This window comes from Xyrauchen texanus, chromosome 44 (genome assembly GCF_025860055.1).
Source record: "Xyrauchen texanus isolate HMW12.3.18 chromosome 44, RBS_HiC_50CHRs, whole genome shotgun sequence".
In the NCBI taxonomy this organism is placed as follows: domain Eukaryota; kingdom Metazoa; phylum Chordata; class Actinopteri; order Cypriniformes; family Catostomidae; genus Xyrauchen; species Xyrauchen texanus.
In genome coordinates, this window is record NC_068319.1 from 22,879,230 (window position 1) to 23,116,275 (window position 237,046).

General features: G+C 38.3%; 7 protein-coding genes and 1 pseudogene across 8 annotated transcripts; 2 read left to right on the forward strand and 6 right to left on the reverse strand.

Moving 5' to 3' along the window:
* Positions 1-1,317: 1,317 nt before the first annotated feature.
* On the reverse strand, positions 1,318-7,420 carry LOC127636641 (AP-4 complex accessory subunit RUSC2). The gene is made up of 10 exons (XM_052117300.1): positions 6,617-7,420; positions 5,510-5,975; positions 4,535-5,356; positions 4,317-4,436; positions 3,562-3,632; positions 3,214-3,385; positions 2,991-3,096; positions 2,867-2,913; positions 2,250-2,793; positions 1,318-2,160 (listed from the first exon to the last, which is right to left on the reverse strand). The coding sequence occupies exons 1-10, from the start codon at positions 7,418-7,420 to the stop codon at positions 2,001-2,003; spliced, it is 3,312 nt and encodes a 1,103-aa protein (XP_051973260.1). The 3' UTR covers positions 1,318-2,000.
* A 5,553-nt stretch (positions 7,421-12,973) lies between these two features.
* atp8b5b (ATPase phospholipid transporting 8B5b) lies at positions 12,974-38,942 on the reverse strand. The gene is made up of 28 exons (XM_052117056.1): positions 38,777-38,942; positions 33,536-33,613; positions 33,332-33,387; positions 33,126-33,239; positions 32,730-32,828; positions 32,568-32,629; positions 32,276-32,348; positions 30,990-31,060; positions 30,814-30,896; positions 30,419-30,577; positions 30,231-30,319; positions 29,947-30,140; positions 29,595-29,803; positions 29,469-29,512; positions 22,547-22,712; positions 22,218-22,406; positions 21,948-22,063; positions 21,703-21,867; positions 21,488-21,599; positions 20,829-20,934; positions 20,590-20,731; positions 20,272-20,455; positions 19,228-19,451; positions 19,047-19,130; positions 18,462-18,707; positions 17,582-17,720; positions 17,357-17,487; positions 12,974-14,391 (listed from the first exon to the last, which is right to left on the reverse strand). The coding sequence occupies exons 2-28, from the start codon at positions 33,588-33,590 to the stop codon at positions 14,137-14,139; spliced, it is 3,567 nt and encodes a 1,188-aa protein (XP_051973016.1). The 5' UTR covers positions 33,591-33,613; positions 38,777-38,942; the 3' UTR covers positions 12,974-14,136.
* Positions 38,943-44,934: 5,992 nt separating this feature from the next.
* unc13bb (unc-13 homolog Bb (C. elegans)) lies at positions 44,935-155,205 on the reverse strand. Of its 2 annotated transcripts, XM_052116763.1 has the most exons (40): positions 155,085-155,205; positions 137,333-137,362; positions 128,095-128,194; positions 118,619-118,736; positions 117,203-117,326; positions 114,864-114,937; positions 113,489-113,534; positions 112,388-112,601; positions 100,412-100,708; positions 99,970-100,063; positions 82,405-82,451; positions 82,114-82,192; positions 80,667-80,741; positions 80,068-80,287; positions 75,601-75,828; positions 75,321-75,462; positions 74,356-74,525; positions 72,472-72,587; positions 72,218-72,381; positions 69,954-70,104; positions 68,407-68,475; positions 68,230-68,319; positions 67,943-68,083; positions 67,557-67,687; positions 65,536-65,621; positions 64,642-64,768; positions 64,458-64,554; positions 63,746-63,889; positions 63,123-63,200; positions 61,252-61,329; positions 53,642-53,730; positions 51,999-52,145; positions 51,788-51,911; positions 51,593-51,643; positions 51,344-51,421; positions 51,097-51,244; positions 50,040-50,096; positions 49,552-49,644; positions 49,285-49,444; positions 44,935-47,755 (listed from the first exon to the last, which is right to left on the reverse strand). In XM_052116763.1, the coding sequence occupies exons 1-40, from the start codon at positions 155,104-155,106 to the stop codon at positions 47,470-47,472; spliced, it is 4,785 nt and encodes a 1,594-aa protein (XP_051972723.1). In that variant the 5' UTR covers positions 155,107-155,205; the 3' UTR covers positions 44,935-47,469. The 2 variants fall into 2 exon arrangements, with proteins under 2 accessions (XP_051972723.1, XP_051972724.1); XM_052116764.1 differs by lacking the exon at positions 50,040-50,096.
* A 4,452-nt stretch (positions 155,206-159,657) lies between these two features.
* stoml2 (stomatin (EPB72)-like 2) lies at positions 159,658-164,628 on the forward strand. The gene is made up of 10 exons (XM_052116766.1): positions 159,658-159,825; positions 160,860-161,012; positions 161,114-161,213; positions 161,299-161,357; positions 161,440-161,541; positions 161,705-161,839; positions 161,944-162,088; positions 163,732-163,811; positions 163,977-164,105; positions 164,232-164,628. The coding sequence occupies exons 1-10, from the start codon at positions 159,781-159,783 to the stop codon at positions 164,352-164,354; spliced, it is 1,071 nt and encodes a 356-aa protein (XP_051972726.1). The 5' UTR covers positions 159,658-159,780; the 3' UTR covers positions 164,355-164,628.
* A 357-nt stretch (positions 164,629-164,985) lies between these two features.
* On the reverse strand, positions 164,986-174,891 carry LOC127636304 (prenylcysteine oxidase 1-like; annotated as a pseudogene).
* Positions 174,892-174,942: 51 nt separating this feature from the next.
* On the forward strand, positions 174,943-176,948 carry LOC127636309 (protein FAM136A). The gene is made up of 3 exons (XM_052116769.1): positions 174,943-175,274; positions 176,146-176,286; positions 176,387-176,948. The coding sequence occupies exons 1-3, from the start codon at positions 175,188-175,190 to the stop codon at positions 176,573-176,575; spliced, it is 417 nt and encodes a 138-aa protein (XP_051972729.1). The 5' UTR covers positions 174,943-175,187; the 3' UTR covers positions 176,576-176,948.
* Positions 176,949-181,177: 4,229 nt separating this feature from the next.
* Positions 181,178-195,178, reverse strand: LOC127636308 (sorting nexin-24-like). Its single transcript, XM_052116768.1, has 7 exons — positions 194,952-195,178; positions 193,848-193,931; positions 190,618-190,722; positions 188,933-189,027; positions 188,755-188,784; positions 188,397-188,461; positions 181,178-182,438 (listed from the first exon to the last, which is right to left on the reverse strand). Exons 1-7 carry the CDS (start codon positions 195,018-195,020, stop codon positions 182,368-182,370), a joined length of 519 nt encoding a protein of 172 aa, XP_051972728.1. The 5' UTR covers positions 195,021-195,178; the 3' UTR covers positions 181,178-182,367.
* A 1,562-nt stretch (positions 195,179-196,740) lies between these two features.
* On the reverse strand, positions 196,741-210,192 carry LOC127636306 (protein-lysine 6-oxidase-like). The gene is made up of 7 exons (XM_052116765.1): positions 209,369-210,192; positions 208,187-208,295; positions 207,557-207,694; positions 199,540-199,696; positions 198,032-198,127; positions 197,817-197,932; positions 196,741-197,369 (listed from the first exon to the last, which is right to left on the reverse strand). Exons 1-7 carry the CDS (start codon positions 209,985-209,987, stop codon positions 197,363-197,365), a joined length of 1,242 nt encoding a protein of 413 aa, XP_051972725.1. The 5' UTR covers positions 209,988-210,192; the 3' UTR covers positions 196,741-197,362.
* Between the last annotated feature and the right edge of the window lie 26,854 nt (positions 210,193-237,046).

Below are 237,046 nucleotides of genomic sequence, written 5' to 3' on the forward strand. Positions count from 1 at the left end.
ATGAAATGCATTTGTAAAGCTATGGCCTGTGGTGTGACATACTATACTCCATCTTAAACTAGTTTAAGCTAATTGATTATAATTATAATGCATGTACAGTAGATTTTATTTGCCCATATTAATTAAGAAACTACAAGAAATATTTGTTCATTTGTCACACCGCTGGACCACATAAAATGGTGATTAACAATGATGAAAAACTTGGCTTCCAGTTACAGGACTTCAAATATACACATTCCATTATACTGTATATTTACATACATTTTCATTTAAAATCTTGTTTATAAAAAAAATCCATAAACACATTATGCATCAACTACCCAATACTTATGTGATCTCTGACAAGATAGGTTTTCATTTGTAATGAAAACTTTCAATAAATAAAAGACAAAGAGACCTATATTTGTACACCAATATAAACACAATACAAAATGTCATGACTCAAAAAAGGTTTTATTTCCACAAAGATCTCACTAGGCACAACTTTAATATCAGTAAATTGGTAAATTGCTGCCGTTTTAAAATATATCCCCAACAATGACTCATAATCAAACTGTCTTCTTTAAAAAGAGTTTGTCCATCTGACTGTCACTAAACCCCATGGATCATACTTAGGAACAGCTCTGCATCATCAACAAATACCACTACTTAACTAGTCCAGGTGCTGAAACAGTAATAAATATACATCTACTCAGCATGCATCTTTTTCAAATGCATTAAAACCCACCTCCCTTATATTTGTCCCCCTCGTACTGCCAAATCAGCGCCAACCCACATCTCAGAATAGCATTCTGAGATTATATTCTTCTCATCATAATTGCAGTTAATTGCATAAGAGTGGTTATCTGAGTTACTGTAGACTTTGTCAGTTCGAACCAGTTTGGCCATTCTCTGTTGACCTTTCTCATCAACAAAGGCGTTTCCATCCACAGAACTGCCGCAGACTGGATGTTTTTTGTTTTTGGCACCATTCTGAGTAAATTCTAGAGACTGTTGTGTGTGAAAAATCCCAGGATATCAGCAGTTACAGAAATACTCAAACCAGCCCATTTGGCACAAACAATCATGCCACGCTCCAAATCACTGAGATCACATTTATCCCCATTCAGATGGCTGATGTGAACATTAACTGAAGCTCCTGACCCGTATCTGGATGATTTTATACACTGCACTGCTGTCACATGATTGGATGATTAGATAATCTCATGGATGATTGTTGGTGCTAGACGGGCTGGTTTGAGTATTTCTGTAACTGCTGATCTCCTGGAATTTTCACCCACAACAGTCTCTAAAATTTACTCTGAATGGGGTCAAAAACTAAAAACGTCCAGCGAGCAGCAGCTCTGCAGATACAAATGGTGCTGGTGCTATTTTGGAGGCATGAGGAGGACCTACACAATATTAGGCAGGTGGTTTTAATGTTGTGGCTGATTGGTTTATATTTAATAGATATCATTTTGTAAAAATACAATAAATTCGGCAATTCGAATTCACTAAATGTGTTATAGAAAAACAACAATTTGTTTGTCATGCGTAATTTATGCGATCATGCAGAGTAATACCTAAATAATGGAAACAGGCCATTAGGATATGAGCTTTTTATAAACCCAATGAAGTTCAACAACAGCAAAAATGATTTACAGTACACTGACAGCTGATGACCTGAGACACATGTAAAGTGCAGGGATTGGTTGGAAAAGACGTTTGTGGACCTCAGTTCCAATTTTGTGCTTGAGTGCTGGCAGAAAATGTCCATCCACATCATATACTCTAGATACAATGACTTGATTAAGTGTTATACATTTAATCTAAAAACCTTTATCATCACATTATGGCTTAAAGTTAGTGAATATTCCAACATATCATAAAAAATTATCTTGATTAGGAAATAACTTCAAGGCACTATTCTACAGTATATAGCATCCAAAAAAGAGATGGTGCACTTTCAATGGATTGTACAGGGTGTGTCGGTTCACTATGCAAGTATACATCTTTAAATATTATTCAGGTGCTTTTTTGTTTTTTTGCATATGCTCTTCATTTGCTGTGCATTTGTCATGGTTCCCACTGAGAAGAGTCTCTGGCCATTTCCCGGTCCACACTGACTGTGCAAGCAGATCCACTTTTGATGCACCAAGCTTGAGCCATTCTGAGGGCCGCCTGCAAGAAGACAAATGTTCTGACACGAAGACAACTTTAGTTAAAAAAAATGTAGTTATGAAAAGTTATGAGGACTCATAGCTACTAACCTACTTCTCAGAGTTCCACTTAAGTTCTTTTGGTCCCTCTCTGACCCAACTACGGTTCCAACTCCAGAACCAAAGAGCCTGGCCCAATGCAGCTCACCTAAGGATTTATCTTCCTGAGGTCTTGGTGAAGATCCTGGCATCTGACTATTTTCCATTCTGGTGTCTTCTTCCTCTTCCCTAAGTGTGCTCTCAGAACAGCTGACCGCTATTCCACAATCTGTGGGGGGTGTCTGATTGAGCCAATGCCCATCGGTGACCCTTTTACTGGAATCATCACTCTGACCTAAAGGACTCTTGTTGTTCTTCTGGATCAAACTCATCTGAAGGATCTGAGCTGACTGGGAAAGAAGCAGATGGGGCAGGGGTACTTTCTGTTTTTGCTTCTGCTTACCTTGAAGGTGAGGTTCAGATGACAGATGGAGATCAAATGGCAGCAAGGAGAGTGGCTGCAACAAGAGGAGCAGCTCCTGGAACATTGGCCTGTACGTTGGCCCCTGGGCCAGAGCTAGGAATCCCCATTGGTGATAGTGTTCCATCACAACATCTTGGAAAGAGATGAGTATAAAATGAGGAAAGAATAATTCCAATGCATTCTATCTTCTCTGAATATTACTTACCTACACAAGTGTATAAATGACGTATCCAGAATTCCAGAGCTCGCAAGCTAAAGAGCAGTATGTTTATTAGCTAATTGAATTGTTGCAACAGAACCTTTACACACGTGCTCAACATTTGACATACTTTAGCAGATCCATGATGAAGATATTGAGCCTCATGCTGTGACTTGATAATTGGGAACATTTCTTTACCACAGACACTAAGCTGTCAGGCATTCGGGTAGATGAGCCTGAGAAGAGAGATATGTTGTCAATCTTAAAACTGCAATGTTTATAAGTTTTGGGACATAATCAGAATAAAGACATCTAACTTGATTTTCCATTCAAACTGATTGATTCCCACAGACCTGGTCGGGCAGTGGCCTCTACAACATTCCATAGTTTGTTGCGACGTTGTCCGATGATCAGGTCCAATTTATAGGCTTTCAGACCATCTTGAAGAATGTTCTGGATTGCGGGGCAGAGCTGTTTGAGGACACGTTGGCTGATACTTGTGCACAGTGAACTGTGAAGACTGATCTGAAAAAAAAATATATATAGTATTGAGACTTTGTATATATCTAAAATGAATCCATATGTCTGAATGTTGAACAATTGCACCCACTTTACATTTTTACCCAAAAATGTTGCCCCAATTTTCATGTTACATAAAGATTCATTAATGAATTTTTGTTGCCTCTTGGGACTACCTTTACCTCTGGATCTCGTCTTGAGCTAAAATGCGCTGTTATCAGATCCACTGCCAAACTCACACCTTTCAACATACCTTGAGCAAAACAGAAAATTATGGGTAGAAGAGATGAAAAAGTGAGTGGGTGAGAGTGAAGATTAGAAAGGTAGAATTGAAATGACATATTCTACTTAACACCAGGGTTTCAGGACCCCTCAACATCCAAATTGACTGTGCTAAGGAATAAACACATGAACAAATATTTGCACATTGTTTGTATTACATTTTAAGTGCTGAAATTGTGGTTCATTTATGACCATTTGTGGACAGTAGTATGCACATTTGTGCTCACAAACATGCAGAGTGTTTTAACCAATCCAATGCAGTGCGAGTTAAAAGTAGGTCACATTTTCCCCTTCAGGGAAGCGGAGGCAATTCTGCAGACATCCACTCTGTATCTTACAGGAACAAACAGGAAATTTCTGCCTTTTAAATGACAGTCTAAGTGGACAGAATTGTACTTCTCTTTTTTTATTTGTTTAATTTCTGCATTTGCCATGTCTGTGCAGTACATGTTACTGGAGAAATGTAATTAATGTTATAGCCATGTTCACATGCATGTCTGTCACCATGCAAATCTTGAACACATTCTATACTAAGTCACCATAACAGAACATAACACACTGGCGATTGAATAATAATCTTAATGTAAAAATGTAGGGTGAAAAAATTATAGTATAGTCATGTAAAAATGTATGCAGAATTTGAATAAATTCTAACTTCTCTTGTGCAGGAGATCAAGTGAGAGAACTTCTGAAGTGGCTTCTGGAGAAAGCCAGACCACTTCATGGGGTCTATCAGCCATGGAGGAGTCAACATGATGACATTCCCTCATAACACCTGCAGGGTTGAAGGAGTTCAGAAGTTGAATTTGTGACATTATTATCAAGACATACACATAATTAACAAACAATAACTTGAGATTTCTAGACACCCACTAGTTGACGTCTTTGGTCCAATGAAATGGTGGACATTGGTGTTGAGTTCTTCCTTGGTGAAGACCTGTGAAGCACCTTCAAAAGGCCACAAGGATGTTTGTTCAGTGCTGGGTAAAGAGATGAGAGAAGTGATGGAAGTCAAGGAGGTAACAGAGGAAATGGCATGAGAGGAACCTTGATGGGAAGGGTCTGAGGCATACTGAGAGACTGTAGCCAACAGCTCTTTTCCGATAGCTGGTGGAGTCTGAACAAGGGGCACCTTGTCTAGAAGATAATTCTGTTTATGGTTTGTTGAGGTCAGTGACTGAGGAGAAGCTTGATTTGTTCGAGTCCAATTATGTTTTTGATTTGGGCTTGTGTGCCTTGAGCAGGCCTTTGGACTCTCCTCTGTGTGCTCTATGATTTCAGGACTTCTCGCTCTCACTGGGCTCATATGTGGACTTCTGTTCATCAAATCTAGGTTTTGGTGAATTAGCCCCAACAGTGTGCTGGTTTGGGTACATTGGGGGTTACCGTGGGGCAAAATTGGACTTGATGTGCATGTGGAACAAGTGTCTGAGCTGGTGGCTGCCAGGTGGATTGAAGAGAAACTACCAAGAGGTGAGGGTGGCATATGGTGTGACTGTCCCTTGCTTTTGCAAGTAGCTTTGGATGGACCAGGCTTGCTGTACTTGTTGCTAATGTACTGATTAAGAAGGGATCCAAGTGCCTTGCTGTGTTGTTTGCCTGAGGGTACTTGGAGTACAAAAGGTTGGATGGGTAGAGAGGCGGGCCTTTGTGCTTTTGTGTAGCGCACAACCTCTATCGATGAAGCGCAAGCACCTATATAGACACAAGAACAAGTTAAGCAAAGTTTGTTAGAGAGAGAGTACTTAATAGGGAGTACTTGTGGCTACCCTACAAAACCAAGATGTTTGCTTTGGTTTAAAGAGGTTTAATGAATGCTAAATATTAAATTTTGGATTAGATTCTTACCCTCTGGATTGGATTGATTACCGCTGTCAGCACTTAGAGAATTTTCTGTCATCTTTTTATTGTGTTTAGGGTTGTTTTGCTCTGAAGCATCCTCTTTCTGGATGAAGTGTGAGCCCGAAGGACCCTCTGTGCTGTTTTCCATAGAGGATGAATCTCCATTTCCCTTTTTACGTTGGGTAATTTTTGCAAATGAGGTGGCATGTTGCCTGTATATAGGTGAAGCTAAGTTTGTGTCTATTTGGCTGGGACAGCTCTTTTGTAGTGGTCCCTGCTTTGAAAAGTTAGAGCATTTCTGGCTGTCAATCCAGCTTTCCGACTGAGGAGTCTTGATGTAATTACAACTATCATGTTCTGAAACAGTTGTAGCAGAGCAATGTGTATTTGCATATGCCATTCTCTCTTTTGTTCCCTTAGATTGGCCTCTGGTTGCTCGTCTAGTATTCTTCACCTCAATGTACCCATCACCCTGGAAAAAGGACATGTCAGGTCAATTGAACAAAACTTTCAAAATGCTGAAACCATTTTCAGTTCAAAGCAGTTACTTTGAAAATATGTCTAGCCTAGATCCATCTTCACTATTTTGAATATCAGTAGGTTTAGATAAATAAATGCAGACAAATATAACTGGCTGTTTAAAAACATCCAAATCAAATTCCACCCTATTTAATTTCTTAAAATGCATTTCTGGTTTTGTTATTCTAAAAAAGATTTGTATGCAAAAAATGTAATTTCATCAAAGTTCTTTGTCAAAATGTAATAACTCTCTCTGACTCTGAAATTACTTTCCATTTCAGTAGACGTCACAAAGTCCTATTATTTTTCAGTTCTCCCTCCAACCAGTCATATTGAGACAACTTTTCACAATCCATTCAAATTCCCAGTGGATCATATAAGGTCCCATACTACTGTACATATTTTTTTTAAATACTGTTTATTCTGAAATATGTTTTATAGAAGTACTGTATATAGTGTTGCAAATGCCATTTCATGTTTACTTAAGTATATTTTGCATATTGGTTCCTTAAACAAAACAGTGAATCTCTACTTTGAATCTAAGATCTAATTTAATTCTAATCTATGGCTATGGTATGGTCATGGCTTAAATACCTGATGTTCACATCGATCAACATTTGGGCTCTCCCTTTCCTCTCCCTCTGACTGTCCGAATAGGAAATATGAGTGTGGAGAACAACTTCCCTGGCTGTGAGTCTCAGAGAAACTCGTTAAAGAAGACCAAGCTGGGCTGGGTGAAGACTGGGATGATAGGTCACATGTAACCAGTTTATAGTAATTCTGGGTGGAACCTGCCAGCCGTCCTTGACTCTGCAGACACATTGTGAGGTCTGCTTTTTCCATTGATGAAAAGTCATCAGAGTCAAGTGGATAGATGTTGCAGTTTGGATCAATGTTGTGAGATGACCAGCTGCATATAGGGTTGGAATCATCTTGTGACATTGCACCTGACACATGAACAGGACTATCAAGGTTAAGTGGAGTTGCAGGAACCGCATTGTTGGTTTTGTTGTAGATGGCACTGAAGTTAACCAATACTCCATCAGAGCTGTTACAGGAAGAGTCTGTGAAATAGTCTGTTGGGTTTTGAGCGAAACATTCACAATCCAAGAGGTTTTCAGTTTGAGCACACCTATTATCAGGTTCCTCAAGACTATGCTTGCTATAGTCTTCATCACCCCAATCTTGCTCATCACAATCCATTAATATAGGGGTTCCTTTGCTATCACTGTTATTCTGACAACCTGAATCTGATTCGCTTCCTTGTTCTTTATGTTCTTTGGCTTTGCTAAAAGGGATTATGTCACAGCTTAAAATCTTCTGGCTGAACAAAGAACCACCAGTCTTAGATTCGATGGCAAAAGGTTCAGAAAATTCGTTAGAGTATCCTGTGGCCATATTTTGCGCCAAATTGAAATTTCCTTGTAGTTGTAAGGATGACCCCTCATGGTACTTGTGCAAGTTGTCTCCATCTGAATCTTCATCTTCATCTTCCTCATCCTCATTCAGCTCAGATTCTGGAATGAAAATGTTTTGCCATCTGGGAGTACCTCTGCAGTGCAACGGCTCTTTTCTTCTTTGAGGACTGGTTAATGGTGAGTTCTCTGACAAACTAGAGAAGCGTTGGAGAGTTGGGAACAACTCATATCCTCTGGAATTTCTGTCTGTCGTTTTTGTGGAACTTGACTTGCAGTTGTGGCTTAGACGGCCATAGTCGAGTGCTTCCCTGGGGAGATCTCCCTTCTCAGGTAAGGATATACTATGGGTAAGATTCGGAGTGCGTGGCTGTCTGGGTGCCTGTACAGAGTTATATAGGTGCCATCCAACAGACTGGCTATAAATTTGGCAGCTGTGGCACACAATCAGAGTCGCTCCTGACTTTGGAGAGACATCCATTTTCTAAGCACCAGCACATGAAAGCATCAGTCCTTGCAAGACAGGCTTGTTAAGTGACATAAACAGATCCTACAGTGTGAATGCAAAGCTCAGCAGAACCTCAGATATCTGCCTTTTCATTACTGAAAGACAGGATTAAAAAAGAAAAAAACATTTAGTGGACTAGCTATGATAATATCATAATACATTTTTTTTACTGACTTTAATACCGTGTTTTCAGTACAAACCCATCGATGACACACACACACACACACACACACACACACACACACACACACACACACACACACACACACACACACACACGTTGTGTTTCCATGTTTTATGGGGACTTTCCATAGACATAATGGTTTTTATACTGTACAAACTTTATATTCTATCCCCTAAACCTAACCCTACCCCTAAACCTAACCCTCACAGAAAACTTTCTGCATTTTTACATTTTCAAAAAACACAATTTAGTATGATTTATAAGCTGTTTTCCTCATGGGGACCGACAAAATGTCCCCACAAGGTCAAACATTTCGGGTTTTACTATCCTTATGGGGACATTTGGTCCCCACAAAGTGATAAATACACGCTCACACACACACACACACACACACACACACACACACACACACACACACACACACACATACACACACACACAACTTTGATCAAAACGGGGACTTATTAATGAGTTATGTTGTTCTTAAATAAAGCTAATTATGACCTAACCCTACAACTTTCAGCATTTTTTTTAAATATCATCACTCTTCTTTGCCCTCAAAATATAATTGTCTTAATCACTATTTTTGTCTTGTTTTCCAGTAAACATACCTATACTTGCATGAATTAAATTTATTTTCTTGCTTGAAGTATCAAACTACCACATGTTGTTATATTTACGCCTAAAATAAGATAAATAAAACATCAGTACAAGTGTTTTAAGAATGTTTAGATTTGTTTTTTTATTATCAGAAAACAAGACAAAAATAGTGTAGTGTAGATCTGTAATACGATTATTTTAAAGAAACTGAGGATTTTGTTTGTCATTTTAGTATGTAGATACAATTAATAAAACCTTTAAACCTTTTTTTCCAAGTTTCAACTCTTAAAATAGAGCTCAGAATTTGCTTAGTTACCAGTAAAATAGGACCCTATAGTCAGGCTGTTAGCAAGGGCAAGTGCATCAACTCACCCAGCCGTGAAGCTCCATCAATTCAAGAGGAAGCACACAGTCACTCTCACTCTGTCTGCACAGTAACTGGAGCAAACATGCCACATGACCACAACCTCATGCTCTATATTCAATGAGCATCAACCTAAGCAAAGGAAAATAAATTAAAAACAAAATGAAATTAAAAGAAAGGAAATGTGTGAAGTCCCTCTTTTGGTTCCTCTTTAGTCACACTTCTTTCTGTTCAGAACTCCTCACGGCTCATGTGTTCCTCTTACCTCTCTTCTCCCACAGTACAGTGGTTCTGAGCCCCACTCTGTCCAATAGCAACAGCATCACAGAGCCCACTGAGCATGCTCAGTGCTTTGTTGTTGAGGGATCATATTTGAGGGGATGGCAGATTTGCCTCTGCTCTCAGCATGGGGGGGAACTGAACACTGACTCACAGTAAGAAGAGAGCTTGGAAAAGGAAATTAAGATAGTACTCAGTGAGAAACTAATGTTTAAAATTATACAGATCACTTGCATGGAAAATATTATGGAAGAAGTACAATATTCAAGAGAGCCTATTTTTTAGAGGGTCTTAATGTTCAAGTGGCTTTTAAAAAATATTGTTTTCATTAAATGTAATCAAATGAAGCAGAAAGGATTTTGACCCTCTTTACTCTCGGTATTAAGATTTTTACAGTTGATCTGATCACAAGTGGATAGCACTAAATGCAGGTGTAAATGGCATCTACATGTTTTGTGATTGGATCACTCAAACTCACCTAAAAAAACGCATGTCACCACATCTCATTTGCAGTGTAAACACATATCCTGATGTGTCCTCTGATAACACTAAACAAGTTTTAAATCAGCTGTTGTATTTTTTTAAATTTGCCTGTTACATATGGCTTCCATAGAAAATATTTGCTCAATATGAATATTTGGAAAAGTGCACAGAAATGCATTAGACTTCACAGATCTTCTTCAGTATTGTCTGATATCAACAAGAAGTATTCATATAAACCCAGCAAAAAAAGAAACATCCTCACACATTTCAGCAAACTAAACATGTGTAAATATTTGTATGAACATAAAAAGATTCAACAACTAAGACATAAACTGTACAGGTTTCACAGACATGTGACTAACAGAAATGGAAACATGTGTCTCTGAACAAAGGTGGGGTCAAAATCAAAAGTATCTGGTGTGGCCACCAGCTGTATTAAGTACTGCAGTGCATCTCCTCCTCCTGGACTGCATCATATTTGCCAGTTCTTGCTGTGAGATGTTAGCCCACTCTTCCACCAAGGCACTTGCAAGTTCCCGGATAATTCTGGGTGGAATGGCCCTAGCCCTTCACCCTCTGATCCAACAGATCCTCTTCGCTGGCCATGGCAGAACACTGACATTCCTGTCTTGCAGGAAATCACATACAGAACGAGCAGTATGGCTGGTGGCATTGTCATGCTGGAGGGTCATGTCAGGATGAGCCTGCAGGGAGGGTACCACATGAGGGAGGATGTCTTCCCTGTAACACACAGCATTGAGATTGCCTGCAATGACAACAAGCTCAGTCAGATGATGCTGTGACCCTCCACCTCCAAATCGATCCCGCTCCAGAGTACAGGCCTCGGTGTAATGCTAATTCCTTCAATGATAAGCACGAGTCTGACCATCACCCCTGGTGAGACAAAACCACGACTCCTCAGTGAAGAGCACTTTTTGTCAGTCCTGTCTGGTCCAGTGATTGTGAGTTTGTGCCCACAGGCAACATTGATGCTGGTGATGTCTGTTAAAGACCTACCTTACAACAGGCCTACAAGCCCTCAGTCCAGCCTCTCTCAGCCTATTACGGACAGTCTGAGCACTGATGGAGGGATTGTGCATTCCTGATGTAACTCGGCAGTTGTTGCTGCCATCCTGTACCTGTCCTGCAGGTTTGATATTCGGATATACCGATCCTGTGCATGTGTTGTTAGACGTGGTCTGCCAGTGCGAGGACAATCGTCTGTCCTTCCTGTCTCCCTGTAGTGCTGTGTTAGGTGTCTCACAGCATGGACATTGCAATTTATTGCCCTGGCCACATCTGCAGTCCTCATGCCTCCAAGTAGCATGCCTAAGGCACGTTCATGCAGATGAGCAGGGACCCTGGGCATCTTTCTTTTGGTGTTTTTCAGAGTCAGTAGAAAGGTCTCTTTAGTGTCCCAAGTTTTTATAACTGTGACCTTAATTGCCTACAGTCTGTAAGCTGTTAGTGTCTTAATGACTGTTCCACAGGTGCATGTTCATTAATTGTTTATGGTTCCTTGAACAAGCATGGAAAACATTGCTTAACAATAAAACCCTTTACAATAAAGATTATTTTTAAAATACAGTGTCTACAGTGAGTTTGTAAACTTCACATAAAACCGGTACTCTACTAAAATGACCGAGAATTCTCCTCGAAACTTCACGTTTGTGCTTACATTAAAATGTAAGTTTATCTGGGAGAAACTTTCATAGCTTTCTTTTTTGTAATGCTTTATCAACATGAAGTAACACAGCAATGCTACAACACATTACGTATCTGAATGTTAAAATAGTGAATAATGGTTAAAATGATACAAACACAAATACTGGACTGCTAATTCAGCTTCAAAACCTATAGTTGAGTCAATTTTTGAATAATCATATCAAAATGAATTACATTGATAAACTAAAGGAAATATATCATTCTTTTGGTAGAAGATCCACAGGAGCCCCAGCAGTTGTCTCTACTAAGCCCCCTCACATCCTAGTGACGTCAAAAGTATATAATGAAAAAATCAAACAGCTGCCACAGTAATCAACGTTTTTGTGGTTGTCCCCATCCATCCCCACTGCATTCAAGTCACAAGGCAACAGACTCTTGCCCTTGTTGAAATCTGGATGTAATCTAACAAACATCTGCTGTAGGCATTGCAAAAGGAAAGGTTGCTAAATCCCCTAATCTAGCTGCCTCTGTTTTTCTCTTCAACAACACAACAGCTCATACAATATATTTATATTCATTGCCATAAGCTTGCACATGAAAAACAGCAACAACAACAAGCTCAACAGATTATTCATTAAAATGCCTTTGCTGTTAATCGACTGATCTAAATCAGGGACTAGTATTGAAGCTATGCGCTACCTCAAATATGAAACAAAGAAGATAATAAACTGATGAATACATGTATCAATACATGTGAACAATATGCTAATTTAAATAATATTCATTATTAGTGATCCCAATTAAAAGAAAATATACAAAACCAGTGGCTCTCAAATGGTGGGTCATGGCCTAAAAAAAAGGGAGGCAGGTCTGTTCTGTGGACAACAGAGATAAAACAATGCTAAATGCATATTAGAAAATGCAACTAACCATATAATCGTGCATTATGATAATCAATAAATAAATAAACAGTGTTTTAAATTTTAAAAGGGAGAAGAAAACCATTCTTATATCTTTTGTCGTTGACGTCAACCAGTGCAACCAATCAAACTCACAAATGCTTTTTTTTAGTGGTTGATGAAGGTATATCTGGATCAAAGCCGGAGCTGCATTAGGACAAGTGGCTTGGTAACGGCATGTTACTCGGACTTCCTGTACATTTTGATTTCCTCTACACTCAAGTAGAACACATTGACAAATCAGATCACTTTAGGAGGCACAGTTGAATCCAGGACATCGCAGCATCATTAAGGAGCCTCGTCTTTCTTCTAGTGAAAGTCTTGGAGTAGATTTGTTCAATGTTCTCAATAATGTCATGTTGGTCAGTCCATGAACAACTGTACGTGCTATTGTGCTTGGGAATTTTCCTTCAATGAAAATACATCTATTTTATGCTTGTCATCGGTTTATGTTAGAGTAGCCCTCGATGATTATCCCTAAGACTTAAGCAAATCTATTAGAATGGCTCATCCCACAAATGCCTTGAGCTCAATACATTTATTATTACAAATATTATGTAGATACATTTTATCTGGCATTTAGTAAAAGAATTGTATGAATGCAATAAAAATCCAAAAAGGTTTTCTCAAAATTAATTGATCAGATTTATCATTAATCAAGGCACATTTGCATCTTTGTACAAAACATGACAAAATAAAATAATGTTGAATCACAGCACATCAGCTTTGATGATCATTTCCATTGTTCATAAAAACAAAACTCATAAACAAACAAACAAAAAAGATTCACAAAAATTGTGTCTCAAACAAATTAAAGGAACATGAAATCTGTTTGTGAAGATCTCATTAATCTCGCATCAACTTCTTGTTGGCACTGTGTGTTTACGGACAAACATTATGTTTTGCAAACAATTAAATCTTTAAAATTCATTATGTCCTCTGGTCTTACTACAACCGCATGGATGGTTTGTTATTATTGTTGTGTATTTGTAAATGTGTACATGTGAGTTTTTAATACTATATTACAAAAACCTCTCAAGTGACATCATTTTCAGCTCCTAATCACATAAAAACATTCTCATTGTTTCAAATAATCACAGCCTCTTCACTCTACAGCCTCACATAACTCTTATGTGAAATATTTTTCAAAGTGAATATTTCAGAGTACTTTAATTAAATATTACTTGAAATACCCCATGATGAAACACTATTTAACCTGTTGTTAACCCTGGTTCTTAAAAACCCCATGAAATGGCTTGATGGGCGCAGAATTCTGTCCTTTTTGACATATTGCCCATTGAAAAAGGAAGTTTGGGCTGGACATATTAAATGATTCATAATTTGTAATTTTTTTTTAAAAGCAAATAGGCTTTCATATCATCACAAATATTAACCATGATATGCTTCTTGCTGGTACATCCTGGGGGGAAAAACATTCTCATTTCGACAGCATTTGATTGGACAAAAATCTGTTTAGTGCATCAAGACAATTTTTAGTATCACTATTTTTGGTCCATTATCCCGGAAGAGAAAGACTGTACATTTTAAATGTGTATATCTGATAAAAGGTACTTTTGTAAATATTTAAGAGTACACTAGCATATAGTGTAGTTGATGTTTCACCAATGCCAAAAGTGAATTAAAGCTTGTTGGCAAGTCATCTCTGGGGCTCCTCAAAGATGATTCGATACGTCTGGGGTGTGCTGTCAGCCACCGGTGTCTCAGTGTGGGGGAAGAGAGAGGATCTGGTCTTAATTGGTATACGCAGGAAGCGTCCTGAGGTGACCAGGTCTCCATAACCACGAGCGTGAGAAAAGGCATAACCAGATCGACGTGTGCTGACTCGTCGCCGTGATAATCGGGTAGGAGGAGGTGGAGGAACAGATTTGGCTTGTCTGACCTTATGCCGTACCTGAAGAGAGGAATAATGGGGCGGGGGGAAATAGGGAGAAATTCACTAAAAATGAATTGAGCCTCTAAAGTGCTGTTTTAGCACCTGATTCACTTAAGGAATATTGCAAATTCGGTAATGCCACAAATTTGCCAAATGCAATTTGCATGCCACATTTCCCCATCTTGCAGGCTGAACTCAATGGAAAAAGATTATAAACATATTTATCAAATACTCACCCATTGACAAAAAGATGTCTTGATGCAAGTAAAACATGCAGTAACAGGCACGCAACACTTTCCTTAAATAAATTAGAATTATTTTACATGGTTAAGTTTATAATAGTTCTCATTTATCCAATCTCGATAAAAATCTTATTATTTATGTCCGTTATCACAGGAAAATCTCATTGTAGTCATACAGATCTCACTTTATTATCTGTATAGTGCTGCAACTGTCACGGAGATGATTATTTGTTGGTTTTATTTCATTTCTGTTAAAGGAACTGTAAAATTTGAGCAATCCTCTGAATAGCAGGCTAGCAGCTAAAGGTTTGTTTACTCGTCAACTCTTCTCATTGCTTTGGGTGTCATACATGTTTGACAAATCACAGGCTTCAGCTCCTCCCACAGTCCATCTGCTCCCAAAAAGTACCTACCCCAGATTAGGAGCTAAAAAAGTCAAAATAAGTTAAACTTTTAACCTATAAGAGGTACTACAGTTCCTCATGTGCGAAATCGACAAAAAGTTAGTAGTTCCTCAAAAAGTACCCAAAACAGGCTTCAGTTCCTGGAGTGGGAAAGGGCCCTTGGGTTCCAAAACCTGAATCACCTCTTTAAAATATCTGAAGTTATGAAGCCTAAATTTACACAGAAAGGAGGTGTGCACTAAAAAGAATATACTAAATTGCCTAATGTAAATTAGCTTGGTGCAATGCTTAACCGGCAACTAGTGTCTGGTTAAACTAGATTGTAGGTTAGTTAAGAATTCTGCCCAATACCATTTGTTTCAAACGAACAAGAGGTAAAGGAGAACGAAGCAGGATGAGGCTTTTAATATTGTACAAAATGAGTCATTTATTTATGAGATTATGACCCCAGTGGTTTTGGATTCCAGAAATAACTGTGACATTACGCCTCAGCATGCTGCTCTTTTGCAGGGAATAAGATCTGACACTGCCATCCTGCTAAGTACTGGCACAATGCCTCAGACAGTTTCTATCCGGTTCGAGGGCAGAAGTGTCATAAATAGTAAACATATAGTAAGTAAAAGGAGTCCACAAAGCCCATCAAAAGCTATAACACCTGGTATTGTTAGAAAAAAGCTCATAAACTTCATTTGTAGCAGTATAAGGTTTTGATACAAAAGGACCAAAACTAGCCACAAACTTGAGTATTGTGTTGTTAGCTTAGCAACATGCTAACATCAAACTCTACTGAAATCAATTGCGAGTGTGCTGTGCGCATTGTGTAATGAGCGCTACTGTGGCGTACAGAGTTGCTGCCTATGTAGAGTAAGGTGACCAGGGACATTTCTAGTTAAGTGATAAATATGTTACTGAAATTTCACATGTTCCTTATCGATTAATTAAAAAAGGTGGACAGTTTGGATTTGTTATGTATTTTGACCATGGTGAATGTAGTAATGTAATGAACTATATTAAATCATACTCTTTTGAATACCGGTATGTCTGAATGAAATTCTGATACGGAGGTAAAATGTATCATTTGTAATTGTCTTCTGTTACATATGACTTTATTATTTTCTACACTGTATACAGTAGATGACACTGTGGCATAAAAGTGAACTAAACAAACATGTATAAACAATGATTGAATATAGGAACTGTTGCAGCTGACTCCACAGCACAGGAACACCTGCCTTTTGGTTTTTCACTCTTCTTACTCTCTTCTAAAATTTCTTCTCTTCTCCTCTCTTTTCCTTTACCTTTGCTTGGAACTTTATAAAAGTAGGACGGTAGGGTGCTAACTTGCTTGCTGGCAAACTGGCATAGGAATTTCAAAATGAATGAGCTCACCTGACTACCATTTCCCTCAGTATTACAATTGAAATCATATGATACAATTACGCAATGTGTTATATCAGGGCCTGAAATTCATTTCTGAAGGGCTGATTGCCCCCCTTAGATGCCTCATATTGTAGGGGAGTTTTCCACTTTGCAGTCATGACACAAAGATATTCAATATTGTATAATAATAATTACACTATTTCAACAAACTATTTCTATCAGTTATCTCAAATAGTATATCCTATGGACCTGTTTTTCTTAATTATACCTTTTATTTTGATCTCTTGTGCATTATGATGCTTCTTTTCAGTCACTTCTTTCCTAGCAAAGCACAATGTAATCTATGCTGAAATTTGCTGACTTACATTTATTGTTATTCTTTGCAAATAATACATTTTTCCATGTTAATAATGTCATATTATATATTATAAAATTTTTATAATAAATAACAATATAACTTCTTTATAACATAGTTAATATGTGCCTCATCTCGAAGCTGATAACGATGATGATGATTCTTTTCAATTGCGCATGCTCCTTGGTTCAGTTCTTAATGGCAAAACTAATGCGAACAATTAATCAGTAAAGGAAGACGAATGACTTAAAGCTGCTATAGCGAGCAGCCCCCTCTGTTGGTCAAAATAAACAATACATGGTAAACCTTGTTGCCAGTAGGCTTAAATAGTGGCTTTCTTGCCATGTATTTTCCCTTTGCGGACTGGTATGAACGTGCAGTAAAAACGGGGACATTTCCGTGGAAAGCTCCAGTCGGGGACAGACCGTCAAAAACTGGGACTGTACCAGGAAAACGGGGTCGTCTGGTCACCCTAATGTAGAGCATTCCATTTCAATCACTAATGATGTTCCATTTCAGCAGCATGCTGCCTTACAACGTAGCTTCATCTGTAGGCCATAGACAGCAAGGGTTATTAGGTTTTGAAAGTTACTTCAACTTACCTTGTCGTTAATAGTGGGCTTGACTTGAATGAAGAAGAACCGTTTTGCCACCACCGGCAATGAACACAATATAGTGGTCAGGAATATGGTCAGCCACACGTTCGGCTGGTTTAGCGAGTTTCTCGCAGCGCCTGAGAAAGATGCACATTGAGAAACATGGTGGCATAGGATACACACACAAACATGCAGGATGAAAGGATGTGGTTGGGATGGAGGGACACTCACCAATGAAAGGGAAAAAGGAGGGGAAAATGAGGTACATGCCATTGCTGTACAGGGTGAAGGTAACTGCAAAATACACAGACAGACTCCCCCACAGAAAGAATTGATTCACTGCCGTCCAATAGTTTGTGTCCAAACCCAGCTAAAACAAACATGGCCACATTTAGATGTTGTGTTTGTACTGTACTGTATGCAAGAGTGCATACACACTGTATACAGTATGTGTCTAATTTGGAAAACAATGGCCCCAAAAAGTATTTGGATACATTTGGACACTGAAGCCTCACTTCAAAAGTACTAAAACAAAAAGTAAGTACAAAAAGTACTTCAAAAGTAACTGCAATAAATTGGATAAAAAAATATCAGTGCAGATTATATCTACAGTAGTTCAGAACTAGCTTGCAAATACTTTAACATTATGATTGCAAAAACATTTTCAAAGCTACTTTTATCCAAGTGGTCCCAAAGTCATTATTGTGGAGGTATGAATTCCCCTTTAGGTTACCACTGGTGTCCTAACAGAGTAACCACAGGTGTAGTTCATCACATAAAATGTTATACATGTTCCATTTGATACACAGAAACTGTTCAAATACTTTTGTCTTAATATGCAATAATATACTATTGTTTAAACATTTAAAACCTGACAAACATCTTTTTAGAGAAATGAAAAGTTTCAAATATTTTCAGGATTTTGACATTTTTTAGGCACGAGTTTTAGCTAACCAAACAACTATATCAATACTGTTATAAAGTATGTGATTTGTTATAAAGTTTATGATTTTTGATATTTTGTGCACAAGACATGAATATGCTTATTATCATCCATACAACATATTTGGATGTAGTGAATTGTGTTTTTTAGTCCTAAATGAGAATTTACCTGCACACTAACGGCAATGAGCAGGCAGGTCTGTGCCAGCAGGGCAAAGGACTGATAATCTGCAATCTCTTTGCCGTCATCTCTGACGGTGTCACACATGGCTGCCCAAGGAATGAAGAAGAGGATGAGTGAACTGTAGCAGCTGTGGAGCAGGATTCTCGCAAAGGCCATTTTACTGAAATACTGGTTCAGCTGACCCGGAGCGTAGAGTTGAGGGTACTGGAAACTCCAGCGGTCATTGACGTCCTGCACACACGTTTACATACTTACAAATGCATATATTGTGTTTCATGATAGGACCTGTAACACGCTAATTTGGGGGGAAGCCATTACAAATATCGAGAGTTTAGGGCAAATTTGCTGCAAACTTGCCACTGATCATTTTCACATGCAAATGAGTTTTACTGCAAACTTGTGGCAAAATGTCCAAAGATTTGCTGCAAGTTCACCAATACAGATTACATTTGTGGCTAGTTTACCAGAACACTAGATTTTTTGTAAGGGGAGGGGAAACCTACATGAAATTTGGAGACATTAAATAAACATTTAGATTGACATTTTGATATCATATCATATTAGACATACTTGATCAAAGAGACTTAGGCCAAGAACAGGTAAAGCTGTATACATCAGGTTGTAGAGTGTTATGAACCACTCATCATACACAGTCTACGGAGAGAGCAGAAAAAGCAAACATTAGGACAAAATTTGCATCCAATAAAACATTCATGTGACTTGATTCCAAAGACTCTGATTTCCTTCTTACCTGAGCTGAAAAGCCACAGAAGAAACCATACCAGAAGTGGACGAAGGTGAAGGTGAAGTTCTTGTAGAAGAAGTAGCGGAGGAAATTACACATGCGCAGATAGGACCAGCGGCCGTGGACTAGCAGGAGGCGCTGGAGGTAGCGGAACTGGGCGAAGGAGAAGTCACTGGAGAGAACCGCCTGCATTCCCTCCTGCCCACTAATGCCAACACCGATATGGGCAGCTATAGAGGAAGGATGAGGGGGATACAGTATGTTAGCAAGCAGAACGTCTATCCCTTATTGCAAACTTTTTCACTATTCTATGCCATTTTGAAGTGTAAGTAGTGCAGGTAGTGCGTTTACACTGAAAAAAATAAAGTGTACTAACCTTAACCCTAACCAAATATGCCATTGTGTTTCACAAGTACCCGGATGATATACTTCTTGAACTGAAAAGACTGGGTGTGGATGTTAGAGACTTTATGCTCTCAACACTCAGATTTCCCGGTGTAGATTTCCCAGATGAAGCAGGTTTATCGGCCTACAATGCTGGCCTGACAGAACAGTTTCAATATGGCGAAAGTGGAAACAACTGAAACTTCTAAGAGGATAGCACCTTAGAATATTGAATGAGTTGAAAGAGTTTAATGATTTACCATTACCCCAAATTTTGTGAATTCTCATAACTCAAGTCGGCTAAATCACATGCATTTAAAAAAAAAAAAATTAACTGACAAAGATAAATGCCTCTGTGTAGTAAAAAACTGTTCACGCTGACCAGGTTTTAGTTCTAGTTGTTTTTTCAGCATCTCGCACAGTAGTACTGCATTTTTAGGGGGCCATATAAAGTTAAAAACCGTTAATTTTAAAAACAAGTTGAGACACTTGCCCCCGGTTTAATTTGATGAGGCGCATCTAGCTTTTTTAGCACAAGATTTCAGTTGGTCTGATGGCCTTGCGCTCAATTTGAGACAATCCTACCTTTTGAAAATTAATTTGCAAGATGCCAAGAACATAGTGCAAGTACACAGTACATCACCTGAGACACAGTGGAACACTCACTCTTGATCATGCTGACGTCATTGGCTCCATCTCCAATGGCCAATGTCACAGCTTTCTTGTGCTTCTTGACGACTTCCACCACTTGTGCTTTCTGAAGAGGAGTGACCCTGCAACAGATGACTGTCTGGCACATACATGCCGTCCTCAAGAGCTCCAACTGCATGTCCTTCTGCAGAGCAAACGCCTGGCCAGAGAAACAAGGAATAAAACAGTTTTGTCTACCAATCAATCAGTCCTTTATTATTGCAAAACTTGCACAAGATGGGGAATGGATGGATGGATAATTTCAGTAAGTAATTAAGTTTACATTTCTCTTACCAAACTGTGGCCGTTAATGACCAGTCCATAATCTCCATCGACCTCCTCATCCTCTACCACTTGAGATTTTTTACCGAAAAGTCCGCTCTTCACAATGGGCGGCTCGTCTCCTGATCCTGGTGACATCTTTCTCCTGGCATTCCTGTATGTTACCACAGAATAGAGGTGTCTTAATACCACATGATGAATCCATTTAAATGCTTTAGAAAATGGTGCTCTGAAGGAGAGATGGCACTCACACAAGCTCCTCTCGTACTTCCTCTGCTGTATTAGAGGCCACTATGAAGATCTCTTTCATCTCCTCTCGGAGCATATTGCAGGCATAACCAATGTTCTCAGCAGTCTCTGTGGGGCATTGTAATGGTTACATGAACAAAGTGCTGGAAACTTTATTGTAAATAAGGTTTGTCTAATTTGTCATCTTCCACAACAGATGCAAGTCCTCAGCACAGGATGTTTGTGTGCTGGTATCTCCGCAAGGCTTCTTAGGTCAACCAGCTTCACCAGGGAGACCATGTTGGTCAACAATTATTCCATTTTGTTGTTGAAAAATATGGCTATACTGGTCCATCAGCTAGACCAGCAAAAAACAGCCTTGAACCTCATGGATATTTATGCTTGTGTAAACTGAATTGAAATTTTCACCCCTGTCACCACTCCTTACGTAAAATGACTGCACTCCAACAGTGACAAGCGACAGGACATTTTGTGGGTCCAAAATCCAACTTCACAAAGCTGTATTTATATTTAACTTCAAATATGTTCAGACTGTTTAATTGTGGCTTTGATTACGAAATATTTTGCTTGCAGAGTGGACAGACAAATTTCCATTTCTTGTAAGAAACTTCTTGTGTCATGCCTGGTTAGGATACATTGAGGTAAGTGTGAAAAAACTCACCCTGTTTGTCTCCAGTCAACACCCATATTTTTATGTCAGCTTTAGCGAGTTGCTCAATGGTCTGAGGCACTCCATCTTGAAGTTTATCCTCCACTGCAGAAGCACCAAGGAGCTGTGCAAATACACATAACTATACTTCAGAGAAGAATAAACACTGAGAAACATTATTACTTTATGGTCATGTTGTAAGATAATGTTCTGTGTGATGTGACTACCAGCAGGTCTTTCTCGATCTCTTCATAAATGGCATCCAATTTTTCCTCACGGTCCTCCAGTGCAGTGCTGGCCTCATGGTGGCGCAATCTCCACTCCTTAAACATGTCTTCATCTAAGTCTTTATAAGCCAGAGCCAGTGTCCGCAAACCCTCACCAGCATATTCCTGCAATGTGTTAGTTGAGCATAAGTACCGTACCTTAAAAAACACTCACACAGACCCATAGAAACACAAATGAAACTTACATTCAGATGTTCTGTGGTGACCTCCATGAGTTTGGAGCAAGACGGATGCAGTCTTTCAAAGATAATTGTATCAGCTCCCTTACAATAGAGAATCAACCTGCCCTCTGGATTCCGAACTGGAAAAAAAAAACAAACACACTTGACAATGTTTAACACATTATTCTGCCTTGTAGGGGGTTGTTGTATAATACATCACAGTTTCATATAATTCAACATACTACAAAAAAAATTATCGCTCTTATTTAGGAATGAAACAGCTCATGGGCTCACCAATAACAGACATTCTCTTGCGGACATTGTTGAAGTCCAGCACTGCGAGTAACTCATAGGTTTTGGGGACACCCATTTCCACCACAGAGATAGTCTCTGGGGTACGGGCTCGGAATACAAACCCAAAATTCCTGGCTGCGGTAACCAGTGCTCCCTCGTCTGGAGACTGAGCCTGGTAAAATAGCTCTCCTGTTGAGAAAGACAGAGTCTATCTTTACTGTAGATGTGGGCAAATCATATGGTTGAATGTATTTTCTGTGTATTAATACATTGAAAATCGGGCATGAACAGTCAAAAGTGTATTTAAGCTTGCACTAGATGTCGCTCACCCTCAGTTTTCTCTTCTGGCATAACAGTGTGACAGAGCGCTAGCAGACGGAAGAATGATTGCACCTCTGGAGAGCCCATCTTCACTGTCTCCACCAGCTTATGGTCATGGAAAGAGAACTTTGGGTCGGCCAGTTGGTTCCAAGAGAAGTCTACCTTTTCTGTCTTCTATAAATGAGAGGTAAAATGGGGGTATTTGTGACCATATATCCTTATAGTGCAGCATGCTTTCACACTTAATGGGGCAGGTTGTCACTGCGGGAACCTGGTTTTTAATGACGCTGATTTAAAAAGACCTTGTTTGAAATACTATCTAAAGTGAATTAAAGCTACTGTCCTAAACTGAATTTAAAATGTATTATATGCTATTTCATTGATATCCAGTTCAATGTATAGTAAATAAATTATTTGTTATTAACATTTTTATTGATTCATAAATTAACACAAAGAAAAAAACAACATATATAGTGAATCAATCACTTTTAACATAAAACTCCTACTATATCCCCTCCCCCTACCAAATCCCCCCGACAACCCTGTGGTCAATCGAATATAGACACACACATTAAAAAAACACAAAACTAAAACAACAACAACAATAAAAGAAAATACAAAAATCAAGTATAATTTTAAAATAAAAAAACTCTAAATTACTCCCTCCACCACCCCTCCTTGAGATTCCCCAAAAATGCTAAGTAATTGCCCCATTTCTTATTGAAAAAAATCCCTAACTCCCATCCTTCTGCTTGACCCAAAAAATAAATTAGTGATGTCTCCATCTTCTGAATAGCATAGCCAGTAGATGGGTGAGTCCTTAAAACCAAGCGTATAAAATTTAGAAGGGGCCCAATAAAATCTCTAGATAGAGACTTTACTTTTTTTTAATCCTAGCCCACATTCCCTCCTCCAATACCAAATTTAAATCTTCCTCCCATAATCTTTTGAGAGTATTAAAAGCTCCATCCCCCAGATTCTGAATTATCAGAGAGTAATACACTGATGCCTCATGACCCTTCCCAAAAGTAGCAATCACCACCCCCAGAGTATCTGCCGCTCTAGGGGACTGCATGCTACTCCCAAAAACAGTACAGCGCAGGTGGCACAGCTGTAAATACTTATAAAATTGAGATCTGGGAATCCCAAAATGCTGACTCAAATTTTCAAAAGATCTCAATACTCCACTATCATATAGGTCACCATGTGTATTAACCCCCCTCAAAATCCAATCTGAACAGCAAAAAGGGGACTTATTAGTACATAGTTTAGGATTCAGCCATATGCTCGAGGCTGCGTTAAATAAATATCCGAGTTAAACACTCTGGACACTTTTGTCCATATTGAGTGTAAATGCAAGATAACGGGGTGTGACTGAACTTCTCCAATTAGTTTGATAGAAGGACTTTGCAGTTTCGAGATTGGAGCAAGAACTTACATTTTCAATACAAAACCAGGAAGGGGCTCTCTCAGGTGGAAGCGACCAATGAGCCAAATGTCTGAGACCGAATGCATAATAATAAAACTAAATCTTAAGTAGACCTACCCCACCTTTGTCAATCGGCCTATGTAATTTGTTGAAATGTAACCCGAGACATTTTCCATTCCAAATGAAGGACTTCGCTATACTATCAAATTGCTTGAAATAAGAGACATCTACAGGGAGAGATTGTAGTAGGTAGTTTAATTTTGGAATACAATTAATTTAAATAACATTAACCATCCCAGTCATTGATAAATGTAATGAAGCCCACCCGCCCACATCATTCAAAAACCTTTTTATTAAAGGGTCAAAATGAACTCTGACTAAATCACATAAATTTGCTCAGAATACAATACCCAAATACTGAATGCACTGTTTGGGCCATTGAAAGGTACCTGGTTGAAAAGCCGTTACTGGGCAGTACGCAGTCAGAGCTAAAGCTTCAGATTTAGACCTGTATCTCTCTCTGTATCCCGAAAATTTAGAAAAGGAATTGATAATACTATGATATGATAATACTAGGCATAGATCTAGTGGGGTTGGAGACGAATAATAAAATATAATCTGCGTAAAGTAAAAGCTTATGCACCACACCTCCCGCCATCACCCCTAGAAAATCATCCTCCTTTCTTATCGTGGCTGCTAATGGTTACAGGACAAGACAGAACAATTATGGGGAAAGAGGGCAACCCTGTCGAGTGCCCCTGTTCAGAGTAAAATATTCTGAAATGAATCAATTTGTTTGTACCGCCACTACAGGGTGTCTATGAAGTAACTTAATCCATCCAATAAAAGAATTTCGTAACCCATATATTTCCAAAATCTTAAAAATATAATCCCATTCTACCATATCAAACTCCTTTTTGGCATCAAGTGAGATGGCAGCGACCGGAGTCTGATCATTCGCTACTTACCACATGGTATTGATGAAACGCCTAATGTTATCAGAAGAGCTATGGCCCCGAATAAACCCCACCTTATCTAAATGATGTTCACATGCCACTTAATGTGCGGACCTCCGCTTTTAATTCTGGGAATGCGGAGGAGCATAAACAAGCCAGTTATGCCCTTCGTAACACTATCAGAGCAGCCAAACGCCAGTAGAGGCATAAAATTGAAGGACAGTTTAACATCACTGACTCTAGAAGTATGTGGCAGGGAATTAACATCATCACGGACTACAAAGGGAATAAAAACTCGTAAAACATAAAAAGCCGTGAACACCACTGCCTCTCTCCCAGATGAGCTTAATACATTTTATGCTCGTTTCGAGGAAAATAACACCGCCCTCGTGGAGAGAGCACTCACGGCCGACACTACAGAGGATGGTTCACTCTCCGTCTCTGTTGCTGATGTAACCCGATCCTTCTGACAGGTGAACATCCGTAAAGCCGCGGGTCCAGACGACATTCCGGGCAACGTCATCAGAGCGTGCACGAACCAACTGACTGGTGATTTTACGGACATTTTCAACCTGTCCCTCTCCCTGTCTGTAGTCCCCACATGCTTCAAAACATCCACGATTGTGCCTGTACAAAAGCAATAAAAAATCACTTGCTTAAATGACTGGCGTCCTGTTGCTCTGACCCCCATCATCAGCAAATGCTTTGAGAGGCTAATCAGAGATCACATATGCTCTGTGCTGCCCACCTCTCTGGACCCATTGCAGTTTGCCTACCGCAACAACTGCTCCAATGATGATGCCATTGCATTTACACTACAAACTGCTCTCTCCCACCTGGAAAAAAGGAACACATATGTGAGAATGCTGTTTGTAGACTACAGCTCAGCATTCAACACCACAGTGCCCTCCAAGCTTGATGCGAAACTCCGGGCTCTGGGCTTAAACAGCTCGCTGTGCAGCTTGATCCTGGATTTCCTGTCTGGCAGATGTCAGGTGGTTAGAATGGGCAGCAACATCTCCTCATCACTGACCCTCAACACTGGAGCCCAGCAGGCCTGTGTTCTCAGCCCATTCCTGTATTCCCTATACACACATGACTGTGTGGCAACACATAGCTCCAATGCCATCATTAAGTTTTCTGACAATACGACGGTGGTACGTCTGATCACTGACAATGATGAAACAGCCTACAGAGAGTAGGTGCACACTCTGACATGCTGGTGTCAGGAGCACAACTTCTCCCTCAATGTCAGTAAGACCAAGGAGCTTGTAGTGGACTTCAGGAAGAAAGACAGAGAACACAGCCCCATCACCATTAATGGAGCACCGATGGAGAAAGTCAGCAGCTTCAATGAGGAACTCACATGGTCCGTCCACACTGAGGCCATTGTGAAGAAGGCTCACAAGCACCTCTTCTTCCTAAGACAGCTGAGGAAGTTTGGAATGAACCAACACATCCTCACACGGTTCTACACCAGTACTGTAGAGAGCATCCTGACTGGCTGCATCACCGGCTGGTTCGGCAATAGCACAGCCCACAACCGCAAAGACCTGCAAAGGGTGGTGCGAACTGCCAGAAACATCATCAGAGGTGAGCTTCCCTCCCTCCAGGACATCTATAACAGAAGGTGAGTGAAAAAAGCTCGGAGGATCATCAGAGACTCCAGCCACCCGAGTCATGGGCTGCTCTCACTGCTACCATCAGGCAGGCGGTATCGCAGCATCAGGACCCGCACCAGCTGATTAACATGACAGTTTCTTCCCCCAAGCAATCAGACTTCTGAACACTTGATCTCTCATGATCAATATACACCAGCACTGCACTTTATTAATCTATTATCTCACACTGGAATGTCATAATTCTATTCTCCACAATAGAACTACAATAGAATATTTGCCAACATTTTTACATCTAACTGGATCAGGGAAATTGGATTGTAGCTTGGATCTTTGTCCTTTTAAAGAATCAGACTGATCTGGGCTTGTGTCATGGTTGGCGAAAGCCTTCCATTCTTTAATGATTCCCTATAAACTTCTAACAAATGTGGAGCCAGTTCTGTAGCATAAGATCTAAAAAATTCAGCGGCAAAGCAATTTAGCCCTGGAGACTTGCCAGTAGGAAGGGCCTTAATTACCTCGTCAAGCTCCTCCAAGTTTACCTCAAAATGAAGAGAATGCTCAGTCGTTAGTTTCGGGAGTTCTAATGGTTCCACAAATGGTTTCTAATATCTCCATCAGTAGACAAAGACGTGTAACTATAACGATCAAGATAGAACTCTTTTAAAGCATTATTAATAGCAATGGCTGAGGTAAAAATTACACCACCAGCAGATTTCACTGAGGGAATGGTAGAAAAAGACTCTCTCTGCTTTATATATCTAGCCAAAAGCTTCCCTGATTTGTCCCCCAAATCAAAGTATGACTGTCTTGCCCTGAATAATCAAAACTCCACTTTCCGCAACAAAATAGTATTATATCTGTATTTCAATCGGGTCAATTCTCTGAGGCCATCAGATGACATTTGGCGCTTCAGCGCTGCCTCTGCACTTTTAATATTCCCATCCAACTCCACAAGTTTTCGTGCTTTGGATTTTTTGATGAATGAGGCATACTGTATGATCTGACCACCTTAAGTGCCTCCCAAGCCACACCCACAGAGGATACTAAGGACCAGTTGGTCTCCACATAAACATTGAACTTGGGACTTGGATATAAAAAAAAATCTGTTCTAAAAATAAATTATAGTCCCTATCAGATGGGTTCAAAAGTCTCCAAATATCTGCAAGACCAAGATTTTTACACATCCTGTGAAGTGTCAATGTTGCTCTAGGGGGCTTACTCTTTTGCTCCACAAAACAAATTCCAGCTGATATAAAGCCGTTCAGTTTACTCAGACGGACAACCAAGTAATCAGTGAGCTGGCTGTTTATGAGTTCAGCAGATGATGTAAAATACACCATGACTTACTCAGCCTCTCAACTTCATAAAAGGCATCCTTTATGTAAGCATGTAGATATTTTGCGATCCACAGCATCCATTCTCAATCTGGCTGGGAACTTCAGTGTAAAGCGATCTTCCATCAATGCAAAAGTTTCTTGAAGGAAGTATCATTCCACAAAACAAACTCCAGCTGCTAGGTGGATTCAACGGAAAAAGAAACAAAAATTGCACCCAGCTTCCTCAGACAATCTAGTCACTGAAAAGCGAGTCAGTCCACTAATATAAGAAACATCAAATGGCTTACTTACTCCAATATATTTATGAAGGAGTGAGCCTGTTTGGGACATGTAAATACCTTGCGACCATCCTTCATTTCTATTCTCAGTCTGGCCAGAAACATCAATGCAAAAGCGATCATCCGTTGATGCAAGAGTTTCTGACATTCCTTCAACCAATCGCATTGCTCTCGTCGAATTCGCAAAGTCCGGGAACAAGAAAATATTGTGATTCTTCCAAGAAAGCTTTCCTTTGGACCTTGTCTGGCGCAACACAAGATCTTTATCAGATGATCTCAGAAATTTGGCCAGGATTGATCAGGGCCTGTCTTCCTCAGGAGATCCGCGAGCCGGGACTCTGTGAGCTTGCTCGATTTCCAGTTTATGGCCTGTCTTGTCGAGCAGACTCGGGAAGAGCTCGTCAAGGAATTTCACCACATCTCTACCTTCTTCATGCTCAGGAATTACAACAATCCGTATGTTATTCCTTTGGTTTCATATTTTCGAATTATTCCAGTTTTTCCAAAATGTGTTCCAAGTCTGTTTTGGACGCAGGCGGATTAGCGGCAATTCCCTTTCCGATGATTCCAGGTAATCAATACGTTTCTCAACATCTGCCACTCTTGTGACCAATTCAGAGATTTTGCTTCCATCGCTGTAATCGATCGACATATTACAGCAAGATCCTCCAAGTCAGCAACAACATTCATCAGCATGTTGGACAGTTGATGCTGAATTTCTTCTTTCGACGTGCCTTCCAAATCGAGTCCCTGGCTCGCAAGGCCATCAGAGCGTAAGTGTCTTTTAATGTCTCCAGAGTCTGATCATTTTTACTTCTTGGCCATGTTTACCTCAAAGAGCAAGTATGTAACTGGGTGTATTGAATCTCACCAGATTGTAATAAGAAAATAATAAAAAAAACTAGCAAAGTGCGCAGAGCTTGTCTTTACACGTCTGCTTCTCGCATGGCGTCACGTGTCCTCTAGTAAATCCATTATGAAATATCAAAAAATTCATGAAACAGCAACAATGGAAAAGGTAACATACAAAAATATTTAAAAAAATTGGCCAACAGAAACTGTAATAGATTAATTATATATGATTACAATTTATAAATCACATGTGATATCTTGCCCCAGCCTAGTATTTATGAAAAATACCCTTCATGTTTGAATCAGGATTTTGAAACCAACATACAAAAGCAATGCTAGAGAAAACATATTTGTGTAATTTGATTTTTTTATATAAAGTTATAGCTTTTGTGGCAACTAGCCCCAGTCTCCCCTATTGATTTAAGGAGAATATTGTAAACAAAACGAACAACTGACCTCAGTGATTTCTATCCTCTGCCCAGCAAAGTCCACAACCTCACCTGAGGAACATAAAAACATGCGTTAAGTTACACACTCTACTTAAAACTCTTACATGCAAGTGCAAGCTCTTTCAGCTCTTACCATATGACTTTCCATTGATGGAGCACCTGTTGAAGGTCATGATGTTCTGGGTCAAAGTTCCCGTCTTATCAGAGAAGATATATTTGATCTGACCCAGCTCCTCATTGAGAGTGGTTGTTCTGGCCTGGGCTGGTGTGTTGCTCTTCACATGATACATTTTACGGTCCCAGTCAATGAAATAGCTGTTTCCCAGACGAAGGATCTCCACACTATTGTCAGTGTGAAAAGAGATTTTGAGAATTGCGACATCAGCTGAGATGTTTACAATAATTGTGTTTTTCAGGTCTTAAAGCTATAAATAAAAATAACCAAATAATTTTCAGCACTTTATTAAGTTAATATGAGGACTGACCTGACATAGAGAGAGATAGGCACAACAGTGTTGAGAATAATAACATAGGACCAGAAGGTGAGAAATGCTGACAAGGCTGCATTTGCTCCATCAGCTCTGGGAAGAAAGACAATGAAAGAGTTCCCCTCCTGGTATTCCCAAATCCCATTCCCAATGGACAAAATGGTGCACATGAAGGCCAGGAAACCAAAAATCTGACGAGCAAAGAAAAATGTTTGAAATTAATTTTATCATTGGGTGGCAAACGTACATGTGTATACACTCGATTAAACTTGTCTACTCACAAACAGCACCAGGCCATTCATGAGCCGATCAATGCTGGTTCTCTTGAAGATGGACTTGCCAGAGTTCTGCATTAGCTTTGTGTCAGGACCTAACCAGATTTGGAAATTATCATCATTATTATAGAAAGGATATAAACATCATATCTTTATTTTAAGATTCATATGGAAATGTATCAATATATCGCAACCTCCAAACACCACGAGTCCAAAGCACCACTCTGTGTTTCTGAGTGTACATCCTCTGAGCAGAATTCTCTCATTATCTAGAGCAAACGTCTCTCCTCCCATCGTCAGAGTTCCTGTGAACTTATCCAGACGGTTGTTTGGAGGCTCACAACGCACTTCACCTGCAAGTGAAACAATAAAAGGATAATGTTTTTATACTCTATTTAGTATAGGTGGTGCCAAACGGAAATATCTATCTATCCATCCATACATACATCTTTTTTATCCATCCATCCATCCATCCATCCATCCATCCATCCATCTATGATTACTAAAAACATGTTTTTTTTTGTTGGATTAATGATATAAATTTACTGTAGGTACAGATACTGTAGATATACTGTACAGTGCCACTCACCATTGAATGCTGCTAGTTTCTGGATGTCATTGCCTAGCTTTCCTGTAAGAGTCAGCGCCTGTTTCACCTTCAGGTTAGTCTCCCTGTGTGAGACAAAGATACAAACAGAAAGACATGATGGCTCTGGTACATTCATAATAGAGTCCAAGTATATATTCACATGTTCAGCTACTGACCCATCCAGCTCTGCTGTCTCAATGTAGACGAGATTCAAAGGTTCACTGCTGGAGAGCAGCAACAGATCAGCCTACAGCACAGGGGAAACATTTTTCAGTATGTCAGTAAAATGTCAGTAGTTTTAAAGGAAAACAAATGCTACATGTTACATTCTTTTAATTGGTTAACTGTAAGTTAGTTACAGTACCTTACGATGTAGAGTGAACATTTTTATTATATTTAAGATGACAATGGCATGACATTTTCTTTATATTATTGTAAAAATTTAAGCTTTTAGAAGAAAAAAATGGTAAGTAATTTAAAAAAGTCATTAGTATTAATAATAGTGCAATATGTAACAATTTTCATGTAATGTTCACCTTTTTTTACCAATGTGTTAAAGGCTTGTAACGCAACTTAAAAAATTAGCCCTTCGTGGACTTCCTAGTTTCCTATGAAAGCCTGTAGACTGATTTTCATGCATAGGGAGTGGGTCGGTTTTGCCAGGAATTCCAAAGGATGTCACGTTTATGCACTCTCCCGAGAGTCTTCTAATGAATCCGTCTGGCTAAGCGGGGTCGAGCGAAAACAAGAGTGAACATCAGCAGGGCATTTGATTCCTGGAGGGAACTTGGGAAACCTGAATTGGATGCATTCTTCTTATTGGACAGGTGAGCTTACATCACTGCAAAGCATGTGAAATATAGTGCCATAAGGATTGATCTGTGTAATTTTAGCTAACTTGCTCTTGCCTGCTAACGCTGATGAATTGCAAGCTACCTTGCTTCGTAACTTTCAAATAATTTCAACGATCTTCTCTTTATACTAAAAGTCATACAGGATCGATTTAAGTAAATACGCTGGTTTCTTGATCGTAGTACAACATATGACATACAAAACATACAATAGTGCAACATAATATTGCAGTGCAACAGTAAACTGTCTGGTATAGTTCGGTAGTATGTAGCTGTATGTGTGTATCAGTACGCTATGTTAGCTGTTAAGTCGTTTTAGTTTAGTCTCAAAGTTTGTAGTAAAACAATCATAACTGTGTAATTTTAATTATGCTTCCTCATCTGTCAGCATGATGCCGGTGAATCACGTTCTCTCTTTGTACGTTACGTTGTTGTTTTGGCTGATGCATGCGTCCCTATGGAGTGTGTGCACGAGTGCAAGTGCAAGCAACAGGTATCTGGCTGCAGTTCACTTAATGGCCACAGGTGTCATTAATAACAAGGGTTTCTGAATCTTACATACTGCACCTTTAACAAGATTTTTGTTTAAGATTTTTTGAATCGTTACTCACTGTGACAAACTCGTTGTTTTCCAGTTTGATGATATCACCCACTTGAACATTCATCCACTTCTCACTCTTCAGCCTGGTTGAGATGATAAAATTGAAGAGTGGTGTAAATGTTATTATATATTTTCCTGCTATTGTAACTGTGAATCTTTATTTTACCATTAAAAACCCTCTATTCTCATATATACACAAAATTTAGGACAGTTTAATACCATTCATCACAAAAGTTTCTTGGAAAATGCAGATGGAGTAAAGTACATGACAAATGTATAACTCCACAGAGGTGAATACTCACTCTCTGTCAATGAGCACTTCGACTTTTCTATTGTTCACCTGCTTGTCATTCTTGTGTCTGGTCTGTGTGAGGTGAATATGAGAACACAAGATGAAAGAGAGACATAATATGACTGAAGACACATGATTTCATGTAGTGGACACAGACAGGAAGTGGACTCACAATGTCATCAGAGAGATCTTTGGCTAGAGTAATAGACAGCACCAGCAGCAGAGGGACTACAGTAGTGAACCAGGACAGGGACGAGATCTGCGGAATCAGCTGTTTAACACAAACACTACATTTGTTAGAAATATTCTTTTCACTTAATAAAAGCTTATTTGAACTGTTTGTACACATTTTAGCAAAGATTTGTGTCTTTAATCAGAAACACTGATTAAGATTTTATCATTTGAAAAGATTATAGCTGTGCTTTCAAGAAATCATATTTTCCCACCATTGAAAGTTATGAAAATTCACTTTTTGATCAGCTTTCCTATCATTTATCCAACTCATCCCATGGGAAATAATTTACCCTATAGACAAATATGTGATGATCTAAGCGTCTAGTTAAGATACCTGCAAGATGAGGAGAAAGACGAAGTAAGCGTTGGCCAGCCTCTGAAACTGCTCGAACAGATTGAGAGGGAGGAAGGTGAAGATGTTGTACTTTGAAGTCTTGATGGCATTGTTCTATAAGGACAGACATACGACACACTCAGATCACACACACTGTATGAAAAATAATGTCCATTTTTCATTTTAAGGAATTTTTTTCTATTTACCGCATATTGACATGACAGATTGAATTCCCTGTCATTTGCTCGCAAATGCCTCTCCTCTGTGGAGAAAAAAAAGATAAAAAAATAGACATAAACACAGCATTGGAAACATTAAGTTAAGAATCAGTTTGAATTGTGCATATATGAACTGAAAAAGAATCAAGTTGTTTTGGCCATTAAACATCAGTGTAACTGGTTATGTTATACCCTCTGTTTTCTTTTTCTTAATGTTTATTCCACACGCTGACAGCAAGGAGCCCATCTTTCTCTGATCACATCATCACACTGGTATAAAAAAGAAGACAAAGATATTCCATAGTCATAAAAACACAATTTAAGAAACAATATTCAGTTCTCCAGTGAGATTTGTTGTGCATTTGGGTTGAAGGCAGAGCCAGAAATGAATCAGAGCTCTGAGCAAAAATGTGAAAGAAAGTAAAGAAAAAAATGTAAAATAAAATTATAATAATAATAATCAAAACAAAGCCAATTCCTCTGATAATATTCCATTCTAATCCTAGTTATGGGTTTAGTGTCTCTGCAGACATATTGAGCTGTATCTGTCAGATATCTGTAAACACGTCACAGAGGCGAGACTTGTTGAAAGTGTAGCTAATATAACGTTTTTTTTGTATTATTGAAAAAATCTAAAATCAGCTTTAAAACCACTGAATGTGAAGTAACTACTCTAAAGTACTCCAAAACTTAAAACAGCCAAATTCTACTCGAATTCAGAGATTGGCCAATTATTTAAAATATATTCTAGAAGTTTTTATTGTGTTCTGATATCTTGTGTATTTGAGGATGATTTGATTTAGAATCGAATCCTTTATTTTGGTCACACATTATACACACAGTTTTTTTGCATATATGCAGTGAAATTTATTAGTTTTCACATATCCCAGCTAAGCTGGGGTCAGAGTGCAGGGTCAGCCATGATACGGCGCCCCTGGAGCAGATAGGGTTAAGGGCCTTGCTCAAGGGCTCAACAGTGGCATCTTGGTGGTGCTGGGGCTTGAACCCCCAACCTTCTGGTCAGTAACCCTGAGCCTCAACCACTGAGCCACCACTGCCAACGAATTGATTGAATTGATGTATTTGACAAATGGATGAGACGATGTGTTTGAGGGGAAAAAATGTCATCATAAAATTAAAAGAAATCAAAGAGGTGGAAATATGACAACATATTTACACTGGAATTTGCCGTGTAGTTCCAAATTATTTTCCTTCTAAAGTCAGACCCCATTTGTCGATTTCCTGACAAGCACAACCATGCGTCAAAAGTTCATGTGCCAAAAATGTTTTTGATCACTTTTGATCACTGGCTAGCGAGATACTATATTTGCAAAGAAGTGAAATATTGCTGTTTTGGTCTCAGTACTGTTAGGCTTTGGTATACTTAATATTCAAATGTTTATATTTGTTCATGTCTTGTGCATGCGCCATGCACAACTGTAGTTCCAGCTGAGGCCACTGGGGGCAGAACGGAAATTTCGAAAGCAGACAAAACATTCTTTCAACTATTTCAGACTGAAATATTGCCATTCAGTAAAAAGTACATTTCTGACACTGGTTGGATGTTCTATAGCAATGTGTACAGTTTTGCTCCAATAATAACTTTTCTAATGTCGTATAGCTGCAGAAGTCACATTATAGCTACAGTCTATTACAGTTATAGCCAGTCTACAGCTGTACACTGACAAAAACAGTTTGTGGTGAAGTAAATATAGCAGAAAAGATGAAGTAGTTTCAACATTGAAAAAATGTGAACTTGAAAATATTCAGTAAATTCTGCATTTGTTGCCATCTCAATTCAAACATTTAAAAATGAATGCTCAAGCTTACAAGAAAATATTATTTATGATTGTTTATCTTTACAATGTGTCATTGTGTATTTATCCTAAAGTAGAAAACCTTAACATTGCAGACACATTGGTACTTTGAATTCATTTCAATGGTAAACAAAGTAATTACATTTTACTCAACTTTTTGAAGCTGGTGTTCCCAGCATGCTTGAATAATTAATGAGCTTGCATGCATGGTTTTAGTGTTTGCAAGTTTATTTACATGTTTATTGTTGGTTTTGAAGTTACATTTGGTCATTTCTTGTTTTGTGAAGTCTGAAGTTCATTTTATACTTATAAAATGAATATATATATACCATTCATGATATAAATGTATCTGTTGATCATTTCCATCAGCATGTGTTCAGGTCTGCATGTGCAGGTCTGTATTTTGTTCCTAATTCCAGCTATGCAAGGTGATGTTGTCTGATAGACTACATATCATGCATTAAGCTTTCCTGTGGAAAGCTTTTGTGTGTCATGTGGTACACGATTACTCATTTGTTTATAAGGAAAGTTAAAAATGTTAATTTATCTAATAAAATATTCATTTAAATTTCACTAAGTTTAAGTACCATGTACATCATTGTTGTAAGTAAAAGTAACTGTTTTAAGTTAAATATACTCACTCAGTTCAAACATCATAATGTTGTGAAGAAAAGTAGATTTTATACCATTAAAATTTACTTTTAATATTTACTAAAACGGTGTGCAAAAACTTTTTACTAAGTAAATCTTACTAGTCATTCTTTTCCATGTATGTAACAGTGCATCTCACAAACTCTGCATTAATATAAGTGAAACTGCAGGTACAAGACCTTATAGATACAGGCACATCATAATGGATTATTTTATTTGTCTGTTAATGTCTAACCGTGGTTGATGATTAACTGGAAGAGAGTTCAGTGTATTTTACAGCTCTGTGGCTTATCAGCAAAGGGTATTGATGAGAGGGGGATGTATTTACACATACTGTACATGTATAGACTAATTACATACGCACACACTGGGAGATTATTTATTATTACAACCATTTTCATAGACATTAGTCGTTGTTCATTTAACACGAAACATTCAGTCTACCGCTTGAATAATTTTAAACATAGGCTATATACAATTACTGTTAAATGCAACAATTCATGCTTGTTCATGGTTTGTCAATGCCTGTGAAACACATATAGGGTTTGTGAAGGATTCGATATATATATTGTATTAAAAAAAAAATCATAATAACTGACCCATCTGAAATTGGAAAAAAAAATGAATGCTGCCACTAATAACCCTGAACATTAGACCATGCTCACATACCTTCATCTTAACCTTTATCTAATCTAATATTACAATGACCCATCTAAAACCACCGCAATCACTTAACAGTCAACACACCGTCAACGCCCTTGAAAATAATTCCTATGTAGTATCAAAAAGTATGAGCCGCTCCAGAAAAACTGGATTAAATGATCAAATTGAACGCCTATATCTGAGGCCTTTACTGTTTACATTTTGTTTTGTTAAATCTACTGTAAAACCACATCTGTTGTTGCAGAACGTTACTGAAAAAATATAGTGATGGCATTTCCAGCATTTCACAGTTCCCAGCTGTATACATAATGATTTTGTGTTAGTTTACCAGCCTAATTATTTAACAATATTTTGATTAATACTTTCAAGTGTACTGATAATTACCATAAAAACACATGTGGTATAATGAAAGGCTACATGATTACTTGCAGTTAAACAATACTGGCCTCTCCTGCAACTTGGCCATCAAAACATGGACTGTTTGAATTAATTTTTGGTGTCTTTATATAACTTGTGGTAGCCTATAATATGACTCTATATAGCTGTGTTATTTATTACTTTATTCATTTGTCTTTGTACATTTGTTATTATAATTTATATCCATCAAGGATAATGTCGTTGTCTTTAATGAAATTTCATCACTCCAAGTGTACCTCTCCACTATGCTGTTTGTTGTGAAGACGGATGTAAATTGTCATGTGACATCATATTTTCATGAATGTAATTTTTTGTTTCCAAACTAATTTATCACGACATTTGACATGTTGATATAGGATTTATGTGCTATAGTTAAACTGAAAAATATTTTTACAAATATTTTATCGACAATTTGCATTTCCATCAGTTTAATTTTGATGCCATAAACCTATTTTCACAACAAATCCTTGGATGGAAATGTAGTTACGGTAAGTCTATGTCATTTTTGGTCACTTTCTGGTCAGTTACAAGAAAAAACAAAAGTCTGATCAGTTAGAAAAGGTATAGCACACTAAGTTAGAACAGTCTGAAGGTCTGTCCCAAGTTTGGTGTAGCTCTAGGTGTTTTGATCTCGGTTTAGGGATTTTAGGGATACACTAAACAAAGTATGTATACTAACAGAATGTTGTCTTTGTCAAGCCATAAACATAATTATTACAATACTGTACAAGTATTAAAAGTATATGTATTGTCTTTTTAAGTATTTTTCACAGGAAATTCTAAGAAAATTTTATAACACTTTATAATTAGTTTGTATTTATTAGCGTTTGTTAATAAGAACTAATGGTAATACTTTACAATAAGATTAACAACTTTAGTTAACATGAACTAACAATAAATTAAAGAACTAATGAAAAATTCTTTATCAGCATTAATTAATATTGGTTGATATTAATTTCAACATCTAGTAATACATCTTAAAATCAAAAGCTGTGTTTGTTAACACTTGTTAATGCAGTATGAACTAACATGAATTAACAATTGTATTTTTAAATGCAATATGAACTAATCATATTGCTTAGTAATAATAGTATATTTATAAATAAACATTAACCAAGATTATTAAATACTATAAAAAAATATTGGTCATTGGTTGTTCATGATACCTAATGTATTAATTAATGCTAACAAATTAAACCATATTGTAAAATGATATGTAGTTAATTGTAAATGATACCAGTAATTAATATTTTTATATCTAACAGTTATTACAAAAGTAGTCTTTTTATATATAGTATGAAGTTTTACAGTATGATATTGTAACTAATCAACATGTTTTTACTATAGCATTTTTATGTTCTTTTTCGATTAAAATGACTAACATTTTACAGTGCTCTAACATAATCGATAAATGTCACATTGACTGAAGGTTCAGTGACCATATACTGATGTTGACGGTTAATGGCATCAGTCTAGAGATCTCCCCTCAACACCAGGAAAACACCTGACCCTTCACCATCTTTATACAAGAGCCAACATGGAAAATCACACACCCTTAAACATACTCACTTTGCCCGATGCCTTATCTCTTTGCCTTTGACAAATCTAGACAATACTGTTTATAAAGTCTATTATGTGCTATGTGTTATGTTTTCTGGCTATAGAGTTTCAATATAAAGTTACTTAATCTATTATTCATTTTTTCAACAAAGCACAATTCACCACATGTGCTTCTAGCTAATGTCAATGAGTAACTCACTTTGAGAGTGAAAAACATTTTTCTCTTTAAAAATAAACTTACAAGAATTACTCCTCACAAGGTCACTAAATGTGTATTATATGTGAAAAGTGGACCAACCAAAGAAGTGAGAACATATAGCCATACCTGAGTCAAACGTCTGTCATCCAAGATCTCTAGAGAAACAGCAGCGTTACAGAGTAAAACACTACCACATAAACATGCGTGGAAAAAGGCACTTAAAACCTCACTACAGTTCCCATAATGCAACAAAAAGTGAGGCCCGAGTTGATAAGAGATTTGAACAGGTATAAGTTAAGGGTGTAGTCTGACGTGACAAGGAAGAGGTTTCAACTACGGTAGGACTGGGTGGAGTTACAGGCTGCAGTTTGGTCTATGGAAAGGGTTAAGTGACTGGGAAGTTGAGTATGCTTTGAGGAAATGGAGGATTTTACAGAGTATCGTGTCCAGGGAAAGAGAGAAAGAGCAAACAGAGGCTGATCTTTGGACTCTGGTGGGTTGGAAGAAGGAAACTGGTAAAACGGTTGGATGAGGGAAGTAGGTGAAACGTTAGAAACCATGAGTTACTGCTGTTGACATGGCTGACTATATTTAATAGGCCCAATTTAAAATCTTTCCTAGTTTAGAGCTCCAAAAAGGACAAAAAAAAAAAACATACAAGTAGTCCATATAACTTCTGAACATGCTTCAAACAAATAAGGCTGGGCATAGAAAAATATTTTCTCATCGACTTCAAACTTTTCATACTTGTTTTTTATGTTGTGTTCTCCAGTTTGTGTGCAGCTGTGTTGTGTTTTCTGTTGTTAATATTGCTGGTGGTCCGGTTGAAGTGAAACAAATCAGTTTCTCACTTGAACGACCCATCTTGCCAGGGGGGCTGTGCAAACTGCTGCTCTTGTGCACCCTCATGAGCATGCACAGGAGATCAACGGTTGTCTCACTAAAGAGTTTCACTAAATAATACATTTTATTTCGGTTTGTTTCTTGCCAAACCTTTTCATATGCTTTAAGAACAAAGCATGAGTCGCCATACAATAATTTATTATACTTTTGGGCCGTAATCACAAAACATCTTAAGGCTAAAAGTAGCTCCAAATTCAGAAATTTAGGAGCAACACTGAGTCATTTACACATTTGCGTCTTTTTCAAGATGCCATTCCGTAAGTGTTCCTTATGCGAGGGATCATCACATCCTGCTGTCAGATCATTATGAGAGCTGCATTCGCTGTCTGGGCCATGCCCACGCAGAAGCAGCTCTCATGGAGACAGACCGAGGGCATGAGTCTCAAGAAGCTTCGCTCGCAAATCGTCCTATTTCTGAGGGAAGAATCAGCTTCCTGTGCCAACCCATCCGCCTCTTCTATGAGTCCTGAGGGATCACACGAGGAGGTATGGCAGGGTCTCGATGTCAAGCAGGATGAATTTTAGGTGGACCTTGTGCTGGTACACTCCCTGTGAGCCCCTCAATCTCCATGTACTGCGTCTATGCCGTTCAAACATGTGCATGACGAGATTCGGCCCTCTACTGGATTGCACAACCTTGTCACGTACAGCAGTTCTGATGCTGGGGATGATGTTGTGTCTCTCGCTGCATCTGGCGAGTGGTCAGTGGATGACGTAGCCTCCCCTTCCACCAGCGAGGGCGAGAAGTGTTCACATGACACTGACAAGGAGATGCTTTGTACCCTTTCAAGGGTGGTCGAAGAGCTTGGTTTCGAGTGGTCTCCTCCAGAGGAACCTGAAAAATCTTGCCTTGATGGTACCTGCAGTCCGGACATCAAGTGACCGAGTTTCGCAGATCTGCCCCGTTCTTCCCGGAAGTTCATAATGAACTTACAAAGTCCTGGCACGCACCCTATTCAGCTCATTCGCAAGGCGATTCCGCTCTCCTCACCAAACTGAACCACAAGGAAGACAAATGTTATGCCCAACTACCCCGCCGAAGAAGTGGTAGCGGCACATCTCTGCTCGGCGAGTAACAGGGTGTGGAAGTCATGCCCCGTTTATCCTTCCAAACAGTGTCGACTTATGTCCACACAAGCTGGAAAAGCATACTTAGCAGTGGGCCAAGCTGGTTTGGCACTCCACGCGATGGCGGTGCTTCAAGTGTTTCAAGTCAAGCTCCTTAAACAGATGGACAAAAAGACTATGATCCAGAAACCTTCAAAGAGCTCCGCATCGCTACGGACTTAGCGCTGCGAGCCACGAAAGTTACTGCACAGGCCATTGGCATGTCAAAGTGTAACCTAGTGTTTTTGGATCATCACATCTGGCTGACCCAGAGATGTGTAACGTGGAAAAAGCCGTTCTCTTTTATGCTCTGTCTCCAGCCAGCCTTTTCAGCTCCTCTGTGGATAAATCTGCTGAACGCTATGTCACGACACAGCAACATTCGCAAGCTATGGAGACATTTCATGCCAATATGGAGCAGTACTGCAAGACAACTAGCTTGCGTTCTCTCTGTCTCAAGCCAGCATCTGGCTAAAAACCCCACACCTGCTGCCAAAAGTCACTGCAGAGCCGACAGTAAAGCCACACAAGCCTTGGCCCAAATGAAGGTAGCGACCTCAGTGTGAGACCCGTGCTGATGGGAAACCCCCCCTGCTCAGCAAAAGCACTCCTGATGGGCACAGACCTATTACTGGTTCAATCTGAGGATCTATTACTGGCCCAATCAGAGGATCTATTATGTCAGCACAGGGAATTATTTTTCCAACATCTAAACAGTCTGGGCCTCAATGCCAACAGGGTGAAGAGCACACTCTCCCCCAGCCAACAAATTTCGCAAAAATGCGCATCTCTCAAGTGTGTTCAGGCCATCCTCCATTGTCTGTCTCAGTTCAAACTGGGGAGAACATTTCCACTGAAGCGGTTCCAAAAGGCATTGGGGCATATGGCGGTAGCATCTGCCGTCATTCCATTAGGTCATTTACAAATGAGACCTCTTTAGTGCTGGCCCCAAGAGTGTATACGCATCACTATATCTCGCTGCTGTCTAGCTACTCTAGCACCTTGGACAGCTCTTGCCATCTCCAGGTGTCATGCTGGGGCAGATTTTGAGGTGGAAAGTAGTTATCATGGATACTTCCAACACATGTTGGGGGGCGGTGTACGATGGACGCTTGGCTTTCGGTACCTGGACAGAGGCAAAGAGGGCGTGGCACATCAACTGCTTGGAACTTTTGGCTATTTTCCTAGCCTTGAAGGCTTTTCAGTCTAAAATAGCAAATTATCATTTTCTGATTCACCAAGGTGGAACTCGTTCCCTGCCAATGATGAGACTGACGCATCGCCTCCTCCTGTGAAGAGAGCGTTATCTCCTCTCTTTGCGGGCGACATATGTCCCAGGTCATCTGAATTATGGTGTGGCCCTATTGTCACGCTAAGGAGCGATGCCGTGCGAATGGAGACTTCAACCTCAGACTGTCCTGAGGATTTGGGAAATATTCTGCAAAGCGGAGATCAATGAATTTGCCTCCACGGAAAATGCCCACTGCCCACTGTATATGCTTCAACGTATCAATGATATTAAAACATTTTATGCAAATGCACATATATTGTATAGATGTTTGTATTATCTCTTTTGATAATCGTACACCTGTAGATGATTAAAAAAAGCATTGTAGCATCTTTCTCAGTTTAGTTGCTAGGAGATGTCTCTACTGACAACAGTACACCTGCTAAGCTAATGGGAGTGGTGCCGTTTGCTGGCCTTATTCATAATACCTCCATCTTTGATTTTGGACAGGATTGAAAACAAGGCTGTGAGGGATAGACTAAATGTCAATGAGTCTTCTCAATGACATGCACTTTAGGTTATAAAGCTCACCATTATCAACATGGTCAGGTTTGACAGTAAACTTAATTAAGTCACATTATAGCAAAAACAGACATTTCAAAACAATAATATATATATATATATACAAATGCATAACTTGTGAAAATCTAATCTAAAATTAGGAAATTAAAAATGAAGTTATAACAGGCAAGCAGACAACATAGTCTCTGCAGCCAAGGTTATTATTGTTATTACACGATTTATCAGTGCATGTAAGTGTTCTTTTATACCAGATGTCTGCAATCCCCAAAAAATGTGTATATTTTTTTCGTTTCAACTTCTAGAAATGTAGGTTTTTATTGAAGTGAAGTTAACATAAATCCGCTTATTTGCATATGCAAATGAATTTGTGTAATTGAGAAATGTACAGATAAATCACACAAATGCATAATTTTATTTATTGTTATTACTTCAGGGAAGAACACATTTTATAATTACTTTAAAAAAAATGATGTGTGTATATATATATATATATATACACTCTCACCTAAAGGATTATTAGGAACACCATACTAATACTGTGTTTGACCCCTTTCAGCCTTCAGAACTGCCTTAATTCTACGTGGCATTGATTCAACAAGGTGCTGAAAGCATTCTTTAGAAATGTTGGCCCATATTGATAGGATAGCATCTTGCAGTTGATGGAGATTTGTGGGATGCACATCCAGGGCACGAAGCTCCCGTTCCACCACATCCCAAAGATGCTCTATTGGGTTGAGATCTGGTGACTGTGGGGGCCATTTTAGTACAGTGAACTCATTGTCATGTTCAAGAAACCAATTTGAAATGATTCGAGCTATGTTACATGGTGCATTATCCTGCTGGAAGTAGCCATCAGAGAATGGGTACATGGTGGCCATAAAGGGATGGACATGGTCAGAAACAATGCTCAGGTAGGCCGTGGCATTTAAACGATGCCCAACTGGCACTAAGGGGCCTAAAGTGTGCCAAGAAAACATCCCCCACACCATTACACCACCACCAGCAGCCTGCACAGTGGTAGCAAGGCATGATGGATCCATGTTCTCATTCTGTTTACGCCAAATTCTGACTCTACCATCTGAATGTCTCAACAGAAATCGAGACTCATCAGACCAGGCAACATTTTTCCAGTCTTCAACGGTCCAATTTTGGTGAGCTCTTGCAAATTGTAGCCTCTTTTTCCTATTTGTAGTGGAGATGAGTGGTACCCGGTGGGGTCTTCTGCTGTTGTAGCCCATCCGCCTCAAGTTTGTGCGTGTTGTGGCTTCACAAATTCTTTGCTGCATACCCTGGTTGTAACGAGTGGTTATTTCAGGCAAAGTTGCTCTTCTATCAGCTTGAATCAGTCGGCCCATTCTCCTCTGACCTCTAGCATCAACAAGGCATTTTCACCCACAGAACTGCCGCATACTGGATGTTTTTCCCTTTTCACACCATTCTTTGTAAACCCTAGAAATGGTTGTGCGTGAAAATCCCAGTAACTGAGCAGATTGTGAAATACTCAGACCGGCCCGTCTGGCACCAACAACCATGCCATGCTCAAAATTGCTTAAATCACCTTTCTTTCCCATTCTGACATTCAGTTTGGAGTTCAGGAGATTGTCTTGACCAGGACCACACCCCTAAATGCATTGAAGCAACTGCCATGTGATTGGTTGATTAGATAATTGCATTAATGAGAAATTGAACAGGTGTTCCTAATAATCCTTTAGGTGAGTGTATATATATGTGAAAAAAAGAGTTACACCTGTACTGTTTCCAGTCAAAAATGACTGTCAAAATGACTGACAATGTGTCGACTTTTATTGAACAGCCTAGGAGGGTTGAACAACTGTACAACCCATTGAAGCATTAATATTTAAATACTTTGTGTAATTGATTTTAAAGACTTGTTTTTTCACTTTTATACATTAGACAATAGTGTTACTCTATTGGGTTGCAACTTCATGTCCAATATAAAATCTAGGACCTGAAGCAAAACCAGCTGAAAACCACTGGATTAGTGACATTCTGAATTAGAAAAACAGTTCATAGTCATGTGTATAGCATATATTTGCGTGTCAGCATAGGATATGCAAGAATGGGCTGTTTTATAGCCACTTTTCCTCACCCTTCCAATCCCATATGATCTGTGAAACAAAAGGAGAAGTTTGGCAGAATGTTCAAACTGCTCTTTTCTATACAATGAATGTGAACGGGGACTGATGCGGTCAGGCTAATTAAAATAAAAATGTAAAATAAAAGAGCAAAAAAGCACCAAAAAAAGTAGTCAATTTGTGTGGTATATTCCCAGTGTTCTGAAACCATACAATACACAGTTACAAACAAACAGAAACAGATTGAGTTTTTGGCAAAACTTGTGTAATCTTAGACCTGTCATCACCCGAATTTTAAGGGAAAAATCATGGAATCTATTTGGTTTTTCTTTACAAAATGACCAAGGCAACTCAAAACATTTGTTTAAGATACTTTATGTATAAAATAATTTGTTGGAGTGTGCAAACAAACATTTTAAGAACACAATTTTCTTTATCCGTGACAATACCAAGAAAACTTCATTCAGTTCCGCACATGCCAGATCTTTACAAGTATTTGTTAAGGGGTTCATTTGGATATAAAAACAAATTACAAATAAAAAAACTTCCACAAGTTGGCACAAGTAACAAATATATTACAAAGAGTGATAGTTCCCTCCTATAGAACAATGATAACAGTACTCAACAGTATATAAAGTGACAAAAAGGTTATAATATAAGAATCATGATTGGCAATTTCAACATACATTTTAAACATTGTCAGTGTTTTCTGTGAAAAATATATTTTTACAATGAATTTTAGATTTACGAGGTGAGACTTTTTGCACAGGTACCAAACGAGAGAACAAATTCTGTATGATATCTTCATTTTTCCAACTTAGTTTTTGCAGTTTGAGTGTTTATGAAAAAAAGATAACATAGTACAAAATTTATCAATTGAAAATTAGAAAAAAAAATATTTAGATGGAGGGACAGTCATCAGAACCCCTTTTAAAAGAAGAAAAACCTGTTAAACAAAATGAACAATCGGAATTACAAGACTTCACAGAATAAATCAATCACAAGTCTTAAACGGAAAAATAATAGAGTTTAAAATAATTTAAATAGAAATCTGAACTAATGAAATAAGGCCGCTTTGAAATGAAACACATTTAGTCACTATTATCTTTAATCAGTGACCTCAATAGACTTGATCATATTTATTAGATATTCTTTTTTTAAACATCTGTTAATGCCATTTTCACATTTTACTACTGTACGATTAAACCGCCCTTCCAGTGAGCATACAGTTTAAATATAAAGTATCCAAAAATATTACATAACAGCCCATTAAATCATTCACACATTTAAACAATGCTACGTAGATGAATAATAATAATTATAGCTTCAATACTGTCCGATAATGCTACAAATGATTGTGATATATTCTCATAGGAAAGAAATCCACCATTGGCGATGAGGCATGCGTATAAATGAACTTAAGCTTGTTTTTCTCCCACCTGCTAGTTGAACTGGTCTCAGGGTGGCTGAAGGACCATGCTACATTTAAAATGAATGGTAACCATAATGGAGATAACCTATAAGAATGAATGGTAACCTATAAAAAAAAACACATGACATGTGACCTGGTTGGAAATGGCATATGAAATGTATACAGTGTGAGTTACTGGATCTTCATTCATGCAACGAAACACTCCACAACATCAAGTGATAGTTTTTGGCCCCTCGGATGTTAAAAACATAGGGGCCAAACAATCACAATCATTATATTTACATTTCTCTTCAAATTGACACATTCACAGCATCAACACAATAAGGCAACAAACACATGGTGAAAAGGGATTACAGAGAAAAAAAAAAGTGCACAAACATTAAGTGGATTCAGTGTACTTTACAATAGATGCTACTGAACTGAACACATTCATAGCGCCACCAAGTGGAGGTCAAATCTCAAAGTCTAACATTATTAACAGTGATCATTGGCAGAGTAGATGCCATATTTAATTTGATGCAAATGAAAATTAGGCTGAAAGGCATAGAGGCACAGAATTTTCAATACGATGAATGATGAAAAACTTATTTGAAAATGATTGAATCATTGGGCGAATCCCACTAAACAAACACAAATATATATATATAAAAAAAGGGGAAATTATGGGAAAATTAATGGTGGATAAATCAATGCAAAATTAAAACATCCAGTAGCATTATGGTAATGAGGATTTGATGGGGAAAATTGCCTAATTGTCATGAAATTAACAAAAACAAAATAAATTGTTGCAATGCAAAAAAAATCATAATGGCTCTAAAAATAGGCTTAATTTTATAGATGTTAAAAACATATATTTCTATAAATTATTTGGGGTGAAATGTGACTTGGGCATGTTTTTGTAAGATTCTCTCAAATATATCCAATTGACAAAAACCTATAAGAATTAATGGTAACATGGGTTGTAAAACTCTTGTGTGTTACAACCTAAATGTGACCTACAACCTAAACACAGTAAGTCCATTAAATAGACTATACGGATGGAACTGTCTATTACTCACAGCCTTGTTTTAATTTGCGTCAAACTTAATATAGAATCTAACCTGATTAAGGACCATTGCAGCTTGTTAGTCACTGTGTGTGAGTGTTTCTCAGTGAAAAAAAGAATAAGTGTTCATTGTTTTCAAAGTGAAAAGGCCACCCTCCTCTGTCGAAATGGCAGTGTAGTGAACGATGCGGTGAGGTTCTGCAACATCCAAAACTAACAGTGCCCTCTCGAAAATGTCAAATGACCTCTCTTGTGCCACCAACAACTCTTCTGTGTTGGACTGAGGTGGGCATGAGTAGCCAGAAAAACGTTATTTTTGACAATAAAAGGTGACAGAATTACAATCCAGCCAATTTACACCAAAGTATGTACTTTTTCACAAAATTGCAAGAGTCCTAGATCGTCTTCTGCCATTAGGGAGCGTTCTCACCTCCCCTCCTCAGCTGAGCGAGTCTCGGATTTGAGTTTGACGAACTCTTTGGCCACCTCATCACCTGAGCGCTGGGAGAGGATGCGCATGACGGTGAGACCTGTGTCGTCGATGTGTACCTGTGGGCCCAGCGGACACCAGCAGGCACAGCTGGCTTTCGGCGCGACGTCACGCAACTGAATGACAGCGATGCCAACTACACGGTCTGCACGGCCGAAGCAGTAGTCTTTCACACATACTTGTAGCTCATAACACTCCGGACCATCCTCATTTCCAAGAATACTGTATAGGCAGAGAGAGGAACAGAAAGAAAACAAGAAATTTTACACTATTTCTTGTAATTATTCTTTGTCCGTCTGACTATTGAACGAATCCGACACCTCTCTGTCTGTCTGTCTGTCTGTCTGTCTGCCTGTCTGCCTGCCTGTCAGTCAGTCGGTTGAACGAATCAGACATCTCTGTCCGTCTATCTGTCTGATGAATGAATCAGACATCTCTGTCTGTCTGTCAAATGACTCAAATATCTCGCTGTCTGTCCATCTATCTGTTAAACGAAACAGTACATCTCTGTCTGTCTGTTAAACGAATGAATTAGGCACCTGTCTGTCTGGCTGGCTGTTGAACAAATTAGATATATCTGTCTGTCTGTCCATTGATCTGTCTTTGTCTGTCTGTCTGTCTGTTGAACTAATTAGACATCTCTGTCTGTTGAACGAATCAAATAATTTCTCTGTCTGTCTGTTGAATGAATTAGACATCTTTGTCTGTCTGTCTGTCTGTCGAACAAACCGGACATCTCTCTCTCTGTCTGTCTGTCTGTCTGTCGAACAAACCGGACATCTCTCTCTCTGTCTGTCTGTCGAACAAACCGGACATCTCTCTCTCTGTCTGTCTGTCTATCGAACAAACCGGACATCTCTCTCTCTGTCTGTCTGTCTGTCTGTCGAACAAACCGGACATCTCTCTCTCTGTCTGTCTGTCTATCGAACAAACCGGACATCTCTCTCTCTGTCTGTCTGTCTATCGAACAAACCGGACATCTCTCTCTCTGTCTGTCTGTCTGTCGAACAAACCGGACATCTCTCTCTCTGTCTGTCTGTCTATCGAACAAACCGGACATCTCTCTCTCTGTCTGTCTGTCTATCGAACAAACCGGACATCTCTCTCTCTGTCTGTCTGTCTGTCTGTCGAACAAACCGGACATCTCTCTCTCTGTCTGTCTGTCTGTCATACAAACCGGACATCTCTCTCTCTGTCTGTCTGTCCTACAAACCGGACATCTCACTGTCTGTCTGTCGAACAAACCGGACACTCGCTGTCTGTCTGTCGAACAAACCGGACATCTCGCTGTCTGTCTGTCTGTCGAACGAAACAGGCATCTCTTTCTGTTTGTCTGTTGAACAAACCAGACATCTCTCTGTCTGTACATCTATCTATCTGTTGGATGAAAGACATCTCTGTCTATCTTTTGAATGAATCGGACATCTGTTTGTCTCCCTGTCTGTTGAACGAAACAGGCATCTCTTTCTGTCTGTTGAACGAATTAGACAACTTTATCTCCCTGTCTGTCTGTCTATTGAAAGAACCAGACATCTCTCTCTTTCTCTGTCTGTCTGAACAAATCAGACATCTATCCATCTGTCTGTCAGTGGAAAGAAACATACATCTCTCTGTCTGTTTATACTGAAATGAAATTGGCAATTTGAAACTTATTCTTCAGTCTCATTTGATCCCTCATGTTTCAGTGTTTCATGTGATGTTAGGCTAGTCATTAATCTTATTAGTCTAGATTGGCTGGGCTTTGCACTCACAAATGGAAGGTCTCGTTGAATTTGGGCGCCCAGCTGTTGTTCTTGGATTTGGTGGCAAATTTACGTTTCTTGTCACTAAGATGAGGGCCGATCATGGTGACCTCCACAAATGGTCGGAACATTCCAGATGTCTGCCACTTCAGATCATTAGCTGCCACAACTGGACATAGAGAAATTAGATTTGACTATCAGAAAATGCATTTGTGGGGCAGATTACGAGGCTCACAGAAAACATAGCTCAGTTAATCACAGGAAGTTATGTTTTACCTTTAACTGTAACCTTGTGCTCTCCGGTGCCTGGGTGAGTGAAGAGGTCGATCTGAATCGATACTTCACCTACTGATTTATCAACACCAGAGCCTACACACACAATAAAATGCTCGCTAGAATGAAACCGTCCTAACCAACAACAAAAAACAAGTAGAAAATCCTGGTTCATGGCTGTGACGTAAACTAATGACTATTGTTATAAATGACTAAAAAACCTGCGCTCGTCATGCCATTTCATGTCTTTAATGGTCCTAAAATATTATTGATTTTTTAAATGCAAAATAACATTTCATATATTTAGATTTTGAGGTGAAATATGACATTGGCATGTTCTTGACAGGCTTTGTGAGATTCTCCCCATTAGAGGATATTAAAAAGGGCAAATGAACCCAAAATACATCTGGGAACTGCAGGGAACTGCTGTGGAACGAGTGGGATGAGGAGGCTGTGATTAATTGTGTCTCAGGGAGTCAGTGCTGACCTACCCCTGGAGGGCTGTATTTTCTCACTAGGTGTTATCCTCATACCCTTCCCATTATGCACTGCGACAGAGAACAGAGGCAGAGAAAAAGCATAGTAAAAGAGGAAAAGAGACAAGTCAAAGCAAAGCATATTACAAGAAAAACAACAGAGAAATGTGGAACGTTGATATACAGTAGAAGGAAAGGTGGACAGAAAGATAAAGCTTGCAGACAGAGAAAAGCTTCCGTACAAAGTACACAAATGGGTCCAGTGTTCCGTGATCTACAGCCCAAGAGTGACACCTGGTGGTGTAATGCAATTACTGAATGATATCTGATATGGAACTGAAGAAACGCAGCATATGAACAGTTTGTTTAAAGGGATAGTTGACCCAAAAATTAAAACTCATGTAACATCATAGCATAATAACAAACCATAATGTAATAACCGCATATAATGTAATAGGCTAAATGTAAAAAAAATGGTTATAATGTAACAATCAAATTGGGAGCACATATAGTAATTAAGCTTTTCACATAATGTAATTAATATATGAGAAATGCATTATGAACTCACTGTAACAACTCATGACGTACTCACAGTACATAACGTAATAACACCTGCAAATAATGGATAAGTGAAACTTCATGTTTAGAATTGCCCCATTGTATCCTATGAGTATCCTTTTTTTTTTTTCTCATAATATAATAACTGATTACATTTTGAAAAACAAAAACCAAAAAAAACGATTACATTATGCACTCAAAATCATATTAAGTTTTGAGAATTTAACATATAACCTAATGCTTTGCTATTACGTTTTGAGATGTGGAAAAATGGCCCAAATGTGAAAGAACAGCACGAACATTCTTCAAAACATCTCTTTTTTTTTTCTTTTTTTTTTTTCACAGCAGGACAAAAGTCATACAGGTTTGGAACATGAGTGAGTAAATGACAGAATTCTCATTTTTTGGTGAACTGTTAAAACAATTTATGCTATCATGTTACAGGTATTCAAGTCTGTTATATGTATACAATTATGTGAATGTGTTAATAGATGTATGGTGCATGTGCTGTTACCCTGAGCATGCTGAGTTGTAACAAAAGTCTTGATGAGCGTGTCTGTGGTCTGTGTGTAGAGCGACAGCGCGTGTCGCAGTGACGACAGTTCTGGACTCTTCTCCAAGAAGGCCTTTTTCAAACCATTGCCACCAGCGTGGAAGTATTGCTGCAGTAATGGGACAAGACAAAGTATGATCAAAGGCTCTTTTTGTACACCAGACTCTTTGAAATAACATGGAAGTTATTAACCTGTGATCATTCGTACCTTTATGGTGTCAAGAGCCACATCCATGACTGCACACTGCTTGGGCGTCAGGCTTTTGGCATCACCAGACATGTGATCCTGAAGATTAGAGCAAAATAATACGTTAGACAAGGGTAACCATGATTTTATGTTCTGTGTTGGTGCTGAAAAAGTACGGCCTTACACTCCTCATCAATATTCTCCAGCTAGACTGTGAGCTGAGTCAAAGAGATCAGAGTCAAGATTAAATAATAACGCCTGGAGCTGTACCTTGAGTTTGGAGAACTGACCCAGTTCTTTAGCTGCTGAAAAGATCATCCCCTGACAGGAAGAGAGCAGTGTTAGATCTTGTCTGTTTGGTGTCTGTCACCAATGGTAATTTTTTCAAAACTGGCATATCGGTTAAAATAATTCAAACGGAAGATCTGCTGTCAGGAATAAGGAACTAAAAGATGGAGTTCTTACAAAGGTGTCGTTGCCTTGAGGAAGGATTATGTTTTTCTCAAGACTGTTCATTACGATCCTCCACAGCTCCTTCAGCACTCTCTTGAGCACCGTCTTCTCACACACCGATGCAAACAGCATCAGACTGCTCACAAACATACACACTCAGATCAGGAGATGCTTTAGGTAATCTGGCTTCGCTTCAGGTGAGTGCAGGAGAGGTTTCACTCACTTTGCATCAAGGAAGTCCATCAGTGGCCGCAGCATGTTGTCAGAATCGGCCTCCACCTGGTTGCGGCTGTTGGCATTAACGGGACCCTTGATCTGGTTCAGCAGACTGGCCATCTGACGCATGCAGTCATCAATCCGAGTCTGAAAACTACAGAGGGAGATCGGGTTCAGTATGTGAAAAGAACTAGAAAACCTAGCTGGACTGAAGCAATGGATGGATGGTTCAATTGTGCAAAAGTAGTCGGACATAAATGTCACTTACATTTTTTCCCTTTTAATTTTTTGGGGGGCTTTTAAATCTTTACCTGACACATACAAACGCATGCGCTAACAGCTCTGAAAAATATATTTTTAATTAAATTAAATAAGTGTTATTTTCAAAGCTCTACACATGTGGCTGAATCTCATGAAAACTTTCAAGAATATGTCTGGGTCACATTTGACCTAAGATTCTTTTTTTTTTTCATTTTTTATAAAATAATAAAATTTGACATGAAAATTTGTTGACATGTTACATATGCCTACTGATTTTCTTAAGTGTAGTTGAAACGTGGCGCGTGGGCTGCTTCACTGAAATTTTGTAGGTGGCGCTATCGAGACATTTTGCAACACTTAATTCTAAAACCTGTATCAGATGTAAATTCTCCCAACTTTTGAGATGTGTGCAAAGTCCCACACCATCTCTGGGAGGAGTTTGTTAAATTATAATACCTGGAATTGGCTGTTGCCAGTAGGTGGCACTATGACTATAACTGAATATTGGCACATAGATGTATTCAGGCCGGGACTCTTATCAAACATGTGAGGTTTGGTCATTGTATGCAAGTTATAACAACTTCCTTTTTCATGGCGAAACATCAAACTTTGTCAGACCGTAACGGCCACGGTGTGCAGTGAAAACTCAAAAGCTTCACAATTGAGCATCGCAAGGCCTTCAGATTAGAATAACCAAAAATAGATCTGATAGAGGAGTTCGGTAAAGTACGAGGCCTGGAAATGGCAAAAACTGAGCAAAAATTGAAGAGAAAAATCTAAATGGCTCACTTTCCATTGAGTTTGGGGCATGGGTCCAAGATACTTTTTTGTAGGTATTGGCATGTTACACATGTGTACTGATTTTCATACGTGTAGGTGAAACGTAGCGTAAAGAGCACATCGTTGAATGTTTGTAGGTGGCGCTATTGAGTCATTTTACCACACCTAATTCTGAAACCCATATCAGATGTAGATTTTCACCACTTCTGATGCGTGTGCAAAGTTTCATGAGTTTGAGTATGTTGAAGCCCTAAAAAATGCGATTCATTTGGGAAAAAAATTATAAACTCCTTTAGAAGAACAATAGGGTCCTCGCACCATCAGTGCTCGGCCCTAATTAAAGGCTGACATTTAAAATCTCTAAACTATTATTTTCTCTGGCTGCTGTTAAATGTTTGTGTTGTGCAGACGAGCGGAGCGTGGACCTCCTGGAAATTTATATAAGCCAATTTTTGCCACAGGAAGTGACTGAACTGTCATGGAAAATAATGTAACACTCAATAAATATGAATGGCCCTTCATCTTCCTTTTGCAAAATATAATTTCTTATTTTTATTTTTGACATGTTTTCATGAGATTCATCCATGTATTTGATAAATAAACACTGACGTGTTTCCAAAGGTGCTGCTCAGCTCATCCAGGACGTTATTCAGCTTGACCTGCAGATCATTCAGGACATCACTGGCCTCTGTGTCCAACTGCAGGAAAACAAAACACAAACAAAACACAAACATTTAACTCTGATAAATTCAATGCTGCTTGTGAAAGCCGTTTGGCTTTCCACAGTCACATTATTTCAAGATTCACTATTTCACCCAGTGCACAAACACCATTATAAAAACCATTGCTACTTTGAGGCTATGAGAGTTCAGAGGTGGTGAAAAACACAATGGTTGGTGGTGAGAGGGAACCTGAGAAAATTCACACCGATGAGTAAAAGGAACAAATGAGATAAGACAGATCTGGAGCCCTCTTTTGTAAAAGTGCTCCGTTTATAACCTCTCAAACGAACACGTACTATGTGACTGTAAAACCCACCTGTTTACTGCTGATCGCCACCTTCAGAGAGAGCAAAGGCACATGCTTTAACTTTCATTGCAACAGTTATGTCATAACTAACCACATAAATCAATTAAATTAATCAGCAGCATTAAAGATGGGAGGAAGGACTATGGGTTCACTCTAGGTGAGAATACCATTGACGTATAATGTCTAAAGGGTTTAGTGTGTACTACACTACAGGTCCATTATTGCAGGCCTCACGTTTACCCAATTCTGAGTGGCAAAAATATATTTGTGTAGAATCATCCATCTGGCACACAGTGACCATAGTAGCACTCATCACAACCAGCCAATCACGAAATTTCACCTGGTCTTATAATACATAAATCTCTTTATTCTCTCATTTAATAGAACTTTTCCACAGACTGTGATGACGCCTTATTCAGCAGCGGAAAATTATTTTTATATTCTACATTATTTACATATTGAGTGTAAATTTTTAACATTATTCTTTGTGAAATATGACCCTAGAATTAGTTCTAAAAAATGAATTACTACAGCTGCGAGGGGGTTTCTTTTACATCCGTTGAGAGAGTGACGGTAAATTTGACGACATCTCTCATCTGACGGTCTTAATCCAACTACGGTCTTTAATCTATTTTATTCCTTTTCTAGAAAGTCATTCAAACGTACGAGTGGATTTTTTTCTGTTGGTAAAAAAGTAACTTTCACAGTAATGCACTTACCATGTAATTCAATGGTGCAAGTGTACTTGAGGGTTTAAAAGCAGAAATGTGAAGCTTGTATTTTTGTTAAAAAACCTCTATTAATTCTTGCAAACATAAATGTGTTTTTTGAGCTGTGAAGTTGAAATCTGCCATTTTATGTTGGGACTAAATTGTAGTTATGATACTTATAGCTGCTGATGTTTAAAGATTGGAAGCAACTTTGCACAGAAAGAGAGTTAACAGGTTTAATGTTGTCCTCTGTACAGTACATACTTGTGAAAGTGTGTATTTGAATGTTTATTGCCATATGAACTTCTATTGTGAGGGCAATACTGAGGAAGATACTGTCAGTAGAGCTTCAGTTACAATAAATGATTGTTATTGTTTGTTAATGTTAAAGAGAGAACAAAGATCACGGGTTTGAGAAACAACTCTTGGTCTGGTTTCTCAGGCTACTTGTGTAAATAGAGAATTAAAGAAAAATAAAATAGAATAGATAAGCACAATGTCTTCTATGAAAAGAGATAACAGCAAACACTCACACAGTTCTTAACAGATACTAAAAAATACCACATCTAGATCAATACTATGTTATATTATTTAAACATGAATATTAGAATGTGCAACCAGTGTCCAAAATCGTGTGTAACACTTCTATGGGCAAAAGGTTCACATCACTTCCTGACAAGGTACTCAATACACACCTTGTCCTCTGAGATGTCCATCTATGGGCGAGGTTAAGAAAAAAAAAAGAACCTGTCAAAATCTGTAAATACGTGTCCACCTCACATAAAGACCAGTAAACCAATTATTGCGATTTTGCTTATACAGGGGACATCACTAGGGTGACGGTTATAAATATTATATAATAAAAAATGAGTAAATATTTAAAATAAAAGATGATATCTTATAAACTTAAGAGATAACAAACACACCTTCCCTATATCAGTCATTCAGAATAAAGATACAGTTGAAACAAATGAAATGATTTGTAAAATAATGTTTTTTATGTTGATTTTAATGAACAGAACCCACCTTTGCTTCATCAGACTATTGAAGGAAAGCAAAAGGAAGAAAACGGATGCTAATTAAGAATGGACAGCTTAACAGAAACCATTCTATAGTTCATGTCCAATATACATACAAATTAAACAACTCCATTTGCATGTATGGACACTTTGATGGCTTTTAAAGTCACCTGTAATGTGAATGACTGCACAGACTCAACTCAAAACCTAATCTCACTTAAAGACTTACAAAACGTTTGTTTCTGTAACAAGCTATATTTATTTGCTCTTTGGGCAAAACTCCTGAAATCTGTCAAGAACACTTCTAAGTCATATTTCAACCCAAAATCACATGAAAGAAATCTTAAATAATATTTTGTTTAATGATAATGAAACTTATTTTTAGGACCATCAAGATTTTGTATTTTTATGAAAATTAAGCACATTTTCCACCCAAATTCTCATTACTGTAATGAAAAAAAAAAAAACTCTAATCAATGTAATGTGGAGGAACAAAAACATGAAATATTTTATTAAAAATTTAGATTAGTACTTATGCAACATTGAAGCATTTTTTTCTACTGACTTAATTAAGTCTGATTAAATAAATAATTGTATTACAGTCAGGGCTGGACTGGCAATCTGGCATACCGGGCACTTTCCCGGTGGGCCGACGCACTTTGGGGGCGATCAGGGGCGGAATGGCCAGCGGGAGAACTGATCGGTCCTGTGGGTCGGCCGTGAAATGTGCCAAATGGGCCACGATAAGCAAAAATGAGCCGCCGCGTTATGCTGAACAGAACAGAAAACTGCGATTAATTATTGAATTAATTAATTGACTTACAAAAATTCAGGAAAAAAAGTTAAATATGCAATTTGGGGGGAAATTGGCTTTTTTCATTTCTTTATGCAAAATATAATCTCTCATTGCTTTCTTTTGATTTTTGGGTGGCCTGTGACCTGGAAAGGTTTTTGTGAGATATAACCCATTATTATTTTGAACTGGGTCTGTACTTGAGGGTTGGGCTGAGGGTTGACAGTGATTTTTAAATCTTGTTGGAGATTCTTTAAGGGAATGAGTAGGTTTGTCCCCTTTGTGTAATAAAATCCTGTACAGGACACAAACACTAAATGAAAGTCAATAAGAACCACTGTTGGACACTTGATGGCAGAGAGGGGGTTCAAACACAGTTTATCCACGCTTGCTGGGACAGCAGCGAGTCTTTGGATTGGAAGAGGGCGCCTGGGGAGATTGTCGGATTAAAAGGCACAATAATGGATGAAACACAGCCATGAATCCAGTACGGATGATCCCACCCAACCCCCTTCGCTCAAACAAACCTCCTTAAACTCTTCCTCCTCCTCCTCCTCATCACTCTCTTCCAGCTGAAGGAAGCACAGAAGGGACAAAAACATATAGTCATATGGTCAGAATGAAGCTAGTTTGTGCCCCCCATAAAAATAAAAGCCTTTCATTATTTATCAGCTTCCCAACCAATCAGAGCAACTGTATTATGAGCGGATACGGTATCTGGCCAGCAGATGCCACTGAAGAGCAAAGTAAGAAGTCCTGAACATGTAGTGATGTACAATACATTTGTTTCAGTTTTAGAGGTTGATTCATCAATGACAAGCTACTTTCAGACCCAACCTTATGTTTACATTATATATACATTAAAGCATTGGACGGACACTTTTATCCAAAGCATTCATGGTACCTCATAAATCACCTTCTAAAAAGGTTTTTGTTTAATTGCGCCTGCAACAGCATATCTCAAATACAGCAAAATATTTATACATCAATTGACCGAAATACATTCATATGCATATATTCACAGATGCCGAATATAACAGATGATATTTAAGTTACCTTTGTGTGAAATTATTAAAGAGAAAAGAAATGTCCAACAAATCAACACGTTTCAACTAAATATCAACGGGTGTCACATCAACAGTCTGAAACAGAGATTTTTCAGTGCTGCTGTCCTACATATCCAACCAAACTATCAAATAAAAGGAAAATAAGCCGATCAGAAATGTTGTAATTATTATGAAGCACAAGTCATCCGTAGATTCCCTTTCAACCGGAGAGTCTGCTGTCATTGTTTCATGTGCAGAGAAATATACACGACTCCAGTAATCAGCTCGAGACACATCATCAACTAATGCCACATAACTGACACACACACACATGTTTGGTTTCCATGTTTTATGGGGACTTTCCATAGACATAATGGTTTTTATACTGTACAAACTTTATATTCTATCCCCTAAACCTAACCCTACCCCTAAACCTAACCCTCACAGAAAACTTTTTGCATTTTTACATTTTCAAAAAACAAAATTTAGTATGATTTATAAGCTGTTTTCCTCATGGGGACCGACAAAATGTTCCCACAAGGTCAAAAATTTCGGGTTTTACTATCCTTATGGGGACATTTGGTCCCCACAAAGTGATAAATGCGCGCGCGCGCACACGCACACACACACACACACACACACACACACACACACACACACACACACACACACACACACACACCTCAAAACTAACAGCAAGCTTTGCATTCCCAAAACAGATGAAACCAAACAAGTTTCAAAGTCACCTGATCCAACAGAATCCATGAATTCAGAATTCTTTTCAATCATACATTCAATACACCACACCAGCAACTATTCTAACTATTGTCTTTTTATCATGGTTGCAAGGCAGGGCTGTAAAGATATTCCATACACACTCCACTTCTTTTTTACAGACAATTAATTCAGCTCAAACTGGTTGCCGACTAATTTCAAACATTATTATGTTTTTCATCTGCGATGGACTGGCGACCTGTCCAGGGTGTCCCCCGCCTTTCGCCCAATGTTAGCTGGGATAGGCTCCAGCCCCCCGCGACCCTGTACACAGGATAAGCGGTTGACGATGGATGGATGGATGGATTATGTTTTTCATATAAATTCAGCATTAGGAGTTTGTAAATCACCTTTGCCTAAAACTGCTCAACATTCAAAATCTTCAGCGATGACTGCATTGTGATATTTACATTTGGCATTGTCACTGGTCTCTTTCCTAGCATATACTGTATTTGCACTTTGTATTGTGATTGGTCCTTTATTTCTTACATTTGCATAGGCATTGATTCTTGTGGTTTGCTTAGAGAAAACAAGACAAGTATCATGAAAATGTCAAAGCTGAATTAAATTTATGCAGAACCCAAGACTAAAACCTAAACATAACTAAACCTTTAACACTATTCTTTAGTTGCCTTGCCAGCACTGCTGTTACCCTAAATTCTCGATTCAACTTTACTTCTACTTCTGTCTACCTGTTCTACATTGCTTCTACAGTTTAACTCCGGCTACGTCTACACTAATCCGGAAACATTTGAAAACGGCATTTTCGTTTCAAACTTGCTCTCTGTCCACACTAGCGTTTTCAAGCATTTTCCAAAATGTGCTCGTCCACACCGAAACGTATGAAAACGGTTAAATCATGTTACTGCACATGCGGAAAATCCCATTGCATGTACGGTCTGAAACTCAACTGCCCTCATGTTCCGTCTTCCGGACACCAATTCAGAGTAAACTTCCCTTCGCCTTAGAGGAAGGAACACAACATGATGGTTGTACAAAGTAACATTTATTTTTTAACAACTTAAATCACATCCAAGCTCAGGCACATCTTCTGAATAGTAATGATTACTTTAGAGTCTGCTCTATAGAGAAAAATCCCATTCATTTTCACTATGGTGATGTTCATTTTTAGCAACAATGTTTAAACCTACCATGCACTTTGTGGTTGTTGGTATATGCTTTTGTTGAAAACACAAGAAAACACAAGTTAATAAAGGCAACTTTATAAATAAATACAAAATCCTAGTGGAGAACTACACTACCCATAATACCGAAGATAAATCCACCAATCAGAGAAGCTATTTCCATGTAAAACTGAATTGGTTTGACGCAGAAGATGGTGCTTGCGAGAAATATGGTGCACCACGATACAAGTGTGCATGCATGTTTGCTTCTGAATATCTAATCCTAAAATTTTGCAATAAACTTAAAGCTGAATGATGTAATGTTTTAAATAAACATTGTTTTCAAACAGCTTTCTGAATACGCTCCCCTTCTGCCGTTGATCGGACAAACCAACTCACGTTAATGTTATTGTCTCTCTTGAAACGGGTTATTCAAAACAAACAGAGGAATTTTCAAAGTGCCACAGAGACACAGTCACAGTGCTTACATTTTTCAAGACAATTAACCTACAAATACTTCTAGTTGTCTCTACATATAAAGCTGGCGCATATAAAGGAGAACGTATTTTTAACACTGAAAAAGTACATTGTAAAATGTTTTTGGTTCAGATATGTCATTAACAATGCTTAACGGGATGCGCAGTTCAGTTAAAACTGGTTGGTTTGGTTTATGGCTCTTTATTTGAAATGCCAAATGCCAAAAAATTTAAAGATTTTGAAAATCAAAAAATTCTTTGCTTGATAAATTACATGAAATAATTCCAACCCTCATGTTGGTAATCATCAGGATCAGAAATTAAGGGGGGCTAGGGGCAAAAATGACACCTGAAATTTAAAATGTGGTGGCAGCAAATGCCCCAATAAATAAAAAAAATATTTGTTATAACAAAACTGATTAGTAATAAATCTGATCATATTCTATTCTAAGCTTAGTTATAGTATCACATAAAATATGATTTGAAGTTGATTTAAAGCATTCTCAAACATATTGCTCAGACTGATATGATTGATATTTGTTTATGATAACAAATAAATCGAATAATAAAGTGAATAAAACAATGTCACGGAATATATTTTGTATATGTTTAGAAAAGTCCAGGCAAATCCAGGGGGCAATTATAATGAAGTTAATTTCTGACACTGATGATCATCCACAACAGCTGAAACACTACACTATGTTTCATTCCAACTAGAGGGATCTGAATGTCTACAGTGGTCTAGTCATACCCCAGCTTCCTCTGTGGCAATCTGAAGACAAGAGACATATGAAGCTTCAATAAAGCAATTTGCAAATGCAATACAAGCAAAGTATAATGAAACATATACAACTGATCAAGAGATTGGACACAGCTGACTGAAATGTTTCTCATGATTTTAATTTGTTTTTATATAAAGGCTTAAATGCTTGAAATTAGTTTTGTAGACCATATTCCAATGTATGAAGTTGTTTACAAAAAAAACTAAATTGTAATTATTTATTCATGGTCATGTTTATCAATTCATTAATTTACTTTAATGAATGATATGGGCATATGGTAAAGGAAGTGTCTTCCACTCGTTGTCATTTATTGGACCTACAAGCAGGACACTATTTGAAAAATGGTGTCCTTAATTATTTTAATATGCTGTGAGAGAATAAAGGACCCTGATGTCCCAGAAAATTGAGGAGAGGATAAATGATTGCTTTGCTCAGGGAAGGTCACTTTCATCTGCAGTTCTCCTACCTGTTTAGCACCCATTGATTCAAACATCTTCTCAAGCTGGACACGCAACTGCTGGATATTATTCATCAAGATGCATGGCTGAGGACAAAAAGACAGAGAGTGAGAGAGGTTTATTAGAATAGACAAGCTAAAAGATATGCCAACATAACCGTCAGTTTAGCATACAGTAATGTCAGAAATGTGATTTAAATACAAATCGACAGGGTCAAGATGTAAGCTACATACTTTTATATCAACACCCCACAAAATATTTTTTTATTTTAATATCAATGATCAATGATGTAAATTCAATGATTGAAATTATTAAAAGAATCTACTGTACACCGATGAGCCAAAACATTATGACCACTCACAGGTGATCATCTCCTAACAAGGCCACATGTCAAGGTCTGGGTAGATTAGATGGTATGCGAACAATCGGTTCTCGTATTCAACGTGTTGAATGCAGGAGAAATGGGCAGGAGTAAATCAACTTTGACAAGGGCCAAATTGTTCATTTCAGATGACTGGGTCAGAGCATCTCTGAAACGGCAAGGTTTGTGGGGTGCTGGTTAGCACTGGTTAGTACCTACCAACAGTTGCCCGAGGAGGGACAAACCACAAACCGGCGACAGCCCAAGGTTCATCGATGTGCAAGGGCAACAAAGGCTATTCTGGCTGGTCCGAACTGACAGAAGGTCTTAATTGGCACAGGTCACTGAAAATTGTATTGATGGTTACAGGAGGAATGTGTCACAACACACAGTGCATCGCACCCTGCTGCGTAGACGCAGACCAGTCAGAGTGCCCATGATGACCCCTATCCACTGTCAAAAATGCCTACAATAGCCACATGAATGTCAGAACTGGACCTTGGAGCAGTAGAAGGAGGTCACCTGGTTCGATGAGTTCCGTTTTCTTTTACTTCACATGGATGGCTGTGTATGTGTGCTCTGTTTACCTGGGGAAGTGATGGCACCAGGATGCACTGTGGGAAGATGATAAGCTGGTAGAGGTAGTGTGATGCTCTGGGCAATGTTCTGCTGAGAAACCCTGGGTCCAGTCGTTCATGTAGATGACAATTTGACATGTGCCAACTACCTAAACATAGCTGCAGACCAGGTACACCCCTTCATGGCAAAGGTATTCCCTGATGGCAGTGGCCTCTTTCAGGAGGATAATGCGCCCTGCCATATTGCACACATTGTTCAGGAATGGTTCGAGGAACATGATGAAGAGTTCAAGGTGTTGCCCTGGCCTCCAATTTCCCCGGACCTCAATCTGATTGAGCATCTGAGGGAAGTGCTGGACCAACAAATCCGATCCACGGTGGCTCCACCTCACAGCTGCTAATGTCTTGGTTCCAGATACCACAGGAACCCTTCAGGGGTCTTGCAGAGTCCATGCCTCGGCGGGTCGGCACTGTTTTGACGGCACGTGGAGGACCAACTGCATATTAGCGGTGGTCATAATATTTTGGCACCACTAGTTTCACCAAATCGAAATTGCAAAATGTTTTATTTCTCTAACGTGTGTCTTAAATAGTCCCATCTATGTATGTATTATACATGTATGATGGTCTGTCCCACATGCAATCTGGTGAACCAATGTTGCTGTGTTGGCATGATCGAGATGTTCCCCACACAACCATAGCTCTTTACATTTTTTGGGAGAAATCAACTTAAGAATGGCTTACTTATAGTATCTCTGCATATTAAGCTGGGATACGAGAATATATTTTAACTTTACATTTTAAATAACACTGTGTTAAATGGCCATTTTTTAATGAATCAGTGAATTTCAAAAATAAAAAGAGAGAGAAAGAAAGACAGATTATTTGGAAAACACAATAAAGAGAAATGCCAATGTAAACAATCAAGAGAGAAACTTACAATCTTCTCTTTATCACAACAGGCTGGAAAGTTCTTCTTCAAAATGGCACTGTACTGTAGGAGAACTTTATCAATGGTCTATGAAGAGAAGGAAATAAGAACTGAGCTAAACTGTTTTTACCAGTTAATATGTCTGGAGGATTACAACAACAACACCAAAACATTGTATAAACTCTAGAATTTCAGCAGGATTTTAGAGTGGGTTAAGCTGAGATGTGGAGCTCTCTGTGGACAACTCAGTACTCAACTATAGTTTGCTACCATAAAACTGTTGGACATCAGCCCAATAAGCTCTCCATGTGTCTGATAAAGATTCTTGTGGGACTATCAATTTCAATGGATGTAGGAGAACCTTGCCAAGCTTGGCCTGGGGAATGACTGAGGCTTAATGGAAAGGGCTGCATTAAGCAATTTTATTTGATTAGAATAGAATCTCATTCTTTCAGGCAAATGTTTTTGGTCCATTGATATTCTTTATCTGATTTGCACTGAGATACCCTGTGGCTAAAAGTGGTCCATTCTCCCTGAAATCGAAGATCATTTTAGAAACAAAATATAACAGAGACAGCTGATTTATTTTGACGTAAATCTAAGAGTAAGGGGATAGAGGAATGTCGTTTCACCTTGGCAAAGCGGCGGCTGTAGAGGGCCATGACTTTGAGGTCGGGACACTCCAGTTTTTTGATGATCTCAAAGCTCTGGTTGAGCTGGGTGAAGACGTCCACCACCGAACAGGAGAAGAGAGCATGCTCTGATGTCTGTTGAAACTATAGAGGAGAAAAACACAAAATCTATTACATCATGTTTTTGGTGGGGCAACACTGAATAAATGTCCTTTCGCGTGACTTGCACTCAGTTTTGTGTATTTTTATTAATTTTTTCTGACCTGTGCTGTTTTGACCAGTGCAAATTTGCAATAAAACTGTTAAATAATCTTTCAAAAAGGACAAAAATAATACAAATAATAATAATAATAAAAAAAAAGTAAAATCATTTTAAGGCACATAAAATTAAACTTATCTAGATACATTGAGTTTTGACACAACGTCATAAGCATGTCATTACTCTCTTATGAATGTATATCAATTACATCTTCCGTTTGATTTCACTATTTTCGGTGAACACTTCCCACTTTCTTGAGACCTAGCAACCTCGTAAAGTTGTCCTTCTGTGATGCTTTCTGCAACGCTTTTGAGATGGAGTTCAAGAGGTTTGAGAACAGCGTGATGGTTTTGAATGGCAAAATGACACATTGTACCCGTGAAAAACACCAAAATTATTATCTGTGAAAGATAATAGGCTATAATAGGTAGATAATGCAGAAAAACAGCTTACTCCATCTTTTTTATCTCTCTCCAAGGCTCCATGCATGAACTCCATGGACACATCGTCATTCTCATGCAACCACTGCAGGACGAACTGCTGGAACCAGCTGAAAAACACAACACAAGATCAACAAATATCCAAAATATTTGTTCTTTTGCATTTGTGTGGTTGAGATCATGAAGTGTTCTCTTACATGGGGTATTCTGGCACAACTCCCTTGAAGGCTGGCAGATCCTTTACATATTCATTATAGAGCCATTTGACCTTGAAGTGCAGATTCATGTAGTCTGCACTCTTACACAGTCTGTGTTTCTCATGTTCTGAAAAAACAAAATCACAAAGAATTTGAATAAGTTGGAATAAGTTTATAAAGGACCATTAAAGCTAATAAAGTCATAATTTACTAATTTACTTCTGATAACAGTTAGAAAACCCCATAAAACCTCCTCTCTTACATAGAGGACAAGGTTATTTTCTTGGGTGCTCCTTTTCATATAATACATGTGAATGAGGATTGGGCCAGTCAACCTCCAAATTGACAAAAAAGCACCATAAAAGTGTCCTTAAAGTGGTCACCATATTCCAAGTCTTCTGAAGCCATATGATAGCTTTGTGAGGACCAGGCTGAAATTTAAGTCATTATTCACTCAATGTTTGACTACAAAAATGCTGTAGACACTATTTGGCATCAAACGTCATCTTTAACATAGCGTCCATCATATTTGATTTGAGAAATACAGTGGAGGGGCAGATTTTCATTGATTAACGCTCAGTCTGCTCCTCAAACAAAGCTATCTTATGACTTAGAACTAGACCAGAACAAAACCAACAATATCCTGAACAAACCTGAATAAACATGCTAGACTTTGTTCATATTTTTCACCATGACAAATATATGCAACATGATTATGATGTTTACAATGTTAACAAATCTGGTAATGTGTAAATGGCCCCGAAGGTTTTACATTTATAAAAACATGTGTGTAAACAAGGGCTGAACTGTTGTGGAAATACACACAAATGCAGAACAAAAGCTAGTTTCAATGTACCAAAGCAATGGAGCAAACCTGTGTTCACTGTAACTTACCTTCCATGGCATATTTCATATCCTGAGAGAACTGATTCCACATGACCTCAGCGCTCAACTTCCCAACGTTTAGTTCCTGAGGAAACCTGTGGCAGGACAGGAAAAGATGGTTGAATAAAAACAGGACACAGTTAGACAGGGTGTCTAAGATCATTCCTGCTATGCAGGGCATTTTCATGTCTTAATTTATTGGATAAAATATTAAAGTTTCTTTTCATCAAAGTATGACAATTAAGTGAATATAGGGGGAATCTAAAATTATATTCATTAAATATTGGTTAAACACCATTTCAAATAAAAATGGTTTCTACAATTTTTTTTTAATTGGGTATACATTTATATATTTATTTCCTGTATCCTCAACATCACTTTCCATCCTGTTAATCTTTTGTAATATCCCTTCACCTAATGAAAGTCTCCATTAGGATTAGAGTTGGGTTAGGGTTAGGTAAGGGTTATTAGGGTTAGGTAAGGGTTGATTGGGTTAGGGTTAGGTAAGGGTTGTTAGGGTTAGGCAAGGGCTGGGTAAGAGTTGTAAGGGTTAGCCAAGGATTGTTAGGTTTAGGAAAGGGTTGATAGCGTTAGGTAAGTGTTGGGTACATTTACATTTTTGCATTTGGTAGACGCTTTTATCCAAAGCGACTTACAGTGCACTTATTACAGGGACAATCCCCTGGAGGAACCTGGAGTTAAGTGCCTTGCTCAAGGACACAATGGTGGTGGCTGTGGGGATTGAACCAACAACTTTTTGCTTACCAAGGTAGGGTTGGGTAAGAGCTGTTAATGTTAGGAAAGAGTTGGGCAAGGGTTGGACAAGGGTTGATATGGTTAGGAAAGGGTTGATTTGGTTAGGAAAGGGTTGGGTACGTGTTTTTATGGTTTTGAAAGGGTTGATAGGGTTAGGTTAGGCAAGTGTTGGGCAAGGGTTGTTTGGGTTAGGTTAGGCAAGTGTTGGGCAAGGGTTGTTTGGGTTAGGTTAGGCAAGTGTTGGGCAAGGGTTGTTTGGGTTAGGTTAGGCAAGTGTTGGGCAAGGGTTGTTTGGGTTAGGTTAGGCAAGTGTTGGGCAAGGGTTGTTTGGGTTAGGTTAGGCAAGTGTTGGGCAAGGGTTGTTTGGGTTAGGTTAGGCAAGTGTTGCGCAAGGGTTGTTTGGGTTAGGTTAGGCAAGTGTTGGGCAAGGGTTGTTTGGGTTAGGTTAGGCAAGTGTTGGGCAAGGGTTGTTTGGGTTAGGTTAGGCAAGTGTTGGGCAAGGGTTGTTTGGGTTAGGTTAGGCAAGTGTTGGGCAAGGGTTGTTTGGGTTAGGTTAGGCAAGTGTTGGGCAAGGGTTGTTTGGGTTAGGTTAGGCAAGTGTTGGGCAAGGGTTGTTTGGGTTAGGTTAGGCAAGTGTTGGGCAAGGGTTGTTAGGGTTAGGTTAGGCAAGTGTTGGGCAAGGGTTGTTTGGGTTAGGTTAGGCAAGTGTTGGGCAAGGGTTGTTAGGGTTAGGTTAGGCAAGTGTTGGGCAAGGGTTGTTTGGGTTAGGCAAGTGTTGATAGGTTTAGGAAAGGGTTGTTAGGATTAGGTTAGGCAAGTGTTGGGCAAGGGTTGTTTGGTTTAGGCAAGTGTTGATAGGGTTAGGAAAGGGTTGTTGGGTTTAGGAAAGGGTTGTTAGGGTTAGGTTAGGTTAGGTTAGGCACGTGTTGGGCAAGGTTTGTTTGGTATAGGCAAGAGTTGATAGGGTTAGGAAAGGGTTGTTAGGTTTAGGGTTAGGTAAGGGTTGTTAGGGTTGTTAGGGTTAGGGTTGGGAAAGGGTTGTCTACCTTTAAACAATTCCATCCTGTTTGATACAATTACAGAAATCAGTTTGATATTGATCAACATTTAACTGACATTGGGTAAATAATCAAGATATATTTAATGAAGTTTAAGTGCTTGAGCAGAGCATATTTCTGAAAGTCTTTTCTACACTTTCCAAGCATATTCATGTTTTAAATGATACTGCATAACAGGAATAACCCGTATACATTCAGGTGTGCTTGCACACTCACTGGTTCAACACAGGAGTGTAAGAGTTACGGTCCTCCTCTATGATAGATACTATAAGGGTAATGAGTTTGGGCCAGAAGTCCAAGTTCTTGATGCTCGGGCCCTGATCTTCTGGGGTGCACTCTTCCTTATTCTGACAGAACCAATCAGAAAACATGAAATATTTACTTTCTTTACAGCAAATACATTTTACAGTATACAGCTGATCATATTCAAATCATCATGCCATTTTGTATTCAATAGGAAAAACAGATTGAATCATCTTTATCAATTTGAGGTTACCAAGCATCACTAAAACAACTGTTTAAATTTGTATACATTTAAAATGTAAACTAAAAAGTAAAGTGTTACAAGACATATAGCAGGTGGAGGAGAGTGACTGTCTAACCGTGTCTCCAATCTGAGAGTATTGGCGACTGTACAACTCTTGACAGTTGTTGAAGATGTAGTCGTATGTGGAGTTGAGGCAGGCCTTCACACAGTCTCGCACAACGTGACTGGCTCTCGGCGGACTTTGCAGTTCCTGGACCTGTCCAGCATGAGGCAGTAAAGATTATAAATAGGTGAACACTATTGGCGCATTATCTATGCTTTGTTGGAATAATGACAAAATAACCACAGCTGGAAAATAATAGCATTCTTTCTTGAACTCTTAAAACACTTTTCATTCTTTACCTTCATTCTGAAGAAGGTGATGCTGGTCAAAAGGTCCACAGTAGATTTGAGATCTTGTAGACGCTCTTTACTGCTTGCAGGGAAGTTGTTCTAAGAGAAGAGAAAGATTGAGCATACAAAGATTTATCATAAAATAGGTTGAAATTGGAAAAGTTAGATCAACCAGCCAAAACTCACTCGATACATAGAGAGATCAATGCGCAGGGAATTGTGCAGCTGATCCAACAGCTTGACAAACCGTTCTTTCTGTTAAAAAAGAAAAATATATAGAAGATTTTCAGTCATTCAGGTACATTGTAGAATATCAGGAAAAAATACAGTTGACAGCACGGGGACTTGGCTATAATTCTAAGGCATTTAATGAAAATGAAAATCATTTTTACACCTGAAGTTTTCTCCACTACATACACTACAACTGAGAGAACATTTGAATTCCTTCAATAAACCGTAGACAATAGAAGTCTACATTTTCGAAATGGTCTTTCAATTTTGCACCATTTCCTTGTTCCATTATTTAGTGCAGCCACATTGAGACAGTGTCTGTATCTGCAGCCATCTCAATCAACAAAAATGCACAAAAAATAGACAATGCCACAGAGAATGAGACATTAAGAGTGCCTCACTTAGACTTTCTATTCCTTAATTCATCCTCTACTTCCTGCTCCATTTACAAGTATGTTTGTCATTGAGACATATTGCACAACTGGTTCAATTGAGCTTTACTACTTACTACCTATCCACTGTGGAAGCTTCAGAAGAGTTTAAGGGTTCACACTGAGCTCTATGCATCTAAATGATAAGAATTAAATATTTGCAAATAATTTTTTCACATCCTAACAATCCAAACAAAGTCTTTCTTTTTAAAATGTTCAGATATCCGAATTAATTTCTTTTGCATCTGAATAATTAAATAAAAAAAAATAAAAAATAAAAATAAAAGAAAATAAACTATCAGTCAAAATTTTGGACATTATTTATATTTATACAATTTATATTTCCCATGATCTTAATTGATCTAAATGACTATGCTTAAATGTTTAAAAAGTAATAATAAAAAAGTAATAAAATAGTTGTTTTTTATCTCCCCAATTTGTCAAATCCAATTTCTAATGTGCTATAGGGTCCTTGTTGTGGTGTAGTGACTCGACTCAATCTGGGTTGCGGGGGACGAATCTCAGTTGCCTCAGCGCTGTAGACCGTCAATCTTATCACGTTATCACGTGGCTTGTTGAACGTGTTACCGCGGAGACATAGCACATGTGGAGTCTTCACTCACAACTCACCACGCGCCCCACCGAGAGGGAACAACATTATAGCAACAACAAGAAGGTTACCCCATGTGACTCTACCCTCCCTAGCAACCAGGCCAATTTGGTTGCTTAGGAGACCTGGCTGGAGTCACTCAGCACACCCTGGATTCGAACTCGTGACTCCAGGGGTGGTAGTCAGCGTCTTTACTTCCTGAGCTACCCAGGCCCCCATAAAGTAATAAATATTAAAAATTAGAAATCAACAAAGCAAATCAAAGCACACAAAAAAAAAAAAAAAAAGAGAGATGCAGTTTGTCAAATAATTATAGCTCAGATTTCAGCGATTCCCTAAGAATGTGTAAAAATGTATCTTCTAAGATCTGTAGCCAGCAGTCAAAAGTATGATTTACCAGACAGAAACTATGTGTTTTTGTGCACTTTATGATCTGTATGCTGTGTAATAGCTGAACGTACCCCAAAGTTGGATGCAGAAAATCTATCGCTAGCAGAGACATTGGTGGATGCAGTTGTGTGGGCGTAGTAGGCGTTGATGTTGGCCAGCAGTGTGCTCATCACAGCAGGGACCCCGGGACACATATACTTAGATGAGAGACATGCAAAGTGCCTGCACACACAAAGACAGAGAACACACAGAGGATCATTTTGCTGCTCTGATTTATACAGTAGCCCAATAACCTGGGTAACAGGGTTGAATGGTTGAACTTGACAAATGCAGTCAGCACAACAATAAAAAAAAAATTTTTTAAATGAAGTGCAACAGACTATTGTTAATATTGACAAGATACTATCTAACATATCTTATATTTCTCACATAAAAAAAAAAAACATTAAAACTTAATATAAAAAAAAGTATTGAGACACCAGATTGTACCCATTTCGTGGAAAGTGTCTTGTGCACAGCAAGACAAATAGTTTGCAGAAGGCTTTGCAATGAAATGAATTTAGCAAGACGAAATGTTCACATGAGACTACCTGTACACTTTTGGCTATAACTCACTGGCAAAAGCTCTCCAGAAGAGGTCATCTTTGGTCTGTTTGAGAGAGGCTTAGTTAAGTCATCGTGGATTGGTAGATGGGTCTGTCATTGCCCCAATCGGCCCTGCGTCTCATTTAGTGTGAAATATGTGTGTGCGTGTGCTTAATGTAAGTGATGTGCTCAGTTAATGAGCATCTCCTCACAGTCCTGATGCCTGACTCACACTCAAGCCATTAACATCCAAAGACACCATCTAAGTATTTAATTTCCTTATTGCCCTTGCCCATCCAAGATCCAGCCACTGTCATAGAGAAGACTATGCATGTTTATTCCTTTATTTTGCAAAAAAGTGCTTAAAGTGTCTTAAAATCATGTTTAGACAGAAGACAATAAGAACATGTTTTAATGGTCTGTTGTATTTTACAATTTTAAAGAATTCTTGATATTTCTGAAATAAGGAATAGAGAATGGATTTTTATTAACAAGTGGACAAGGGCTTGTTTAAAATACATCATTATTGATGCAGGGTGGAAATACACACAGTCTCACATGTATTTGTGCATTAATTCAAAATGCAATCCACAAATACACATGGGGAAATATGGTTTCTGATTTAAATTAAGTTTAAGCACTTTCAATGCAGAGTATTAATTTCAGTGTCTACATGCACACGTGGATAGATGATACATTAAATATTAAATATTGCAATAATTATTCAGAGAACATATATACATGTATAAAATATAGAGAACATACAGAATGTTCAAATGCTTCTTTAGATTGGATGTGAAGGATATAATTTCTGCAAGGCAAAGGCTACATTGCTCAGTTATTTCCACCAATGTCCAATAAAAGTTATTTCTGTATGGGGTTAAATGAGGAACGGGACACAATGTCTTCAATGTATGTACTTCTACCTGGTTAGGCATGTCGCACATATTTCAGGCTCTGGATTAGAACGCTCTTCTAAAATTTAGGAGCATAATTAAAAAATGTAGCACCATTTATTGCTGTTGACTGATTGGTTATGTAATCACGTCAGTAATCATATAATCCATAAACATGTAACTAATTTAATTTTGCACATTATAAAATGTATTGTAATCTAATTACAAGTACAGATTTTTTAAAATCTGATTACATAATCTAAATTACATGCAATCTGTTACTACCCAAGCCAGCACTGCTGGTAAGTTTATTTTCTTGCCAAAACCAATTTTACCTGCATTCAGCACATGACAAGTGTTATCTTTGGAGCCTGCACATTGGCGCTGCATTAAAAACAGTTTCTGGACATGTATTTTGAATCCTGATTAACATCCTGCAGTCAAGTGCATCTCCATTGTGATGGGATAGAAATGCTACTTGCAGCTTACATCAGAGGCTGGAGTGACGGAACCGTTTCGATCATTTACCAAAATTTTAAATCATTGACGCATAATTCAATATGTTTCCTTTTTTTGATCGACGAATAAGGTATCTGGTCAACTGTGTTTCCCTACTTTAGAAACATTCCAACAGTAAAGGATGCAAATTAAAGGTTAAGAAAAGGGGAGAAAATAAGATCCCCAGATCCTTGACTATCTCAAAATATGTTTTCAGTGATCCGATTACAATGTGTCTTGGGTGCATTTACACCTGGCTTTAAATGTGTTCAAGTGCCATCCGATTGTGATCTGGTCACTGAAAATGCATGTTAATGGCAGGTGTAAAGGAGGCCATGCTGAGAATTAATACATACGTCATGGCCTGGTAGATGGATTCAATCCCATAGCGCATTGCAAACTCATCCACAATCTCTTGCGCCACATCATCAAAGTAGACCTTCCACGCATCATCACCACGGGCATCTGGGATCTTCACAGCACCCTGACCAAGTACATCGGTGATGTGGTGAAAGAGGTTCTGAGAGAAAGAAAAGAGAACATGTTATTGACATTTGCCGATGATATCCCCAATGCGGCTTAAGATCCTAATGTATCGGTGTTGCTGTACCTCATGTAGACAGGTGTACTGGACATGGTAAGGAGCCACTTTCTCTTCACCCTTAATTTCCACATTGATCTGAAGACGGATGGCACCAGAGACGGCAGACTTGTCTGTTCTTTTCTCTGTGATGTGGCAAACAGAATATTTGGAATGAAAAATTCTGTGCTATAAGACTCAACTCAAAGGAACACAGTGCGGTACAAATAACCGTTCAGGGTTAGTCTGGATCTGAATGTGTGTTTTTATTTCTGTGTGTGGTGTCCGCAATAAAACCACTTGCCAAGGGACTGTATTATGGGGTCAGGGCTCTAAACAATCCTCTAATCCCAAGTATTAAACTTGAGAACGTAAATCATCCTGCACATATGTGCTAGGGACATGAATGATGACAAAATCTGGATTGATGTTTATATTTTCATGTTTAACATTTCCCATGTCTTTCCAAACCGAGCAAAGCCTGTGGAGGTCTTTTAATAGAAACACCATGCTCTTCTCTCCCTAACCATTTCTCCTGACAGGCAAATTATTGGGATAATTTATATGTGTCGGCTAAGTGAAGAATTTCCGACTGAAGGTGGCTACATAATAATCAAGGAGGATCTCTGTTCTAAAGGAGAGAGGGAGAGAGAGGAGGATGAAGGGTGAGGAGAGAGAAAAGACAGAGGACATGAAGCTGAATTACTGCTATTGAACGTAATTGTTACAGCAGATGTGGTGGCCACTGATTCAGAGAAAGAGGAGTAAATAAGACGAGCTGCACATAAAAATCTGTGCAAACAGTAAGGAGAGATTGAATGGAGTTCATCCAAAAATAAAAATTATTTACTCATCCTTATGTTGTTTCAAACCTGTGTGATGTTAGTTTTTCCACTGTACACAAAATGAGAAGTTTTGAAGAACCTTCGTGTTGCTCTTTTCCATTAATGAGAGTTCATAGTGACCACATCTGTTAACCTCCAAAAGTGACAAAAAATCATGCACTATATTCCAAGATTTCTGAATTCATATGATAGCTTTGGGTGATGAACGGATCTAAATTTAGGTTGTTCTTCACTGATAATCTTCCTGTGAGCTGTCACCTCAAGAACCACTGAGACCAGACCGTGGATTAAATCAGACCGAATGACTCGTTCCCACGTCGGACCGAATGACTCGTTCACACGTCGGACCGAATGACTCGTTCACACGTCGGACCGAATGACTCGTTCACACAATTGTTTTTTCCACAAAAGAAATTAAGTCATACAGGTTTGGAACAACAAGAAGGTCAGCAAAGAATGATTATTGAAAGATTATAGCAGCATGATAGAGAGACGTGGACAGAGAAAGAGTGAGAAATGGAAACAGAATGGGGAGCAGTGAATTTCATGGCTAGGAAGTCCTGAAATCCTCAGGGCTGTTACACACTGAGGTAGTTGGTTGAGCTGTCAAGCAAGGAGATGTGGGTAATGGAGTACACACACAAATCGTGAACTCTAGGGCAACCTCCCACTTAAAGACGGCCAGAGAGATGGCCGATACATGTCATTCATCATCTTGAGCAATTCCCAGAATTCAATAACTGGTTTCTGTTACTGCAGAAAATGAAAAACATTTAAATGACATCTCTGGAGCCAGAGATCAGACAACTGTCAGACACATCAAGGTCATTCAAGAGCTGCAACATACAGTGCCAATACTAAAACAAGAATTGCCCAATTTAATGTATAAAAGCAATAGTTCAGCCAAAAAGGAAAATAACAGTTCAATAGTTGTGTTTTGGAATGTCATGAGGGTGAATAAATGATGACAACATTTTGAAAAAAGTGACAAAAGTATTCCTTTAAAATACTTTTTGAGACAAATCGCCCTAGGCATAGGGACACACACATATAACTCATTAAGGCTTACCCAGGTTGTACCAGACATCCATTTCTCCACTCAGTGTGCGCACTTCAATGATACTTTGACCCAGGAAGTCATCAGATTCTCTCTTCAGACGCTGCTTCACTCTGGACTTTATGTCATCATCTTCGTCCCAAACACGCACTTTGATGCGGTCAGAGGAGTTGTGGCATTCACTGAAATACAAAACATGAGGATGCAGTGGTCACTCACAGTTTGTGTTCAATTCTGGAAATATGATGTCACTTCCTGTTTCATAGGCAGGGCTGGGTCAAGGTGGTTGACTAGTTGTTAGTAAGGTCGAAGCAGGTCATCTAAATCCGTTTTTTGTGGCGGAGCTTTAAAATGGATCCATTAAGGATTTATCTTCTCTCAGAGAAATTGCATTAATTCCCTTGAAAGCACGGAGGCTTTTTCCTGCCTAATTTGAAGACTGTTGGGCTTCAAATAATCTGCTGTAAGCATACATGCTCCCTTTATTATGCATAATTCGTAGGTCTCTATTTTTTGTTGTTGTAAGGACTGTGATAGTTTTTCTATTTGAATCATGTTTTTAATGCAGGACTGTGTTCTGTGTGAAAAGCATTAGCAATTAGCATTGAGCATTCTAGTGGTGTGCTAGCAAATTCTTAAATTCACTTAAAGTGAGCACACTAAGGTATTTTTGGATTGAGTAAAATTAACAACAGGCCAGTGAACTTTGTTTACTGGTCATTTTAGTAGCATTTGTGCTAAAGACGAGACAGAAAGTGACATTTAAAGTAGTCAGACTAAACTATCTCTTGTAGAGAGCACAGAGTGCTGTCTACTCAATCATAGCCTGTTCCCTCAGACAAGTGTACTCCACTATTAAAAACAGAGATGAGACCCAAAACTAAGTGACACATTCCAAGTAAGATTGCCTGGGGCAAAATACAGAGGATGACATTTAAATCAAAGAGATGGTTTCTGATTGGTCGAATCATACTTACAAATGAAATTTCTCCTCCCAGACAGGGTTGAGGTTACCATAGATAGTCTTGGTTCTCTTCTTGGTTTTACCAACCTGGACGGTCACGTAGGGGTCACTGGAACCAGTCTTATCTTTCGCCTGCAGGCCCTGAGCGCAAACAACTACAACAGACAGACAGATTGGAAGACTGTATTCAGAGTTAGAGATGATAATTCACATTGGTTTATTACTTAACCAACAGTCAACAAATAAAAAAATCAGTGTTTTCAAACAGCATGACGGTTTTGTAGGAAAAGCACCTGTTATGGTGATCTTGGCTGACCACTTGGAGGTTCCATCCAGCACGCTTTGCTTTATTGTCTTCATCTGCTGAGCATGAATAGCCTTGCTGACGACAAACACATCTCTGATGACTTCAAAAATCTCAGGTTTGTTCCTCTCACGGATCTTCATGCGATCCTTCATTGCCATGATGATGTTCTGAGTACGATCATCAGCACCATGCTTAGAGCTTTTCTCAGCCGCTCCTGATTGAAAGAGGAAATAATGGTTACTAACATTTATTGACAGAATTTATTATAAGGGGTCGGTTGCATAAATCTGTTTTAGACTAGTCTTACAAGTTAGACGTCTACAATTTTTATTTAAGACAGGTCTTAACGTTTTAAAAAATTTGATCCGTCTAATTTAAGATCAAAATGTAAGACTGCATACACCTTGACTAACATTTGTTTATATTCTATGTAGCCATGGAAAATAATTGTCAGCGGAGCTAGTTTCACAAAAGGCGCTGTTGAGGCTTTGTAGAAGACTATTACTGTGTCCCAAATGGCGCTCTACCCACAAAAAATTTATACTACGCATATAGCCATGTCGTTTTTATACTACACGGAAGCATTCCCCGTTTAACAGCTGATGGAACTGATGTTTCAAATGTATGCAATATGTTGCCGCTAGCTTTAGCATGTTAGCCAAGCCAAGTCATTTTTATTTGTATAGCGCCTTTCTCAACACACATAATTTCAAAGCAGCTTTACAGAAAATCAGGCATAAACAGAAGATAAAACTGTAATGTCTATAATGTCTTGGAGTCATCATTGTGTAGTTTGATAAAATATGATTGTGAATTGTGTTTAAATATAAGTAATTAAATAATAATTGTATTTATAACCCCAGTGAGCAAGACTTAACTTCTACGTTGGTAACAAAATTACTAGTGTTGTTTAACTATTTGTGTTCAAATCACAAAATGTGTTCATTACAATACATTTTGAAGCATTAAATTCTTCTAATATGCAGAGAAGTTTCTTCTAATATTTTTAGGGAAGGAAAACTGTGTTAAGTGCCCACTGTCGGCCATTTCGTTTAAAGTCGTTCAGTGTCTTACTATCTTCACAAAGCAATTCGAATAAGACTGTTTTACTAAAGACAGCTGTGAACATGTTTTATGTAACAGACTTTCTCTGGCGTCTTTAGTTAGTTAGACTTAAGCCAAGCGCAGTTCATGACTTTCAGCTGCAGCCCTGTGACTCACAGTCTTTTTTTTTTTTCTGTCGTGTTGATGTGCACACTACACTGTTCGCAGACTGGGTTTATCAACTACACGATCATTTGTCCCCAACTGATGCCCTGTGTACGCCTGGTATGAAGATGCATTTTGGGTGATCCGTTCACAAGTGTACAAGCCAGACACATCACGGTTACACCTGGTCATCTCTTTTGGCCACTTGTATTCGAGGAGAGAGTATCTGATTTCCCGAGGAAATACATCAATAATTACATCTGTGTATTACTGAATGAAAAGTACAAAAAAGTAAAAGAAAAACACTAAAAACCACCTCACAGGTTCTCTTAATTATATACATGTCGCAGGAGTGCGCACACTACAGGACAGATGGTCATGAGATCTGAGACTTCTAGTCGCAGACCAGTCACCGACTCTAAACATCAAATGACATGAGCTTGAGTCATGTAGTATGCACTAGGCTTAATTGTTAGATGCAGTCTTAAGTTAATGGCTGTTTATGCAACTGGCCCCTGATCTGAAGTATCAGACAGTATACGTCCATACACATACATACACCATATGGCAATCTCATGATTAATATAAACATCCTGTCTTATACATTAAAATATATGTGTGATGATTATTCTACTGTAAGCATCACCTCTAAATCATTTCCTTAACTTTAGCTAATGGACCTGTCATCCAAGGTAATTTCATTCAGAGTCCATTTGGATAAATCAATTCACCAGGACAGATGTCTAACAGTATCAAAAGTAGACATCCTTTTGGAAGGAAAAAAACCTCAAACATGTCCCACAATTTTACCAGACATTTTTTTAATTAGCAACCATTTATATATTTTTTTATTATTAGGCATACCTGCCAACATCAGATTGTGAAAAATAGGGAGATATTTTGGGGGGTAGATGTGGTTTGTGTATGTGTTAGGAACGGCATTTTTTATATGCCGAGAACTTTCCTGACCCATGACAAAAATTATTTTTATTTATCTTCTTTATCTTATTTATGTATGCATCTGTGTTGGTTTATTTCTATTTTTATGGTTTTTATTTTATTTCAATTATTCATCTTCTTGTCTTTATGACTCAGTGATTTATACATTGTTGGATCTGTGTAATTTTGTACATCTTGAGCATTTCATCTTCTGTTTTTCAATAAAAATATCCACCATTTTAGCACAATGTGTGGACTTTTTTAGATAACCCCTTACCCACCGTATGAAAAATGTCCTACTTATATCAACGTTAAATTAACATTCTGGAAAATTTTCACCATGATGCCATCTAACCAGCAATATGATATGTATCATTTCATATTTAAATAGGGGTCGATCCTGTATTTTACGGGGCGGGTGGCAACCCTACCTAGAGGTCTAATATATTCTCATTAACATAGTGTGGATGTGGAAAATTGTGAGTTTATTGGGATAAATTGTAAATCGGGAGTACAGCAGGATGAGGGGTGGAAAAATGGCAGAAACCCAGTAAAATTGTGAGTGTTGGCAGGTAAGGGTAATTGGTAAGAGGTGACCAAGAACCCGATGGTCACTCTGGTTGAGCTCCAGAGATCAAGTGAAGAGATGGGAGAAACTTGCTGAAGGACAACCACCACTGCAACACACCACCAATCTGGGCTTTATGGCAGAGTGGCCAGGCAGAAGCCATAAAAAAGCACCTAAAGACTCTCAGACTGTGAGAAACAAGATTTTCTGGTCTGAGAAAACAAATATTGAACCGTTTGGCCTCAATTCCAAACATCATGTTTGGAGGAAACGAGGCACCACTCATCACCTGCGCAATACCATCCCAACAGTGAAGCATGGTGGTGGTAGCATCATGCTGTGGGGGTGTTTTTCAGTTTGCAGGGACTGGGGGACTGGTCAGGGTTGAAGGAAAGATAAGGCAGCAAAATACAGAGATATCCTTAATGAAAACCTGGTCCAGAGAGCTCAGGACCTCAGGCTGAGCTGAAGGTTCACATTCCTACAGGACATTGACCCTAAGCACACAGCCAAGACAAGGCAAAAGTGGCTTAGGGACAACTCTGTGAATGTCCTTGTGTGGCCCAGCTAGAGCCCATACAGAGCCCTGAAAATGGCTGTCCAACAACGGTTCCCATCCAACCTGACAGAACTTGAGAGGATCTGTAGAGAAGAATGACAGAAAATCCCCAAATCCAGGTGTGCAAAGCTCGTCACATCATACACCAAAAAAGTCTTGAGGCTGTAATCCCTGCCAAAGGCGTTTTAACTAAATACTGAGTTAAGGGTCTGAATATTTATAAAATAACAAAATGTCACAATGACATATTTAATAAATGGGAAAAGTTATCCAAAATCTGGTTTCTGTTTTGTCATTATGGGGTATGGAGTGTAGATTGATGTGAAAAAAATTATTTAAAAGCATTTTAGCATAAGGCTGCAATATAAAATGTGAAAAAAGAAGGGGTCTGAATACTTTCTGAATGTACTGTATATTATTAGTATAATTATTTTATATATATTATATTTTTTTAGAGCGGTCAAAATTAAGGCTTTAACTCATGAGATGAATTGCATTTAATGTGTTTTGGTTAATGCGAAACCTTTGCGATGCGTCTGCCTGGAGTCGTTACACTGACCACACACCACAATTACACAAAGCAGTGATTCAGTGTCAATGATAAAGTGATATGGTAAGAAGTTATTAATGCTATTTGTTGAATAAAACAAGACTAGATAGAACTTGTGATAGAAATCAAGTATTTTTCAGCCTATGAAAGGCACATTTTAATTTCAACAGAAGCACGTCAATTCTTAACTATCACCAAAACACAGAATGAGATGTTTTTGTCTGCAAGCGCTTTTCATGTGGAGTTCAAATTGGCAATTGACACTGACACCCTGAAGCAAATCATGAACCCGGCTTTCGACTGCTGTAATAAAGCAGAGAGGTTTCACAGCTGTGTCCCTACCATTTGTCAACACCATCAGATATTTATGAAAACTTATTAAATTAGACAAAATCAAGATTAGCCTTCATTCTGAAAATCCTCTATCCATATTTTACCTGCTATTGATAAGAATTCTTTACAACATAAACTTATTTTTGCACGGTGCTTGCAACACCAAGGTCATGGGTTCAATTCCCAGGGAACACACAAACTGATAAAATGCATACCTTAAATGCACCTTGAAAGCATTAGTTGATTTGGATAAAAGCATCTGCCAAATGCATAAATGTAATTGTGATGTACTTACGCTGCAAGCAGTCTGCATTCAGCAGCTCTTGGCACTTCTCATGACACTTGACGCCACATTCGGTGCAGCGCATGCCCTGCCGCGCAATGCCCCACAGAAGCCCCTCACACTCATAGCAGTAGGTGGGTGTGGTGGCTGTCCACACCTCAAAGTTATGAGGCGTGGTACAGGAAATGGGGTAGATTAAAGCTTGTAGTGTTTTCTTATACACATGATTCTTCTGCAAAAGTGAAGACAGAGAGATTAAAATTTAAAAAGATGATTCTTTTTTATTTTATTTAATATATATTCATGTTTATTATGCATTTGGATTACATCGTACAAATACAGTGGGGTTCAAAATCTCTGATTATAATATAAAATGTAAAATAAAAATATAAGATTCTGCACTATTTCTAAGTAAATAATCAAATAAGCACTCAAATTAAGATGTTGCTATAATTTATTAATTTAATTGTTAAAAAAATACAAATACAAAAAAATTTCACTTGTGGTCTCTGAATTTGGACTTAAAAAAATTAATAAATATAAGAGAGGGGCTTCCCAATTAGATGCATGTACACAGTATGGTCTGAGACAACTAGACAAATTTTACTAACCAGTTCCTCATCTTTTATGGAGGAGCGCGAGGCCATCGCAGATGCAATACCTGCCTTCCTGGCCTGAACCAGAGACTATGATAGGAAGTACAGATGTTAGAACAGTGCAAAACATCTCAAAATCCCTGTAAAACTCCCCCGGCGAAACAGATGACGGAAACAAAGTGTAAACAATCTGGATGCCAATAACAAGGATCTAAACCAAAGTGCAACAACCCAGAACTCAAACTAGGGATGCAACTACAGTATGGGTGCACCAGAAATAAATAGGGAAACCAAAATGTATGTGCAGTAAAGGGATGAGGGGTTAAGGAAAAAACTATACCAAACCATCACTAGTAAGACTGGGCATGATCTGTAGTATCCAAAACACCCCGTTAAATATAATCTAATAGCACCTTATAAAAAGCCATTGAAGATAATAGCCAACACATGTCAATGCATGTAGGAGAGAAAGCAAGTAAACTGATCAAAAGTAAACCAGTGGAAGATTGTGTTTTTAGGGAATTTCTTCTTTTTTTCTTTTTTGCTTGTACAGTATATCAAGTAAGATTCTACTAGTTTGCAAATACATTCATAATTTATCAAATGTTGCATTGCATGCTAAAGACCCCATAAAATTGTCAGGAGAACATTCATTTTGATCTTGTGTTGACATATTTCCTATTGAATCAGAAGGCTGGGGCAGGATATATTGAGGGACTTTTGTAAAACATTTGTTATGGGGTCTTTAACAATATGTCATGTTCTCTAGGTTATCTATCTACAATTAATATAATATTGTTATGACATTTTATGAAGAGTATTCAAATAACAAATACACATTATGAAATTAATTTAAATGGCAGATGCTGTAGTTCACTGTACATGTATTGTATGTTCTAAAAAGGAAACATTGTTTCATCATAATGCACCTCGATTCACAGAGACAAAACGTATTTGCATTCTATTAGAGCAATACCGATCGCATGAATACAGTATAGTCTAATCCAACTTGATATAAACAAACAAAAAGTAGGTTTGATCTCATCTAAGGGTTAATATGAAAACTTACCATAGCCTGACCATGCAGAGGGAATGCGTTCAAGAGAGTTGTAGAGGTTTAATTTTAGGTTTTTCATGGGGAGAAGAGAAGAGTTTATTTTTACAGTGATTTCATATCTATTGAGTCATAACTAAAAGGTATTATGCTAGTCCTTTATATCATTATAATGCTCATATAGGCATTTTTCTTTTGTATGGAGTGATTTAAATTCAGAAATAATCCTGAAATGGTTGACTTAATATTTAATCGATGATCAAGCAAGTAAAATTTGAGCAAGATTGGAGTCTTATTTGTTCACATTGGGGAATAACACCATGTTGAGGTGAAAAAACACAGGTAGCACTGTTCTTCATTGTACTGTAAGACAGGCCACATGGAAAGCTTAGAAATATAAACACTTACCACGTCGCTAACCAAGGGAATGGCTTTCTTCTTCCGCAGATCTGGCATACTGTCAATTCCAAATATTCCACTCCCATTTCTGTGAATATCAACCCTTTTTAAAGAGTACTTTTCATGATTACTAATTAATGCATTAACAGCAAAACACATTAATAATATATTTATAATTACATAACACATTCATTAATAATGAATGATACATAAATAGTTACATAAAAACAAAGAAAATTAAAGTTACGGAAAGTCATACGCTCACTGTATATTATCAACAGAGTTCTATGATAAACTTACCCAGCTTTAATCCAAGCATGTCTGGAATTATCTCCATTTTCTTTGCCCTATGGCATCAAAAGCACAGTTTAGTATGATTACTGTGAGGGGGCAGCCAAAAACAACGTTAGACTCAAAAAACAAAACCCGAAAAAGACCTAAAATATATGAAGAGGACAAAGGATTGGTTGAGTTTTACCAAAACGCCTGACAAAGCAAAGCAAAACAAGACAACCAAGACTTCATATTGATGATGACATCCTGATAGATAGAAATACTTAAACATCTGATCCAAATGACTGGCATGCAACTCATGAGATCAGAGCAGGAGACGAATGCAAAAACAAACAAAAGGAAATTAAAAATCTACTTTTGAAACAGAATTACACAAAAACTCTGTAATGCAGAACTCTCAAAACTTCCCAAACCATTTAAATTTATAATCCCTTAACATTTATAAACTTATAGTTATAAACTTTCAGTATAGCTATTTTAGGTGGATAAACAGCAAACTTCTGAATAGCTTTAAAAAGTATGTTTTTACACATTTTGTAACCGCAAAATGCAAATTAACAGTTCAACATATGGTGCTTCAGGTTTAAATAAAAGAGAATAACAGTTGTAAACAGATCAGGGATCAAGAAAATTACAAACAAAGTAAACGGTTACTGTAAACCAATAATGGCAACATCCTCCATAAATTAATGTACAGCTATCCAGCTGGCCATCCAGAGTTCCCCAAGGCATGTGATATGTTTCCACTACTTTAAAATGCAACAAGTATTTCAAATGAGTTTAAAAACATGGCACATCAAATTGATCTAGGCATAACAAAAGATAAGTCAAATAACACACAAAAACATAAAAGGACACAACGCATTCATATTTCAAGTTAGAGCTCTTCTGTGTTTGACAAATTAAGTACATGTTGAAGGCAAACTCATACATATATCATATGTTGCAATAAAGAATGCACATTCAAATACATAAAATAAATGAACAATACATTGGCAATAATGTTGGGGGTGGGGAATGAAAAAAACAACTGGGAATAGACCAAAACATTATCATGACCTGATCATCTTCCCTGCTTCCCTCTGTAAGATGGAGAAGAATAAAAAAAAAAAAAAAAAAAAGAAAAACAATAGATTTAGATTCACAGAAAAAACAGTAAATTTTGTTTAGCTGAATCACAAATATAACTAAGTAACTGCACCCAAAATTAAAGATAGATTTTTGAGTTGTGTCCTAAAATAAAAATTTACCTTGCTTAAATTCTTCCTCAGAGAAAGTGTTCTTTGAGGTACTGGCAATCCGGGACAGTCTATGTCGATGTCTCTTCTCTTTGAGAACTCGTTCGATATTGGCAAGGCACTTCTGGTGGTGAGGGTCTACAAGGGCAGGTTCACTGTCAATACGCTCCACCTTTATCGCATCAACATCTGTCTCCAGTGATCCTGAATTGGTGCCCTCTGGGCTTATTTCAGTATTACATGAGCCAGATATAATTTTGTCAGGATAAGACTCAATGCTCCCTGAACTGGGGTCTAAATGTTTTTGGCCGAGCTCTGGAATACACTGCGAAATGGAAAGTTTTGGATCTGTTAAAGGTTCCCCTACGGTATCTGAGTGGTCCACTGAACAGTATTCTGTTGGAGTATGTGAAGGGGAGAGAGTGCTTGGAGTAGATACTAGAGGGTCAAAAGATTGATAATTGCGTCGCTCGGTTCGTAATTCCAGATCACTTTCATCACCCTTTTTTCGGAGTGACCCACTGTGATCTAAAGTCCTACTGTCAGAGGCTGCAAAACTGTCTAAATTTGATTTGCCAATGCTCGAGCCTTCATCTCTAAGTTCATTTGATATGCATGGACTTGAGACAATAGACTTGTCCTCATCTTGACGTTGGTATTTAGGTGTGTCCAGTTGTATCAGGGCTCCCCTTAGAGCTGACTGGAAAGTTAGTATGGATTTGCTCATCTTTGCAACATCATACCCTAGATTAGTTGGCTGTGGCGACTCCGTGTCTGTGTTCTCAGAGTAATCTGGATCATTCCGATCTTCAGAAACACTTGGGCAAACCCCCTCTGGCCACTCCATATCTAAATTTTCTTCGCAAATGCAATGCTCACAAGAAGAGTGTAGATTCTGGCAACCATCATCATAGTCTGTCATTCCAACGGTCGAGCAACTAAGGCTTCGGGATGGTCCGCTACATGATTCATCTGCGTAGGCATCCATTGTGTGGTATCCTGAACTTCGGGAATACATGCAATTCGATGTAGAGTTAAATCCAACATCACTGACGGTCTGTTTCTTGGAATGTCTCCAGTCTACAACACTCGATGAAGTTGACAGTGAGTCAGTATGGTTTCCAAACAGTAGGGAGAGGTGCTCTGAGCTGCTACGTGATGAATGACCTGGTGTGCTGCTGGTCTCGTCACCATTGTACCTGTACCAGGTATCCGGATGCCCATCATTTTCCAATTCATCTGCACTGTTCTGACAAGAGCAGCAATCCTCTTCACTCCATCCAGTGTCTCCACTCCACCCTCCCTCTCCACTCATGCTCGGCTGCATTTCCGAACTTCTCCAATCGCTATTTTGTTGGTCAGCCTCCCTAAAATGATAACTTCTATCTTGATCTCGACTGTTAGAACTATGACCTGAGGACAGGGAGCTACTGCTTGTAAACTTGTGCTCATAAACTTGTTCAAGATGACAGTAGCTGGACTTCTTGACTCTAGAAGAGGGTCCATGGAAGTTCTCGGATATATCAGAATTATGTAATTTGGCTCTTCGAGTTGCATCTTGATAATTCCTTTTTGTGTCCCACACTGACATATTAGGTTTGGTGATGTGAGGTCTACCTTCATTCTTATCCAATTTTATTTGCTTAACTATTGGGCTATTATTTCTGCTTTGAGAGGCAGCACCAGGATTTTGCCTACCAGGGCTCCTTTGATGAGCCACAAGTCTTCTAGGTGAAGGATGGCCTACAGCACCAACAGAGTACAACTCCTCGATTTCCATCAACACAGCATCTACACAACAGGAAACCTCATCAACCGAGCCACTCACAGAAGTCAGGTAATGTCTCAGGTCTGAGATCTCTTCCTGGACTTTATTTATACCCTGCAGTTCTTTCAAGATGTGCTCCACTATGGTGCTCGAGCCACTTTCTTTTTTCTCACCTTCCTCTGTGTTCTTAATTTGGCTTTGTTTGTTTTCGGTGGCACATCTTCTATCTACATAACCAGAGCCACGGTCTTCTGCTTGGTCTGTAGGCTCTAATGCAGGTCCATTGATGCATGGGATCCTGATATTTCCCTCACTGTTAAGTTCCATCTGGCCAACGAAGGTATTCATGGACATTTTAGTATGACTGTCAAAACTACATTGAGTTGAGAGACTATTCTCATAACTAGAAGGGTCTCTCTTTATGCCACAGATGAACATGTCGTCTTCAATCTCAACGTGAGAGCTCTTGGAGGTGGTGTCCTCCCCTGAGCTCTGAAGGAATCTCTGAATCTTCTTGCATAGGCCCCGACTGACCTTGGGACTTGGGATCCTCTTCTTACCAAGCTCTCTTTTCTTGGACATTTTTTGCTGAAGTTCAACTGAACCATTTGTTTCATCTTGGTCATTGGAATGGTTCCGCGATAACATCCCTTAAAACTGGGTGCGACTCAAGTGCTCACCAGAACCTTGCTCTGGCGCATGTGACTACAGAGCTGTTGCATTTCACCTACAGTACAGTTTGAGTGTTGAGATCATTACAGAGCCCCAGGCACACCTGATATTTCAGAATAATGACATGCATTGATTAATATTAATTAAACATGTTTGTTTTGTAATTTATTGGAGGCTGCAAAGATCTTCATTGCTTAAGTGTTAATATACATAATCCATGTTGATTCAAAAGATTTAACAAGTGCACTCAATACAGCTGTCGACATTCACTGGCAGCCAAAAGTTTGGATAAATGTACAGATTTTGCTCTTATGGAAAGGAATTGGTACTTTTATTTAACAAAGTGGCATTAAACTGATCACAGTGTACATTCAGGACATTAATAAGGTGATACATTACTACTACAATTTGGAAAAAAAATTCAGAACTTCTTAAACTACTTCAGAGTTCTCATCAACAAGTCCTCCCTGTGCAGATCCTTGGCATTCTAGCTGTCAGTTTGTCTAGATACTCAGACATTTCACCCCACAATTCCTGTAGCACTTGTCATAGATGTGGCTGTCTTGTCGGACACTTCTCACGCACATTACAGTCTAGCTGATCCCACAAAAGCTCAATGGGGTTAAGATCCATAACACTCTTTTCCAATTATCTGTTGTTCAATGTCTGTGTTTCTTTGCCCACTCTAGCTTTTTCTTTTTGTTTTTCTGTTTCAAAAGTGGCTTTTTCTTTGCAATTTTTCCCATAAGGCCTGCACCCCTGAGTCTTCTCTTTACTGTCGTTCATGAAACTGGTGTTCAGTGGGTAGAATTCAATGAAGCTGTCAGCTGAGGATATGTGAGGCATCCATTTCTCAAACTAGAGACTCTGATGTACGTATCCTCTTGTTTAGTTGTAAATCTGGCATACCACATCTTTTCTGTCCTTGTTAGAGCCAGTTGCCCTTTGTCTTTGAAGACTGTATTGTACACCTTTGTATGAAATCTTTTTTTGCAATTTCAAGCATTGTATAGCCTTCATTCCTCAAAACAACGATTGACTGATGAGTTTCTAGAGAAAGCGGTTTGTTTTCTTGCCATTTTTTACCTAATATTGATCTTAAGACATGCCAGTCTACTGCATACTGTGGCAACTCATAAACAAACACAAAGACAACGTTAAGCTTCATTTAATGAACCAAATAGCTTTCAATTGTGTTTGATATAATGGCAAGTGATTTTCTAGTACCAAATTAGCAATTTGGCATGATTACTCAAATATAAGGTGTTGGAGTGGTGGCTGCTGGAAATGGGGCCAGTCTAGATTTGATAAAAAGAAAAATACATTTTCAAATAGTGATGGTGCTGTTTTTTTACATGAGTAAAGTCTTGACTATACTTTGTGATCAGTTGAATGCCAATTGGTGAATTAAAGTACCAATTTCCTTCAGAAATATACAAATCTGTACATTATTCCAAACTTTTGGCTGTCAGTGTATGTATAACTTTTGTGATTAAATGATCCACATGTTAATTTTACAATATTAACATTTATTCAATTTGCCATTGTACTGTAACTTTATGAGTGTTATCCATCCAAATTATCAAACCAATAATTATACATAAGCCTATTTTTTGTTGTCTTTGAACTGAATGCATTAACATGGTAATTTAGAAAAAGAATTGTGGTTAAATTCTTTAAGCAATTGACAGCCCTAGTACTTGTTCATGCTCATTCAAAATGATGCCCTCCATCTTGACACTGTATATTTCATTAAGACAGGTTGTAAATAATAATCTATACTAGTGGAAACATAAATCTACAGGACAAAGTTATGAAGGACAGACAATCTAAAGATCATGGCTGATGTTATGCTCTCCATATTGCCATCTCTCTCACACGCACACACTAAAGCAATGCCCATTACAGAAAGAGGGTAAGAGTGAGTATGCATGGACCTGTGCTATGTATTGAAGAAGTACCACAGTGGGCAAAATGGATTATGGAATTGTCCCCTTAGTGACGTCTGGGGAAATCACCAGTCAAACAACAGAGTGGTTTCTAAGTGAAATCATCCATCACTAAAATCTGATATTGTAAAGCTGGCCTTAGCTTACTAATTATCCTGTCACTAGGAAGTTCATTTAAACATACTCAAACAATGAAAAAAGGTAATTGTGATAGTTCAATAAAGTAACAACCATAAGTGTTTCTAAAATGGATACTTAATCATGCGTTTATATGAAAACTCATAAGCTACAATTTTGTTACAGCATTCTGTTGTAGAAATGATATAGGTTTAAGACTGTCAAACTTGTAGGGCATATTCCGCACAAAAAGCTCAACATATTATCTTCCTGTCTGTCACATGTTCTAACAGTAACAGTTACAGAATGAAGACAGGCAATGACAGGCCAGCTGTATTCACTATGCATCATTATTGTCAAGCAGAACCTGCTGGGTTTAATAGCAGCTTCACCCTATTTCCTGCCTGTCAGAGCAAAATGTGAACTAGTCTCATCCGGGCAAACGAGACCATTTAGTTTCTCTCCCTTGTCATTATTTATGGGATTTAAGAAAATATAATTCTAGAAGGCTAAAAATTCTGCTGCTATCTATTATTACGATTGTCAAATTGAAATATTATGTACTCATAATGCTCCCATAAAAATACAAGCAATTTTGATGTAATATTTTAATAAAACAAATAACAAATCCACTAATAACAATCCAACATTTCCTCAGAATGTAATCAATATTTTCACAGTCACACCACTGTTATACAGTTAGCTAATTGACTTGTTCCTAACTAACAAGGCTTTCATACTGTCTCACATAAATGTGCTTGTGGAACAGAAAATCCTACAAGGCAGTCATTAAAATTCAGAGACTGTCCTCTTTGTTATCCTCCAAAAGCATTTAATGGCTAACATGATCTTTACTGTGACTCTAGAAATGAGCATTTAGGTCAGTGGCTTTCAAGGGCATTTTTTGGCTACTATACATGTCAGAGACAGCAAACAATAAAATGAAATATAGTTCTGCATGTATTTCTGCACCTAATTCAAATTCATGACACCTATTACTGGACACTTCAATAAAAGGCATAACTCTTTGTTATGTATACACAAAATTATAATACAAACTCTGCATTTCCTAAGTCACATCTCATATATTCCTATTGCACTCCTAATAATAAAGTTGCAAGTCACCTCAACACGTACACCCGACATTTAACCTCTGTCCTACACCACTCTAAAAGGTTGACTCGTGTGTTCACATATAAGAGTGCATCTGGCAGAAAATAATAATGACACACTTTAAAGGATAGCCTTGCAGACCAATGAGGTTATTCCTGATATGTGGATAAAAAGGCTTCATTAGACTGGATTTACGTAAATGAGATTGTGAAATAATTTCTATGACATTCACTCCGCAGATGGCAGATGTATCATAATAATTTATATTCTTGCCTAATTTACAGACAGATAAATGCCAAGGAAGTTCTAATAGGAAATTAGGCCAAGTTGAACCTAGTCATGGGGCCAGATTCACAAAACGTTCTTAAGAAATTTCTTCTTACCTACCATTTTCATCTTAATTTCTAACTTAAGAAAAAAAAAAAAGTTAAGAATGTTTAAATTAACTGTTTTTTTTTTTTTTTAAATGTGATGCGTTCTATCATGCCGAGTCTGAAGTCAGTAGAAATGTGATTTTAGAGTTTCTGAATGCTTTGTGATTAATAATTTTTTTATTTTCAACTTTCAAACCATGTAAATATTATCACCAAATTCAAACAATAAATGTTGTTTTGAAGCTTCTTAATGTGGTGACCAATCATGCTTATTCAAACGGATGCGCTGCATATAGCTCTCTCTCTCTCCGTGATCTCTGTTCATAGAAACATAATAATTATAACATTAGAAAGCCGAGACTTTCTTTTTTACCCCCCCATCCACATCAATATCAGAGTTGGGCACAGCGGAGACAACCTCAGCCACGCTTCACCATTTACCCGCCTCTTAATTTCCAACGTGATATAATTATCAAGCTTCCCAAGGAGAACTTTTTCCTTGCAGTAATTTCCTCAACAAGAACCTATTGTCTACTAAAGTTTTTTTTTATCCATGTCAAATTAAAAGATATAAAATGTTTAGCAGCAAGTCAATTCTCCAACGGCGGTTAATGTCATTAGCCCAACACATCTCACGCACTTTACACTCACGAGGTGCTTGCTATTAAAAAAACATGTTAAAAGATACATTTATTGTTACGATTTACCAGTGTTGAAGAATTTAATTTGTTGTAGGCTATTAGAAAAGACAATTCCATTAGTGGGCTGATCAGACAATGTAAAAGTCACTGAATAAAATGACTAAATGTCTGTCATTTTTCCAAGAATTGCACTTAGGAACGTTCTTATGAACTTCTTATATATAATTTATCCTAAAAACTTTAATTTTTTCTTAAGAACTATTTGTGAATCCAGCCCCTGTTGTGGACTGAATTAATTACTTTACATGGAATTCATGATTGATGTTTAACAAATTCGAAAAGAATATTTATTTAATCACAACACAACTAGGCTCAGTGGAATTTGTTAAATGGAGAATCTACTGGAATAACCTACTGTCAACGTCAACATGAAATCAAGACTGACCATATTTACTGTCGTAATATACATTCCTGGTATTATTATGAACAATTAATCAGGGCACATTATTTAAAAGAAAAACTTATTTGTTTACTTCGATCAAAATTTACTAATTTACTTCACCTCTATAACAACTTTCCTTATCGGAATATTCTTCCATATTTTTCAACCCCTCTAACCATATAGAGTCATATAGAGACCACTTTCCACAATTTAATCAATTCTAGATTCATGCAACCAAGTTCCACACTACATCTTCTCATTCAATATTCTGTTTTACCCAAAAGTATCTTATTTATCATTAATAAATGGGTTGTCAAACGTGTTTCAACTTTAATTGCCTTGCTCAAGTGTGCAAAGTTCACATCTCACAATTTGTAAGGCTTGAACAAACCACCTTACGCTTACTAGCCGTGAGTTTGTCCACACAAAAAAATACAAGAACAATGAAACATAAATTTCTTAAGCAGGGGCTTCACCCATCTGCCTTTATTGGCCAATACAGGTCAAGAGAGAGAGTTCATTTGTTTTGAATAGAACACAAATAATGTGCCCTCCCTGCTGTAATCCCTAGCTTTACAGTACTTCTTAAACTTACTCCTAGTGTTTAGTTTCAGTAACCACTTACAATATTTTGAAGGCATGAACAAGCTGAGAATGATCACAACCCACTTCAATGAATAACTATGCAACCTTAAGTTTATAAAACACCATACGGCATCCAACAATTTCTGATTTTGAGGTGCAAAACTTACCTCATAGAAAAAAAGACAAGTTAAAAAGTTTCACTGTGAGTATTCCAGAACATGCTAACTAAATCAAGTCTCCTGTTCTGCAAGGAATTATCCAGTCAGCTACTTGGACAATCCAACATATCTACAACACTGAAGCAGCAGCAACACCGCTCTTCACACAGTGGCATCAGAGGAGTTGAGTGGGTTACAGTCTAGGCTAGTGTAGCACTGTCAGAGTGGAGTATCTCTCCCCAAAACAACCTCCTTGCTCTCTCTCTTTCTCAGTGTCCTCTGGCAATGTATTCCAGCACAAAGCTAATCTGCAACTGTCAAAATGCCAGCGATCCATCCCTCCTCTGTTCCCCTACTCTCTTATTGCCATTCTCTAGCTGTGTGCCCACCCCCTATTAAACATTTGCACTTTGTATTCAGACCTATTCTGACTATGGTTTTTATTTATGAAGGGTAAAAAACAATTAATGGTGATGTTGCTTTTGTATTAACAGTGAAGAATCCCAGTGCTGTTATCCCACATATCAGCACTCTTGGAATGCCACTTGTCCAATCATTACCCATAAATATGACATATGTTACAACATAATAATAAACCATTAAAAAATACAAAACGCCCTGTACATATTTAAAGGAAGTTCATTTATAATGGGAATAGCAATACAGATACCGTAAATCGATTTTTTTACCGATATTCACACTTTTCTACTCTGCAAGCCATTCTTGAATATTGGGTCTACCGATAAATACAGCATCTATGGGTCTTTAAAGAGCAGCTGCCAACAACACCATTAGGAAACAGTAGATAACTATATTCACAGGTCAAGTAACTTATTTAAGATAATGTTTGCATTAATTACTCAATGTAACAAACAATAATTCTCAAGCTTACACTGAAATAATAATAACGACAACAATTATTATAATTCTGAAATATTCATAATTACTTTTATGCTTTATAATGTTATATTACTTGATATTTCTAATGATTAGCAACAATGTAAAATAAAAAAACAGTTCTTCTTTCAAAAAATATCTGTATCAATATTGGTTGTAAACAAAAAAATATATTTCTCTCTAAATAGCAGCACTGGCAACAAACCAGTGAACAACTTCTACATGAAATGATGATGATGATGATGACGACAAGCCCAACCAGGCAAAAAGCCAAATTTAGCCTCATTACTCTTTAAATGCAGTTAGGTGTGTAACTCTTTATCAGCTGTCCAATCTGCTTCTGATTTATGGCTTTAAGATGGGATTTGAGGAGCTGATATACTGTTTAAACTAAATCACCTTCATTCCACACTTTAATAAGAACAAGCTTATCATTCATGTCCTTCATCGCACAAGAATGTAAAGGGCTGAGCCACACCCATTGTCTCCACTTTATTCAATCAGCAGGCTTTTACATAACATTCTCCAGCAACTCTCAAGCAATCACTATAATGGAGCCTCAATCAAGAATGTCATATGTAAGAGCACTTAATTAGCATTTGCCGTGTTAGGGTAATGGAATAAATTACACCGACTGCCCATATTCATGGTCCAGAAGACACTATCTGTATGTGTGTGTGTGTGTATATATATATATATATATATATATATATATATATATATATATATATATATATATATATATATATATATATATATATATATATAGAAATAAAATAACATTGCAAATTTTGCTATACTAATTTAGCATGTGAAGGGTGGAAACTCTAATGTGTCTGGTCGGAATCATTACACTGATGCACACGCAACATTGCCAGAACCCTTCTACCAATGATTGCCTACAAGCTTAGTATATGGTGTGGACCCATAGACATTCTATGGGCAGAACTGTCTTAAGACTCTAGCTGACAATTACGCTCTCTCCTATGATAGAGCAGCGAAGACTGTTATCTCATTAAATAAAATAATCTCTGACAGCGCTTCCCTGTCAGTGAAAAATGAAGAAGAAAGGACCTCTTAACACTATTTGATGTACAAAACAAGCCCACATGTGACTTTTCTTTTTAGCTTATATTAGGCACGAGTTCAAAGAGGCACTTGAAACTGGTGTTACCATCCTGACACATATCATGAATGCAGCTTCACGATTGCTGTAGGAAAGTGGATAGTTTTCTACCAGCAGATTAATAGTGTGGATGAGAGTTTAAGAGATTTAATGCCCATTGCAATGAAGATGCAACCTATGGGGAAACTAGTTCTATAAATTAGTTAAACTCCCACTTAGACTTTGGGAAGCGTTTAATCCCAGATAGCAAAAAAAATCTGCACGGCTTCTTTTTGCCTCCGTCCCTAAGCTGTCGGCTATAGGTGCGTCCCACTGGCGGGGATGAAACGTTTGCCGCCGAATTCGTCACTCCCATTTCTTGCGAGATGCCGCCGGCAATTTTCTCTGGCGGTTGCCTCGGGCTGATCGACCGCGGGCGGCTGGCGGCAAGCCGCTTTGAAATACAAGGATTTCTACTCTCAAAATCGACCAGCCATGTTGGCTATTATTATTATTTTCAGAGTCTTGACTCTTGATTCCATGATAAGGTAAGGTTTAGGAAATGACATTTAAATTACTTTGAAACTCTGAAGTGATTATACAGTAATATATGTAAAATATATTGAATTATTTTATGCACTTGAAAATTGTTTACATTTCTTTGATTGCTGCGCATTTGAGACATGCACCAATAAACCAAAAAGAATTCCTTTTGTAAAACTTACTTGGCAATAAATATCTTTATGATTCTGATTAGGTTTTAAAATAGATATTTAATTCATGGTATGAACAATTTAGCAGAATAAATTGATGAAGGTAGACTTTTCACGAATGCCTGACTATCAGTGAACAGTGAAAGACATCTGCAACATGGCCAAAATCTCGGGTATAATTAAATTTTTTTTATTAATTTGCAACCATGGTGATATCTGTCATAAACATGAAAAATCCTGTTTTGACGTGAAGGATAAACTCAATGAAAAAGCGAAATTATCCTCTGGTTTCACAGTTGCGCAGAAATTTCGTTTATGTCTACATTTTTTCCAACCTCGATTTTTTTTTGTTATTTTACCTTTTACTGGTTTTGCAATTATGACCTGTGCAAATGTTTAAGAAAGTGTTAAAGTCCCTGTAAAGGCAATAAAAAAAAATCTAAACGCATTATAAATGTTAAAAATGTATTGCTAAAACACATTACAAAGACTGAACTGTGAAGTTCCGCTGTCGCCCATATCTGTTTCCGGTTTACTTGGCGTCACCCAAAATGTCTGTTTTTACTCGATGTCTCCAGAATCTTCCAAAAATACGTTCATCGCATTGTTGATGCCTGGTCCCCTGCTCCGACAAGCAAGAGGGACAAGGGCTTTAAACTCTACATATCGAGTTATCTGCACAACTACAAGGGTAAGTATTTTAATCTAATGTGGTGTGCCGGCAGATAGCGGCTAAGCTAGTTCGCCACGTGTTCATTTTTTATGAAAGGTTAGTATAGAAGCTTGTTTTTTCTTAGCTTTAAAGCAGACTGTTTGTTAATTTTTGTGATAATTGTAATATAAATTATATTAACTTGCTCTCCTCTCAGTTTCTAATAAAGATCAGGGCACAGGTGAAGTCACTGTCAGGGCATTGTGCTACAGGTCCACGAGGAAAACAGATAAACCTCACAGTTTGAGTGTATGGTGAAGCTAGAATTGATAAGACCGCAGTTACAGGCTTGTTACTTTAATAGCCCGATGTTCCTGGGGACTCGGCTAAGGTTATTCATGTTTAATGTAACTCAAATCAAATGAAAACAGTTATTGTAGGCAGGTAAGTTTCCCAAGCTGGTCCCCTCTGTGTAAAATGTGTTCTTATTCAAGTTTTCAACTCAGTCATTCGTTTAAGATGCAATCTTGTGTTATAAGTATTAGGCTATCTTGATTATACAGTGAGCAAGCTATATAAATAAGTATTTAATATAATAAAAGTGTAGAGCAACAACCGAGGGTGTAAGGTAAAGGCTGAATATTGTAGATTTATTACAATATGTTGCATGTTTGAATTAAAATACCTGTGGATATGCAGGAGCACACACTCTACAAAGGCCTGACTGGAGATTTGCCTGATCTATCCGTCCTTCAGGTGAGTAGGGATACAACAATAGCAAATTTCACTGTACAGTATGATATATCAACCAAAATCTGTATACCAATATTTCATTATTTTCTTTTTCCTCCCTTTTACAAACAAATATTCTGCTTCAAAGAAAAAAAATGAAATTGATGTTATCATAAGGGTTCTTCATTATGAACTTGTATGCCATGCATAACATACTGTGGATAGAAATTACAGGGTAAGTTACTGGTATGATAATTGTGGTTATATTATATTACTATTATATTTAGTGTATTGCTAATCAATATATTGTTACTTCCCAGGTGACAGCGGCTCACTTCAAGAGCAGGTGAAGCAAGTTGGGACAATGTTGAAGACATTTGCTTGCACTGGGCAATCGGGCACAACTTGCAAACAACACCTGTGGTTGTTGGTTTAATTCCCACTGGGGCCACCTGTACATGTAGTAGACCTAGATATAAATGTCATAGTTTAGTAGTTGAAGGACCAGGACTGACTACTTTATTCTTTTATTCTGGGAACCCCTGTAGGTGCAGATCAAACCCTAATGCTGCGACGTCTTGGAGTTTGGCGATGTTGTGCGTAGCATGGACAACAAAATGCTATGCTGCAACATTTCAGTGCCAATGTGTCTGTTGGAGAGTTATCCCTGCCAGGGGATCTGTTACTCCCCCCTAGACACCCAGGAAGATTTGGCGTTGCTTGACAACAGTTTGAGGCAGGATAAAGAGCTCCAGCAACGATTTGTAAGTGTGCCGATTTCGTTTATAACGCCATAGGGTAATCTAAAAAGTAAAATTAAGATCGTACACTGCATATTCTACAGAAAATACATGTTTTTTTTTGTATTTTCAGCTTCTGTTTTTGGCAATCAAATGTGGGAGGGACCTAAAGACAACCGTGTGACGAATGCTTCAGAGTATCTTCTCTAATCACCTTTCCATCAATACAACCTGGACTGGTGTAGGGGATAAAGCATGTTTTAGAGACATGTTCCTGAAGACCATTGTTCAAAGTAAGTTGGATATTGTTTTTATATTTAAGTAGATGTGTATGACCTTATGCCATTCAAATGGTCTTTATTTTCTACAGGAGCCATCCGGAAGAACCCGGCAACCCAGGATGCCACTGATGAGGCGATCCAGGTTAACGTTACGCGTTACCTGAAAGGAGCATCTGAACATGAAGGTGGAAAAAGGCGCCGCACAGCTGAGAGGGACCCACAGCCGACCCCTTAAACCTAGGCTGACTACTGACACCCCAGCATCACTGACAACTGGAACCCTTTCTTTATCCTGCAGTCAGTAACATCAAGACCCCTAAAAAAGCCTGCTAAAAGTGTCAGACTACACTCACCCAATCCACACTGTTCACTGTGGAAATTGCTTTTTTTTTCTTTTCTCACGTGACCCTGCTTTGAGGGCAGCTCTTTGGATGAATATGGGATGGTTTGTCCTTTTATACAGGCGCACGAGGAATCACTGAAGATATGCCAATTTGCACTGCCTCATTCTGGAGGTCGGGGAAAACCGGTGATTCTTAGCCCACTACGCCACGCAGTCCCCAACCTCTCCAGACATTCTGATTGGCTGTGTTCTCTACAGCCAGATTTTCTGCTGTTAATTATATTTATTCCCACTTGTTGTCATGTGTAAGTTGAATGTCAAAATGTATATTATACCTGTTATCCTGCACATTCCTTGATACCAAAGATCTCAATTATTTCATATACAATTTGCTGCTTATTTCATTGTTACAGTGCTTAACTATTCTATTTTTAAATATAGCTTGTAAATCCTAGATTATACATCTAATACTTGATATTTGCACATTATCTGGTATCAAATATTCTACTTACCGTGAATTTAGTATTGGCTTATTTCATTCCGTCAGTGCTTAATCGATTCTATTATAGTTTGTAAATCCTATTTCATGCCTGATATTTGATATTGCACATTAACTAGTACCAGAAATTCTACTTTCATTCCGTCACAGTGCTTAACTGTTATTCTATTGTTAAATATAGCTTGTAAATCCTTGTGCCACAGGTCAGCATTGCAGTTATAATGGTATATTCTACTCCAGAGCTTTACTCTAAATTATTACCACTTAACCTATTGTTAGAAATGACTTGTAAATATGATGTTATATCTCAATTTATTTGGTATCCTGCACTTTATTTGGTACCAAATATCCTCATTGCTTATGTTTACTGGTAATTCTTTTCATCCCAGAGCTGACCTCTTTATATTATTAACAATTATTGTAAGTGTTACAATAGTGTTTTTTTAAAAAAAAATTTTTTTTTACCATGGTAAAATTGAATTGGAAACCTGCATGTTCTTTAGTGTGTGTGTGTGTGTGTATATATAATGTTTGTATTTTTCTGTTATTTATATTTCAGTGATCTGACATCTTGTTTCAATGACAGTTACTGTACTTTGAAATGTGGAATTAAAACGCCAAATGGAAATTTGTCTGGTTTGATCAATCATTATTCTTGATAAACTGCATGCTATATATATATATATATATACACACACACACACAATAAGCGGCGGCAGATCGCTCGAAAAAAGCGTTTGCCTCCGACGGTCCGCCTTCGTTATAACGCCGGCGGAACGCCGTGAAACGTGTTTGCGATATTGCCATTCTGCCGCTTCTACTGCCGCCGGAGCACCGCCAGCAGCCCGCCGACTTATTGCTATCTGGGATGTTACTTGAATTGCTGATCATTTTGTGCATTAATGTATATATTGTGGAATGCTTTGTCTGGAAAATGTTAATAAAGCATAATATTACTACATATTGTTTTGTTTCTTCTGAAGATGGAAAAAATACATTTGGACAAGAAAATAAGTATATATAGTGTCAAATTTCAGCACTTTCCAAACAACCAAACAAATTATGCGATTAATCACAATTTAAAAATGTAATCGACTGACAGCACAAACAAAATGTATACTGTATGTTACTGAATGTTTATCAAAAACATAAATGTTTAACCACCACACGTGTACGTTTAGAAATACTACACAAATGACAAAATAATAATTAAATCTTAAACCATCTTCAGCATATTCCACTTGAATAATTAGGCCTAACCAACAGGCATGTACTTCACTTTTTTTACTTTAAATATCAGGTCCCCAATATATTTCAACCTGTCTATAAATACTTTTCAAGACACAAACACCATCTCTAGCTCCTGCTCTATGTTTAATTACTACCTGTGACTTTATCAGTGATATCAGACAGCCACTCTTCAGACTTTGACCTTGGCTCTGCAGATTAATGCTGTGTGGTCTGGGGTAAACAGGCATCCTCAGAATTCACCCTTCAGGATATCTTACAAGGCTAATATCATATTGGTAGATTACCACTCTCATTTAAATTAGCTTTCTATAAGTTTGAACTAAACAACTGAAGATGTCCCCCCTAAAAGTCTCAAAAGTGTCCATTTAACTTATTAAAATCTTAAAAGGTAAAACTCAACCAATTCAAAACAGATGTTGATGAATGAGCTGAGTGGGGTTGTGTAATCCATACTTACATGCTGGTGTGCAGTACAAGTAAATCAAATTCAAGTGATAGTTGTATAATAGATTGATTATAAGGTGGGTGGTATGACCAAAATCATATTTCACAGTATAAGCATATTTTAAATGATGGTGTTTAAAATCACAATATAGTCATTTCTGTTGGAAAAAAATGGTTTACACTGTTTACTGTAAATATTAAATAAATACATTTAATTAAATTAATCTTGAAAAATCCAGTGATCTTTACAAATGTAAGCGCAATTTGATTTACTTTCTCTTTTCCTTTTTAACTTGATGGATTACAAACCAAAAGATAAGATTGCTCATCATGAATTAATTAGTCTGCTATCATTGTTGAAAACAAATGATTCAAAACAGTCAAACAAATATTATAAAAACAGATGGTTCTAACTCTTGATTATTAGACAAGCCAAATCATCTAAAAATAAGCAATACACTCGTACTGTACCTTCTATATTAGTAAGGCAAATTGCAACATTCTCAGCAGCCCTAACCATTTTTTTACTCCATTTCATGTAACATCCCTTAATGTGTACTTCCTTATCTTGACTTGTATAGCTTTACATAGCTGGGAAAAAAAAATTATCTGTGTAAAGAACAAAGAAGTGATGCCCAATAGCAATTTATATATACACGGTATAAATGTTATAGCAAAGTTTCAATCGATTTACATTGTATATACTGTCATACCACCCAGCCCTAATTGATAAGATGCTAGTGACTAGTGCAGGTTTATAGGAGAAAAGAGGGTAGTGTTTGAGCTGAAGTGTGACACTGGATAAATCGGAGAAGGAATAGACAAAGGAAATGAAGGGTATGTCCTCCCTACTATACCTCCTTAAGCTGAATTCTCACTTTGTTGATTGCCTTCAGCCAGCGCACTCTAGATGAACAGAACGGCGAAGGTGATCGTGTAGCATCCCGTAAGCTGGAAACAAGAAACTTCTTATGCAACTGAACTCTTTCTATTGTATGTACATATTTTACAAATTAAACTGCATGAAATCATGGCAGGCCCAGACAGAATCTTTGAAAAAAAATAAATGTGAATTTTTTTTTTCATTGATTTTGGGGAGAAATCTGCAGAATTAATTTTTACATGGTCAAATGTGTTAAAGCTTCATGGACCTGAATTAGCACTATGCAAATCAGCCAAAATATTTAACTCACAAACATGCAAGATGTGGGAAAAGTGTAGAAGTTTGAGAATGTCAGTCATCTGAATTCTGCATATGCAAATTCTGTGTGGTTCTGCTCATAAATTCACAATAAATACCTTTTGATAGATTTATCAGTTGTTTTGTCCACTTGAGAAACCACTTCCTTTTTTATGCTACTGCCTAGACTCCTTACATTTTCTTGGGAGGATTTTAGTCCATCATGCTCCCCCCAGGAATTTTGTCCATTGACAGGGTGATGCCCATTTCTGGATGGCCGATAGCCTGTACTGTGGTAGGAATGGTAGGACTCCTCCAATTCTGAACAGGCAGTGTTCTCTTGACCAGCCTCACTGAGCTGAGAACTAGCTTGGCTGAGGTTCCCAGAAGATCCAAAGCGACTGGAGTCCACAGGGCTAGTTTAAAAAAGAAACAAACTTAAGTGAGTAATAACATATATAGATTAAATAGAAATTATCTCTACAAATTCTAAATTTAAGATTATTTAGATTTTGCAGTCATAAATATGGTCATGTGATTTTAAAAACGACATGCTCTGCATTAGCAGGTCTAAACTCTTATCAGTTATGAAATATGGTAAATACTACACACAACTAGAAATGCAAAGTCACAAGGAAGCAAAGCACAGTTGCAAAGCACAGTTACAAAAGACACATAAGCACTGAGGAATGACAATCACACATTGGGAAAGCCATCATTTCCTGAAACTAAAACTCAGCAAGCATGTTTACATGCACATTACAATTCTTATTCTGCATATAGGAATATTTTGATAATGAAGAGTTTTGATAATAAATACTATGCACTATAAATACTATGCACAAAATCATTTAATTTAAGTGGCATAGCAAGTGTAGCTGACACCTGTGAGCATCAAGTTAACAAATTAACAAGAAAACCTAATTAACAATTTGGGTTATTATCACTATATCTAATTTACTGATTAGAAGCATAACTGTGCATGTAAACTGAGTCAGTGCAACCTAAATGGTTTACGAAACCATTTATTATGCTGCTACTAGCCTTTTCAGAATCAAAAGGTCCTTTTCCTGCTGTAATCCAGAGGAGACATCTGTAGAAAGTGGGGTCTGGATATGGATTTCTAGCTCTTTTTGAGAAAGAGGATCAGTTTTTGATGTACTGATTTGGAGGTTATCTGCTAAGACAACAACCCTCTTTTGGACTTCTGTATCAGAGCTCTTTTCATAACGTGCAACAAATTCTTGTTTAAGGTCAACAGGGTGTGTTATTTCACCATTTTTGTCCTTAGAGGTAAAACTGCCATTTCTTATTGTACTTGTTTTATCTTGAATTTCTACTTTATTCTGCTGAGCTTTAGGCTGGGTTGTAACAACAGGGGGTGTTTGCTGCGTAGGAGGTGATGAAGTTTCTCTCTGCCACGGGAAACCTAATTTTTTTCCAAACAAAGATGTTGGAGTTTCTTCTTTTGATGCCACTCGCTTCTCGTCTTGAAACAGCCCAGCTGAAAATGACTTGAATCCAGAAAGAATATTAGCACTTTCTGTATTTGGTATTGTGGGAGGTGAAGATAAGTATGATCCAAAAGACTTTCCAGCATCTGCAGCTCCAGCCATGAAACCAAACTTGGGTGCAGTAAACCCTGGCATGCCAAATACAGACTGAGAGGGTTCTGTTGTCAGAGGCTGATGGGTCATTTTTGAGGTACTGTCTATTGAAGGTACTGATTTGTCTGCAATCTTAGCTTCAGGTTTAGAAACGTTGACAATGGGATTATCATGTATTACTTCACCTTCATTAATAGCCTCCTTAATAACTTTTTCAATTGCTGTAGGGTCCACAGTTGCCAGTGTTAAATTACTTGAAGTATCATTAGCAGGCATTTCTTTCAAAGGTAAAAACGTTTCAACTATAACTTTATCATCTTTGCCTCCAGACAATGTAACATCACCTGAAGATGCTGATAATGAATCATTTTGTTCACTCTGATCTTTGACTGACTGAAGGGACTGAGGAATAGAGGTAACAGCTGGTGCTATGTCCGCTGATTTGGCTGGATCTGGTGACTTGAACATACTAAAAAGGTCATTTTTTATGGATTCTGTTGGTAAGCTACTGGGAAAGTCAAAATATGATTTTTTTTGTTGGGTTTGAGGCCCTGGTGCAGGTGAAGACTTCTGAAAAACTGAAGACTGTGGTTGGGAGAAGAAACCACCTGATGAATTTGTTGCTGAACCGGCACCAGAGAACATTTTAGACATGAAGCCAGTGAGTGCTTCAGCTGGCGAGTCCATGACAGATTTCTGTGGTTCTGAAGTTTTAGGTTGCCCCTCAGATTTAGGAACTTTTGGTTGTGTTGAATCAGTCCTTTTTATATGCTGATGTTGGAAACCTGTAGATTGAATCTCTGTTGTTGCATTCTGCCCTGAAATTGAATCAGTATCCTTTAATACACCTTCTCCAGATAAACTATTATTATTTGTCTCTTGAGTAACATCCAAATTACTTCCTTCAACAGGAATTTTCTCAGCAACTGGCTCAATGTGTTTTTCTGTCACATCAGCTGGAACTGAAGTAACAGAGGCTGTTTCACCCTGATGGGCCATGGGAATGGAATGCTTAGAGACATCATCCTGAGGCTTCTGTGGTTCAGATTTATTTTCCTCCATGAATGCCATATTCAACAGGCCAAAGCCACTGAACTTTGTTTTATTATCCTCAGTGGCATCCCCTCGTGAGAATAATGATGTGAACAGCCCCTCAGTTTCAGATGTTTTTGATGTTGGTGCTGACTGATTAAGTGTAAATGTTTGACTGGGACCACTAAACATGGAAAGAAGGCCTTGTCCAGGTGCATCTTTAGAAGCTACTCCAGGTAGAATACCTCCTAATAATGAAGATGCCTGAGGAGTGGTCTGCTGAGGACTTGACCCACCAAACCTAGAAAATAAACCTTTTCCTGGTAACTCGTTAGATGCAGCAGCACCTGGTATACTATTCTCGACTTTATACGCTGCACTGGGCTGTGTAGTAGGTCCAGAAAACACAGAAAACAGACTTGTACCATGAATTTCCTTTGATCCTGGGGCACCAGGGAAAATTTCACCAAGAATAGATCCAGTCTGAGAGGGAGCATTTTGAAAGCCTGACCCAGAAAACATTGAAAACAAGCCTGGGGCCCCCTCTTTCTGTTGCACCATATCCTGGGCAAAAGAACCCTCTTGGTGTGCTGGTGACTTGCAAGATTCAGAAGATATAAAACTACCATCAGCAGCTGTCAATACCTCTTGAGGTGCTTTTGGGGCTGGCATAGTTGGATCAGAGCTTGGTGTAACCTGTAACTCACTTAGCTGAGGTGTAGCACCTTTACCAAGAGTTTCATTTGATTGCAGTTGGCTTAGAAGTGAGGAGGGTTGAGAAGAGTCTGGCTTTGTAATTAGTCTAGTGGTCATAGATGACAAGCCTTTATCTTGTGGCTCTTTCGATTCTTTACTATCAAGAGCAGTTAAATGTGCCGCTGAATCTGGTTGTGGGGATTGCTGATGGCTAGGTCCACAAGACAATGGGGGAATTTCAGTTACAGAGGACATTTTACTCGGGACAACCGACTCAGGACTAAAGCTACAATGTGAAGGTTGTGGGTGGCTGGGTATGCCAGAAATGGAGAGTAAATCCTTTGGTGGACTATCATTAGAACTAGTTCCTGGCAACATTCTACTAGATGTAGGTGTATGCTGAATCTTTAATGATGTACTTTCTGGTGGCTGTGGGCTCTGGGATCCAAACAAAGAGAATAAGCCTTTTGCTGGACTCTCACTAGAGCTTGAAGATCCACCTAATCTTCCACCAAAAATTGATCCTGCCTGCTGCGAAGCTGACTGTTGACCAGAACCACCAAACACAGAAAAAAAACTTTTACCCAGAGGCTCTTTTGGTTGTCCAGTCTCTTGAGATATGGTCTGAGTGGTAGATCCTGGTTGTGATGTTTGATGGTGGCCATTGAACACAGACAGCAGTCCTGTTATTGGTGTATCTTTTATTGGATCAGCTCCAGTTGAAGGAGTCTGATTTGAGGCTACAGGTTGTACAGAAGTGTGCGGAGTGTTGGAACCACTGAGCATGGAGAGAAATCCAATGTCTGTTGCTTCCTTTGGAATGGCAGTGCCTGGTGTTTGTTTTTGACTGGAAGAAACAACATTTGTTGAGGACTGCTGTGTACTAGTGCCACTGAACATAGAAAATAAATTCAGACCAGGAATCTCTTTGGGAGGAGCAGATCCTGATGTGCGAGTTTGATTTGAGGATCCAGATTGTTGTGAAGTCTGTTGCATACTGGAACCACCAAACAAAGTGTTTTTCCCTAGTGGCTCTTTTGCAGATGCACCCTCCATTGATTCTTGAGAAGAGGCAGAACCAGTTTGATGTGGAGCTTGTTGCTGACTGGAACCACCAAATATGGACAGCAGTCCTTTGCCTGAAGATTCCTCTTTAGTTGCTGGTGTCCCAGAGAATATATCCCCAACAGAGATGCCAAACAACCCACCAGATATCTTGGGGGAACCTTCTGGTTTTGTTGGTGGCATAGTTTGAGATCTCCCCGGTACTGGTCCCATGTTAGCTTCAGTAGAAAATATCTGAAAACCTGAGATGCACTTTCCTTGAAATGAATGTGATGCAATATGTGATTCTGACTGACCACCTTGCCCACATGAAGTCACAGTTTGTTTTTTCAGAATTCCCATAGGCATTGTTGATGTTTGGCCACAGTCTTTGCTTACATAATTTTTCAAAAATGATTGCGAGGGAGACTGCTGCAGATTCGTCTTTGTTGCTATATGAGGAGGAGAACTTTCTGTGTTAAAAAAATCCCCTATTGACCCTAAAAGGCTAGACATTCCAGTTTTATCTTGGTTTGGAGTTGATGTTTGTATGCTAACAAAAGCAGACCCAACCTTCTCTTGTTGTGTAGTTACTGATTGAGTGGGTTTAGAGGGTTCTGACTTTGGCTCCTCTATTCCCACTTCTGTCTTGAAAAGGTTTAAAAACCCACCTGTTTGCTCAGATAAATTTTCACTATATGTATCCTCTGAATGAGAAACTACTGGAGGAGTAGATCTGAAAGTAACATTTGAGTCTACTGAAGCTGAAGTAGTAGAGCCAAGGGATGTTAAAGGAACAGAAGATTGTTGTGACATTGTAGCTTGTTTAGCCAGTCTGGGTTTCTGAGATAAGCTTGACAAGGTTGCACCTTGAGAAGCTCCGGAAGCTGGTGACTGTGTTAGAGATGTTAGTAAAAGTCCAGAAGTTGTGGAAACTGGTTTTGATGCCAAATGATTTGAACTCTCTGACTGAGTTATTGCAAAAGATGAGTCCTCCTTTATGACCTTTGATTTAAGACTCTGAAGACCTGTTGTGATAATGTTTTTGGCTTGCTGATCAACATGTTGAGTTTCAGAGGCTTTATTCATTTGGGTTTGAATCTGTCCTGCATATTGGGCATCTTTGGCAATAGGTAACCGTGAGGCATTTGTGTTTTTGGTTGATTCTAAAACAGGACTTTTTCCAACAATGGAGGACAGAAAAGAAGACATTTTCTTAATGGATCGGTTTGGCTGCTCCTCATCAGGCTGTACTCTCTTTTGCCACTCTTGTTCTGAAACATCATCTATATGCTTTCCTTGCACTCCAGTGGAGGAGCGGCGCCTTTGTTGAGGCTGGTAGTAGCTGTATACACCTGTGGTAGATGAATCTGTGGTAGGGGCAGCACAAAAAGAAATCGAAACCTTCTGGGATAACAGTTTTTTTACTCCTTGGCTATTGAGATTTGCACTATTGTGGTTGGCACCATTAAATGAAAGGTCAACAGCTTCCTGAGATGGATCCCTGTAGCCACAATTGTTCTGGAACTGTTGTCTTGCATCCATCTTAATCTTGTTGAATCGATAAGTGAAAAAATCCAGACTTTGCTTTTTTTGATTAAGAATAGAATCCTCAAACATCTGAGAGAAACGCTCGAGGTTCAGATTCATGATTTGGTTGCCTTTTCTATAAGCTGCAGATAAGTCAAGTGGTGCAGTCAGAAGTTCAGCTTGACTTTGGTCTTGCCCTGGAAGCCATAGAAGCTCATCTTCATTGTAAAGAGGTATCTTAAAACCACAAACTCGAACCATGTCATTATATAGCCAGGCACTAGGATAGAAGTCTCCTGCATTTCCCCACTCTTGTTCAGGAGCACATGCATAGACATATCGTCCAGATTCATCTGTCAATAGGGCATAAATATACTCATAATCAGTGTAGACAAAATATCCACAATCTCCATCATCTGCAGGCCACCACATTCCTTGGTCCAAAAGTGAAAGCCATTGTTGATACCACTCAGACTCCTCAGTATACATATGTTCCTCCACATCAATGTTGCTTGAAGAGATGTTACAATGTTTAGGACCTGTAGTTACATTAACATAGCTTCCATTACTCCCAGTTTCGCTGAAGATTTCTGATGTGTCTTGATAGACATGCTGTCTATTAGCACAGTAAGACAGATGGGGAGGTGTTTCCTCATAATAGCCCTCGTGATATGAGATACTGTTCAGACTGTTACAACTCTCTGCACTAAATGAGCGGCACTTGCCAAATTTAGCATTACCTTTCATGCTCAAATTCAATACACCTCCCGACTCTTGTTTACTCATCACGTCCAGGCTGTTATGGCTATTCCACACCCTCTGTCTTATTGAACTATTAGGAATATCTTTGAAATACTCTGGTTGATTATAGCTCTCTCTGTTGTTAGTATGCCATCTCATCCATGGTTCTGTAGGACAATATTGTTGATTATAATCCAGATTTACATGATTTAAGCACTGAGAATATTCCTGGAATTCATCACCTGGTGTATGTCCATCAGGATAGTAGCCCAATGACTGATCATTTAGCTGTTGCCACAAAATAGATTCTTGGATCCATGATCCAAGCTGCTCATCATTGGGACTAAGTCCACAATTTGGATATGATGCTGAGTCTTGCTGGCAATCATACTGTCCAGATATACTATGTAAGGAAGGATAACTCTGCCTTAAATATTCCTGTGACATTATTGATTTTGACTTACAACCAAGAGGGAAGCTAGAAAGATTTTCAGTGCTATATGAAGTGTCTCTCATATGACTTGACAGAAAAAGGTTTTGTGAGTTATACAAGTGTGGTAAATGACCAGTGCTACTTGAAGTGTATGAAGCACAATTCTGCTGTAGTCTTGCATAACTAGCTGGTGTCCTCAAATCAAGGCTCTCTGCATCACAGCTGTTAGGCACATTCATTTGGTGTGCTACCTTGTGTCTAGGAACTCCTGGGGTGATTGTAGAGTTGGTCTTCAGATGTGATTCTTCCACAACCATTTCCACTGGTTTGGCAGGGTAAATATCTGTTGTATACTGGCTAAATATTCCAGATAAGAAACCTTGTTGTGTAGGGGGCTTTTGGTTCTGCATTACAACTTCATTATGAGAGGGTAGCTGAGGCAGCAGTCTATTGGATTGACTTTGCTGAGTGGAAAGCACAGTTGGCATATTTTTCTGCTCTTGTTTCTGCTCAATAGAATTCTGCCTGTTTGATGATACATCTTCAGATGAGAATATAATTTTACTGAATAGACCAGAAAAAGTTCCTGACTGAGAGGACACATCTTGCCTCGCCAAAGGAGAACTTTGTTTTTTAACAGTTGGCTGTTCCAAACAAGGATGTTGCTTGTTTTCTTGAGTGGTGTATTCAGGTGGTGTATTCAGTTCCTGCGACTCAGTGGAAGACATTTTAAGAAAGGTAGAGAAGAGCCCACCTAACTGGGGTTTTTGTTTAAATGAATCTTGAGAGGAAAGGCTTCGTCTTAGTACATTTTGAGATTTTGGCTGTACAGGAGTGGACTGACTGGTTGATGCATGCGTTTGTTGTGTTGACTGAGAGGCATTATCTGAGGCGGCAAACTTGAAAAGGCCAGAGAGAAGTCCATCTTGTTGGGAAGGTACTTGGTGGGCAACACATTCAGTTTGTCTAGTTTCATCTAATTTGGCTTTTTGATGTGGGTCTGATAGCTGATATTGTATTCTGGACTGTTGAGGTAGTTTAAAAATCTGTTCCTCAATATTCTGTTGGATCGGGTGATGATGAAAACTCTCACTTGATGATACTTGTTGTTGCTGGGATATCTTTGTTTGAGTGTATGAGATATTGTCTGCAGAGGCAAATCTGAAAAGGCTAGACAAAATACCTGCTTGTTGAGGTGATGCATTTGCAGATGTTGACTGTTGTTGAGAGAACTGACTGTCTTTTATTTGCAGATGAGGCTGGTTTTGTTGACAAGTTTGTGGTTGATTTATTATTTGAGCAGACTTACTCCTTAGTTGTGACTGATTAAGTTGAGTACCTTCTTTCATGTCACCTGTGGAGGCAAATTTCATGAATCCTGAGAGTATACCTCCTTGCTGTGGTTGATTAGGAGCTGCTCGGGCACCTGATGCATCCTCAGATGCAACTGACTTAAACAAACCAGAGAACAGGCCCTGACATTCAGGATTAGATGTTTTTTGTTCTGTAACATATGGGACTTCAGTTGGACCAGGATTTTGGTGTCTTTGGTGTAGTTGGTGTATTTCTTCCTTAGCAAAAGCTGGATTCTGCTGCTGCACACTTGCAATATTTTGATTTGACACTGGAGGCAACAGAGAGCTCTGAATATTAGGCCTTTGGGTAGGTGGAGTACCAGGCTGCAGATCTTCAGCTGGTACCATCTTAAAAAGACTAGAAAACCAGCCTGTTTCTTTATTCCCCTTTGCCGTTGCCTCAAGGTGATCTTTATGGTTTTGAGGTGTTGAATTTACATTGTCATGAACTGGAGAGAGAACTACATCTGTTACAGGAAGAGTTTGAACTGGCTTAACTGAATTTTGTGGCATACTTTTGGATGCACTATCATCCTCAACAGATGCACATTTAAACAGTTCTTTTTTATCCTTTGCAGGCTGAGGTGAAGAAACATTGCCAGAGGAGAGAAAGGAATGTTTTGTTTTGCCTTCAAGAGAGGAATCTTCTGCAAGATTTTCTGTCCTAATGCCCTCAGCTGATCTGAAGACAGGAAAAACTGTTTGTGTTTGAGCCTGCAGAGACACTGGAGGACCATGTGAGATTAATGAACTGAGAGATTTCTTGAAAGGACTAAAAAACCCTGACTCTTCAGGTGTTTTTTGGGTTATAGGCTTAATGTATGTATTTTCACAATTTGTCTCGAAAGAGGTATAACCATCTGTTTTCCATTTTCCTCTGACAGAATTCTGATATGCATCTGCCATTTTTCTATTGCCATTCACAACTCTGGACTGATCACCTGGCTGATTCTGACATGCATCACAATCTTTTAGAGCTAGACTGCCATTTTGTGAATAGCTTCTGCCTGGCCCATTCACCACATTTTCCTCATTGAAAATGTTTAGTGGGTTCACTTTTCCAGACACTGACTTTACAGAGGATGGTGCCTCAGTGGGAGTTGTGATGCCACTGTATTTGATGGGTTCACTTCTGATTGGTTGAGCTGTTTGGTTTTCTCCCTGTGTCTTGGCATCAGATGACTGGAAAGGCAAAAGGGATGGAATTGAAAACTTCCTCTTAGACTGAGGCTCCTGAGTAGGGGATACCACAGCTACTGGAGTTGGGCTTGGGGACTTTGGCATAAAGGAGAACAAGTTTGATATACCAGAACTCATGGGAGCATTACTTGGTGTCTCGGATTGTTCAACAGACTTGGAACCCACTTGTTTTGAGCTTGAAACTTTATCAGTTAAAGAGCTAAACAATGAACTCATGGCATTCTTTACCCCTGCCACTCCATGGTCAGAGGTACCACCAGAAGTTCGTTCTATGGGATCTATGGGTTTCTCTTTTACTTCCTTAGAGGTGATACCTTGCAAATCTCCAACAGAGTCTGTTCTAGCACTACTCTGAGATGACAATCTTGATTTGTTAGACTTGGGCAAAGATTCATATTTACTGATCTCCTCTTCTTTTTCTGCTAGATATTCAGATACGGTTTCAACCAGGCACTGAAGCTCATCAATAGGATCAACATATTCATCACTAGGTTCCTCTACCGGAGACAACATGACCTCTGAAGCCCATCCACCAATTTTACCTTTTCCGCTCTTCTTTTCACGGTAACCTTGAAGCTTTTCAGTTTGGCCACCATAAGTAGAGAAATATCCATGGTGACCATACTTCCTCTTCTCCTCAGCTCTGAGCGCTTTAGCTAATGACGTCATTTCCTCCAACTCTTCTTCAGAGCCAATGGAATACTGCAGCTCATCTGAACCCTCAGAATCAAAGCCAACATCTTCCCTTAGTCTGGATGCTTCCTCCTCCTGATATGCAACATAATTCCCCAGTGAGTTTTCTACCTTGTTTTTGGCCCACATTCTAGTTTTGTAGAGTAAGCCATTTTTATATGGCCTCAGGCATGGCATCATGTTTTCATCAGCCTCTTCCATTTTTTTCACTTGACGTTGCACAAGCTCGCCTCGTTTTTGACGGAGGAGTGCAAGATCGGGTGGGAAAGGATCTACTCTGGCATCCTCCATCCCTCCTGGGTCCCGATTTGTTTTCCTTCGTCTTCGGTCAATGGTGGCATAGCTCTCTGGGTAAGCAGTCCTAAATGAAGCATTTTTGGTTGGAGACAACTGGTGGACTATGGGTTCATGGTAAGCTTTTGCAATATGAGCAATTTCATTTTGTCTGTCATTCTCTTCAACCCATGTCTGTTCCTCTTTATCAAGGAACTCATCCATTGCACTTTTACCCTGTAGTTTGAATTTGACCTCCCAGTCCTCCACACCCATGCCTGAATCTACTGGGACAATTCTAACCCTACCCCTCCGATTAAGAGTTCTAGCAGAGATTAAAAGATGGAAAAGATGCAAAAAGAGAAAAGAAACAAAGAGAAAAATATATTTCAACATAAGAGATAAAAAGCTGCTGACAACAAGACCATAAAAATAGTGATGTATTAAGCAATGACGTGAAATAGGATTTTGCAGTTTAAGTTAAAGAGATAAAAAAAAAGCAATTCTGTCATCATTTACTCACACTCATGTTGAACAAAAAAAGTATAATTGCATTTCTTCCGTGAAACACAAATGGAGATGTGGTGCAAAATTAGTCACTAATTCACTTCAATTATATACATTTATAAAAAATAAAAAAAATGCATTAAAAAGTAAATGATTCCTAAAATCTCCTTTAATGTTCCAATGTAGAAATAAAGTTACACAAGTTTGGAACAAAATGAGGGTGAGTAAATAATGACAGAATTTTCATTTTTGGCATCAAGGCATTTTTGGTATTTCCATTAATAAAAAAAATAAATAAAAAAAAGCATAAATCTTCAGTCATTACTATACCAAGAAAGCGCTTTTAAATTTCACTATAGCATTATGATCAAAACAAATAAAACCACTGTAAGCCTTTTGTGGTTTAAAGAGATCTGAATTAATAGAACTATCTGGATTAGTACTCTGCTTGGCTACACAAGAGACCCAGATTAACCACAATCTAAGAATACCACATTTCAGTTTTTCCTCTGATGTTAGTCACAAGTGCCAAAAACAAGAGATTCATTCTTACATTTCAAGTGTTCTACATTTAAGTTCTGCTTAACAACCCAGGATAAATTGCAACCAACAGGCTATTTGCCAGACAAATTCTGATTCCTACAGATTCATTGAGTTTATTTAAACTCTAACTCTAACTCTAACTCTAACTCCTCTCTCTCTCTCTCTCTCTCTCTCTCTCTCTCTCTCTCTCTCTCTCTCTCTCTCTCTCTCTCTCTCTCTCTCTCTCTCTCTCATTAGCCTACTATCAGAAATGTGATCATAAAATACATATTAAAAATTTAAATTTGCATTTTTCCGATTGTGTTTTTATCAACAGGGCTGTCGCTAAAATACACGGGGCTCGGGACAACATTTTTACGGGGGGGCCCCTTCCTCTGTTCATGCACAGTTGTCCTGTTTACTAGTGTAGTAAGGATGCATGTTTATGAGAACAGAATGTACCTGCTTGCATGGTGGTCTCTATAGTCAAATTCAAAGCTGTGCAAAGAGTCAGCACATGAGTCCATGTGCTGCTGGAAGCGTGGTCCCATGGAATACTGGTGCAGTGAGGAGTTGGGCTGGGCTGTGGTGTGGTAGCGGGGAGGCAAACCACTACTCGTCTCACTCTTGTAGTCACTGTCCCTATCATCCACAGCACTGTCCAGGTCATCCAAAGCTATAAAGAGTGAGATTTTCCAGATGACGAACACATAAAATAACAATTGACTTCATAATTGGATTTTGTAAGTGCTATTGTGAACATTTGAATTAAAATAGATACGGTCCCTTTGAACAATTGATGAAGTAAAATGTATTCTCTCTAAAAACAAACTAGTCACACTAGTCAATAAAAAAAATAAGTAATATGAAATAAATGCAGGATATTTGAGGCAATGCACAATGTATACAAAAACAACTTATGTAAAAATTGAAGGTTAAAAAAAGAAAACGGAAGGAACTTTGGGAATAATAACAACATGCATACGGACTGAACAAACCACCTAATTATTAATGTTAATGTTTCTATGCAAGAAGAGAACTGATGCAATGACTAAAGTAGGTTGTTTAGAAGTGTTGTACAAGTTGTATAAGTGTGCCTGAAAATTTAATTTCTTCAGGGCTCATCCGATGGAAGACGAGCACTGAAGCAGAACTGAGGGTTTTGGGGTGGAGGGGTTGGGGGGCTGGGTTGGGATACTGTATCCAGGGAAGGATCTACAGTACAGGGTTACTATATAAGGTCTATATAAATACGAATTACATACTCTGGCTGTCGGCCCATCCAAAATAGTTGCCTGTTAAGTTTCAAAATCAAGAGTGAGAGATGTGCAGAAACAAAATTATATATCAAGACTGACATTTCAGTTACAATGTGAATTATTATTAATAAGAATTAAAGCAAGTGGAAGATGCTTCACTTTAAGACACAAAACGTTAAGTGAACATCAACATTTCAAAAGTGACAAGAGGTGGCATGTGAGAATAAAGGAGTGGAGTGTTTTGTGAAGCATCAGGCATGATGTCATGGCTCCATCTAGTGTGGGGAGAGATATTTTCACTCACAGCACTGAGAGGCAGCGCATGGCAGTGGGCGTCCCGCTACTTCATCCTGTAAGGGAAATTAACAAGAGGAGATAAAACAGGGCAAAAGACTGTGAGAGTCAACATCTGCCATATGTGTACAACACACTGCATCACTACTGTACTCAAAAAACAGAATCGTAAGACTATTGCTTTCCTCTCATGTTTTGATTAGAAAATGCTGTGAAGTTATCAAAATGTATATAAAAAGTATAGTTGACAACACATCACTGTTAAGACTCTTAACAGCCTTAGTTACTGAACATACATATTCCAATAATAATGTTATTTGAATCTGTAAGTGGTAAAAACATTATAGGAGAAACAAAATCAGCCATTGCAATATATATTTTTTTTTACTTTACTTCTTCATTTGTGTCCATTTTGTGAGAGATGCCATTTCACTGAGAAACTGTTTCTGATGCTGTGAGAGACAAAATAACCCGCACTATCTGACACAAATATTCAAATTAAACTGAATAATTATAATAGAGGAGTAGCAACATTTTGGACTCTGCCTCATACAGTTTAGATAAATTATGTTTTATAACATAGATTATTACTTGTGAAACTGGTTAATTTAAGAAATACTTAATTAAAATGTTTTGGCTTGATTTTGTGAAAGATTAATGGATAAGAATAACATGTACAGATCTGTACTTAACAGTTTAAGCATGCATGTTTTGTTAGTCTATCAATACACAGCAAAAAAAAAAAAAAAAAAAGAAACTGCTCAAACCACACACATGCTGATCCCATACCAAAGCTGTGACACTACTGTTAAAATAACCAAAAGAGAAACAGAAGAAAAACATAAGACTGGCTCCTTGTGTAATTTGACTCAAGTGCAAAATGTTTATCTAAAGCATAAACATTGTCATGGTATATTTGTCTTAGATGTATGGTTCTAATACATAAAGTAGATAAGAAAATCAATCAAATTAAGTTAATGTGAGCAATGTTGAATATAGCAATATTAACACTGAATAAGCATATTACACATTGAAATGCAAATTGCAACTGAAATGGGTTTCAAAAAAGTGTAGACATTGCTGACAATCTGCAAATTAGCTGTATATTATTATTATTATAATTATTAATGTATTTAGAATTATGTTGAGCCATAATTTTAATTTCATTATGTCAATAACACTAGCATGTAAATGCAATTTTCTTTAGAATTATTAGAATGATTATTATAGTCATGTCATTTTCTCGATCGCTCTGCTTTACCACATTATTTCCATTCCAAATCCTATGCAATGATGGTCAACTACTATATGTATCGTAAGCAACTTCCCATGTACTGAAATACTGAAGGCATGCTGCTGTTTAGCTACACATGCAGAGCCCTCACCTCATCATGCATGCCCATAGAATTGATGCATTCCAGTTTGCCAGTCCAGTATCGAGCCTCGTCCTCTGGGATTTCTGGAGGAGAGGTGGAGAGTCATGACATTGTCCAAGACATAGAACTCTATGCAAGCCTTTTGCTTGTCCCAACATGCTATGATTATGTATTCAGGTCCCTTAAATGTATAATGAGCTACTTGGCTGAGGGACCTCAAAAATAGTTTGCTGGTTAAAAGACGAGTGCATTACATTGTACTTCACTTTAAAGACCACACAAAATCAAAATTGGAGTTTTGTGGCTTTTAGTCACATCTGTTAGCTTTGAGGCCATCCACAGTTTTTTTTAGTGTACTCCTAAAAATGTACAGAATTAACTTTTAGCAGATATACACATTTAAAATCTACAGTCGGTTACTAATCTCTGTCCGATTAGTGCTTAAGATACTGTGGCATAAGGAACTGAGGGAATGGCATACTCTGTATCCCGTAGACTGTTGGTGCTTTGAAGGCATTCAGGACATTGAGAGATAGCTACACATGAGGAGTGTAGCTTCAAAGTGTTCAGATAAAACAGACAGGTTTGTGAATGGGATCAATGGGAGTTAACCAGGCCAAATATGCTGCTTACGAAAGTTCGACCTTTCAACAACCTGTGTCTGTGTTTACAGGCAATTCATCCAAGAGCTTCACTCACAATGGAGACAGCTGTCAAGCATTCTTTTCTTTATTTTTGTCAAGTCTTATAAAGGGAAGCAAATCAAAGTGATGTTCAACCTGTAAATGAAAAGCACAACCCTCCTTTTATCTCTCCATCAAATGGATCCTCGTTGGTGTCAGTGTCAGATAGAATGCCCAGAGTCTGTTCTCTGACCGCCTGATGCGTTTTGCAGAAAAAAACTGAAGAGTATTTTTGAGGAAAAACAAATCAACTTGCGGCTTCAAATTTAAGAAAGCTATTCCGGTGAACCTCACGAAAACATGTCAGGGTCATATTTCACACCAAAATCAAATACATTTCCTTATTTATTTATTTGTAATAAAAAAAGCATATTTTTAACCATTAAGATGTTTTGACATTATTTTCATGACAATTAAGCACATTTGACCACAGAAAATTCTAATTTCTGTAATGCATCCTGATGTTTTTCCTGAAAGATACAGATAATTTTGTCATATGAATGGATACATTACATCTATCTATCTATCCATCCATCCATCCATCCATACATATAGTGGCTTCGCTGCACACCCCTCGTAATAGCATTACAAAATAATTTATCCCAGTGTCCAAAAGCGTCTCCAAACAACTAAAAATATAATTGTATATAAGAGCTAATTAAACACGCAAACACAACGACTAAAGATTTGTATAGCATGCAAACTTATGCTTGTGATTGAATGAGATTCAATCTGTGCCATTTGAGTCATCATTTAAGTCAGTGCCATGTACTTGGCACCATCTTCTGGTTGCCATATGTAACAGTCACCAATCGCATGTCTCTCTGCCCAAATTTGGATGACTTTTTGCACCCAATCTGATTAGTTGAGCATTCTATGATGCTTTATTATTTCCGATCACATCATCTGATCCAGGAAAGCTTATGTGTTTTCAGCCAGATTGCAAGATGCCAGATGCTGTTGTGCTTTGTATCAATTATCTAATGATCTATGCATCCGACTGCCTTGTGTGTGGGCTCGTTTTAAAGATAATCAAGTAATGCTATGATATTTTATGTTCCGTTTATTTTCTGTGAAGTTATGTTCACATGAAACATAAATGTCAAGACTGTAGTTATTAATATTTGAAAGAAAAACATTTGCAGGCTCCTCGACATGCCATCAAAGCAAAAATATAATTTATTTATTTAGATTTTAGGGTGAAATATGACAGTATTCACCATTTCAGACAGTGAGAGATATAGAGAGACAGCGACACATCACATCTTTAAGCTAGTGTGCATAGGTGCAGAATGCATAGTGGAAGTTTGATAACTGATTAAATAGAAAAGAAAGCAGCTGCCTGAAGGAGGCTCACTCAACCCTGATGGCATTTAAACAAATCAATCTAAGGCACAAGCATTAGAGAGGCATACAGGAGAGCACTCTAACAGCCATGGTGAAACATACCACATAAAAAGCCAGCAAACAATATTTCTGCCAGTCTTTATCATCTTCCACCTGAGCAAATAGAACTGTGAATCGCAATCAATGTTCTAACACTAATCATTATGGCAGTCCAAGAAGTTTCAAGTACTGTATTAAAAGGTACTTATAACAGAATGAAGAAATGTATACATAAAGATAAGTTTATCTTAAACAACACTTGGCTATTTTAAATCTTACCGAACGGCAGCTCAAAGCGAGTATCCAGCAGAACTTTATGTTGTGTTGGATTTTTAGTCCCATATATCTCATATGCCTTCATCAGAACTTCAGAGTCCAGGAATGTCCACTCGCCAGGGCCCTCCTGTTCAGAGAGGGGAAATGTTACTCATCACATTAAACTCAGCACTTCAACTTCCTGAGAGCTGAGTGTGACTGCTGTGTGCATATTCCATGTCCCTTTTTGATTTTTTTAGTAGTAGCACCTAAAAAAACAACAACAAAAATCAACATCTAAAGCAAATAGTTTTCCTAAAAATATATGTCAACATATGTGGACAGATGGATGAAGTTGCAAAATCTTAAAGTGTTGGATATTCATGTTTTTAGATATTTTTTCAGATATTAGCATAATTAATTCTGATTTAAAGTAATGGTCAGCATCATCCAATCACTGCAAACCATTTTAAAATAAAAATATACATTATAAATTCTGAATCTATGTTCTGATTATCATTGTCCCATGTCTGCCAAACATGTTGAGTGGTCCAAACACCATCTGCAGCCTGAAACAGATTTTTTGGTCAGATTTTAGGAGTGACTGCACTTAGGTGCATAGAAAGCTAGGGAGCAAGGGAGCATCCAATACTGTATTTAGTAAATGACCACCAGTGTGCTGTCTGTCTGCATTTTTAAAATGGCATATTGGATGAAACTAGAGACACTTATCTTTTGACTCAAACAGGTTTCACTGTAAAACTTAATTTGGTTTCTTACCAGCAGTAGTTCTGTTGGTATTTCTCCCAAAGACAAACTCTGCTGTGATTGGCGCCATGTTGTTTTGAAACATGACTCCGTTTGTCAAAATTTTAACCCTTTACTGACAGCCCAGAGTCTTCTGAACTGATACAATGTACAAAATACTATGTCAACACATGTGTCTACAGGGTCGCACCTGGTTAAAGGTGTAATTCTTTTGCTTATGTTTTGGTGACTCATAGCGGCATAGATTCAGCAACCCAATGGAGCTAAATTTCTGCTTTCCGGAGCAATAGAAATGCACTATTTGCATTTAGTCCTGATTAATTTATTCTATGAGTGAATGTCTAATTACGGGGGATTATAGAGATGAAGCGGGTAATATTCGGCTTATCATATGATCTAAAAATGTCGATGCTTGCGAATGTGCACCCAGCACCATATCAGCTTTACAAGTGCTGTCAAATAAAGCAGATTTTTCTCCAAGACTGATATGACTAGCATCTTTAAAATCGCATGTGAGAGTACATATCTCTTAAAAATACTATTCTTTTCTTTTTGTTTAAAAGTTTACAATTTAGCAAAGAAAAGTGTCACTGAATGCTCCTTAAAACTAAACAGAAATTAAAACAGCAAAGAATGCGATACGCCCTAATAAGGTTTTAAAGATTTCCTGACCTCCTCTGAATGGCGAATGCTTTTGAGTGGGATCCAGGCTGTTCCCAACAGGGTGTCCCAGATGAGACCTTTGTTCCACACCTCCACAATGAGGCCTAGGTCCATCTGACTGATCTCACTGAGGATGACAAACAGAACAACAGTGAAATACAAATGAATGATGTCATGTTAAATATGATCTAATTATGTTCCCTTGACATCATCATCCTCCTCAAAGAGAAAGCTAAAAAAAAGTTTAGCAAGTTTCATTATTTTTGCAATAGTTTTTGATGATTCTAGTACCCGGATGCCTCTGGAAAAAACTTTTGTTGCTTATAGCCCAAGCTAACTGTATGAGCTAATGTAAGAGTGAACTCGTAAAAAAAAAATATATATATATATATATATAAAACTTTTTGCAGATATACTGCAGATTTAAAATGCAAGTCCTTTTCATCCAGGAAATTGGATCACAAATATGGATAACTAATCGGGTTCGCACAAGGATATTTGAAGGTGGCAAAACGGTTTTAATTAGCTTCAGCTTTATGATCCAAGTGTTTTAGAAGATCCCAGGTGCAATGTGGCATTAATCGAAACATAAAAAATATTACAATCTCATACGGACTCACACCTAATTTATTCTGCATTACACAGCAAACATTCAGTAAAAGTTGCTATATTTCTGGTCACAAGAAATGGCTCGGGTCCATCCTTCAGTGCAAATCTGCGTTTTTCACTCATTTCAACGTTTATCAGGCAAATGAACTAAAAGTTACATGCTGAATTTAATGTAAACGTTTTTTGAAATCCCTAATTAGTACACATGATTATTATGGCGATATTTGCTTTAGCGAGCACCACTAAATACTGACATTTTCCTCTTTTTTTTCTTATCTGATTAAGCCTTTGAAATTCTACTCCGTACATGTATTGAGCACACATAGTATTTATAGTACCACATTTATGGCATTTTATGTTGTAAGACATTCTATGTTCAGCATAGATTAATATTTATTTTCCATACTTAATCTAAATGCATTAATTGATCAATGAATGGCTGATCCTGGCCACCCCCTGTCCAAGGAGTTTAAGTCGCTTCCGTCTGATCACAGAAATAGTACAATCTGCCAAAATGTAGGACAAATAGACTTAAGAACTCAATTGTCCTGGCTGCCATTTGTCTTATTAAATAATTAAATCAGATTTTTATATGTTGTATTTATCATCCATTTATTATTGTTTGTGTTTATTATTGTTTATCTAATGTGTTCCTATAAAATGCAATATACATTGCAAAAGTTTAAATTACTATTCAAACACGGAATCATAATCGGTATAATCTTGTACAGTGCAAAAATCGAAATGTTTGTGCTGCTAGAACCATGTCTCTAATAATGGTGGCTTCACACCATCTGCAAAGATGAAAAGCTTTTTTTACCTTCTACAACTGAATGAGACAAACGTGGCTTTTATCTTTGAATAAAAGCCACGTTATAAATAGAGAAGACCAAAGCGCAGAGGAGTGTTTGGAAATTCATTCATTATTCATTTAGGCTTTCAATTGTCTCCAAAGTGAGGTGAGGATGAGATTGCTCCAGGCAGTAAGAGGGCTGCATGATGGAGAACAACTTGTTCGATTATCTGCAATTTTTTTTATTTTCGTCATTTTCTACCGGCATTGCATACATTAAATATATGGTTTTTGTGCCACTGCTGTGGGTAGCTAAACACTACCCTTCAACAGTTTTAGAACCATAAGGCATTTTGCTAATGAAAGTAATTGATTCTTCTGTTCTCCAAGGATGCATTACATTAATGAAGAATTACAGTAAACATGCATAATGTTATAAATGACTATTTCTGTTTAAATTAATGCTGCATTCATCAAATGTTCCTCTATGTGCACCAATGCAAGTTTTGCATGTACTATTCATTGAAGCTGCCATTTTAGGAGCTGTGAGAAGTCGGTTTCTTAAACTAGAGACTCTGATGTACTTGTCCTCTTGATCCGGTTTGATTTCTTTCAAAACAATAGGGCATAAAAAAGGCTTCACCTCTAAAAATAGTATAACGATATATTTTGTGAGAAATTAGCAACTTTTTCGCCATACTTAACACCAAAATTTCACTTGCAAGTGTAAAACAAAACACCCCAGCAACGTTCAACTGTTCAAATAATAATAATAATAATTTAAAAAAATATTGAGTACCAACTTAGAATATTCAAATGATTCCTTAAATAGATAGTTCTCCCAAAATTGTAAATTCACTCTTCGTTTGCTCTTTCTTGTTCTAATTACAAACAAAGGTTTTTAGAATTTCAGTATTTCAGCTCTGTAGGTCCTCACAATGCAAGTGAATGGTGGACAGAGTTTTGAAGGTCCAAAAAGCACATAAAGGCAGCACAAAAGTAATCCATAGGACTCCAGTGGTTATTCGCATAATTTCCGAAGCGATATGATTGGTGTGAGTGAGAAAAAGATCTATATTTAACCCTCATGCACTTTTCGGTCATTTTTTCCTTAAATCAATTTTGTTTCTTCAATAAAACTGGTTTCCTTTATCTAACGAGCACGAGACTTGGTGACTATTGGTCAATTTGATATCTGAACACACACAAAGAAATGAGTTAATTTGGTCAGTCTAAGTGGTAGAAACATAAAGTTACACTTGCACTGTTCCCAGTCAAAAATGACCACAATAGGAAATGAATGGGAACCACTAAAAATCACAGATTGTTTGGTTTCATTATTTATTATATAAAAAAACAGCCACAATGCAGAAAAAAACACACACATACATGAAGGGGTGAGACTACTAAACAAGAGTGCAAACACAAACACACACACAAAATTGAACTGGTCTATAAAACTATTAACTGGACTATAAAACAGAACAATTATTTATTTATTAAAAAAATTATTCAGCCACTATGCATAACACACACACCAAAATTAATTGGCGAGACCATAACACATCTACAATGCTGAACGAACACACACACACACACACACACACACACACACACACACACCCACCCACCCACCCACCCAGGGATACATTAGGTTATTCCTTGTTATTCTACTCATTTCAGGTATGCAAAAAATGTCATGTGTTTTTTTTGTTTGTTTGTTTTTAAATGGACAGAACAGTTTTCAAACGGTATATAATTTATGAGGATTGGTTCAATATTTGAGAAAATATTCATAAGAAAATTCAAAACAAAATTATTTTCAAGGTCATATAGGTCATATAAGAAATTACCTATATATACACACATTACCCCTTTTACTTTTATGCTGCCTTTTATGTGATCTTCAAAGTTTTGGTCACATTCACTTGCATTGTATGGACCTACAGAACTGAAATATTCTTCTAAATATCTTAATTTGTGTTCAGCAGAAGAAATAAAGTCATACACATCTGGGATGGCATGAGGGTAAATGATGAGAGAATTTTCCTTTTTGGGTGAACTATCACTTTAAGGTTTTGTTTTTTCACAGTTTATTCTTAGTGGACTGGAATGATGGTTGTTAAATATGTACAAATAATATTTTTAAATAAATAAAATAACAGGTTATTTCAAACAGTAAACATAATTTGCAACATTACTAATGTGTTGGCAATATATTTAAATTAATTCAATGCATTCTTTGGTGAACAAAAGCATCAGTTTGTTCTAAATCTTTTGAATTTTGTAAAGTTATTACTCGAGTTGTTTTTCAGCAAACTACTTATTTACTCTTACTTGAGACATTTTATTTCTCAGTACTTCTACTTATCCTCAAGTTAATTATTTCTTCAGCAGCAAAAATCTTTTCCGTTCTCTTTCCACTACTGTTAATTACAAATTGATAGGTTGCTGTAGAGACCGATAGAGCTTAATGATGCCATGCATACATGCTAAAAGATGCAGACCCAGTGAGACTCACGTTCATGTCGTTAGAAACCTGTTGAGTTTCTTTCTTCATCAGAACCCAAAGGAGATGTTTTCAGGTCTATCTTTTTAATACAATTGTAGTTGATAAAGGCAAAATTAGAACAAATATTTCACTGAAAAAGCCTAAATAATGAATTGTTTCTCATCTAAGCCTACCGTGTGCATTCAGAAGGCTTGGCCCATGATTCAGGAGTCACATGGACTACTTTCGTGATCCATTTGGTCCTTCTTAAGCTTTATAGTGGGTCACTATCAACTTCCATTGTATGGAAAAGATGGACTGTGATATTCATTAAAACATCTCCAAGAAACATGTCATACAGGTTTTGATCGACATGAGAGTGAGTAAATAATGTAATTATAAATATTATCCCAGACCAAGACTTGCAATCCTAAATAATGAGCTACTTCCAAAACATACAACAGTGATGGCTGAACGTCACATTATGAGTGGAGATGATGTGTTGTGGGGTTTCATGACCCTTTAAAGCACATAGTTGAAGAAACACCCAAAAGACAGTGAAATGTCTAAATGATACAATATCTCTGATCAAATAAAACAGCTACATAAACTGCTGTAATCCCAGTGGTGATACTCTAACATCATCATATTATTTCACTTACTCAAACAGGCTCAGAAAGAAAGAGCAAACAGAAAGCAGGCAAGACGTGAGCCACAATAGACAAAAATTGGTGACTAATCCTGAACAGAGAAGGAAGTAAACGCAAATACATTGCATGTTTTGCATACTGTTTAAAAGCAGCTAGAGGTCATTTTTGATAAAGTCAACAAAGAGCTATTTGATGCTATAAATAATTAATAACATCATGTTTACCAGATAGTTAAAAGCAATGCACAAAAATGCACTCGGAGCACCTTAGCAACTCAATATATTGCAATCCCCTGGCAATCATCACTTATTTTCTTAAAATGTGACATACAGATTCAAATATATATACAGTGAGGAAAATAAGTATTTGAACACCCTGCTATTTTGCAAGTTCTCCCACTTGGAAATCATGGAGGGGTCTGAAATTGTCATCGTAGGTGCATGTCCACTGTGAGAGACATAATCTAAAAAAAAAAATCCAGAAATCACAATGTATGATTTTTTAACTATTTATTTGTATGATACAGCTGCAAATAAGTATTTGAACACCTGTCTATCAGCTAGAATTCTGACCCTCAAAGACCTGTTAGTCTGCCTTTAAAATGTCCACCTCCACTCCATTTATTATCCTAAATTAGATGCACCTATTTGAGGTCATTAGCTGCATAAAGACACCTGTCCACCCCATACAATCAGTAAGAATCCAACTACTAACATGGCCAAGACCAAAGAGCTGTCCAAAGACACTAGAGACAAAATTGTACACCTCCACAAGGCTGGAAAGGGCTACGGGGAAATTGCCAAGCAGCTTGGTGAAAAAAGGTCCACTGTTGGAGCAATCATTAGAAAATGGAAGAAGCTAAACATGACTGTCAATCTCCCTCGGACTGGGGCTCCATGCAAGATCTCACCTCGTGGGGTCTCAATGATCCTAAGAAAGGTGAGAAATCAGCCCAGAACTACACGGGAGGAGCTGGTCAATGACCTGAAAAGAGCTGGGACCACCGTTTCCAAGGTTACTGTTGGTAATACACTAAGACGTCATGGTTTGAAATCATGCATGGCACGGAAGGTTCCCCTGCTTAAACCAGCACATGTCAAGGCCCGTCTTAAGTTTGCCAATGACCATTTGGATGATCCAGAGGAGTCATGGGAGAAAGTCATGTGGTCAGATGAGACCAAAATAGAACTTTTTGGTCATAATTCCACTAACCGTGTTTGGAGGAAGAAGAATGATGAGTACCATCCCAAGAACACCATCCCTACTGTGAAGCATGGGGGTGGTAGCATCATGCTTTGGGGGTGTTTTTCTGCACATGGGACAGGGCTGACTGCACTGTATTAAGGAGAGGATGACCGGGGCCATGTATTGCGAGATTTTGGGGAACAACCTCCTTCCCTCAGTTAGAGCATTGAAGATGGGTCGAGGCTGGGTCTTCCAACATGACAATGACCCGAAGCACACAGCCAGGATAACCAAGGAGTGGCTCTGTAAGAAGCATATCAAGGTTCTGGCGTGGCCTAGCCAGTCTCCAGACCTAAACCCAATAGAGAATCTTTGGAGGGAGCTCAAACTCCATGTTTCTCAGCGACAGCCCAGAAACCTGACTGATCTAGAGAAGATCTGTGTGGAGGAGTGGGCCAAAATCCCTCCTGCAGTGTGTGCAAACCTGGTGAAAAACTACAGGAAACGTTTAATTGCAAACAAAGGCTACTGTACCAAATATTAACACTGATCTTCTCAGGTGTTCAAATACTTATTTGCAGCTGTATCATACAAATAAATAGTTAAAAAATCATACATTGTGATTTCTGGATTTTTTTTTTTAGATTATGTCTCTCACAGTGGACATGCACCTACGATGACAATTTCAGACCCCTCCATGATTTCTAAGTGGGAGAACTTGCAAAATAGCAGGGTGTTCAAATACTTATTTTCCTCACTGTATATATATATATATATATATATATATATATACAGTGAGGAAAATATGAAAACTCATTCTCAACTACTGAACAGTTCAGATATTACATAATGCCTATAAATAACTTTATAAAGTTAATATAAAGTGCTGCAGAATTTTTGTAAATAATAAAAGATTGTCAATGACAAAAAGAATGAAAGTGCCTCATTACTTTACTTCTGTGTAAGTTGTTCATAAAACCATTAAGTTTACGTATAGCACAACTTAAAAGAGAGTAAATCTCCAACTAAAAGACCAAGTGCAGAAATGTACACAAATAATGTTAGTAATTATGTTCAGATAGATACTGTTGAGATGGATTCATTATATATGATGCACAACTCTTGATGACTGTACAATCAGTAATCATTACATAATAAAATGTGCTCATTGTTTATCCTCTCTGGTGGACTGAATCCGTTTCAGAGGGAGCACACATTATTTAATTAACCTGGATGTGGCTTTTAAATGCCCCTCTGAGAGCAAAGACACACAAAAGCCTGACTACATTGAATGTTTCTGTTAACGTACAAGGATATCTGGCTTTCTGTAGTTCCATGAGGACAAGAAAGCATCAAGTCATTAATGGGGATGAAGGGAAGTTTTGTTAACCGGTGACCAGGACTGGTGACTGGGGCCCAAGACACATTTTTTACGGGTGGTTACTGGGTTTATCTGCATTATGTAGTCATGACTTTGAATTTGAAAGATACACATAACTTGAAATCGACCAATCAGAAGTCACCATGGCAATGGGAATCTCGGTAAGGGGTCACCACTGACCAGAACTTCCCGAACCAATGCACTGAAAATATTGAGGATCACTGTTGCCCTCTACCATTATGAATAACAGTTGATGCACTACAGATAATGTCTTCCATTTCTTAATAAATTATGACTAATTGACAAACTACATTTACATGGGCTTGGAGGAAGAGGGCACTTTCAATATGTACACAAAATAACTCAAATCTAGTATTAATGTCACAAAAGTAATAACAAAAGCATATAATAATTAATTAATGCATGAGCTTGTGACATGGACAAGCTCTACAAGTGTTCAATAGGTAAACAGGTAAGATTCAAGCTGTGGTGAGACAGCATAGCAAACTCCATCCCAGTCACGGGGTGTTAAGAACACATAAATGTAATGTGAAGACAGGGCGGGAATCTAACCAAGCAGATATTAATCTCTGAGAGAGAAACAAATAAGCAACAAAGAACATGGAGCCATTTTCATTTACTGGAATAAGCCACCTGTTCTTTGCATAGAAAAAAACAAATTCTTGGAAATGTTGCACGTTCTCTGGGTGAGAGCCATAAAGCCATGTGGTGCACTATAACAACAGAAGCAGCGGCATGAGAAATCATGGTAGATCAGGGTTTAGATGTTTGAGGAAGGTGTTGTGCCAGCTTACACATTTACTTCTAAACCAGTTGATGCTTTGTGTCTGCAAGTTGCATATCATGTGACTTCAGTTCTGTAGGGCAACAGCAGAAGTAGATGTCTGCAACACGACACATGCACGGCAAGATCTTGACAAACTACAGAGTTTCAGGCTATTTTCCCCCTTTTGCTCTAGTGTAAAACAATTCTATTTTTAGAATTGACTATTCCGTCAGTTTTTTGAATGATTAGCAGATGTAAAGGGTAATAAAGTATAATTAGGCTTTGTTATATAAAAGTTAGATGAAAAAGAAGGCTCCAATACAGAGTGGAACAAAAAATTGCTTATGCGCATCCTGAACGCAGAATGACGTGCTTCAGTTTAACCCGGAGTGCTTCAGGGCGATCCTCGCTGCACATTGAAAAGTGCAGATCTGCAAGATAATATTGTGGGTATCTAGTTCACAACAGCCAGCAGTTTTTACCTTTTTTACTACAACTATTCCTTTAAGCAGTTATTCACTGTTAAAAACAGCAAGCTATCATGCAAAAACACTTTCTAAGAAGTTACATGTCTAAATAAATTTGAGAATTGCACCTCACATCCCCACTAAAATCACTAATGTTAGTACTCCACCCCACTAATCCAAAAGTCAGTTTTTGGATGAGACATTGACACATCGGTAGTTAAAACGCTGTATGTTTACTGTTACTATTCTGTTTCAAATGTTGCCTATGATGCTTGCAGTAAATAAAATACAACCTCTTGCAACAATACTTGCATGGAGAAGAAATTATAAAGAGAGTGAGCGATTTCTGGTTTGGGCTTAAAATCTGGCAGTACCGGTCGAGTCAGGTAGGGTTGAGTCACACGGTCTCAGTTACTTGTCGGGTTTAGGTTTCATTTTAAGGCCCTTGAATGAAAATGTCTCTGTCCACAAACTGATTCCCAGTGTATTTGTGTGTCATTTGTTTAGTATGTTACACAAAATGGCCACATATATAACTTTCAAAGCACTCCTTGGGGGTTGGATGACTAGCTGAGAGAATTTTGGACCCTCTCCAAATTTCAGAGTGGTACATTCCTAAAGCTCTAGTATTATATCAATACAGTGTTGTAGCCAAGGATGTGGTGTTAAACCCAAAGTATAATTAGTTATTTGGATGCGAACGCTTAGAGTCTGCATACAGTCTAATGCTAGCCTTTCAAGCTATACTTCATTTGACTATGCACGCATACACAGGAGGATGGTGTATGCGCGCTACAACTGCTATGAGAAACTTCACTATTTATCTTATTGAGTTTAGACCCATATGGATGTCTTTATATTCCTTTAAACTTGAGTTATACACATGCAGGTTTCTCCTGGCCTCCTCACACATGTGCTCTTTCCACCTTCATCTCCTGTTGTTTAGCAGCGATTAAATCTCTTCTTCTTAAACTTCTTTGTGAAAGCAACCACTCAAATGTGAGTGTTGCCACCTTGTGGACCCACTAATTACTTCAAAACAGTCTGACCGAAGTATACTTGGGGTTTTACAGTGCTGTGTTATGCTTCCAAAACATGATAAAGAGGAAATCTCTAACTTACAACATGAAGTCCTGCTCCCAGCATGGCTGGTCTCCTCGCACGTTGATGGTCGTGCTCTTCACATTTTGCACCTTCAGCGTCACATAGGCATTGAATTTATCTACAGGTAAAAGAGAAAAAAAATTATCATATGATGTTTTAATAAAAAGAATGTGGTATTTGCTAAGACAAGCATCACTATTAACATAGCTCAGCGCTTCTCAATCCATTCCTGGAGTACCACGAACACTACACATTTAGGATGTTTCCCTTATTTGACAATCAATTCAGATCATGGAACACTCTACTAATTAGCTAATCAATAGAATCAGATGTGTTAGGCCGGCGCAACGCTAGCTGATTTTTCCCAGCAATTTTCAGGTGAAAGCTTAATTTACATAATGAAGGGCCAATAGTTGAGACGGCAACAACTGCCAACAGCCAATCGTTTGGCAGCAGTGCAATGCATAAAATCATGCAGATACAGGTCAGGAGCTTGAGTTAATGTTCACATCAACAATCAGAATGGGTAAAAAATGTGATGACCGTGATTTTGAGTGTGGCATGATTGTTGGTGCCAGACGGGCTGGTTTTAGTATTTCTGTAACTGCTGATCTCCTGGGATTTTCATGCACAACAGTCTCTACACAGTTTACTCAGAATGGAGCCAAAAAACATCCAGTGAGTGGCAGATCTGCGGACAGAAATGTGTTGTTGATGAGAGAGGTAAACGAAAAATAGCCAGACTGGTTCGAGCTGACAAAGGCTACGGTAAATCCGATAACCACTCTGTAATATTGTAGTGAGCAGAACAGCATCTCAGAATGCTCAACACGTTGAACCTTGAGACAAATGGGCGACAACAGCAGAAGACCACATCGAGCACTATATTAGGATAGTAGTGTTCCTAATAAAGTGCTCAGTGAGTGTACGTTAACACAGGAAAGATATCTATGCTTGTCATTTCATGGGGTTTTTAAACTTTAAGCTTGTTGAGGTGAGCCATTACTTTTCTAAGTGATTGGACTTACTATTTTTGGACTGGCAGACGAAAAAAAAAAAAAACACTTTTTCAAACTACTCCAATTAATTTTTGAGATGGTGTGTACATGTTGGTTGTTAAAATACTAATGCAGGTTTGTAGAATGACTGGGAATCCCAAACCACATGTTACTGGATTGTGACCAAATTAATCCAGAGCAATAATGCTGTGAGTGAGAGTCAAGATTAGTTTGATTCCCAACCCCCAACACCAATGAGACAGAGAGACCCGACCTTCATAATATAGCATGAGATCGCACAACAGAGGCAAAAGCATTAGTTAATCAGCTTTGTGAATGCATAATTTACAAATTATTCCTAATTCAGTTGCAAGGATTTAGACATTGTTTTCAAAGGCTGTACATAAACTTGATCTTAGCCTTGTTAAAATCAGTTTCTCTTTTGGTTTAATAATAAGCATCACTGTTACTTTTGCTCATACTTCACACTTCATACTTGGAAGCACAACTTGTCCCACTCCAGTTGGGCTACGGACTTGAGGAGAGGAGTGCCATTACTTTCCAAGCTACCAAATAAAGGATTTGCACATGACGGATGATAAAATGACCAGACCAGAATATCATAGACACTAAAGCTTGTGGGCTATTTGGAAATATTTTAAAATCAAGGTGTTACACAAAGTTTGTCTGTATGGACCCTTTTAAGTCAAACTGATAAAGATGGTCCTTTTGGTACACTTCTTTATGCAAAAACACACTTACAGTATACACACACGTCACGTACAAACCAGAATCAAACAGCAGAAGGATTACGAGACAGTGACATAACCAACACTCTTCAATTCCTGCTCTGCCAGTGATGGGGGCTGGCCAACACGTGCCCTATGATGTACTCAGCCAGCGTGCCACCCAGCAGTCCCCTCCCACCTATAGTGCATCAATCCACCACCCCATCCATCCCCACCAGAGTATCAACAGACATATAAACATTTGCAGAGCCAGACCAGCACCACACATATGCAAGCAGCCACTGGAATGATCCAGATGCAATGCCCCCATAGCCTGACCTTGAAATCAATAAACAAAGTCTCACTTCTAAATAAGATACACAATTTAAGGTATAATTTATCTCTTGCACAAACAGTGTGGAATGAGTTACGCATCACAAGGTTTTTAGAAAGCCCCAATTCTTAAAGATGAAGTATATAACTTTTTCTGTGTTAAAATACTTTCTACTATCCCAGCTTAATATGCAAATTTAAGTAAGCCAATCATAGGTTAATTTTCGCTACGAAAATTGCTCTGTTTGTTTTGAGCGACCTGCTTGGACCCGCTCCAACAAAGTTTCTCAACCAATGCCGTGAGTTGGGGTGGGACTATCTCTTTGTTTGACTAATGGCAGATGGGGGCGTATTTAGAAAGCTGTTTATTTTTGTAATTCCATTTGTTGGTGCAGAAATTACATACTTTAGCTTTAATTCAGAGCAATTCTATAGTAATATTGATGCTTGCCTTAGTGAGCACCAGTAATTATATATTGCAAAACAAAGTAAATGCCAGCCAAATTAATTGTTTTTGGCAGAGCAATATACAAGTTTACTTTTCAACATAAAATGGAAAGATTTTACTTTGGTTATAACCAGGGGTTAAATTGTGTAAGAACGGCATTCTGGACCGTTTTAACAAGCGTACAGTATGGGCGGTATACAATATTAACATACAGTAGGGGCATCACTGCAGTGAGCCTATTTTGTTTATTTAGAGTCCCACAGACACCATACACCAACCCCTAAGCCTAACCCTGACCTTCAGTTGCAAAAATGTACCATGGTTTTACTACAGTAACCATAGTTACTACCACATAGCCACACGAGATGCTATGCATCACAGTGATTTTAAAAATGCTTCTTTATATTTTGACTATAAACACCCTTTAACCATGCTATAATCATTGTAATGCACAGCCTCTTGTGGTTCATTGTTTTATTACAAAACAGCTGAACAGCTTTATGTCAATGAGTTCAGCTCATGAGAACAGTGGAAGACACGTCAGCTGTTAACACAGATATGATAAACTTTCAGTTGGCTGTGCAGTGTTTGTTTCCATGTTTCAACAGGTTCCCTCAGAGACAAAAGGAAATGGGCTTCTCCATGACAACAAAAATCACCACGAACCAGTTCAAATGAGACACAGAGGGGCAAAAATACTATCCAATTAATTCACAAAGACACCATTTTTTATGGGTAGGTGCATTTCCTGCTTAGTATTTAAGTCAACATGAAATTAAAACTGATCCTATCAATCTGTGCATGTTATTCGAAAGAAAACTTTGTCTTTGTAATCTTTTAGCAAAATGTTGCAACTTGCTCCACCTCTGAAACGACTTGGATTTTTCGGCTGACGTTATTTTTCAACCCCTCTCCTCCAACCACCTGGACCAATTTTAACCTAGTCTCATAGAATGAACAATAAAATAGCTCAATTTTTACCTGCTGCTTTCTATGTTTTGATGCAATTTCCTGGTGAAATGAACACTAGAGGTGCTACAACAACTGTGCATTTTATTCACTTTCACGAAAATCACGACTACAACAGCTGATTACGACTTTATAAACACTTATTATGATCTCGAAACACTTTTACTGTATCATTTGACAAATTATACATTTTAACGCTTGTATTACAGACCCAACGACATTTATACATGTATTCCAACACGATTAGCTTCCCCTCTAGCTCACCTGATAGTGTGTTGGATTCTGAACTTGGAGGCCGAACATCGAGCCCAGGCAAGCGACACAAGGTTGCTTCAGTAAATGTGCTTTTCATGTTAAATTTGCTTTTAAAACACTATCGGTTAGGTTAAGGCATTGTTAAGTCGGTTTTGTTCACCTCTCATTTATCTTTTAAGAAACTATTTTTTAGGTTTAGGCTAAAGTTTTAGGTTAGGGAGGTACAGTATGATTTACTCATTAAAACGTTCATCTAATATTCACCTTAAAAAACCTTGTCTGATTACAACATTTCACACTTTCGGCAGCCAAAATACCATGTAATTCTGGTTTGAAAAATGTTGCCAATGTCACATAAATTTCATGAGATCAGGCTGACCCATTTTGTTATGAAACTCCCTTTTCACGATCCAATCAATTTCCAGTGGATAAAATCAAATTCCAAAATTACATTTCTTTAATCTGAATATTTGGTTTCACTCAGAAATACTTGTAAATCAAATTATGGTGCTCTTTATTATGTAAACAAACACAAACCTCGAACTACACCTTATTTCAATATAAATGTATAGCTTATTAAGAAAAACTTTATTATTAACTAGTATATTGGATAATGTAGCAGCAAAATGAACAGTAATTCAATTGAAACAAGTAAAACTATTTAGTTTTACTTTTCATTCACACAGTTATTTTTTTGGTACCCATTCAACTTAAATAATTTGTAAACAAATAATAATATATTATAAAAGTAATATATAGTAATATATCTCAATCGTGCACCTTTAACATTTAAACCGCTTTTATTTTGACATTCTGAACTCTCCAGGAAGTCCTGTATGTGTCTGTTTGCAGGCAAGTTCACAGTAGTTTAATTCACTTCTTATTCAAATTCTGGTAAAATGCACCTCCGGTGCCATTCTAAATATTATAATTGAACCGAAGTATTGAGCATCTACCTCTGGGATGTTGTTTGTGAGTAGTGCACAAATATTGTGCACTGCATGAAGACTAAAAATAGTCGCGAGTGTGTGGGTGTAAATAGAGCAGCGTGCTGCTGGAGCTGCGCATGCATTTGATACATTTACTTATTAAACACCACCTTTTGTGATTCACAGAGCAATCACACATCTTCAAGTGGCTTTAAATAAAATGCACGCGTCATATGAACTGCTTCGTGTTTTTATTGTTCTTTTATGTAATTTTTTGAGCTTGACAGTAACGAACATGACTAACACACAGTATCGAATTTGGATTGGGATCGTCGGACCGATACCCGATCCATCTAAAAGCTTCAGTATCGGAGCTGGATCGGTGCATCCCTAGTTGATACCAGTTTTAAATTGGGCTTTAGTGACGTCTCACTACTGTATTTTGGTGCCCAGGCCCCTGTTGTGTAAAACCATTATGAACACATACAGAAAATACCTATCACAACATAAATGTTCTCTAAATCCGATTATATTTCAAAGATAAAATACTGTGTGGCCTGGGTAGCTCAGTGAGTAAAGACGCTGACTACCACCCCTGGAGTCGCAAGTTTGAATCCAGGGCATGCTGATTGAGTCCAGCCAGGTCTCCTAAGAAACCAATTTGGCACGGTTGCTAGGGAGGGTAGAGTCACATGGGGTAACCTCCTCGTGGTCGCTATAATGTGGTTCGCTCTCGGTGGGCCATGTGGGGAGTTGTGCGTAGATGCCATGGAGAATAGCATGAAGCCTCCACAGTATATTATATATATATATAATTTGGAATATATATATAATATACTGTGCAAAAAATGCATGCATGATGTCAAACTACACAAAGATGGTACAAAAGATTTGAAATTAAAGCATATTTGTAAGAACTTATGTGAAGATGATGGTTTTATGGGTTCTTTCAGGTTGCACAAACCATGAACCCTCATGACTGCGCCACATGTCATCTTTAATTATTGACTCCAGTTGAGTTTTCCGTTAAATTAGTCAGAAGTAGTGCTCAATCGAGAGTTGACATTCTCGTTTCAGATACCTGATGAATGTTGTATGAGGTACAGGATGAGTTTGCTTTGTCACACGGAGTCTGTTGTTTGTGTATATGTGAGTTCACATAAGGAAGTCCTATATGTGTGCAGCCACTGTAAATGTATTAGCAGTTTATTGGTCAACAGAGATACTCCGAAAGACATGTGGACAGTGGTGAACGACTTAAAAATATATAATTGTATGTTATAAATGAGAACATTTCAGCACTGCTGTCAAATACAAAGACAATTAGAAAGACTATTTTCATTTTGGGGGAACTATCCCTTTTTAAAGCCACGAAAACATGTTTTTTTTAATCTAGCATTGCAATTTAGAATATAGGTCATACATTTTGAGGCAGGATCAGTCTGGCTCTGATCAAACAGTATTAGTGGTTTTAGGGAGCTAAAATAAACACTCTCCATCAGTGGATCCAGTAAGACAGATGTCTGACAGGCATATTCTCATTCCATTGTTTACTTTCTTACACAATAGGGCCTGTTCCAAAGTGTTGCATTTAGCTGCATGTGCCAAACTGTATGTTTACTTAAGTGATCGTATAGAGCGATCGAGACATTATTTATACAGCTCTTGTTATGACAGAGTGTGATACAAGTTAAGAGTACTTAAGAGTCTCAGAGGGTCAGAGACGCCCACCATTGTTTCATTCATTTAAATCAGCCCTTTTGGTTTTCTTATCCCACTGCTACTGTGGACTACTGTTTGGGGAAAACACACCGGGAGCAAATGAATGTTTGTCTAAACTATTCTTATGTAAATTCCAACATCAAATTGTGTGTTTTTTTTTTTTACAAACGATTTACACAGACATTTGTTCTTCTTGTGATTAACGGTTTGGTTTGGGGAGGTTATATAGATGATCTGCCTTTCAGTGCTGGGGAACTTTATTTTTTAAATGTAATCCATGAAATCTTTGTTACTCCTAATATAAATAACTAATTACATTTTGTTGTTACTTTTTTCCCTTCTGCATTTGACTGAGGCTCTCTCATAACAGTAGCAATATGCATTAGATTAGTTTACAAATACTTTCTCCTATTCCAGATTAAAATATAGAGACAAGAGCAAAGTAATTGTTCAATGATTCCCCTGAAAAGTATAAATACTGTGGCACTATTAAAACATCCCAACCAGCTTGACATGTTGTAGCAAGATGCTGATAATCTCAAAATAGTACAATATTGTGCCATTAATTGGTTTAGGTGATATATTGGTCCATCAAATGTACACAATACTGTACCAACTAAAAAAATAAACAAAAAAAATTAAGAAATAAAGACAAGAGAAGGGAAAACTGACAGACAGATGGAAATAAAGATGGCATTAAAAACAGAAAGACAGACAGACAGAAAGAATAGAAAGAGACAGTAAAAACAGAAATACAGGAAGACAGAAAAACAGTCCGAAAGAGAGAGAAAAGTAAAAAGACAGACAAAAAGAGAAACAACAGACAGACAGAAAGAATAGAAAGAGACAGTAAAGACAGAAGAAAGAAAGACAGATAAAAAGACAGACAAAAAACAGAAAGAAAGAAAGACAGACAGACAGAAAAGACAGAATGAATGAATGAATGAAAGAAAGAGACAGACAAACAGAAATACAGAAAGACGACATTAAAAAGACAAAGAAAAAAGAGACAAAGACAGACAAAAAGTAAGACAGAAAGAAAGAATAGAAAGACAGTAAAAAGACAGAAAGAGTAAAAAGCAGGGGAAAAAAGACAGAGAGAGACAGAAAGACAGACAGACAGAAAGACAGAATGAAAGAAAAGACAGTAAAAAGACAGACAGACAGACCAGAGACAGATAAAAAAAAAAGAAAGACAGAAAGACCTTTGCACCAAAAAAAATTAATTTTTCAGGAATTCTAGCAAACTGCATTTTGATTGTGACTCTATAGCCTATATATATATATATATATATATATATATATATATATATATATATATATATATATATATATATATAAAGAAAAACAGTAGACTGGATGGCTTTTAAGTCTCATAATTTTTTTCTGCAAGCTGCAACTCCTTGAACAGACTCCATCAGTAAACCATAACCACTAACAGATAATAATCAAACGTGTTTGGAAGGCTGGCTTGCCATGCATTTTCACAAAACAGTACACAGCCTAAATTACTCTATTGTTCCTTATACAGAGCATTGTTATAGAGCACTACGATTCAAGAAGCGCTTCAACATTTCTATTCTGTGTGCTGATATAAGAGTAATCGGTGTACATCAGTGTTCTTAAACTTCCATTGCTATCAGTCATGCAAATCAGAGTTTCAATTATTGGTTTTAATGATTATTTAGGGAAGCCTGGCTTTCAGAATGACAAACACTGATTTAAAAACCTACAGACCAATAAACAATGACGCATTAAACAATACCCAAAATGACGTGTTTAGAGCCTGTTGTCCACTGTATATCGATCAATGGTACAGGTATATACCATGGACTCCCAGTGAAGCATAGCTTTAATAGGACTCTATGGGCCATGTGTGTACCAATTCCTATAAAGTTGATAACATTAATTGAACAGTGCTATGGCTCTGTGTGGTATTGTAAAAAAAAATTAAAATGCTCCAACAATTTTGTGTAATGTATATGGACACAAAAGGAGAGGTTAGACAGAATGTTAGCCTCAGCCACCATTCACTTTTATTATATGCAAAGATGCAATGAATGTGAAGACGACCAACATGCAGACAGGCATTTCCTTGTGTGCGCCACTGAAGAAAATACAAAATAATATAGGTTTGGAACAACATGAGGTTTAAGTAAACAATGGCAAAAAACAAAAACAAAAGTTTTAAGAGGTTAAAACTTTAGCCCTAGTTCCCTCCCACTGAAGCAAATAATTCGATTTACTTGTATAAAGCTTTAGACATCCTATAACCTCAAGGCAAATAGCTGTACTATGCAAATAACTAGTGCAATGCATTTTGTGCTGTCCTAATATGATACAAGAATTGTTTTTTAGCCTATAATTTCTAAGAAAAAACATTCCAGCGCTAAAACTGACCTTCCAGTCTAAGGACACAGTAACTGGGCTTATGGGATCGGCATGAAGGCCATCACTGTGTGGATTTGCATATAAAGAGAGTGTAGGGATTAACCTACAGTGATCTTACACACCAGCTCACAAACTACAATTTGGAGAGCTAAACAAAATGCAGAATCAATTATCACTCAAACCCCAAGACCTTCCTGATTTCACAATGAGAGGAATCAATGGTTAGATTTAGCCTGAGTGTCTCCTTCATAGATATAAATCATGCTGATGTCATATTTCAGATGTAATTATGACATCAAATATGAACAATTGAGTAGAAGGGTATTGTAGCACAAATCCAAGTCTCAAAACACCACATCGTCCAAGAACCACAAAACCAAGATTTGCATGTGTTTCCCATGGCCCAGAACAAAGCAAATGTTGCGTTTACATAATTCTGAACTGCATGCAAAAGAACAGGAGAACAAGTGAGAATGAGCTTACCTGGAGGTCCTTGAAGTTTGGCTTTTTTAACTGAAAAAAACAAAACAAAATAAAATGGTCAGAATGAGAAAAGAACATTATTATTTTAATTACATTTTTATTTACACAGTGGGAAATCATACTGATGAACATTGATATAGTTCTGGAATGCTACAGAGTCAGTAACCAGGGATCTTTTGCCTTTATCTAAGAGGACTGAAGACACGCTGCTGTTGTTTACATGTCAAGCATCACAACTGAGAAAAGCATTTTCATGCCTTAAAAAAACAAACATTTTATGTCGACTCAAACACAGAGCTTTCATGGGCACACGGACGGACACAAAACAAAACATTTGTTGTGTTGTATTTGTGCAATCACCTTTTGTGTTTCCAGTCAAAAATGATCACCCCACTAAGATAATTAATACATCTCTCATATTGCTGTATTATCCCAAGATATTGCATTTTATCTTTTTGTCAATTTTATTTTTTTTTTTAATTTATGACAAGTTTTGTTATTCTTTTTTATATTTGTATTACATATTAGGGCTGTCAATCGATTAACATTTTTAATAGAATTAATTACATCCCGATTAATTAATCGAGATAATCGCATATACAAATATTCACTGAGAAAGCCCCTCATATAACAATAACTATATATATATAATGATTATACATAGTTATCTTATATATATATATATATATATATATATATATATAAATCATCCTATATAATCAAAAATATTCAGATAACTAAAATGCTTTACATTCCTGTAGCAGAAGAGTTGATCATTGGCTTTAGAATACAATGTATTGTTTACTACTATATTATTGATCATAAGTCAATCATTGGCATACAGTTCACAGCAATCCATTTCACAAGTGAATTTGTCAATCAGTTGGAGATTTATTATGAGGGCTTGTTTAAGGACCCGTCAATTTACACCTACGTCAGACGTCTCGGGTGTGTTGCGTCATAAACATAAAATGTTTAGATCACTGTGTCAAGTTAAATATAAGTTTAATACTCAATCTTTAAACACATCTTGAGATCCCTTAGATCGTATTTGCGCTCCTTCAAGTGTTTTGAACACAAGAACGTAATGAATGTTTGTGTTGCTCTGGAATCTTCCTTATTATGGTCCGTGGGCATGCGATTAATTGCGTTAATATTGTAAAATGAATCGCACTGAATTAAATCAACAGCTCTATTATATATTTTTTTTCTCTCCTTTTTTCTCCCCCAATTTGGAACACCCAATTCCCAATGCCCTTTAAGTCCTCATGGTGGTGTAGTGACTCGCCTCAATCTGGGTGGCGGAGGATGACTCTCAGATGCAGAGGCAACCCAGGTCCTTTTATTATATATTTAAAAAAACATTTTTTATTAATAGATGGATTCAATAAACTGAGTTTATACCGGGCTAGTGGGGGGCACTCCCTCCAGAAAAAATAATATCTATAATAAATAATAACAACAATAATAATGTAATACATTAATAACAACTTGCTTGATCTAAACAAAATGTAATTTTAAAGCATAGAATTTATCTAATCATAGTTTTGATCTAATAATTTGCAACCAAAAAAAATGGTCAACAATTATATTCAGAGTTGGTAAAAACATAAAAAAGATAAGATTGCCATGTGTTATACAGTATATCGTTGGAAAGATCTCTATTAGTGAAATATAAAGAGCAAATTTGTTTCATTCAGAGGACAAACTGCAGTGAGTATTAGTGTATGAAATTCCCACTGACACACGTAAATATAATAAACAGGAGTGTCTTTCATCATGTTTTTCCTTATTACTTCCTCAAACATACATATAACATAGACAATGACATAACGTAACTTAAAGCAGACTATCACGATTCAAACGAGCCCAAAAACAACATAATATGATAAATATATCTTGGAATAGTCCTCAAAGAGTGTACTGTACATGGAAAGACAATGCACAAAAGGGCACTCAACACACCTGTGTGTGTATGTGTGTATGTGTGTGTGCGCGCGCGCGCACAAAAGATCAGAATACTTTGTGTGTGCAAACATCCACATATGTGCTCATCTAAAGGATCGGGATTCTCCTGAACACTTAATATTCCTGTATTTTGTAGTCTAATCTATTCATTTCCAACAGCTGGTCATTTTGGACAGGGAACACAACAGGTGTATCAAAGTGAAATAAAACCAATCAAATGTAAAGAAAAAGGTCCAAATTTTTTGCGTTTAAAAAATAATTAAATAACAAAATTGTCTGCGTCAAATTGACCAGAACACATGAACAAAAGTATTAATCAAGAGCTTGAACCAGTATGCCTTGTGCATGACAGGGATGTTCATCTTTACGATGCATCGAGCATATGTAAAGATAATTGGAAGTGACAGGAACAATCTATCATTAATTGGGTGATTTTAGGCCAAAGTTGGTTCATCTGCCTTGCGGTCAACAAAAACCCGCTCTCATGGGGTTATTTTAAATTCGTATAGTAAATTGTAGCAGCCAAACACAGAGGTATGTGAAATTACACAAATGTGCAATTAAAGTAAATCTAGGGCACTTTAAATAAATAATGCGCTCAGTGCACGTTATATTTATGTATTTAAAAATCGCAGCACTCACGTTTTGAAAATCGCACTGGGTCACATCGCAATTTCGATTTTATTTTGGCTAATATTTCAGCCCTAGTTCCCTCCCAATTATTTCAGTTTCCCTCCCAATCAATTTTGCAATTATTTTAGGTTGCCTAGCAATAGCGAAATTATGAAAATTAACAATGCTTTTTCAACAGTATCCAACTTCAACTAGGATATTTGTTGTAAAACACCACAAACACTAACCGATACAAGTGTTGTCGTTTTCCTTAAGATATATACCTCATTATGTGGGGCTGATTGGGGTACTCTTATATATGATGAAAATAAAAACTCTAGTTACACATTATTTCAATATAAAATAGAGAAAACAAAAAACGATTACATAAAGTTGCTTAATTTTATTTTTATTTTATTTCAACTAGTCAACTGGAAATGCAGCAGAACAAATAAAAGTAATTCCAGTAAAACCCTTCAGTTGAAATGTAGCCAGTTCTCTTTACGCATTTTTTTTGTTCACTTCAGCAGTAACAGGATATCAGTCCACTTTTCAAATCACAGTTATCTTTTTGTAACCCAGTCAACTTAAATATTATTGTACTTCAATAACAAAAATTACAATAAAATAAGAATTATTATTTTTATTATTAATAACAATAATACATATTTTTAATTTGATTAGACAAAAGTAATGTATTTCATTCATCATTTCCTAACTTTAAATCCCTGGGGCTTTTATTTTGATGGAACACTCGAAGATAACAGTAACCTAAAGGCCTAGACACACCAAACCGACATCCAAGAACTAGACTATGGTGTTGCCTCATGTCGCCTGCGTCTGGGCCAAAAAGTTGCTCTTGAACACACCCAACACCCAACTAGCACGTTCATTCTGGACCTGCGTGAGTGAAAATAACTCCATACCAGCAGGTGGCAGTAGTCTGTATTCATCATTCAAAAAGGGAAACCGGAAGAGAAAGGACTGCGGATATACAAACGTAAACAAACCAGCGCTTGCTTACCATTTTCACACCAATCTCGCTCACCACAGACGAATGCTCAGATGAGATGAAGATGAAAAATGAGAAGAGCCTTCAGTGTGTATGCCCTCTTGACGTCCTCGTTTGATTGCTTTCGTCACTTCCGTTTTTATTCGTGCGCACTGGTTCGCTAAGCTGAACAACCAATCAAACTGATCTGTCTCACCGACGGGCTCACCACAGATTCAAAGTGTTCAATCGTCCAAAAAGCCACAAACATGGGTCCGACTACTGCCAACGGTGCGGAACACACCACAAAAACTAGGCCAACACACGCTCAATGACGGCTCGACATTGGCCGGTGGCCAATCATTGGCTTAGTGTGTCACGGCCTTTAGAGTGACTGTGTGTGGGCTAGTTCACGATCATTTAATATGCTTTTATTTCAAAATCTGGTGAATTGCTTCTCCAGTACCAATCTCTATGCAGGTTAAAAGTGAGCCCAACTATCAAGTTTGCGTTGAGCACTCAGATGTTGTGTGCCGTTCTAAAGCTGAAAAAAGCCAGCCAGCACGTGCCAACACTGATCCAGGTTTCGGATCGTGCATCCCTAAATTTTACTATAGTAAAAAAAAAAATGGGTACTTTTTTTAAGGCAGTGTTTTTCAGAGTGATTTTTAGAAATTAGCTAAAAACATGCACAAGACTTGGCTTTAGGCTTAGAATAGAATGTTAAGAAATATGTAAAGTTTATATTTTGCCCCTACATATGTCACTTTCTGTGGCACTTTTGCCTTGAACACTGGTTAATTTCTGACCTCGGTGCCAATGCATTCTGTGTTTGAACTAAAACGTAGTTAAAAAATAAAAGACAAGCTTACATTCCACAATTTTTTTAATAATAATAACGATGTTTCGGTTTAAGACCCTGTCCACCGCCATACAATAACTGTTATGGGATTAAGTCATGATTTAGAGGACATTACTTCTGATAACTGCTTGAGCCCATGTGCTGGCTGCTGAGGGATGATGGATATGCCAGATGGATGCTGGAATTGGACGGTGGCCTACGATACATCACAGTGGCTTACTAACGTGTACCACCTCTCCCAGGATATCAGCAGAGATATAGTACACATACAAGCACATGCTTGTTTACCAGAGACTTGAGGACATTGTGATGTTGAGATTACGATGTAGAGACAAAAGGTTAACAAAGCACTGAGATACACGCATGCAAGTGTGTTTCCAATGCATCCTTTTCCATGAAATAATTACAATTCAAGATCAGGGACTCAGTGCAACAGAGGATGTGAGGGTCTTGGGGACAACACTTTGTTTATAAAAAAAAAAGGGGGGGATTCCGGCCCTAACACTTTTTCTGTACTGAAAGTGTGGCATTTTTCTGTGTGTCAAAAAACAAAGATAGTTGTTCATTGCAGTGCACAAATTTGTCATTAGCGTCGTTTCCGTGACAGCAAAGTCACTCACACCTGCAAATAGTCACCATCACAGGTGCACCGAGCATAGAGGCAAGAAATCTTCCATTCGTTCTTTATTGTAACATCAAGTGTTGTAAGGGTTTAGTTGATATCTTAAAGAGGATCATTTGTACTGTTAAGATTGGCACACACCAACAGCTACACATTTTTTCTGAAATAGTAGTACAGTTTATTGGCAATTTTTAATGTACCCTAACATCCATTATGGTCTATACACTCACTGAGCACTTTATTAGGAACACCTGTATGCCTACTTATTTTTGCAATTATCTAATCAGTAAATTGTGTGGCAGCAGTGCAATCATAGAATTATGCATATATGGGTCAGGAGCTTCAGTTAATGTTCACATCAACCATCAGAATAGGGACAGTGCCTGGAGTTTACTCAGAATGGTGCCAAAAACAAAAAAACACCCAGTAAATGGCAGTTCTGCAAATGGAAATGCCTTGTTGATGAGAGAGGTCAACGGAGAATGGTCAGACTGGTTGGAGCTGACAGAAAGGCTACAGTAACTCAGATAACCACTCTGTATAATTGTAGGGAGCAGAACAGCATCTCAGAATGCACAACAAGTCAAACCTTGAGGAAGATGGGCTACAACAGCAGAAGACCACGTCGGGCACTTTATTAGGACCATAGTGTTTCCTAGTGTTCAGTGAGTGTATTTTATCATCATACAAATCTAAGAATATTTGTTTAAAATTGTTTTGGGAATGTGTGTTTTAAATCGATTATTATTTAATATATTTTCCTGATATAGTGACACTAGATGTATAATATAGAATGTAAAAATGTATTTTTTTTTTTTTTAAATAGCCAGTTTTACCATTAAGTGGTCACCACTGCATCACACATCCTGTGCACGGAGCGATCTGCAACGCAGACATCTGAAGTACACTTTGGCCTTTATGGCAAAAAAGGAATTAAATATTGATCTGTTTCTCACCAGCATCTATCATAGATACTATATTGATTTACTTCTAAACATCTTTGTTTGTGTTCAGCAAAAAAAGTCATTCACATCTGGGATAGCATAAGGGTGATTCTTTTTTGGGTGAACTATCACTTAAATGGGCATCCTATACATTTGGTAGATGTTCATAATAAAAAAAACTAAATATTGGGTTCATTCAAAAAGACAACTAAACATTGTTGTTATCATTGCCCCTACAAAATGTAATTAAATACTTTTTCCACTTGTTTGGTGTGCCCATTAAAGCGCAAAAGCCTAGGGGTATGGGACAGCATGTCATCGGAAACTGACTGTCACTCATTACTGTTGGGTGCTAATAACGGAAACCGATGCATTGGCACGTTTACATGCAAGCCTTCCGCAGTTCTGGCCTTTATGAGATTGTGTGTTTAGATGGTTGAACAGGAACCTTTTCAATAGCTTCCTGAGTGTCTCCTCTGTGGAACATTTGGCTGTCTGATGAGCTCAATTTTATTCCGGAGTATACCTAAGTTTATGAACATCAAGTTAAATATTGTTATGTGTGCTGTAGTGCCTCAGACTGCAATTTTAAAGGGCATTCAAAAGTGATAATTTTGTTAGCATCGGCCTAGTTGTTGGCACATGTAGCATTTCAAGCCGGGTTGAACGTGTGGAAGATGTTGCTTCGATTCTAGCCTGTATTGTTTCTTGGTCTGATTTCCAAATTCTCATTCAAAAAACAACAACAACACACACACACACACACACACACACACACACACACACACTAAATTTTTCACAATTCCTGACACTTAATCATAGAAATCATTTCCCGTCTTAGGTCAGTTAGGATCACTACCAGGGCTGGACTGGTAATCTGGCATACCGGGAATTTTTCCAGTGGGCCGACACACTTTGGGGCCAGTCAGGGGCGGAATGGCCATTGGGAGAACAGAGCGGGCCGATGGGTCAGCTGCAAAACTACTGAGATGGCACGTTATGCAGAACGGACCACAAAATGGCACCATGATATGAAGAAATGGACAGCGAACACCCCCCTCATTTATGGGCCAGTTGCTATGTAAAATCAAAGGATGATTTCTCTTCCCAGTCCAGCCCTGATCACTACTTTATTTTAAGAATGTGAAATGTCAGAATAATAGTAGAGAGAATTATTTATTTTAGCATTTATTTATTTCACCCCATTCCCAGTGGGTCAGAAGTTCACATACAATTTGTTATTATTTGTTATCATTGCCTTTAAAATGTAGAAATTGGGTCAAATGCTTTAGGTAGCCTTCCACAAGCTTCTCACAATCAGTTGCTGGAATTTTGGCTCGTTCCTCCAGACAGAACTGGTGTAACGGAGTCAGGTTTGAAGGCCTCCTTACTCACACACGTCGGTTTTGGTTCTGCCCACAAATTCTCTGTCAGATTGAGGTCAGGACTTTGTGATGCCCACTCCAATATCTTGACTTTGTTGTCCTTAAGCCATCTTGCCACAACTTTGGAGGTATGCTTGGGGTCATTGTCCATTTGGAAGACCCATTTTTGACTGAGCTTTAACTTCCAGGCTGATGTCTTGAGATGTTAATTCAATATATCCACATAATTTTCCTTCCTCATGATCTATTTTGTGAAGTGCACCAGCCCCTCCTGCAGCAAAGCACCCCCAAATCATGATGCCGTCACCCCCATGGCTTCACAGATGGGACGGTGTTCTTCGGCTTGCAAGCCTCACCCTTTATCCTCCAAACATAACGATGGTCATTATGGCCCAAAAGTTACATTGGTGTTTCATCAGACCAGAGGATATTTCTCCAAAAAGTAAGATCTTTGTCTACATTTAAACTTGCAAACTGTAGTCTGGCTTTTTAATGGTGGTTTTGGAGCAGTGGCTTCTTCCATGCTGATCAGCGTTTCAGGATATGTCGATATAGGACTTGTTTTACTGTGGATATAGATACTTGTCTACCCGTTTCCGCCAGCATCTTCACAAGGTCCTTTGCTGTTGTTCTTGGATTGATTTGCACTTTTCGTACCAAATTACATTCATCTCTACGAGACAGAATGAGTCTCCTTTCTGAGCGGTATAATGGCAGCATGGTCCAATGGTGATTATACTTGCTATGTATAAACTATTGTTTGTACAGATGAACGTGGCACTTTCAGGTATTTGGAAATTGTTCCCAAGGATGAACCAGACTTGTGGAGTCTGGTTCATCCTTGGGAACAATTTCCAAAGATTTTTTTAAATATAACTTAACCCTAAACTGGGGTTTTTATTTTGACACTGCCAGTGCAGTTGTGTTTAATTCACTTTCACCAGGAGCTTTTATTATGAAATGGAAAATGCAATGTTTGTTTGTTATTGAACAGACAGATATATAGAGCACTAATTGCATTTATATATGATTCAGGTTTGGGTTTTAGAATATAATATGTCTGTAAAGTTGAACCCGCCATGGGGGCTGAGTGTGGACGGAGGAGCTGAACACGCAGCGCCGGATGAAACTCAATGAAATTCTATTGCAGGTACTATAAATATTGGTGATGTGTGTGGGATGATATAGATAGTTAGTAAATGGTCCATTGGTAGGAAGGAAGAGGAAACAGTTTTAAACTTCAGACTTATCACCCAAGGTTAATTTGCTATCCAGTACAGTAGGTGGTGATAATGCTCCTTAGGAGTTAATCGCCATTAAACAAGAAGAAGAAGAAGAATGTTTGTTTGATATTTATGAGTGTCGCTCCTTGTGAATCGCTGCCAAAATGTCTGTTCCACGTTTGTACATTTGTATACAATTTTAAAGCGGTTACTAATGTTTGGAATTGGAAACTGGCAGTACTTCACAATGCAGGAAACTGCACTAAAAACATGAGCCCCTGCAACCTGCCATACCCTGTAAGGACAACAGCAGGCAAAAATTTGTGGAAACAGGAAGGGCAGAAAAGAAAGCAGGCAGTGGAATCAGTGTGTCCTGATGTTGTGGTTTACTATCGACTCTGAGGAGGAGGTGCTGGATGACTGGACAGACTGCAACAGATGGCCAGAGGATTACATTTACAATCCCCCTCACCCCTGCTCCTCCAATCTTTGCACTGACTCACCCTCACATATACACTCTTAGCCTCAGCATTTTTATGCAAATTTCATTGTTGAAAAACACGATGAAGTGAAAGGGGTTATTTTATAAAAAAAATGTAAGTATTTCATTTTCCCCCGGTGGTCGAATTATAAGACTAATTGCACTAAACATTTTAATTTCATGACTATTCATGACTAGCCTGTTTTCTAACCTTAGGTAATGCAAAACCCACTATCGGTTGACCTCTAATCTCAACTGGTTCACGTCAACCGCTGCATGGTATATACCGTCTTAAATAAGCAAAGAAATAAATAAAAGTTGATGTTAGAATCACATGACCAGCCGAATAATAAATATTACTCGCTTAATCTCAGTATCTGCCCTGTTATTGGACACTTTCACTCATGGATTAAATTAATCATGGCTGACTGTGAACAGTAATTTCCACAATGGCATCAGCAACTGAAAACTATTGATTTTGAATGATCAATAAAGGCCACTAGGTATCAGTTGAGGTGCTATTTTGCCACTGTTTTTGACAGCCGTGAGAAGACGCACTGCTGGGTGACAGTTTCAACTGTACAATCGTATCTTTAGAGGGCAGGGTTTTGGAAAGAGGGGGCGTGTCTTCAAGAGAACTGTTAACATCGTTTACTGCACCTTTAATTTAAATACAAGAAATGTGTGCTGCAACTAATTCTATAAAACTGCTGAAAATTTAAAATATCCAAATACATTCTCTCCTTTTGATAAATTATTCAAAAGCACCAGCATCTAAAAGGTACCTTAATTCCCACATCAGTTGGCTATGAGCAAGCAAGTGACTGCAGTGGAAATGTAGAACCCATCCATGCATGCTTCCCAAATGCAGACAATCCACAAACACACAACCTTTGGTGTACAAAGCTCCCAGTCCAATGGCTCTCTTTATCTCTTTAATTAAACATAGTAACCGGACCAGCAGTCTAAATTACTATAATAAAGATAATCTGAAAAATGCCTGCAAATGTGTACCAATTCAATTATTGTACAAAGGGAAAACAATCAGATCTAATGATCCATCCAATCTGTCATTGCAATTTCTTTAAATGCATATTTCATCTCAAGTTTTCCACAGTTATTTTGTAAACCATAATACTTTGAACATGAATTGCTGCTTTTTAAGCATGCAAAGCATATCATCTTTATTCTTTAGTATGTAGGTCCATGTGACCCTATATGGGCGTTCTTTGTTTGTCAGTCTCACATGGGTGCATGGAGGTTGCTCATTTGTGTGTGTAATGACATCACCATGGAGATGGACCTTTTGTCTGAACAGCGATAAATAAACAAACAAAACCACATTCCTAGTAAACAGAGATGGACGGTGAGTCAGGAAAGCCTACAACGCTCCTTAGGTTAGTCTAAATACAAGCGATTCACAATCCTGTTGCTTCAGTGTTGTCCATCTCATCGAATAAGCTGCTGTTTTTAAACACAGTTCATCTGTCAAAACATTACAAATCGGTTATCCAACAACCACTCAGTCCAGGGCCAGAACCCTGGTCTCCCATACTGCAGATGCAACGTGCTTCCGGTCACGCTGCAAGGGAAGGTAAACACACTCGAGTGGTTAGGGCCGATCCTAGGGTACCAGAACTCTCATAAACAACATGTCGACTTCTCCTGTGATCATGTTGTCAGGGCTCCCGCCAGCATTAAGAAATGGAAAGAGGCTATGTTCGAATAGGAATACTGGTGAACAACTGGAGAAAGCAACATTATGGTTACTTGCAGTCTTCTCTGCATATTAAGCTGTGATAGGAGAAAGTATCTTGACAGTCCAACCAAATAATGAGCCATGACCAAGATGTTAAATATTGTGGCTGATACCACTTCCGGGTTCATTCGTTACACTGAAAATGGACGTTGAAGTACAGTGCATTGCATTGGGATCCAGTATTCCCCTTGAAGTGAGGTCTGGTTGTATACAGCACATTTTGGCAAATGTTGCAAGTCAATCTATCTCAATGTCACATACTAATCATAACTAGAAATAGATAGTATGGTAGTATGCTATTCCGAACATAGTTAGACATACAAGTTCACTTTAATGAAGGATGCCTTTTTATTTAACCATACAAGTTTATTTTGTCTTTTAAATTTATAGATTGCATTAGTTCAGTTTTTGGCAGATAGCAGCCCGTTTCTATCCTGAACACATATTAAAAGGAATAGTTCACCCAAAAGTGAAAATTCTCTCATAATTTACTCGCCCTTGTGCCTTTCCAGATGTGTATGACTTTTTTCCTTCTGCTGAACACAAATTAAGATTTTTAGAACAATATTTCAGCTCTGTAGCTCCATACAATGCAAGTGATTGGTGACCAGAACTTTAAAGGTCTAAAAAGCACAAAAAAGCAGCATAAAAGGAATCCATATGACTCCAGTGGTTAAACCATATATTCTGAATCTATATGATGTGTGGGTGAGAAACAGATCCATATTTAAGTCCTTTTTACTATAAATCTCCACTCTCACTTTTAATTTCACATTCTTCTTTCTTTGGCGATTCACATTTTTTGTGCATATCGCCACCTAATGGAGAGGGAGCAGAATTTATAGTGGAAAAATTACTTATATAGTCTGATTAACATTTTTTATTGATTCGTACACATCACAAACAAAAACATATATACACTGAATCAACATCTATCTCCCACTAGTACCCCTCCCCAATCACCAACCCCACCCTGACCCTCAACGAACATCCCTGTGGTCACATATATCCACCCCCAAAAACAAAACAAAAAGAAAATAACCCCAACCCCTCCCATGCTAAACTGTGCTTCTCTCTCCACAGCCCTTCCCCGAGAGGCCCCCAAAAAATGCCAAATCACTGCCCCATTTCCCATCAAAACTAATCCCAGATCTCCAGCCATCTACATGACACCTCCTCGAAAGCTTCCACCCTCCCAATCTCTGTGCTCCACTTCCGAAACAAGAGCGCTCCAGCCGACTTCTATCCCCTTAAAATGATCTGTCTGCTATCATAACACTGGTCAGGACCCAATTTTTTATGCGTTTATCCCCTATATTGATGACCGCCCAATCACCTAAAATAAATAGTCTGGGCCAAAATGAAATTTGAGTGCCCGATACGTCACACATAAAACTCTGAACCTTCAACCAAAATTCAAGGATCTTAGGAGACCACTAAAAAACATGGGTTTTGTCTCCATCTTCTGATTGGCATTGCCAACAGGTGGGTGTGTCTTTAAGGCCAAGCCTATACAATCTAGATGGGGTCCAGCAGAATCAATGTAAAATCTTTAATTGCATAAGGCGCACCCTTGCATCTCTAGATGCATACTTTGTTTTTATAATCCTAGCCCACACTCCCCCCTCCAGTACCAACTTTAAATCTTTCGCTCATAATCTCTTGATAGAAGTTAAAGCTCCATCCCCCAGACTCTGAATTATCAGGAAGTAATACACTGATGCCTCATGACCTTTTCCAAAAGCAGTAATCACCGCTCCCAGAGAATCTGCCACTTTAGGGGGGTGTAAAATACTGCCGAAAATAGTACAGAGCTGGTGGTGCAGCTGTAAATACCTTAAGAACTGAGATATGCTGAATCCCAAAATGTTGAACCAAATTTTCAAAGGATCTCAACACTCTCATATAGGTCACCGAGTGTAGTAACACCCACACAATCCACTCTGACCAGCAGAAAGGGGAGTCATTAATACATAATTTTGGGTTCAGCCATATGCTTGAAGCAACATTTAAATAAATGTCTGAATTAAACACTCTGGTCACTTTTGTCCACACCGAGTGCAGATGTGAGATAAAGGGGTGTAACTTAATTTCTACGATTAGCTTGATAGAAGGGCTTCGCAATGGTGAAACAGGCGCAAGAACTTCCTGTTCAATACAAAACCAGGGAGGGGCTCTCTCAGGTGGAAGCGACTAATGAGCCAAATGTCTAAGACCGAATGCATAATAATAAACAAAATCTTGGGTAGGCCCAGCCCACATTTGTCGATCAGCCTATGCAAATTACTGAAATGTAATCTGGGACGCTTACCATGACAAATGAAGGATTTTGCTATTCTATCAAATTGCTTGAAATAAAACATGGGGACATCTATGGGGAGACTATATCAGCTTGCTGAATTTTGGAATAATTCACTCTGTATCCTGAGAACATCGAAAATGATAATTCTGTGGAGGCAAGGCATAGATCTAGTGGGGTCTGAGATGAATAACAAAATATAATCCGAGTAAAGCGAAAGCTTATGTGCCATACCTCCCACCATCACCCCTGGAAAATCATCCTCCTTTCTTATTGCAGCTGCTAATGGTTCCAGGGCAAGACAGAACAATAATGGGCAAATGGCCCCTATCCAGATTAAGATCATCTGAAATTAATCAATTTGTTTGTACTGCTGCTACCAGGTGCCTATAAAGTAACTTAATTCATCCAATAAAATTTTTCCCAAACCCGTATATTTCCAAAATCTTTAAAAGATAATCCCATTCTACCATATCAATCCCATTTTGGCGTCAAGAGGGATGGCAGCGACTGGAGTCTGATCATTGTCCACGGACCACATTATATTAATGAAATGCCTAATGTTATCAAAGAGCTATGGCCCTGAATACACCCCACCTGATCTATATGTATAAGAGAGGTCACAACTTAATCGGTTAGCCAAAATTTTGGACAATATTTTTACATCTAGCTGGATCAGGGAAATTGGACGGTAACCCTTACACTCTCATGGAACTTTGTCCTTTTTAAGAATCAGACGGATCCGGGCTTGTGTCATGGTTGGTGGAAGCTTTCCATTCAGGCCTTAAATATTGATCTGTTTCTCATCCACACCTATCATTAAACTTCTGATGTTATGGATTTAACCACTGGAGTCATATGGATTATTTTTATGCTGCATTTGTGTGCTATTTGGACCTTCAAAGTTCAGGTCACTATTCATTTGTATTGTATGGACCTACAGAGCTGAAATATTCTTCTAAAAATCTTCATTTATGTTCTGCAGAAGAAAGTCAGTCATAAACATCTGGGATGATATTAGGGTGAGTTACTGATGAAAGAATATTCATTTTTGGGTGAACCATCCCTTTAAAATGAATCAAACTTAACAGGATTGCACTTTCCTAACATACTTCCTGCTAAAACGGACAAAAAACCACCAAACTTGAATGCAATTCAATAGGGTTAATATGTGTCTCCTACTTCACAGACTGTTCCATTTGAGCTTACAATGAAGAACAACAAGGAATCTGCATGACAAGTAAAAGACGCAGAGAGATTTAGTTAATAGTGAGCCACCCACAAAATCAAACTTAAATTGCAAACATTTTGTGGGATTAAAATGTGTAATTTGAGGATGCTGTGAGTCTAAGGAGAAAAGCTTTTAAACCCAAACCAAACAAAAACCCTTGTGAGACACACTGTGGAATTAAATGGCAGCCTGGTAACTGCATAAACATTTCCTTCATCTCTTTGTAGGATTGACTGGTTTGGAGATCTTGAGTGAACATGTTTCTTCTGCAGTGTTTGTATCTACTCAGATCCACTGATTCTCGTTGCTTTACTTGCATAACTTAATAACATCACTGTATCAGTGTGAGTCCTGAGGAAAGGAGGTGATGTGGTAGGCCCGTATGGCAAAGGTTCTGCTTATATTTCCTTTCAACAAGGAAGGAAAGATTACTTCACATGATAGCAGCATGCAATTAAAGAAACAGTTCACCCAAGAAAAGTTCTGTAATCATTTACTTACCCTCAAGTTATTAAAAACCTATATGACTGACTTTCTTTCATGAAACACAACAGGATATATTTATATCAGACTGTATAAGCTGCTGTCTTTCATACAGTAAAAGTGAATGGTCACTGTCAAGCAAGATTTTCAAGGCAAGATATTTCCGATTTCTGTCCGTTCTTCGCACAAAGCTGTTTTATGGCTTTAAAAGAATTGAGTACTTTTATACGTTTTGTTTTTTACTTTTGGAACTTGACAGCTCCTGTTCAGACACTTTGCAAAATTTCTCCTTTTGTGTTCCATTGCAGGAAAAAGGGAAACCAGTTTGAAATTACACAAAAAGTAAACCTGGAACTCTCCTAAAATTTCACACAGTTCCAAAACACAAGATAAAGACTGTTACTTATGCTGCCTTCATGTGCTATTGGAATTATCCTCTTTCCCACTTCTGAAGTGGTAATTACGAGTAAGTCACGACATTGTTGTCGAAAAAAACAAAAAAAAAAACTTCATTTCTATACATTTCTTGAGGAACTTTTATTTTGACACCATAAAAAAAATATGACGATAATGGAATTTTGGTCAAATACAAGGTGTAAAAAATTTACAACATGCATCAAATCGCTGACATACATAAATATGACCAAAATGGTAAGCTCTTAAATTAACATGACCTGTCATTCACTACAAAGACCATACTCTCATCCACCATTTAGACAGTTTACAACTCCTCCCATCTCGGAAACACGGGTATCAAAATTATCTCTGAGTTTCCCAGTCGTAATTATGACTTGAGAAAGTGCAACTTCCTCATGCGCAACTTCTGAGTGGAAAACGCAGATTTACAATAATTCCAATAGCACCTGAAGGCAGCATTCACTTATTCTGTTGGCTTCATTTGTCTTGCTCTGTCAAAATGCCCAATCACTGTTTAAATCACATTAGTCTGCACCTCTCAGTTGAACCGGATGAGCAATCAGTATGTTTCCCATCCCACACCTCACTCAGCCTTCAAGAAATATTGTGTAGACATTAAGCAGAGATGCTTTCACCACATAAAGCAAAGCAGGTATTGCCACTAGAATAGATTGAGCATAGATTAGAGAGGAAATGATGGACATGTTGATTGTGACTGGCCAAAGATAAAAGGAGTGTGTGCATCTCTGTGAGGGTGTATAAGAGCAGATGACACACTAACCTGCTGTATTTCATCGGAGACAGATGAGCCAGCATCATTTAAAAAAATAAAACATGACCAAATCATATTACATTTATTGGAATAATGTAAAGATTTTGCTCTTATGAAAAGAAATTGGTACTTTTATTCACCAAAGCTGCATTCACATGAAACATTACTATTACAATTAAAAAATAAATTTCAAAACTTCTTAAACTACTAAAAAGAGTTCTCATTAAAAATCCTCCACGTGCAGCAATGACAGCTTTGCAGATCCTTGAGATTCTAGCTGTCTGTTTGTCCAGATACTCAGGTGACATTTCACCCCACACTTCCTGTAACACTTGTCATAGATGTGGCTGTCTTGTCGGACACTTCTCACACACCTTACAGTCTATCTGATCCCACAAAAGCTCAATAGAATTAAGATCCATAACACTCTTTTCCAATTATCATGTTGTTCAATGTCTGCATTTCTATGCCTACTCTAATCTTTTCTTTTTGATTTTCTGTTTCAAAAGTGGCTTTTTCTTTGCAATTCTTCCCATAAGTCCTGCACCCCTGAGTCTTCTCTTTACTGTCGTTCATTAAACTGGTGTTCAGTGGGTAGAATTCAATGAAGCTGTCAGCTGAGGACATGTGAGGCATCTATTTCTCAAACTAGAGACTCTGATGTACTTATCCTCTTGTTTAGTTGTACATCTGGTCCTTCCACATCTCTTTCTGTCCTTGTTAGAGCCAGTTGTCCTTTGTCTTTGAAGACTGTAGTGTACACCTTAGTATGAAATCTTCATTTTTTGCAATTTCAAGCAATGTATAGCCTTCATTCCTCAAGACAACGATTGACTGAAGAGTTTCTAGAGAAAGCGGTTTGTTTTCTTGCAATTTTTGACCTAATATTGATCTTAAGTATTGCATACATAATTGCATACTTGCAACTCAAAAACAAAGACAATGTTAAGCTTAATTTAACAAACCAAATAGCTTTCAACTGTGTTTGATATAATGGCAAGTGATTTTCTAGAACCAATTTAGCATGATTACTCAAAGATAAGGTGTTGGAGTGATACACACACACACACACACACACACACACACACACACACACGATCAGCCACATCATTAAAGCCACCTGCCTAAAATTGTGTAGGTCCCCCTCGTGCCACCAAAACGCATCTCAGAATAGCATAATTTAGAGATGATATTCTTCTCACCACAATTGTTCAGAGCGGTTATCTGAGTTACCGTAGACTTTGTTAGTTTGAACTAGTCTGGCCATTGACATATTACAATTTTTATATTGCCAATATTATGAGATGCAGAGATCCTTTTCCTTGCAATTATTTTAGAAAACTGTGTTTATTGTGTGTTTACGGTCTTTAGTTTGGTCTGCAGTGCGGCATTACATCATCTAGGCAAACAGCTGGTTCACTCCAGAACAATCAAAGTTCATAATATATTTAAACCAGTTTCTTTCCCCTGTCTCAATTATGCGCATACCCATCTTTTAATTAGCCTAAAAGATAAACTTTATATAACTCCACCAGCACAGCAAACAGTACATAGAAAGTCCATGACAACAAAATATTTACAGATTAGAAAAGAACACTCGCGCTTCTGAACTTTTCAAGAAACATACACCTGATCAGGATCGCGTGCTGACAGGTGCAAACACATGTATTGAGTTATAAAAACATATTTAAAAAAGCACTCACCTCTCACACAGAGGAGAGACATGGTAACCGAAGTTTTCCTATTTGTTATTTCCTGCGTTAGTAGGCTATACTCTAAGGTCTCAGCTGTAAAGCGAACTTTCCAGTGACATTTCAAACGGTGTCGGCGCACTACTGAGGATAGATGAAGTACGGATGCTCAACACTATTCCACAGGTGACGCGTACTGATTTCAGATGTCCAATCGCCATCATAAAACTGGATGTGTAAAACTCACAGAATTAGAGGCGGGGCTCAGCAGGTTATTTTAATGACGTAAGAATTGCAACTGGCCAAGAGGGCGGGGTTTACCGGACTGTTGACCAATACAGGAGGAAATAATGGGCGTGGTTTATGGCTAGGTAAACAGTGTGAAAGAACAGGTGTGGCGGTAACTTTACATGAGACATTGGGAAAACTCAGATAGATGTAAACTACAAACTACTTACATTTTTTGAAGACAGATTGACAGTCGTCAAATGACAAAAACCTACTGAATTCAGATGGGGCAACAAATCAAAATCTTGGGCATAAATTATGCACTCTTCAATATTATTAAATAATTAACCGTTTCTGTAGATGTGGCAACATTTCATTTAACATCAGATAATTTAACCCTCATGTTCTGTTTGGGACCTGAAAGACCCCAAGATCCTTTTACTATCTCAAAATTCATGCTTTAACATTGAAACTTTTAACATCATTTCATTTTGAACAAAAAAACTGATCCTCTTTGAAAAACGTTAAAATACTTTTAACAGTATTGACCCCACATCTCAAGATATGAACAAATGCAATTTATTTTCTGTGTAGATGCAACAAATCTAGAACAGGATTCATTACTTCCACATACATCCATTTTATGAGATGGAACTGGCTGTCAATCACACCTTAAGCTACACATAACACATAATCTACACACAAGCTACACACGTATTTTCTCAGGCACTTATTGAGTCTAAATAGATCACAGAGCAGCACAACGTACATCATTTCAATTCTTCACCCAAAAGATAATAGCCGAATAGTACTGTTCATGTGTTACACTTGCTATAGTTTACTTCCATGTTGTTTCTTCATCAAATAGCAATGCCAAATGTAAATTAAGTCAGTCACTGGAAATATCAGTACCACCTTGAGTAAGAAATAGCATGTATATTATGTACGTATACATGCATATGGAATAATGATAATTCACCATTGTCAAACAGAAAACTAATGTCATGTAGTACTCATTTGTTTTGTAATACACAAAGAAGTAGATATCTTGTGAAAGTAAACTTTAGGTATTAAGTAATCCTAAAAATATTATTTATGGAAGCGAGAAAACAAACAAAACAGATATTATCTTGGGTCTTTAATGACCCTAAACACTTAGTAAACAAAAGTGTTGTGATGTGTTGGGAATGGATATATATATACAGTGAGGAAAATAAGTATTTGAACACCCTGCTATTTTGCAAGTTCTCCCACTTGGAAATCATGGAGGGGTCTGAAATTGTCATCGTAGGTGCATGTCCACTGTGAGAGACATAATCTAAAAAAAAAAATCCAGAAATCACAATATATGATTTTTTAACTATTTATTTGTATGATACAGCTGCAAATAAGTATTTGAACACCTGTCTATCAGCTAGAATTCTGACCCTCAAAGACCTGTTAGTCTGCCTTTAAAATGTCCACCTCCACTCCATTTATTATCCTAAATTAGATGCACCTGTTTGAGGTCGTTAGCTGCATAAAGACACCTGTCCACCCCATACAATCAGTAAGAATCCAACTACTAACATGGCCAAGACCAAAGAGCTGTCCAAAGACACTAGAGACAAAATTGTACACCTCCACAAGGCTGGAAAGGGCTACGGGGAAATTGCCAAGCAGCTTGGTGAAAAAAAGGTCCACTGTTGGAGCAATCATTAGAAAATGGAAGAAGCTAAACATGACTGTCAATCTCCCTCGGACTGGGGCTCCATGCAAGATCTCACCTCGTGGGGTCTCAATGATCCTAAGAAAGGTGAGAAATCAGCCCAGAACTACACGGGAGGAGCTGGTCAATGACCTGAAAAGAGCTGGGACCACCGTTTCCAAGGTTACTGTTGGTAATACACTAAGACGTCATGGTTTGAAATCATGCATGGCACGGAAGGTTCCCCTGCTTAAACCAGCACAGGTCAAGGCCCGTCTTAAGTTTGCCAATGACCATTTGGATGATCCAGAGGAGTCATGGGAGAAAGTCATGTGGTCAGATGAGACCATAATAGAACTTTTTGGTCATAATTCCACTAACCGTGTTTGGAGGAAGAAGAATGATGAGTACCATCCCAAGAACACCATCCCTACTGTGAAGCATGGGGGTGGTAGCATCATGCTTTGGGGGTGTTTTTCTGCACATGGGACAGGGCTGACTGCACTGTATTAAGGAGAGGATGACCGGGGCCATGTATTGCGAGATTTTGGGGAACAACCTCCTTCCCTCAGTTAGAGCATTGAAGATGGGTCGAGGCTGGGTCTTCCAACATGACAATGACCCGAAGCACACAGCCAGGATAACCAAGGAGTGGCTCTGTAAGAAGCATATCAAGGTTCTGGCGTGGCCTAGCCAGTCTCCAGACCTAAACCCAGTAGAGAATCTTTGGAGGGAGCTCAAACTCTGTGTTTCTCAGCGACAGCCCAGAAACCTGACTGATCTAGAGAAGATCTGTGTGGAGGAGTGGGCCAAAATCCCTCCTGCAGTGTGTGCAAACCTGGTGAAAAACTACAGGAAACGTTTGACCTCAGTAATTGCAAACAAAGGCTACTGTACCAAATATTAACATTGATTTTCTCAGGTGTTCAAATACTTATTTGCAGCTGTATCACACAAATAAATAGTTAAAAAATCATACATTGTGATTTCTGGATTTTTTTTTAGATTATGTCTCTCACAGTGGACATGCACCTACGATGACAATTTCAGACCCCTCCATGATTTCGAAGTGGGAGAACTTGCAAAATAGCAGGGTGTTCAAATACTTATTTTCCTCACTGTATATATATATATATATATATATATATATACAGCTGAAGTCAAAAGTTTACTTAGGTTGAAGTCATTTAAACAATTTCGTTAACCACTCCACAAATTTCATGTTAGCAAACTATAGTTTTGGCAAGTTGTTTAGGACATCTACTTTGTGCATTACATGAATAATTTCTCCAACAATTGTTTACAGACAGATTGTTTCACTTTTAATTTACTATATCAAAATTCCAGTAGGTCAGAAGTTTACAGACACTAAGTTAACTGTGCCATTAAGCAGCTTGGAAAATTCCAGAAAATGATGTCAAGCCTTTAGAAAATTAGCCAATTAGCTTCTGATAGGAGCTGTACCGAACTGGAGGTGTACCTGTGGATGTATTTTAAGGCCTACCTTCAAAATCAGTGCCTCTTTGCTTGACATCATGGGAAAATCTAAATAAATCAGTCAAGACCTCAGAAAAACAATTGTGGACCTCCATAAGTCTGGTTCATCCTTGGGAGCAATTTCCAAATGCATGAATGTACCACGTTCATCTGCACAAACATTAGTAAGCAAGTATAAACACCATGGGACCACACAGCCATCATCCCACTAAAGAAGGAGACGCATTCTGTTTCCTAGAGATAAACGTAGTTTGGAGCGAAAATTGCGAATCAATCCCAGAACAACAGCAAAGGACCTTGTGACGATGTTGGAGGAAACAGGTTGACAAGTATGTATATGCACAGTAAAATAAGTCCTATATCAACATAACCTGAAAGGCTGCTCAGCAAGGAAGAAGCCACTGCTACAAAAACGCCATAAAGCCAGAATACAGTTTGCAAGTGCACAACTTATTGTGAGAAGCTTGTGGAAGGCTACCCAATAAGTTCAACAATTTAAGGTTAATGCTACCAAATATTAACAAAGTGTATGTAAACCTCTGACCCACTGGGAATGTGATTCAGAAGTTATATATATTCCAATTTTATCATTTATAAAAAAAAAAATCACACTATTCAGAAGAGGAAGGTTAAAGAATATTAGTGACGTCTTGGCATAACTCCCAAAAAAATGTTTTTATGAGGTATAGGGGGTGGAATGAGGTCCCTGCAGGATCAATAAATACCAGAGGTATGCATTAAAGGGTTAATATATTGGGATTTTTGGGACTAAATGATAAACTGCTATTTACAAATGGCTCTACAGTGCCTTGTTGTGGCTGAATAAACAATAACGCTCTGAAAATAAAATCAAGACAATCAATACAAATAAATATTAATTTAAAAAAAATGTAAACCTGATTTTTTTTTTACAATTTATATTCTTAAAATAAAACAAAACAAATCTCTCTCTCTCTCTCTCTCTCTCTCTCTCTCTCTCTCTCTCTCTCTCTCTCTCTCTCTCGCTCTCTCATATATATATATATATATATATATATATATATATATATATATATATATATATATATATAATTTTTTTTTTCATTTTACACTCTGTTGCATGAACTCCCGGAACGAACCATTCAGACTATTTGTTTCCCGCACAAACCCGGATATTTTTTATTGACGCACGTTTGTGATCTTGTAACTTTGGTTTCTGCTGCAGTATGAGGGTCACGTTTGTAGTGGGAGCTTGAGAAGAGTTCATTCATTTCTGACAAATCTCCCTCGGCGACTGTTTTAATAAAATCTCTGACAATGCTGAGAACGGTGGTGTGTCGGGCAGGGAGCGGCCTTTTAAAGGTACTACATGCTTAATGTTCTTCTGTCTGACACATGAGCTGAATTTCATATTCTGTGACATTTTCATTTCTTAAAGTTCATTAAAACTAGTTCTTTTCACACTGATGGTATAAGTTCACTTTAAGTTAAGTAGCGCTTTTGATAGTCAGTCTCGTTTGAATGTATCTAATAGATGCAATAGCAGAGACGTGTGTCATAATCCATCCACTTTAATTTATGAGTACAGTGTGTGAACTTGAATTTAAAGCTTTGCACAAAGGATTACATTCAAGTCATGACATAAATCATGGCTGTTGTCAGTTATTTTAATAACACCATTGACATTATGAAGGTTTTGTAAATTTTTACAATCACTTTATGTGCGGAATGTGGCAATTTTTAAACTGTTTCCAAGATTTGAAGGTTTTAAATATTGTATAAATTAGGGCTCTGGCTCATGTACTTCTTAAAGTTATAGTGCACCCAAAAATTAAAGTTCTCTCATCATTTACTCACCCCCATGCCATCCCAGAGGTGTATGACTTTCTTTCTTCTGTTGAACACAAACATAGGTTTTTAGAAGAATATTTCAGCTCGGTAGGTTCATACAATGCAAGTGAATGGTGATCAAAACTTTGAAGCTCTAAGATGCACATAAAGGCAGCATAAAAGTAATGCATATATATATATATATATATATATATAAGTGGTGTCTTCTGAAGTGATCCAATCAATTTTTGGTGAGAAGAGAACAGACCAAAATATAACTCCTTTTTCATTATAAATCTTGATAAACACAACATTTCCCACTGAGAAAATTAGTTGACAAAAAATATTTGACCCATAAGAAGCTTAAAACAGGTTTTAAAGTGCACCCTTTTGAAAGTCTACACCTAAAACAATTTTAAGAGGTATTGAAGAAGTTCCTTTTATGCTGGGCTGTTTTTTTCCTTCACTATCTGGTCAAAGTTATTTAGTAAAAAACTATAATTTGCAATAATATATATATATATATATATATACATTTTATTATATTCTATCTCTCATACATGCAGCATTCACGGCATACTGTGCCTGCGTTGTGGGGGACCCGAGCCCAGCAGCGATGGGCTTCCAGCCTCCCTATGAACACTGTGGTTCTGTTCGTGCCCCAGCAGGAAGCTTGGGTCGTGGAGAGGATGGGACGCTTCCACCGGATTCTGGAACCAGTGAGTTCATCCTTTCTCCCTGAATGGATTCATCATTTACTTACACATTTGCTTTCATAAGAATAATTTCCAGCCCTTGAAATGACATATTATTCCTGCAGGGTCTAAACTTCTTAATTCCAATCTTGGACCGAGTTAGATATGTTCAAAGCCTCAAAGAAATAGTGATCGATGTACCAGAACAGTCTGCAGTTTCCCTTGGTAAGTATCAGGCATTGCAATCTTTTCACTCCTTGTTTAGTTTGTCAGGTGTTATTTAAATTAATCAGAGTTATGTTGCTTTTAGACAATGTGACGCTACAAATCGATGGAGTCTTATATCTCAGGATACTTGACCCTTTTAAAGTAAGTTATAACAGTGCTTTGCTTCTTTAGTCTAGTGTTTCTTTTGACCTTCTTCTGGTAATGTACTGTCGTTCTCTTCAAGGCTAGCTATGGAGTAGAAGACCCAGAATATGCCGTCACACAGCTGGCACAGACAACCATGAGATCAGAGTTGGGAAAGCTGACACTTGACAAAGTGTTTAGGGTATGAATACCAGACAATGACACAGTGACGGTGATTTTCAAACATGAAAACTTTTCATTTCTATTAAGCTACAAGTTAAATGAGCTAGGTTTTGTACCATTACATTGTATACCTTAGTGTACTATAAATAATCTGTGTTCAATTCATTTTTGTTCTCCTACAGGAAAGAGAATCCCTTAATTCCAACATTGTCCACTCTATAAACCAGGCATCAGATGAATGGGGGATTCGATGTCTTCGATATGAGATCAAAGACATTAACGTTCCCCCACGAGTAAAAGAGTCTATGCAAATGCAGGTAAGAAATTTTAGCCTTAGGAATATGCTCATAGACTTGAGATGCCTTGACTTAATTGCATCTCAATCGCTTGACTGATGGGATGTCACATGAATCACTTTCAGGTTGAGGCCGAACGGAAAAAGAGAGCCACCATTCTGGAGTCTGAGGGAAACAGAGAGGCGGCCATTAATGTGGCCGAGGGACGCAAACAGGCTCAGATTCTGGCATCTGAGGGAGAGAAGGCTGAACGGATTAACAATGCTGCTGGTAGGTTTACACTAAAGATTTTGGGATCAGAATAACATTTGTAGAAGGCTACTAGGCTGAATCTCAAAGCCTGACAAGGACATGTCTGGGTTATTTTTCACCCCAAAATCAAAAGAATAATGAGAAAATTATCCCTATATTGGTGTGATTTGTTTTTTTGCATTGATATATTAATGCGGATGCGGATGTGGATGTTTTAGTTTAAGTTTCTCGTTATTGGATTACAGTATGAATATCATGCTGTCCAGACAATTGTTTTCTTTATTTGAATCAGAATCAATTCAAAGCAGTACAACAAAAACTAGCTTGATGTATAAACTAGTTTAAAACTATTTTCTATTTAATATTATTTATTTATAATTAGAAATATTTATAATTATTTATTTATTTTATAAATATACATTTAGAATTTGTTCATTTATTTTAATATTTATTGCATTTATCGTAATAAGAATAAGATTTATTCACATTACGATATTGAAAAAGGGTGGTTAATTGTCATGAAATTGTCCTAGCAATAAATAGCAGCTTGCCAGAACACCCTAGCAACCATTTTAAACATGCTAGCAGTGCTTAGCTTCTTACTAAATCTTGCTACCAATGCCTAACAAAATGCTAGCAATGCCTAGCTGCATGCTAAAGCTTGCTACCAATGCCTAGCAACATGCAAAAACATGCTTGCAACACCTAGCATATGCTAGCAATGCCTAGAAACATGCCAGCGTTGTTTGTTGCATGCTAGCAACATCTAGCAATGCCTTACAACATATTAAATCATGCTAGCAAGGCCAGACAACATGCTAGCACTACTTAGCTTCTTGCTAAAACATGCTATCAATATAATAATCCGAATGGTGCCAAAAACAAAAAACATCCAGTGAGCGGCAGTTCTGCGGATGGAAACACCTTGTTGATGAGAGAGGTCAACAGAGAATGGCCAGATTGGTTCAAACTGACAAAGTTTACGGTAACTCAGATAACCGCTCTGTACAATTGTGGTGAGAAGAACAGGTTGGATGCGGGTTGGCACCTTTTTGGCAGCACGATGGGGACCTACACAATATTAGGCAGGTGGTTTTAATATTGTGGCTGATATATAGCAACATGGGGGTGTTTTTATTTTTTGTACTCAAACAGCCTTTTAAGTATCACTCTGGCAACTGCTAGGAATGCCATAACCATCCAAATCATCCTAGCAACTGTATATCAACACTTATGTCAGCACTAGAAATTTGCAGAGACACAAGTGTTGATTAATTTGACTCGGGCCAGCTAGCAGCAATTCTGTAACACCTTAGCAACTGCCCAACCACACCCTCATAACCAGACCGGGCACCCCACTAACCATATAGCATACTTTTATATTGTTCATTTTGATTTTGAGGTGCAATATTACCTGGATATGTTGACAGGATTCATGAAAGTCACTCTAAAATACGTATTATTTGTATTTATAATATAAATTAAATGTATGAAATATTCACTGTGTGGAATTGTAAATTGTTTTGTCCATGTATTGAAGGGGTTGTACCCCTATTATGATTATAGTAAGATTATAAGTAATGCATTTACGTTAAATTTACATTACACATCAAACCAACTGGCTTGTTTATGTTTGTCATTTTTTTCATTGTACTGTACAGGTGAAGCAAATGCTGTTTTGGCTAAAGCTGAAGCAAAAGCAAAAGCTATCAGACTACTGTCTGAGGCACTCACTCAACAGGTAAATATGAGGATCGTTTACAAGAATTTAAATGATAAACCATGATACATTAAGTTTGTAGTGAAGAATCATTTGTTATAAATTCTAATACAATGTTACTCCTCAGACTAATATAGTGAGAAACCAAAGCATCTTTGTTGATATTGCATAACCGTATCTGTACAGAATGGAGACGCTGCAGCATCTTTTACTGTGGCCGAACAGTACGTCTCCGCATTCTCCAGCCTGGCCAAAGAGTCCAACACCATTTTACTGCCCTCCAATACTGGAGACATGAGCAGCATGGTGACTCAGGTCTGATTTATATCTGTTGCTTCCTTACAGAAACTTCATTTTAATATTCCCCAATAATCATTATTACAATTTTGTGTCCAAATGTCTCTAGTTTACATGCATAACTCATTCCTCTCCACTCTTCAGGCATTGGCTATTTATGGGCGTTTAGCCAAGACACAAGCTCAGAGTGCAGTGGAGAGGGTGACCACTGAGACTTCGGAGGCATTGTTGGAAGGGAACTTTGTGTCTAAAACTGAAACTGGATAGAAACACTGATTCAGAACCAGACAAAAATGTATGTGCCATTGAGATTCATGTTGAAAGTCTCATTTTGGCTCATGGTATATAAGAGACAAACTGTTGATACCTCAGACATTGTGGTTATAAAGAGAAAGATAATAGATGTGAGAAAATAGCGGAAATCAAATAAAAACCCAAAGTGCTATCTTGTCCTGATTTAACTACATGACTAATAATTATGTGTGTTATGTTTTTGTTTCTTTCTGTTTTCCTTTATAATAAATGTGTTTCTCCTTCTGAAAATTGCTGACCCAATGATTGTAGAGATTCCACCATTCTTCATCAGATCACACTCATTTTTAAACAGGTTTTCATGTCATTGAAAATGAATGCAGTTGACGCATTGATCTATTATAGAACATTGGCAATTGTTGTATGTTTACAGCAATACAACATTTACAGTGTTATGTTTACAGTAAATGTTCTAATTTGTTGAATTGAGTTTTTTTTTTTCTAAGAACACTGGTAAATGTCTAATGTCTGATAATGCACATCTGTGCTAAAAAATATAAACATGACATTGTTGATTTAATGTACAGTATTAACTTTTTATTGCAATAGTAAACGTTACATATATTATTTTTTTTGGTGATATCATCATAAAAAAATAATCAACCTAAAAATTAGAATTTTAGGTTGATTATTTCTTTTATTTAAGCAACATCCTGTCAGTAACACTTCTGTTTTTGACATCAGTTTATAAAAAACCAACCATAAAACACATCACTCTATTATTTTATAACACTTTTAAGAACTGGTTGACATAAATAAAACAAACAAATGAAATCAGTGCATTCAACATCCAGAAAGTTAACATATAAAAAGAAAACATTGATCAGAAAGTCTAATTTGCATGAAATTAAGTGAAGAAACTTATATTGAGCTCATCCTCATGAGTCAATAGTTGGAATTATTGCAGTCTGTGAGTTGGTAGCACACAAGTCACTCACAAAACTCTAGCGCTCAGTCTATGATTTTTCTTACGCCAACAGCTCTGCTGTTACATTTTGGTCTCTGAAGCAAATATTACCAGGCTATTGGTAGACTTTAGCCTCAGTCACCATTTACTTTTATTGTATGGAGAAAAAAAAGCAATGAAAGTAAAATGTCAAATCCTGCCCAACTTCTCCTTTTGTTTGTTATAACATGTGGGTGAGAAAATTAGAAAGAATTGTCATGTTCCTGTGAACTACTGCTTTAAGTTTGGGATTTTCTTAAATGTCTGACTTTAAAGGGATAGTTCACCCAAAAATGAAAATTCTCATCTTTTACGCACTTTCATGCCATTGCAGATGTGTGACTTTCTTTTTTCTGCTAAACACAAATGAAGATTTTTAGAAGAATATTTCAGCTTTTTAGGACCTCTACAATGAATGGTGGCCAGAACTTTGAAGCTACAAAAATCACATAAATGCAGCATTAAAGTAATGCATACGACTCTAGTGATGTCTTCAGAAGAGATTCAGTCACGTTGGGTGAGAAACAGATCAATATTTCAAACCTTTTTTACTATCCCAGGAGATTAGTAGTTACAGAAATACTCAAACCAGCCCATCTGGCACCAACAATCATGCCACGCTCCAAATCACTGAGATCACATTTTGTCCCCATTCTGAAGGTTGATGTGAACTTTAACTGAAGTTCCTGACCTGTATCTGCATGACTTTAAGCACTGCTCCCACACGATTGGCTGATTAGATATTTGCATGGATGATTGTTAGTGTCAGATTGGCTGGTTTGAGTAGTTCTGTAACTGCTGATCTCCTGGGATTTTCACACACAACAGTCTCTAGAATTTACTCAGAATGGGGCAAAAAACATCCAGTGAGCGGCAGTTCAGTGGATGGAAAAGCCTTGTTGATGAGAGAGGTCGACTGGTGAAATGGACAGCTCTGCTCTGTTAAAGTTCACCTCGGAGTCTGGCGTGCAGGTCCTCTTGGTCAATTTCGGCCGTCTGCTCATACCAGCGATGGTGGGCGAGCAAGGCCAGATTACGGGCGGAGATGGCGCTCATCTCCATTGCACTGGCCGCCCACTCCACAGCGTTGAGGTAGTACAGGCGATCATGGAGGATGAATGGAGGTGTTTTACGGTGCATTTGGCTGTAGGAGGGGTACGCAAGCCAGCGCTTCTCTGACACGGAGTCCCAGGAAAGGAAAATCAGCTGCAGATGCTCCTGAGAAAGTGGCTGAGAGGAGAGGATCTTCCACACTTTGCTTTGGCTGGCTGGGGGCTGAGAGTAGCCCTTGGGAATGTGCACTGGGGCAAGAGAGCTCAGGCTGTGGATGACTGAGGCTTTGTTTTCCATTGTTAGGACATCAGAAACCAGAAAGTCTTCAGGTCTGTCTGTGGAGCCTAGATAGGACACATTGAGTAGACCGTGGACCAGGGTGGCCACCGTTTGGTGGTAGCGGCCAGGGAAGTGGGATGGGATAGAAGGGGAAAAGCCTGAGAAATGAATGTCAGATACACCCTGGTGGAGAGGTGTGGCAACTATAACAATGTCATATAGGGAATGGGAAGCGCCAGATTTGCCGACGTAATTCAGCTCGTAGAAAGTATCAACTGAACCTGAAAGAGGATAAAAGATTCATTTTATCAGGTTGTGGAGACGCATTAATTACAAAAGCAATAGAATGGCTTGAAAATGTAGAAAACACATGAATGCATAGTCAAAGTTGATGCTTGCTATATTTGGGCTAGCTCGTCCCGCACAGTTGTGCTTCAGACAAGAATGATACCTCAATTTTAACCGATCTTTTGATCAAGGATATTTCTGAAAATTTGCAACACTATTTGCTATGCTCTAATTATCCAGTTCAATAACTGAACATTTTTACGGAGAGCAAGAGTAATCTTGGTTGTTAGCACAATTAGAGGTGGGCAATATAAGCAAAAATTCAAATGGTAAAATTCTTGAATTTTGATATGATATATATCACGACTTCCTTTTTGTTTTAAAACTATGCAATGGTAGAGCTGGCATGTCCGTTGAAATGAAAAATGTTATCAATAAATAAAATACTTTCTTTAATGGTCCCACTTTATTTAAGGTGTTTTTAACTCCCATGTACAAACATTAAAATACATACATTACAAATGTATTTATAGTGTAACTACATGTTGTTCTGCAAAATTCTCACAAAATTCACATTTTCTGCAACTGAGGTTGAGGTACGGGTAGGTTTAGGTGTTCAAGTTTAGTTTATGGGTCGGGGTTGGGGTAAAGCTAACAGTGTAAATACAGATGTAATTAAACGCATACTTTAAATATAAGTACAAAGCAACAAGATGCATGTACATAATAAGTACATTGTATCGAATGCTTAAGTAAATAGTAGTCAAAGAAACCTACTGTAGTATGAAGTGGGTCCTTTTTAATAAATAGTTATCCATTATATTTAAACTCCATCGTTTTTCATATGCTTAAAGTGGAAAAGTCAAACCACCACAACATGTAGGACGTAACTTATTATTACAAAGATCTTCACATTTTTTTCTCTCAGAATGTTGAGTGATCGGAACCAGATTGTTTATTCGTTATTTACAGAATTTATTAATACATTGATGAATAACTCCAAAACAAACAACTTCGTAATTTTGATAGATTGAAAAAACAAAACAAAGAGCATTTTGCATAACTGTAATAGAAACTATACTCAAAATGTTGTACTAGTTGACATTTCTACTAGCATATTGATATAAATGGTATATCGCCAACCCATCTGCAGCATTTCAATAGCCTAATCACGGTTGGGCTCTAGACTAATTAGCTAGTTAATGATTACTCTATGTTTTTTTTTTCTGTTTATGTGTAAGCATACAGTATGTATTTTGGTGTGCAGTGTGTTTGTCTGGCCAACATCAATTATCTTACACTGAATAAGTTGCTCTGTATGATTTTGTTCCGCTGAAAACAAACAGAAATTTTAAAAGAATATCTCAGCTCTGTAGGTCCATACAATGCAAGTGAATGGTGACCAGAAATCTGAAGGTCCAAAAAGCACATAAAGGCAGTGTAAAAGTTGTCCATAAGACTCCAGTGGATTAATCCATGTCTATTGAAGTGATATGACAGGTGTGGTTGAGAAACAAATAAATATTTAAGTCCTTTTTTACTATAAATTCTCTTCCCTGCCCAGTAGGTGGCGATATGCATGAAGAAAGTGAAAACTAAAGAAAAATGTGAAAGTAAAAGTGGAGATTTATAGTAAAAAATAACTTAAATATTGATCTGTTTCTCATCCACACCAATCATATCACTCCTGAAAATATTGATTTAACCACTAAAGTTGTATGGATTACGGTTTTTGCTGACTATGTGATTTTTGGAGCTTCAAAGTTTTGGCCACCATTTACTTGCATTGTATGGACCAACAGAGCTGAGAAATTCTTCTAAAATCTTTTTTTTCAGCAGAAGAAAAAATATCATACAACTGGGATGCAAGAGGGTGAGTAAATAATGAGATTGAATAAATTATTTAATTTTTGGGTGAACTATCCCTTTAAGTCTACCTGGACAGACTGACAAACTTCTAAATTAATTGCTATGATAGGCTTATGTTCAATGATATGGTAATAAACTTAACAATATACTGACTTCCTAAAGCAGCTTTTTGTATTGTCTAATCAATGCTTTACTTGACTGACATAATAACGCAATGTCTTTGAATTGTCTGAATTGTTATATTTATTATGTACATTATTTTGAGTATTATATATTAAATCATCTTTATTTGGGGGCCTTTTTCAGCAAATAATAATATATGTGATTAATTGTCATTAATTTGTTTAATCAGCATATCATGTAATTATTTTGATTCAAAATTGCAATCAATTGACAGCTATAAAAAAATTAAACTTATATTCAGAAAAATACAGTAATAAAATAAACACTGAATGACTTTACCAATTTTAGATGGTCTCATCTTCACAGAGATGGTAGTGACACGAGCCGGGACAAGTTCAGCTGTGCTATGGTACAGAAGCCCGGAGCAAACCCTCTTATTTCCTCCATCCACTGCCCACAAACCTGCGTCAGCTCCTGCTAGAGCCACAGCACCTACAAGAGGAATACACCATATTCACAAAATGCATGACAATATGTGGTATTAATCTGTGTTATGTGCTCTAAAATAAAGCACCTGTTTCCTATGGCAATCACTGTTAAAGCTATAAGACTGCAACACAAACATCCTATGTAGTACAAGCATACCCACAAATCCATTGACTCTGACACTCTGGCCATAGTTGACACGTGTGACAGGCGCTACAATGTCATTAAGAAAAACCTGTGTGAAGCCCTCAGCCAGCATGGCCTCCTCCAGCGTCTGATTGACCAGAGTGAGGAAACCATCTCCACCCATAGCATGCAGCAGGCTCTCTACACTAGAGAATGAGTAGCCAAACTGCTGGTACTGATATATCCTATAGAGAGGAGCCAAATGGGTTAATATGAGTTTCAGTTTCAATACATACACGTTTCAATACAAGTTATATCAACATTATTGGTGCCATGATGTTGATTAATAACACAAAAAATATTTTGACTTGTCCCTTAGCATATTTTAAAAATAGCAAAAACTGTGGATACAGTAAAAAAACTTACAATTAAAATAATTGAGGCCAAATCACTTTCATAAATTCTTAAAATTTGCATTACAGTGGCAAGGAATAATGTAAAGACTTTAGAAATAGCTGGTTTGCTGCATTAGTTGTTCATAAAATGCAATCTCATCTTCATGTCACAAGTACACTCACCTAAAGGATTATTAGGAACACCTGTTCAATTTCTCATTAATGCAATTATCTAATCAACCAATCACATGGCAGTTGCTTCAATGCATTTAGGGGTGTGGTCCTGGTCAAGACAATCTCCTGAACTCCAAACTGAATGTCAGAATGGGAAAGAAAGGTGATTTAAGCAATTTTGAGCGTGGCATGGTTGTTGGTGCCAGACGGGCCGGTCTGAGTATTTCACAATCTGCTCAGTTACTGGGATTTTCACGCACAACCATTTCTAGGGTTTACAAAGAATGGTGTGAAAAGGGAAAAACATCCAGTATGCAGCAGTCCTGTGGGTGAAAATGCCTTGTTGATGCTAGAGGTCAGAGGAGAATGGGCCGACTGATTCAAGCTGATAGAAGAGCAACTTTGCCTGAAATAACCACTTGTTACAACCGAGGTATGCAGCAAAGCATTTGTGAAGCCACAACACGCACAACCTTGAGGCGGATGGGCTACAACAGCAGAAGACCCCACCGGCTACCACTCATCTCCACTACAAATAGGAAAAAGAGGCTACAATTTGCAAGAGCTCACCAAAATTGGACAGTTGAAGACTGGAAAAATGTTGCCTGGTCTGATGAGTCTCGATTTCTGTTGAGACATTCAGATGGTAGAGTCAGAATTTGGCGTAAACAGAATGAGAACATGGATCCATCATGCCTTGTTACCACTGTGCAGGCTGGTGGTGGTGGTGTAATGGTGTGGGGGATGTTTTCTTGGCACACTTTAGGCCCCTTAGTGCCAATTGGGCATCGTTTAAATGCCACGGCCTACCGGAGCATTGTTTCTGACCATGTCCATCCCTTTATGGCCACCATGTACCCATCCTCTGATGGCTACTTCCAGCAGGATAATGCACCATGTCACAAAGCTCGAATCATTTCAAATTGGTTTCTTGAACATGACAATGAGTTCACTGTACTAAAATGGCCCCCACAGTCACCAGATCTCAACCCAATAGAGCATTTTTGGGATGTGGTGGAACGGGAGCTTCGTGCCCTGGATGTGCATCCCACAAATCTCCATCAACTGCAAGATGCTATCCTATCAATATGGGCCAACATTTCTAAAGAATGCTTTCAGCACCTTGTTGAATCAATGCCACGTAGAATTAAGGCAGTTCTGAAGGCGAAAGGGGGTCAAACACAGTATTAGTATGGTGTTCCTAATAATCCTTTAGGTGAGTGTATATACAAAGCACAATGTGCTTAAACCAACAACATACAAACAATTATAAACTTTCATGTCTTTATTGAACACATCCCATTAAATTTACTTCGTTGTTTATGTTCATTGTCCTGCTTCATCACCCTACTTCTACTGAGCTTCAGTTGTCGCACAGCCACCCTGATATTATCCTGTAGGAGAACTTGATAAACTTGGGAATTCAAGCCATATTATGATGCTCCCTCCACCATACTTCACAGTTGGGATGATGTTTTCATGTTGGTATGCAGTGCCCATTTTGCACCAAACGTAGTGCTGCTTGTTCTTGCCAAACAATTCAACCTAAGTTTCATCAGTCCACAAAACATTTTCCCAGTAGCGTTGTGGAGTGTCAAGGTGGTCTTTGGCAAACTTCGGCCATGCAGCAATATTTTTGTTGGAAAGCAGCAGCTTCCTTCGTAGTGTCCTGCTATGGACACCATGCCTGTTCAATGTTTTCCGTATAGTAAACTCATGAACAGAGATGTTAAACAGTTGCAATGATTCTTTCAAGTCTTTAGCGGTCACTTCTTGGGAGAGTAACCACAGTACTAAATCATCTCCATTTAAAGAAAATGTGTCTAACTGTGGACAGATGAATATCTAAGCTATTCGAGTTAACTTTGTAACCCTTTCCAGTTTTATGCAAAGCAACAATTATTGATCGTAGGTCTTCAGATATCTCTTTTTTGTGAGGCATGGTCCACGTCAGCAGATGCTTCTTGTGAATAGCAAACTCAAAATGTTTGAGTGCTTTTTATTAGTCAAAGTAGCTCTAACCCACATCTCCAATCTTGTTTCATTAATTGGATGCCAGGTTTGCCAACTCCTGACTATAATTAGCTTTTGTTGATGTCGTTAGACTATGGGTTCACTTACTTTTTCCTTGGCATTGAATGTTAAATGGCATGTCTTCAATAAAGACATGAAAGATTATAATTGTTTGTGGGTTGTTAGCTTAAGCACATTGTGCTTCGTCTATACTTGTAAATTTAATGAAGATGAGGTCACACTTCATGACCAATTAATGCAGAAAACTGCTAATTCCAAAGGGTTCACAAACATTATCTTGCCACTGTATTTGCGCATTGAAGTTGTTCAAATGGTCATAATTTCAGTGGCATAGCATTTCTAGATGGATAAGTTTCTAGCTTTTTATCATCAAAGTCTTGATGTACAGTATTTGGATTTCTATTTTAAACATTCTTGTCTTATATCCTAACATGCATCATGTGGAAATTAGAGTGTAGTGGCTTGACAAGACTTGTGATATTTAATATAACTATACACATTTAGATTTTACAAGTTCCTTAGCAATAACTGATAAAGGATATTGGTTAAATACATCCCATCATACACCATAATACTCAAAAACAAAGCAACATCACAAACAAACCTCATAAACTTGTCCAGAATGCCCTCCACCCACATATGCATCCGAATTAAGTTGAATCCATATCTCCACAGCATGCGTATAAAATTCACTATGAACTAGTCACTCTCTTCAAAAGTCAACTCCTTTCCGTCAAATATGGCCACTTTAGAAGCTAAATCAGCTCGTGGAGACAAACCTGATGAAAGGATAAGGCTTATTAATTTCATCTAATGATATAGTTATTTCATTATGTTGGTTACAGTGTGGGTTTGGGTTATTCTAGAGTACTTAAAATTAGCTTTATATAAAAAAAGTCTATGGTATGTCCCCAATAAAACATGTTCCAAATCAGTTACAGTTCCAATCAAATTAGTTGTCTACAATGCAGTTGTTGGTTTTTCAACAACTGGATGTTTATTTTGCCAAAATAAGACACAAAGTTTGGCTCAGCAAGACTAAAGTGAAAGAATCCAGTTGTGTGTTTTGAAGTACACCATGAGCTTTTAAACAGCAGCAGCTTGAGAGGAAGTGAATACTAACCAAGTTTGTCCAGAAATTGCTTCATGTGCAGGTTGAGGGGATGAATAATGGATCCTCCCGTCTCATACTCATACCCTCCAATGTTCTCTGTAGCCAGACGCCCCCCAACATGCGCCGCCTCAAACACGTCAATCTTCACTCCTGGCCCAAACTCCTGCCGCAAGAAATATGCTGCAGCCGTGCCTCCTATACCTCCTCCAATTATTGCTGAGAAAGAAACAGACATTTAGTCCCTCAATTTAGGCAGATCCCAACAACGTGCACATGGTAAGCCTTTTATCTGCAATTAGTTATTTCGCAATACATGCATCATATGAACGTGGCCATACCAATTTTCTTTGGTGACTCTTTAACTTCCGGAGCTGAAGCCAAACCCCTGCGTCCGACTTGACAAAGCCCAAGGAAGAGAAGAGTCTTCAATGACAGGTTTCTCGAAGCCATTCCGGGGATTTAGTGATGGACAAATATTGACATCTGTAAAAATGTATAGGGTTAGTTCACCCAAAAATGTAAATTCTCTCATAATTGACTCACCCTCATGCCATTCCAGATGTGTATGACTTTCATTCTTTAGCAGAACACAAACAAAGATTTTTTTAAATAATATTTCAGCTCTGCAGGTCCATACAATGTGAATGGTTGACCAGAACTTTGAAGCTCCAAAAAGCACATAAAGGCAGCATAAAAGTAATCATAAGACTCCAGTGGTTTAATCCATGTCTTCTGAAGCAATCCAATTAGTTTTAGGTGAGAACAAACCAAAATGCAAATCCTTTTTAATAATATATCTTGACATCAGATCATTGGCGATCATGATTTCACGCTCGATTACTCTTCCTAGTGCTTGAAGCACGTGCATAGCACAAGATGGTGCTAGAAACGGCTTAAAATCACGATTGCCAAGGGGGCTGCTGATGTCAAGATTTGGTGTGAAAAAGGAGTTGCATTTTGGTCTGTTCTCACCTAAAACTGATTGATTTCTTCAGAAGACATAGATTAAACCACTGGAGTCTTATGGGTTACTTTTATGCTGCCTTTATGTGCTTTTTGGAGCTTCAAAGTTCTGGTCACCATTCACTTGCATTGTATGGACCTACCTATGCTGAAATATTATTCAAAAAATCTTCGTTTGTGTTGAGCAGAAGAAAGAAAGTCATACATATCTGGAATGGCATGAGGGTGAGTAAATGAGGAGAAAATGTAAAAATAATTTGGTTACTGTCAACCTTACAGTTTTTGGACGCAAATATGAAAGCATAAATACAGTTCACAATTTCAACATTCTGCTCAAGTGCAGCTATAATAAAATAGAATATATATAATTCCCTAATCACTTATTTAAAGGACGAAGAACAGCAGAAGTCACATCGATGCAACACGTAAGAGTTAAATAAGTTTACTCCCAGACAACTCTTAATAAAATATCATGCCGACTTTGTCAAATACGGTGTGTTTAAGTTTTGGCAGCTGTCAAAATGCTCTGTATCTTACCTCTTTAAGGGTCCAAATGAATAGTTTTACGACATAAAAATATTAAAGTGCATTAAGACAGGTGCATGAAATCCAGCGGCAGCAGATTCGTCATTTAGATGAAATACGGAACCGGAAATGAGACACACATGGTGGCGGAAGTGGTGTGATCCACTTGGTAGTGTGCTCTAGGGATAGTAGGAGGTGACCTTACTGAAGTATTGTTGAAGTCCTGCATTTATATTTCCATTAATGTGAAATTAAATTCAGTTGCAATTTATTTTAGTCCAATGATTTTTCAGCCCTTTGTTAGCAACAGATGTCAGATTCGATTTATAGCTTTGTAGCGTTGCTAGTTAAAGTAAAAGCTTTATTAGTGAAATAAAAGCAGATTTTCTACAATAGCTCATCTGAGATCACGAATGGCAGAAGCACAACAGGCTCGAATGCAGAAGTCAGTGGAAGATATGGTTCAGAGTCTGGAGAGAGATCACATCCGTAAAATGCAGGTAACCTTTATTCTGGAGTTACTCTTTATAGATTATAGAAGAAACTAAGAACATGTTTGAAGTTACTTATGGATGTACATTAATCTAAGGTAAATTGCATGCCTTTATTATGAACGGTATGGGAATAAAATGAAAGAAAGGTTAACCCTTTTTTTCTGAAGTATGTTAAAGAAATAAATATCATCACTTCCAAGTTCAACATAGAAGTGTGTCGATTAAATCACGTTTTAACGTTGTTGACAAATAACATGGACATAAATGTATTAATTTTGTTTAATGTCAAAGTTTTATGTTAAATTGTATACATGCATTGGGGAAAGTGTATGCTTTAGATCATAATTTATTTCTACCTTGTCAATCCCTTAAATAGTCCTGTGGTGAGACAAATGCATATTCCACATAGTCTCTCAAATTGGGTAATAAAAACTGTATTTATAATAATTATATAAGAATTGGACTTAAATGCATAGGGTCTTTAGTGACCTGGGACCTCCACATTATGCCCCCACTTCTTTAGTATTCCTCCATCTTTCTCTAACACATCTAACAATTAATAAACAAAGAGCCAAAATTTATTATGGCAGACAAAGCCAAAGAGTCAAAAATTTATAAAATCCCAGATGCAGTTTTTTGTTGAACCAAAATCCCAATAAAAACAGAAAATTCATTTGACACGTCACCTACTCCCGAATAGTTTATTATTATTATTATTATTATTATTATTATTATTATTATTTAGTGTTCTTTCATTTTATTTATTTAATGTACTGGGAAAATTCCGTTTAAGCTGAGTAAAATGTGGTTTAATTTTTGATCAATGGTTCATTCAGTAAACAGCTCATAACACTAACATTCCTCCATCTGTTTTCAGGCACGGATGTTCCACTGCAGTGCAGAATGCTGTGAGCATCCCGGCGACTCCATGAACCAGGTGCATCAGTGTATAGAGCGCTGCCATACACCACTGGCCAAAGCTCAAGGACTGGTCACTAGTGAGCTTGAAAAATTTCAGGTATGTTGACTTTGGTAAGATCATGTTTCATGTGGCCTGTCTGCTGCCAGAAATCTTCTGTCTGAAATAATATTGATAAAAGCTACTTATCCACCCACAGGACCGTCTCTCAAGATGTACAATGCACTGTAACGACAAGGCCAAGGACCTGTTCGACTCCGGAGCGAAGGAGCCTGCTGTGCGGGCGCTGATAGACCGCTGTGTGTGCAGCTGTGTGGACGAGCACCTCAACATGCTGCCCAGTATGACCCGCAGACTGAAAGACAGCTTGAACTCAATACCTCAGTGAAGAAATAATTGACACAGAGGCTAAACAAAATGATTGTTAGGGACTCGTGTCTTTACTAGATGGAAGAACTTGCTCTTCTTTGCTATCACCACATTGTGATGATTTTTTATTTTATTTTAAAGTGCAATTGTTTTATACATCATAGTATTTGCTGTTTTGTTCATTTAAAAAAAAGTGTCGGGACAGGATCATTTTAATTACTATACTAATTACAATAATGAGAATTTTTACATTATGGTACCGGTAATTCAAATTTGGGTATATGTACCAAAATCTCACAATGCAACATAAAATACAAAAGAATTGATATTTTTCTTTTGATCTTGGTCTGAAATATGACCTAGACATTTCCAAATAATTAAATGATGATAAATAGTGAACGTGTAATTTGTGTTGTCAATGTGGGGTTTTTTCTGTCTTCTTGTTAGGATTTCTATACTTTGATACAAAAATAATTACATTTAGCCAAAAACACATAATTGTGGGAATCAGCAGGAAACCGATGGAGTGCGTACTCCAGGTAGGGAATGAGGTTTTGCCCCAAGTGAAGGAGTTCAAGTACCTCGGGGTCTTGTTCACGAGTGAGGGGACAATGGAGCGGGAGGTTGGCCGGAGAATCGGGGCAGCGGGGGCGGTATTGCACTCGCTCTATCGCACCGTTGTCACGAAAAGAGAGCTGAGCCGAAAGGCAAAGCTCTCGATCTATCGGTCAATTTTTGTTCCTACCCTCACCTATGGTCATGAAGGTTGGGTCATGACCGAAAGAACTAGGTCGCGAGTACAAGCGGCCGAAATGGGCTTTCACAGAAGGGTGGCGGGCTTCTCCCTTAGAGATAGGGTTAGGAGCTCAGTCATCCGTGAGGAGCGCGGAGTAGAGCCGCTGCTCCTTTGCGTTGAAAGGAGTCAGTTGAGGTGGTTTGGGCATCTGGTAAGGATGCCCCCTGGCCGCCTCCCTAGGGAGGTGTTTCAGGCACGTCCAGCTGGGAGGAGGCCTCGGGGAAGACCCAGGACTAGGTGGAGAGATTACATCTCCACACTGGCCTGGGAACGCCTCGGGGTCCCCCAGTCAGAGTTGGTTAATGTGGCTCGGGATAGGGAAGTTTGGGGCCCCCTGCTGGAGCAGCTGCCCCCGCGACCCGACTTCGGATAAGCGGTTGAAGATGGATGGATGGATGGATGGACATAATTGTGTATGTAACAAAAGTGTACTGCTTCTTTGGACACCTATGGAAGCATATTAAATGCCCTATGGTAAAAAACCAACACAACTATTTTTAAAAGTCAAAATTGATAATACATGGTATTCAGTATTTTTTTTCTCTCTTTAAAAATATGGGCATGCCTGATTACAAAACAACCAGCCTAACAAGAAAAATTACATGGTACATGTAAGACAACCTCCAAACAAATACAAGCAGAATCACATAATCAAGTTAACAACAAAGATCAATTATCTTTTGACTTTTTCATATTTGGCTCTTTGATATTTAAATATAGCAGTTTTTTTAAAAGGCACCTGACTATTTACAAATGAAGGATATCCAAAAAAAAAATATTATTAATAATAATAATATACATAAGGGACTGACAAATTCAGGCTCTGTTAAATGCTGGAATGGTTATGGTCATTTGTGTTGGGTTGATGGAGATTGGTGCTGGATCATGACATGCTGCGTGCACTGCTCACTGGTTTTGGTGCATCACTCTTCATATATATATTATATCATAGCAGTTGAAGTCTGAAGTTTACATACACCTTAGCCAAATACATTTAAACTCAGTTTTTCACAATTCCTGACATTTAATCATAGAAAACCTTCCCTGTCTAAGGTCAGTTAGGATCACTACTTTATTTTAAGGATGTGAAATGTCAGAATAATGGTGGAGAGAAATATTTATTTCATCACATTCCCAGTGGGTCAGACGTTTTGTTAGTATTTGGTAGGATTGCCTTTAAATTGATTAACTTGGGTCAAATATTTTTGGTAGCCTTCCACAAGCTTCTCACAATAAGTTGCTGGAATTGTGACCTGTTCCTCCAGACAGAACTGCTGTAACTGAGTCAGGTTTGTATAGGCCTCCTTGCTCACACATGCTTTTTTAGTTCTTCTTTTAATTTGTTAATTTTAAATACAAATTTTAACCATTCAGTTAATTAATTTTTATAAAACACCACTTAATACAAGTACAATAATGAGCATCTTTAACTATATATTCTCACAGTAACAATTCTTGTTTCATTCAGGACGAAATTGTAGTGTGCTCCCTTAAAACACACTTCACTTTCCAACAAAAGTGAATAAGTGGGTCTGTAAACAGTAGTCCATATGACTCATGCTGTGTTCCATGTTTTCTAAAGTCACACACAGATTTATGCGAGGAACTGACCCAAATTGCAAATGGGTCATTCTCAAGTAATTTTGACTTTCCAACTTACAAAATATGTACATTTTATATTTAGTTCAGTTTTTGCCTATAAATGCTGAGGGTAAACATTTTGTAACATGTTGACCTTAATTGTTATTCATAAGGACAACTTGGCTGTTGTTCTTTCTTTTATTATTTAATTTAGTTTCATGAACAAAGCTACGTTAACACTAACAAGGGTTAAATGGGTTACGCCACCACATTTTAAGGGTTCAATGGGGTACAACATCAAATATTTTTGTGTGAAAATATTAATTAAAATGTGAATAACTGTTTAACATGCTTGGGAAAAATCACTATATGCCTCTGAACTTAAACCTTAAAAATTATTATTCTACAACTTTTTGTATAAAATGTTTAAAACATTGAAAAAAACTGTTTTTAACATTGATAAAACTAATAACATGAAATCAAGGGACAAACATTCTTCTTAAATTATTAAAATTATTAATAATAATTTATTTTTGCTTTTTTTTTTTTTTTTTTTTTTTAAATAAGCAAAAAATAAATACACAAATACTGTCCTATGGTGTTTATAGGTGTGTACTATTTTTTTTAATTTCTTTTTATTTTCCCATGATTTCATGCAAAGAGGCACTGAGTTTGAAGGTAGGCCTTAAAATACATCCACAGGTACACCAGTTCAGTACACCTCCTATCAGAAGCTAATTGTCTAATGGCTTGAAATTATTTTCTGGAATTTTCCAAGCTGCTTAAAGGCACAGTTAACTTAGTGTATGTAAACTTCTGATGTACTGAAATTGTGATATATTCAATTAAAAGTGAAACAATCTGTCTGTAAACAATTGTTGGAAAAATGACTCGTGTCATGCACAAAGTAGATGTCCTAAACACCTTGCCAAAACTATAGTTTGCTGACATTAAATCTGTGGAGGGGATAAAGTGAGTTTTATTGACTTCAACCTAAGTATATGTAAACTTCTGACTTCAACAGATATATATATATACTGTGTGTGTATATATATGCAATGCTGCATAAAAGCTAGACTAAAATATGCCTGCTTTGACCCATAGTTCCATGTTTATTATTACATTTCAATAGACGCCTATGGGGCAATTGATCCATGTTTATCATTAAATTACAATAGAATTCTATGGGGCAATAGTTCCATGTTTATTATTAAATTACAATAGAAGTCTATGGGGCAACCACTCCATGTTTATCATTAAATTTCAATAGAAGTCAATGGGGCAGTTGATCCATGTTTATCATTAAATTACATTAGAAGTCTATGGGGCAATTGTTCCATGTTTATCATTAAATTTCAATAGAGGTTTATGGGGCAATTGTTCCATGTTTATCATTACATTTCAATATAAGTCTATGGAGGAATTGTTCCATGTTTATCATTTAATTACAATAGAAGTCTATGGGGCAATAGTTCCATGTTTATCGTGAAATTTCAATAGAAGTATATGGGGCAATTGTTCCATGTTTATCATTCAATTTCAATATAAGTATATGGGGCAATAGTTCCATATTTATCATTAAGATCAACTGAATTTACCACAGGTGGACTCCAATCAAGTTGTAGAAACATCTCAAGGATGATCAGTGGAAACAGGATGCACCTGAGCTCAATTTCGAGTGTCATGGCAAAGGCTGTGAATACTTATGTACATGTGATTTTTTTCACTTCAATTTTGATTCGTTTCTCATACAAAGCTATCGTATATCGTATGGCTTCAGAAGGCTTGGGATATAGTGCACAAGTTGTATGGACTACTTTTATGGTGTGTGTTTTTTGGACCTTAACCTCTGTCACTATTTACTTTAATTGAATGGAAAAGAACAGTGGGAACATTCTTCAAAACATATTTTTTGTTCCAGAGAAATTAAAGTGTCTAAATTATTACAGAATTTAAATATTTGGGTGAATTGTTCCTTTAACTCTTACATTTTATTTCCTAAAGCTGCTTTTACTGGTTACTGAAAATTAAGTAACAACACTATGATTTACTTGTTCAAACGTTAAAACAACAGTTTTATTTTATTGTTTTTAGTATCAAATCAAAATCTGTGAAAGACGCTAAATGAAACCTGGGCTTTTAAGCAAATTTGCACCTTATTGTGCTTGAGGTGCCATGCCATGAATTGTGTCATCATAAGATTTTATACATTACATCAAATGCAGACAAAAATAACTTTCTAATTAATTAGACAAATCTTGTGGCAAATTGTGACAAACCTGGACAGGATTGGTAATGAATTGTCATTAATGCACAAGTTTCATTATGCAAAATGCAGTGTTCTTAATAAATGCCTGGGTGGCATAAAATGTTTTATGCAACATATGAAAACACACAACATGTTACAGCTTTAACATGCAAATAATGATTGCAAGAGTAAGAATGTCTGCTGTTCAAAATGGAACTTGTCAGTTTTTCAATAAACAAAAATCATAATTGGCCCCATGTGTCATTTAAAAATACATCATTTTCCAACAGATGCAACAGAGAGAGAATATTCAGCTAATGAATAAATGTGTTGTTTTTATTGCTGTCAGTTTTCAATATTCATACATATTCAGTTAGAACTGATCTTTTCACACAATTTAAAGTGCATGAGACAACAATTCAAAGTGTCAATAACATTAAATGGAATGGCACATAGTCCAAACACATATTTAAGACATGTAAATGAAAAACACTTAAAAAGAACTGCTTGTTAAGTATCTGGATATATAACCTAATCAACTCTGTGTCAGTTTTACTGTCGGCATATTAATTAGCTAAACAACAGACGGTCTTAACAAAAGTTGTAAAATCATTTTACGTTAACTCATCCATTACAAGCAAATATATTAAAATAAACAATTAGTTCCCTTTTTTGCTCATGATAAGACGAGGCTGGTTATCAATAATTGTCAAATCAACATACAATAATTCAGTAACATAATGGAAAGGTTCAAGGCTCTTCACTAGACGACTTTCAAGCACTCATGATTCCTAAAAGATGTATTTGATAAAAGTCACCCCATTAGGAGTAATATAAGTTCAGTGGAAAAGTCATCCTTCTGTACTGACCTCAAATATGACCTGTAAACTTGGTTCAAATTACGACATGTTGATTTGTTCTCTTACAGATGTGCAAAGTTATGCTGAGGTCACACTTTCAATCTTGAGATGAAATGAGACACTTCATATGAACTAATAAATCGAAATCTCTGCATATAAACAAAACCAAAAAACTAGGCAAAAATGCCACAGTGTGTAGACACCAGAAATAAAATTCAAACTGTGATGAGTGAGTCTGAGAAACTGGTACTGTGTGATTTAGTGTTGCTTATATAAATCCCTTTATATCCATGAAACGGAGGTGATGTTGTCTGTAGTGCTGAGATCTACCTCAGCTGGAAGTCTGGATAGAATATTCCACGTAGCACACCTTCAATTACCATGTTGGAAAATGTATCTGCAAACAATTGAAGGAAAAAAATATTTTGAGCGAATTCATAACATGATATGCTGATAAATTAATGACAATAAATCACATTAATATTAGCTAAGAAAGACCCCCAATAAAGAATTCAATATCCACTCACTGAGCACTTTATAAGGAACACCTGTACACCAACTTATTATCTAATCAGCCAATCGTGTTGCAGCAGTGCAAAGCATAAAATAATTCAGACACAGGTCAGGAGCTTCAGTTAATGTTCACATCAGAGTATGCGAGCGGAGCGGTGATAATTCCACCTGAGCGGATAGCGCCTTTTTGATTCCACTCCGCTCTCTCAGGCCGCTCAGAGCCGCTCACTCAACCCAGAATGCACTTCGTGATATGCTGATTTGGGAATCTGCAAAATAAGCAATGGGCCTGAGGTTATGGAGCTCAAACGTTGTTTTAGTGAATTTGCAAACCTTATAGCCTAAATAAATGCAAAGTACAAATCAAAATTAAGAACGAGGAAATCGAAAGGAGTGTGGAGAGACCGTGAGAATTAGCAAATATTCCTTTAGGAATCGTACGCATCACATTGCCATGGAGCATGAGGATGTGCTACATGAATATGTTAGTTCATCAAAAGGTGAGCTAGTAGGCTACACTACCATTCAATAATAAATTAATAGATAGGAAGGTATCTTGTTGTTTTGCCATCATGTCAGTGCAGCTGCCAGCTAGAAGCAGGCCCGGTTCTGTGGGGTTGTGAACATTAGAGCACCCTCAATTGAATATGTAAGCTTTATAATATTGTATATTGGTAAAGCATTTTTTCTTTGTAGTGTAATTTGTGAATTAAATAATTTGTATTTGTTTTGGGATCATTAAACTTGATTTCATCTATATTGGACAAAATCTCACTATGCAGGACAAATATTTTTTATTTGTTAAATCCATTGATTAAAACTTGCTGTACATATAAAAAGCGCATGCACAAGACATAATTGTTTGACACACAAAGTCCAGATTCACTTTATGCTTCTTTAAAAGTATCAAGGAAAAACAAAGGGGGCACATGGTATCTAATAATATTTATTTTATATATATATATATATATATAAAATAACCACAGTCCTTTAGATTGCATATGATTCATACATATGAAATATTAATAAATCAACAACACTGAAAAAGAGAAAAAAATATTCACTGCTCTTTTCTGGATAACTTAATACAACCTTTAAAAATCATTTTGCACTTATGCGAGTTCCGTGCTAACGCACATAAGTTTTATCACTCGTAGGGGCATGTTTGATGACTTGTTTAAAATAAATAAAGGCAATTACAACTGAAAACAAAAGTTATTTCTTTATTTGAAGATGTTCAATGGCATATGTGCTAACAGAGAATTATTTGACTGATTATAAATGATAAGGAAGGTCTGGTGGACCCGAATATCTATCAGCATTTGTAAATGCATCCAAAATAAACAGCAAGATTTTATATACTAAAACACAACAATACAAACTCATCATTTCAGATGTTTAAGTTACTAAGCATTTGATCATTTAATAAATGTTGGCCTATAGTCTATATTTCATCCAGAGGGGCACCTCGGCCCATGTGGGCAAAAGGGCAGTTGCTCGGGCTACTGTAGCGACCCCCTGTGTACGTCCTTGGAACCAAGTATACTACAGAGAAATGTAATGTCAGATCGGGATTTGAGCAAATGCTTTTTTATCATCTGCTTGGGCCAGGAGCGGTTGAGTGGAGCACACACGCATAGAGCGGGTTATTGAGCGGAGTGTCACACCGGCTTGCTTCGCTCACATGCTCTGGTTCACATCAACCATCAGAATAGGGAACAAATTTGATATCAGTGATTTGGACTGTGGCATGATTGTTGGTCCCAGATGGGCTGGTTTGAGTATTTCTGTAACTGCTGATCTCCTGGGATTTTTCACACACAACAGTCTCGAGAGTTTACACAGAATGGTACCAAAAACAATCTTTAACTCTCCAGTTTTGGTGAGCCAAGCTTTCTGTTCTTGGCTGACAGAAGTGGAACCCAACATGGTCTTCTGCTGTTGTAGCCCATTCGCCTCAAGGTTCGACTTGTTGTGCATTCTGAGATGCTATTCTGCTCTCTACAATTGTACAGAGTGATTATCGGAGTTACCGTACCCTTTCTGTCAGCTCCAACCAGTCTGGCCATTCTCCATTGAACTCTCTCATCAACAGGGCCTTTCCATCCGCAGAACTGCCATTCACTGGATGTTTTTTGTTTTTGGCACCATTCTGAGTAAATTCTAAAGACTGTTGTGCATGAAAATCCAAGGAGATCAGCAGTTACAAAACTCAAACCAGCCTGTCTGGCATCAACAATCATACCACAGTCGAAATCAATAAGATAATTTTTTCCCATTCTGATAGTTGATGTGAAACTTAACTGAAGCTCCTGGCCTGTATCTGCATGATTTTATGCATGCACTGCTGCCACACGATTGGATGATTAGATAAATTGCATGAATATATAGGTGTACAGGAGTTCCTAATAATGTGATTGGTGAGTGTATAATAAACAGAATAATTATAAATATACATTTATAATTATAAAATATAAATGTATATAATGATTCAAATGCATAACATTATTGTGAATTGATGAGACAATACAAAAAGTGACTTAAACAAAGTCCCCTTTGAGTGTCTATGGGACAATAGGCATTCCGTACAGGATTTTGTCATTTCAGCCAAAATACGTGACATCCCGGCAAATACGGAACAGTTGGCAACCCTACCTTCAGGGGATGTTCTGGGTTCAATACAAGTAAAGCTTTGTCAAAAGCATCTGTGGCATGCTCTTGATTATGTCAGAATTTATTTTGGACTTTTCCATCAGTTTGTAAAAACAAACAAAAATCATATAAAATATAAGCCACTTACAATAGGAGTCTATGGGGCACGCGTACTGAAGGTGTTTTAAAGCACTTATGGATGTTAAAATGTGTGTTGTTTGAGCAGTAAATTTATCTAAATGATCCTTTTAGAAGCAAGACTACTATTCTGAGTTGATTGACAACTTGTTGTGCATTACCAGCTTAATTCCTTTGAGTGGACTTATCATTATGTCATGACAGGAGTTGAAATATACAATGTGACTTGGCAGAGATGTGATTATCACACATTACTGTAAGCCATACAATTTGTGATTTTAAATAATTTTTTGTGATCTACTAGAGGTAGACTGCTACAGTTGAAGTCAGAAGTTTACATGTACTTTAGCCAAATACTTTTAAACTCAGGTTTTCACAATTCCTGACACTTAATTGTAGAAAACTTTCCCTGTCTAAGGTCAATTAGGATCACTACTTTATTTTAAAGATGTGAAATGTCAGAATAATAGCTTTTATTTATTTCATCACATTTCCAGTGGGTCAGACATTTACATACACTTTGTTAGTATTTGGTAGGATTGCTTTTAAATTGTTTAACTTGGGTCAATTGTTTTGGGTAGCCTTCCACAAGCTTCTCTCAATAAGTTGCTGGAAATTGGTCCATTTCTCTAGACAGAACTGCTGTAAATGAGTCAGGTTTGAAGGCCTCCTTGCTTGCATATGCTTTTTCAGTTCTGCCCACAAATTTTCTTTAATTTAATTATCAGCTTTTTTATTGTGGTTTTGGAGCAGTGGCTTCTTCCATGCTGATCAGACTGTCAGGAAATGTCGATATAGGACTCGTTTTACTCTAAACTACTTGTCTACCTGCTTCCTCCATCAACTTCACAAGGTCCATTGCTGTTGTTCTGGGATTGATTTGTACTTTTAGCACTAAACTACGTTCATCTCTAGGAGACAGAATGCGTCTCCTTCCTGAGCGTTATGATGGGTTTGTGGTCCCACTGTGTTTATACTTGCGTACTATTGTTTGTACAGATTGTTTGTTCATATTCATTGTACAGATGAAAATGGTAGATTAAGGTGTTTGGAAATTGCTCCAAAAGGATGAACCAGACTTGTGGAGGTCCACAATTGTTTTTCTGAGGTCTTGGCTGGTTTCTTTTGATTTTCCCATGATGTCAAGCAAAGAGGCACTGAGTTTGAATGTAGGCCTTAAAATGCATCCACAGGTACACCTCCAGTTCAGAACACCTCCTATCAGAAGCTAATTGGCTAATTTTCTAAAGGCATGACATAACTTTCTGGAATTTTCCAAGCTGATTAAAGGCACAGTTAACTTACTGTATGTAAACTTCTGACCCACTGGAATTGTGATATAGTCAATTAAAAGTGAAACAATCTGTCTGTAAACAATTGTTGGAAAAATTACTTGTGTCATGCAAAATGTAGATGTCCTAAACGACTTGCCAAAACTATAGTTTGCTAATAATAAATCTGTGGAGTGGTTAAACAATTAGTTTTAATGACTAATGCAGAGTTTACACTACATGATTTTGTAGACAGTTTTGTGGAGATCGGCAACAAATGCCCGAAATCATAGGCAAATCAGAGCTCGCTCCCGTGAGCGATGAACGCAATGTATGAATAATCAAATATGCGATCTGAGAGAATTACCGATGCGTCGCCGATGTCAGCGAGATGTCTAGCATGTTAAATATCTGGACCTGTCTGCGATTCCAAATCACGCAATGTGAAATGTGTTTTGACTGAATTCAACTGCAGATTTGACCTACAGCCAATGAGAGAGCAAGAAATGGGGCATGGGATGATTCAGTGGGAGGAGTCCTGATGTACCTGACACAGAACATCAACTAGCATGGCTACGGTATCAAGAAAATCTCATTGGACCGAAGAAATGAAGGAAACATTTGTGAAAAATTTGCAGGAGCACCAGATTTTATGTTTCATCTGAACTGTACCACAACCGGGTGGAGAAAGAGAAGAGTTGGAGAGAAATTGCCAATTCTCTTGGACAGTCAGGTAAGCAAATAGTAAGATGTTTCAGTAGGAGGTACTTTTCATATTGTAACCAATAAAATATATGATGCTTTACACATTATGTAAAGGCGATTAAAAACATACACATCATGTTCTGAAATGCAAAACATATGATCATGTATTTGTTTTCGTATTTCGTATCATTTCTTGCGTGTACTCTGTTGTGAAACATAATTTGGAGTCCAGGCAGGGTCGTCTGTGATTCATCAATAGTGAAATGTTTTGTAATGCGTTCACCCTGTCGCCGATTCCTTGTGTAATTTGAAAACTTCCATGACACGACAGACACTTGTGTAATACGGTACGACACTCCAACGTCTTTGAAAGTCATGTAGTGTGTAGGAGGCATAAGTGTATGTAAACTTCTGACTTTAACTGTATATCGGTTTTACCAATTAATTGTGCCAAGTTGCTTTTTGGAACAAACGGTTGGTTATCTGCTAAAATATATGCCGATAGTTGCCAGAAGTTTTTATTATTCCTCCATGCTCCTCAGTGGCCAGTGCTGGAGGATTCTACAGTATAAAAGCGGCCTCTAGAGGTGAAATAAAAACAATCACTGATACCTTGTAGGGATTTGTTGTATCTAAATCTTTTGTTATTGGCAATATTCATCCATATTTCTATCCTCACGTAAATGCATATTTTATTTTGATTAGATAAATCAAGTGTTCTAAATTGAAGCAAAGAAAAATTTGACTATACAGAAACATGCCCAGCAACACATACTACTTTCCTGTGAATAATTTTTTTTTTTTTTTTAAATCATCTGGTGGTGTATAAAATCCTTAATTTGGTGAGCAAAGCCTACAAAACCTACATTTGGTTAATATATAAATATAGAGCATTGTAACGGAGCCAAGTTTCTGTTCAAAATAAGAGTCAAATAAAGATGTATTCTGGGTTGTTTACAGTTAAAAGTCCAGCATTATGCAGCAAATCATCATTTATTCTGGTTATTACAGGGATTCTGAACCTAATAAATCCACTTAAAATAATGGAAGACAGTGATTAGGCCATAGAGTTTTACCATTTGTGGTGGGTAGCAGATATGGATCCCTCTGGAAGAGCAGCGCTGGCTGGTGTGTCAGTTTACTGCAATGTTTGGAGAGGAAAGTTCAGAGAACAAAATTACTCATAAACTAGTTCTCTTTTTTATAAAAGCTTCAAAACAAAAAAAGCTGACTGTGAAATGTATCACATGGGTGGACGTGTCATTTCCCAGGGCCAGCGAAATTAGCTCTTAGCAGCTCAATATGCAACTCCCAATAGTTTGTATATTACACATTTATACAGAAAACAGAAACCTGTCAATGAACTAAATTTTAAAACCAGTTTAAAACGATGTTCTGTGCTTCCTTCAGGTTTTAATATCTTAACACACATACCTTGATTCCTCTGATTCAGTTTCAAATGATCTAAACATGAAAAACACCACAACTTTAACACAATCTATATGCAATTCATAGATTTTTTTTAAGTTGACTAGATTGAAATGCCTTTCTACAAAAGTCTGCTTTCTAAGGCTTCTTCTTTAAGACAAAATTGCACACTATAAAAACTTACCCGCAACTCTCAGTTTTTGGCAGTGATGGGAAATGGCGGATATTGAGGAAATCCAAGAATATCTTTGGAAGAACCTCATTTTCCATAATTATAGTCTATACACACAAAAACACACAAAGAAATAAAATGGGTATTTCAGAGTTTTGGAATGGGGCTGTTTTCTACACTGCATTCACAATTATTAGGCAAGTGAGTATTCTGATCTTATCCGTATTTCCATGCACATTTTCCAACTCCAAACATATAAACTTCAATGCTTATTGGATTCAGTCATTTTCAGGTGGTATGTATTTGTGTAATGAAGGGTGTGGCGAAAGCGACTAACACCCTATATCAAAGTGTGCATAATTATTAGGCAGCTTCATTACCTCAAAGAGATTTAACTGTCATTGAAAATTTAAATATTGTAAAGTGCCTTTCTAGACGGATACAACACTCTTGAAATAACTAAACTATTGAGGCGTGACCACTGGACAATCAAACGTTTTGTTGCGAATAGTCAACTGGGGCGCAAAAAATGCATGGAGAAGAAAAGGCGCAAATTAACTGCAAAAGACTTGAGAAAACACATCATCCTCCAATGCTACCATATTCCAGAACTGCAACCTACCTGGAGTGCCCAGAAGTACAAGGTGTCAAGTGCTCAGAGACGTGGCCAAGGTCAAGAAGGCTGAAACACGACCACCACTGAATAAGATTCACAAGTTGAAGCATCAAGACTGGGCAAAGAAATCCCTGAAAACTGATTTTTCAAAGGTTTTATGGACAGATGAATTGTGAGTGACTCTTGATGGACCAGATGGATGTGCCAGTGTTTGGATCACTAATGGACACCACTTCAAGTCAGGTGCCAGCACGGTGGAGGAGGGGTAATGGTATGGGCTGCTATCATTAAGGATGAAGTAGTTGGACCTTTTCGAGTTGAAGATGGACTGAAACTCAACTCCCAAACCTACTTCCAGTTTCTAGAATTTACTTTCTTCAAGCAGTGGTACAGGAAGAAGTCCTCAGCATTCAAGAAGGTCATGATCTTTATGTGGGACAATGCTCCATCACATGCATCAAGTACTCCACTGCTTGGCTAGCCAGCAAGGGCCTCAAAGATGCCCAAATAATGACTTGGCCCCTTCCTCACCTGACTTAAATCCTATTGAGAACTTGTGGGCCCTTCTTAAATGTAAGGGAAGACGATACATCTCTTTGAACAGCATTTGGGAGGCTGTGGTTACTGCTTCAGCAAAAGTTGAGCATGAACAGATCAAGAAACTGACAGACTCCGTGGATGGAAGGCTCATGGCAGTTACTGAAAAGAAAGGTGGCTATATTGGTCACTGAATATTTTTGAAAGGCCAAAAATGTTATTTAATTGTCATTTTGTATTACTTATTTGTTGCACCTACTCTAAAAATTGAGAATAAACAATTGAGTTGGGAGAAATTATTTTTGTAATTTAGTTGCCTAATAATTGTGCACACTTAGAAATTCCCCTGAGAAAGACAAAACTCACTTTTTCTTTGTTAAACATTCAGGTTTGAGATTCAATAACATTTTGGATTGATTGAGAGCATTGTGTTTATTCAACAATAAGATTAATCCTGAGGAATTCAATTTGCCTAATAATTGTGCACGCTGTGTATTGTGTCATTTCAAATGTTCAGCATATAGGTGGGTAAAATGAACAATACCTGAAGATAGAATTCTAGTCCTTGTCTTCTCTGCTCAAGAACCTTAGGCACCCAGTTCCTGACATGTTTTGAAGGAATTTCAAGAGGTTTAATCATCTTTTTTAGCTGTAAAAAAAACAAAAAACAAACATGTTTTAAAATGTTTCTGGCCAGAAGGTGTCTCAAGAGTTTAGGTGGTCTGTCTGTTTGAGATGTTAAAGGGATATTTCACCCAAAAATGACAATTCTTTCATCAGTGGAATTTCTTTATTTTGCCAAAATTGTGAAAAACTTCCACTGCATTTATGACATTTAACAACAGCAAAACATTCTCTCGTAAATGTGCATATACTGTAAACCCTAAAGTTGCCATTACTGGAAAAAATCAAGTTGTCTTAATTAAACATTACTTGAAATTTCAAGTTTTTGTCTCATAACTCAAATATATATGCTCCTTGAATATATTTATCTTAAAAATCCATAGACTTAAGATTTTAAGTGTGAATAACTAACTATTGAGTATAAAATTTAGGCTATGGGGAATACCCATAATGCCTTGCGCTTTAATTATGTTTCCATGGTCAATGAAGGCTCCCAGCACAACAACGACTGTCTCCTTCACAAACTCAGAGTAAGCCAAAAAAACGATTATTAACTGAATCCCATCTGGCTAAGTGGGAACGTGATCATGGTAAAGCGAAAACTAGAGAGAACATCGGCAGGGCATTTGATTCCTGGAGGGACCTTCCTTCGTTTGGGGATCAAAACCGACCCTGAATTGGCGTTCTTCTTATTGGACAGGTAAGCTCACATAACTGCAAAGCATGTGAAATATACTGCCATAATCTGTATAATTTTATCTAAACTACAATAACACATTAAATTAATGCTAGACAATGTTTAAGATAATACAGAATAACTTAGTTACACAGAAAATATATACAATCTATTATAATAAATCAAGAGCGCATCGATATCAAAGTGACAGTTGTGATGGAATCACATCAATACTGAATTGTGTCAACATATTTATAATGTACAGTCTATTTTATAAACCACTACTGTCATCATCCACCAAATGTAGCTAACAGCTATTGATAAAGCTGGCTAGCTGGCTAGCTTGCTAACGCCGACATGGACTGCATTTATACGATAGTCTATGTGTCATGCAAAGAAAAGTGATTACTTCAAACTACAGTCTCTCATAGTCAGACCTATATCCACACTTTGTTTTTGCCCTGTTCCAGCACTGGAGAGTCAAATATAATATGCAGTCTCAAAGTTTGAAGTAAAACAATTATAACTGCAATTTTAATTATGCTTCCTCATCTGTCAGCATGATGCCAGTGAATCACATTCTCTCTTTGTACGTTACGTCATTGTGTTAGCTGATGCTCGCGTCCCTATGGAGTGAGTGCGAGCAACAGGTAGCTACATATTGTAACCAATAAAATACATGATGCCTTTAGGCGATTAAAAACATATGCTGAAATGCATAACATGTGATCATGCATTTGTTTTTGTATCTTGTATCACTTCTCGTACTCTGTTGTGAAACGTAATTTGGGGAGTCGTAGAGTTTTCAAATTACACAAGGAATCAGAGACGGGTGAATTTCACTATGAATCCCTGACGACACTGCGTTGGGACTAGGCAGTGTCAGTTCTCCTTGTACATGTGCATAGGGGCACCATATAAATTCCTTGTGAAGTGCCTTGAAAAGCATAGCTTACTTTACACTTGACATATTTCCTACTGAAACATGAAGTTGGGATGGGACTTGTTGAACGGCTTGTGCAATTTTTTTAAATAGCCAATAAGCGCAGTCATACAGACACACACACACACACACACACACACACACACACACACACACACACACACACACACACACACACACACACACACACACACTCCTTTGTCCACCGTGCTACTTGTTAGAGTGTGAAACTGTACAGAAGCTGCACTATCTCAACCCGGTTTGGCTGCTTTTCCACTGACTTGCTACAAACAAAATAGCGCATCGCGGACTAATGACGAGCCAGGAGCTGTTGCGCAAGACATGAAGATGAATCAGAAACAAGTGAATAAAACATTTCAACATATCAATGTTTTGAATCACACTACACAAAATATAAAGAGTAAAGAACACTTTCTCGTGATGTACATCTCATGACATCTCTGAAAAATGGCTGCATTAAATATAAATTCCAGACACTTTCATCACGTCTAACTCCTGCGAGTGCATCAAATCAGAAGTGATCCCTATGCCCTAATCCCTTCAAAGACAATTACCCTCCACTCTGAGGACTTCAGGGGGCTGAAAGGTGATAACGGTCAGTCACAACGCACTTCTACAGTGATTATTATTGGCAATTCTGTTTGGAATGGATTGTGCTCTCTTTGCTCCTTTTTTAAAATTCTTATATATGGATTTATGACTTTGCAGTTTGCACTTGTTTATGTTATTAATACTGACTGCTTACTGCTTCTAAACTGTCAGACATCATGGTTTTTCCATTTAGTTGATAATCGCCTCTGAATTTGACAGTCGTCCAAATGACTATTAACTTAGATCTTAAAGGAATAGATCACCTAAAAATAAAAATTCTCATCATTTCCTCACCCTCATGACATCCCAGATGTGTATGGTTTTCTTTCTTCTCCCAAACACAAATAAAGATTTTATGATGAATATTTCAGCTCTGTAGGTCCATTCAGTGCAAGTGAATGGGTACAAAAATGTTGAAGCTCCAAAAAGCACATAAAAGCTGTTTAAAAGTAACCCAAAGACTACAGTGGTTAAATCTAAATCTTCATAAGTGATATGTTAGGTGTGGTTGAAAACCAGATCAATATTTAAGTAATTTGTTACTATAAATTCTTTCACACTTCACAATAGGTGGCGATATGCAGGAAGAATGTGAATCGCCAAATAAACTACATTTATAACTTTTATGCTGCCTTTATATGTTTTTTGAGTTTCAAAGTTCTAATCACCATTCACTTGCATTGAAAAGAACTACAGAGCTGAAATATTCTTCTAAAAATATTTGTATGTTTTCAGCAGAAGAATGAAGTCATACACATCTGGGATGGCATGAGAGTGAGTAAATGAGGAGAGAATCTTCATTTTTGGGTGCACTATCCCTTTAATTCTACAGCTAGTATTCTAAATCTTTAGTCCAAGTTTTTATTATCTGTCAGGTATTTTATTTCAGTGTGATAAAGAAGGTTTAATGGAAGCTCACCATTTTATGTAGAGCATGAAATTCACTGTATCGTTTCTCAACAGTATGCTGTCTACCACACATCAGCACCTCGATCTTGAAAACCTAGTGGAAAAAATGTGTTTACATTTAAAGGTTCTGATGTAAAATATATATACAATATTGATATACATAGTGTGCTGAAAAAGATACAGTCAATGTCAGTGACAATGAACTGACAACAGCTCAAATATCAATATAAGTTCACCATAAATTCAAGCGGTCTAAAAAACCCAATTTGTCGCCTCCCTAGACGGTGTCTTGTTTCTTCAGCTTAGGCCAATTACATGTCCCAGGGGTTGATTTTTGTATTTGAACTAACAGATTTAAACATTTTATTTTTATCTTCTTTTTGTTATATGAAGGTCACATTAAAACGGAATTGAAAACTTTTAACCAGGCATTTATTATATATTTTTGGTACTTTTCAGAGGCCTTTTATTATAGATTTGAATGTTTTAGCCTGTCCCAAACACAGAATATCAATATTAAACTATGAAAATCCATTCTAAAAATATTAATTATTGAATGTTAAAAACTATGATGAAGAGTCAAATAAATATAAGACATTTTAATATAAATTGTGTGAATATGATTAAAACAATATTATTGGCATAATTTACAAATTAAGCTGTAATTTTGCCAAATGATATAAAAGGTATATAGAATGTGTTAAAGACAAAGAAGTTAATCAAATAAAAAATAAAAATCTTAATTTAATTTCCACCACGAATTCTATCAACACGATACATTATTTAAGATGTGGTGAAAATGTTCATGACGTTTAGAAAAAAAATGACATAAATCTCCTGTGATACATGTACATATACACACTGTTGGACATTGCTAGTTGACGAATTAAACCCACTAGTGTTTGTGTGAAAAATGTAAACATAGCTAAAGGAGCCCAAAGACTAAGAAACCCCCTTGAATGCCTAAACATGCTAAGTAGGCATCACTAGGTTTTGAGACTCGTCTTAAATCGACATTGATCGATATGGATAAAGCAAGTAAAGTTCAATGTTTGTAGTCTTGAGCTTTATTGAAAGCGTGTTTACGACCTTTAAAAATGATAATTGTACTCACCGTGTAGCCCTTCTCCACTTTACTGCCCTCCGATCGAAAAGACGGGATTGACACTTCTATGGGATGCATGATCTGTCACGACCAAGTCAGATACCTGTGAATAGTGTTGAGGATGCCCTTTAATGACGTTTCTGCTTGTCAAGCTGACTGGGCGTCTAACATGAGAAAAATATTCAGTTCGCTTATTCTCCATTACCAGCAGGAGGTTCGTTGGTCTGAAAATGTAATGCTTCCACCTATCGGTGCTTGGAGCATAATGCATAATTTAGGAAATATGTCCCTTTAAATAACTGACACGACCTTCTTATTCAACTGCTGGTGTTTTGTAAGTCTGTATGCACACGTTTCTAATAAAAACAAAAGGTCGGTTTCAGTTTATATCTGATTGCAAAGCTCAACCATTTAACCTTGTTATTAAATTAACTGTAAGAAAAAATATTTTACACATATTTTCATTATTTTATGGGAAATATAGGTTTATATATTACTAAAAACCAATATCTGCAACCCTGTTACTTGTAACCATTATCCATTGACACATTATATAGACCTACAGTACTGCATGTTCGCATGTATTGCATGTTGCAAGTGTAAATTGACCCTCTATTTACATGTCTTCAGCACAATTTGTAAAATTATAATGAATCGTTCCAAATAATCAAATCAAATCATGACTGAAGTTCAGATTTTATAATGATATTTTAAGCCTAATATTTAGATTAATTAAAGGGATAGTGAAAATTCTCTCATCATTTACTCACCCTCATTCCATCCCAGATGTGTATGACTTTCTTTCTTCTGCTGAACACAAATTAAGATTTTTAAAAGAATATTTCAGCTCTGTAGGTCCGTACAATGCAAGTGAATCCATATGACTGCAGTGGTTAAATCCATGTCTTCTGAATCTTAATATTTAAGTCATTTTTAACTATAAATCTCTACTTTACACTTTTACTATTTTTGGCTATTTGCATTCTTCATGCATATCGCCACCTACTGGGCAGGGAGGAGAATTTATAGTATAAAATAAAATATTGATCTGTTTCTCACCCACACCTATCATATTGCTTCTGGAGACATGGATATAAGGAATCTTGTCATATGGATTACTTTTATGCTTATTGTATGTGCATTTTTTGAGTTTCAAAGTTTTGGACCCTGTTGACTTACATTGTATGGACAAACAGAGCTGAGATATTCTTCTAAAAATCTATGGGGTTTTTTCAGCAAAAGAAAGAAAGTCACACATACAGTATCTGGGATGGCATGAGGGTGAGTAAATAATGAGAGAATTACAAATTTTGGATGAACTATCCCTTTAACAGGCCTAAACAATCCATTGATAAAATTGGCATTCATTTGCTAAGTCATTATAACGTTTAACACATAGTTAAAAACTAATTTAGAGCTAAAAAGTAATTAATGCAATAGTTGTCAAAAGTACATGTCGCTTGTACATGTTCATTTGGCACACCTAGAGCCTCATTTCTGTATACGTGACTAATTGACATATTCTTAATTAGAGCTTTTAACCTATCATTTTAATCATATGTTTATTTAATGTTTATTGCTATAAAATTAAAGAATACCATTTTAAATTGTCCCAGACTTTCATTACAGGGTTGCATAAATTCAAACCTAATACAAAATAGATGTAAATATAAAAGCTTACTAAGATGGACAAACACAATTTTCTAAAGGTTAAGCACTATTTATGGTGTCAATGATCTCTTACATTATAAAAGTGCAAAATTTGAGTTAAGAGTACAAATAATAAGAAATCCATCAGTGAGTGTGAAGTTATTTATTCAAGTAATTTTCACTTCATATATAAAAAGTGTTGCAGTAATATGAGCGTCTGAATATAAATATCTACTTTGAATACACAACTAAAGCATCGCTCTAGCACACTATAGCATGTTTTAGGTAAAAACCTCAGTGTGGGTCGCCTAGCCAACACCTGAAGGCTTAATTTGTTCTTTTTTTTTATCAGTTTGAGAGAATGGTGGTTAAAGATTTGGACAATGTGCAATCCTCACAATGTGTGGTATTTCTGCAAACTTTCCACTAGCACCACGACTATTTAATCCTATTTTCTATACAAGGAATCCAGCACAATATGACTCTGGACTCTTATAAAAACATTGTTTTTCTTTTTTTCACAATTGCTCAGTAATTAACATAGCAAAAAAAAAAAAAGCAAAACATGAATAATGCAATTCACTGTAGGTCTAAACTTATTCCTCAGCATTTTATATTGTGTGCCACAGTCAGCACTAGAATGCCCTGCTGATTATTGGCTCTGAGAGAGAAGTGACCATGATCGTCATCCATTCTTCTGTTCACGTTGTTGCAGGTACTTTATCACCAAACTGATGATCTTTAGCTAATCTTTGGGATTCTTTAGATTTTTAATACCTGTAATATAGCAAGGACATAGATATATCAGCTTTAACTAGATGTACTGTATTCAAATTAATCATTCAAAGTATTAACGGTGCACTCAGTAAAAGTTTAACTCTTACAGAAACAAATAGTAGCCTACTTTTGAAAAATATGTTTTAAATCACATGAAATTATGTACCCTGGTAAAACATGTATCTGGGCCATCCCATCTTGTTGAGATCACATGACCAGCCATAAACTACTCATTGCATCTCAGTTACCCCCTTGTTTACAGAATACATTTAATGCATTTTTTCAATGGCAACAGTAACCCAAAACTATTGCTTTTGTGTGATGTTGCATTAACACCAATAGATATCCGTATAAGTCCAAGAAGCTTGACATATCTGCAAATACAGTATACTGTAAACAAAACAATTACTGTGTGCAACTGTTATTAACGGAGAAAGTCATACTCACTGTGAAATGTGACATCCTGACACATAAGCGTAGTTTCCGGTGTAACGCACATCACAGCGCACTATATTGTTACTGTAATCAGACTCTGGTACCTGGTAACTAGGATTTACACTAACCTAAATCAGAAATAGAAAAAAGTCTGGAATTATGTAGGCTATGGAACAAGCCACTTCAAATATCTGAACCAAATATCTTAATTTGATTTAGCCATGAACCTTGAGGACGTAGTTCCCGGGTTTCACATCAGTAATATCTATCCATTGGCAGTCAATGTCGGCATTGTAGGTGTCGTAACATCCTGGACTCAGACCCTGGAACAACAACCACAATACAGAATTACAGTACATGCATTACAAGGAGTAGAAGACAGTTTAAGTCTAAATTGGGTTTAAGTCTTATAGTATGCTTACAAAATAGTACCACAATATTACCATGCTTATTGGACATGTATTATGGTAATACAATGATGTTTTTTTTATGTATCTTGGAGTACAAAGTAAATACCACAGTATATGAATATTTGCATATTAGAGAATCATGTTGTTAACATGGCAACATTCAAATGCCAAAATATTGAAATGTGAATCGAGTCACAGAAGCAAACTCTTTAAAAAAAAATATGCAAAGGATTTCTGCCTATGTAGAGTGTTCCAGATCAGTCATTTATGAGATTCCATTTAAGTCAGCATGCTGCCTTAGTAGGCAGCTACCTATGTAGGCAGTAGATAGCAAAGCAGCACACTTAAGTTTAGGAATAGAGCCACAGAAACACACAAACATGTATAAAAGCAAAAAATTATTTATTTAAAAGGATAGTTCACCCAAAAAAGTAAATTCTCACATAATTTACTTATCCTCATGCCTTCCCAGGTGTATGATAATCTTCGGTAAAGCACATAAAGACAACTTAAAAATAATCCATTCGACTCCAGTGGTTTAATCCTCATCTTCAAAAGCGATATGATATGTGTGGGTGAGAAACAGAGCAATATTTAAGTCCTTTTTTTTTAACCATAAACCTCCACTTCCACTTTCTTCTTTTTTTTTTGGAAATTCTAATCTTCGTGCATATCGCCACCTACTGGTCGGGCTGGACAAAGGTGGAGATTTATAAAAAAAATGACTTAAATATTGATCTGTTTCTCACCCACACCAATCATATCACTTCTGAAGACATGGATTTAACCACTGAATTATTATGGATTACTTTGTCCTGCCTTTATATGACTTTTGGAGCTTCAAAGTTCTGGTCACCATTCACTTGCATTGTAAGGACCTACAGAGCTGAGATATTCTTAAAACAATTGTAGTTTGTCTTCCGCAGAAGAAAGAGAGACATTTTTGGATGAACTATCCCTTTAATAATATAGTAATTTTTTTTCCAATGCTGTATGCATTTAATGTCTGTGGACACGGCTCATCTATTCAGAATTTTTATTAAGTACTATCCATTGTATACAAATACTGAAATAAGGCAATGTTCACAATAATACACTTTCGGTTGGAACACATTCATTTTGCTTTGTTTACGTCTCTCATCCACACTGGAAAGCCATTTTTCCTCCACAGAAAATTACTTTTGAAAACGCTGTCTAGAAGAGCATATTTTAGGAAACAGAAAGTAGAAAACTTACATTAAAAGATTAATATACTAACCTAAATCCTACTAGTGTGGATGTGGCCTGTATAAAACCCAGACACTTCTTAAACCGTAACATCTAACCTGAGTGTGGGAGGTGCATGCAAATCGTCGGTAGTAACCATAGTCACAGGACGTGTCCTCCAGACAAAAGCTAGCCTTGTGTCCTTCAGCAACTCTCCTCTGAGAACTGGCATCCAGCAGGTCATAGTGACTGAACTCGTCCATGCTGTGGTAATGTCTAGGGACATGAATCAGGAAAACATCATGAATCAATTTCAACTAGATTATCTAAAATGTTGGCCACCTCTGGGAATTGCATTGCCAAATGGGCTAGTTAATCAGATTTAGAATGCCTGCCATTCATTTTCAACAGTTTAAACTGATTAATGAATTTACTTAAAATCTGGACGTATATCAGCTCGTCAGGCAGACAAGAGTGCAGAGTGTGTCTGAGCATGACTGATGCACAGCAGAGCTTTTCCAAATGAACTCCATGGCCAATATGTGTGCAGGAATTTACATCACACAAACCTCTGCTTATTTCACATTAAATAGTTTGATTGATGCCAGTGAAATGTTTTAACAAAGTGGTAAAACTGCATAATAGCCAAAAAGTACTTATGTCCTACTGCACGGTTCAGTAGCCACAGCTTAAAGCACATTTTTCCAGTGTTGTTTTTAGTTTCAAGCTTAAGAAAATGTTGAACAGATGTCGCCAGCGCTTAGGCCTCACGCACCATTTAATTCACAATTTCAGTTGCTTAACTACAGACCTAAAGTCATTGTATGCACTGGAGCTTGTCCAAATGTACACCATAGTTGGTGGTGAGACATGGCTTACTTCAGAACAAAAGTATGCTGTGAGCTGTTACTGAGTCGACCAGAGTATCAGAAGTCAGAGAGGGCCTCTTTTAAGTGTTTTCATTTAGACAAGAACACAGACCTTTTTCCTTCTAAAAACAGCACCTCCAGCTCAAGATTTAGATATCACACAATACCGACAGCAGAAATCATAAAGCCACTAGTTGTGCAAACTTGTTTTACCTAAAGAATTCACCTCAAGCTCATTGCATCACATCTGTTTCATAAGAGTTCTTAAAGGAATAGTTCACCCAGAAATGAATAGTATGTCATCATACTCATGTCATCCCACAAAAGCTTCCAGTGCACAAACAATACACCAACAAGACAGAGAAAATACAAAAATGTAATAAAAATAAAAAAGGGAATAGATATTAAAAGTATATATAGAAATACATAATCAGAAAAAAAATATATACGTATATATACGTATGTACAAATCTGTTATATACAGATAATGAAATTGAATTTAATGGCAGAAGAGGTAGGATATGTTTGGATAAATATGAATAGACTAAGCAGTGTATTGCACATTATTATAACTCAATGGGGCAGTTTTAATTGTTCATGAGGTGGACAGCCTGAGGGAATCTGATCTGGTACTCTGCTCTGTAGCGCAGACCAGACGGCAACAGTTAAAAAAGGTAGTAGGCTGGGTGAGTGGGGTCCAGAGAGATTTTTCCAGCCATTTTCCTCACTCTGGAAGTGTACAGTTCTTAAAGAGTGGGCAGGGACAACCAATATACCGCTCAGTGGTCCAAACTGTCCTTTGTACTCTTCTGATGTCCGATTTCATTACTGAACCAAACCAGACAGTTATTGAAGTGCAAAGGACAGCCTCAATGACTGCTGAGTAGAAGTGTATCAGCAGTGCCTATGACAGGTGGCAGGCTAGTGAAGGAAGTACAACCTCTGCTGGGCCTTTTTCACAATTAGTCAATATGGGTCTCCCACTTCAGGTCCTATGAGATGGTAGAGCCCAGGAACCAGAATGAAGCCACTGCTGCCACAGTTTTGTTCAGAATGGTGAGCGGGGTCAACATTGAGGTGTTCTTCCTAACGTCCACTATCATCTCCACTGTTTTGATCGTGTTCAGCTGCAGGTTGTTTTGACTGCACCAGACAGCCAGCTGTTCAACCTCCCTTCTGTATGCAGACTCATTGTCATCCTGGATGAGGCCGATGACAGTAGTGTCATCTGCAAACTTCAGGAGCTTGACAGAGGGGTCCTTGGCAGTGCAGTCATTTGTGTACAGGGAGAAGAGTAGAGGGGAGAGCACACATCCCTGGGGGGCACCAGTGATGATCGTTAAGGTGCTGGAAGTGAATTTCCCTTTTCTAACTAGCTGCTGCCTATCTGCCAGAAAGCTGGTGCAGGATATGATGCAATCCCATGTAGACTGCATCAGCCACATACATGTTTGCTCGATAAGCAAATTGAAGGGGATCCAGAAAGGGTCCAGTGATGTCCTTCAGGTGGGCCAACACCAGTCTCTCAAATGACTTCATGACCACAGATGTCAGAGCGATGGGTCTGTAGTCATTAAGTCCTGTTATTTTGGGGTTCTTTGGGACAGGGATGATGGTGAAGCATTTGAAGGAGCAGGGAACTTCACACTGCTCCAGTGATCTGTTGAAGATCTGTGTGAAGATGGGGGGCCAGCTGGTCAGCATAATATTTTAGAAAAGTGGATGAAACACCATCTGGGCCCTGTGCTTTCCTTGTCTTTTGTTTCCGGAAAACCCTGCACACATCCTCTTCACAAATCTTAATTGTAGGTTGAGTAGCAGGAGGGCTGAGGAGGGTGGTTGCAGGAGGTGTTGATGTTTTTGTGAAGTGCTGGTCAGAGTGAGTGTGGGGTGTGAGACTGGGCTTTTCAAATCTACAGTAAAACATATTCAGGTTGTCAGCCAGTTGTTGATTCCCTACAGAGTTGGGGGATGGGTCTTGTAGTTGGTAATGTCTTTCAGGATTCTCCACACTGATGCAGAGTCGTTACTCAGAGTATCTTCTGTAAGTGTCCTCTTTGGCCTGATGAAGCTGCCTGAGCTTTGCTGTAAACAATGGTTTGTCATTGTTGAACTTAATGTCTTTCAGGATTTTACACACTGATGCAGCAACCTGAGGATACAGCAACACCTGCTGCTCTCTCTAACAACTTCTCCTTCTCCCACACCCCTCGACATACTGGTAGGGGTGGGGGAACAGGTTTGCTCATTCATAATAACTGGACTTTTTCACCACATGCTTCACTATGTAACAATACATCTTTTGAATTCCATGCCATTACTACAATGCAACCCACAAAAATACATGTTGTTGTCATCTATCGCCCCCCAGGTCAGCTGACAAGCTTTCTTGAGGAATTGGATGTCCTGCTGTCCTCCTTGCCAGAGGATGGCAGGCCACTTGTGGTTCTTGGTGATTTCAACATACACCAGGACAAACCCCAGGCCATTGAACTGAATACTCTTCTGGCCTCATTTGACTTGGAAAGACTACACACCACAGCAACTCACAGGTCGGGCAACCAGCTGGACCTCATTTTTACACGTAACTGTACCACCTCTAATATTCTTGTTACACCTTTACATGTTTCTGATCACTACTTTGTTCAATTCAACATGATTCTCCCATCCATTGTAAAACCGACCCCACCTTTGGTTTCCTTTCGCCGTAACCTCCGTTCCCTCTCACCCTCTCGCCTTTCCACTGATGTCTCTGCCTCTCTTCCCACAATAAATGTATTTTCCATGCTTGATGTGAACACTGCCACAGACACACTTAGCTCTACTTTAACAACCTGTCTAGACAACATCTGTACTCTCTCCTCTAGACCAGCACGGACTACACCACCCAGCCCCTGGCTGTCTGACATCCTTCGTGAACATCGGACTGTTCTCAGGGCAGCTGAGAGGAGATGGCGGAAATCTAAAGATCCAGCTGATCTAGGTAAATATCAGCTTCTGCTCGCAACTTTTTCAAATAACGTTAAAACTGCAAAAACTTCATATTACCAGACCAAAATCAACAGCACCACAGACACTCGTAGCTTGTTTAGAACATTTAACACACTTCTCTGCCCTCCCCTCCACCACCTGACACATCACTGACAGCAGATATATTCAGCCACATTTTTTACTGATAAGGTTACAGCCATCAGCAATACATTCACAGCACCACACCCTGTCAAACACCTGGCTCCTGTATGCAACCCTTCTTTCACTATGTTCTCTCCTTTAACTGACACTGAGGTCTCTAAACTCCTCCTCTCCAACCACCCCACAACCTGTTCCCTTGACCCCATTCCATCACACCTTCTCCAGGCCATCTCTCCGTCCATCCTACCGGCACTTACACACATAATTAACACATCCCTTCTTGCAGGCACTTTTCCCACTACATTTAAGCAGGCTCGAGTAACCCCACTGCTGAAAAAACCTGCACTTAACCCCACACAGATAGAACACTACAGACCAGTCTCTCTCATCCCATTCATGGCAAAAACACTTGAAAGGGCAGTTTTCAATCAGATCTCCGCCTATCACTCACAGAACAAGCTGCTGGATGACAATCAGTCGGGCTTCAAAAGTGGACACTCCACTGAGACTGCCCTGCTGTCTGTCATCGAGTCGCTGAGACTGGCAGAGCTGAATCGAGATCATCCGTTCTGATTTTGCTGGACCTTTCTGCTGCCTTTGACACAGTCAACCATCAGATCCTACTCTCCACCCTCTCTAAACTGGGTATCACTGGAACTGTGCTTGACTGGTTCAACTCTTATCTCTCAGAAAGGTCCTTTGAGGTAGCATGGAGAGGGAAGTATCCAAGCCACACCAGTTACTTACTGGGGTACCTCAGGGATCAGTGCTTGGGCCACTTCTCTTCTCCATATACACAACATCACTGGGACCCATCATCCAGTCACATGGTTTCTCTTACCACTGCTACGCTGATGACACGCAACTCTACTTGTCTTTCAAGCCCAACGACACCACAGTGACCGTTCGAATCGCTGCCTGTCTGGCAGACATCTCGGCCTGGATGAAGGAACACCACCTTCAACTCAACCCTGCCAAGACAGAACTCCTTGTCTTTCCAGCCAACCCTGCTGTTGAACACAACATCACCGTGCAGCTGGGTCCAACTACAGTTTCAGCCTTCCACAACGGTCAGAAATCTAGGGGTAACCATTGATGATGAGCTAAATTTCACAGACCACATTTCAAAAACTGCAAGATCTTGTAGATTTACACTCTACAATATCAGGAAGATAAGACCCTTCCTCTCTGTACATGCCACACAACTGCTCGTTCAGTCCCTTGTCATAACTAGACTGGACTACTGTAATGCTCTCATTGCAGGCCTTCCTGCATGTGCTATTAGACCTCTCCAAATGATCCAGAATGCAGCAGCACGTCTGGTCTTTAATGAACCTAAGAGAGCACATGTTACACCACTCTTTGTCTCTCTCCACTGGCTGCCGGTTCATGCACGTATTAAATTCAAGGCCCTGATGCTGGCATATAAAACAGTCACTGGGTCTGCTCCAGCATACCTAAAAACATTTATGCAGAGCTACGTTCCCACCAGAAGCCTGCGGTCGGCTAAGGAACGTCGCCTTGTCGTACCAAAACAAAGAGGCACCAAAACACTTTCCCGGACTTTCAGTTTCATCATACCACGGTGGTGGAATGACCTTCCCAACTCAATCCGGAAGCTAACTCACTCTCTATCTTCAAAAAGCGGCTAAAAACACATCTTTTCCAAAAGCACTTAACCGGTCAATAATAATAAAAAAAATAAAAAAAAAAATAAAAAAAAATATATATATATATATATATATATATATATATTTACATTTCTTGTTGCACTTAAATCTGTTTTGTATACTATTATGATGATAGTGAAACTTTGTAATATGGCACTTTTTGTACCACTGTCTCCCTAAGATGATTCGCTGATGTTCTTCCTCTTTTGTAAGTCGCTTTGGATAAAAGCGTCTGCCAAATGAATAAATGTAAATGTAAATGTAATGCAGAGTCGTTAATCAGAGTATCTTCTTTTAGCCACTCTAATCTCTTTTGTCCGTGTGTTTCTGGACTGGTTTTACAAGATTTGATCCCACTTCTGTAAGTGTCCTCTTTACTGTAAACCATGGTTTGTCATTGTTGAATGCTAAATAAGTCCTAGTAGGAATGTCCTCACATAAACTGATATATGTCATAGTATCTGTGAGTTCATCCAGATTGGTGTCTGCTGCTTCAAAAACACTCCAGTCAGTGCAGCCAAAGCAGGCTTGTAGTTCTAGCTCTGCTTCATTGGTCCAACTCTTTACAGTCCTTACTACAGGCTTAGCTGATTTAAGTTTCTGCCTGTATGTCAGAAGAAGTTGACCAGTGAACAGAGAGTCCCAAAGCTGCTCTAGGGACAGAGCGATATGCATCCTTAAATGTTGCGTAGCAGTGATCCGGTATATATCTGTCTCTGGTGGGGTATGTAATGTCCTGTCTGTATTTTGGCAGTTCATGGGTGAGATTGGCTCTGTTAAAAACAGTGAGAATAAAGGGGGCCTGGGTAGCTCAGCATGTAAAGATGCTAACTACCACACCTGGAGTCAAGTTCGAATCCAGGGTGTCCTGAGTGAATCAAAATGGCAAGAATAATAATAAGTGAGTCTGGGTATTGCTCTTCTGTGTCCGTGATCTGATCAGCCAGCTGTTGCAGCGCTGTGCTCACACATGCTTGTGGAGGAATATAAACACTCACCAGAATAATGTCATAATTTCATAATGTTCTAAAAGATGAACCAAAGCAACCAGTACTGAGGTGAATCTCAACAATACAAACTTTGATTTGAAGCATATTCTTATTTGAAAATCGGACAAAAAGAGAAACGTACAAGACTATGTATTTAACGTCTTTCATGAGGGAATGAACTACAATCCCATGAAGCATTGCTAATGCTGTAATCAAATAAAAAATTATGGAAACATTTAAAACTATAGATTTAAGGTTGTTGATAAATATAGAATGTATATGTTTTAGTATATTGCAAAATATTGAGATATATACAAACATTTAAGCAATTTGACAGTGGGAGTGGGCGGTCCCTGCAGAGTACTTTCGCTGTGGTTTGTTTGCTCTGATTCATGGTTTTCCTCTCAAGATCATAGGTAATGTATTTCTAAGGAATATTCTTTATTTCAAGTTAATCTCAATCAGCAGCATTTGTGGTATAATGTGGTTTACCATAAAAATGTATTTCATCTTGTCCCTCTGTTTCTTTAAAAATCAAAAAAGCAAAAATCAAGGTTATAGTGAGGGACTTACAATGGAAGTGAATGGGGCTAATCCATAAACGTTAAAATACACATAGTTTCTAAAGTATAACCACAAGTTGTAAAATAAATATGTTTGTGAACATGATTTTTATCTGTAAAGTTATAACCAAATTCACAACTTTGTTGCCATGATGACCCTAAACCCTAAATGACTGTAAATATTTAAATTATTTAAACAACTTTACAGCTCAAATAATTAAATGGTTTTAACATAAAAATGAATGTAATGCTTTTATAAAATTATAAGCTTCAAATTTCTTCCTTTAAACCCTTAAAAAAATCGCCCCATTCACTTCCACTGTAAGTGCCTCACTGTAACAAGTAAAAATACATTTTTGTGGTAATTAACATTATGCCACAAATGCTGTACATTGAACTTAACATTTATTGAACCCGGAATATTCCTTTAAACACAACTTTTTTTAAATGAAGTAGAAATAATGTACAGTAGACTGATCGCTTTAACAGGAGCTTATACCATCGATTAATAACCTGGTAGCACATGGTAGGTCTGTCTTCAAAGTTTTATAAGGGAAAATATGAATAGAATTTTTACTTCCAAAACCAGTCTGTTGCACTTTATGGTATTTAACGTCAGTATGGAATTTTTGTAGTCCATATGATTTCTGCATGAGTCATATGGACTACTTTTATGATGCTTTTTTGTCATTTTGAAATGGAAAAAAGTCACCTAACTTTTCTTACAAAATTACCCTTTTGTGTTCCACGGAGGACAGAAAGTCTTGCAGGATTGAGTAAATGATGACAAAATTCTTCATTTTAGGTTGAACTATTCCATTAATAGTAGGCTACTTGAATGGGTTTAAAATGATTTACTAAAGAAGCAAGTGAAAAAATTCAGACTGATTGGACCTTTCAGAATTGGACTTACTGATGGCAGCTGTGCCATTCCCAGCTGTAGCGTGGTCTGCTGGGAAGGAAGTCGGAAGTGCCTTGGTTTTTGACTCGTTGTGGGAACCTCAGCAACATACGCGTGTCATAGTCTCTTACACTGGACCTGTATGCAGAGCTGCTCAACAAAAACAGCCCAGTGGTTACAGAATATCAGACATTCTTTGAGATTCTCATATTGTCCTAACAGCCTTCAGAATGTGTTTCTTGGCCCCATGATCACATTTCAAGCTTGCATGGAACAACTAAGGTTGCACACTGCCAAAAAAACGTACTCCCCTCGGACGAGACTATTTTTTGTGTGCCCTGGTAATGTGTTTTGCAGTCTAGTGTGTGAAGATTTTTCCATGTAAACAGCTTTATGTGAAATGTGTTTAAGGAGTGCTCTCACTTTGCACAGTGGCAGGACTTTCATTTGATTTGTTCCCCTCTCACAGTGCTGGTTTGAGTTATAGGATGTTTCTACCACATAAGTTTTAAATAGGTTCTCATGACTCATCTGTTATACTCTGAGGAATGCAAGTGTGCTAACTCTCATTCTCTGGCTGCAACCACCCACCAGAAACCTTGATTACATTATTCTGTTTCATATCAGTAATAATATTAATACCTTGCCAAGCAGTTTTCCTCAGCGGCGCATCTGAGATTGTACATTGGAACTCTTTGCACGTAGGTGGATGCTTGGATGTAGTATGGGTCTCCCACGAGATCTGGCAAACCTAAGAAACATTTATTAAAAATACAAGAAAATGCACAGAACTATTACTGGTTAAATCAGCCTAAGGTGACTTGCTTATCTTAAATGGTTTAAACTGGTTTAGCTGGTCTCCCAACCTGGCCAAGTTGGCATAGCTCATCTTCCAGGTGGTCTCCAAGCCCAAAGCCCAAAACCTCTCGAAAACCATCAAACCAGAACAGCCTAACCAGTGGAATCCAGTTTGATGACCACCACACTGGTAGGTTTCTCTCTCTCTCTCTGCATGAATGTCATTATTTCTTTACTTAAACTTAACAGTTTTTTTATTTAAATAGATTTTTTTTTGGCCATTCCTGGACACCAAGCCTGTTAAGCTGGTCTAGTTTGCTGTTTGTTGAGAGGTTTTGGGCTCTTGTCAGCAGGTCAGCCCGAGAGACCAGCTGGCCAACAAACAAAACCAGCTAAATAGCAGTTTGACCAGGCTGAGAGACAAGCCCCAAACCACCTAATGCTTATTGTAAGCTTTTATCTCTGCTAAAACTAACAGCTTGAATTAAAGTTACTATGCAATGAATGTATGAGATGGATCAACAATTAATTCTCCACAGATAAAATGCATGCTGAAAAATAAAATATTGTAAAAAGTAGTTTGTTGCTCTTAAATGGACACCAAACAGTTTAGGCCAGTCTTGTGGTTTTCAAGGGAATTGTGCCATTGTCAGGCTGGGAGACCATCTAAACCATATAAGACCAGCAAAGCACCATAAGCTTTGTCTTTCATAACTAACAGTTTTAATGCAGTTAAACAATTATAGTGCAGTTGGGTCAACAAAAATTGCAAACATTTCCCCTCTGGTCATTTAGTCTGGTCTAGTTTGCTGGTTTAAATGCGTTTTGGGGACTAGTCAGCTGGTCAGGCACAGAACCCGACTAATTAACCTATTGGCCGACTAACTAAACCAGCTAAACATCAGCATGACAAGACAGGGGGATAGCTAAACCAACTTAGACCACCATAGGCTGGTTTTACTTATAATTTAATGTTATAATTTAACTTAAATTATAACATACAAGACCACAAATAACAGTCCTTACCATACTGGAAGTACCCAGTGCCATATCCCGGGCGCTGTCTGGGTCGAGGTCTCTCGTACGTGTCATAATAATTATAAGACGGGTTATCCGGATCTGTAGACTTGTAAGGGTTGTAAGGGTCATCTCCAACCATCACATCACCGTCCCGCCGGCCATTGTCGGTGTCATTGACCGAAATTCCCAGCTGGTTCGTGTGATTCTTGCGCTCCGGTGACGCGCTAGCGCGCGCTCCATCTCCACCTGGTGTCCAGCGCAAGCTGCCACCGCGCACACCGATACCTGACCGCGCGCGCTCGGACCCACGGCTCTGGGAGGGTCGTAAAGAGGAAGATGAGCCATCGGTTCTCGGAGCCGCATCATCATTGCGAACAATAGCTATCGGTCTGGCTTGCGTCTGCTCTTTGTTTCCGTCACGTTTTAACGGTGGCTGATATTCCGAGCCTTGACTTAATATACTAAAGAATTTGCCATTGTGCTGCCATTGTATGGTCTGTCTAAGAGCTGCCGCTCCAGTGTTGGCTTGGCGCTGAGAATGGCCAGTTTGTACAATGCAACTGAATAAACATACATGCGCACACGCGTAGATTAAGCAGTCAATTAAACTCGCGCTCATTTTCATATGTTAAATTTGGCTCCTCCGATTGTTCTGCTCGCAGACGTTCCAGTAACTATAAATTGGTAAAACAAAGGACTGGCCTGAGTTGTGCTCTTTCATAAAGTTTGTTTAAAGATAAATAAATTAAATTAAAATAAAGTGAGACTTACATGACGCAAGAATTACACAACCTCCTATTGCTCTGCACTTGGACTTACTGATGTGCAAAGTGTGCGAGGGAGGAGGAGTTGATTTTTTTAAAGTTTCTGATTTCGTTGTTATACAAGCTACGGTAACGGAATAGCTCTGGTCTTATGGAGCTGTAAAACGTGAGCTGCTTGATCTTCAAAATTATGTTTTGAAACCAAAATCAAAAGAAACAAATAAGAACTTAAAGTTTGCACGTATAGAAAAGACTATGTGTAGGACCATTAAGATTTTTCACATTATTTTCAAGATAGTTATGCAAGCTCCCCCCCACACACACACACATTTTTTACATTGTGCCATTAATTTCATGTCACATTTTACCCTCCATTTCTCATTACCACAATGCAAAAAAGATGCTGTTCTTTTTACATTGTGACATGATTTTCCAGACAGTTATGAATATCGTTATTTTCATGACAGTTACGCACATTTTACCCTCTGATTCTAATTACCGCAATGCCAAAAAATCTTAAAATTTGTTTACATTGTATTTAACATGACAGTTACTCGAATTTTAGACTGGGCCCTGGGCTTTAAGGGTTACTCACATTTTACCCTTCAATTCTCATTACCACAATGCAAAAAAGATGGTGATTCTTTTACATTGTGACATCATTTTTATGACAGTTACGCAAATTTAACCCTCAAATTCTCACTACCACAATGCAAAACAAGATAGTTACAGTGATATTCTCATAACCACAATGTGTAAAATATTTAAACATTATAGTAGTACTCATTTTCACTGATTTTAATTTCAAAAGCAGCATTATATTTTTTTTTTACTGTAATTGGCTACAGTAAAAATTACTTAAGTGCTATGGTCAGGGCACTGGTGTTGGTGAAACTGCTTTGTGTTGAACATGCTCATCTCGGTGTCAACAATTCTGTTTCCCGCTGACAGCATTAGTGTTTAGACGTGCTCCTCCCGTGAACATTGATAGGGGAACATGGGGTGGCGGACACCACAAGCTGGGCCCCTGGGCTTCAGCCCGAGCGTTAATGCACCCCTGGTTACAGTAATGAGAACAATCGTTGAAAACAATGGAAATAATACCTTTTCATCGTCCCCTTTTGGGTGGGCTCCCCTTCCACCCTGGGAACCAGTGCAGATGTACATTAGTTATACCACTGGGCATCCTGTAGAGTACTGGTCCACTTCAAACACTGATGACAATATAATGTTATTTTTGGGTTAACTAAACCTTTGGCTAATGCTTAACTTTATATAACTTCAAAACAATATGTTGGCATTTGAAAGAGAATTTCTTTGAAACATTTATGGACACCCCAAAGATGTACTGTACAGTATTACATTTTCTGATGAGAATCAACTAAATATATGTTGATTTCGCAAAAATATGATAAATAGAAAGGGATTTTGGATCAGTATTTCTCAGGTTGTCTTGCATGAGTCATCTTATGTTATGACTTCTGGATGAACCTGTAAGAGGCACTCCAAAAAAATGTTGCCAAATGTCTCATATATTAATGTTCTCATAAGATGAAGCTTGCAAAGTAAGCTAAATAGATTTAATGTTGCCTGTGCGGGAAGTTGTTGCCCATAGATCAAATCAATTTCTTGTTTTCCCACCATAATTGTCACCTCTTCTATTCCTTTTTGGCTTTTTTCTAAAAAAAAAAGAAAAGGAAATCAAAATCATATGTGGGGTTCTCACAGGTTTAAACATCACATGCGTTTGTTACGTTGGGAGAGCCATGTCTTGATGGAAACATTATACTTTCATCACATGATGCATTATTTATAACATTCAATCATGTTATAACACCTGGGCCACCCAGACCTTAACGTAGATATCTTCTTCCATTCTTTCCATTGACTGTTACATGTTCTCATCCGCTCCACTAGTACAGTATACTGTGTATTTTCTCGTAAGCAATGCATCCTATGGTTTGCAATGGAAGCGTAATTGCTGGGTACAATAACTTAATGAATGGTCTCCAAATTCTGTGTCTAGCATGTTAAACCACTCTTGCCCAGTGGCAGACCACAAGGACCAACAATGGAGAACTAGATAGAGAGCTGTAAGAGCATTATAAATTACATGTGACCTGCACTCTGAACCAGCATACTGCATAAAAGGAATCTCTTAGATGAACTATGATGGATTCATCAGTACAACGGGCTGCCACAGTGCAAACGTGCACTTTAACATGTTTGAAACAGTATCTTTTTCAGACACTAGAGGGCATATTTTTACAAAACAGAGGTTTGGTTTTCTTCTGCGTTCTTGAGGCAAAAAATGTGGATTGTATAATATTTTGTATCCTCAGCTCTGTGAGGTTTTCATAGAAACTAATAACAACTTCAGCTGTCAAATTTAACATTATTAAAATGAATAACAATGCAGTGGGGTCCAAAACTTCTGTTTGGCTTGTGTCTAATTTAATACAAACATTTTATAACTAATTATTTTATTGGCATAATTTTTTTTTAAGTAAAAAGTAACATATTTAAATTAATAATTGGTATTGTACCCTTTTGCTTTATGAAAGCATGCACTTGAGCAGGCTGCATGGACTGCTCCTGTGCAAAACCTTTATTTGAGGATGTTTCAGAGCATCTTGTGTTCTTCAATTGAAGCAAGAAATCATGGTCAGACACAAATTTGCTTACATTTGATTAGAGGCCTAGAAATGCAGAAGTACACAAATCTTCCTAAAAGTGCAGAAATGTCAATATTTCTACTTCATTTACGTCATAACTTTTTCAAAATCCTTAAACTTTGTTTATATCCAGATTTTAAAAAATATCCCAGATTGTTGTCTCCCCATATCATTTTTGTACCCCATATTTAACAGCATACTACTTTCTTCAACATGTACAGTGCTGCCATACAATGTGACATTTTCAATAATTCTCATAAGTACCAATCAATCAAACTATGATGTGTTAAGAACTGTATCAATTAATTATGATCTGATTTATATTATGATTTATGACATTGGTTGTAAGAAAATCTCTGATCTGCAACATAACTTTAAAACTCAAAATATATGATTGTTTCTTCAACTTTACGCAATTAAGGGGTTAATTTTTATTAAAACTAACAGACTTCAACCTTTTTCTTTTTGTTATTATCAGAGAGCGAGAGCGAGACAAAGAAACCCAAGAGCAGAGGAACAGTTCAAAGGATTTATTAACAATAAATATCCACTTCAACTATGCTGATGGATCTGAGGATCCCGGCACCAGCTGCAGTAGCGTGGAGAAATTTGTGGATGCGTGCATGCCGTGGCAGTGCATTGGGCAAATCCGTGAATAGTGTGTTCATAGGTGAGTGAATGTGTTGTGGATATCAGGAGCAGTTTTGTAGGAATCCTCAGTTGAAGCGTAGTGAGGTGCAGAGAACAGCACCTAGCAGACTGAAAGGTAATCACTCTCTAGACACACAGGCATAGACAAGGAATCCTCCGTTGAAGACTCGTAAGCGCAGAAAACAAGTGTACTGCAAACTGGAAGGCAACCACACACCCGACACGTGGGTAGAGACGGGCAACCAAACAGATAAACGAGACAGGACCAACTAGGCAGAGAGAGTGAGGTAAGTACTTCACATCAAACCACAATCTAGCAAATATACTGAGAACACGAATGGCTTAAGTAGGGAGTGAATCAGTGGAGAACCAGGTGCTGATAGCATGTTAATTAATAGTATGATCAGCGTTCCCCTGGGAACACTGATAATGCATGCTGGCTGCATCTGTGAGACACGAGGAAGAGAAAATAACAAAACACACAGAGCAAACCGACAAACTCACCAGAGCCATCTCCTCAGTTCCATAACTCTCCCAGTCAGCCCCTCCACCTGACATTGATTAGTCTCCTGACCATGTACGCCAGAGAGCCCTCAACATGACACGGAGGAGGTGGGATGGGTGTGGTTGGGGTGTAAATTAAAGCGTAAAACAGGTTTAATTTTGGAGATGTGAAAAACAGGGTGAATGCGTTTGAAGTGAAGATGTAGTTTAAGACAGACCATCACCGGACTAATGACCTTGGTAATGGGAAACAGCCCGATAAAATTGGGACCAAGCTTACGCGAGGGGAGTCGGAGCAGAGTTTCCGTAAAGGACAGCCAAATCTTGTTTGCTTACATGTGCCTCTTACATGGGGGTTTAGACCGGTGCCAGTCCGCCGATCTCTTAACACAAGCGCCAGTCCATATGAGGGCTTCTCTGGCGGCTTTGCAGGTGTGCCGGCATCTCTGAAATAAAGCGTGGGTGGACGGGACCTGAATGTCGGGTTCTTGTGCAGGGAAAGGGGGGTTGGGGCTGATAACCTAGGTTGCACTGGAAGGGTGATAACCACGTAGACGGTGACTGCAAGGAGTTGTGGGCGTACTCGACCCAGACTAAATGATCGCTCCAAGAGGATTACAGGAGGCCACACAGAGCAAAGTTTTTCCTAATTCCTGATTCACCCAATCTGCTTGCCCATTTGTCTGGGGGTGGAACCCAGAGGACAAACTCACCGTAGCCCCCTGCTGTCAACAGAATTCTGCCCAAAAATGTGACACAAATTGGGGGCCTCTGTCAGAAACCACATTGACAGAGAGGCCATGAATGTGGAAGACGTGGTTTATGACTGCTACCGCTGTCTCCCTCGCTTTGGGTAATTTGGGGAGGAGAATGAAATGAGCCATCTTTGACAACCTGTCCACTAGTCAAAATGTCAGTTACAAAATCCATGACTATGTGCAACCAGGATCTTGAAGAGACACACAAAATTCGAAGGAGTTACAGTTAGTCGTGCAAATGGGGCAAGTGGCTACGAACTGCCACAAGTGATGGCCACCAGAATCGTTGTCTGATGAGCATCTGGGTGCGAGTTGCCCCTTGATGACAAGCGATGTTGGATGAGTGACCCCATTGTAAGACGTGCGCCCGAAATGATCGCGGAACACATAACCGGCCCGCTGGGCACCTGTTTCATAGTGCAGCACGGACTTTAGCTTCCACCTCCCAGGATACCATGCCTCCCACTCGAGTGGTGGGTAGAATGTATCTGGTGGGATGGTGGAAACCTCGAAACATTGAGACAAAAAGTCGGGCTTGACATTCTTAGAGCCCGGGCGATATAAGAGGACAAAATTCAAATGTGTGAAAAATAGTGCCCAGCGAGCCTGTCTAGAGTTGAGGTGTTTGGTGCTACGGATGTACTCTAGGTTCTTATGATCAGTCCAGATCTTAAAAGGTACACCTGAACCCTCTTGCCCAAAGTAAACATGAAAGCCAGCAATTCTTGGTTACCGACATCATAGTTCCGTTCTGCTGGTGTTATGCGGTGACAGGACCGCTCCTCCGTTGATGTGTAGTGAGGTGCAAAGAACAGCGCCCAGCAGACTGGAAGACAATCTCTAACCAGACACACGGGCAGAGATGAGGAATCCTCCATTGAAGACTACTGAGCGCAGAGAACAAGCGTACAGCAAACTGGAAGGCGACCACACTCCTGACATGCGGGCAGAGATGGGCAACCAAACAGATACACAAGACAGGACCAACTAGGCAAAGAGAGTGAGGTAAATACTTCACAAAAAACAACAATCTAGCAAAGATACTGAGAAACAGTGGAGAACCTGTTGCTGCTTGCACGTTAATTAGTGGCATGATCAGTGTTCCCCTGGGAACAATCAATGTTCCAATGGAAACCCTGATCATTGCCTGGGAGACATGAGGGAGAGAAAATAACAAAACACACAGAGCAAACCGACAAACTCACCGGAGCCATGAAAGTTTTATGAAGATCTCATTAAAACTGAATTGGAAACTTTATACCATGCCTTCATCATTTATTTCAAATGTTTCAAAATTTTCAAATGTTAGTGTACTTGTTAAACAAATTGACAAAAGTGTCAGTTAAGGGTATGTTTGAGATTAAATATGAGACAAATTATGTGTGAAAAAAAGTCAAAAGTATTGCAAGCTGTTGTTTTGTCAAATTCCACAAAAAGTAGGACAATTTTATTTAATTGTTTGTATATAGGATACATAAAATGTTTGCTATGAAATTAGCCCCAGCAAGACAAAACATGGTTGGCATGTCATTGTAAAAATAAAAAAAATAAACATTTCCATCAGCATCATTTCCAACACTGAATTTTATTAAACACAATTCAGAATTTGAAATGTGTTGGAAATGACACTGTGGTGAGATTTTCAGAAGAAGAAAAAACATTTAGTGAGCGGCAGTTCTGCGGATGGAAAAGCCTTGTTGATGAGAGAGGTCAACGGAGAATGGTCAGACTGGTTTGAGCTGACAGAAAGGCTACGGTAACTCAGATATCCACTCTGTAAAATTGTAGTGAGCAGCATCTTAAAATGTACAACACGTCAAACCTTGAGGCAGATGGGCTACAACAGCAGAAGACCATGTCGGGCACTTTATTATGACCATAGTGTTCATTATAAAGTGTTCAGTGAGTATATGTATTAACCATATAGACCACATTGGAGCCTCTACCATTCACAGTTAGTATGAGATGCAATAATAAATTTTGTTAGTCTTCAAGGTTGAGACTAACATTACATGACATCTCTGAACTGTTTTCATAAGGCTGAAACTTGCCAACAAGTTTAATTCTGTACAAAAATGTTCTAATGCCTTCTTAGGGGTACGCAAACCCCAGATAAGCTACATGCTTTTGAACCAGTGTGAGACATTTGCCTTTGGCTGAAGGGAGAAATGACAAGAATAAACTTAATATCAGGTACATGGCAACAACATTTTAAGTAAATGTGCTGAATGAAACTTCGCATACCTCTCTGATAAATATATACACAGAAAGAAAGGAATCAACAACAAAAGGTCGAAATATGAAATTAAACCATAAATGCCTTTCCTCCTCCATCTGCTTGAACATTCAAAGATAAATAAAAGTGTTTTTCTTCTAAGAGGGTATTCAGAGAATGAAGTGCAGCTCTGCTATATTTCATAAGGCCAGATTCAAACATTTTATTAAAGTCTTGCATTCCAATGTAGCATGTCTATCATGTCAACCCTGCAACATCTTTCACTGATCTATACTTCAGTCTGTCAATATGAAAGAAAAGGAAAAAATAACTCTTTGTCACAGAGCCAGATGAGCAGGACCTGCTGTACTGGGTCACCGTTGTTTTTCGTACATCAGTTTGTTCAGCGCTGGGCTTCCCTTCCTTTGGCAAGGGCTGCGACTTGCTTTCATAAGATGGTAGAACCACATCTGAAAGTAATTAACCTAGTTCCTCTGTCCACGTTGCTTGCATTCTCTTCAAATGATACAAAGTCTGTCTGGCCTAAAAGTATTTCTTAAAGGGAAAGTGGTGTAAAGCAGCATCAATCAGGCCCATAATTACACACTACTAATATTTCTAGCACAACATTATGGTTACCTCAACATTGTGGCTAAAGTGGAATATTCTCGAATCTAATCAACAAAAAGAGTAATTGCTTTCCAAGCTTAATCATTCCTGCATTCCGGAAAAGAAGGCTCTTTGTCTTGCATCATCACAATAGTGTTATTTCATTTTCATAGACTAAAAGTAACACATGAATGGACTTAATGAGTTTTCGTAACAGTGGTACGATCTCAAGATTTCACACAAAATTATCTAATTTAAAATGTACACATTAAAATAAATTATAATTTACGTGACCCTATAAAGTATTTGGAAGGAATTAAAGGGATGTTCCTGATTCAATACAAGTTGAAATCAATCAACAGCATTTGTGGCATATAGTTGATTAAAAATAATTTAGACTTGTCCCTCCTTTAAAAAAATAAAATAAAAAATGCAACAATGTTGGTTACAGTAAGGCACTTACAATGGAAGTGATTGGGGCCATTGTTTTAGGCTTTAAATGCAGAAATCTGAAACTTATCATTTGATCAAAGCACTTGCATACATTTTTTAAATGTTGTCTTTATTTAAAGCTGTAAAGTTATTTAAATAGTTTTTTAATGGCTGATTATTAAATTACAGTATTACGATGTTCCATCGTCATGGCAACAAAATCGCAAAACTACTGTATATAACTTTATACAGAAAAGTTTAGTAAGCAATTTTATCTAATTGAAATCACGTTATTTAGTTTTTGTCTTGTGGCTACTTTTTAATATTTACAGATTGGCCCCATTCCCTTCCATTTTAAGTGCCTCACTGTAACCTCGATTTTTACTTTTATGAATTTTTTTAATCAAAATAATTTTTTTGTGGTAACTGACATTTTGCCACAAATGCAGTCAATTGAGCTTAACTTGAATAATTGAACCTGAAATATTTATGGTAAAGAAGAACAGGACAAGCACACCTTTTGAGCAAAATATTTCACATAAAGAGGTTTGCTGGTTTATAAATGAGAAAACAATAGTTACACACTGTTATAATAAGTGCACAAAGTATTTGTATGCTTTTTGGGTGTCAGAAATTAGTGGCACATGTCTAAAATTAAACTGCACTTCCAAGTTATTTTTGATAAAATGTCTATCATAATTTATTTGCAAATTATGGTTGGATGTCTTTGTCTTCAAATGCAATGAAGATCAAATACTTTCAAGAGTGAATTCAGTATATAAATCCAAGTTAACAATATCCAACACTACACTGTCCACCTTTATCAATTCCTATATTTAAACTTTTTTAAAAATAAGCTTTAAGCAGTTACATTGTAAATTATCAAATATAAGACAAAATTACACATATCACTTGTTCTATACAACTTGAAACGCTACCTGAATAAACTAGTAACCCTGCACAGATCATTTTCCCTCCAAAAACAGCAGGTTTCCATTACTCTGAAGCCAGGAGCAAAGTCTTAACTTGTATTGTGCACGCTTACACACTGGCCTACGTGGCACACACATGTAGGCTGGACTGGGAAAGAATTCATAGAGAGTGAACAAGGGGAGGAGTGCCTCTCTCCTTTCACAGAACACTCATCATGACAGAGTAATAACGTCTTCCCAATTCGCATGCTAAACATTTCTGTCATTCCCTTAGGGTCATTCTTTAATTCCCTCATTATAAATCCCATGGAAGGGGGGTGTTTATGGGTAACAGTAAACCACAATGTTATAATTTTGTGGTGATAAAAAAAAGAATTCAAAAGGTATCCCAGACTTAAACTAAACATTAGATTTCACGAGAAAGTCAGTGGTTTTGTAGTCTAGCATCGTTTGTGTCTTTTTCCTCTAATGGGGTGATATTGTAAGTTCTTTGATTGAAGTGGAAAGCAGCAAAAAGAAAAGTTTAGTCTGAATGTCTGATAATAGACAGAATGGACACTGGGGACAAATAGGACATTGCGAAGCTACACAAATGGAATATAAATCAAATTTAAATCTATTAAAACATATATTTATAAGGGAGAGTGGGGCTAGTTGTCACTTTTTGAATAAATGTATTTTTCAAGTTAAATTTCCATATAGTCACATACCTTAAAGGTCTTTGCTACTAAACAGCAATTGTGTGTGCACCATCAATGTCAAGGAAAAAGGATATACACCATTTAACAAACATTGACCTTTTGTGACAACATGACCCAATTGTGGGACATGTTACACTGTAAATATGCCATTACTTACAGGCTTTTCATCTTACATAAACCGTAAAACAATTACGAATCCATGAAACAGCAAAAAATGTAAAAGGTCACATGCGAAAGTGCCAAACCATTGTTTTGGCCAACAAAATCTGTAATTAAGCAATTGTATTAATTTTTACATTTTACATTAATACAGTGACAACCTGCTCTGACCTGACATTTATGAAAATAGCACTGTCAACTAGAATACAGTTCAACCTTTTGGTTAAAATCTACTTTCATGCCAGTGAGATTTTATTTTTATTTTGTTAATACAATTTTTTTTTTAAAGTTTATTTTTTAAAGATTTTTGCCTTTCCATTTCATAATTAAATTCAATCAAATTTAATTGGTTAATCTTTAAAAAAAAATTTTTTTTTTACAATTACACTTACATTGTTTGCGATTTTGGTAAGAAACTGAAATGTGTAACTCTTAAAAATAGGCTAATATATTTTAATATACATACCAGCTATTACAAAAATAGGGTTTTAGAATTTTAGTTTTGATGACAGAATTAAAAAAATTATCCTAATTTAACAAGTTGTAAATTATATGTTTGAACCCATCATACAAATCCAATGCTATAGAAAATAACCATATATAGACATCTAAATTGAGCAAAAATACGCTGATCCTTACGATATTTACTTTAAATGTGTTCCTCTAGCGCCATCTGTTGGCAAATCCATCAGCTCAGTCTACCAACTTCAACACAGTCATATCCTGAAGATTTCATATAATTATATTTTATGATATAACATGTTGTAACATTTTAGTGTCCATATTTAGGCTAACTAATAAAAGGCAGTATAGTTAATTTTAAATGCATTTTATTATCTGCATGTATAAACAGCCTTAATGCTGAACAGTACTCTCAAAAGACAAACGATTATAAGCAGTGATTGCTCTAAAGCAAACATTTGAGAAACAGCAAGCCTCCAGTACAAAAGCTAGCAAATGTAATGACTAAATAATAGTTTTCAACAGTTCTCAAAAAGTGCAATGAACTATGTCGCCACAGCATGATCCGTCTTCTTAACTGTTGGTAAATTCCGCAACTTTTTCGAGTATCTCGATTGGAAGCGCATTCCTTTGAGCAACATTGCACTTCTCTTTGGGTCCTGTAGTCCAGGAATATGATGCAATGTGATCTGACTTGATTTAGCACGTAAAGCAGTTTCGCCAGCCAGCTTTAGGACACTGGCCACAAGAAACTCCAGCACACATGCGAAAAATACTGCCCCTTCTTCCCTGACGGTCTTCACCCCATATTGGTCGTGCAGTATTCGCGAAATGAGCCAGGTGGGAAACGCCGGACAATTCCCAAGCTTTCTTTTCTTCGTCATCGTGAATGAAAGACGAACTTTAATCAGTACTCGTTGATTTATGTCGACAGTACGTCGTTATGTGCACGGCTTCTCAAGGGTTTCACTGTTTTCCTTCCGCAAGCAAATCTAGGGGTTTGAACTTTCGCTGCTGCCCCCCACAGGATGGGAATATTATTGGTAGATTTAATAAAAAAAAATATCTATTAGTTCACCTAAAACAACGCGCTTTGTTATTCTGCGAATATTGGATTTTTCTTAGTTAAACTCAGGCATTGGTGTCAAAATAACGGGTAAGTTAATAAAATACTCCCAATAATCAATTGCCCGATGAAAGATGTAGCCACAACTATCCTCATGTCAGTCGACTATTGCTGTAGTTTGTGATATGTTAAGACGTTGTTCTTAATCATGAAATACCAAGATGTAAACATTATGTTTTATATTGACACATTTTTGTAAGATTGAATCAGGGCCGGACTGGGACACAATTTCAGGCCGGGAAATCCTACACCCATCTAGGCCATCCTATGCACCCAATTAAAATTTAGAAACACGGACAACCAAGTTTTTTTCCCCCCTAAATTACATTTATTTCACAGTATGACCATAACATAAAAACATAAACAACCAGCCTAGAAGTAAAGCAGTCCTAATATCAAATGGGTCTGCACATAACGTACATACAAGCATTTATGTCAGATTCTTACATTTGATCAATACATTTATAATAATAAGACACTATAGGGCTATTACCCATATAAAAAAAAATGTGCACTGCAATTACAACTGCAATAAATAATGTTATGAGATTGATGTTTTAAATAAATGTTTGAATATAAAAAAAAATGCAATACTTAAACATTAAACTAAACCGCCAATATAAGTGACCGTCTTAATTAGCGAGACATTCATACAAAAGATTCGTTCAAAACGCTGAATCATTCAGTAACAAAACACTGCTGTAGCTTTCCTTTGGAACTATTTTATTCGGTGAAATAGAACAAAAACAGTTAATATGGTTTGTGTCTAAAATGTAAGTAACTTAATAATAAATATTAACTACGCTACTTGTTTATTGAACAATAAATTCAACTTAACATTTTCAATCGTGATAATATTCAGCAAAACAGCTCCCTTAGTTGTGTTATGTTAAACTATATCATATGTTATAAATAAAAAAAAAACAACAATTAGAATTTTTACCTCAGTACATTTCTTCTGTGAGTTTGTGTGCACTCATTTGTTTTGATTTCTCCACGAATGTAACGTTAGACGGGCGCTACCGCTTACATTTGCTAGCAGTTCAATACTAAGTTAACGAAGACAGATGAAACTGACCTGCACTTGAAGCCCTGAACAGGTCAGTAATTTTGCAACATTTTGATGCTTCTTCTTGGAGTGCTTTCTTTTTTTTGTATTTTCCCTCTCTGCTCCTCCACCTGGCCGTTTTCTCTCCATCATGGAGTGCTGCTCGCATTTTCTGTTTAACCGTTTGTCTGAGGCGTAAAGTCGAATCGTAGCCTTGCCAGTCAAGACTAACAGATTCATGATTTTTTTTTTTTATTTATTGTTATTAATAGGCCTATTAATAATAATAATAATTTTATTGAATGACGAATTCAAAAATGATCGCTGGTAAAGGTAGTAATATAAAATAATAATAATTTAAAAAATAAAAAAATAATAATAAAAACACTGGCTGGCAGCAGGCCAACTTAGTCGCCAGGCCAGCGGGAATTATCCCGGTGCTCCCGATGGCCAGTCCGGGCCTGGATTGAATACCCCCTCATTCTTCCAAATACAGATTGCTACATCTACAACAACAAAAATATTTGATAGAAATGCAATTTTCCTGTGTTGCGACTGGAATCAGCATGAAAAAGACTAGGCTAATTGGAATTGGAAAGCAAAATTGTAATGAAATTACGGGTTTATGACTTTGCAGTAACCTTATGTCATGGAATTACCAAAACATTCAGAATATTACATAAATGGACCATTCTGGGTAAGCTTGGGTCAATTGGAGGACGTAAAGACAACGTTGTAAATTGGTAATGTAATGGAAATGAAATTACGGGCCTATGATTTTATCCCAGAATCAGAATCAGAATGAGCTTTAGTGCTTCCACATACAAGGAATTTAATAATAATAAATAAATAAAAAATATAAGCACATATATAAATACGCAATAAGACAAAAATATAGATACTTATGTACAAATACAAATCTGTTATATGCAGATAATGCAAGGGAATGTAGCAGAAAAGGGAGGATTTGTTTTGATAAATATAAATAGACTAAGCTGTGCATTGCATGCAATTGTAACTCAATGGGGCAGTTTTAAGTGTTTAAGAGATGGATAGCCTGAGGGAAAAAACTATTCTTGTGCCAGACGGTTCTAGTGCTCAGTGCTCTGTAGCGCAGGCCAGAAGGCAACAGTTTAAAAAGGTAATGTGTCATGTAATTACCTAATGCAAAATGATGAATATACCTACTACTCTTCAATGACTATAGAGGACTTATTTCTGTGAACATTTCAGGATCCCATCTGGTCCCCAACCAGAAATATTCAAACTGAAATTGAGGGGCCATTTAAAAAATTCCACTTTCTCACTCCTATAAAAAATTGAAATATGAGAATACTCAAACCTGAAATGTTCTGCATGCACTCTATACTTTGGTACCCCCTAAAAAAAGACTAAATTGACACTAAATGTGAAACTTTGAGCAATCTTGAGCATTAGGACTTAAGTTCTAAGTCTAAGGAACAATAGGCTAATGCAGGGCTCTACAGTGCGAGTATTTCACTCGCATTTGCCCCTAAAAATAGATATGTGCGAACTGGAAAAATTATTTACGAGCACAGTGTGCGAATAAAGATTGCAAACGTAACCCCCCCTTTTTAAGATATTTGTTTAAAAATTACAAAACCCACATTCCACAACCCAGATAGCAAAAAATATCCGCACGGCTTCTTTTTGCCGCCGTCCCTAAGCTGTCGGCTATAGGTGCGTCCCACTGGCGGGGATGAAACGTTTGCCGCCGAATTCGTCACTCCCATTTCTTGCGATATGTCGCCCGCGGCAAGCCGCTTTGAAATACAAGGTTCCCTTTCGAGAGGTCTCTCCTATTGCGTAAGTAGCTTACGCTATGGGAAAACTCAGTTTCTCGAGAAATATTGAAGTCTTTATGTAAAACGCATTGCAGCTGCACAGCAGACAGCAATGAGCGAGGCAGCTCGGTCATTGGCTGTGCTGCGGCAACTTGCTCGAACCAATGATGGGGCGACTCTGAATGCGCGACCAATGAGCGCGCTTCGCGCCCGCGTGCTCAGAGCCCGCCAAGATGGGCGTGGCTAAGGCTATATATTAGGCGCCCCGTCATGAGAGTTCTTTAGATTTAATCTCCTTCAGCAAAGACCATCTCTTCGCTGGATCCTCCGGATTATTGGAGTCTTTTCGCCCGCCGTCGACAAGCCTACAGCAGGACTGCTACGAGGACGCCGGCGCCTTCAGCCGCCTTCAAAGCCTTCTGCTACGCCATCCGGCGCGCATCACCTTGATATCCTTTTACTAAAAGCAATAACTTTGCAAGTGTTCGCCTCTGCGACGCTTTTTGTCCTTTAGTAAAAGAGCAAATTCGAGGCGTTGTTTCAAATGCCTTCGACCTGCGCCTTGTGCAGAGGCCCTCTTCCTGACGGGGAACGTCACATTCTCTGCGCTCGCTGCCTGGGACCTGACCACGCAGAAGCTTCTCTCACTCGAGGCGGATGCCCCGAATGTGACTCTCTGGGCCTCACCGAGCTGCGCACTCGCTTTGCCGCCTTCGCCGCAAACGAGCCTGCTACCACCGTGCTGCCATCCCCTCTGTTCGAGCCGCGCAAGAAAAAGTGCCGCTCACGGAGGCCGCCAGAGCACGTGGACTTCAGTGACGTCACGCCGGGCCAGTCCCCGCGTGCTTCACCACCACCCGAGGACTCCCTGCCGCCAGTTCAATTCACGCAGGCAGACCAGCACCCCTCCAGAGCGGTGGGTCTCGTCTCGTTCGGCGCGTCAGGGGACGACAGTGAAAAGGATGACAGCCTTTCCATTGACGCTGCATCCGACGACTGGCCAGGCTCGGCCTTCGACCCCGCGCCGTCGACATTAGCGGACACGAGCAGGGGCACCAGCATGGACTCAGAGATCGTCCGCATCCTGTCTAAAGCCGTGGAAGAAACCGCCCGCAGCCGGCTGGACGAGTGGTTCCTGCAAGGGCGCCGGCAGGCCCCTCGACAGAGACCCTCCCCTTTCTTCCCCGAAGTTCACGATGAACTCACAAAGTCGTGGAAAGCCCCGCACTCTGCTCGCCTGAAGCCTTCTTTCTCTTCCTCGCTCTCCTCGGTGGACGGCGCGAGAGAAAGAGGCTACTGAGGAACCCGCCCCTCGAGGAGGCTATGGCCAACCATCTGTGCCCACCCTCCACCGCTGGATGGAAAGCCAAAGCTTCTCATCCCTCGAAGCCCTGCCGATCTACCTCAGCTCTCGCCGGTCGCGCATATGCCGCCGCCGGCCAAGCTGCGTCAGCACTTCATTCCATGGCTGTTCTGCAGGTCTATCAGGCCAAACTTCTCCGCACCATGGACGAGTCTGGACCTGAACCTGAGGCTTTCAAGGACCTGCGCAGCGCCACTGATGTAGCCCTGCGAGCCACAAAAGCCACCGCCCAATCCATCGGCCGGGCCATGGCTAACCTGACTGTCCTTGAGCGCCATCTGTGGCTGACGCTAACAGAAATGAAGGACGCGGATAAGGCGCCATTCCTCGGCGCGCCTATCGCCCCCAGCGGCCTGTTCGGACCGGCGGTAAGAGAGTTCGCTGAACGCTTCACTGAAGCCCAGAAGAATTCGCAGGCTATGCGTCACTTCCTGCCCAAGCGCTCCAGCTCGTCACAGAGCCGCCAGAGACCGCCTCAGCTGCAGCAGCGAGCCAGGGCGGCGCCTCCCGTCTCCCAGCCCAGACCTGAAACGGACGCTCGACGCCGCTCGCGTTCCGCTAACCGAAAGCAGCCGCCTGAGCGACGGGGACCTCGGCCCAAGATCGTAAGTCTTCCTAGCCATAGGAAGAAAGAGAGAGAGTGCGTGTCTCGCAAAAGCCAGACCACTCTCTCCAAAACGTGTAAAACATTACCCAGTCCCCTTACAAGCGGCTGGAAATGTCTGTACAGCAGTCAATGGGCCAGTCACAGAACTCGCTCACCTGCAATCAAACGCCGTTTTAACGGCAACACACAGAAATCACAAAAAGAGTCATTTTCTGCCTGTGTCACTAAGGGGTCACGTGTCCACACTAAGGTGCACATTCCCACATATCAATACTGTCCAAACAGTGCCGAATACTTCCCCAGCTCAAGCTGGACGCCCCATAAATGTGGATTGTGTGTCTATTGTCATGTATGCACCACTGCACACAAGCACTGTTCCCACAGTTATAAACACTTCCCCAGTAAAAGCGGGAAATACTATAAAGATAGCGCGCGTGCCTGCTGTCATGCATGCACCCCTACACACAAACACTGTATGCATGCCCAAAAACCCCCCGCCGCGAGCGGGAGGCTTTATGAAAATGGCGCTCGTGCCTACTACGGTATATGCACCCCCACCCATAAGCGCTGCCCATACAGTTTCAAACAGTTCTCTGGCTCATGCCGCGAGCATCACAGATGCGACGCGCGAGCCAAGAAACTCCCCGCTAAGAACGGGAAGCTTTGTGAAAGTGTCGCGCGTGCCTATTACAATGTATGCACCCCCACCCGTAAACACTGTCTATACAGTTTCAAACATTTCTCCAGCTCATGCTGCGAGCATTACGGAGATAGCGCGCGTGCCTGTAATCTCACACGCACCCCTGCACTCGGCACTCAACAAAGCTGCTCAGCGCGCTCCCGTGCCTCTGAGAGCTGTAAGCTCAGTGTTAGCACAAGGCAATTCGCCGGCAGGGCCCATACGTCACTGCGACACGCCCCCAGCCAGCATTCAGCCCATATCTGTGCGAGCAAAAGCCTGGGAAAAAATCCCCGACATGCCGAAATGGGTTTTGAACATAATAAAACACGGTTACTCGCTTCAATTCTCTCGCAGACCACCCCGCTTTTCAGCGGTGGTCGAGACAAAAGTGAGGAAAGATTTTTCACATGTTCTACACACCGAGGTGCTCAAACTGATAGAGAAGAGCGCTATAGAAACTGTTCCTCCCTCTATGAGCGAGGCGGGTTTTTACAGCCGCTACTTTCTCGTCCCGAAAAAGGACGGTAGCCTCCGCCCCATCCTAGATCTCAGACATCTGAACAAAGCTTTAATGATTCGCTCGTTCAGAATGTTAACGACCAAACATATCCTCGCGCAAGTTCGCCCCGGGGATTGGTTTCTATCAGTGGATTTGAAAGACGCTTTCACATTCCGATAGCGCCTCATCACAGGCCATTTCTGAGATTCGCTTTCGAGGGACAGTCATACCAGTACACAGTACTACTATTCGGCCTATCATTGGCCCCCCATACATTCACGAAATGCACTTTCCCCCCTGAGACAGCGGGGAGTGCGAATACTGAATTACCTCGACGATTGGCTAATCCTAGCACAATCAGAGAGTCAGTTAACGACGCACAGATCTTGGATTATCAGCCATCTAGAATGTCTGGGTCTGAGAATCAATTTTGCGAAGAGCGTGCTATCCCCCAGCCAGAATATCTCTTTTCTGGGAATAGTGCTAGACTCAGTGCAGATGACGGCGCGCCTCTCATCAGAGCGCCGCTCACTATCGGCGCCTTGCAACATCATTCAGAGCGGGCGCGCGCACCCCCGTCAAACGATTTCAAAGGATGCTCGGTCTCATGGCCTCGGCATCAGCTGTACTCCAGCTAGGATTGTTGCACATGCGTCCTCTCCAACGCTGGCTCAAGAGCCGTGTCCCCACTCACGCGTGGCGCTCGGGCCACTTTTTAATCAGAGCGAATCACGGCTGTATAAAAGCCCTGACGCCCTGGAAGGCCGTCGACTGGTATCAAACCGGCGTGAGTCTGGGTGTGAACACACGGAGAAAAATGATCACGACAGATGCCTCCAAAATAGGATGGGGGGCCCTTTACGAGAGCAGGCCTGTCTCCGGTTTTTGGTCAAACCGGAAAGCGCCTACATATAAACTGTCTGGAAATGAAAGCGGTCGCCTTGGCTCTCAGAGCCCTGCTTCCGTACCTGAAAAACGAACACGTCCTGGTCCGAACGGACAACATGACGGTAGTATCGTATATAAATCGCCAGGGTGGACTCAGGTCGAGCTCCCTGCACTCTATGGCCAGGGAGCTCATCTTATGGTCACAGCACAACCTGCGCTCGCTGAGAGCAGCGCATGTGCCAGGCATCCTGAACCAGGGAGCGGACATGCTGTCCAGAGACAAAGTTCTCCCAGGAGAATGGTCTCTCCACCCCCTGACGGTTCAGTGGTTATGGCAAACCTTTGGCGAATCAGAGGTCGACCTCTTCGCCTCCAGGGAAAATGCGCACTGCCCTCTTTTCTTCTCAAAGAGCACGGACGCGCTCGCCCAAGTCTGGCTGAGCCGCCCCTTGTATGCTTTTCCCCCGATCGCGATGCTACCTCAGGTCATCAGTTGGATCAGGGAGGTGAAATGTGCAGTGCTCCTGGTAGCCCCACTCTGGAAGAACCAGACGTGGTTTCCAGAACTGATGCAGATGATGCAATCTGCCCCATGGCCGATTCCGTTGAGGCTGGACCTCCTCAGGCAGGCCAACGGGATGATTCTTCATCACCGTCCCGATCTGTGGGCCCTTCATGCATGGCCCCTCAACGGGTTCCAGAGAACCTCCCCAGCGGAGTGTTGAGAACCATCACTGAGGCGCAAGCGCCCTCTACGAGGCGCTTATATGCCCAAAAGTGGAACGTGTTCAGTGACTGGTGTGATACCAAGAGCTTGAACCCCAAATCGTGCGAGATACCAAGTGTACTTGCCTTTTTGCATGAGCTGCTGGAGGCGGGCCGCACACCCTCCACGCTCAAAGTCTATGTGGCTGCCATAGCGGCGTCACACAATCCTGATAAAGGACGCTCATTAGGGAAAAACGACCTAATCATTCGTTTCCTAAGAGGCGCTAGGAGGATGAACCCTCCTCGCCCCCCCTCGGTACCGATCTCAAGAGTGTCCCGTTCGAACCTGTCCGAACCGTGCACCTTAAACAGCTCTCGCTCAAAACTGCGCTCTTGCTGGCACTCGCCTCAGTCAAGAGAGTGGGCGACCTGCACGCGCTGTCATCAAGCGCTGCTTGCCTGGAATTTGGACCTAATGACTGCAGAGTTGTCCTTAGGCCAAAGCACGGGTATATTCCTAAAGTGCTCTCCACACCCTTCAGAGTACAGGTGATATCTCTGGCAGCGCTATCGTCTTTAGCAGACGAAAGCGACACTAATTTACTCTGCCCGGTCAGGGCGCTCAGAGTATACTTGGAACGTTCTGCCCCGTTCAGACAGACGGAACAATTATTCGTATGCTTTGGCGGCCGCACTAAAGGTCTCGCAGTTTCAATGCAAAGAATATCGCGCTGGATAGTAGATGCTATAGCGCTGGCTTATGAAGCCAAGGGCCTTCAATGCCCCTTAGGTGTCAGAGCTCACTCTACGAGGAGCATGGCCTCCTCGTGGGCGTGGTCGAGTGGGATACCCATTGAGGATATTTGTGCGGCGGCAGGCTGGGCCTCGCCTTCGGCATTTATCAGGTTTTATAACCTACAGGTCCCCTCATTGCATTCCAACATTCTATCAGCCTGACTGTAGTATGGACTGGAGTACGTATATGCTGAGCATTATCTCCTCCCTTATAAGGTCTGTTTCTTACTGACTTAGAGAGTTTTTTATGCATATCAGTAAATAGAAAAATCAGTACATAAGATATGTGCGTGTGTTTTTACAATGAGCGCCCCACCATGGGCCACCTTGGGGCAAAGGCGCTCTGTATTATCCCATTATATAGCTCGCCGTTGGCCGGCTTGTTGAATAATCACTTTGCTTTAAGGCTCAGGCATCTGCCTCTGGCTTTATAGAGCGAAGTCAGCACACACGGCGTTTTGCATGGTGTTCCCATAGCGTAAGCTACTTACGCAATAGGAGAGACCTCTCGAAAGGGAACGACTCGGTTACTAACGTAACCTCGGTTCCCTGAGAGGAGGGAACGAGTATTGCGTAAGCTGCCGTGCTTGTGCTTGGTCAGTCGCTTCAGTCGATTGAACCTAAAGAACTCTCATGACGGGGCGCCTAATATATAGCCTTAGCCACACCCATCTTGGCAGGCTCTGAGCGCGCGGGCGCGAAGCACGCTCATTGGTCGCGCGTTCAGAGTCGCCCCATCATTGGTTCGAGCAAGTTGCCGCAGCACAGCCAATGACCGAGCTGCCTCGCTCATTGCTGTCTGCTGTGCAGCTGCAATGCGTTTTACATAAAGACTTCAATATTTCTTGAGAAACGGAGTTTTCCCATAGCGTAAGCTACTTACGCAATACTCGTTCCCTCCTCTCAGGGAACCGAGGTTACGTTAGTAACCGAGTCGATTTCTACTCTCAAAATCGACCAGCCATGTTGGCTATTTTTTGCTCCAAAGCCATTAGGGTTTATAACAGAGTCTTGACTCTTGATTCCATGATAAGGTAAGGTTTAGGAAATGACATTTAAATTACTTTGAAACTCTGAAGCGATTATACAGTAATATATGTAAAATATATTGAATTATTTTATGCACTTGAAAATTGTTTACATTCCTTTGATTGCTGCGCATTTGAGACATGCACCAATAAACCAAAAAGAATTCCTTTTATAAAACTTACTTGGCAATAAATATCTTTATGATTCTGATTAGGTTTTAAAATAGATATTTAATTCATGGTATGAAAAATTTAGCAGAATAAATTGATGAAGGTAGACTTTTCACGAATGCCTGACTATCAGTGAACAGTGAAAGACATCTGCAACATGGCCAAAATCTCGGGTATACTTTAATTTTTTTTATTAATTTGCAACCATGGTGATATCTGTCATAAACATGAAAATCCCTGTTTTGACGTGAAGGACAAACTCAATGAAAAAGCGAAATTATCCTCTGGTTTCACAGTTGCGCAGAAATTTCGTTTATGTCTACATTTTTTCCAACCTCGATTTGTTTTTGTTATTTTACCTTTTACTGGTTTTGCAATTATGACCTGTACAAATGTTTAAGAAAGTGTTAAAGTCCCTGTAAAGGCAAAAAAAAAAAAAATCTAAACGCATTATAAATGTTAAAAATGTATTGCTAAAACACATTACAAAGACTGAACTGTGAAGTTACGCTGTCGCCATATCTGTTTCCGGTTTACTTGCGTGTCGCCCAAAATGTCGAAAATACGCGTCAGCGATGTTCATCACATTGTTGATGCCTGGTCCCCTGTTCCGACAAGCAAGAGGGACAAGGGCTTTAAACTCTACATATCGAGTTATCTGCACAACTACAAGGGTAAATATTTTAATCTAATGTGGTGTGCCGGCAGATAGCGGCTAAGCTAGTTCGCCACGTGTTCATTTTTTATGTAAGGTTAGTATAGAAGCTTGTTTTTTCTTAGTTTTAAAGCAGACTGTTTGTTAATTTTTGTGATAATTGTAATATAAATTATATTAACTTGCTCTCCTCTCAGTTTCTAATAAAGATCAGGGCACAGGTGAAGTCACTGTCAGGGCATTGTGCTACAGGTCCACGAGGAAAACAGATAAACCTCACAGTTCGAGTGTATGGTGAAGCTAGAATTGATAAGACCGCAGTTACAGGCTTGTTACTTTAATAGCCCGATGTTCCTGGGGACTCGGCTAAGGTTATTCATGTTTAATGTAACTCAAATCAAATGAAAACAGTTATTGTAGGCAGGTAAGTTTCCCTAGCTGGTCCCCTCTGTGTAAAATGCGTTCTTATTCAAGTTTTCAACTCAGTCATTCGTTTAAGATGCAATCTTGTGTAATAAGTATTAGGCTATCATGATTATACAGTGAGCAAGCTATATAAATAAGTATTTAATATAATAAAAGTGTAGAGCAACAACCGAGGGTGTAAGGTAAAGGCTGAATATTGTAGATTTATTACAATATGTTGCATGTTTGAATTAAAATACCTGTGGATATGCAGGAGCACACACTCTACAAAGGCCTGACTGGAGATTTGCCTGATCTATCCAGTCCTTCAGGTGAGTAGGGATACAACAATAGCAAATTTCACTGTACAGTATGATATATCAACCAAAATCTGTATACCAATATTTCATTATTTTCTTTTTCCTCCCTTTTACAAACAAATATTCTGCTTCAAAGAAAAAAAATGAAATTGATGTTATCATAAGGGTTCTTCATTATGAACTTGTATGCCATGCATAACATACTGTGGATAGAAATTACAGGGAAAGTTACTGGTATGATAATTGTGGTTATATTATATTACTATTATATTTAGTGTATTGCTAATCAATATATTGTTACTTCCCAGGTGACAGCGGCTCACTTCAAGAGCAGGTGAAGCAAGTTGGGACAATGTTGAAGACATTTGCTCGCACTGGGCAATCGGGTACAACTTGCAAACAACACCTGTGGTTGTTGGTTTAATTCCCACTGGGGCCACCTGTACATGTAGTAGACCTAGATATAAATGTCATAGTTTAGTAGTTGAAGGACCAGGACTGACTACTTTATTCTTTTATTCTGGGAACCCCTGTAGGTGCAGATCAAACCCTAATACTGCGACGTCTTGGAGTTTGGCGATGATGTGCGTAGCATGGACAACAAAATGCTATGCTGCAACATTTCAGTGCCAATGTGTCTGTTGGAGAGTCATCCCTGCCAGGGGATCTGTTACTCCCCCCTAGACACCCAGGAAGGTTTGGCGTTGCTTGACAACAGTTTGAGGCAGGATAAAGAGCTCCAGCAACGATTTGTAAGTGTGCCGATTTCGTTTATAACACCATAGGGTAATCTAAAAAGTAAAATTAAGATCGTACACTGCATATTCTACAGTCTGAATCCACAGCCTGTCACATTTTAAATTTATGAGAAGCTTCAGAGAAATGTAATTTGTAACATGTTTTTTTTGTATTTTCAGCTTCGGTTTTTGGCAGTCAAATGTGGGAGGGACCTAAAGACAACCGTGTGGCGAATGCTTCAGAGTATCTTCTCTAATCACCTTTCCATCAATACAACCTGGACTGGTGTAGGGGATAAAGCATGTTTTAGAGACATGTTCCTGAAGACCATTGTTCAAAGTAAGTTGGATATTTTTTTCATATTTAAGTAGATGTGTATGACCTTATGCCAATCAAATGGAATGACAGATCTTTATTTTCTACAGGAGCCATCCGGAAGAACCCGGCAACCCAGCATGCCACTGATGAGGCGATCCAGGTTAATGTTACGCGTTACCTGAAAGGAGCATCTGAACATGAAGGTGGAAAAAGGCGCCGCACAGCTGAGAGGGACCCACAGCCGACCCCTTAAACCTAGGCTGACTACTGACACCCCAGCATCACTGACAACTGGAACCCTTTCTTTATCCTGCAGTCAGTAACATCAAGACCCCTAAAAAGCCTGCTAAAAGTGTCAGACTACACTCACCCAATCCACACTGTTCACTGTGGAAATTGCTTTTTTTTTCTTTTCTCTCGTGACCCTGCTTTGAGGGCAGCTCCTTGGATGAATATGGGATGGTTTGTCCTTTTATACAGGCGCACGAGGATTCACTGAAGATATGCCAATTTGCACTGCCTCATTCTGGAGGTCGGGAAAACCGGTGATTCTTAGCCCACTACGCCACGCAGTCCCCAACCTCTCCAGACATTCTGATTGGCTGTGTTCTCTACAGCCAGATTTTCTGCTGTTAATTATATTTATTCCCACTTGTTGTCATGTGTAAGTTGAATGTCAAAATGTATATTATACCTGTTATCCTGCACATTCCTTGATACCAAAGATCTCAATTATTTCATATACAATTTGCTGCTTATTTCATTGTTACAGTGCTTAACTATTCTATTTTTAAATATAGCTTGTAAATCCTAGATTATACATCTAATACTTGATATTTGCACATTATCTGGTATCAAATATTCTACTTACCATGACTTTAGTATTGGCTTATTTCATTCCGTCAGTGCTTAACGATTCTATTATAGTTTGTAAATCCTATTTCATGCCTGATATTTGATATTGCACATTAACTAGTACCAAAAATTCTACTTTCATTCCGTCACAGTGCTTAACTGTTATTCTATTGTTAAATATAGCTTGTAAATCCTTGTGCCACAGGTCAGCATTGCAGTTATAATGGTATATTCTACTCCAGAGCTTTACTCTAAATTATTACCACTTAATCTATTGTTAGAAATGACTTGTAAATATGATGTTATACCTCAATTTATTTGGTATCCTGCACTTTATTTGGTACCAAATATCCTCATTGCTTATGTTTACTGGTAATTCTTTTCATCCCAGAGCTGACCTCTTTATATTATTAACAATTATTGTAAGTGTTACAATAGTGTTTTTTAAAAAAAAAATTTTTTTTTTTACCAAAATTGAATTGGAAACCTGCATGTTCTTTAGTGTGTGTGTGTGTGTGTGTATATATAATGTTTGTATTATTCTGTTATTTATATTTCAGTGATCTGACATCTTGTTTCAATGACAGTTACTGTACTTTGAAATGTGGAATTAAAACGCCAAATGGAAATTTGTCTGGTTTGATCAATCATTATTCTTGATAAACTGCATGCTATAAATATATATATATATACAATAAGCGGCGGCAGATCGCTCGAAAAAAGCGTTTGCCTCCAACGGTCCGTCTTCGATATAACGGCGGCGGAACGGCGGATAGCCAGCGGGCCGGCTGCGGAACGAAGGCGGTAGGAAGGCGGCTGCCGCTTTTAAAAAACGTCTGCCGCCGGCGGTGCGCCGTCAAACGTGTTTGCCATATCCCCATTCTGCCGCTTCTACTGCCGCCAGAGCACCGCTAGCGGCCCGCCGACTTATTGCTATCTGGGAAGCGGAGTTTTCTGTGATGACGCGGTCCAGTCAGAGAGAGAGAGAGAGGTGAACAATGGAAAAAAGTAGCGGTATAGGCGACATCGCATTTTATTTTAAGCGAAAAAGAGATGAGGAGAAAGAGGAATTTGGCGAGGGGGATTCGCAAGGTTCAAATGAAGTCTCTTCACAAGGTTTACCGGAGACATAACGTTAAGGACGCTGAGAGCAAAGCTATCGTGACCAGCTGTCACTTCAACGTCCACAGCTGGTGGAGGGAGAACATATAGATTCAATTCAAATTGGCTCAAAATGTTCCCATGGCAAGAGTTCGAAAACAACGTCATGTTCTGCAAATATTGTAGAGGGCAGAAACAGGTGGGCATCTCGTCCTTCGTGTCAGGAAACCCGCATCTGAAATAGTGATGGGTCATTTGCGAACGAGTCGGCTCTTGTAGGTGAACGTTGGGAGCCGGCTCGCATATCAGAATCTATTTATTCAAATATAAAAAATAAAATAAAATTAAGATATGAATAATCAAAAGATTTAAAAATAACGAAAAAAACAAATAAAATAATATAGGCCTAAATGCTCAAGCGCACACATTAGTTCTGACTGTCCGCTCAGACTAAAAGCCTCACCTGTTGTTCCTGTCAATCAGACACGCAGTGTCAACCAAAGAACCAAAGATGCGTGAGGGAGGGCGGAGCCAACTTATACTGTTCAGATTGTATTTGAATTGTTACATTTATATGCACTTTGTTTATATAGGCCTACATTGAAACGTTATACTTTAAATGCACACGTGAAATAACATCCTTCTTTTTTACATTTATTTCAATTTGTGGGACGCTGCAGTTTTGCTAATTATTTATTTTTCTTTGAAATGGTGCATTATTCTATTATCAGTAGGCTACTGCCGCTACCTACATGAATACTACGCAGTTTGCGTAGGGCACCATCTTACTGTAGGATGGCACCAGAAAGTCCACCGGCTGTCCAACTCGTTCGCTATACGTTATTCAATGACTAGAAAGCAGTTGCGGAACACAGACGATCGCTTCACGCTCATATCACATGTAGGGCATCAATTTGGCCAGCGGTGGCCCTGTCTATTATGCTCAGACTGTATTCATTTTGAATGGTTAGATTTATATGCACTTTGTTTATATACAATAAGTTATACTTTAAATGCAGATGTTTAATAGTATTATTTTTCTTTACAAATCAATGCATTTTTAAATAAATTGTGGTTAAGGTAGAGTGTAATTACATTTAATAACTTAATTCGAATTGTTTTAACGCCAATTATGAAAAGTGCCCATTGCTAATCTGAAAAGAGATAGTGTAGCGAAACATCTCATGGCGGAGAAACCATCAAGCTCGGTGTCAGCAGCCTTGAGGAGGCAAGTGCTGCAGTCTGAGGAGGAGAAGAGGAAGCAGCTGAAAATAAAGATAAACATTGCATACTTCATTGTGAAAGAAGAAGAACCTTTCATCAAATTTGGACCACTTATCAGACTCCACCACAAAAACTGAGTTTACATTAATCCCACATACGACAATGTGCGGAGATGATCGGTCAAATTGCTGACATAATGAAAGATCGCTGGCTGACCTCTAAGTATGCCAGACGGTCAACATACAAAAGCAGCTTGGACAACTGATATCCTTTGATTTTAGTAGGCATGGGTTCAATGTGTGATTTGGGAGGTATGTGCTGTTCCACAGATGTGTGTCCCTTAGTACACGCATACACACTCATATACACGCAGTATAAATATGTAATAAATTATTTGTTAATAAACTCTGTATTTAATTTTCACTGTGCTCCTAAATTTCTTTGTGTGCTCCTAAATTTGTTCATTTAGGAGCGCATGTACTCCTT

Coding starts and splice junctions, on each gene's coding strand:
- LOC127636308 (XM_052116768.1), bottom strand. CDS start 195,020: ATGCATCCCATAGAAGTGTCAATCCCGTCTTTTCGATCGGAGGGCAGT. Junction 193,932..194,951: donor AAGTGGAGAAGGGCTACACG/GTGAGTACAATT, acceptor TTTTTCCACTAG/GTTTTCAAGATCGAGGTGCT. Junction 189,028..190,617: donor GACTAGAATTCTATCTTCAG/GTATTGTTCATT, acceptor TTGTGTGTATAG/ACTATAATTATGGAAAATGA.
- LOC127636641 (XM_052117300.1), bottom strand. CDS start 7,420: ATGGCCACAGGATACTCTAACGAATTTTCTGAACCTTTTGCCATCGAA. Junction 4,437..4,534: donor TGGACCAAAGACGTCAACTA/GTGGGTGTCTAG, acceptor TCAACCCTGCAG/GTGTTATGAGGGAATGTCAT. Junction 2,914..2,990: donor TTCATCATGGATCTGCTAAA/GTATGTCAAATG, acceptor ACTGCTCTTTAG/CTTGCGAGCTCTGGAATTCT.
- stoml2 (XM_052116766.1), top strand. CDS start 159,781: ATGCTGAGAACGGTGGTGTGTCGGGCAGGGAGCGGCCTTTTAAAG. Junction 161,542..161,704: donor CACTTGACAAAGTGTTTAGG/GTATGAATACCA, acceptor GTTCTCCTACAG/GAAAGAGAATCCCTTAATTC. Junction 164,106..164,231: donor TGAGCAGCATGGTGACTCAG/GTCTGATTTATA, acceptor TCCACTCTTCAG/GCATTGGCTATTTATGGGCG.
- LOC127636309 (XM_052116769.1), top strand. CDS start 175,188: ATGGCAGAAGCACAACAGGCTCGAATGCAGAAGTCAGTGGAAGATATG. Junction 175,275..176,145: donor ATCACATCCGTAAAATGCAG/GTAACCTTTATT, acceptor ATCTGTTTTCAG/GCACGGATGTTCCACTGCAG. Junction 176,287..176,386: donor GTGAGCTTGAAAAATTTCAG/GTATGTTGACTT, acceptor ATCCACCCACAG/GACCGTCTCTCAAGATGTAC.
- atp8b5b (XM_052117056.1), bottom strand. CDS start 33,590: ATGGGCTCCTTGCTGTCAGCGTGTGGAATAAACATTAAGAAAAAGAAA. Junction 33,240..33,331: donor ATCTGTCATGTCAATATGCG/GTAAATAGAAAA, acceptor CTGTCCTTATAG/AACAATGCCATCAAGACTTC. Junction 22,407..22,546: donor GCCAGAAGAGAAAACTGAGG/GTGAGCGACATC, acceptor CTTTCTCAACAG/GAGAGCTATTTTACCAGGCT.
- LOC127636306 (XM_052116765.1), bottom strand. CDS start 209,987: ATGAAAATGAGCGCGAGTTTAATTGACTGCTTAATCTACGCGTGTGCG. Junction 208,296..209,368: donor CACTGGGTACTTCCAGTATG/GTAAGGACTGTT, acceptor AATGTTTCTTAG/GTTTGCCAGATCTCGTGGGA. Junction 198,128..199,539: donor CATGCACCTCCCACACTCAG/GTTAGATGTTAC, acceptor TTGTTGTTCCAG/GGTCTGAGTCCAGGATGTTA.
- unc13bb (XM_052116763.1), bottom strand. CDS start 155,106: ATGTCTCTCCTCTGTGTGAGAG. Junction 128,195..137,332: donor CAAACTTCAAGGACCTCCAG/GTAAGCTCATTC, acceptor TTTTACCTGTAG/ATAAATTCAATGCCTATGTG. Junction 72,588..74,355: donor GGATGTCTGGTACAACCTGG/GTAAGCCTTAAT, acceptor GCCACATCACAG/AGAAAAGAACAGACAAGTCT.